This window comes from Cricetulus griseus, chromosome 5 (assembly GCF_003668045.3).
Source record: "Cricetulus griseus strain 17A/GY chromosome 5, alternate assembly CriGri-PICRH-1.0, whole genome shotgun sequence".
Lineage (NCBI taxonomy): Eukaryota > Metazoa > Chordata > Mammalia > Rodentia > Cricetidae > Cricetulus > Cricetulus griseus.
In genome coordinates, this window is record NC_048598.1 from 186041351 (window position 1) to 186260998 (window position 219648).

Consider the following 219648-nt stretch of genomic DNA (forward strand, 5'->3'; position numbering starts at 1 on the left):
TCTAGCCTATGTATGCCTCCTGGGTGCTGTGTATCACGACATTGCCTTAATTTACTTCTTACACTTTTATTTTTACATTGTATGTTTCTTTCTTTTTTTCATTTTTTTTGTGGGTTTTTTTGTTTGTATTTCGATACAGAGTTTCTCTGTGTTGCTTTGGAGCCTGTCCTGGAGTTCACTCTGTAGACCAGGCTGGCCTCAAACTCACAGAGATCCGCCTGCCTCACGAGTGCTGAAGGCGTGCGCCACCACCAACACCAGGTTCATTGTATCTTTATTTCTTTTCTTCTGTTTCACTGGCATGTTGAATTTTTTTGCCCTTGTCAAGTTACTTAGTTTATTAGTTTCATTCATCTTTATTAATAAGTATCAAGTATAAGTTTCCCTCTGACTACTGCCTTAGTGGTCCAACCTAGGTTCTGGTGTGTGATATTGCAATTGTTTCCTAGATATTCTGAATTTCCCATCTGGTTCAATAGTAATTTAAGAGGTTTAAATTTTGCAGGTAGTAAGGCCTTTCAGGTTTTAATTGTTATTAATTTCTGGTTTGATTTCCCTTGTAATTGGAGAATGTAGTTGCATCTATTATGTTATTTTTTTAAAGATTTTTATTTATTTATTATGTACACAACATTCTGCTTCCATGTATATCTGTACATTAGATGAGGGCACCAGATCTCATTACAGATGGTTGTGAGCCACCATGTGGTTGCTGGGAATTGAACTCAGGACCTCTGGAAGAGCAGCCACTGCTCTTTAACCTCTGAGCCATCTCTCCAGCCCCTATTATCTGTTATTTTTATTAAAACAAACTAACTGGTGGGTCTATGGCTGTCCTTCACCTGCCCAGTCTTAATGCCCCCTAATCCTTTAAAAATTTTTTTTCTTTTATAAAGTACTTGGGAGGCAGAGGCAGGTAGATGTCTGTGAGTCTGAGGTCAGCCTGGTTGGTCTACATAGCAATTTCTTGGACAGCCAGAGCTACATAGGAAAACTCTATCTCCAGACCTGGGTGCCTCCAAGGGCCAGTCTGGGTCCATGGCTCTGCCACAGCCAGATATATGTTAATGTCCTTGACCTGTGTTGCCACCAAGGCCCATTCAGATATCTGTGGTCTGTAGTGCTGCCTGAGGCCATTCAGATGTCCAGGAACACTGTTGCTGCCAGGGGTCAAACTGATCAGAGTAGCCTGTACTTCCACCTGAGGCTGTGGTAACAGCCTTGCTGCTGCAGAGGGCCATTTCCTGTCCCCACCCCTCGATGGCCTCAGCAAGGTCTCCACACCTCCCCTGGGTAGCACAGCAGAGCTGGACCCAGTGGCATGGGTGCAGGAGAGCAGGTGGGCTGACCAACTCGGCTACCACCCAGGCCCAGATCTAGGGCTTTGAATGGCCCACCCCAGTGTCTACCCCATCCATGAACTGCTGGAGCATGTGAAGAGGCCGGGCCTGCAGAACCAAAGCTGCAGGATCTCCAGGACACAGGGCAACAACAGAATATCCAGGAGGAGTACAGTGAGGGTTCAATATAGCAGAAGCCAGAGGCCCCAAACCAGTCCATGTCTCATTACAATGAACATTTGCAAGTAAAACTGTTTGGGCAAAGGGTCTGCTCTGCAACACACCCGTGACACACCACAGCTTCCATGGTAAAATTTTTTGTTTTGTAAAAAGCTGGGCGTTGGTGGTGCACGCCTTTAATCCCAGCACTCCGGAGGCAGAGGCAGGCGGATCTCTGTGAGTTTGAGACCAGCCTGGTCTACAAGAGGTAGTTCCAGGACAGCCTCCAAAGCCACAGAGAAACCCTGTCTTGAAAACCAAACAAAAAAGATTTTTTTTTGTTTTATTTGTTATTTATTTGTTTTCTTCACGGGGGACGTTGAAAGGGCAGAAGGCGGATATGCAGGGACAGGGAGATGAGTGGGATTGAGGTGCATGATGGAAAATTCACAAAGAATCAATAAAAAGGGTTGTTTGTTTGTTTGTTTGTTTTGTTTTTCGAGACAGGGTTTCTCTGTGTAGCTTTGGAGCCTGTCCTGGCACTTGCTCTGGAGACCAGGCTGGCCTCGAACTCACAGAGATCCGCCTGCCTCTGCCTCCCGAGTGCTGGGATTAAAGGCCTTCGAGACCAACACCTGGCTTGCAGTCTTGTTTTTTTTTTTTTTTAATATTATTTATTGTGTATAGGGAGTAGAGGGGCATATGCATGCCCCAGCACTCAGTGTGAAAATTAGGGGGAAACGTGTGGGGGTCAGACTTCTCTTTCCACCATTGAGTTCCCAGAGATAGAACTCAGGTCCCGGGCCTCCAGGAAGCTACTCTATCTGCTAAGTCACCTTGCTGGCCCTAGTGTAGTCTTTTTATTGGGCAGAGGGTTTAATACAAATGACCAGAACTGTTTTAAATAATTATATTAGTATATAATCTCTAATCTTATTCTTAAGGAATTTTATTATATTTACTTAGTGTGTGTGTGTGAGTGTGAGTGTGTGTGTGAGTGAGTGTGTGTGAATGTGTGAGTGTGTGTGTGAGTGTGTGTGTGTGTGTGTGTGTGTGTGTGTGTGTGTGTGTGTGTGTGTGCTTCTGCCACTGTGTATGTGTCAAAGCCAGAGGACAAATTTCAGGGTTGATTCCTCCTCCACCACATAGGTCCCGGGGGTTGAATCTGGGTTGTGAGACTCCCTGGTAATTGCCCTTACCCATTTGACATCTTCCTGGCCCTCTGATATTATTATTATTGTTGTTGTTGTTGTTGTTGTTGTTGTTGAACACTTAATCTTTGAGGGGTTAGTTAAAACTCTTACCAGGGGCGTTGCTGTACTCTTCCCCTCTGGCATTCCTTTTGCCATCCAATCCCAGCCGCTGTGACATTTGTGACGTGGGTCACATCTTCACAGCCATTGGCAGTCGTTTTGATCACAAAGTGCTCACCGTGGCCACATTCACGTTTCTCTTGGACATGACGTCCACGTTCTGTTTGTTCACATCTGCATGGCGCCTTTCGTCCCAGCAGACTTTTTCCTCCCTTCTCAGTCCTGTGTAGGGTCATCTGTGGCTGCCAATTTTAGGCCCATGTGAACCATCTGGCAGGCATTTTCTTTTAGAATCCAGTTTAAGAAATTCGCATGTGTTGACATGACACATCTGTCTCACTGTCAGTAACATTATCCTTTTGATATCTGAGTAGATTATGAAATATATGCTTAATCTGGATGCATCTATTTCCTTCGGATATCTAGGTAATCGTATTCATATTTAAATTCCTTTTTTTTTTCATTTCAAAGGTAGTTCCCCCCCATATGATACATCTTAATGAATACATGATTTTTTTGGCCAGGCGTCACTTATGAGTTGGTTTTGAAGCAATTCACTGATACCAGCTGACATGGCGACTGAACTCTCCCTTCCCTTGGGAGGGACAGGCTCCATTCTCTTCCAGTTTCCGGAAGTGTAATGTCTCTACAACAACACTGCAAATGCTGCCACTTGCCAATGCGTTATCTTTTAGTCATAGAGGCCGGGTGTCCCCCAGGTTATATTTATGGGGGTTTTGCCTGCATCTGTTCATCACATTTATACCTGATGCTGTACCAGGACAGGAGAAGGCATGAAATTCCCAGGAATCGGAGCTACAGATGCTTGTGAGCTGCCATGCGGGTGCTGGGAACGGAACCCGGGTCCCCTGGAAGAGCAGCCACTGCTCTTAACCACTGAGCCATCTCTCCAGCCTCAGTCTTTGTGTGTTTTGACCAAGGGGAACATCAAGGAGCTGAAGATGGAACTGGCAACTGAAGCTTCTACTTTGGTACAAATTTGCCCCAGCTACCCTTGGAAAGAGCCCTGAAAAACAAAATCTATATTCCAATTTTAGTATATGTGCTGCCGAAGTGAGCACCAAAATCTCTATTCTTACATGTTTTTTGTTGCTGCTGCTTGTAGCTCTGGCTGTCCTGGAACTCGCTCTGTAGACCAGGCTGGCCTTGAACTCACAGAGATCCTCCTACTTCAAATACTGGGATTAAAAACTGCACCATCACCGCCTGGCTATTTTTTTTTTTAATTTTTAAGAGTTCTTTTTATTATTTTTACATTTCTTAATGTTTCAGTTCCCTAATGAGCATGCGATTCTGTCTAGGGAGTGGTCATCACACTTGGATTTTGGTTTCTATGCCTGCCTTCTCTCCTTCCCTCCAACCTTACCACAAGAGAATTTTAGAGGAAGAAGTCAGGGCAAAATGCACTAATTTCAAACCACCTCTGTAATGTGCAGGTATAATTATCAATTGTGTGTCCTTTCAGCCAAGATACCATGCTGGGATTTTTTGTTTGTTTTGTTTTGTTTTTGATTGTTGTTGTTTGACATATTTTTAAATATTTATTTTATTTTTATTTACTTATATATGTGTGCATGCCCTTGGAAGCCAGAAAAGGGCATTGGGTCCCCCGAAACTGGAGTTACAGGTGGTTGTGAGCTGCCTGACAGGTGCTGCACTCGTAACCACTAAGCACACTCAAAGTCGTTATCCAGACCCTCCTTTGTTGTTTTGAAGTAGGGTCCACCATGTAGCGGCCTCACGCTAAAAACTCACTCTTCCTTCAGCCTCCAAACACTGGCATTTCAGGTGTGCCTGGGGTTTGAGGTTCCCATTGTAGGAACCAGTGGGAGGCAGTAGCCGGCAAGAGCATTTGCTATGCTGAGTCTGACCACCTGAGATGGATCCCTGCACACACACACACACACACACACACACACACACACACACACACACTCACACACACACACACACACACACTCACACACACACTCACACACACACTCACACACACACACACTCACACACACTCTCTCACACACACACTCTCACACACTCACACACACTCTCTCACACACACACTCACGCACACACACACACTCACACACACACTCTCTCACACACTCACACACACTCACACACACACACTCACACACACACACACACTCTCTCTCTCTCACACACACACACACACTCACACACTCACACACTCACACACACACACACACACACACACACACACACACACACACACACACACACTTTAAGGTGCTTCAATGACAAAGTGATGGCTTTCTGAATGACAACAAAGCTGCTTTGTCCCACAGCCCCTGAAAAGATCTCAGTGGCTCTACTGAGTTGGAATTCAAAGGAACTGTGGTTTGCTTCCTGCTGGCCCTCTCCCCTGCCTCAGCAGTACAAGTCACCTAACAGGATCCTTGCCTTCACATGCAGTCCCCAAAGGAAGTATTGTCTACAATTGCCACCATGTCAGGTGGGTGGAGAGGTGTAACCAAAGTCACTAAATCATGAGTCCAGTCAGCACAGGACCTCTGAGTAAGTGGATGGTATCAGATCTGCCCTGTCATTTCCTCCCCCTGCAAATCCAGACATGCCTGACACGTACTCAAAACCAAATTGTACTTGATATCCTCCCATTAAAATATTCCCTGGAGGCAGGGAAGCTACAACCTGTCACAATACAATATAGCTGCCTAAATAAGACCTCAACAATGACAACGCCAGTAAACAAACCAATGTGAAAGGGAGAAAATCTCACAGAGCCCCCCTTATAGACTACAGGCAACTATGGCTGCTGGGATTGGGAGAAATAGCCTTCCCGGGGGATGAGCCCCTAGGTTGGTTATGCAACACCAAGTAGACAGCCCTGAAATCATATACACACAGACAACACTGAATGAATGCATGCATGCAGGGGAGAGGTCCTGCAGGAAGCAAACCACAATGCCTTCGAATTCCAGCTTACTAGAGCCCCACCCCCACCCCCACCCCCGCCCCAAGGTCTCTGCAGGGGTTGTGGACAAAGCAGCTTCATTGTCATTCAGGAAGCCATCACTTTGTCACTGGGACACCTTAAAATGGGACTCTTAAATGTATTCTATACATTTGAATGTGTGTTTCTAAGTAACACCCACACACCCCGATAATAATAAAATAAAAAGAGGTCATGAATCTGAGAGGGAGTGAAGGAGAGGGCGTGAAGGGCTTGGAGGGAAGAAAAAAATGTGTAATTATATTTTCATTAAAACAAAAAAATGTTTATTAAATAATAATGTGTAGGGAGACACTCTAGCCCCGCCCCAGGTAACCCGGACACGCCCGCCCCGTGAGGGCAGGGTGAGGGGAAGTCTAAGGTGATGTAGGATAGGCTTAGGCTTCTTAAGGGGATCTTGGACATGTGGACTCTCTCCTCTTCCCCTTGTGCTGGCCCCGGTCCCGGCTCCCTCCTCCTCACTTTGGCCTGCTCTTGGCTGGTGTATCTGAATAAAGAAGTCTTTGCCCTATTGACTGCTGAATGATCACCTCACAATAATGTTTGATTGAAATTAATATATTAATTTAACAAAAATTAATTAAAAGCAATGAATTTATTTAATTAATTTAACAATAAATTGATTTAAATAAAATTAAAAATAATATTAAAATTAAAAAAAAAAAAAACATTCTGGAGGGCCAGTGAGATGGCTTCAGTGTGTAAAGGAAGGGCTTGTTGCTAACCATGATGATCTGAATTCGGTCTTTGGGACCCATGGTGGAAGGAACAACCCAATCCTCACAAGTAGTCCTCTGACCTCCACATATGCACTCGCATACACCTCATACAGAGGTGCATGCTAAATAAAAAAATTAAAATGTAACCTAAAAAAATCTGACTTGGGCATGGTGGTGCATGCCCTTAATCCCAGCACTCAGGAAGCAGAGACAGGAGGATCTCTATGAGTTCCAGGCCAGCCAATTCCAGGCCAGCCAGGGCTACACAGTGAGAGTCTGTTTCAAAAGCAAAATTCTGAAAGATTCTCAACTTCTTTAGTCTCCGAATCTCAGATTTCCCAGAAGAACTCAGCATTGCCTGGTACCACGCTGTGCCTAAGACTGTCACACCTGCTGTGTTAGTCTCCCAGGTGACTCCCGAATATGGCAGCATGTCCAGACTACACCTTCACACACATTCCTCCTTTTGGCCTTTGCTTCCCTAAGTGTCTTCCACCAGGGATGCTGCCCTCCACCCAGCTTTCTCTGCTGGAGGCCTTCGCTGTCCTCTGTAGTTCAGACCAGCCATTACCTGTCTCTTATCCACATCAGGCCTGCTCCTCTTACAAGGCTCCATCCCTGCCTGGCAGTGCCAATGGGCTGTGGTACTGCTGCTGGCATCTCAGGCTTCACGTTTCTGCCTCTTCTCCTAAGACCTGAGAGCTAGCACAGCTCCAGTTTTCTGGAAAGATCTCTGGAGTTTTCATGGTTATAAGCTAGAGATCCTCATGCTTTCACCCCACTGAGCGTATGGATGGCCGCCCTTGGCTCTGCAGGGAAGTCAGCCTGCGTGTGAGGGATTCAAACACAGGGACCTATTAGTCCCAATGGCATGTCATCACAATAGCTTATTGCTATATTTTACTTATAGAGATGCCACCTGCAGCTCTGCTCAGATCACGTTCCAACAATGGCCAGTCCTCAGGAGTGCCACAAGCCCCCATGCAAGAAAAATACTATTTGGATGTTTGCCACCATAGCTAAGTCTTTTGTCTAAATGAAATCACATGCCTTTGGAATCTGGCTTCTTTGATATTGTTGCCTCCTGTATGCCACTGTACTAACCATAGTATCACTTAGCTCATTCTCTCCAGCCTAGCACAGGGCAAATGATTGGTTAACAGTGAATCGCAGTAGAGAGAACTTGACACATCAGCTTTTTCACAGTAGAGAGAGGACTAAGTGTCATCCATTGTGGAAAAGGCATTGAGAGTTGGAATTTAGGGCACCAAGAGTGCCAAGACAGGTCTTGATAGCTCTGGTCACAATAGTTTGGCTTGCCTTGCTCCTGGCAATGGCCTGAGGTCACTTAGGGTCCATGGCTATGGTTCTCCTACCCAACCATATCCCTGTAACCCCTTGTCCACCCAAAGCAGATTCTGCCACCTGAACCCTAGGCACATTGTAGGTGAGACTAGGAGGCAGCCCCTGGGTCCAGTCTCCCTGGAGAAGACATTCCTTAGTCCCGCTCCAGACCCCAGAGAGAAATCTCCCAGCTCCCCAAGGGGAGCATGGCTCTCAAAGTGAAGACAGAAAGGCTACCCTTTTCCTAGAGAAAATGGTCCTTAAACTGAAAACTGTTTAAAAATAGTCCTGGGTGTTCAAGGTGGCTCAGGGAGTAAAGATGCCTGCCACCAAGTCCCCAGGACTCTCACGTGGTGGGAGAAGAGAGCTGGCTACACATTGTCCTCTCCCTTTTCCATACATGCAAATGGTGAAAAGTCCTATTTGCATGCCTGTAATCCCAGAGCTTACCAGGCTGAGGCAAGAGGATCTGGAGTTGGTGGCCCTAGAGATACAGGCTGGAAAGAGCCTGCTAATTGGAAAAAATCAGATCCTTTTTTATGTTCCCAGGGATTCATATTTGTAAAATTTAGAGAATAAGCAATAAAATAAAATTCCTGTCCAAAGCCCTCCCAGCCCCACCCTAAGCCATCCTTGACTATCAAGACCCTTCTAGGTCTTGTAAACTGTGGCTCACAAACAAGAGTGCAGGGAGACAGATGTGCCAGTCTCCTATACAGCCGAGGGACTCACTTCTATTACCCCACCTCCCAGTATCAATATACTTGGACACACACAGGTAGTCAAAGCAGTCCTGGATTCCTGTACACTTTATTTGTGCAGCTTTGCAGTGAAAGTCGCTATTACAAACACCAGCTCCCAATCCACCTTCTTCTGTCACCTCCTAGTGTCACACCCTCATCCCTGTGCGCCCCCCCATATCCCCTGCACTGAAAAGGTTGGTGTCCAAAACTAAACTCTCAGGGCTGGTGACATGCCCTGGGGTTGTGGGCATGGCACATGGCCCAGCTACAGACCTCGGGAAGATACCCCGAGTGTCAGGGCAAAGTTGGGAGTGGAGGTTGAGATGAGCAGCGGGGCGGGACCCAATGGTGACATTTCCCTGAGGGATATGGCTGAGGCCTTTGGGGAAATCTCAGAGCCGTATGGCTGTATATACAGATTGTCCCCTGAAAATACAGTCATGTTCAATGGCAGGCAGGGGGCGCTCCTTGTTTTAATCTCCTCTTGCTTCCTCTGTGGGTTGGCTCCAGCACAAGGTGCCTCCCCCGGGACACACCTGAAGGCATGGAAATTAGGATTCACCAGACCCAAGATAATTTTGAAGTGGAGTTTATTAGTAAACACCTTACACGGAAAACAATAAGTAACTGCGGCGGCTTTCCTGCTCCAAGGAGACAGACCCGGCTCCCCGATGCTCTCTCCTCGATCTTGGGACCTGGACCCTTCCCCCCCGCCCCCCCCACCCGTGACCCCTCCCAAAAGGCGTGGTCAGCGCTACAGGTGCGGAGGCGAGTATATCCCAACACATACCTTATTAGGGACCTGTGTGTCAGGAAGCATCTCAGGGCCAGGGTTTGCCCTACAAAGTTGAACCCTGACTGTACCAAAGGAGGACAGGAGAGGGCAGGTGGGGAGGGAGGCGCTTTACCCCTAGTGTTAACCACGGGCTTAGGTTAGTCATACTCTACCTAGTCCCAGAGTCTTGATTGGGTAAATTGCCTTCAACTGATAGAGCCCCGTGTAATGGAGTGGAGAGGAGAGACGTGAGAGGAAGTTGCTGTAAGTTACCACATTGGATATACACAAGAAAAGAGCTCTGAACTTTTCCAGTCTAGAGCAATCCCCTGCTGGAGTGGAAACGCGTGTTAAAAAGTGTTACCTATCTACCCACACCACAAAAACACTCACACCGTCTCAGTGGGTTCCTGCCAAGATTACAGCCATATATTTGGACGGCACAAAGCCACAGTTTAGTGAAGCTCTGGTACAGGGTAATGACATTCCCAAGCACCCAAGGGGAAGGAGGTTAGATTTGCATCCTAAATGTCCCCCCAAATATCATTCGCTCAAGGCCTGATTTCCAGTAAGGGGGGTGTCTTTGGGAAGAGAGTTGAGTCCCCAGGGCTCTGATGTCATTCACAGATTAAGACATTGTTGTTGGAGTCATAATCTTAAAATATTTTAAATTTATTCTTTGACTCTTCATACATGTATACAGATCCTACCCACTCTCAATCCAACTCTCCCCAGATACTCTCCCAACATACCCTCCCTCACCCCTCTGTACCCCAGAGTCCAGTTAGTGCTGCCAATGTTGACTGGTCTTGTTGACCCTATTTTATGCAGGTAACCATGGCGACAGTGAGTTCGTGAGTCCAACAGCCGTGTCATTTCCAGAAGACAATATTTCGCAGCACTCCTTCTTGTCCTCTGGCTCTTACATGCTTTGTGTCCTCTTTCACAATGTCCCCTGGGCCTGGGGGCAGGGTTGTGGTGGAGGTTTGATACAGATGTTCCATTTAGGGCTGAGAACTTGTCTTTGGGTTTCTACTGCTGTGATGAAACACCATGACTAAAGCAGCTTGGGAAGGAAAGGGTTAATTCAGCTGACACTTCCACATCACTGTTCATCATCGAAGGAAGTCAGGACAGGAACTCCAACAGGGCAGGAACCTGGAGGCAGGAGCTGATGCAGAGGCCATGGAGGGGAGCTGCTCACTGGCTTGCTCTCCATAGCTTTGTCAGCCTCCTTTCTTATAGAACCCAGGACCACCAGCCCAGTAGTAGCAACACCCACAAGGTCCGGGTCCTCTCCCATCAATCAGTAGTAAAGACAATGCCTTATAGCCAGATCTTCTGGAGCCATTTTCTCAATTAAGCTTCCCTCCTTCCAGCTAACCCTAGCTTGTATCTGGCTGACATAAAAATAGCCAGCACAGCCCCAACTCTTGTTCTCAGCACTTTGACCAGTTATGACCCACTGCAGAGTCCGAGTCTGAGAACGGCACTAATCCATGGCTGTGAACAGAAATACTTAGAAGGCAGTTTGACAACACATCCATTTAGGAAAAAAACAAAAAAAACAAAACCACTAGTAGGTTCACCCTGGGGTCTACATACAACCTCCTGAGCCATGAGCCTTTGACTCAGGCTCTGTCAACCAGGCTGGTCTCGAACTCACAGAAATCTGCCTGCCTCTGTCTCTAAGTTTGAGGCCAGCCTGGTCTACATAGTGAGTTCTAGGACAGCCAGAGTTACATAGTGAGACCCTGTCTCAAAAACAAAGTTTTTATGCAATGTTTTGATCATGTTTCTTCCCTTTTCCAACTCCTCCCAGGTTTTTCCTGCCTGTGTTCCCACCCAACATTATGTTCTTTCTTTAAAAGAAAGCAAAACAAAGAAACAAAAATCAAAACCACAAAAAACAAAAACCAAAGCAAATAGGCAAGTCAAAAAATGTCCAAGCAAACCATAAGGAAACAAAAGCCCACAAAATAAGTGTTTTTCCTCCATTTTTTAAATTTAAATTAGAAACTAGATTGTTTTACATGTCAATCCCAGTTCCCTCTCTCTCCCCTCCTCCCCTGACCCCCACTACCTAACCCATATCATTTCTTCTCCCAAGGGAGAGTGAGGCCTTCCATGGGGGGGGGTCTTAAGAGTCTGTCATGTCCTTTGGGATAGGGCTTAGGCCCTCCCCCCGCACCCCCATGTGTCTAGGCTCAGGGAGTATCCCTCTAAGTGGAATGGGCTCCCAAAGTCCACACCTATGCTAGAGATACGTACTGATTTACTACAAGAGGCCCTATAGATTTCCAAGGTCTCCTGACACCCACATTTATGGGGTCTGAATCAGTCCTATGCTGGTTTCCCAGTGATCAGCCTGGGGGCCAAGAGCTCCCCCTTGTTCAGGTCAGCTGTTTTTGTGGGTTTCACCAGCCTGGTCTTGACCCCTTTGCTCATCACTCGTCCTTCTCTGCAACTGGATTCCTGTTCAGTTGAGTGTTTAGCTGTGGGTATCTGCTTCTACTTCCATCAGAAAAATAAGTTTTGTGTTGGTCAATTACTCCAGGGCATGGGGCCGCCCTGAGTCAATATCCTCAGCAAAACTCCATTGGAGACAACTGAGTTCTCCTTGCCAGAGGGTATCAGTTGCAGTTAGTTTCTCGGTTAGGGATGGAAGCCGATGTCCACTCCCCCCCCTCTGCAATGGGACCTTGTCAGGCTGAAACCTGTGCTTGCTGCCAGGGTCTCTGTAAGTTCACAGGTGCACCAGTTCTCTTGTGTCTGGAAGACAGTTTCCTTGGGGTCACTGATGACCTCGGGCTCTTAGGGTCTTCCACCACCTCCTCTACATGGATCTCTGGGCTCTGCGGGGAGGGGTTTGGTAAAGACACACTATTCAGGGCTGGGTTGTATCCTGCAGAGTTCCATGGTTTCTCTTCCCCTCTGGCAGATTGCAGAAAACCTGCCAGTACCACAAACACCAGATGATCCTAGTTCTTTTATTAGGAAAGAACATGATTATTTCTGATAACGTAAAATGCAAAGTTTTAAAGTTGGTTTTGATTTTTAATACAGAAAAGAGTTTGAAAGGCTACTAAGTAGGAGATTGACGGAGGTAGTTAAGTGTATAAGGTTATCTCCTGGTCAGCTGTGGTACTGTTTATAGTTTTCTCCTAAGGAAAACTGTTTTTTAAGCTAGGATCTCACTATTAGACCATGCTGGCCTGGAACTTGCTCTGGAGACCAGGCTGGCCTCAAACTCAGAGATCCACCTGCCTCTGCCTCCCAAGTGCTGGGATTAAAGGTGTGCGCCACCAACGCCCAGCTCTAATTTTATTTTAAAACTCAAATTAACCCTGAACCCCAATTGCCTTATTAACTTTGTCACACATGGTTGCATTCAAGGCATTATGTGTATAATCCTTTGAATGCCCTGTTTGTCCAAAGCTCAGGGAAAAACATGCCTGGCTACACCCACATAGCCATAAATTTGTCTTATCTGCTGATGTGAATGAAGTTTCGGTCTAAGTCTAACAAGAGACTTACACAAGCCTATAAATCCAGGTCTTATCTTGATGTTCCAAAGTTGCTAGGAACTCTATACATCTCAGGTCCTGTAATTTCACTGTCGGGCAGTGTTACCAACGATTTTCGTTTACCCACTATATGGAGTCTAGAAATTGAACTCAGGTCATCAGACCTACATGGCAGGCTGTGAGATGGGCTTTTCATTTTCTTTTTAATTACTGTATGTCTGTGGGGAGGGTGTGCGCATGAGTGCAGATGTTTTGACGTCAGATGTGGGTGTGGGCGATAGAACTGGGGTCCCCTGCAGGATCAGTATGCACTTGCAACTTCTGAGCCTTCTCTCCACCCCCACTGTGAGCTACACTTTGCATTCAGAGGACTTAAATAGGAGAGGATCATGAACCGGCAAAGATGTATTTTGCAAACATAAAATCTGAGTCACAGAAATGTTGAGGTTTGAAGCAATATTAGAAGTTTGCAGTATTTTTAGTTATTACAAGTTTTAAAAACACAACACCACTGACCATGAGTAGATCCATTTTTACCTGATGTAGAGGCCATGTCATGCATGTCCTATTTAATTAGCCCTATAATGCACTCATTTAAACAGCTTCAAAGGGGGCTGGAGAGATGGCTCAGCGGCTAAGAGCATTGGCTGTTATTACAGAGGACTACGTTTTGATTCCCAGCATCCACTTGGTAACTCGAAACCATCTGTAACTCCAGATCCAGGGGATCTGATTCCCTAATCTGGACTCCATGGTAACCAGGGATGCACATGGAATACAGACATGCATGAAAGTAAAACACCATATATGCAAAATGAAACAAACAAACAAAAAACTATATTTTAGCAGGTCGGTGGTGGTGCAGGCCTTTAATCCCAGCACTCCAGAGGCAGAGGCAGTCAGATCTCTGAGTTCAAGACCAGCCTGGTCTTCAAGAGCTAGTTCCAGGACAGCCTCCAAAGCCACAGAGAAACCCTGTCTCAGGAAACAAAACAAAACAAAAACACAAAACTATATTTTAGGGGCTAGAGATATAGTCCAGTTGGTGGAGTGCCTGCCTAGGGATGGAAGCCCACAATTTCCATCCCTGATCCTATAGAAACTAGTGAGATGGATGCACCCCACAATCCCAGCACTCAGGAGACAGAGGCAGGAGAGCAAAAATTCAAAGCCATCCTCAGCTACATACTGGAGGCCAGCCTGGGCTACATGAAACAAACAAACAAAAACAAGAAGCATGTTACATTGAAATAAAAACAAAATAAGCCAGGAGTGGTTGTGTATGCCTTTAATTACAGAACTTGAGAGACTGAGGCAGGTGGACCACCATGAGTTCAAGGTTGACCTGGTCTACACAGTGAATTCTAGGGCAGCCAGGGCTATGTAGCGAGAGACCCTGCCTCAAAACAAATGAACTAACAAAGTGAGAAAAAATATCCAATGACCCTTGACTCTGTGAAAAAGCTTGAAAAGGGCTAGTGAGAGGGTACAGTGGGTAAGGGCACCCACATGACAGCTCACAGATGTCTGTAACTCCAGTGTCAAGGGACCCAACACCTGTGGCAAAACACCAATGCACATAAAATAAAAATAAATAAAAATTTTAAAAGCTACATATCGATAGCAACAGAAACAACAAAGTATACAAACTCATGTGATGGGAGAGCTTGTAGGTTCAAGACACGTTTATTCAGATAAATACCAGCCAAATGCAAGCCAGAGTGTGCCAGGGACAGCCTAGCAGCGAGGCCAGAGCAAAGGGGAAGGAGAAGGAGCTTCCATGTGCTCCCTGTACCTTAAGAACCTATGCCGCGTCATTATGACCTCATCTTGACCACGCCTTGACAGGCATGGTCAGGCACACCTGTAGCCAGCTTCTAAAAGGTGTGGCTTACTGTCCCCTATACTCATGGAAGACGAACAACTCACACCTGAATGAAAAATGGGTCAAGACAGGAATTTTAAAAAGAAAAAAATTTTAGAATTGAATGCAAATGAAAACACCTACCCTAGGGCTGGAGAGATGGCTCAGGGAAGAGCACTGACTGTTCTTCCGGAGTCCTGAGTTCAATTCCCAGAAACCACATGGTGGCTCACAACCATCTGTTATGAGACCTGGTGCCCTCTTCTGGTGTGCAGATAGACATGGAAGCAGAATGTTGTATACATAATAAATAAATAAAGTCTTAAAAAAGAAAGAAGAAAGGAAGGAAGAGAGAGAGAGAGAGAGAGAGAAGGCCTAGGCAAAACGGAAGAAGGGTGGAGTGAGAGGAGTCCACAGCCAGACATGGAGAGGAAATAGGGGGTGCAAGAAGAAAGAGAGGTAACGCCACATGGCAACTCTTCATGGATTAATATAAATGTGCTCCTTTAAGCTGTAAGAGTGAGCTAGTAACAAGCCTGAGCTACTGGCCAAGCATTTCTAATTAATATCAAGTCTCCTTGTTGGTTGTTTGGGAACTGGTAAGAGGGAAAGAAAATTCCACACACATAACTCTAATGAAGCAAATGAGAGACTTATATGATAAAAACTTTAAGACGTTAAAGAAAGAAATTGAAGAAGTTATCAGAAGATGGAAAGATATTCCATGCTCAGGGATTAGTAGAATTAACATAGGGAAAAAGGCTACCTTACCAAAAGCAACCTACAGATTAAATGCAATCCCCATCAAAATTCCAACACAACTTTTCATAGACATTGAAAAGACAATTATTAGCTTCATATGGAAACACGCGCGCACACACACACACACACACACACACACACACACACACACACACGCACGCACGCACGCACGCGCACGCGCACGCGCACGCGCACGCGCACGCGCACGCGCACGCGCACGCACACGCACCAGGATACTTAAAACAATTCTGAATAATAAAATAACTGCTAGTTACCACATGATCATCTCATTAGATGGTGAAAAAGCCTTCCACAAAACCCAACACTCTTTCATGATAAAGATCTTGGAGAGATTAGGGATACAAGGAACATACCTAAACATAATAAAGGCAACATACAGCAAGCCAACAGCCAACATCAAACTAAATGGAGAGAAACTCAAAACAATTCCATTAGAATCAGGAACAAAACAAGGCTGTCCACTCTCTCCACATCTCTTCAATATTGTACTCAAAGTTTTAGCTACAGCAATAAGACAACAAAAGGAGGTCAAGGGGATACAAATTGGAAAGGAAGAAGTCAAACTGTCACTATTTGCTGATGATATGGTAATTTATATAAGTGATCCCAAAAATTCTACCAGGGAACTACTACAACTGATAAGCACCTCAGTAATGTAGCAGGATACAAGATTAACTTTAAAAAAAAATCAGCAGCCCTCCTATATAACAGATGATAAATGGGCTGAGATAGAAATTAGAAAAACATCACCTGATTTAGGGGAAGGAGGGGGGAGTGGGATGAGGGGAGGCAGGGAGAACTCGGATGGATATGTAAAATTAAAAATACAATTAAGGGAGTCGGTAAGGTTGTTTCTCCTGGTGTGGAGTGCTGAACAGCTTCCTGACATGGGACTAGAGGATGAACGGAAGATGCTTACCGGATCCGGAGACCCCAAAGAGGAAGAAGAGGAGCAAGAATTAGTGGAACCCCCTAACAACAGTGAGAGAGCAATGTGAGCAGTTGGAGAAGTGTGTAACGGCCCGGGAGCCGCTAGAGCTCTGTGATAAGCGCGTGTCTTCCCGATCACAGACAGAAGAGGATGTACAGAGGAGCTCTTTGACTTCTTGCAAGCATGTGACCACTGTGTGGCCACAAACTCTTTACCAGGTTGAAGTAGCTGCACAGATCATCCACCTCAGCCTTGTCACAGGGCATCAGGAGAAGTTCCTTGTGGTTTTAAACCATTTGTTTCTAATGTGTATTCTGGAGAACTTCAATGATTATGGCAAGTAGCTTCTCTTCCATGTAATTAGCAATTCCATCTGAATAAACTGATCTGCAGACCTGCAAAAAAAAAAAAAATACAATTACAAAAAAAAGTTGCTGTGGTCAGTGTCTCTTCACAGCAATAGAAGCCCTAACTTAAACGCTGCATCCTGCTCAACTTTCCTTTTGTCACTTTTATGAGTTGTGACACTGTTACAGGAAACGTGTGGTGGGGGAGCTTTTCTTTTCCAGTTCTGGACACAGTTGTTATGAAACCAGTGTGAGTGTGTGTGTGTGTGTGTGTGTGTGTGTGTGTGTGTGTGTGTGGCGCCAGCCCCCCTGTTTATCCTTTTAGAATGTAGCAAGCAATGAAACTTTGAGTTTAGAGATGGAAGTGACGAAGGTAAGGCCATCCTGTCCTGACTCCACTCGGTGCTGCTCAGCCCTCTGTCTTCTTCTCCCAGCAATCATGTCTGCTTCAGCAACACATTTGAGAGTCCATGGCCTTGACCATGGTCCAGATGTGTTAACCAAAGTAACCAGCATGTTATGCCTAAAATAATTACTATGTTCTGCCAGGAACGAAAGTATCAAGGTTACTTTGACCCTCATCTAACTTGGATATAAAATATGGTCTTTGTGGTCTTTGCCTTTAAAAACTCAGTATCCCTGAGCTTGGGGCCAACAGACTTTCAGAGGTCAAGTGGATCTGTGTCTGGTCTTCAGTTAATAGGTCTCAAGACTTTTAATTAGCTTAATTAGCATGGTTGTGATAACTGTCTCATGTGGATCATTACATGGCAGTGGCTGGGTAATAACAGAGCTTCTGGGAAGGAAAAGTATACTAGCTCATTAATAGGATAATTATTTCATAATTATCTTCCCCCACATGCTTATGTTTTAATTTTTTTTTTTTTTTTTTTTTTGAGACAGGGTTTCTCTGAGCCCTGGCTGTCCTGGAACTTTCTTTGGAGACTAGGTTGGCTTTGAACTCACAGAGATCCACCCACCTCTGCATCCGTGTGCTGGGAATAAAGCTCTGCACCACCACCACCCAGCTTTTAATTATGTTTTAAGTTTTAATTACTGTGCTTGAGAGATCTATAAAACAAAAATACCTCTAACTTGTAAGCCCCACTTGTCCAAGGACAGATAACTTCCTGGAGTGCTGGAGGCTATTGTTCATGTAAAATAACAAGCCACCTGTTTTCACTTCTGTGGATAAGGTTGGTTGTTCCAATAGCACAGGATATGCTTGATCACATGTAGGCAGGAGATATGTAGTCAGGAAGTATGTCAGGATGAATGCTTGCTCCAGATTGAAGGTGGGATGTAGGTAGCCTTGTGGGTTTTGTCTTTATAAGCACCTGACTACGGTAACTCCAGGCCACTCTCTGGGAGTCCTGGGTATGGACCTGGACAGTGTCCATCATCCTGGCCTGTATTTAATAAAGCTTGCTTCAAACTTGGCTAAAAATTTTTGGTAGTGGTCTTCTTCTTGCCCAGTGGGATTAACACAAGCTTCCAGCAATAGCCTCACATGCCCCAAGGGGCAGAGAGGACACAGGAGCCATACTCCTCTCAGAGCTGCTGCTTCGGGTCTGTGCTCTCTTTAACCAGTTTCCATCCCTTGTTCTTGTCTCCACTGTGCAGGTTCTGGGGACTGAACTCAGGCTTGGCAGCAAGTGATCTTATCCACTGAGCTGTATTAGAAACCCCTTGCTTGCTTTTCTGAACCCTTTTACCCCTTTCTACTTCTGCCTCTTCTTCAGTTACTGACCCAAATCCCAAGCAGGCCTGATCCCTTTTCTCCATTCACTCCACACAGACCTCTTCCTGAGCCTTCCAGCTTCCTCCCTTTGTAACTTCAAAGGCATGCTTTTTCTCTTTCCATCTCCCTTTGCAGCTGCCAAGATTTACAGCCTGCCTCTCCTCTTGCTCTTCTTCGGGCTCCATCAGATGATCTTTGGGCCTCCCGAGTCTGTCTTCAAATTTCTAGCAATACTAAGTGTTGGGATGGAACCTCCAGCTCACCTTTGCATGATCTGGAAAGCCCCATCTCTGCCTCCAAACCCACCCTCTCAGAGAGTCTACAAGAAAGAAAAGGTGCCAAAAAGCCCAGTTCCTCATTCTCGTGGTTGTGGTAGCTCCTCCCCTGAAGTTGCCAGCAGCTTAAGTCCCCACCAAAAGCATTCTGTTTTTGACCCTTTACTTGGGCTCGTGGTGGACATGTCGTCACCCCTCACCTATAGGCTGTCTGACCTCCCTGCTTTAGTTTGGGCTGGTGACTTCTCCAGCTTTGATCTCTGGGGCTGGGAACTCACCCGGAGTTGCTTTTCTCATATAAACCTGTTCTTTTGCTTTTTCAATCCAGCTTGATCTGGCTTACTGTGTCAGTAGGGAAACTTACTATGGAGATACAGAAAACCTCTTAGTATGGACAAGTAGAAAAGAAGCCTGATCCCCCAGCAACATATACCATCCAGATGCCTAATTCTACAGCACTGTTTACAACAAAATATATTATTGCTTAGCAATTATCCTAATACCAAAGTCAGCTCATTTTACATTGATAACAATAGTCATATATTTTAAGTGGACCACAGTCTGGAAAGCATGTGAAGGTATCTCTGCATACATGATAATCCTAAAACTTACCTTTTCATCTTACGTGTGACATTTACCTAGCAAAAAACAGTCTTGAGGTTTTTCTGAGTCATTTCACTTTTAACATTTTAATCGCCTTATAAATTATCTCCCTGGTAAATCCCAAGAGATGATTTTTAAAAATCAGATTTTCCTCAGCCATTTCCACAATTGATATTTGAAGGCCCTGGGTCCAAACCATTTCAAGGAAGTCAGCTCAAGATTACATTTCAGTCAGTTAACATTTTAAGATAAGGCTGCCCAGTAAATCCAGTTCCTTTCATTGTTTCAAATTCAGATTTTCTGAATCCTTGCATTTTAAACCAGACACTAAAGCAATGACTCCTACACAGTCTCCAAGCCACTCGCAAACACTCACGTTTTAACACACACACACACACACACACACACACACACTGCAGCTGGAGAGATGGCTCAGCAGTTAAGAGCACTGGCTGCCTTTTCAGCAGACCCAGGTTCTGTTCCCAGCATCCATATGGTGGCTTACAACTGTCTGTCATTCCAGTTCTAGGGGATCTGACATCCTCTTCTGGTCTCTGAGGGCGCCAGGCACAAGGGTGGTACACAGGCATATATGCAGGCAAAACACTCATATGCATAAATCAAAAAATAAATAAATCTTCCAACATAATGCACTCTTGCAAATTTCAAAAGTCGTATGCTCATCATTGTAATTTACCGGGTACAATGAATTTTACAAATAGAAACTCAAGAGTGAAGTGGACAGAGGTTTCCTACTTGGTTATTTCCTGATGCTCCAGGGACAGAAGTGGCTTTTGTGACCTCTGGCTACCTTAGAAACCACAGCAGGCTAGAATTCTCCCCTGGTCTACAGCCAAGAGAACTGAGCATGGATACCCAAGAACAAACAAAGGTAACAGGAGACAGGACAGCCTGGGCTGGAAGCGCCAAAGCCCCAAGAGCTGTAACTGGCCTTGGCAGAAAAAAATGTTCTAAAGAAACACTTGGCCATCCAACTATTAAGAGAGTGCTCCCCAATAAACTAGTGGGCCGGCAAGAGATTGGAGTTGCCCTGGGAATCTCATGCTGGGAAGAAAAAAAGAAAAGAAAAGAAAAGAAAAGAAAAGAAAAGAAAAGAAAAGAAAAGAAAAATCCTGAAATCCTGGAGCCAAACAGAGATGGGACTGGCTTGTCTCTGGGGAAGACTGACAGCTCCACAGCCAACCTGTGGGACTGGGGCTCAGACAGACTGTGGTGGGGACCATACATCAGAGGCTCTGCTTAGAGCTGTACATCTCTTGTCTTCCCCTCACATGACTCCCAAGATACACTAGGGCAGTCACCCGGTCCCTTGCCTCTCTTTCCAGTGTGTCTCTATTGAAGGAATCTCTTTTCTCTGCTTTTCACTATCACTTTGACTCCTTTAACTGGTTTGTTGAGGATGAATGGTGAGCCCAGATATTTTTAGGGCTGCCAGGGTTAGGCTCTGACCCTAACTCCAGTAACAGTTTTGGTGGGTCAGCCAGGAGAAAAGATGTATCTTGGGGAGAGGGTGTCTGTCACTCACAGCAAGTTGAACCTGGAAGGAAGGAGGGTCGCAGCAGTTGCTGGGGGCATCTGATTCCAGAACACTGCCACTGGAACCAGCACTTCTGCCTGTGCTAGGTGAAACAGAACAGGAGTATTTGGACTCTGGATTCTGGAGAAAGTCTAACCTTGGTAAGTCTCTCCCCATCAGGGTACTTCCACCTTTACCTTCTGGTTTTGTTTTGTTTGGGTGTGTGTGTGTGTGTGTGTGTGTGTGTGTGTGTGTGTTGTGTGTGTGTGTGTGTGGCAGGGAGGTTCTTATTAGCTGCCAGGGTTCTTTTTGAACCATTGTTGGTCAGTAGTACCATTTGAACTATGTTTGAACTATTTGGCTATCACTCCCTCTGCAGTCAGGCCTTTTCAATTTGGAAGCTCCTTTGGTTAATCTGTAGCTCTGTTGAGATCTCTTGAGCCCTGTTCCCGTTAGGTTCTGAACTACCATTTGAGGGTTAGAAACAAGAGTACAGAAGAGAGCCAGGCGTTGGTGGCCCACACCTTTAATCCCAGCACTCGGGAGGCAGAGGCAGGCAGATCTCTGTGAGTTTGAGGCCAGCCTGGTCTCCAGAGCGAGTGCCAGGACAGCCTCCAAAGCTACACAGAGAAACCCTGTCTCGAAAAACCAAAACCAAAACCAAACAAAAAGAGATACCCGCACCTAAGGGAAAAAAATATGAAGTCTTTACAACCTCGGAGCCCATGGGCTCTCAAGGGATGTGTACAGATACATGTGGCTGAAGAAGTCTCAAAGCTGGCAATGTGAGTTTTCAAAGCTGCCAGCCCCACCCATCTCAGTCTAAAGACTTCCATCTCACTCCTCTGTTTAACTTGAGCCATCCACTGTTTTCTTAGTTATGAGTTATGAGAGAGCATCTCCCTAGCCAGGATTTACTTCATGTATGGGGGGAGATCAGGGATGTTTCCTAGAGAATAAGACACTAACCACACACCACATAATGCCATGCTAGTCAAAGAAACACTACATTTATGACAGGGATCCTACACAATTACAATGGTTGAGAAGCCTGTCACTGAGTGATTCAACTGTCCGGGGGCTGTACAACACCCGGGCTTGGTGTTTATGGTAATGTGAGAAAACCTATCATCGTGTGACCTGTCTTAGTCAGTGTTCTCTTGCTGTGAAGAGACACCATGACCACAGCAACTCTTATAAAGGAAAAGCATTTAATTGGGGCTGGCTCACAGTTTCAGAGGTTTAGTCCATTATCCTCAAGGCAGGACACGGCAACAGGAAGGCAGACATGGTGCTGGAGAAGGAGCTGAGAGTTTTACATCTCGATCCAAAGACAGCAGAGGCAACTGTGTTGCGGGATGTAGCTTGAGCATAGGAGACCTCACAAAGCCCAGCCCCACAGTGACACACTTCCTCCAATAAGGCCTCATAGTGCCACTCTCAATGGGAGCTGTTTTCTTTCAAATCACCTCATGGCCCTGTGAATCAACATGGTTGGTCCTACAGTTATACACAGGGTAAGGACACCATTTACTTTATGCATTTCATGGTTCATTGTGTAAGACTAAATAAGAGTCTAAAGTGACAATTACCATTGTTTTACTGTGTCCTCCAATGTAGTGAGGTTTTGTCAATCCCACCTATTGAGAATGAAGACCACCATCACAGTTTAAAGCCAAAACTGAAGCAAACTTTTTTAAATGCTGGCCAGGTGGATGGGCTCTGGCCAGGTTCATATCCAGGTTCCAGGAAAATGGCCCAGAATTACAATTTGCAGCAGCTTAAGAAGGAAAATCCATAATTCAATGCATTTCCCATCAGGTCCAATCAGGGGCAAGCATACATCCTGGTGTACCTCCAGCCTGTGAACCTGCCACCCACATATGATCAAGCTCATTGGTGCAGATGGATTAAACAAACTTGTTCAGGGGAGTGAAAACATATGGCTTGTTATCTCCCATAAACAGTAGACTCCAGCATTCTGAGAACTGTCTGTCCTTGGGCAAGGAGCTTGCAGATCAGAGGCATTTTTGTTTTAGGGATCTCTTAGGCATAATAATTAAAACTTAAAATGTAACTTTTCTCATAAACAGTGGGTGGTGGCACCGTCTCCCCTGTGTCATGTTCAAGGCTTCTCTTGCTTCTTCAACATGCCACAGGCATGTATTGTTACATAGTTTACCAGCTTGCACAAGAACATTGCACAGGTCACCTGGAGCAAACTGGCTATCAGTGAATCTCAGATACAGTCCTGTGGTAATGTGTAATACACACATTGCTGGACTAACCAATGTAGACAAGGACTGTCATGATCGTATAGAATTATATATAACTGAATGCCATTAAGATGGCTTCTTTGGAGAAAGCAATGAAGGTTCCTGTCTCTGCTCCAAGGGATCTGGTGAGGTCATGCTGGAGTTCACAGGTTGCCGGAGTTCTCTTCTTTGAGGCTTCTTTATAGCATATTGATTATATTTTTCGGGGAGGTTTTGAGACAGGGTGTCACTGTGTAGCCCTGGCTGCCCTAGAACTCACTGTGTAGACCAGGCCGGCCTTGAACTCAGAGATCCGCCTGCCTCTGCCTCCTGAGTGCTGGGATTAAAGGCGTGTACCACCAACTCCCAGCGTTTTCATTTAGTTTTTACTTGGTGTTGAGAGGGTGGCGGTCAGGCTTATATACACTATGAAGTAAGAATTATTCTGTTGATCTGTCATCTTGCCCTAAATGAGTCTTTTTTAAAAAAATATTCACACTTATACTTTAAAGACATTTCAGCAGTGTTCAGAGAGAGAGAGAGAGAAAGAGAGAGAGAGAGAGAGAAAGGCACCCTCACGTGACAGAGCTCCCACACAAATAATAGTAATAGTATTAATAATAGATTTTGAACTGCAGCTTAGCATGGTGGTCCCCCTGCAGTCCCAGCACTTGGGATGAGGACCGAGGAGCTCCCCAGATTAGGCTGGCAGCTTAGGCTGCTCAGTCAGCAAGCTGTGGGTTCAGCGGGAGACCCTGTCTCAAAGTATAAAGTGAAGAGCCGTAGAGCAATGACCTTTCACTGAGAGTATATGTCGTGCCCATCATTATCTAGGTATGAAATTTCTTTAACTCAAATTCCATCCATTACCCCACCCACCCAGCAAATAATGATTTTCCACTACTGTAGGGCTAAGTGCACTTGAGTTAATAAGTAGCCGGGGATTCCTTCCAGGAGACGCTGCCTAGTTACTTACTTTTCACACAGCTGTGACCAAATACCTAAGCGCCACCATAGGAGGAAGGATTTATTTTTATTTATTTTTATTTTGATTCTTTTTTGGGGGAGGTGCTGTCTATCAGGGTGGGGCAGGCATGCTGACATTCATGGTGCAGGGCCCTCCTGCTGGGACTCCTCCCATTTGGGTTGACTAAAAACCAGACAGCAGGGAATGCTGGTTTGCCAGAGTGCTGGGTTATTTGTTTTGTTTTGTTTTTTGTTTTGTTTTTGTTTTTCAAGACAGAGTTTCTCTGTGTAGCTTTGGAGCCTATCCTGGCACTCTCTCTGGAGACCAGGCTGGCCTCGAACTCAGAGATCCACCTGTCTCTGCCTCCCGAGTGCTAGGATTAAAGGCGTGCGCCACCAGCGCCCGGCTCAGAGTGCTGTTTTAAAATCATTTTTAGCTCATGTATATCATTTACTGATTGATTGAATTTTCATATTTATTTTGTGTGGAGATGGAGCCAAGCCTCATCACTGAAATGCATTCCTAACCTTGGTTTTCATTTTCAAGCATGAAACACTGTGGAGAGTGTTATTTGTTTGTTTGTTTGTTTATTGCGAATTACTAGGTAGCTGCTCTGTTGGGGAGTGTTATTTATTTATTTATTTATTTGTCGAGACTTACTATGCAGTTGCTTTGAACTTGTCTCCTGGCTCTGCTTCCCGAGTCCTGGGATTACAGCACTCCATGTCACCACACCAGCTCTGGGAGGCTGTGTTGTTCCTATCTTTCATACAATTCTACCCCCTCTCTTCCCAGGAAACCCATTCCCCCCCTTGCTGGAGGGCTGCCTTTCTTTGTTGGAATGACTTCCTTGGGAGGCCACCAACGCTGGGTCCTGGCCGTGAACCAGGGTGTTGGCTCTGACGGGCAGGGGCGTTAATAGTAATTCGTTCTGGCCTGGTTTCTGTCACCAAAGGACAGTACCTGAGGCCTCAGATAGCTTCTGACAGCAGAACCCTATGTTGAAAGATCAGTCAGGTCCGAGTGTTAGCACGCAGGCATCTGTACTTACTGGCCTGTCCTTGGGGTTCTGACAGGAATCACCCTCAGCTGCAACCACTAAGAGCACCACCTGTGCATACTGACTGTGTTTCCTTTTAAAAGGGACCTGCCCACCTCCCATCTTCCTCCTCCTCCTCTCTCTTTCCTGCTGCTCTTGTCCCTGGAGGCTGGTCTTATCCCTCCCATTTCCCCTTTTCATGATCCCTTTCCCTAATTAAAAAAAAAAAAATCCTCTGCTTGAACCCTGTCGCATGGCATCTTTCTCTTGCGTGCTGCTTTTCTTAAATTACAACAATTAATTTAAGCTTTTCTTAAATTAAAAGCCTGACGGGGAAGACTCTCCTGGATTCTCCTCCTGCCTGCAGGCAGTTTGAGGCTTGCAGGACCCTGGAACTTGTTCATAGACGCCGGCCTCACTTTTCCCGATCGCTGGGTCCTTCCATCCAAACTCAGAACCATTGCTGAGCCACTCCACCTTCCCCACTTAGGCTATTCCCTCGAGTGAGGACTACTCTCTTCTCTAGAGCGTGGTTTCTCTCCTCCTTTTGGCCTCGTTAAGCCCTGGTATCAGACAACACGGCTGTCTTGGGCTCTGAGCCCTTGGCCCTTTGTGTGACGACCTACTGGGTGGCCTGTGCCAGTCTTGTTTCTGGGACCCTCAGCTCCTTCGGCCCCCCACCCTTTGACTGACGAATCACCTAGGTGGCTTGTGTCTTTCTGGATCCTCGCTTGATGAAAGCCATTGGATCTCGTTCCTGTCTCACTCACGGGGAATAAGCCTACCAAAAATCTGCTTCCCAGCACTTTGCAATCACTTCATGCTGGGCCCCTACCCACCTGCTCCACCTTCAATAAATCTGCTCTCTTCCACCTGCAACAAATCTGCCTTCTCGTTCACTGATGGCTTCGCCTTCCATTCCATACCAACAACTGGTCTCTGGTGTGGGTATTCACATTCCCCTGATGTGATTTCCTTTCCTGGCCTTCTGGCTTTTCTCAAAGCCCCGGTACCAGGTGACTGTCTCTCTCAGACTCAAAGCCCTTGGTCCCCACCCTCTGCATGATGACCCACTGGGTGGCCTGTGCCTGTCTCAAAATTGTCTTTGAATTCCTGGGACGCTAGGAATTGCAGACCCTTGGGTCTGTCTTATCTGCCTCACTCATGGGAGCTGTGTCATCGTCCGTACCTCCTTGCTCCCGTTGGGATGTTTTTTGGAGACCCCCTGACTGTTCCTAATCAGCTGCTGTTGCAGGACTTCCAGCTGTTGCCCACAGAGCTGGAGGCACAAGACGTCCAAACATGCCCAGAGATGGTGTGGGGATGGGAAAGGATCAGGGGCTTTAAGCCCTGGGGAGTCGACTTGGATCCACCAAGAACAGCATTTTGCCAGCTCCGGTGGTGCCTGATGGTTTCACAGAGCCTGGACAGTGAAGTGAAACAGCCAGCTACTCCAGGACATGCCAGCACCCCAGTTTTCCCAGGTCCCCTAAAGATGAAGGATGCCTCCCCAGGTCAGTAGGAAGTAGTCTCGAGAACACAGCATCTTCATCTCCACCTCACCTGCTACCCCTTTCTAACTCCTCATTTTTTATAATAAATAAAAAGGGAGGATATTAGCACTCAGGCATCTGTACTGGCCTGTCCTTGGGGTCCTGACAGGATACGCCCTCAGCTGGAACCACCTGTGCACATTCACTGTGATCCCTTTTAAAGGGCCCCGCCCGTCCTCTCCCTCTCTCTCCCCCTCCCTCCCTCCTTCCTTCCCTCCCTCCCTCCCTTTCTCTCTGCTCCTCCTTCCTCTCTCCTGCTGCTCCCATCTCTGGAGGCTGGTCTCCTCCCCCACCTTTCCCCTTTTTATGATCCCTTTCCCCAGTTAAAAAAAAGAAAAACAAAACCTCTCTACTTGAACCCTGTTGCATGGGTCTTTCTCTCGAGCACTGATTTTCTTTTCTTTTTTTTTTTTTTTTAGATGTTAATTTTTTGTTTATTTTGGATTTATTTTTTGTAATTTTTTTATTAGTTCAAATTAGGAACAAGTTTGTTTGACATGTCAATCCCTTCTCCCTCTCCCTCCCCTCCCTCACCCCTCCCCATCCACCCTCCACTCCCCAGGCAGGGTAGGGCCCTCAACGGGGCCTCCCCAAAGTCCACCACAACATCCTGGGCCGGGCCTAGGCCCTCCCCCATGTGTCCAGGCCGAGAGTGCATCCCTTTACGTGGGATGGGCTTTCAGAGTCCCTTCTTAAACCTGGGAAAAATACTAATCCACTACCAGGGGCCCCCTAGAGTGCAGGGGTCTGGATCAGTCCTGTACTGGCCTCCCAGACAGCATCTGGGGTCCATGAGCTCCCCCTTGTTCAGGCCAGCTATTTCTGTGGGTTTTACCAGCCTGGTACTGACCCCTTTGATCTTCATTCCTCCCTCTTTGCAACTAGTTCAGTTCAGTTCAGTGTGCATCTGTGGGTGTCTGCCTCTGCTTCCATCAGCCACTGGATGAGGGCTCTAGGATAGCATAAAAAGTAGTCATCAGTCTCATTATAGGGGAAGGGCGTTTAGGTTATTCTCTCCACCATTGCCTGGATTGTCAGTTCGTGTCATCCTTGTAGGTCTCTGGAAATCTCCCTAGTGCCAGATCTCTCCTTGGACCTATAATGACTCCCTCTAATATGGTATCTCTCATCCTGCTCTCCTTTATTCTTCCCCCGACTCAATATTTCTGCTCCTCCATTTCCTCCTCTCCTCTCCTCTTCTCCTCCTCTTATTCTGACAGCTCCCTCTCCCCTACCCTCATGCTCCCAATTAGCTCAGGAGTTCCTGCCCCATCCCACTCCTGGGATCCATGCATTTTTCCCTTAGAGTCCTTGTTTCCAAGTGGGAACCAGCAGGCAGCATCCACAGGCAGACTCCAAGCCTAGGGACATGTGATGGATGCCAAGAACTCACTAAGGTAGCTGCCATTCAAGCTCTCTCTGGCTTCTAGGCCATAAGAGTCTCTGCTTACCAACTTGCCAGGGACTAAATAGCCTAATAATCTAACATAGAGATAAGCATAATTGCATAATCGTGTGTGTGTGTGTGTGTGTGTGTGTGTGTGTGTGTGTCTTTACCTGACAGTGAGGACATGTTTCATAATACATGGGGTTAGGGAATTAGCCATTGTGCTAACAGGATAGTGTAACAGTGTCTTTATACAACCCTTTAGCTCCTGGCCTCTAACCTCTGTATTGTGGCTTGTTGCTCTTGAGGCAGCCATGCACAGACATGATTAAATGGTGCCCAAGAGACAACACAGTGAGGTACGGGGCACAGCAGATACACACTGCCTTACGGTTACAGTCTTTACAATGAGGCAGATGGAATTGGGTCCTCGTGATGCCAGGCGACGGACGGTTCTACCCCGAAGGCACTCTGCCGGCCTCGGTGATGTAAGTACAAGGAACATTCTGGGAATGACAACATGAAGAGCAGTAAAAGCCCAGACTGCGGTTAGCTCCCGTGGACTGGGACTCACACATGGCGCATGAGTGTTTGCTGTGTATTTACACATCTGCTCACACTGGAAGCATGTACTACCACAGTGTTTGGCCATAGGATTGCTTCAGCTCCTTATAATCTCACAGGACCAGTGTTCCATGTGTGACAAGAGTTGCTGGTAGAGACACCAGAGATACACATGTGTATATCCCAACCCCCCTTTTCTCTCCTTCTTTCCCTTTTTCCTTTGACAGGGCTTTACCCTATAGCCCAGGCTGCCCTCAGCCTCCTGAGTGCAGCAGGGGTTACAGGTGTGTTCTTTGGCCTTGATTTTCTCCTCTATGAATTGAGTACCCCTGACGGCTTTTCTCTGGGCGAATGGTGTCCTAATCGAAGAGCATGTTTTCTAACCCCGGACCTGGGCCTGAGGAAGCTGGCAGGTGGTGACCAGAGGGCAGAGAAGAAATCCAGGTACAAGCATCAAGATGGAAGAACACAGAGGTCAACACGTAGCAAGCGCTTTGACACTGGAGGCTCTCCAGGCGAGAGGTTGGGAGCTGGATCCTGGAATAGGTCTTCCTGTATTCCTGCCTGCCTGAAGTAAAGCCTTCTCATCTGGTCCAGGTCCCTCACCTGGTAGCTGGTGGGACGGCAGCGATGGGCTCTGCCTCTGTGGCACAGGCCTTGCCCTACACAGCAGTGGGGACAGTGTCTGGCTGAGTGTCTTCTCCACTGGACCCCGAGCCATTCTTGGTGCCCTTCCCCTCTCAGGTGCCACTAGCTGTCTAAGCCCCACCTCCTCAGCTCCACCCAGGGCTGAGAGTGGTCCATGCTCCTGGGCCTTAGGAAGAAGAGGGCACTCTCTATCCCATGCCTGCCTGTGGTGGCCTTGGCTGTTGTGCCAGACAGGGCCACGAAGAGGCCAGGCTGTGAGCCTCTGGAACACCAGAAGCAGGAAGTCAGCCGATGAGACCTCTTCTGTCACTCCCATAGACCCAAGTCCTCACCTGAAGAACGTCCGAGGTGGCTCCTTAACTTCTCTCTCTCTTCCAACTTGGTGAAGCAGTTTTACTGGGGTTCCCTATAGGATTGTGGGTGGAGGCTTACTTACAGAAGCATGAATAACTTGAAGACAAGCTGTGCCACCCCAGCACAGATGGCAACAGGTGAAACCTGCAACACTGGGGCTTTTTGTGCAACTTGCAGAGTCCAGTCAACTCCTCCTGTTTGTATACCCCTGAGCAGGGAGGGGCTTTGTGAATCTAGTCAGTTTCAGGGACTTCATGAGATGTGAGCATTGTTTACTTCCAAAGGAGCCTCTTTCTAGGGTGGAATGTTTCGATTAAGAGGACATTCTTATACAACACCTCCAGGTCAGACTGACCTAGGATTGGAGAAGTTTCTGGAACACGATTTTGTCACCAGGAAGCAAGGCAGGAAAGCCCCCCACCTGCCCTTGCCTATGTAGTCAGTCCCCCCAGAGTGGTTCTTGGAGGATGTAGTAAACTCCTTCTGTTCCCTTCCCTCTTTCCCCCAACTCTCCTCTCCAAAGTCCAAAGGACAAGTTGAAGTCACCCCAGAGAGAAGACTAAGGAGCCTGGCTAGTGGCCTGAAGACCCGCAGAACTTTCTGTGACAGTGTCTCGGGTAGTCTTTCAAAAGCAGATCCCACCATGGCGTTCTTCCTAGCGTGGCGCATGCGTTTCCCAGTGGAAATCATCCCTATGTGCTCCGCCCCTGCCTGCCTCCCCTTAACCATCCTCTTCTCTTGCTATTGACAGCCTACCTATCCTACAAGGTCCAGTGCAAAAACTGCTCCAAAGTCATTCTGTGCCATGGCACGGATCACCCTGAATCATCTCTATACCTCTGTTCCCCGTGTTTGACTCACTTCCGGGCTTTTGTTGTCTTTATGTCCCTCTACCTCAAGTGCCTGAAAGGGACAAACAGGGAAGACATTGCTGGAGCCTGCCTGTCCCAAGCTCCTCGCTTACAGGCACCTCTTTCCAGTTCCTCGCCCCCCAAGATTCATTCGCACTTACTCCTCCACCAGGACCAGGGTGACAGGATCAGAAGACCCAAACGCCTAAGAGTCTAGAGCACAGACAGAGTGAACTGCGCTCTGCGGTGAGGCAAGCCAGGCGTGGAGACAGGTGAGCTGGAGGCACAGCCTGCAAGTGGCAGTGGGCGTCGCCACGCGGTCAGGGATTCAAGGACTCCGGTCGCCCCCTGTGGCCTCTGCAGGGCCGCCAGGGTGTGGGCACGGCTGCATTTCCCAGCCCATGCTTCTTGGGTTCCAGGGAACCATCGCCAACCGCCCCAGGTCCGCCCACAAGGCACTGAAGTCTCGACCCCGCCCCCCATCCCGTCCCCTCCCGGGTTCTTAGGTCCCCGCCCGCAGAGGACACCCTGCGACAGGTGAACACAACTCAGCAGAGCGCGCTCGGGCCCTAGTGTCCCCATCATGGGCAACAGCGCGGGGCGCAGCGACTTCGAGTGGGTCTACAGCGACCAGCCGCACACGCAGAGACGCAAGGAGATGCTCGGTGAGCGCGTGCGACCGACCACAGCCGGGACCTGTGGGCCGCAGCGGGATGGGCGGCCGAGGGGAGGGCGGGCGGGGGAGGAGGCTGGCCAGCGTGTGCCAAGGGTTCTTCACCCGCAACCATTAGGCACCTGCTGTGTGCAGACTCCCTTGCCTAGTAGGCAATATGGGTGAATTTGCGGGAATATGCGAGCTCCCTCTCAGGAAGCAGGAGACCCCAAGAATCCCACCGGAGGCTCGCGGTCACTTCCCGGGGAGGGCCCTGTCCTGTGGATTCCACGAGAAGGGCAGGAGTCTCGGGCTCCGCAGGTGGAGGGTGTGTGACAGCAGTGTCTTCTTCCGATGTCCCCAAGCCTCCCTGCACAGGGGCGCGCCTTGCAGGGCTCACTTCCCCTACCTCGCTCTGGCGCTCTAGCATCTGTTAAACCTTCTGTCTCATTGGATTGGCTGTGTGGACTACAACTGGGTTTAACTCACACTTATTCAACGGTGGGCTTCCGTTTCTCTTGCCGGTGGTATCCGGGCTGGTGTCCAGGTCTCTAGGTTGTCTTCGGCCAGGTCTCGACCTGATGGGTCTTTTTCTTAAAGTTCTCGGTTTTGTTTGTTTGGTTAGTTTTTTTTTTTTTTTTTTTTTTTTTTTGCATCTTCCTGACCTGCCCTTAGTCTCTGGAAGCTTCTCTCTGACTTTTATGTCTTTGAAACTCAGGGTGCACCTGGGCTGCTGTCCCGGCAGTTAGGGGCTCAGGGCCTGGAAACTGTCCTGTGGGTTTGTGTCTTGTGGTTGTCCTACTTGTCTGGGTAAACCACCCTCCTCCTTGTGTGAACTGAGCAGGCACTGCCGCCACAGCAGGAGGCAGGTGCCTTGACTGAGGTGCAGGATTATGCTAAGGCCTCCAAAGGCCCTCCCCCTGGCTCCCCGGCTTCTCTTCCTGAATTCTCTGGGCACCTGGCCTTAGAAAACCTGTGAGCAGAGACACACATGCCCCCCCCCCACACACACACACAGGTGCTCATGGAATCCAGGCAGGCTGCACCTGTAACCCTCCCCCTCCCCATGCCCACCCCCCACTGTAAAATGGTGTGGTTGCTCTACTTTGTAGAGCAGTGAGAGGACGAGGCAGGCTTCCTGAGGGACTGGAGAGCCGGTTAAGGTATCAGGATGCACGGCAAGGACCTCCCTCCCTCCCTCCCTCCTAGATGCACAAGAGGGCTTTCCATTTGTGCTCCTCTGTTCTCTGCCTCCCCAGTGCTGGGATTACAGATGTGCACCACTGGGGCCAGCACTCTTTTGAGCTCCATTTGCCTCAAGTTGCCACAGATGGCTGCCTTCCTAGTACTGGCCTTACAGGCACTCACCACACCTAGCATTTATGGGGTGCTGGGGAACCAACCCAGGGCGCTACACACACTAAGCAACAAACGCTCTAAACACCAAGCCACAGCCCAGCCCTAAATGTCTCTAACCAGAGAAACCATAGGCCCGAGAATGAATCCAGATTTCCTAGAGAGTCTGGTGGGGAAAGGGGGGACAGGGCAGGAGCTGTGGGGTGCTGAGGGGGACACTCTGGTCCAGGTATAGCAAGAGAGCGGTGTCATCTCCACGGAGCTGCATTTATACTCCTGCTGCAGTGACTGTGGCTTCCGGATCCCTGACCAATTTGTGCTGGTGACTTGGGTGGGATGTGTGTTCTTTTATCTGCTTGGGCTCTGGTCTTTCCTGCATTGGCCGGATCGTTCAGTGTTCCCTCCTCCAGGAAAGCCTCCACCCCACCCCACCGGCTGCTCTGATGGTCCTGGCCAAGTCGGTGAAGTCACTCATATAGGCGCTGCCTCCTCAGCTCCATCGCCCAAGCTCCAGGGCTCTGCAGCAGAAGTTTAGTGGCTGGCAGAGGGGCTGATCCCATGCCAGGACTCCACGAGTCACTTGTGAGTTAAGGGTGACTCAATGTCCAGCTGGGGAAGCTGCAACTTGGGCAAGAGGGAAGCGTGGAGGGGAGAGCCTTCCTTAGGGAGCTGCTGTTCTGACTTGGGAGGCCATGTGTGAAGCATTCAGGCCAGGAAACTCCCCCCCCCCCCACACACACACATTAGAAGCTGTTAGTGTCTGCCTCCTGCAGACAGGGCTGGTGACTCACTGAGGATGGGGAACACTCCACCATCTCTCCTTCCCCCACCCTGAGGTGGGAGACCCTGCACATAATTGCTCTGTCTCTCTTTCAGAAGCCAATTGCCAATCCGAGAGGGGAAGCAATTTGCCCTGTGCTGAGTAGTCTAGGTGCAGTTGTAGTCCACACGGCTGGCTGGCTGGTGGCTGCATGGGGCGCTCAGCCCTGACAGGTGTTGGGTTAAGATCAGAATCTCCCAGTCAGGTCCCAGGAAGTCATTGCTAAGAGTTGGTGTTCTGCAGTAAGACCAAAGTCCACCTCTTGTTGCTGCCTGGGATGAGAACATACTCTCCTGGCACCAAGTCTTAATAAAATAGGGTCCATGGCAGCATCCAAGAATGGCTCCCAGGGCAGGGCAGGCAGGAAGCTGATCCATTATACACTGAGCCAGGCCCGGGAACACAAGCTCGGGTTGCTTTTTTGAAGATAAATAGCTTTGTAGTTTTGTTTGCTTTTTTAAAAAAATATGAAAGCAAGGTACACACACACACACACACACACACACACACACACACACACACACACACACACACACGGGAAACCAGGAAATAAAAGTCAGTTGTTGGATTGTTTGCTTAGGAAGGGTTAGGCTGTGACTTCTCTCAGTGGCGATGGCCTTTGGGAAGACCAGAAGACTGAATGCCGCCAGAGAGTCTAGGGCACAGAGCAAGCTGCCAGGGGAAGGCAAGGAGGCTCTGGTCACCCAGCCAGGGACATGCAGACTCCAGGGTGGCTGGCGGGAAGCCTGCCTTTTGCTGGGATCTGCAAGGATCTGGTTGAGTCTGAGGCCTCCTCTGTCCGGCAGGAGCTGAGATTACAGGAGAGGTCTCTGCCTGCCTTCCTGCCCAGTTCTGTGGTTATCTTTAGTGCCAGGTCTCCTTGGGGGCCTGGTGGGGCTTTGCCCCAGTTATAGGACCATGGTTTTGTGGTCAGGGGTAGTGTTGTGCTGAGGGACAGGTGTGTACAGTGCTGCGCCAAGCAGGAATGAGAAATGGGATGTGGGGATAGGCCCCCAGCAGTGCAGGAGGTAACAGCCCTGTTGTTCCCTGTTACAGTATCCACTGCTGAACTCTGGCCTCTGCTCTGGCCTATTAGGGATACCCAGACATTGACCCTGTAGCTCTTTTCTGTATTTTGCCTTCTCTCCAATCTGGGAGGCCCAGGCAACTTCCTGGCCTTTGTGAGCATTGTTCTATGCTGGATTGGTTATTTATTTTTGTGGCACTAGAGATGGAGCCCAGGACCTCGGCGCAGGCTAGGCCAGCACCAGGACCCTCCTATCAGCAGCTAGAGGATGACCTCCTCCTCCTCCCTTGGATTTTTTTGAGTCAAGGGTCTCTCTGTGTAGCCCTGGCTGTCCTGGAACTCACTCTGTAGGCCAGGCTGGCCTTGAACTCAAGAGCTCCACCTGCTCTGCCTCCTGAGTGCCGGCTCGACTTCTTTTTCTTCCCATTTCATCAACTGACTTCTATGCACTCTTCAGGTCTTAACTTCAAATATTCCAAAGAACTATTCTGGCAACACATGCCCAAGTATGTTCACAAGTGCACACTCACACGCGTGCATGTGTCCTCACCGGCATATGGTAATTGGGAAAACACGCTCTGGAAGGAACCAAAAGCCCTGAATTTCTGTAACTGTTTTCATCGTGGTCGGATCCCATATTCCTGGATGCATCCCTGAGGCAGAGCTGGGGAAAAGAATCCCACTATGGTTCCTGTGCCCAGGAGCCCTGGGAGTCAACCCACATGCCACCACCCCTGCCCTGTAACCCTCCTCTCCCCTGCTGTCCTTTAGGGTGCCACACCCTCTACCTTTGTCCCCAGGTGTAATTCTGCACCGGCCCTTTTCATTCAATGCTCAGTGTCTGGTGCCCAGTAGCTCTGGGGATTTAGGGAAACCAGAAGCAATAGACCCTCTAAACACCTCTGCCACCCGTTGCCAAAGGCTACCAGGGTCAGCTTGCATGCCAGATGCATGATCTGGTGAGGGTCACTTTCTTATGTTCTCATGCAGCTGAGAGGTGGGGGAGCACTCTGTTTTTTTTTTTTTTTTTCGAGACAGGGTTTCTCTGCATAGCTATGAAGCCTATCCTGGCAGTCGCTCTGGAGACCAGGCTGGCCTCGAACTCACAGAGATCTGCCTGCCTCTGCCTCCCGAGTGCTGGGATTAAAGGCGTGCGACACCAACGCCCAGCTGAGGGAGCACTCTGGTCTACCGTCTACTGATCCCATCACAAGGGGGACCCATCTTGAGACTTAAGCACCCTGAGGCCCCACTTGCTAATCAGTCATGGGGGATATGAGTTTGGGCTGCCTGAGTTCTGCTCAGATGGAGCACTGATTCCGTGTCCCCAACATACCTTGTTCGCATGACTTGCATGTTGTGGGATCCTGCATTTAGTTTGTCTTAATGCCATGTTCCTTCTTTAGTTTTTAACAGCCTTATGGAGGTCATTCAAGTCCTTCATTTTAAGGCCACACTCCAGCGGTCTTTAGTTTGTAACATGACCCAATCTGAGAATAGTTCCATCACCACAAACACTCCTTAGGGTCTGAGGTCATTTCCACTCCCAACCACACGGACCTCTTGAGTGGGTAAGTATCAGTTCACGTGTCCAGCATACTGTTTGGCCCTCTCACAGCACCTGTATGAGCTCGCACGCCTGTCCCTAATTCTAAGTTAATGGACCCTCCTCTCTCATTGCTTGGGGATCCCTAGAGACCTTGTATCCAAATCCGCCAGCAGGATACAAAGCAGGCTTAACAAGTGGTGGATGAGGAGGCAGATATGAGACTCGGGAAGACACTCCAGGTCATTGTGGATGTTTTGTGCTGTGCTAGGCAGGGCCAGGCTTGCCTGTGGCTCAGAATTCCGCTGGGAAAGATCAAAGTAGTGGGGAGACATCCTCCCAGTCTGAGGTGTTGCTGGGAGAAGTCGTCTAGGAAGGCACCGGTCGGTCGCTGTGCAGGGGTAGTGCTGGTTCATCTGAGCACGTCTGCCGATGGTCACTAGGTGGCCTCACCATCACTAAGCAGTTTGGTGATGGGAGCTGGGAAGGCTGAACTGCTGGAGGAGCCCATGACCCAGGAGACAAGATCACTGCCCTGGAGCCAGACTGGTCTTGTGCATTAATTAGCATCCCTGGGAAAGGGGTGGGAAAATCCTGTCCTGGATGGTGTTGACGCCAGGCTGGGAGGGGAGGGGCATGATGGTTTCAGAATGGAAGTGGTTTGAGGTCTCACTGATGAGACCCTACTGCAGACCAAAGGTCACCATCTCCATGGGTCACTAGGGAGGGAATGCTGGAGGGGCCGGAAGCTGGCAGCACTCCCTGCTACCTCTTGTCCAGCTCTTGACTGTCCCTGATGACACAGTTGACAAATCAGGAGAATTTCTGGAGAGACCAAGGTTTCCTCAGAGGTACAGGTTAAGAGTGTCTTGTGGCTGGGTGGTGGTGGCTATGGTGGTGCACGCCTTTAATCCCAGGGCTCAGGACACAGAGGGAGGTGGATCTCTTGAGTTCAAGGCCATCCTGGTTTACAGAGTAAGTTCCAGGACAGCCAGGGCTACACAGAGAAACCCTGCTTCTAAAAACAAAACAAAAGTGTCTTGTGGATGGCTCTGGGTCTCATAGGCTCTGGGTCCTTAGCAACAGATGCACACACGCCCCCCCACCCCCCACATGCATGCACACGAAAGTGGCAAATCTGGGGTTAAGTCAGGCCTCCTTAGACGCAGTGGCCATTCTCCCGTAGGGAGACGCACTGGCTTGAGTCTGAGGATGCTTGGCTGTGGAGTTCTAGGTGGCTATCAAGGCTGGGCTCCCGGCCATGTAGCAGAGTTGAAAACTCTCAGTGCATGCATAGGGTATCCAGGCTAGAGGCTGGACACTGCCCATGCCCACCCAGATGTAAGTGGCTCGTTGGACAGAGGTGTTCAGCAGCTGTGTGGGCTGAATAGGGTCTGTCAAGAGGCTCCTTGCGGCGGCGGGGGGGGGGGCATCAGGATGGGCTGGGAAGGGGAAATACTGTCCTTTCATGTGGTATGTTTCTCCTCTTATGGGAGGTCCAGTGGGGAACCTGAGGCAGAAGGGCCCTCCAGGGTGGTCATGTCATTGGGAGCTGTTGGGAGTGGGGGGGGGGCACACAGAGCTTCTTGCAGAGGGAAGGGCAGGGCTATAATCAGCAAGCAGCCTTGTCTTAGTTAGGTTTTCTATTGCTGTGATGAAATATGACCAAAACAAGATGGGGAGGAAAGGTTTATTAGGCTTACACTTGAGCATTGATTGCTGTTCATCACTGAAGTTGGGACAGGAACTCTCACACAGGGCAGGATCCCGGAGGCAGGAGCTGATGCAGAGGCTATGGAGGGGAGCTGCTTACTGGCTTGCTTCCCATGGCTTGCTCAGTTTACCTTCTTATACAACGCAGGACCCACAGCCCAGGGATGGCTCCACCCACCATGGGCTGTGTGATCTCCCATTTTTCACTAAATGAGAAAATGCCCTACAACTGGATCTCAAAGAGGCATTTTCACAACTGAGGCTCCTTCCTCTGATGACTCTAGCATGTGTCAGGTTGACACACAAAACCACCCAGTACAAGTCCACAGTCTGAAGACCTCCATCTAAGTCACTGCTGCTAGACTGTGTCCTTAGGTATGTCCTGCATGGGCTAGCTTATACCTAAGCTAGGGCCTGGGCCCCGCTGCCCTGGAGTTCACTTGAGGATCACCTGACACAGGTGTGGCTGAACCTGCCCTCTTGTGCTGATGCTTGGTTCCCTTCCAAAGGGAAGCAAGGACAGCTGCCTCCTGGAAATCCTTAGCTGGAACTAGTGGGTTCCTGGGCAGGAGAGAGGGAGGCTGGCTGCTGCCTGAGGGAAGCTAAGCAGGTGAGGCAGGTACACAGAGGCCACCCACAGCGACTTGGAAGCTGGTGGCATGCACAAACACAGACACTTTGCATGTGATTTTCCTGGTGGGGACAAAGCCTTTCTGCAGATGTCCCTATTCTGTTATGACCACATGCTGCCTCCCCTATGATCCTGGGTTCCCTTCTGTTTTCCTGCAGCACTGAGGCACTTCCTGGTGGCTTCCTTCTGAACCTGACCCTGGCCCTGGCCCTGCACCTGTCTCCCTACCCCCAACTCCCCAGGTAGGAACAGCAGTCCTTCCAGTGGAAGGCCAGAGTGTGGCTCACATATCTGTCTGTCCTATGTGCCCAGAGTCACACCCCTGCTGAGTCTAGAGGAACGATGCTTCCTGGCTAACCCATCCTGCCAGTACTGGTGAGCAGCAGGGCCCTCAGAGGCCAGGCCCCACTTGGCTGGCCTCTGTCCCAAGGCTGGGAGGAGGAGATCCTGAATGGAGTCACCAGTTTTGGGTGCATGCCACTTCATAGTATCCTTTGCTCTGGACATTAGCATTCGGGCATTCATTCCTTCTGGAAGCTCCCTGGGGGAGCAGGTTCCCTGGTCTTTCCTGGCTTCTGGTGTCACCCACTTTCTTCACATAACTTTCTCTCTGTTCCAAGACAGGTGGCCTCTCTCCTCATGCCCCGTTGAGCCCTTGGCTCCCAGCTCTTGCATGATACATGTGCCTCTTCCTGACTTTCTACCTAAGGTGGTCACAGGTTATGGGGTTAGCATGTGGGCATTTGGGGGGCTGTATTGTTCTGCTCACCACTGGTGCTAAATGGCCCCCTCCATCTGAAGATAGTCAGTCTGCCTGGGGGCAGCTTGGTTTCCTAAAGCCAGGTGCTTCCAGGAACCTGGGGCCCTGCATTAAGTAACTGTGGGCCATGTTGAAAGGGAAACATTTAATGCCTGATGGTACATGCCTGTGATCATCACACCGCATGCCACCGTGAACCTTGACAAGCAGCCCCTGGCAGCCTGCCTTAGCCTGGCCCTGAAATCCTGAAATCCCTCAGGCAGCTAGCAAGGCTTTATCTCAGGATCATGCCAGACTGCTCAGGTGAGGTATTTTGGAGCTGGAATTCTTTTTTTTTTTTTTTTTTTTTCTTCACGAGACAGGGTTTCTCTGGTAGCCCTGACTGTTCTGGAACTTGCCTTACCCAGGGCTGGTCTGTAGAGGCTGATCTCGAACTCAGAGATCCACCTATCTTTACCTTTGGAACTCGGAGATTAAAGGTGTGCGCCACTATGGGCTTGTCTCTTTGTTTTTGTTTTGTTTTGTTGCAGTTTTGGTTTTTTTCGAGACAGTGTTTCTCTGTGTAGCTTTGGAGCCTGTCCTGGAACTCACTCTGTAGACCAGGCTGGTCTCCAATTCAGAGATCCACCTGCCTCTGCCTCCTGAGTGCTGGGATTAAAGGAGTATGCCACCACCTCATAGCAGGAGCTGAAATGTATAAACAGTGGGAATTTCAGTTTTGCTTGCTCTAATGATCTGGAACTCCTGAATTTAAGTCACCCTCCTGCCTCAGCTTCTAAGTGGCTGGGACCATAGGTATGATTCTGCAAGTTCTCTCTCTCCCTCCCTCCCTTTTTTGTTTTTGTTTTTAGAGACAGGGGTTTCTCTGTAACAGCCCTGGAACTCACTCTGTAAATCAGGCTGACTTCAAACTTGGAGCTCTTCCTCCCTCTGCCTCCTGAGCGCTGAGATCAAAAGTGTGGGCCAACACTGGCCACATATTCTTTTCTTGTGGTAAAACATATATACGATTTGCCTACTTATTTGTTCATGGTCTCATGCAGCACAGGCTACCTCAAACTCACTATGTAGCTGAACAATATCTTGAACTTCTGATTCTCCTGCCTCCACCCCCAAGTGCTGGGATTACAGGTGTGTGTTGGCACACTCCGCTCATGCGGTGTTGGGAACGAATCCAAGGGTTTGTGTTACACTTGGCAACTGAACTGCTCCACTAACCCTGCCACTTGGTGTGTACAGCTGGAAGCATTAATGGCAGTCACATGTTACATAGCTATCACTGCTGTTCATATGGTCTTGCCAGTTCCAGTGAAGGGCGCAGCCCTGCTATGTTCCTGGGAGACCCTCTCTACAGACCAGCCCTGGGCAAGGCAAGTCGAGGCTACTGCCTGTTCAGGTTGGTGCTGATACTGAGGACTGGTGCTATTTAATACTGAGGTGCCCTAGGATAAGATCCTGCAGGACAGTGCTGGCCCCATCTCTGGGATGTCTGTCCTTGTCCAGGAAGCCAGGGGACAGAGCAGACCTGGGGTATCTGTCACCCTAAGTTTTTGATGACCCTTTGTTCCTGGATGCAGCCACCGCCTTCTGCAGAGGTTTCTAGAAGGCACAGCTGTCTTGCCCCACCCCTTAGTCTTGAGGTGCCAGCACCTAAATGTGTCACTGCTTTGCCTGTCTTTTCCTCCGGGCTTGGCTAACTCCCACGTGTACCATTTGTCCCTTTTCTAGAAGTCAAGATACAAAAATGCACCAACTGTGTAAGGACAGACACTGGATGCCCTGAAGAGACAGTTGACAGTTTGTTAGCTACACTTCTTTTGCAGTGCTTATTTGTTTTAGGGACTGCCTCCCAAGCCAAGTCTCACCACCCCAAGTACCTGACGAGTTTGGGAGTGACCAGTCCACATCATCCCTCTCTGGCCATGCCCATGAACCCAGTCACACATGACACGCATGTGTGTTTACTGGAACAAGGGGGTGGGCGTGGGGTGGAGGCAGATTGCTTGTGGCTCTGGTGTTACTTTGGTCTCTAACATATTATCTTTGTGAGAGCTGTTGTGTACACCTGTGCTTTATTTAGGCTGGTGGCAAATTTCCCCCACCCTGGGAAGTCTCCCAGCCTCTTCCTGAAGGTGATCAGAGATAGGAAATCCTTAGCACCCCACAGTCCAGGCTGCAACTCTTGCAAGACACAAAGTGTCTATATGGCATGCCTCTCCAAGACCCTTGAGGGTATAGGGTGAAATCCTGTATGCTTTCAGGGAACCATTGGGGGCAAAAGATAGGAGATAGCAAGAGGATGAGGGTTCAATAAATGCCAAGTCAGCCGGGTGGTGGTGGTGCACCTCTTTAATTCCAGCACTCAGGAGGCAGAGGCAGGTGGATCTCTGTGAGTTCAAGGCCAGCCTGGTCTGCAGAGCAAGTTCCAGGACAGGCTACAAAGCAACACAGAGAAACCCTGTCTCAAAACACCACCAAAGTAACCCCAAATAATTAACTAAATGAATAAAGGCCAAGTCACTCATCACTCTTGTTTTCTCTGTAGCCAAGTACCCAGTCATCAAGTCCCTGATGCGGCCAGACCCCCACCTCAAATGGACGGTGCTGGGAATGGTGTTGGCACAGTTGCTGGCCTGCTGGCTGGTCCGGGGGCTCTCCTGGCGATGGCTGCTGTTCTGGTCTTATGCCTTTGGTGGCTGCATCAACCACTCGCTGACACTGGCCATCCATGACATCTCGCACAATACTGCCTTTGGCACAAACTTTGCTTCCCGGAACCGCTGGTTTGCTGTCTTTGCTAATCTGCCCATTGGTGTACCCTATGCCACATCCTTCAAAAAGTACCACGTGGACCACCATCGTTACCTGGGCGGCGACGGGCTGGATGTGGACATTCCCACGGACTTTGAAGGCTGGTTCTTCTGTACACCGGCCCGCAAGCTGCTCTGGTTGGCACTGCAACCCTTATTCTACTCTCTGCGGCCACTCTATGTACACCCCAAGACGGTGACCCGTATGGAGATGCTCAACACCCTGGTGCAGCTGGCAGTCGACCTGACCATATTTGCCCTCTGGGGGATCAAATCCATAGTTTACCTTCTAGCCAGCACCTTCCTGGGCTTGGGCCTCCACCCTATCTCTGGCCACTTTGTGGCTGAGCATTATATGTTCCTGAAGGGCCATGAGACTTACTCCTACTATGGACCCCTCAACTGGATCACCTTCAATGTGGGCTACCATATGGAGCATCACGACTTCCCCAGCATCCCTGGTTGCTACCTGCCACTGGTAAGTGCTCAGCCTGGACTTAGCAGGCATGGGAGGGGAGAGGAGGGCTCTGCCATTCCCAGGCTAAATTCTCCTTTGTGTGTTGCTAAGGGGGTGGCCACTCATTTTGGCTCCAGGGCAGCAGGAAAGGTTATACCACACAAGCCAGTGCTTGGCTGGAGATGGAGGAGGCAGGTCCAGATAGGATAGAGTTTCTCAAGGCAGGTGCAGTTTAGCAGCTTAGGTTAAGGTACAGCGTGATGGTGATGGCATGTCCCTGTTCACATACTTGCCTGTTTTAGCGTCCTTGTGACTATCTGAGCACACTGCTCCCAACCTGGAGCTGGCCAGGCAATGCAGGTGTAGTCTTGTCCCTACAACCTATGGGGACAGGCTATGGGAGAGGAGGCTGAGGTGGACAGGGTGGAGGGTGAGACAGAAGGCCAAGAGGCCTTGAATGCCATGGCTGTTAGGTGTGACCAGGTGCAGCAGTGTGAGATGGTTCTCATTTCCAAGTATGTTTGTGCATGTTTTCCTCAGGTGCCCAGGTGTGTGTGTGTGTGTGTGTGTCCAGTGTGCAAACATTGCTGGGCTGGGCGACTTTGGATTGTCCCAATGCTCATGCAACCCATGGAGCTGCCTGTCCCTTCCACAGCTGTCACACTCAAATGCACATTTGAGAAGGCAGGAGTTAAAAGGGATGGTATGTCTCAGACACCTTGAGCCTCTATGGAGGCCACCTCTGATGGGAGCCAGTCTTCACAGAGCACCTGCTGTGGCTGGAGCACTTCCTGGGGGAGGAGGGAGACATGGCATATCAGGTCAGGGTAAAGGCTGTGGGGTGAAGAGTAAGGGTGCTACTCAAGGCCTGCAGGGTGCAGGCCCCAGAGCTCCGCAGGACCACAATGCACCCACTTTGACTTTAGGGGTCAGAAGGCTGGTGGGCTCTGAGGTGGAGCACTCAGGCTGTGATGCTCCCTGCTGGGGCCTCTTTTACTTGCAGCTCTGTGTGTGTGTGTGTGTTAGTGTGAGTGTGAGAGAGACAGAGTGTGAGAAAACCAGCCCCGGTATAGCCAGCCTTTACCCTGCCCCTTTTCACAGGTGCGGAAGATTGCCCCTGAGTACTATGACCACCTGCCACAGCACCACTCCTGGGTGAAGGTGCTCTGGGACTTTGTGTTTGAGGACTCTCTGGGACCCTACTCCAGGATTAAGCGCAAGTGTAAGCTGGCAGAGAGACCGCCTGTGAGCCCTGCCAACCGGCAGTCCTGAGGGAGCAGCCCCATGCCTCTTGCCCACATTCCCCCACTTCCGTGGGCCAGGGCCACAGAACTGGTCTGGTTACATCAGCTCCTGCAGTCCAGGCTGCTTCTGGTCCTACTGGGGCCAGCTACAGGGGATGCAGGCTGTGGTTGGCATAACCAGGCTTACCTAATCTGACTGACCAGGATACTCTGTGCCCATGGTCCCATGGAGCTGGCTTCTCTGTTCTTGTGCCCTAAATTAAATCTAACATTTGTCTTTACAGTTAGTGTGCTGTCCTTCTCTGGGGCAGGATGGAGTCTTGGCCTGACCCTGGGCTCCTGAGAATGAGTTCTGAATGAATCCATGTTGGTGAAGCCAGCCTGTGTCTCATCCCCCTCAGGCTCAAGAAGGGTGTGTCACATGGGGAATGGTCACAAGGCTCCCATTGCTGGTCTCTTGGCCATATGGATCTTGGCCCTTGAGAGCAAGAAGATTAAGTGCTGGGACTTCCCCAGGTTGCCATGGATTACTCCTGGCAATGCCACAGGGGGCAAGGGGTCCATGGGGCCAAAGCTTCCTTCTTCCTCCCTGAGCCCCAGGCCTACTTCCAGCACTTGACAGGAAAACTGCAATGGAACCCTTGAGTCCAGGAGTGGGTTGCACTCACAGCCCACTCACCTTGTGACCCTGGGGCTGTGTGGCTCTCCACAGGCAGGACCCGAGCTTAGCTCCCCACGTGGGAGGTGCCTGGTGGCCTGGTCATGTTCTTGGGTCCTGGGGAAGTTCTGATGGACTCCGGCTGCTCTTAGCTCTTTAGTCCTGCGTCGTCTGTCCTGGGCACTCCCTGTAAAGTGGCATCCTACCAGGGCAGCCAACAGCCGGCGCATGAGAGAGCGAGTCAGAGCCCCGAGTGTGGACAGTGAACCGTTTATTATCGTGTGGACGAACACGCACTGCGTGGACAGACTGAAACACTGTGGCTGCTGGGGCTGAGCTGCATTCTGACAGCTCTGTGGCATGGAAAGGCCACGCTGCACCCAGCTGCTCACTGCCAGCTGAGGAGCTAACAGTGCCACCTACGAGAAAACTTGGAAGCCATCTAATAAAGCAGGTGATTTTGGGGTGTTCTCTCTATAAACCAAAGAAATGTACACTTAAATAAGCAAATATAAAATACAAAAAAGAATAGACCCGGTGTTTTGTGTCAGATACGCTAAAAATCCAGTAGTTGAAGTTTGTTTCCTCATTTTAATATGGAATCACAGGTTGAGACTTAAGTACATCCCAGCTTCTGCAGGCTCGCTGTGTGCTGGGGCCAGCGCGGCTCCTTGCGATCCTCCAGGGATGGCGCCATCTTACGTGGTGCTGATCCCACTTAGCTCCTGTCTGATGGCTAGGGGCAGGAGAGGGAGGCTCAGTGTAGGAGGAAAGCACCCTGCTCAGGCTGCCAGCTGAGACCACACATGGGCTAGAGGCCCACTAACACAGCAGTTTTGACAGACCTTTGCGGAGACAACCCAGCCCTCATGAGCTTCTGCCCCTAATGAGAGAGACTTGAAAAAGTCCAAGACTAGGCCTTGTTTCAGGGCTCCCTCGAGCTGCTGTGGGAGGAACCAGGTCTTCCTAGAGTCTAATAGGTGGGCACCCACATCTGCTCAGAGGCCTTGAGTCCCTCCCCCCACTCGCCTCGTGCATGTGGTACAGCAGGAGTCTCTAGCCCAGCTTTTCCCCTCCAAGGCTGATTCTGTTCTGCCTGCTTGAGACCCGTTAAGCCTTCCCAAACACCCTCTTCTTCCGTGCCCTCATCCTGTTTCTTCCCCAGACCTGGGCTCCCTTCTCTTAGTTCCCCACACTCCTCCCTGAGGTACCCTCACGGTGGACAGACCTGGCTGGAGCTGACAGCTAGAGAAGGGCCACCATTAGGTAACAGGCTCTTTGCAGGGCCAGGACCCTCACACATGCCTTCCTGGAGCCAGGGGCTCCCTAGTCAGGGCCATGCAGGCTGTGAAGGAGCTCAGGCACTCTCTAGAGGCAGCCGTGACAGGACTGGACAGGCAACAGAAGTGAACAGGAAAGGACAGAAACTTGGAGGGTATCTCCAGGCCCACCCTCTCCTCCACAGGGCGATCTTCTGGGAACGAAGCTGAGGCAACGGAGATCTCAGACACAGAAGCCACACCCCAATGCATTCTGAGGAACCCACTTCACTTTTGTGAGCCTCGGTTTCCAGCTACAGGCTGGGCTGAGTGTGGGGAGCTGGGAGGACAAGGAGTTCATCCCTGGCTGGAGTGGCCCCCACTCACCATCAATGATCTCCTCTTTTACCTTGTGGAGCTCTCGAACCACCTCCTCCAGGATCTCCTGCTGGGCAGAATCTCAGAGTGAAGGGGCAGACACTAGCTCCAAGGAACGAGCTGCAGGAGTCTCTCCCTCAGCCAGGCCCTGGGCAAACCCCGCTCTCAGCAACCCTCAGTCCACAACCGGGCCCATAGGGAGGGGGCCCACAGGGAGGGGCCCCAGAGGCAGGCTGCAGGGTACTCAAGCCCTCCCTTTTCCTCCACAGGCCAGCTTTCCCCAGCCTGCTGACTGCTACTGGCTCTCACCTGCTTCATGCGGTCCAAATCTAAGGCATCCAGGCCCACGTCATTTACACTCCCAGCAGGCTTCACCCTAGGAGAAGAATGGCCCGTGTGGGAGGGTGGGTGCTGGGGAAGCCTGGGGTGCCAGAGGTCCCTTGCTTAGGGTCCGAGTGCCACCTGCTCCCCAGCCTTTCTGCCGTGGGGTTGCTGGGAAAGGATGTGAATGTCCTGTCCCTTAAAGGTCTCTACAGTCCCTTAACCACATTTCCCAGGCTGAGTCAGAGCACGGGGCCGCCCAGGACCAGTCTTCTGGCTTGAACGGCCTTAGGTAGAGGAGGCAACCGAGGCCGACTGCATTAGTGCCTCCCGTCTCCCTGGAGAGAGACAGTTCTGAGAACATTTCCCTCCACATGGAGCTTGTGCTCCAGCTCAACTCAGGTTGGTGAAACCCAACAATGGTAGCAGTGGGACAGAAGTTAGCTCCATGCTGGGGTACCGCCTCCTCAAGCTAGCACTTCCTGGGTGGGAGACCGCTCTAATGCTTTGCTCCTTCCACAAACTTCCTAGGCTGCTCCCCTGTCCCCAGTCTTCTCCAGAGCCTCTCCAGGGCCATAGTCATCTCTGGCGCACAGTCTGGCTGACCATGGGCAGGCCTGTCAGGGCCACACTGGAGCTCTGCTCCTCTCATCACCTTGTCTCACTATGCAAGCCGGGCTTCTGGTGTCACCTGCTCTGTGACAAGGGCTGCTTGCTTCCATCTGGGGTGGCCAGTGGAGATAAATCCTGGTGTGGGGGTAGGGGCCTTCAATGCAGGCGTATTTAGCTTCAGTCACCGTCTCTGACTTTTGGGGCCAGCGAGGTTCTCTCCTGCTCTCTTTACTGGCTATGCTTGAAACAGGCTCTGGACTGATTCCTGACCCAGACTTCAGTGGCTCCCGCACAGGCACTCATTCTCCCCGATACTCACTAGCCACAATGTGAATCTAACCCCAGGTCTTTCAGAACATGGTGGAGGTGCTGAAGGCAGACACATTCTAGACCCAATTCCCTGCCCATGTGGACAGAATAGCTATTAAAGCCTGTGGTCCAGGGGTGAGTTACACAGATGTTAAAAATGGTGCTGAACAGGTCTACCAGGGATTCTGGGTCATGATAAGCAAATAACCCAAGCTTCAGCCCCTTCCTTCAGCAGCGACTGGGCCATTTGTCACGCCTCCACACTGACAGCGATCATGAACAGCAATGAGTGCTTTGAGTGAGTGGTTACTGTACATCTTCTTCACTGAAACTAAAGATCACATTTGGCCAGGTTGGGCGGTGGCACATGCCTTTAATCCCAACACTCGGGAGGCAGGTGGATCTCTGTGAGTTCGAGACCAGCCTGGTCTACAAAGCAAGTTCCAGGACACAGAGAAACCCTGTCTTGAAAAACCAAAAAACAAACAAAAAAATATCAGGTTTGGCTTGAAGCTGCAAAGAGATTTCATTCTGAGAGAGAGGGCTCACCTGTGTCTCTGTCCAGGGAAGGACACCTGGACACTGAGAAGGTGGGATCACACCCTGAGCATCTACCTGCTTTCAGGACCAGCTCCTCATGATCACATTGGAGGCTGCCTCTCATGTCTGTGCAGCAGCTTCTCTCTCACCCAGAGGCTTGGCCAACCCCTCGCTAAAGCTCCCACCCTGGACTACCCCTGTCCCCAGTCTTTTCCAGAGCCTCTCCAGGGCCATAGTCATCTCTGGCGTACAGTCTGGCTGACTATGGGCAGGCCTGTCAGGGCCACACTGGAGCTCTGCTCCTCTTATCACCTTGTCTCACCGTGCAAGCCGGGTGTCACCTGCTCTGTGACAAGGGCTGCTTGCTTCCATCTGGGGTGGCCAGTGGAGATAAATCCTGGTGTGGGGGTAGGGGCCTTCAATGCAGGCGGTATTTGGTTTTAGTCACCATCTCTGACTTTTTTGGGTCAGCATAGTTTAAGAGTTCTCCTGCTGTCACACTGGCATTTGGTTTGGGAAACATGGTCAGCTGACTTGTGAGGGAGACAGGCTAGGTGTGCTGAATGCAAAGGAAGGGAACCAGGAATGGTCTGAAGGAGCAGGGTGCTTGGATGAGGGTGCAGCAGTCCCCACAGCTACCCTGGGTGGTAGGGACTGATGGCTGCTTCTCTTCCCTTTCCCTCTAGAAGTCACACCCAGGAGAGAAGGAGCCAGCCCACACCATTGTGAAGGTCTCTAGCTTTCTCTCTCCCCAGGTCTGAAAGAACAGACCACCCACCCTTCCCCGAGCAAGTTGTTAATACCAAGACAAGAGACAGAGCTGGGAGGTGTTAGTCATGGGCAAGGCGACAGAGAAGGCCTCAGAGCCCAGGTAACACATGAGCAGGAGGGTTGTCGGTACCTAGAGTGAGGCTGTGACTGAAGGGGACTCTTAGCTTCGGGGCTCTTTGCCGCAGATGGCGTTCTATGGTAACGGAATGAAACAGATATGTAAACGAATGATAAAGCCCACCCATGAGTCTCGTCTCTTGGCCCTTCCCAGAACAGCTCACCTGGACAGCAACGAGGACACTGGTTTCTCCACAGAGTTGCTCCGTTCCCAGGGCTTTCGGCCAGCCTCTGCCAATTCATTTCACAAAGGGTCAGAGTGGAGAGGACTCAGTGACACCCCACTCCTAAACACCCCTTGCAGGAGCCTGCCCAGCCTGCGGGAAAGGCTGCTCACAGCAGAGTTGCAACCTGGCTGAGTCTCAGTCTCCTTTAGTCAGGGGACCCTTGGAACTGCAGGCAGCCCTACTGTCACCCCATTTCCCAACCCCAGGGTTCCTGTTCCCTTGAGTCCCCTCCCTGGAGCTTGGTCCAGCTGCTAGGGAAGCAGGGGTGTCAGCTACAAGGAGCAGATGGGACCACTCCCAACACTCCCATTAGTTTTGTCCTTTGGCCAGGCTGCCTGGGATCCCGCTGCACTTTGGTACACTAGTCCCCTCACAATGAGTCTGGAAACCACTTTTCCTTTTCTAAGTCTAGTGGTGCAGGCATCTCATCTGAGACACGGGGTGTTGCAGGTTCAGAGTTTGGAGCATTTGGGGTTTTTGGACTGGGGAAGCTCAACCTTTGTTGCACTAGATTACAGTTCATGCTCCAACAGGGAATATACCAAATTGAGCAGAACAGGCTGGCCAGGGGTTGAGAAAAGGGACGGTGAGGCTGCCCTGCTCTAAGCTGAGCCTTGTCTCCAGACCAACCTCAGGTCTGAGGCAGGTTACCTCAAAGCCACCTGGCAGGTGCACTGGGCTTACAGGACCTGAGACCACAGCTACACCCCAGATGTGTGGCCTCAAACAGAATACTTTACCACAGGCAGCCCAAAACTGCTAAGCATAGGAAATCCCTTAACCCACACTGTAGGACAACAGAGGACAGTAACACTGACCAAAGAATCTGCAACACAGGGAGCAACAGCCCAGGAAGTCCTAGAAGGCTGGCAGACATGCACCCTGGTACAGACAGGAGCTCACAAGGATCCACCTGTCAGGTGGGCAAGCTGACTTCTCTATGGTAAGCCTCTCCTCGCCGCACACATGAGCCCCAGGCTCAGTGCAAGTGACCCCGAGTGCACTCTGAGTTGAAGCCTCAACAAACAGGGTCTGGGTCTTCTTCCCACAGCTGAGCCTCACGATACTCTCCTAATCACATTCCCTCTGCCACAGCTGGCTCAGTGACCAGGGTAGGGCCAGGCTGGGCTTCTGATAGAGTAGGGTCAATTGGTGATCTAACTATAGTATCAGTCTAGTTAGCATTTCACAGCAGACACAAAATATGACATTAAATAGCTCCTTGGCCAGGGGTGTGGCTAAGTGGTAGCTTGGGAGACTAACATGTAGAAGCTCTGAACTGAAAAACAAAACAAAACAAAAAACCAAAAACCCAAAAACCTTACTACTCCACAACCTCCCGGCAGCCCAGCCCCTGTCTAGGCCATACCATGACATCTCCACTGTAGATGGTACTCTCAGTGCCTTCCCTCAGCTGGACCAGGGTCAATGTCCCCTTGTCACACCTGCCCAGCTGGCTGCTTGGTCTCCTTGGGAAGCTCTGAGGCTCAGTAGTCCTGACCCTCTCTGCTCATGCAGAGTGAAGTGGCTAGATTAGCTGACCACTTGCTCTAAGACCTCCAGACTTGTTGGGCCAGGTACCCTCTTACCTGAGGAATTAGGTGGCTGGCTGGTGGCTCGGGTCCCTGGAGATGGGGAGGTACTAGGATCTTCCTAAAACGGGAGAGAAGGGCCCTTTCATTAGTCTGTTAGGAAGGCTGCTTAGGGATGAGGCCGGACATCTTTGCACTAGCTGCTTTCCAAATGTCCTCAAGGGATATGATCAGTAGATAGATGTCTGGCATTAAAGGACAAAACCTTCACACCCCAGCAGGTTCCCTGTCCAGACTGTGAGCAGTGAGGAGGGAGGGGGCTCAGGAAGGGTTACTTCTTGGCCCCCAGCACCCTACCCAGGCCTGATTTACACAGAAAGATCTGCCTAAGAAAAGGCGGGAAAAAGTGAGGCCCATGAAAGGGTTTCAATGGAGCCTCAGCAGTGAAATCCACTCCTCAAGGTGCTGTGAAGCTGGGGAGTACAGGTTGGGGAGTACAGGCTGCCACCTAAGAAAAAACAGGGCTGACTCAAGGGAATGTGGTGCCAGGTCCTAACACATCGATGCAGACACCCTGTGGTTCTTGGCCACATAGGCCTTTGTATTCCCAGCATGTGTGGTTTAAGTCCCCAGGGGTGCAAGACACAGGTCACTTTGGTCCCTGGCAGGTCTGCAAGGCAACCCTGAATGTATGAAGGGCATGGCAGAAGCAGAGAGCTACAAGAATGGGGGTGACCTTCCTAACTTGGGGTCTAAGAGGCCATTTGTAGGGAATAAAGGTCATGCAGAAGTATAGGCTGAGGAGCTAGCTGGTGGCAGAGAGAACTGCACATGCCCAGACCCGGCGGCACCAGCCCACCTCACTGGCTGGCAGGTAGGGAGAGCGAGGCAGGAAGCATACACGGGTCCTAGGTATACAGTTCTCTCTAGTTCTCCTAGGAGGGGCAGCCAGCCTTCATGCTGTGTGTATCTGAGGTGTACACTCAGTAGTCCCAGTAGAATTCTATTTGTTTTAAGAAAGCTTATCATGCACTTAAAGAAAACTGGTGACCATAAACAGAAGTTGAGGCTGGGGGCTGTGCTGCCAGACTGGGCTCCATATGCCTGCCAAAGACAGAGCCCAGGTTTCCAGGATCCTCTGCCAGGGCGGGGATCTCAGCTCCCTGCCAGTAGGCTTGACAGACTCAAGTGGGGTGTTTAGAATTATAAGGAATTTGAAATAAAACCGCCATGACTTCCATAAGCCTCCAGCAGATGCACCCAAATCCTTTGATGTGGCCCTGGTACAGAAGTACAGTGGCCCCCTGGGTTCTTCCAAGCACTCCTGGCGAATGGGGCTTTCCTGCCTACTTCTGCTTTTCCTGCTAAGTGACAGTTCCAAGGGTCTGGTCAAGAGAATGCTCCAGGCTCAAGCCTGGCTGGATCTGCACTATGAAGGGATCCCTGTTTCTCCCTCCCAGCTTCCTCCAAACCAGGTCTTTGCTGGGAGATCTGCTTACAATGGAGGTAAGCCTGAGGGTGTGAGTGGGGTAGGGAGAGTGGTACCTACCATTTGGCTCTCATCTTCCTTTCTGTCAGCGGGCTTGTCTGTCTGGGAGGCTGCTTTTCTCCTAGATGTTGGGGAGGGAAAAAAAAAAATCAGCTTCCCAAGGTTTCACAGTGACCTAGAACTCTGGGCTGCCCCCATGCCACACTTGGTTCCCCAGGAGATTGTGTGTGGACTAGGGTGTCCATTCACGTGAACAGGTTACATGAGCCAAGGCCAGGAGGGTAAGACTTTCTGTGCTCACCCATGACCTAGACTCCAAACTAGTCCAGGCAGGAAGGAAGCCCCTTGGGGTGTTTCTATGTTCAGCTCAGCTGGTGTTGGCCATAGCTTCTGAGGGAGAAAGGAGCTGGCTGTACCTTGTTTAGGTCCCTGAGGACAGGGTTTAGCTGAGAGGCTCTACTCCCAAGACACTCAAGGCCTATGGATAGAATGGTACCCTGGACCACAGTGTGTCACCTTGGGTCAGAGCTGCAGGAGGTCCTGTTACAGCTGTCTGGCTGGGAAACCTTGTCCTCACCATCAAGTCACACACACACACACACACACACTTTCTCTTGCTGCTCTCCTGTCTGGGACCTCAGTTAACCTAGTCACACCCTTCCCCGTTCAGGGTAACACCAAGGGACTAAGGGTGCCCTCTGCTCAACATCCTCATTCTCCTCACAGGTCTCTAACTTTACAGCACTCCACCTGGCTCCTTCACAACAATGTGCTCTGGTGGATTTTCAACTCTGTGAGGTCCCAAAGCATTAGCCTATCATAAACCAGAGGTGAGTGGCCTGTCAGGAGGGAAGCTGGCCTAGTGTATGGTGAGGAGCTGCCTCTGGCTGCAGTGGCAGGGCTCACACAGCTGTCTCATCTCAAAAGGACTCTTCCCACAACCCAGGGGTATGGAGTCTCATTAATTCTCTCTCTAGATCTTCCCAGTGGGACCTGTTCTCACTGCCGAAAGCTCTATGCCAGTTACCATCACCTGGAGTACACTGGTCTTCACGGGTCTACTCAGTCACTTTACCCCATTCCGAGCACTGATGCTCAGAAGCCCATGTTTCATCTCTTAAAAACAGAGGGTAGCCTGGCCTGAGAGTGTGCCTCATTGGTAATACATTTGCCTAGCGTGTGTGAGGCCATGAGTTCCATCCCAACACTGTAAAAAGTGACAACTGGAGACCAAGCCACTCTGCGCTACACTGCTAAGATTTATAGGCAAACGCCTGTGGCAGGACTGGCTACAACATAGCAGCCCTAAGTGCTCACATCCCCTGTTCTCCTGCTAGAGGAAAAGCTGGAGACAAAAGCTGCAGGACCCTCAGAGTCTCACTGAGGTGGATCCCAGAGTTGCTTGGTTGATCTTCAAATGTGCACAGCACATTTGCTTTTTGTAGGGCCTGGACCCACCTCCACCCCCCACCCCAGCACCTGGCGTCCTCATGGCTCCTGGCAACTCTGACCTTTTCCTGTTTTTAGTTTCCTGGTGTAGTTTGGGCTACACCATCTAGGCCAAGTTGTTAAGCTCACTGGGAAGGTGTAAACATTTTTTCTGCTCTTATCTGAAGCCCTTTCGTCTCTGGGTGCTCTGAGGTGCAATCCATCTGGCAATGAGGTACTTTTTCAGCCTGAGCTCTAGCCGGCCTCTACCAGTCCAGTTCTGCACGCATGCTTCAAAACCTTGCCTGGCACCTCTGCTATCCCCCAGCCCAGAGAACCAAACTCCTCTAAGCTGAGTACAGGTGGAGCCCCCTCTGTGAGGCCCACTCTCTCCCTCATGCAGACCCTGACTTACTGCTATGTGAAGGCTGCTTACATGTCTGGCTCCTGTCTGGACAATTGATGACTGTGTAACCCTTCTAAGAGACCTGGGAAGGCCAGTGCCACAGACCACCTCACGGCCCTCTGTACTAGTCTTCAATGCAGATGCTGCTGTGTGCATGTAGGCGGCCAGGTTCTGTCCCACTATGAGGCAACAGCCTGGCTACCCGTCTGCATTTCTGGACCTGTCTCCTCTCTTCATGCTCACAGAGCCTCCCTCTTGGATTTAATGAGATTGCATTAGGACAACAATGAATTAGGCATACAGCATTCTCTCAGGTTGGTCAGCCTGGAAGGTGGAGGGGGATGAGAAAGCAAACCAAGGGCCAGGACTCTCACAACTGTCCCCTCACCCGGGACAGGTCCATCTACCTGGTCATGGAGGACGCCTTTTGTTCACTGTCTCCCTGATGACAGGTGAGGGCACAGTGAGAAGTGTTTTGCTGATGTGTGAAGGGTGCCTGGCCTGCCCACCCTGCCAGGAATCCTTACCTGCTGTACCACTGGAGCCCCAGGGAGCAGGCCTCTGCTGTGGCTTTGTCTGTGCTGAGCTTTTCTCAGGCGCAGAGTGCTCTGACACCAGGTCTACTCCTGTACCCTCTGGTTCTTCAGATCAGCCATAGCCTTAGTGACCAGAGTCAGCATTCCTGGTGCTGGCCACACTTAGAACCATACCCGAGGTGCTGACCAGAAAACAGGCCCAGAGCTAACCTTGACACAGGGGCCTACCTTCTCCCGTCTCTGGGCTCAAGTCATCTTGTCAATCCATTTCCTGTGATGAAGCTACTGGACACTTTCCCCCACATTCTCTAGAGAGCGCTCTAACCCTGGGAGTGTGCCTTATGCTGGTTGGGCTTGTGAATGCCCCCTGGATGTTTCTTAGCAATGACCTTCAGGTGAGGACGGCAGCTTCCCAAGAGGCACGCGGACTGTGGAAGGCATGGGACCCACCTCTTGGCCAGCAGTTTGTTCATCTCTTCCATGAGGCCTCCTCCACCTCCCCCGCTGCTTGCCCGGTTGGCATCGGACTTTGAAGTCCCACTAGGACTGGAGCCTGCAGAAGCATCTTCTGGCTGAGGGTGAGGAAGCGTGTGTCACACTCTGGTACAGTGGGTGCAGGGGGAAGAAAGACCTTAGGAGTGAGGCTGCTCGTCTAACACTCCCAGCTCCACAGGTCAGAAAACACGCATCTAGAGAGGACTAGGGCATTGACATGGTAGGCTCAGAGGCTTGAGTCCTTGCCAAAGTCAGCTGGTCACAGGAGAGGAGGGAAGCAAATTTCAAGCCAGAGATATGCATCAGAGGCACCCTCTTACGACCGACTGACTGCATGCTGCTCATTCCAGAGCAAATGCACCTGGGTGGGGAGCAGACTGGCTCAGTGGGAAGCAGGTCCATGGGAAAAGCAAAGGCGGCTTCAGGACTTATTGATTAAGGCAGCTTGTAGCTGACAAGGAGCTGTCCCCCTCTTACTTGTTTACTAACTGGCAAAGGGCAGGCTGGCCTGGCTTGAAATCTGGTTCTGTGGTACTCCTGAGAGCCACATCAGTGAGAGTGTCTCCCTGATGACAGGTGAGGGCAGGGTGACAGGTGCTTTGTGAAGGGTACCTGGCCTGCCCACCCTCTTACCCGCTGTACCCTCCTCAGCTTGGCTCCAGCCAGGGCAGCAGCCAGTCCTGAAGCAGAGCTCTCATCGTGGTTGGCCCCCTGGGCTCCTCCAGCTGGCAGAGGGGGCGGGGGCGGGGGCGTAGCCCCTGTGGGTGGAGGTGGAACTGGGGGTGGAGGTGGGGGTGGAGGTCCACTACATGAGAGGGTGGCGCTGGCTGCCACTGAAGGATGCCCAGGTGGGAGGAGGGGCCCTGAAATGCAATGGGGGAGGAGTCAGTGTCCGGCACCTAGCTGGTGTCCAGTCTACTGCTGTTATTTCGGGTCCCTGGAGAAGAATGAAGGGCAGCTTGCTCATCAGAGAGATGAGGAACAGAACAGTTTGCATCTCTCAGGAAGGCCCTGCAGAACTTGGCCCTGTTCACTCTCTATTCTAGTCTTTTCAGCCTGGCCCAACACTGCTTGAGCGCAGCATACTTCCTCTTGTTCCATTCATGCTTTTCCAGTGGGAAGGGAAATTCTTGGCAATGCCCTTTTTCCACTCTAAGTACTTGGCTCCATCTTTGGCATTGATTGAAGTAACTGCATATAACCCTTGGTCCCTGGGTCCCAGAGCCGACTGGGACTTTGGTTAAGAAACCATGAATGCTGAGCGCTGGCATTCACTGTGCACCTTAGCCAGGCACCCTCTACTGAAAGCTGCCTGAGCTTTCACTGTGTGTCAGGTACTGCGCCATGTGTGGAAGAAAACAGCTCAGGCTGTGAGAACAAATCAGAGGTGAACAGACAGGAGCTAAAAGGCAAGCTCTACCGAGAACAGGCACACAGGAAGTCTGACGTTCTTGGGACTAGACAGGAAAGGAGGTGTTCAGTTAAGTGAAGGGAAACAGGCGTAAGCAAAGAGAATGGGCTGCCTGGGAGAAAAGAAAGGAGAAGCTGGTGCTAGAGCAGATGTGGGAAGGGAGAGTGTAGGGTAGGCTGCACCTCAGAGCTGTGTCCCAGGGTGATGGGAGGGGCTGACTTGCTCACAGACTGTGTGCAGGGGCCCGGGCAGCACAGAGGAGTTGCTGTGGTACCAGGTGAGAGGGCAGTATCACCCCAGTGCAGGCTGCTTTCCCATGAGCAAGACAGAACTTGAAAAGGCACTGAGCAAGTTAGGTAAGATGAGGCTACAATTATAGCGCAAGGCAAATAAGAAAGTCCTGCCCCATTAATGCACCTGACACCCCTTCCCGAGGTGTGACAGGCCTGACTTGGCACCCAGGAACCCTCCTCTCCAGGCTCAGCCCCCGACCCTGACTGTCTCCAGCAACCGTGGCACAGTGTGTACTCCACGTTAGGACAACCATGACTTCCTGGGGGCAGGAACTGTTGTCTGCCTTGTTGATAGCATGTCCCTAGCTCTCAGTGCCCTGACACAGGGGTTCCCCTACATGTCTACTGGAGGAATTGAACAACGGGAGGGCCCGGAGGCTCCCTAATCCTATGCTCCATTCCACTCCATCTGAAGTGAGGAGCACACTTTGAACCTAGGTGGTCAGAAGTCGGAAGAGTTCTGTCCGAGTTGGGGCCACTTGGGACAGGGTGGGTGGAAGGTGACCCTCACTCACCTGTGGCAGAGACTCTTCTCTCCAGAGACTCTTGGCGGTGTTGTTGCTGCTCCATTACTTGTCTGAAAAGCAACCAGAGCAGACAGATACCCTGACCTGTCTGTGCCTGAAAGCCCAGGCTTGAAATCTGCTTCTGTGGCATCCTTGAGAGCCACAGCACTGGCTGTGTGTGTGTGTGTGTGTGTGTGTGTGTGTGTGTGTGTGTGTGTGTGTGTGTGTGTCTGTTTGCACATGCACACGTGTGGTATGTGTGTGTGTTTGCATGTGCACACGTGTGTGGAGACAAAAGGATCACCCTGAATGTTGTTCCCTGGTATCATCCACTCTCTTCTAGTCTCTCTCTCTCTCCTTCCTTTTTTTTTTTTGAGGTAGGGTCTCTGGACTGAAACTTGCCAAGTAGGCAAGGTTGGCTGGCTAGTGAACTCCAGGGTTTGCCTGTCTCTGCCTCCAAAACTCTGGGATTAGAGTGGGTAATGCCATATCTAACTTTTTGTTTAAAAAAAAAAAAAAAAGAGCACTGGGGCTTTAATTAGTGCTTGGCAAATACTTTACTGACTGAGCTATCTCCCCACCTCCCAAGGCTGCCTCCTAGAAAGAGAGGGATGTGTTGGGTTCAAGTACCGAGATGGAAGAGGACTGGCAAGCCAGGACACCCTGAGCAGGAAGTGTCTCGAAGAAGCTCGTGTGACTCTCTGGCTCATTTGATTGACTCACCTGGCTGTTTGGGGCCTATGGCTTCAATATGTGGCCTCAGAAGAAATGGCCAGAAGATCACAGGCCTCGAGGGCCACCTGGCACCACAGGGTTTCTAGACATGCTTCAGAAGGAGTTTAGGGAAGTATGGGTTTGCATGGCAAGGACATGTATCCTTAATTTGCATTGAGCTCACAGATCTCTGGCATGCAGTAGGTGTTTCTTTTGGCCCGACAGTGCTGGCCTGACTGTGTCTCGACTAGCTGAAGGGTGCTTTCAGGCAGGCAGCTGTGAGTCATGGGGTTACCTTCTCTGGATGTCCATCTCCTCAGGAGAGGGGCCATTCTGCACCTGACGCTGTGTGGAGGGGCCTGTAGGGAAGAGACGCAGAGTGGAGTGGTCAGTAGAGGGAAGAAAGGCCCAACAAATAGCTGTAACGGCGCGCTCTCCACCCTCCTGGCCTCCGTCTCTCCCTCACCCTTCCTCTCTTCATTTCCTGGGGCTCCTCCCTCTGGAGCATAGTTGGGACCCCGAGTGCTAACGGTTAACATCTACCCACTTTTCTTTCACAGCACTGCTGTGTCTGCTCCTTCAGTTGCCAGTGTCTCCTGAGCCCACCATCAGCACGTTAAGAATCATCAGCTCTGATGGGTCTTTGGTGAGTGGCAGGGCTGGACTGAACCTAGGGACTACACAGGTGACGTGGCCCTCCTTTGTACCTGCTGCTCACATGGGGAGTCTGCAGCCATGAGCAGCAGAGTCAGGTCCTGCTACTGCTCCCTTTGTTCTGGGCCACCATGAAACACTCTGGCCACACCCACTTTGTACCCAAAAGGGTAGGATCCCTCTGCCGAGCCTCATGGTCACAGGAGGGCTGGTGCATGCTTTGTGCCACATTTAAAGAGAAATCCAGGCTGCAGCTCCAAAAGAAAGAGCTGGCTGTTTCCCGCCGGCCAGGTGTCCCTTGGGAAGTACACAGTCAGCAGCTGGCAGAGGAGATGTGCAAGCAGCTTTGTTCCCCCTGCTGGGAGAAGCTCAGACAGCAGGGAGACTCTTCAGCCTCCTACTCCCTGAAGCCCAGGGTCTTCGTCCTAATCCTCTTAGGTGCAGAAAATGTACTGTACTGTAGGAACGTCATCAGAGCAATGCCCAGACACTTTCTTTGCTTAATCTATATTACAATTGCAATTCTCACACAGCTAGGAGGTGTCCAGGAGGACTTGGGACCACTAAGGAAACCAGGCCCAGGAAGGATAGATGACTTGCTCAAAGGTCATGCATGACTCAGAGCAGGACAAAACCCTTGCCAAGTGTCTCATTCTTCCTCAGGCTCAGTCTCACCATGAGGTCAGACTGAGACTGGATTGAAGGATGAGATGCTGGACTCACAGGCTCCCTGAAGAGACACAAGCTTCCCTGTCCCTAGACACTGCTCTCAGGTTTCACCTGTGTCTGCTCAGTAGGAGGGGCTCCTTGACCCCTGCCTCACTCATTCTGTCAAAGGCAGGTTTCACAACACCTTAGCCCTACATTTTGGGGCTCTGCTGTCAGCCTGGCTAAGGCTGTGGTAGTTTAAATGGAAACTGTCCTCCATAGCCCTGGCTATTTGAACACCTGGTCACCAGTTAGTGGTGCTGTTTGGGGGAGATTCAGGAAGTTTGCCACTGGGGGCAGGCTTTGGGAGGGCGCTCACAGCCTTGTGCTACTTTGTGATCTCTGCTCCCTGCTACCGCCACTCCTCCCCACCACAGCCACTCCTCCCCACCACAACCGACTCTACCCCTCTGGGACTGGAAGCCAAAATAAGTAAGCTGCTTCTGGTTATGGTGTTTTCTCCCAGCAGCAGACAAGTAATTAATGCACAGGCCTTAAGTTCTAGCTTGAACCACCGAGCTCACCCCTGAGTTCAGACTTTGTCCTTCCTCCTTCTGCATGCTGCGTTCATATCCAGGCAACCTTGTGTTGCTTGTTGTCTGAGGTGTGGTCACTACTTCAGGACTAAGACCCTGGATGTATGGTCCATAGTAGCCGCTGCAGCCATGCTCACACAGTGCTCTGCTGTCACACACTTGGATTCCTCAATCTGTATGCTGGCCTAGACTCCCCAAACCCTCAGCTCCCCTGCTGCTACAGAAAGCAGGGAAAGGCCATCAGGAGCCGCAGTCCCTTGCAGGCTCAGAGCTCTGTCCTGAAGATACATTCTAGAGTCAGCTGAAAGCAGAAGAAGCTCCTGGAGTCCCTCTTCTCTACCCACTGGTCCAGCTGTCCCATGGCATGGTCAGCTAGAAGGGCTGCTGGTCCCCTGGGAAGCCCTGGACAGCAGCCCACTTACGGGGGCCCCTTCAGCCAGCAGTGCTTCTCAAGTGGTAGTGGATACCAGTGAGGAAGCTCTGGTCCTGACTAATCTTATCTGTCCTCTTCTGACTAAGGCAGGTAACTTCCCCGATGCCTGTAACCACTGGCCACAACGACAGACTCACTGTGTTACCTCTTGCCTCCTGAGCTGAGCTGTGTCCCTGTAAGAGGTAGGGTGAGGAAAAGGAGGGCCCCTGATCCCCTGATTTACCTTCTACAGCTCAGTACTTAGGGGTATTAAAAAAAAAAAAAAGGATTACTTTATTTTTATTTCTGTGTGTCTCTGTGTCTTCAGAGTGTGGGTGCTGATGGTGGCCAGAGAGGGCACTGGGTCCCCTGGGGCTGGAATCAAAGGTGGTCACATGGGGTGTGAAGTGCTTGCTGCACAAGCTTGAGGCTCTGGTCCCAGTCCCCAGCATCCGTGTAAAATCTGCAAGTGGCGACACATCTGGAACCCCCACGGGGTATGACTGGCACCTGTGAGTCCAGCCCCCATAGAGGGTCTTACTCCTGTCAGCAAGAGATGGAAGAGAAGAGGTAGGGATGGGTGGTCCTGAGGTACTTCCTCTCAGAACACAAAGAGCTGCTAGGAGATAGAGGCTGAGCCTCAGCGGAAACCAGAACCCAGTCTTGTCTGTTTCATGATGGGGAAGGTCTACTTCCCAGCCTCAATTCCAGTGCCACCACCCACTCATTCTTCCCAAACACCTGGGGAATCAGAGGATGTCCTTTAACCTTGAAGGTCACAAGGTGGGAACCACGACAGGAAATAAACAAGTAGAGAGTGAAGAGGGCCCAGTCTCCATTGGGTCCCCTATGGGCTCATAGATGTAAGTAATGGCGGAAGGAGAGAGGAAGCTGGCTGGAGAGGATGCAGCAGAAAGACCCAAGGCAGAGTGTAGCTGGAAGACAGTGGGGACCAGGAAAGTGAACCCACTCTATGAGAGAAGTCAGCACCGGGCAGCCAAGAAACAGATGCAGAACCCACTGAAGGTGACAGCAGGTAAGAGCAACCTTCTCCACTCTTCACAGGCTTCCTTAAGACTAAGTAAGCTTGCTGCACACATGGTGGTGCTCTCTTTTAATCCTAGCACTTGAAGAAAAAAAAAAAATGCAACCTGAGATGCTTTCAATTGACTTAAAAAAAATAAATCACTATTTTGGGAGGAAATGCACCTAACATATTATCAGTCTCTACTAGTTTTGCTGATGTGTAGTCATATGGTCATCTGAATTTTCTTTTTTCTTCAAGTATTTGAAAACTTTTTTTTTTTTTTAAACCACTGACCCTTTGGTGATCTTGTACCAACAGATGGCCCCCAAACTCCACTCAGAAATCACGCTAATGTCCTCATGCCTCTGACTGCCTTTTTTTTTTTTTTTTTTTTTGGCAGGAACCTTGAACTCCTGATCTTCCTGCCTCTATCTCCTAAGCTGGGGTTAGAGGCATGCATCAATACCTTTTTTCTTTCCATTCTTTGTCTTTTTAGATAGCATAGGCTGGGTTTTACTTCAGTCCTCCTGCCTTGGCTTCCTGCACTTGGGGATCACAGGCCTACGGCCTCACCCCTAGCTGTGCTGTGATTTCTTGAGATGACTGCAGGTCGGTTTGTGAAATGATTACGCACACACAGATCAGGGATTAGTCTACTCCACCGCCCTGCCCACAACTCAAAACACCCCGTTCAGCCCCTGAGTATCTTCAGCCCTATCCCTGGGAGGCTGATCTTAGACCTGCTCTCCCATCGCCACACTGAGCACCTTGCAAATCAACTTCATTTGCTGAACTCCTTTCCGTTTCAGTGGCTGGCATACTATGAGGGCCAAACAGTTCTCCTTAGAAACATGCCCCTTCCTTATACTGCACTCCTCTATGTGCATGTACACACATGCATACCATGTGTTCACATGCACATGTGTCTGAGGGTATGTGTGTACACGTGTGTGTCATTTCTCAGGTGCCAGTCAACTTTTTTTGGGGGGGGTGGGGGGCAAAGTTCTCTCATCGGTCTAGAACTCACTCATTCAGCTAGCTGGCCAGTCCACCCCAGGGATTTGCCTGCCTCTGCCTTCCCAGCAACAAACACATCACCACTCCTTTCTCAGGTGGGTTTTTGGGTTCACACTCAGGTCCTTGAGCACTTACTGACTGAGCTATCTCCCTAGGCAGTGTACGGCTCCTTTGAAGAGGACTCTGTAACACTCGTCTTTGATATAAGGCTATCCTAAGGATTCTGATCAGGGTACTGTCATCTTTGGGAAAGCTGCCCTTGTGTAAAGGAGGGGGCGGGAGAGAGCAGAGGAAGGAAGAACGAACCAGATATAGACGGCTTCCCCTCTTCCCCCATTCCCCCTCTTCACACTGACCAAGAGGCTGGGACATGGACAGGCCAGACCTGGGTGCCCAGGTGCACAGAGTGCTCTGTGCCTGGCCTTTCACGCTGAGCTTTTGTGCTCACTAGGGCATATTATGCATGTTTGTTGGGCTTGGAAGACAGGAAGAGCACAGGCACACAACAGCCTAACCATTGCTCTACTGTAGACACCTCCAGATTCCCAGCACTCAAACCTTGTTGGCACCCAGTCAACATGAAATGAATATTTGATGAATAAAGATGGCTGACAAACTCGAAAGATCTCCAAGCAATGGCTGAGAGCACTGGTGATCAAAAAATCTTAGAAAACAGCAGAGGTCTATAGTTCAGACTCTCAAAGAGTAGCTAAGCCAATAAACTCTACGACAATGGAGCAGGTGAGGTACTCCGGGTCACCTGTCATGGCTGGGGCAGAAGAGGAGAGGACTAGAATACACTGGGCCCTGTGGGGAAAAGCTTCACGTTTGAGAACTGTCTGGCCAGAGCTGTTCCCAGAGGGGGTGGTCTAGTAGGGATCCTTTACGGTCCTCTGGGGGGATCCATGCACTACTCTCCTCCAGGCCTCCTGCCAGCCCTCAGTCTCGCCTTTCAGCTCCTTCCCATTCTCACACTTACAGACTTCTCCTTCAGGGTAATTTTATGTCACTGTATTTATCTTTGGCATTTTGAGACAGGGTCTCCCCTATGTAGCTCAGGCCAGTCTTGAACTCACATCCTCGTGGGTGCAGGATTAGACTCCTGGGTTTGCCACTAAGTATTAAGTGCTGTGGGGAGTTCTTTCTTTCTTTGGGCCTCAGTTTCCTACATGCAAAGGATGGAAATGAGGATCATTTCTCTCTTCCTCCAAACGTCGGCTTTTGGTCCTAGGGATTAAATCTGGGGCCTCGGGCATGCTAGGCCAGTGCTCTTTTTGGAGTAGCAATGCCTCCAAATCTCTATAATTCAAAAGGACAACAAGGAGACATACCAAAAATTATCACTAGGTATCTTGGGATAGTGGGGCTTCCCCTCAGGTTGAATTTTCAGACCATGCATGAGTAGCAGGCACCACCTTTGGGACAGGTTAAAAGTGACTACACATCCCTCCAGCCCCTCCCTGGATGTCTTGTGTAACTTTACATTCTGAGGTGGGCAGATGAGGCAAGGCTGCCAGCTGCTCCTAATGAAGGTCTGCTGCTCCCTCCCTCCCTCCCCACCCACGAGACTCAGGACAGCAGCCCCAGCTCCTCTGGGACAGAGCACAGGCTAAGTTTCCAGTCACCCTCTATAGGAAAGGCATCTCCTGGCCTTCTGAAAAGATGGAACCTGAGATCCTGGGACTGCCAGAGACAAAGGACCTACACCCGCTCAGTAACGCCTGATGTAATTTCTGGCCAGCAAACGACAGCCACCTGGTCTGTGCTGGGCAGTGTCCCAAACCCTCTTTGAGTTGCTCGACGCTGCCCCTGCTGCCATCTCCCCAGCTGCCTGCTTTTCCTCTTTTCCTTTTGGCTGGAAACTAGGCCCTTCCTTCTATATGAGTGTTGCTCCTGCTGCTATGCAGACAGGGGTCCACGTAAGGGTGGAGGCTGTGGCCGAGGACCTGGTCCAAGCTACACAGGAATGTGTAGGAAGACTGGAGCAAGCTCCCAGGACAAATGTCCTCCAGCCCAGGACTCTAGCCCTTTAAACAGATTATGTTCAGTCTTGGCTACACAAACACCTCTACCTCCACACGTACAAGGCAAAGGCAGCTCCTGTGTTAAGCTCACCAGTGGACAAATGCTTGACTACTGCCTCCTCCTCTTCTTCCTCCTCCTTTTTTTTTTTTTTTTTTTTTTTTTTCTGGCTTGGAACTTGCTGTGTAGACCAGACTGGTCTGGAACTCACAGAGATCCTCCTGCCTCTGCCTCCTGAGAGCTGGGATTAAAGGCGTGTGCCACCATGCCTGGGCACCTCCACATTTTAATGATGGCTTAGCTGCTTGCTGAAAGGAATGCTGGATGAATTTTTCAGTCTTTTCTGCCTAGTCTCTGGCACAGCAGTTTAGGTTCATGATGGCTGGCCACCACAGGCTGTTGTACTCAGATAGTATCTTTGTTAGCTGGTCTGCCACTCCTGATACTAGAGCAACAGTCCCTCATCCCTGAGCCCTGGCCCTGGGCTGGATGTTAGAACTCAACTCCTTATAACCAGCAGATACTGCCTGACCCAAGAGCTCAGGCTGTTAAAGCCCTGTTGCATAGGAAGGCCTCTCTTACAGACAGGGAGACTGCTTCCAAGAAGGGAGCAGCCAGGCCACACTGGGAAAAGAATTGACCAGTCCTTGCCACCGGACTTTTAAATTTTGACAGATGACAGCTAGAGGCTTGGTACCAGTCAGTACCCCTTCTATCGTCCCCCCACCCTCTCCTTGCATGGAGGGGTCTTGAAGCCTAGGGATAAGGTAGTGGCTTGCCCAAGGTTATGTCCACATCAGAGTCAACACACAACCAGACACAGCCTCCGGTTCCCAGGCCAAACACCCCATCCATAGGCTTGGCGTGCTTAGGTAGTCTGCTTAGGCAAGAAGTTTTCCTAGTAATAATTTTTTTTCCTCTTTCCCAAAAACTCATTAATCTTTAAATGAAACCCAAACAATAAATTTCAGTAACCATCTCTTATCTTTGTGTCTTAGAAAGCATTTTCTTATCACTTTGGGGGATTAAATTGCCCAATTCCCTAGTAGGGTATATTAGTTTTCCTTTATAAGTAGGGAAACTGAGTCTCAACTTGTGATGGGTGATCAGGCCTCTACTGGGCACTGTCGCTGGGGCAGGAGCCCAGGCCTCCTGATGCCAGTTTATCCTGCCACTTCTGCAAGGACCCTGGATGCGGTAAGAGGAGCTGTCCCCAAGATGCAGCACTCAGCCCCCCAACCCCAGCCCCAGCAGTTGGGAACAGAGAAAAATCCCAGGAGGAGCAGGAAGGAGAGGGGGAGCTCCATCACCTACAGGTCACTCTGCAAAGCACGGTGCAGTCACAGTGGCAGAAGCAGAAGCAGCGAAAGGTCCACTCCCTGCTGACCATTACGGGCAGGGCTCCTCGGCACCGTCTGCAAGGTGCCTTTTGCATCCTGGCCACTTACCTCCTCTTCCTCAGCCGCCTGGCTGGTGCAGTGGTAACTGATACGCTGTCCTGCGGGCAAGTGGGCTTCACTTCGTCAATCTTTGATGAAGCTTCCCAACTAACCTATCAGAACCCTCCTGGCTACCTGATTCCAGCATGCTCCATGGTCCCTGAGGGACTGTGCAGACCCCTTGTAAGCAGCTCTGCTCATAGGCCTCGAGGACACCAGGTGTCGTCTGAAGGGACCTCCCACTCCAGCTCTCCTCTTATGCTTATTGGAGCAGGCAGGGTATGTGTGCGGGGAAAGAGGACAGGTGAGCAGACAGATGAGTTCCTGGGTGCTGGGCAGCTTTGCCCCTGGATCTTGCCTGGTCCTCCTTAGGCCTCTTGCTCTTTTGTCACCTTTTTTTGTTACCAATATATCTGTCTTTTCTCTTAATATGCTCCTGTCGTTCCTGAGTTTTTTTCTAGCCTTCCCACCTCTAAGATGTGTGCAGCAGTGACTGAACCTGGCAGCAAATAGTCACCTCTCACCCTGCCTTGTCACCCTTGCTGTCTCTGGGCAGTGTCCCTGTACACTCAGCCATGCCTCAGTGCTGCCATGCCTGTGAGCACAGCGACGGTGGCTTCCGTGTGTCAGGCTAGTGTTCCTATTTGTGCTGTGCTCTGGTTCACAGAGCTGGGCTCTGCAGCTGTTGAAGTTATCTCCTCAGGGTGTGACCCAGGCACTACCTTCAGAGTAGAGCTGCTATGATGGCTATGTAACACCTTGATGGCAGCTATGGCATGAGACAGGCAAAGCAGTGGCAGCCAGGTCCATGGGGACAGTAACAGGAGGTGTCACCAGGCCCTGAGATGCTAGGCATCATTACTCCTTCCCACCCTCCTTGGGGGTTGTGCTGGGGAAGTTTTAACTGTCATCACAGCCTAGAAGCACCTGGGAAAAACAGCCTTTGGGGGGGGGGTCCAGAAGAGGAGAAAGCCAGTTGAGAGCAAGCATGGATGCATTTATTTGCTCTTCACTCTTGGATGTGGCTGTGATTAGCTGTGAGTTCCTGCTTTGATGTCCTGAAGGGATGGTATGCAAACTCTGTAATCCAAACAAACCCCTTCCTCCCCCTAGGGCAAGGGTGCCAAAGCATAGAGCAAGGCAGAAGGTTGGCTAGGTGGATGGCACTTTTTGGAGATGGCAGCTGGTCTGTGTTGGACATGGATGAGCTGTTGGCACCCTCTGTCTGGGCTGCACACACGTAGCTCCAGAACTCACACCCCGGCACTTCTCTGTACTTCACTGCCGTCCTCGGCTGCTCAGGCGGCTGAGGCAGTCGCTTCCCTTCCTCTCCACCTTCACTGTGGGCTTCTCTGTGGCCTAAGTCAGTGCTTGCTATCAGAAGTGTGGAATGTAGGTCACTCAGCCTTCCCAGTATCCTGGCACCCCAGCTTAGGGCCTGGCATAACACTTAGGGTACCCACACTCTATATGGGATACTGAAATTAGCACTGTTTGAGAGAGGTGTCTGTTTCCTCACAACGACTGTGGTTTCTCCTGCTTTTGGTCTCTGGCATTTCTCCTGAAAACTGTAAACACATGCTGTCTGGCTTGTCTATATCTAGGCCTCTTGTGTTATCACTTGGAGGACTCCCGTCAGCCTCTCACTGGCCTCTTCTCAGGCTTACCTCCTTAAGCCTGTGTTCATAGGTTGAAGATCAGAGAGTATGGTCCTTGCTCAGCAATCCTTGGACAGGGAACTGTAAAGATTCCACAGTGTTTCTCATTGGAAACACCCAGTCTGGGATCTGAGGCCTTAAATTCCTGACCTAGTTTCTTACAACCTCGTCTCACCTATTTGGATCAGGCAGCTAAGTCTGTGGAACTCCTCCCTTCTCTATCTAATGTATGAACTCCCTAGAGTTGCTCCTCATAGTGACAGCTGTTCCTCTGTGCTTCCATGGAGCAGCATGCAGATATGCCAAATACATATGATGATTTTTAAAGACTAGGTCTTGCCATGTAGCTGGAGTTGGTCTTTAACTCATCATCATCTTGCTCTGGCCTCATGGGTCCTGAACTCCTGAGCCAAGTGGCAGGATTACAGGTGTGCACTGCACCATCAGCAAAGATATCTATGCATTTTTCAAAGTTTTATTTTTATTTCATGCATATGAATGTTTTCCTGCATTTATGTCTGTGCACCAAGTATTAGGAAGGCCAGGAAAGGGCTCTGGATCCCCTTGGGACTAAAGATACAGATGGCTGTGAGTCCCCATGTGGGGGCTGGGAATCAAACCTGGGTCCTCTGGAAGAGCAGCCAGTGCTCTTAACCACTGAGCCATCTCTCCAGCCCCCTTAAGCAACTTTTTTTTTTTTGTTTTTTTTCAAGACAGGGTTTCTCTGTGGCTTTGGAGCCTATCCTGGAACTAGCTCTTTGTAGACCAGGCTGGTCTCGAACTCACAGAGATCTGCCTGCCTCTGTCTCCCGAGTGCTGGGATTAAAGGTGTGAGCCACCAATTCTCGGCTTCCCTTGGGCAACTTTTTATCTGGCAAACTTCTATCAATTCACAGCAGGAATGGTGTTAAGGTGTAGGCATGGAGTGTCCGCACGTGTTCAAGGTATGGCAGTGCTATTGAGAGGTAGTAAGGAAATTACAAAACTCATTAACAGGTAAATCAATGGACAAGGTCAGAGTAATGGGATGTGTGTCAGTGGTGTGGCTCTGCAGGGTGCACCTTGTCTTTGGAACCCTGCCCCGCCTCTTCCTGCTTCCTGGCCTCCATGAGGTGAGTATCCTCTCCTCCATGCGATTCCACCACATATGCCTTATTACAGAACTGAGAGGTCTGAAACCAAGCCAAGTCCAACATTCACTCCTCTTTAAGCTCCATAATGACCATCACTGTAACAGAAAAACTTACACATGCCCGCCTGACCAAGGCACCTACTCCACCTCCTTTGCCTGCATCCCAGGCCTTTGCTCTAGAATCCCTTAAGCCCCTGGTTTCCCCCATCACAGCACATGGCATATATCCATGAGTCTCCCTTCTCTGCCTGTGGTGATCTTGGCGAGTGTGGGACCATGTCTAATTCCTTTTGCTACGGAAAGCTACATATCCCAGAATAGAAACTCGGTAATTCACAGGCTACTCATTCATTCAAATGACACTTGCTAGATGCTAGTGAACCAGGCAGAGACACAAACTGCTGCACAGACTTCTGTCCAGCTTATATTCAAGAGACAAGGCAGGCGGTAAGACATAACACATATGAAGAAAAATATAGCAGAATGAGAGAACTGTGGTGACGTGTTATAATGGGCTAAATCTTTAACTGCACAGAGTCTCCAGTGAAGTAAGGAAAGTAACTGTGACCTTAACGATATACTCAGTGTGTAGGTCCTGAATCAAGTCCTTGCATTTCTGGGGAATGGTAGGAGAGCAATGCATTTAGATAAACACAAGGTGGAATAAGGAGAGGGAATAAGGAATAAGGAGAGCCTGGACCAGAGCATGCAAACCCTGTAAAGGCTTGGACTTCATTCTGAGTTATAGATGATGGCCCTGAGAGCTCTGAATGAAGACAGTGATCAGGTTATACCTAGAACTGGAAAGATCTGCTTGCTGTGTGGAAAAGAGACTCAAATTGACCTGGTGGGTGTCATAAAAACCTACTCGTTTTGAATGAGTGGACAGATCGAAGTTGTTGGGCAGCAGACAAGCAGGTGGGCAAGAAGGCAGGCAACTTCAGGGTTTGCCTTCCTGAGCCCTGAGGATGGCTATTCACGACTGTGTTTGAGCTGGCTCTTCTCAGATAAGAGGTGAAGTTGTGAAATTATTGTTGTGTTTTCTTTTGTTTGAGACAAGGATTCATTCTATAGTCCAAGCTGGTATTAACCTGAAGCAAGCCTTTTGCTCAGCCTCCCAAGTGCTAGGATTACAGGTGTGAATTACCACACCAGGTATGGAGTTATTCTGTAGGAAAGAGATTATATGTGCTATGAGAGCAAAAGAAAGAGAACAAAAATGAATTCTCTACTTACTCTAGAATCTCTGCCCATAAGATGGGCAGAGTGAAGCGTTCATAATTAGCCCCCGATGAGAGTGTGTTTCATTAGACACTGTGCTAGCTACCAGACAAGCAGAGTCTCTTTGGGAGACAGTCTGATGGGCAGAGACCTGGACTGAAAACTGAAGTCCCTCTCACTAGTGTAGCATTCAGCAAATTAAGGAAGAGATCATTAGATTTCATTACAGATGGTTGATGGGAATTGAACTCAGGACCTTTGGAAGAAAGAGCAGGCAGTACTCTTAACCACTGAGCCACCTCTCCAGCCCTGCCTCCTTGTTCTTATAGGCTCCAGTAGTTCTGGAGTTTCTTTTCTGTAAGGAGCTTATGACAGTCCCAGGGGTGTTACACCAGCAATGTAAGATGCAAAGGAGCCAAGGCTCAAGAGCAACACAAATTGAATATGTACAGTGCTTCATGCATTACAAGCCACACTTCTGTCTCCTTTACCGTAACTCAAAAAGGCAATAGTGTCTTCCATCCATCCGTCCGTCCGTCCGTCCTTTATTTACATGTGTGCATGTATGGAAGTCAGAGCACAACTTTCAGGTTGGTTCCTTCATTCCACCATTGTGGGTCCTGGGGACGGAACTCTGGTTGTAGGGCTTGGCAGCAAGCATCTTCATCAACTAAGCCATTTCATTAGCCCTTGCGTCCACTTTAAAGATAAGGTAACTAAGACTTGGCATGGGGTGGGGTGGGGTGGGGAATGGATTGCTTTGGGTCCATGGTTGCTAAGGATAACAGTGTGTGGAGCAGATGCAGGCAGCTAGGGCACAGCAGCATCTCTTGCCTCCAGTCTATGCCACTCCTGTCAACTGCCGGTGTTGACTATAGGTACCTCACCTTACCAGGCTGCTCTCTGACTCCCAGGACAGGAGTGCATCAGTGTGCATGCTCTGGCTCACTGTCTCACAAATTCTCATTGGGTATGTGGTGTTTCAGGAGCCTGAAGTCCCAAAGGCACATTGCCATTAGTGTTAAGGAAGTGACCCTGGTGCTGGAGGAGGAAACAGCCTTTCTCTCTGGGATGTAAACTGCAGCACTTTAAAGGACAGGGTCACAGCAGGAGGACTGTGAGATTCTCAGAGATCAAAGGGCCCATGAAGGATACCCTAAAGTCAGGCCCAGCCTTTCCTCAGACCTTGATGGGAACTCCCAAGTCACCCGCAGAGACTATGTCCCATCATCCTGTGTGCCCCAGTGCACTCTGGGCACTGTCACCTGAGCGGCTGCTCACAGGAACTCCTGCTTTGTAAGGAGAGGAATTTCAAGCACCTATTGTGATTTTGAGGTGACAAAGAACTTGTACAATGTCTCGTGCTGCCCTCACAACACCCCTATGGGGTAGGTGTGACAACCCCTTTCACAGATGGAGAAACAGTCTTGGAAAGGCTAAGTGGCTTGCACAAGGGCTGGAGAACAGATCGCGCCTACGGGAGATATGGTAGTTTTTGTGCTCACAGTTCAGCACTAGGGGAAACAGGAATGCTAAACTTCCAGGGTTGTCCCTTCAAAGGGAGGCATGCATAACTTGTTTATCCAGCCAAAGGCTGGGAGCAGATATGGTTAAGAGCCTGATGACCTTTGCAATGCTGTGTGGCAGGGACCACACCGACCCTCCCCCAGATGGTTTTCATGGGCTTCTCAATCTACAGAATCTAGCATTATTGAAGGTGTCAATGCAGCCAATCTACAGAAACCATGTTTATGGAAGGTTTTGATGTAGTCACAATTTAAGCTTTATTTCGTATTTGGGACTGAGTTAATTATTGCCAGGAAAATTTATATCAAATTGTTCTGTGCTTAAATATGCCCAAACTAAACTACTCGGGGTCAGAGTCCTGCAGTTTGAACCAACACCAGCTACTTAGTCATGCTGGACCAAACTACTTTCCCACAGATTGTTATACTCTGCTGGCCATAGTGGTCACAGAGACCTGCATACTGTCCAGGTCCACATCAAAAGCTCCTTTTCCAACACACACACACACACACACCCTCATGGTCACGGTCATAGGTCCTTCACCAGGGACACTGGTGGGATGATGTGCTTCTTGGTTTGGGGTGGTGCTCAGCAGGCCAAGGTGACGGGTGCGATTTCTGTGTGAGACAATTCCATTGACCATGCCCCTCAATCACAGATAGCACCCCTCACCTTGAGCCCAGTTTCACAGGTAGCGAATGGTGCTGGTGATTCAGAGGCTTCATCGTGGTCTTCAGAGGAGGAGACAGAGGCAGGGAGTGTGGAGTATGTATGCAAGGTTCGCAGAATGGCCCAGGAAAACTTGGCAAACTTGCTCACTCAGCTCACTCATGAATACACCACAAACACTTGCAAGCCAATCTCTTTAGGATGCAAACAAACAGATATGGAAGGCAAGGCGCTTGCTCCAAACGAGCTCATGGCCTAACCCAGACAACCAAGAGTTTGGGGCCAATGGGATGGCAGCAGTGTGTTCACTGCTAAAGAAAGGGTCAAGGTTCTCGGAGCAGTGCGTCTGGGATGGCTTCACAGACAGAGCAATGCAAAACACAGGCCACCAGCAGGAGAACACAGCACGAAGTCAAAGACAGAGACAACTGTGGAGGGCTGGGCAGATCAGGGACTTAAGAAGCACTGGCCATCAGCTCAAGTGGATGCTTGGACCTCATCTGGAAGGTGAAGTGAGGGCTAACTTGTTAGGTCTGTCCTTACACGTCAGGAAGGGGACAGTAAATGTATGTGGCCGAGGGACTTGGTAGGAGACCACGAGATAGCAGAGTTCTCCTGGGCCACAGGCCAGCACACATTACCCCCCCCCCCAACATGGACTAAGGCACCTGAAGCTAAATTAAGGACTAGGGGTTTAGTAAATGAACTCCAGATTTGCCACACCCCCTGGTCCTGGCTTGCTCCCCAACCCTGGCCAAAGTTTACTGAGGGCACCTACCCCAGATATCAGGCTGTATTTTTTTTTTTTTTTTGGTTTTTTTGAAACAGAGTTTCCCTGTGTAGCCCTGGCTGGCCTCAAACTCAGGAGAGCAACCTGTCTCAGCCTCCCAAGAGCTATAAAGGTGTTTGCCACCACTGCTGGTAAGCCACTGCACCATGGATTTTCAGATCCTAGGGATAAAAAGGACCATTTTAAAATTTCCAAACCTGACTGAATTCATGTGCTGTGCCACTGTCAGGATAGAAGCAAAAAAAAAAAAAAAAAAAAAAAAAAAAGGCACTATGGGGCACACTGGGGAGAGTGAGGAACTACGGGATTCTGAATGTGTCAGGCAAGTAAGGAGGGAAAAAGGGTCAGAGGTGGGAAAAGCGCAGCAGGAGCAACGTGTGGCAAGTGACGTGTATACTGTTGGCATAGACAATGTTACAAAGACTCTGCTTCATGGAGTGACATGGCTGGACAAGCACAAAGCTCCAACTTCTACAGTGTGACCACTAGGGGGCAGGGCAGACGGGATAAGTCAGAAGCCAGGAACAAAGCCTGGGAGGGAGTGTGATCTTGGCTCCACCAAGCCCCAAAGGCACACCTGGAGGAAGACATATCAATAGCCACCAACAGCCCCACAGCCAGGGAGATGCAAAACCAGTTCAGGAATTCTACTTATTTGTGGGCAAACATTTGATAATTTCTAGCAAAGAAGAAAAAGGTCTGAGGGAAGCAAAACCGGAGCTGCCTGCAAGAAGCCAAGATTCAAGACTTCTCCAGCTTCCCAGTGAGGAAATCAACTATTCCCACTCTCAGATGTCTGGCTAGACATTCCTTTGGTGAGCTCGTTCCCTGGCTCCAAGCATGCCGCAGCCAGTGGGCCACTGGGCACTGAGTGAGGACACTGCAGGGGTGTGTGGCTGGGGGGTGATGTGATGGGAGAATCTGGGAAAAACATTTGTTATTAGCCCCAGGATGGTCAGATCTTAGTACATCAAGCCATATATGAAAAGAACAAACCATTATGTTCTCAGAGATTCACTTTACATCACTTCAAGTGGCCCAATGTGGATTTCCACTAATCTGAGAGATCTCTCTCTTTTTTCAGAGTCCCATTACATGATATCAATAAAGCAGAACTATTTTGGCTATTTCAGGGTGAGACCCTGGGGTAGTTTGCTGGCCCTGGCACTCCTCAGACAAACGGTCTGAAGTCAGCTGAGTTCAACCCCAATCCTGCAACCTTGCCTTTGCGTGGACATCATCCTGCTCCACCTCCTGCCCTTCCCAAACCAGATCTAATATCTGGGGTTTCCTAGGCTGCAGCTTCTGGTATTGGGTTCATGCTTTTAAAGGAGCCATCCATCTACTTCCACAGTGAGCTTGGACATACCCCTAACTTCAGGCTAAGGCTATTCTGACCAACTTGTCTTCAAAATTACTGTTGCTAGTATTTTTCACCTCTATGATCTCATTTCTGATAGGTATCACACTTAAGATGGGAAACTTGAGGCTTAAGTCTTGCCCAAGGTCAGATGGCCTGTCAGCAACAGCAGGGCTGCTCCCCTGGAAACTCAGTTTCACACTGTTGTTGCAGGCACTGTGAATCAGACTCACGGGGACAAGAGTCTTCCCAGTATGCCCAAAGGAAGAGGTCTAAGTTCTGGATATAGTAGTCTGCCTGCCTCTCAGAAGTGTCTGCAGGCTCTGCACTATACCTACGGAGAAGGTCTAGGTGGTCTTCATTATCCAACAGCCAAAAGGGAAAAGATGCCCCGTACCTGCCAGATTTCCAAAGCCCCCCCTCTGATTCCAGATTCCAGGAAGAAAGGGCATTTCAGACCCAGACTACCTGGGATATGGGAGACCCCTTTGGTATAGACCTAGCTTTAATCTACTGTGTGAGCCTCGTCACCTACAAAATGCAAACTTGAGGCAGGTAAACACGGCATAGTTTAGTGGCCTGTGCCCCTATCTGGTTTTGGTTTATGCACTCCTGTCTTGTAGTAATGCAGTGGCAACCCAGCTCTTTCACCTGTATGTGCTATGCACACATCCCCTCTTTGAACAATGTCCTAAAATCTCAGAGCCTCCTCAGATCCCCACTGCATGACATCAGACTCCATGTACTCCCCCTCTGCCATGCGCAGTTAGCAAATTTAGAGATCATATACAAGCGTGTTCCTAATGTATCTAGGTAGGTAGGAAGAATAGAAGAGCTGATCTGGCCTGAACTGGTTTTGGCTGCAAAAAGCATATTTGTCTAAGTGAACTTTTAGGATGAACCCCCTATTGACTAAATTATGGCAATGTGTAATTGGGTATGCATACCATATCATTAAAATCAGATGCATTACGAGATGAGACATGCACAGTAAAAAAAAAAAAATGATTATATGACTTAATCAATCAAAACAGAACCACCCAAACTACACCCCTTAGTACAGTTCCTCCTTTGCTTGAACCCCGTAAGAGGAAGCCTGAAACAATAACTGGGGTCCCCAAGTGCCCCTCAGACTCAAGTGGCCTGCTGTCAGTCTTGACAGTGTTCTGCACAATGGCTTTGTTCCAGGTAAGTTATCTTGCTATATTTGTAAATCTGTGAGAGTCCCGATTTTCAGCTAGATAAGAGGCCAAGAACCTGGAAACACCTGGCCTAGACCCTGGCCACTGGTAACAAACTTGGCTTCACGAAACAGAAGGTTTCCCAAGCTTCAACTCAGCAGAGCCCACCTGGGGCTGGACATCTGCCTTTGGAAATGTCAGCTGAAGCTTCGAGGGGGAAGGGGGCAAAGTCCCATCACCTAGGTGTCCTGCTTTAGGCTCCATCCCGGCCCTGCTCTCCTGGAATAACATTATTATAAGATGTCTGTGGTGAGCTTTGAGAGACCTGAAGTAGTCTGAGACAATGCTGGATGTGAGGACAGAGTGGCTTAGAGTGGGGGAATAGCCCTTAAAGACATCTCCTAGCACAAGGCACCTCACACAACAGTCAGGTCACATAATTACCACTGGTGCATGGCGTTATGACCATCTGCAGATGTAGCCACATGATCAGGGCCCAAGCAGCAAAACAGAAATTTGAGTTTAGGTAGACTGGTTCTTCCACCATGCTCTTTTCCTCTGATAGCCACTGTCTTAGGTAAGGTTTCTATCGCTGTGAAGAGACACCATGATCACAGCAACTCTTGTAAAGGAAAACATTTAACTGAGGTGGCACTTACAGTTTCAGTGGGTTAGTCCATTATGGGAGGGAATGTGGTGGCTGGGAGTATGGCAGCATGCAGGCAGAACACGGTGCTGGCTATATCTTCATCAGAAGGCAACAGGAAGTGAACTGAGACACTGGGTATGGCTTGAGCATATGAGACCTCAAAGCCCACCTCCACAGTGACACACTTCCTCATACTCCACATACTCCAACAAAGCCACAACTCCTAATAGTACCATTCCCTTTGGAGGTCATTTTCTTTCAAACTATCATACCCACTATCTCAAGATTAATGGAAAGCAATTTTCTTTCTCACTCTGTTTCCTTTATAGAGTTAAGTCAGTAAGTGGTTGGGACCAAGTGCTTGCCACATTTCCTCCCTTTGAGACTCAGTTTTCCCCGTTGTGGGATGGGGTACTGCTAGGTGATAATAAAATGAAAGCACAGATATGGAACAAGGAGGGAGTCTGATTTTATATAGCTTCCATGCCAAGCAGTTCTCTAGCCTCTCAGAATCAAAGCTTTTCTTTATAACCAACATTTTGAAATGTCTTCTGTATTACCCTGAAATGCAATTTGGGGATTATACAACTGCTCTATATAGATGAGAAAAATCTGGGTAGTGACTTAAGTGTTCTGTAAAGGGAGGCAGAGAAGTGATCTATAATAAAGCGTCCACTGCATAAGTAAAAGGTCAGACACACCTACAGCAAGAGAGAACCAGGGAGCTGCTTGCACCTGCCCACAGACTCTGAGGAAACGTGGCTGCCACAGATGGATTTGTTACAGGAAGTCATCTGGGTAACAAAAATATCACAGCTACAATGTTAGAGATAGGGGTTTCCAAAACAGAAAACAAGTGACAGTCAAGTTACAAACAGAATATTTTGATATATGCCACAATTATATTCCTAGAAAATTTAGTACATTCTAGAACAGTTTAAAAAACAGTACTGCTTCTCAAAAAAAAAAAAAAAAAAAAAAAAGCTCTGGCTCAGAAAATTAGAAATCTGTTTTCTACCTTAATGCATTTGATATGACAGGTGAAGCCCCTGGCTGTCCTAGAACTTGCTCTGTAGACCACATTGGCCTCAAACTCAGAGATCCACCTACCCCTGTCTCCTAAATGCTGAGATTAAAGGCGTGTGCCACCACCGCCCTGGCTTGAAGTAGTTCTTCATGTGTAGGCTTCGCCTGCATGCTGCAATATGCTTGGCAGGCATGACCTACCCACTACTTCACTAAATACCTTTCTGTTCCCATGCCTTCCCTGTGGAATAGTATATCTACACCAGCCCTGCCATTTCAGAGTCTAGAACAGCAGTGAAGAAAGAAACAAACCCTGAGCTCTGCAGTGCAGCAGGGGAGCTGGGTTAGAACCCTGCCTCCTGCCTCACAGGACTCTATGCTAAATGCTTCCTACTGAATCAAGAGAATTAAGGTCATCATTGGCTATAGAGGACTCTGTCTTTAAAAACACAACAAAACTAAACAAGAGAAAACAAAAACACTCCTCTGTGGAAAGAAGTGAATAAAAGAAATTGAGGCACGCATGTTTGCTTTTTAGCACCCAGAAAACACAATTATGCAAACAACTTGGTTCCAGTGTTGAGTTTCAGCAATGGCTATGGGATTTCTGGGCAATTACTTTCTTTCTGAGCTTTGGCTCCCTGGTCCAGAGAGCAGGGAAGGTGTCTGGGATACCATCTCCCAGGGATGTAGTGAGAATGAACTAAGAGCTTGAAGACACAAAGACATACTCTGGTATTTGGGGAGGCAGCAAATATGGCTTACTTTAAGATGGGACAACAAAGTGGCCTGTGTCTGCAGGCCTGGAAGGACCCTAAGTCCATACCAGGTTCTGTCCACATATTGAGGGGTAGGAAAAGCTGAGAAAGACCCACTTGTGGAGACAGAAGTCCCAGAAGGTCACAGGAGGCAGACACTTGCCTTAGAAGAGATTCCTAAGGAGCATGTGTGTGTGTGTGTGTGTGTGTGTGTGTGTGTGTGTGTGTGTGTGTGTGTGTGTGTGTGTGTGTGTGTGTGTGTGTGTATCTATTTATGAGGTGCTAGATGCCACCCTAAGCCCTGAATCCTGTACAACTTTGGGACTCAACATGTCATGCTACAAGCAACTATACAATGCATGCAACTTGAGCAGTCAGTTGTATACAGAGCAAATAACTGTATAATCAAAAGTTCAAAATCCGGGCAGGAGAGATGGCTCAGAGATTAAGAGAGCCGACTGCTCTTCCAGAGGTCCTGAGTTCAATTCCCAGCAACCACATGGTGGCTCACAACCATCCGTTATGAGATCTGGTGCCCTCTTCTGGTGTGCAGATATACATGGAAGCAGAATGTTATATACATAATAAATAAAATCGTAAAAAAAAAAAAATTCAAAATCCACCAAAACAACTTCAGTATGGTGGGGGTGGGGTGGGGTGGGGGAGGCTGTGTGAATGCTGACGCCCTCGGGTCAAGGATGCCTTTCTTTCAGGTCTAGTAAGCACTGTAGCTGCCTGCTTCAGATCTGTGCATGCTTACACATCAACAGCTGTCAACTGCTAACCAGTCATACTAACTCTGTATCCACACACCCAAACTGGCAGGCTCCATTCCAACCTCAACAACAACATTCATTCAGTCCATTGGGGATGTTGAATTGACGCCATGTGACCCCAAGAAGCTATCTCCTCATGACAGTTCATGACTACCTTACCTGAAAACGAGGGCTGCACTGACTGTGAGGCCACAGTGACTATAGTAAAAGCTGTTTTAATTTAAGCACTTGCTTTGAAAGGATTTAGTATCTAACAAAAATGTTTGTCTTCCCCTTAATAGTTCCTGTCAGAAAATACACACATGGAGGGCCTTGGCTGGACAGGAACACTCTAATGAAAATTGCCCCCACAGGCTCATGTTTGATGACTGCTTTCTAGCTGGTGGGACTGTTCTGGGAATCATCAGGAGGTGTGGTGTTGCCGAAGCAAGTGTGTCTCTGGGGTGGGCTTTGAGATTTCAAAAGCCAATGCCATTCCTAGTAAACTCTCTAGTGCCATGCCTGCCTCCTATTGCCATGCTCCCCCTGCCCCCATGACGGCCATGGACTCTAACCCCCTGAAACAGTAAGCCTATAAACTCTTTCTTCCGTAAGCTGCCTTGGTAATGGTGTCTTAGCCCAGCAAGACAGAACTCACACAGAACTCACAGAACCTCACTCCATATAGTTTTGTTATCTCACAAAAGCTCCTGAAGTGTTTCAGCTGGGCCCAAAGTATCGATATGTCAGGCTCAATTATGTTTAAATGTCATCTCCCTCTAGCAGCATGGGCACATGTCTTCTGAGTTTTGGTAGTGGTGGTAGCAGGAGTGGTGGTGGCTGCAGGCAGTAGCAACAGCAGTGACTTAATACACATGCTAATATCAAGAAATGACAATCATCTAGCTCATTTAAATGTAAAAACAACTCCACATGTCTGCATTTGTAGGCAGGGATGCTGAGGCCCAGGAACCTTCAGGAAGTTGCTCAACAGTTTCTTGATTGGAATGCAGGAAACCAGAGCTCAAACCAAGAAGAGTGGCTCCATGCCTGTAACCACTGTGCTCCACCAAGGTTAAGATGCCTGCCAACTACAGGGCCATGTCTAAGGCCAGCAATCCACCCTCACTGGGAAGGCGCAGGTCCTGCCTCAGAGCTGCTGAAAGCCACCAGCAGCTTGGTGCTCTGCTGTAACTGCCGTGTTCAGGCGCTTAACCTGCTTGGCCTTCCAGTTTCATCCAGCTGCTGTTCACTTGTACCCGGGCCCAGCTACACTGCATGGTGGTCTTTTTTGACACACGCAAGCTCTCCCACCTCTACCTCTGCAGCAGCAGCTCCCTCCTCAACACACCTGCCTGGTGTGACCCTTGCTCCTCTGAGCTCACATGCCACCACTGCTGTCAGGGTCTCCCTCACAGCCCAGATGGGCAGTTCCTTGTTTTCTTTTGTGGTCCCCAAGTACTTGGCACATCCTTTACTCCAGTGCTCGCTGCAGAACATTAAAGGTAGCTCTTCATGAACCCGTGAACTCTAGTTTCTAACATGCCTTGAGGGAGGGCTCCATTCACTCCTTACCTATTCTGTCTAGCCAGTTTCTTGTCAGCTATGTGTTCTGGAGCATAGCAATAGGATGGCCAACATAAAACATGTCTCACAGAGGGCTCCAGGACACATTAGTACAAACCTGTACCTCACACAGGACAGTTTATCCCCTCTTCCTTATCCTTAGTGATTCCTGCAAACCTCAGGCCAAGCAGCAGGCTTTTGAGGCTCTCCATCATGTCAATAAATGAAGTAGCAATGCCAGGACACAGATAACTAGATAACTAGAGCTTGGACACAGACAGAACGAGAGAGAGAGTGAGTCTCGGCATCCAGTAAAGATAAGGCCCTGCTTACCTCCTTCTTGGGAATTCATGATGTTCAGGGCAAAGAGCATCGCGTTGGAGAAAGTGGTTGCCTCTTCCTTACTTGCAAAGTTTAAGCCATAGACCTGACGGGCATCTCGCCACTGGTGGAAGGTGGGTGTTGCCTGATTGTACTTCAGCCCTTTCACGATTGAATAATTGATCACAACCTGGAGGAGAAAAGAGAGAAACACATGTAAATAAGTAAAATGTAAGTGAGCTGGAGGCAGCTGCCATGGGGCAAGGATAGTGTATCCTTTCAACCACAGGGGTGGGGGTGGGGTGGGGGTGACGTTCATAGAAGGGAAAGGGTCATCAGGCATTTCAGACCATAACTCAACAGCTGGAAAACTTATTTCACTTAATTAGGTCTGAGCTGGGGGTCTGAATTCCTGGTTGGGTTCTGGTCCAGACTCTTGTCTCTTGGCTCTGCCACTTAGGACATTGATGCTCAGTTTCTCCAACAGTAAGATGGAGGCACCAATGTTGCCCTCCTGACCTTGTGGGGATTCTGAAAGATTTCCTGGGGCCAGCTGTCTTATCTATGCTTTATCTGTGTCTTCTACATACGAAGCTCCTTAGGGGTAACAGTCTTCTGCAGTTTGGTCTCAATTTCCCACAGCCCTCGTCTGAGTGTTCAGATTTCATAAAACACAAGTTCTGTTCTCAAGGATGACTTATAGAAATTAGTATATCACACACACACACACACACACACACACACACACACACACACACACACACACACACAAAACCTCATTGCTATTTTTGTTATTAATCAACCAAAAGACATCTCAGGTGCAAAGCCCAGCCAGGCAGGGAAAGAGACAGAGAAAGCAGACATTCAGGGGGGCCGTAGCCGGCAGAGACTCAACAGCAGGTCTGATGTTTGCTCTTCTAGACACTGAAAGAGAATGATTTCAGGCTGTTTAGTTAGTGGTGCTCCTTGAAGTCAGTGGTGGCCTGATGGCACTCCAGGCTGCAGCCATCGCTATGCTGTGTGACCCTCCAGCTAAGTCCTCTTGCCTGTTAAGTTTAGTTTTACACTACTGAAAAAAGGCTCAAGCTTTTGTGGAGTGTACAGATGAGATGGACTGCCAAGTGAGCACAACGCTTAAGGTTACACAGGGGTTCTCAACCTGTGGGTCATGACCCTTAAGGGGGTTGTCAAAACAACCCTTACGTGGGGGTCACATAAGACCACCAGAAAACAGCTATTTACATCATGATTCATAACAGTGGCAAAATTACAGTTACGCAATAACAATGATAAATTTTATGGTTAGGGTCACCACAACACGAGGAATATATTAAAGCATCACAGCGTTTGGAAGGTTAAGAACTACTACGGGGTTAGAGGCTGGAGTCGTGTACAGAATCAATGAGCTAAGAACCTATTCCATTCTGTCCCAGTCAACCCATAGCAGATGCTCTGTGTTCAATTTCCTTCTATGGTTTCGATGGACATTAGGAAACTAGAGCAAGCAAAGAGAGAAAGTTGTTTAGGAGAGGCTGGTAGAGAGACAACAAATCAAGACTGCCTGGGGAGATGCTCTGGGAAGTGAGACATCCTATGAGGTGAGAAGGCTGGCTACATTCTCAGAGAGGATTCATCAGGAGGAGAATAATCCCCATCCCAGCTACAGAACAAACACTGAAAAGAACTCACGGGGCCCTTAGGAAGTCTCTTTCTAGCTGGGAAGTCAGAGCCAGGGAAAACAAGTGACTTGTACAAAGTTACACAGTGAGCTTAATGGGAGAGCTGGAAGCCTGCAGAGGAACTAACACTGTTCTCTGATTTCCTGTGGCCTGGCTTCCACCTCTGGAGCCTCCTGGATTGGTTCTGGCTGTAAGAAGTCTCTGGGTTGAGTGTCTCCAGCAGCTCTTGGGCCTGGTATTTCTGTTGTTGCTACTCCTGGAGCCTAAAGGCCCCAGCTGCTATCTACAAACACCCCAACAGTCTACAACTGCTTTGAAGACATGGTGATTCTTGGTATAAGGAATGAGCAGAAAATTACAAGTCAAAGCATTGTACAGTGAATCCTGCTTATTCCTTTTTAGCTGAGTGACTGTGGGTAGAGTCCATCAAATTCAAAGTGAAGACAACAGTATGAATAATATATCATCTGACAGTCACGTGAAGATAAACGCTCCTATAAGTTGAACCAACATTTTAAAATATATTTTCACAACTTCTAAACTACCCTCTCATAAGGGAGAGTCCCACAAAGTGTGCCTTGAATGTATGAGCACATGATGCATTGCTAATATATCACTTGGTCCAAGACAGAAGGAAGCCTGATAGTCACCAACTGCCGATGGGCTTTACTGGTGGCAGTTAAGATTCCAGTGTTCCCCTGGAGCTCCACTCCTTTGCTCGTTCTACTTAGAGTAAGTCAGAGGACACAGCTGGGCATTCGTAACACTGTGTAGCCACTTTGGGACGGGACAGCTATGATTTTAAAAAGCAGCACAAGAGAGAAAGACAGAGCTCACGTGGAGGGATTCTTTATTGGGGGGACAGAATGGAAAAGGGGGGAGGGAGGAGACTGGCCTCTGGGGACAGAAGCGGCAGAAGAGAAGAGAGGCGGAGAGAGACAGAGAGAGAAAGAGAGAGACAGAGAGACACAGAGAGAGAGAGACACAGAGAGACACAGAGAGAGAGGAACAAAGAGGGAGAAAAAGAAATATGGAGGCAGGCAGGGCCCCTTTAAAAGGGAACACAGTGAATGTGCACAGGTGGTGCTCTTAGTGGCTGCAGCTGAGGGAGTATCCTGTCAGGACCCCAAGGGCAGGCCAGCACAGATGCCTGAACACTAACATCCCTCCTTTTTGTTTGTTATACAAAGGTGAGGAGTTAGAAAGGGGTAGCAGGTCAGGATGCCATGTTTTCGAGACTACTTCCTGTTGACCTTGGGGGCATCCTTCATCTTTAGGGGACCTGGGAAAACTGGGGTGCTGGCATGTCCTGGAGTAGCTGGCTGTTTCACTTCACTGTCCAGGCTCTGTGAAACCATCGGGCACCACCGGAGCTGGCAAAATGATGTTCTTGGATCCAAGTCTACTCCCCAGGGCTTAAAGCCCCTGATCCTTTCCCATCCCCACACCATCGCTGGGTATGTTTGGACGTCTTGTGCCCCCAGCTCTGTGGCCAACAGCTGGAAGTCCTGCAACAACAGCTAGTTAGGAACGGTCAGGGGGTCTCCAAAAAACATCCCAACAGGAGCAAGGAGGTACGGGCAATGACACAGCTCCCATGAGTGAGGCAGATAAGACAGACCCAAGGGTCTGCAATTCCTAGCGTCCCAGGAATTCAGAGAGGGCCGATATCAAGAGGCACAGGCTGCTCAGTGATTTGTCAAACGCAGAACAGGAGCCAATCTGAGCCTGAGAGAGACACAGTCACCTGGTACCAGGACTCGGAGAAAAGCCAGAAGGTGAGGAGAGGACCGTGCTTGAGAAATAAAGCCTCACATCCAAGGGAATGGTCAGAGGTGGGTAGGGTAGCCCACCAGAGACCCAACTGACATATTGAGTAGAAGGTGAAACCTCCAGTGAACGAGAAAGCAGATTTGTTGCAGGTGGAAGAGAACGGACCTATAGAAGGTGGAGCAGGTGGGTGGGGGCCCAGCGTGAAGTGATTACCTTTCAGTGGGCTCTGTTACTAAGCAAACATGGCACACACAACAAAGTTAGTGTGAGAGGTCTATTGGGGGAAGGGAAAAGCGCAAGAGTGAAGGGCAACACCTTCTTCCATCCTCGGAGATCGCTGGCAGAATGTAAAGGACCCATAAACTATCAGGATATAAAAGGCCAGGAGGTGGATTTTTGGTAAGCTCATTCGCTCCCCATGAGTGAACAAGATCCAAAGGCTTTTATCAAGCGAGGGTTGAGTGACAACGGCACAAGCTGCTCAGTGATCCGCCAATCAGGGTGTGGGGCCAAAGGGCAAAGCCTGAAGGAACTTGAGGGTCTGAGAAACTAGGAAGGCACAGGCTACCCAGTGAGTCATCACGAAAAGGCGGGGGAGGGGCAAGGCTCTGGGCCCCAGAGAGCTGTGCTTGCCTGGTACCAGGGCTTAAGGAGGACAAAAGGCGAGAGACCATGCTTGAGAGAGGAGCCCTCACTCGTGGGAAAGGGGAAGTGGCTCACCAGTCATGCCAGTGCTGGATGGAAGGACCCAGCCTTCTGGGAGAAGTGGGGCTGGTGTATGTGGGCCAGGTTCCTGGGTCCTGACAGGCCTCAAACTGCCTGCAGGCAGGAGGAAGCTTCAGGAGAGCCTTTCCCAATTAGGGAACCAATGTTGCAATTTTAAAAAGTGGTGCTAGAAAGAAGGATGCCATGTGACATAGATCACATGGAGTGTTTTGTTTTGTTTTTTAAATTGGGGGAAGGGAATGGAAAAGGGGGGGGTAGGGGGAGAGGTGAGGGGAGACTGGCCTCTGGGGACAGGAGAGTAGACAGAGAGGCAGAGAGAGGAGGAGAGGAGGAGAGGAGGAGAGAGAGGAGGAGAGGAGAGGAGGAGAGGAGGAGGAGAGGCAGAGAGGAGGAGAGGCAGAGAGGAGGAGGAGAGGCAGAGAGGAGGAGGAGAGGCAGAGAGGAGGAGGAGAGGCAGAGAGAGGAGGAGAGGCAGAGAGAGGAGGAGAGGCAGAGAGGAGGAGGAGAGGCAGAGAGGAGGAGGAGAGGCAGAGAGGAGGAGAGGCAGAGAGGAGGAGAGGAGGAGAGGCAGAGAGGAGGAGGAGAGGCAGAGAGGAGGAGAGGCAGAGAGGAGGAGAGGCAGAGAGGAGGAGAGGAAGAGAGGAAGAGAGGAGGAGAGGAGGAGAGGAGGAGAGGAAGAGAGGAAGAGAGGCAGAGAGAGGAGGAGAGGGAGAGAGAGGAGGAGAGGCAGAGAGGAGGAGGAGAGGCAGAGAGGAGGAGAGGCAGAGAGAGGAGGAGAGGGAGAGAGGAGGAGGAGAGGCAGAGAGGAGGAGAGGCAGAGAGAGGAGGAGAGGCAGAGAGGAGGAGAGGCAGAGAGGAGGAGGAGAGAGAGGAGGAGAGGCAGAGAGAGGAGGAGAGGCAGAGAGAGGAGGAGAGGCAGAGAGGAGGAGAGGAGGAGAGGAAGAGAGGAGGAGAGGAGGAGAGGCAGAGAGAGGAGGAGAGGGAGAGAGGAGGAGAGGCAGAGAGGAGGAGAGGAAGAGAGGAAGAGAGGGAGAGAGAGGAGGAGAGGCAGAGAGGAGGAGAGGCAGAGAGGAGGAGAGGAAGAGAGGAAGAGAGGAAGAGAGGAGGAGAGGCAGAGAGAGGAGGAGAGGGAGAGAGGAGGAGGAGAGGCAGAGAGGAGGAGGAGAGGCAGAGAGGAGGAGAGGCAGAGAGGAGGAGAGGCAGAGAGGAGGAGGAGAGGCAGAGAGGAGGAGAGGCAGAGAGGAGGAGAGGCAGAGAGGAGGAGAGGCAGAGAGGAGGAGAGGCAGAGAGGAGGAGAGGAGGAGAGGAAGAGAGGAGAGAGGAGGAGAGGCAGAGAGGAGGAGAGGGAGAGAGGAGGAGAGGCAGAGAGAGAGGAGGAGAGGCAGAGAGGAGGAGGAGAGGCAGAGAGGAGGAGGAGAGGCAGAGAGGAGGAGGAGAGGCAGAGAGGAGGAGGAGAGGCAGAGAGGAGGAGGAGAGGCAGAGAGGAGGAGAGGCAGAGAGGAGGAGAGGCAGAGAGGAGGAGGAGAGGCAGAGAGAGGAGGAGAGGCAGAGAGGAGGAGGAGAGGCAGAGAGGAGGAGGAGAGGCAGAGAGGAGGAGGAGAGGCAGAGAGGAGGAGGAGAGGCAGAGAGGAGGAGGAGAGGCAGAGAGGAGGAGGAGAGGCAGAGAGGAGGAGGAGAGGCAGAGAGGAGGAGGAGAGGCAGAGAGGAGGAGAGGCAGAGAGGCAGGAGAAAAGAGGAGAGGAACAGATAGAGAGAAAAAAAGAAAGATGGGAAGCGGGCAAGGCCCAGCTTTTAAAAGGGAACACAGTGAATGTGCACAGGCGGTGCTCTTAGTGGCTGCAGCTGAGGACATAACCTGTCAGGACCCCAAAGGGCAGGCCAGCACAGATGCCTGAACACTGACAACAGCTTTCTTCTGAATCTCTTTTCTGAACAGTGCCCCTCAGAGATAACTACATTCTAGCTTTTATCACCACCGATAACTCTTGCCAATTCTTAAACTAGAAATGGATTAATAAGGCATACAGTCTTATTTCTGGCTCCTTCCATCTAACATAATGTCTGTGAAATTCATCCACTTATCTCCCTGGCCCCATGAGTAGCCAGGGTCTTGCTACATAGCCCAGGCTGGTCTGGAACTTGCTATGTATGTAGCATGAAGTTCAAACTTACAAACCCTTTGTCCTGTCCTCCCTGGTAGTGGAATTACAGGCATGCACCAGCACTGTGGGCTATACAACCCATTTTAACTGCAGATAACTTTTCCACACTCTTGATGATGAGCATCTGAGTTGGTTTCTAGCCCTTGGCTATTTTGCTCTCTGAATATTTTGGGGAAAAGGGTTGAGACAAGGTTTCTCTGTGTATCAGCCCTTGCTGTCCTGGAGCTCACTCTGTAGACTAGGCTGGCCTCGAACTCACAGATCCGCCTGCCTCTGCCTCCTGAGTGCTGGGATCAATGGCATGAGCCACCATGCCTGGCTCAAATGTTTTTATTTTTAGTAGATACAAGTTCTTGATCCTTTGGGCCTTTATCCAGGAGAGAGGGATATAGTCTGTGTGCATTTAGTTTTAGTAGCCTTGGTCAGAAAGTTTCTGAGGGAGAGGGTACTAATTTCCACTCTCCTGAGTTACAGATGAGAGTTCCACTTGGCCAGAAACACTCGAGGTTGTTTGGCTTCTGAATGGCACTCTGGGTTGTGTGGAGTGCTATCCCAGGGTAGTTTCCATGACAATGGCTGAGCGCCTTCCTCAAGCATCTGTCACCACTGTCAGCTTGTCACTTCTGTCCACTGCTCTTTTGGGAAGTCCCTGCTCAAGTTATTTTGCTTTTTAAAAGTTAATTTTCAGCTTTGCATGTATCCTTCCTGCTTGAATTGCTCTGCTATGTATTTTTTTAGGGGAGGGGAAGTATTCTTTCCCAGGCTGTGGCTTGCCTTCCCATTCTCTTAGTGCATTTTAAGGAAACTCCTCAGTGTTCATGGAGTTCAGTCATAAGCTGTCCTCTATAGCTAATGCTTCTCTTTTCCAACTTTTTTTTTTCAGATTTATCTAATGTGTTTCCTTGCATGCATATCTGTGTACCATGTGAATCTGTAGTGCCAGTGGAGGTCAGAAGAGGCTATCATGTGCCCTAAAACTTGATTTACAGATGGTTGTGAGCCACCATGAGGATGCTGGGAACTGAACCTCAGTCTTCTGCAACAACAGCAAGTGCTCTTAACCACTAAGCCATCTCTCAACCCCTAGTTACTGCTTCTTAATGTCTGGTCAAGAATCTCTGTTTTCCCTAAAGTCATGAGAAGAATTTCCTATATGTTCTTCTCAAAGTTTTACTGGTTTCTGAGCCCCTCTCCCATGTTTCTTTCAAGATGGGCCTTGCTACATTGCCTAGGCTAGCCCTGGATCCCTGGTCTGACGCAGTCCATCCACCTCAGGCTCCTGAGTGCCCAGCTACTGTTTGCCTTTAGTGTTTAGGCTGAAATAGTTGTTGAGGTATGGCATAAGCATTTATTGAAAAAAACATCTTTTCCTTGCTGACCATAAAGATGCCTTGTCATAAACCAAGGGACCACAATGTGTGGTTTTACCCAGCCTTTCCTTAATTTATGAGTCTGCTACTTGAACCTAGTGCCAGTATCTTCCTGCCTTAATCCGCAGTTTCATAGTAAGACCTGGAATAAGACAGTGCAAACTGCCATCTTGGTTCTTCAAGACGATCTCAGCTCTTTCATATGAATCTTAGAAGCAAACTACTAGTTTCTACAAAACACCCACTATAATTTTAAATAGGTGAGATTTTGAAGAAGTGACATCTAGTGACACCAGGGCCTCTGTTCATGAACACGGGCAGTTTCCTAGTAACTTGGCTGCTTGTGTCCTCTTGGCCACCTTAGCAGCTTCCAGTGTACAGAAGGTGTGTGGCTGCAGTGAGATTGGTTCCAAAGCCTTTGAAATTTTCTGACAAGCTTCCAAATATCATTTGAAACGGTTTCATTTTATAGTTATTTACTGCTAATACATTAAAAAATACTGGTGTTTGCCAAACTCATTTAGCATAACAATATTCATACATATTTATAGTAATTATAGTACCATACTAGTTTGTAGGCAATTTGGACTCTCTTCACTATATGAAACTGTTTATTGTATTTATTTGTGCGCATATGTGTGTGCATTCATGTGCCATGGCACGAGCATGGAGTGAGAGGACCAGTAGGAGTCTGTGTTTTCCTCCCTCCATGTGGGTTCTGGGGATTGAACTCAGGTCACCAGGCTTGCCGGAAAGTACCTTGACCTGCTGAGCCATCCTGCTGGTGCTTCTCTACACTATTAGATCATCTGGGATGAAGGACAAGTTTATTGCCCCTCTTCCTTGTCTTGTTCTTCTGGAGTGTAGGGCAAGCATAGTGAGTAGAGGTTTTGTTGTCTATAGATACTATTTGCTAAATTATCCTTCCCAGTTTCCTCTTACTTTTTGTCATGAAGGGATACTCAATTTTACTAAACGCCTTTTCTAATTTATACAGTTTCCCCTTGTTCTGTGAAGTTAATTTTACATTCCTGTAATAAATCATATCACTTGTAAGGAGTTTGAAATATTTATTTGGTTCAAGTCATTAATTCTTTGGCTTGTGGTTTTCTGTTTTGTAATGCTCTCATCGTAGTGATTTTTAATGTTTATGGGGTGATAGGAATAATACCCTTTTGATTTCTGATATTCACAATATGTGTTTGTCTTTAAAGAAATCCCTTGACTACTCTCATTATGAGTTTATCAATTTTATTTTTAAGGAGTCAACATTTTCACTTCAAAGAATCAAGATATTTTACTTTCTTCTATCATTCATCCACTTTATATTGTTATATTTTATATAATTAGATTTTCATTAAAAATATTTTTATGTGTTTACTGTGTGTGTGAATGCCACACGTGTAGAGGAGGGTGTTGGACTCCTTGAGGCTGGTTGTGAGCCACCTGATGTGGGTGCTGGGAACAGAACTCGGGTTCTCTGCACTAGCAGTAAACACTAATGTCTGAGCCCTCTCTCCCAGTTAGTTAAAAAAAATTATGGCTTTCCTCCTCCTACTTTGGTTGGATTTAACTATCTGCCTAATTTACTGAGATAAAAAGCATAGGCCACCAATTTTAATAATACTTCTTTTGTTATATGTACATTTATAACACAAAATTTCTCCTGTGTACTGTTTTAGCAACTCAGTACTTCACTACTGAGCAGGACAAATTATTCTCTAGCTGACATTTTCATTTCTTGTCTGTCCCATGACTCGGTGAGTCATGTACTACTTTTCATAACTACTGACTGCACAACAACAACAAAAACAAATGTGGAGATTGTATTAGTTATCTTCCTGTCGCTGCCTCTGGTGTGATTCCTCTGTGGTCAAAGACTGTGTTCTCAGGGCTGCAGAGACGGCTCAGCAGGTAAAGGTGCTCGTTATGCAAGTCTTGCAATGCTCGGCGCCTATGTAAAAGCGGAAGTAGTGAACCAAACTATTAAGTTATGCTCTGACCTTTGCAAGAGTGGTGACATGCACCTACCCACAGTCTCACACACCAAATACAGTCAAAATAATTATAGAAATTTTAAGAGAATACACTCTATATGATTTTGATCCTTTTTCATTTTGGTGTGCTCCAGAGTCTAGCATAAGGGCTAAGATGGTACTTATTTTGTGGTCTGAATGGAAATGACCCCCATAGGCTCATAGGGAGTGGCGTTATTGGAGGCGTGGCCTTGTTGGAGCAGGCGTGGCCTTGCTGGAGAAGTGTGTCATTGGAGGTGGGCTTTGAGGTTTCAGAAATTCAAGCCAGGCCCAGTGTCTCTCTCTCTTCCTGCTGCCTGATGATCCAGATACAGAACTCTCAGCTCCTTCTCCAGCACCATGTTTTCCTGTGTGCCCCATGCTTCCCACCATAACAATAAGGGACTAAACCTCTGGACTGTAAGCCAGCCCCAATTAAATGTTTTCCTTATTAAGATTTTGCTGTGGTTATGGTGTCTCTTCACAGCAATAGGAACCCCAACTAAGACACCTTGTAATACTGTAGAGTTGTTGGCTGCAGTTTCCAAAACATAAATCAGGTCAAGCTGATTAATAATGCTAAAAAAAAATTCTTTATTTTCACTCATTTCTATCTGCTTCTTCAGTATGCTACTTGGAGGCATGACTAGAATTTCCAAGTAGGCTTCGCAATTAGTCTGTTTCCTGAAACCTTTAGATTGGTCCATTTCTGCTTATATATTTAGAACGTACATTATTAGACGCATTCAAATTTAGGGCTGCTGTGACTTCTCTTCTGATGGAGCCTCTTATTCAAAAGGTCAGTCTTTCTTTGGAATACTTGTTGCCTGTCATATCTGACATACATACTGGCTACCAGCTAATTACGGTAGTGTTTATAAGGTTTACAGTTTCCTAACCCTTCACTTTCAACCTTTTCTCGTCAGGTTTATTTTAAAAATAATTCCCCAGCATTTGGCAGGACTGATTAAGGTACTTTCGAAGGATAAGCTTATTTTAAGATGTCGCACTTTCCACATAGGAGCTCATAATCACACTGTGTGCACGGTTTATTTTGGGGAGTGTAGGAGTACATGGGAGTGCCTTTCCTGTTTTGTTTTTTCTCTTTCTCTTTCTCTTTCTCTCTTTCTCTCTTTCTCTCTTTCTCTCTTTCTCTTTCTTTCTTTCTTTCTTTCTTTCTTTCTTTCTTTCTTTCTTTCTTTTTTCTTTCCTTTTTCTTTTTCGAGGAAGCTCTTGAAACACCAAATACTGTTTAACATGGTTTTGAGGCTTCTGAGTAAAAATGATCTAAAAGTCTTTTGCAAAGAAAGAAACTTAATGGTAGCGAACAATCTCTCTGGCCACTGTGCTAATGGCTAAGATCTAAAAAGCAATATAGAACCCACAGGCAGGTGAGGACTCTGAGACCCAGATCTCCACCCGATGGCAGAATAACGCTCTCAAAGCTTCTGCCATGTACAGCTCACCTCTTCTGCTCACAGCGCAGCGCACAGCATCTTCTAACAGTATACATGCTGCTCGTCTGTTTTCATTACTTATTATAACGAAGCACCAGAAGCAGGCAAAATTTATAAGGCAAAAAAATCTATTCTAAACAGTACAAGAGGTTTAGGAGCCACCAAATGGTGTGATGGGCATGGAAAATTTGCTACAAGTCATCAGCAAAGGGCTACAGCTATGGTTCACCGGCAGGGTGCTCGCCTAGCATGCGCGAAGCCTCTGCTTAGCTTACCATGCACGGGACACTGAGGTTCCCAGCCTCAGCCCCAGAAGAAAAAAAAAAAAAAAAAAAAAGAGCAATCACTTAGGGATACCCTCTGTAATGCAGGAATAGTAGCAGGAAATGGACTTCCTGTCAAAGGAGATGCTAAAGTCCACACGGGAAAGGACACACGGCAAAAGTTCAGGGTTAGGCAGCCTACCCTAGACCAGGGGTCGAGAAGTGTGTGTCTGTTTTGTCTAAAAGGGACACAGACTCTGAAACTTACTAGGGCTGTTTTGGCCAATGCAGAAACCTGTCCAGTGGGCAACACTTAAACCAGAACTCCAAGTTACTCTTTACATTGTTAACTTGGTTGCCGGCTTCAGAGACAGCAAGGAACCTTCTGACCACAAAACTGCCAGAAAACACTGTTTAAGGAGAGGTTTTTAAAATAATAACAGCAAAAATTACTATTATTGCTTGTATGTGTATGCCTGCACGTATGTCTAAGCACCATGTATGTCTGTTAGCACTTGGTGTCTGAGGAAACCATAAGATGACATTGGATGCCCTGGAACTGGAGTCTGTAGACAGCTGTAAGTTGCCATATGGACGTTGGAAATTGAACCCAGGTTCTCTGGAAGGACAGCCCCTTAACTGCTGAGGCATCTCAGCTGCTGGTTTTTTTTTTTTTTTTTTTTTTTTTTGGTTCTTCGAGACAGGGTTTCCCTGTGGTTTTGGAGACTGTCCTGGAACTAGCTCTTGTAGACTAGGCTGGTCTCGAACTCACAGAGATCCACCTGCCTCTGCCTCCCAAGTGCTGGGATTAAAGCGTGCACCACCTCTGCTTGGCAGCTGCTGTTTTAATAAACAACAAAACCACAGATCTAGCTTCACTGCTAGAAATGTCTTGTCAGTCCTCCCAGAGGCAACAGGGTGGGGAGCACTGAGGTACTTAGCAAGGTCACTGCAGGTAAGCACATTCATCAGACCGCTATGGCTTGGTGGTGTGGGACATGAATGACAGGGATATTACTTGTACCTGGCACAGTCATTTACCAGGAAAACTATTCCCTGCCTCAGCTGATTTGTCTAGGCTGTATGCTAGGGAAGAGATGACACCATCCTCCTATCAGCTTGGTATTCTCTTCAAAGTCAAGTCTGGGGGCTACAACCCAAAATCTCAATAGCACAGAATGAGACAAAAACATTTATATATTATATTTTTTCATTTGTCTTTCTTTTTTTGAATGTTTGGTGTGCATATATGTATGATTATTTGCATGTAAGTGTAAGGGGGGGGTCAGAGGTTGATGCCAAGGGTCTTCCTTAATTGTGTTCTACTTAAAAAAATTTCTTTTAGACAGGGTCTTACTATGAACTTTGGCTGGGCCAGCACTCACTGTGTAGACCAGGGTGATCTCATACTCGTATAGGTTAGCCCTCCTTTGCCTCCTGAGTGCTGGAATTAATGGTATATACCACCATACCTGGTGATCATTCCCTGCCTTGTTATTGGATCTGGAGCTTGCAGGTTCTAGTTGTCTGGCTAGCCAGCTTGTCCTGGGGACCCTCATCTCTGTCTCCTGAGTATTGGGCTGTCGATGGCCACCACACTTGCCCAACTTTTTAATGAATTTTGGGGACTTAAGTTCTAGTTCTCACATTTGTGTGTTTTTACCTACAGAGCTATCTCTCTAGCCCATGTGTACTGTATTTTTCAAAAAGACTTCTCATGATTGTTATTTTAGTCTTATCTGACAGAATGATTTATTTACTATTTTATTTGTCATTGTATTCTGATCTAACACAATGGGGCAGAAAAATGTAGCTTACTGTTTGCATATGACATGGGAAGTGACTCTCAGAAAAGATAATTTGCTTTTGGTCTCAGATTTGGCTACAAGGCTGCAGAGTCAGAGCTGAACCCAGACCTCTCACCAGATGAAGTGGCCTCTTTTCCCCCAGGCATGCACTGGCAGGCTGCAGCTCAGGGGTGTGAAGCTGACTCCAGCACTTACCTGCTGATCCTGTAGCTTGACCCCGACTACTCTGAAGGTGTTGCTGGCAGTGTTGTGGTAAATGTTGATCCGGCTGAATCCCTGCTGGCCAGGCTTGATTGGTACCCATTTCTTACTGGTGTCATCGTACACCATCACGGAAGCCCGCGCTTGGCAGATACTCTGTTCACTGCAGAAAGAAGGAAATCTGCAGTGTCATACCTGGCTGTGGTGGATGAATGCAGGCCCTGTCCTTTTCTGGAACAGAGGTCAAAGGCAATATCACATAAACTTGCTGCCAGAACTTCTGTCCGCAGCAGTGTTGTTCTGTGATGAGTTCGTCACCCAAAAAAGGCTACGCAAGTAGACGAGTATCTGCCAAAATACCACAGCTTGGGAGGCTCACAGCTTTTGCTTTGCAGGGAGGAGTGCTTGAAGGAAGGAGGACTTATTATTAGTTCGTTATTATAAGCCCTGTGTTAAGTCATATAATGAATCTAAGCACTGCTCACTCAAAGCTTACAAAGTGGCTGCCAATTACCTGCATCTGGTAAAGAGGAAAGAGTGGCTGAGATGCTGGAGAGGACTCCCATGAGTTTATCAGGTACCCAGGCATGGAATTTCAGACACCCAGCCAGTTCTGTTGAACTTACAGACACTTGGCAAAGTACTTTCACCTGTTCAGAATATGCAGAAGCATTCTATGGGGAGGTAAAATGTCACCACTAAAATGAGCACATGAAGACACTGGCCAGCGATTTAGTTCTCAGAGCCCAAGAATCTTGAACACAGGCTTCGTGGCACGTAAGGATTACCAAATTGAAAAGGTAAGAAATGGCTGACAATTGCTTGGAAAGGAGACCATGCAGGACAACAGCAGACTAGAAATAAGGTCTACTCCATGCAGGGTAACAACGGAGAAGTGAATGGGTAAATTCATCATAGGGACCAGACCAAGCAGGCAAGAACAATGTCACACTGGGTTCATTTTATCACAGTAAAGGCAGGGAACCAAAATATTTGGAAAAACAGCCTTGTGCCCAGCACCAGCACAGAAATGGTGCTTTGAAGGATTAGTTAGTCGGTCCTCTGTGGCTCAGATCCGGTGCTTTAGAATATGGTTATTACCTTCGGGTAGAGTGTATACAGCAAGTGTCTAATAAGTGCTCACTGGAGACTCTCAGAGCTGAAAAGAGCTCCAGATATAAGACCAATCTCCATCACATTCAATAAAGCAGTCCTGACCACACACAGCCAGCCTTTGACTAACTGGGCATTGACTGACTCTTCTCTAAAGAGGCCTGTTGGTGGCTGAATGACTGATTTAGATAGCCCTCCTTGGATTCAGTACATTCTGCTCCTTGCTTTCCAGTCACAGCCCATGGCAGCCCAGTAGACCACTGAAGAACATCTTGGTCTTCCTACCCATCACCTCATTTGCCCTTCCAGTAACTCTCTTCAACTGACTCCCTTATTTACCACCTTTTCTTCTAGAATGTGGCAGATCAAACCGGGTGGGTGTTAACTTTAGCACAGATGCCCGTGAGTCAAAAAACAGGTGACTAGGGCAGTGGCTGCTGCCTTGCAGGAAGCTTACAGATAGGAATCAGACAAAGAACTGCAAACCTTACTCAGGCAAGAGAACTTGGGGCAGCCAGGGGAGACTCACGAAGAAAGTGGTTTGGGGTTAAAGATGTGTGTTTAGCTCCTAGATGAAGCAGACAGGAGTCTAGGCAGAGGCAGAGGCAGGAACCACACAGTATGCAAAGAGCTGCAGCCCCCCAGAGTGGGTACAATGTGTCTGGGTTATCATACACTATTCAGGGGTCTTAGGACGAGAGAGAAAAGAAATAAGGCACTTGCATTGGGCTGTCATGTGCTGGATACTTTAGCGCCAATGGCAATTTTAGTTACTCTAATGATAGCCACAGGTGCCTATTTCCTTTTTTGTTCTTTGGCTGTTGTTTTTAACACTTGGGTTCAAATTAAACTTGTGGTTAACCAAAAACCCAGTTTTTTTTTCCTTCTCTCATTTGAATGACACCTTTCTGTCTCTCATTTTATTGCTACTTAAGTCTAAATGAAAATAAAAACACATTCGTCTTGCCATTTACATTGCTAATGTGGACTTTTATTATGCCTTGGAGTTGGGAGGGGGTAAAATCCTGACTGCTATGCAGCTGTCATTGATGCTGAATTCTAGCTGTTCAACTGCCTTCTCAGCTCATTCACTTGAATGACTACACACACACACTCCAAGGGTGTGGTGAACTTATATCTAACTCAGCTATCATTTGAAGAAACCTGATAGTTTCAGATTCTATTAAAAGACATTTACTAAATACATGGCTGAAATTTTAAAATAGACAAATAAAATGACTTTCTGTAAATAAAAAAGGCTTCCTATTTCCGTCTCAACAGGTCCCTGGTTAACTCAGGCCAGCATGCCCATGGCCTCAGGGCTCCATGGCCCTGACGAAATTCAATCCCCACAAAGCTGGAGAGGAATGATGAGGGTGATCTCATGAGGTCCCAGTATCTTATAGGCTTTTTATATGAACATACTCTATGTGTGTGAGTGTTTGAGGGGTTGACAGCTTTCCCCCGGGACACATCACAGGTCACGCTAAGCCGTGTGTGCAATGTCCAGTGAATGTCCCTGGCAGAAGGCAGGATGGCAGCTCAATCTCATTGCCATCTCGGCTCTTGTAAAGAGTGTAAAAATACGTGAGTCTGTAGTTTCAAAGTGCCCTCAAGACACACTCCAAAGCAAGCTTCAAACTGCACTTTTGTGGGAGAGGAGGAATACAGCATTTCATCACGAGCTGAGCAGCTGCCTCTTTCAGACTATATACCATAGACTACTTTTGAATGTTTGTTGCTATCTCGTATCTCTCTTAAAAACACAAGCAAAACACACCACACATTTCTAATATGATTTTGAAACCTAATCATGTACTTGGGAAAGGCACAGGACTTGGTTGCACCTGTCTGATTAGAGACACGTGCTCTCCTTTTCTCAACCACAGCACTTGTGTGTCCTGATTCTCAGTGTCTGTCCCCTAGACTGTGAGCTCTTGAAGGTACAGACTCTTCTTTTTCTCTTGTTGAAACTGGTCCCCAGCAGCCAGTGCGCAATAGCAATCAATTACTGAACTTACTGACTCTAAGAGTTTGGGAGAAAAGGGACCCTTGTGATTGTGTGCTAAGGGACATTCCAGCAACGCGTCTAACCCCACTTACTCTCAGAGACAGTGTGGCCACTAACAGCATCTGCCACAGACCACCGAGCAGACTCCTGTGCTTCACAAGGGGCTAGGATAGGAAGTACAACTTTGAGGATGGTCAACCACACAGAGGGAAGCTGCTGAGGCTGTCAGCTGCCTCTGCCCAGCCCAGGAGGGCACAGCAGGATAGGGATGCTGTGTGGACTACTCCCTGGGGTAAGAATCGGCAGCCTTCACCCAGAACTGATGTACTTGCCCTGCTCAGGCCCAGTGTGCTGGCTTGATGGTCTCTGTCGGACAAAACAGCTCACCACTTGGTTTGGAGGTTTGTTTTATCTTACCAGCAAGCCCATGTGGCTCAGGGGCTTCCCAGGAGGTAGGGCATTCCCTATGGAAACTGGAACAGTCCAGGCACACTGGCACAAGGTGGTCACCCTAATGGTAGCTCACGGTTTAGAAATGTAATCTTTCACTCAGAGGACACACCTAACAAACACCAGTGGGCTGGCCTTTACTCCCAGTGGCTCCCCTCCAGCTCCTTTCTTCCAGCAAGTGGATGGTTGACGTTCAGCATTAGTCCTCCGTTCTCCGAATGGCTGTTGGAGCTGGCTTCCAGTCCTGAGGATACATGGAAGAGAGTCTCCCAAGTCACCTGACTGCTCCCGGAGACTCAAACGCTGTCTTTAGTTTTGAAACCTCTCCTGACTAACTCCTGCTTCTCTAAGATGGTTATGGTGATTCATTGTTTTCAGCCTTCATCGTTTTGAGTCTACTACAGTCCTCTTCTATCAGGTTCTCTAGCTGGGGCCAAGGAAAGGCGTGATGTGTCTAGGAACCTCTGACATAATTTGTAAAGGTGAGGGTGTGTGAAGTTTGCCTTGGCCATGCCCTCAAATGGGTCCCTGTTTCAAGTCGCTTTTAAAGCTTACCTTAAAACCTGATGCTTCCCAAATGTCAGCTATTTGATTCAGCTCTCAAAACTGTGCACACTGTTAGACTAACAAGGTGCTTGTTACAAGTCCCCAGATCCCCTGTGTGCTTCTGGCTCAGTATGGGTTTCAGGTGGAGCCTGGGTCTCTACATGATTGCAGATCTTGTGCCTACGATCCTGAAGGAGTCTCCTCACAGTTCCTGCCCACAACCAGGGTTCATGGTGATCACCAGTGTGTCGAGAGGTCCTGGGTTAATGAAGCTCTGACCCTAACTACGGGCTAAACCTTAAGTACTTCAAAACTCAGCATGCTCAGCCTTCACAGTGTCTCCTGCTATTACAAAGTGCCAGCAACCCTGCCTCAAGGCCATGCTTGACACCTGAGAGTCACTTGAGATACTTACCTCTTGGATCCCCGCCCTTTGTGGCCAACAGGCCAACTGTTGGACTTCCTAAACATATCTCAAATATACTCTCTCTTGTTATTTCTCCCCCGTACCACCATGATATAATAGCTTTCTGGCTACTTTCCTATCTCTGGATTCCAGTCTCCTGAGTCCCAACATATCTCTCACGAGGTCACAGAAAGACTTCAGAGGCAGATCGGCCTGCCTCTTTTCAAGCCTCACTGGGAACTTGACCACTTACAGCTATTATGACCTCAGACAAATTGCTTGTCTGTAGCTCATCTTCCTTCAATTATCTGCTCTCCTTCCTCTTTCCTCATTTCTCTGGTGGGTTACCTGACGGAACTGAGATAGACACTGCGTCAGCATGTAAGGCACAGCCTCGGAGTGAGTGTGTTACCACCCAGTTTCTGGTAGTTCCTCAGAACCCTTCACATTCTAGCCTCCCAATTGAGCCCCTCCCCCACCTAATCTGGCGAAAACATTCAGGGTTCCTAACAGGTGCTCTTTCTGTGGCCTTTCTAGACCAGTTCATTCTGATCTGTCTAGGATACTCGCTCCAGTGGAACTGACACAAGTAATTCCCATTAATCTGTAAAGAATTCAGACACCTTATCTTTCTTTTGAGATAGGGTCTCGATGTGTAGCTCTGGCTGGTTTAGAACTCACTACGTAAACCAAGCTGTCCTCTGCCTGCTGAGTGTGGGGATTAAAAGTGTGTGCCACCATGTGTGGGGTGTTTTACTTTGCAAAAAAGCCCTAAGTTGAAGTGAGAGAGGATCCTTCTTTGAGCTCCACCCTCATGTCCCAAGCCTACCACCTAAATGTTTTCCTACAAGCTACTCCAACAGCTGTCTAGTTTAGGTCTCTCTGTTAGACAATGCCTCCTGCCAGGTTCCCCTAAGCAGTGATTTAAAAGATGTAGGCCATAGTTCCATTCCCACCTTGGGAGGACCGGGACAACAGGGCAGACCCATGGAATTTCTCTTCTCCATGTCCTGGAATTGATGTTGCCCTGCCTAGCACACTTCAGCGAGGAAGGTTAGGCTGTGTCTGGTTTTACCAGCAATGCTTGGCAGAAAAAGCATCCCCAGAACATTTGGGTCTTTAAAATGACTTCACTATTACTCAAGTAATTAAGAAAACTATTTCTTAAGATGTGTTCTTCCTACATCCAGAGGTCTGACTCAAAACTTAGATGAAGGGCTACTGCCTTGAGAAAACTCCTGTCCATTCATTCCTGCTCACTTGACAGCGGCTAAGAGTAAGGCATGCTGCCTTGCACGAGTCCGTCGTGAGGATTACGATCCAGGATCTAAACCAGTGCTACAGTGACTAACAGACACATACTGGTGTCACTCATGGCCCCAGGAGGTGTTTCTGTGTCTGGTCCCCCCACTGGAGGTCCCATGAGTATCTGATCACTTTGGAGCTTTAGAAAAGCTATTTAGAGCTGGGTGGTGGTGGCACACTCCTTTAATTCCCTCAGGAGGCAGAGGCAGAGGCAGAGGCAGAGGCAGAGGCAGATGGATCTCTGTGAGTTTGAGGCTAGCCTGGTCTACAAAGTGAGTTCCAGAACAGCCAGAGCTGTTACAGAGAAACCCTGTCTTGAAAACAAAACAACAAAACAAAAACAAAAAGCTAGGTCATATGTGCCCCAGGACTGGAAGTTTCTGGAAGTCAGGGCACATCTGAAATGCCAGACTCCTACTCCATATTCACTTGACAGAAACCAGAGCCTTTGACTTGGCATCCCAGAATTAGTGAGTGGTGGAGTGTGTGGTGACAATAAATAGGACCAGACTCTGAGGCAATGCAAAAAGCCCCGACTTGTTTGCTTTCTACATATAACACCAAAAGTGACCCTAAAAGTGGCTGAGACCATCAATAAAGAAGCCCCCTGCAGCTGGGAGTCCCCCAGCTAGGAAGTCTCTCATAAGAGCAGATTTGGTGGCTCTAGGATGGAGCAGGGGTCCTGCTCAAAAAGGCTGTGGGTAAAGCGAACAGGGGTCTTAATTCCAACCTCTCCGGAAAGCTATCACATGCTCTTAGATGGCAGAGCATCGCATGGCAAAGTCTGCAATAATTTGGTGTGCACTCAAAACCACCGCTGTGAAGTTGTCATTCCGTTTATGGGGAAATGTCACTGGATAGGAGCCCATCTGGAGGCTTCTTCCAGCCCCCCTCACTGTCCTCATTACCCTCACATGCTCCGCCTGCTCTGCTCGGCTCCCACCACTCTACTCTAGCTGCTTCCTCCAGGGTCTCACCCTTTCTCATCCTCAAAGCCGGGGTTAAGACACAGTACCAGCATGGTACCTCTCCACACGGCTCTTTTTCTTATGATGAAACACACACACGTGTGCCAGGCTGGAGTCAGAAAGCAAGGTCTAGCCCCAGCTAGCTCACCATTCTTCCACACACAGTGGAGGTGCATGGGTGCACGTAACAGAAGGCACTCGGGTAATGACCGTGCAGTGAGGTTGAGAAGGCAGGAGAGAAGTGAACCACATGTGATTAGTGCCCCGCTAAGGGCATCCTGAATAAGGAAAACATCTGTTCAGAGAAGCAGTAAACTGCCACGCGCTATGCTTTCAGGTGGACTGGGTGGGTATGCAGCTTCCTTCCAAGTGTCTGTGTATAGCCACTATTGCCTCTTACTCTTTCAACCCCCAAGGAGACATGTGGTGGGACAGGTTCTTCACCGGGGCTTGGGTCCTGTCTTTGTGGAGCATCCCAGGTGCACCAGAGAGTATCTTGGAGGTCCACTGCAAAGATTCTCACCCTCAGGCCTCACTAGGAATTCTGTGCTGGGTCTCTAAACACTGGGGCTGCTGCATGGATTGTTGTTTCTGACTAGAACCCAAGGTCCTTAAGACAGGGTGTCGGCTTGATTTTCATCCCTGTGGCTCCAGCCATTGGGACCAAATGATTGCTCAGCAAATGCATGCTGGCTTCTAGGTGTGCAGAGTTCTACTGGGTGTCCTACTTCTTGGTGTTCACAGAGCTTTCTGTTGGGGATGACAATGCACTTGGTGTCTGGCTATCTCTACTTTCTTTCACTACACTCATTTAAGACATAAACCAAGCAAACACTCTATTTACTGAGTACAAATCAAATCCGTTTCCATGCTTAGTTCTTACAAAGAAAAAAAATCAGCTACCGGTCAGAGAAAAGGTGTGGCGGTTCCTCTGCCCAGATAGAGCAAGTGCATGTGTGAACATCCTGGGTCCTAGTGCAAGATGCCGCCCGTGGAACTGTCTTGGCGGGAGAGAAGCTCTTCTAAAGAAATACTTTCCCCCGCCATTAGCTTTCAAAAGGTTAAACACCCAACCTTAAAGAATTAAAATTTCCCTAGGAACCCTCTAGCAGGGAAAAGGAAAGACTGTGTTGGTCAAAGAAGGAACTGGCCTCCTATTGGAGGTTTTTTTTTTTTTTTTTTTTTTTTTGGTTTTTTTTCGAGACAGGGTTCTCTGTGGCTTTGGAGACTGTCCTGGAACTAGCTCTTGTAGACCAGGCTGGTCTCGAACTCACAGAGACCCGTCTGCCTCTGCCTCCCGAGTGCTGGGATTAAAGGCGTGCGCCAACAACGCCCGGCTCCTATTGGAGATTTTATAGTTCTAACAAATCATCAGATTGCAGGAAAGGCCTGAGTAAAACAGTGATAGGTAACTGATGGGCCTTGACCAGGTTGGCTTAATCACCCATTCCTCTTGCCCTTATTTAAACCTAATCTGAAGATAGTGCCCTCAGAATTAATTGGAGGGTCATTGAACATCTTTATTTGTTCCTTTCCCTGATGTGGCCACAATGAACAAATCTCCTTTCTTTGCTTCTCACTACTGTCTGTTTAACCGGCATACTCAGGTGGACCTAGCTATTAGAGGAACCAAACTCATAAGGTCTCTGGTAACACCAGGGTCAGAAGCTGGTCCATTTAATGCTGCCCAAGGGATCACAGGAGCTTCTGTGAGGGAGAAACAAAGCCAACTGAGAAGGGAAGGGAGCCGGTGATGGGGGCAGTACTGGGCACAGAGCCCCTTCACTCTCTAGGAAGCACTGCTTCCCAACACCTCCTCCAGGGGGATGACAAAATCTGCATCACATTACCATGTCCTGTTCAGCAACTGAGAAACACCTGGATCAGAGTAACTGACAAACATCTGTTTTAAGAGTTTGTTTTCCAAGGGGGAGACAGGCTTCCTGAAGGACAGTGCCTGCTCATGGCTGTGCTGATGTACAAAAGGGCCTTACCTACACTACAGTCCTCGTCTTTGCCATATGATGCAAAGGAGAAAACCCCCAATTCCAACTTTTCCTTATCAGTTTGAAGCTGCTTTGAAAATGGCAAACCTACAGAGATGCAGAGCACACGCCCTTGTCCCTCTCATCTAAACTATCCGGAACTGCTAACAGTCTGGCACCTGTGATTTGTCTTGTGTGTGTGCGTGTTTTCTTTCTTTCAAATTATTATATGTATGATTACTTTGCCTGCATGCATGTGTGTGTACCAAGTATGTGCCTCGTGCCCACAAGGCCAAAAGAAAGGATCAGACCCCCTGGAACTTGAGTTACCATGTGGGTTCTGGGCCTCAAACCCTGGCCCTTTGCCAAGAAGAGCACAATCAACTTACCCACAAAACCAACTTACCCACAATCTGTGAGGCTCTAGGTTCTATGCCCAGCACAATAAAATAGGCATTCTAACATACAATTTAAACATTACTATTATACTTAAGAGAAAATATAGTTTTTTCTTTAAATCTAATACAGAATCTATACTTTTTCCAAAAGTTTTTGGAAACTTTGGCCCCAGGATCCACTCAGGCCTTCACATCTGGCTATGCTGTCTGCTTACTCTAAGCTATTAGGCTACTTTTTTTTTTTTTTTCCCCACTGATACTAATGATTTTTGTGAAGAACTTGGGCCCCTTGTTTAGACTGCCCCCCCCTCCAATTTCTGTATGGCCACAGGTTATGAGGATGATGGCATCCATCCTAGTACTCAAGTGGCACAAACATCAGGCTGCCTTCTGTTTGAGAAAGGGATTAGTCAGGGGTGGTCAAGAGATAACCCATGGAAATTTATAACCATCTACAGGGTGACTCTGCCATCCCTTAATAGGAACAGATCTGAAACAGGTTTAGCATTGGACTTCAATGTTTATTTTGTGGTGCTACTTCAGGTGTAGGTTCCTGCAGTTCAACAGTTGAGGGTAGGAAGTCACATCACAAAGCTGCTGGTTTGAATCTGCCTTCCCAGACCCTCGTGCCCCTCCTCTCGGCACTGGAGACCACCACCCCAAGTTTAGTCAATCACCAGCTCTACATGACTACTCATAGGATAACTAAATGACTAGCTTACAGGTGAGGTCCTCAGAAGAACGCAAGCTCCTGTTGATGCCGGCTAGGTCTGCCGTTATCTACCACTGCTTTTCTTTGGATAAATGTTCTCAAAGACACTCGTGTTAAAGGATGGGTCCCCACGGTAGCACTGTCAGGAGACAGTGGAGTCTGAGAAGTGGAGCTAGTGAGAAGTACTTAGAGCATTTGGCAGCATGCTCTCACAAGAGGCTGCAGGATCCTGGTCTTCTTTTCAGCTGTTTTCATTCTTCTTGGTGTGCCATGTGGATGTTCCACTGTGATGGGCTACTCTAGCCAGAAGCAAAAGTAACAGAGCACCCCAATGCTGGACTGTGACGAAATACATTTTCTTCCTCTGTATAAATTGCCTTGAGTATATTTATAGTAATGTGATGTGAGCAATCAACAATACTGGAAGGCAAAGTAAGTTTTAAGAACATAACAATATGTTGAGTATCTGGAAAGTTCCACTGTGAACTTATGAGGCAGGAGTAATAAAGCCTTGGTATAATTATAGATACAGTTTTGTGGTTTTGGCTTTTTGAGACAGTGTTTTTCTATGTACCAGCCCTAGCTGTCCTGGAACTCACTCTGTAGATCAGACTGATCTGAACTCACAGAGATCTGCCTGCCTCTGCCTCCTGAGTGCTGGGATTAAAGGTGTGCGCCGGCTGAGGCTACCACCACCTGGTTACAGATACAGTTTTGATGAAATCCTAAAAAGGTCAATCTCCTGGCCACATTTAGTGGTTTGCTAAACTACAGAAAGAAAAACAAGGAACTAGACCTGCACACAGTCCTGTGCAAACACAAAATGCCATGGTCTGATCATCCTCTATCACACTATTTATTAGGCACAGGGACAGACAGAAACGAGCAACAAACACCCTGCCCCAAGCAGCTCTAGGCTAATGGGCAGATCTGGGATAACAGACCTTTGCCGGAAAGGTGCAAAACTATCTACAGGAGGGCAGAGTTAGAGACAGTGCGTAGGGACAGAGGTTATAAACACTCAAGAATAAGAGGCCTTGATCCTAACCTGCAGTACAGTTTGGGGCAACTGTACTCCCTTGAGGAGCTACAACCGAGAGGGCAGATGTGGCACAAAAGACCTAGCTCTAATCCCAGCCTTAGAAAGGTCACCAGTGTGACCCGGAACAAGCACCTTACAGTGCTGTCTCACCTGGGGGAAAGCAAGACAAAACCTCAGAAGATGGGGATGAGATGCAACACAGGCCGCTCAACTGGAGGAATGCTTGTTACCCGGCACTTACACAGGGCAACTGCTGGACTTCTCTCCCCAGTGACCCAGTTACCAGAGGAGCCACAGAGCTTGACCAGTTGTTCTCTTGTGTTTTCTGCTTGGTGCCTGTGGAACCTGATGCCCTGCCATGAGTCACCAGGAGCTCGGTCACTTTGGCCACTGGGGATGAAGGAGGGCCAACATGTCGTAAGTTCTAGGTAATGCAGTTTCAGGTCTCAGGGAAACAAGTGAGGCTTGCTTGGTCACAAGATTCTGGGACAGATGACCTTGAAGGAAATCTCAGGGGCTCTTTGAGGCTGTGGGTAACTCAGACTGTGCAAGACTCTACACACAGGAGACCCACAGGCCCCTAAGAGCAGTGGGGACAACTGTAAGGGCAGTATCAGCTGCACAGGGGCCACTGTTCCTTCCCTACTTAGAGCAACCACAACGCCTGACACTGGACGCAGCTCCAGGGAGCAGCAGCTATGGTAGCCAAGCATCTCCAAGCACAGAGTATCAAAAAGAGAATTCAACCTACAGAGTCAAGTGTGAGTTCCCAGACGTTATTGTAGGCTTTGGAGAAATACCAGGGAACTAAAAGGACCAAAGGTCCCTGTTGTCTCAGAACTGGTGTTCTATCTAGCTGGGGTACAGGGAAAACAGTTACGCAGTATGTCAGGAGGTGATGGGTGCTTGAGAAAATAATCCTAAACATGGTAAGACCCCTGGAGACTAGAGACAGGATTGCACTGAACTGGCTCACACTGGAAGGGGCAGACAATAATTACTCATTCACATTGTATTCCCGAGGCTACACTGAGATATTGGCTACTTCCTGCTCCTCAGCCTTGTGCGAGAAACATTTTGGGGGATGTATGCTGCACTGAGTCCAAAGCCTACAGCTTCTTACAGGCTGCCTGAATTAGGCCCTGTTCCCCCAGGAACCGCCACCCACTGAGTCACAGCAGGTGCCAGGGCTTCCGTGGCACCCACACGGGTATACTAGGAAGTGCCCCAGGCCATCCCTCCCACATCCCTACTTTATCTAGCAGCTTCTCTCCGCCTTGCCCTCCACCAGTCTGCTGCCTCTCACCTGGGAGACTGAGGCAGCGTCCCAAGAAGCCTTTCTACCTCCATTCTTGTCATAGTGCCAACTATTACCCACAGTGGCAGCGGGGATGTGCTCAGGCTTCAGTCAGCTGACCTTCCCTCCAAAGCTTCTCGTAACTTTTGTGTGCACTGACAGGCTTTGTGTGCTGTGTTCTTGGTCCTCATTTTCCCAGTCATGACTTGGCCCTCCCTACTCTTTTTCTGACTCTCCCCGGTCCACCAAATTGCTCTCACCTCAGGGCACTTGCTGTCCCTCTCTGCTACATCAGTTTTCATTCCTAGATTTCATGTCTGTCTCATGTAACCACTGCAGGGTTAAAGGAAATGCCCCACTAAGGACAGCTAGGGTTGTGGCCTGCCACTCTCTCCACGTTGCTCCAGCTGCTCTTTTTCTAGCTCTCTTTGGTGATGGCTTAATTGTTGCCTGTCCTTCCTCTGGTCCTAGTAAAACTCTCTCTAGCAGCTACTGATACCTGCTATGGCCCAATTGAAAGAAATCCTTCCTGTGCTTCAGCATTCTCTAAGAGGCCACTTTCTCCCAACAGCCCCAACTTCTCAACCACGGATGCTCATGTTACCTACATTTTTGTTGTTGTTGTTTTTGAGACAGGATTTCACTAAATTGCTCACTCTGTGGACCAGGTTGGCCTCGAACTCACAACAACCTTCTTGCCTCAGTCTTTCAAGTGCTGGGATTATGAGAATGTGGCATCATATTTGCCTACACACTGTCTATGCTGCACTGTCCTTCGTGGCTCTTATCCCCTCTAGTCTGAGGCTGGAGGTCAGATCTTCCTCCAAGACAGTACAGCATTCAGGACACTCTTATTCCAGGCTTGGATCTACCACTCCAGCTACTCTTCCGGTCCAGTCCTTTCTCCTTCTCTTGGTTTATTTCTCTATGAGGCAGACATGTATTTGTAAATAATGTTTGTGAAGGAGTCCAAGAATGCTGTCCCCTAGTTTGTGATGCTGGTGTGTGGAGAACTTGTAGCTTCAGGAACAGCAAATGTGTAAGAGGAACTTATTCCTGACCTCTTTGTCCACTGGCAGTAAATCCCTTAGAAAGAACACAAGTGTCATGGCAACCCTCTCTGGGATTCCTATAGGGAGGAAGCCACACACACCCAGACAGCGTGTCACTTATAGCCAGGGCTCCATTCCTCGTCGCAGATGGGCTGTCTACGTGGAAAGGACACACAACCTCTGGAGTCCTCTGGGCATTCACTGGGCGCCTCCTTTGCCTGCATGTGATGCTCCTGTGCACAACCCATCTTTCTGCCATTTTCCTATTACTCTATCATGGATCTCCTGCAGATGCTCAGTTGCTGAGGCTTGCGGGACGGCTCCTTTCCCCCCACTTGTCATCAGGATTGCTGTGAGACAGTTTTCTGACAAGTGTGCAAGAGAGTTAAGCTCCTGTCTCGGACTAGGTGCTCTGAAAAGGGTTCCTGGTCCAGAAGTGGCCTTGGTGACAGGAAGCCCTCTATGGCCCTACCATGAATGCCAGGGTAAGTGGGGAATCTAGATGCTATCATATTTCACATGGACAGCCCTAGTGTCAAGTCATGAGCCTATCTGCATAGACAAGCACATACAACATTGATGAAGAAGAGAGACACCAGAAAACCCGGCCTCTAACTCACTGCAGACAAGTCTTGCCCAACTCTAGGTCTCCAAAGCTAGAACTGAGACTTGAGAGTCATCACTCTTACAACAACAGGACACAAAGGGCTTTTCTTAGCCCAAGGCAGGGAGTGCATACGGAGCACAGAGCAATTATTCTGACTGGAGTGGAAAGTTCAAGGCCCGAAGCTCTGCTGCCCTGGACCTGCAGTCACTGTCTCCAGGGTGCTTTCCAGCTGCAACTTCTCCAATGTCTAAGGGTTAAAGGCCTTTAAAAACTCTCGCTGCCTCCTCCCTATTTCCTCCTAGTACTATTTTCTACCACCAATAACCAACAGTAAGCTTCCTCAATGTAATTCATGACTGAAAATATCATACCTCTGAATGGAAAGCATTCTGGTTTTCACAGCTCCATGCAAAACAACAACAACAACAACAACAACAACAACAACAAAACTCCTTGAAGCTACACAAAAACTACTAAAATGACAGGAAACTGGCTGCAAAGGAGGAGGAATAAAGTCACCAAAACTCAAGCAACAAACCAGTGTTTCCCTGGCCTAGTTGGGCAGCAGCTCCTCAGCAGAGACTAACAGGAGGGGCAGATGTGCTCGCTGGCCGACAGACTGCACTCACTGTCTCAGTCAGTCTAGTAGCTCACTGCCAAATGTGTTTCAAGAGCCCGGATGAGGCACTCTGAGTAAGCTCCAGACCTGGCCGCTCTTCAACCAGGTGGGCCCTGGGGAAGTCGCCTTTCAGAGCCTCAGCATCCTTAGCTGCAAGGGAGAAGCAGTAACACTTTCCTCATCCATCCAAAGAAGGGCAAAAGAAGACAGGTGGTAAAGTAGCATTTTGCAAATAATTTTTGTTTGTTGTTTTTTTCAAGACAGGGTTTCTCTGTGTAGTCCTGGCTGTCCTGGAACTTACTCTGTAGAACATGTTAGCCTTGAACTCAGGAGATTCTCCTGCTTTTAATCCCAAGTGCTGGGATTAAAGGTGTATACCAGCAAACAAATAATTTTTAAAGTGGGGGATTTCTATTTTATGTGAAGACACAAGGCTATAATGATTTAAATAAAAGCCCCAAGTCTTGGCGGCTAGAACTTGATCCTATCATAACCTTTCATGTAGTTACAGAGAAAGGGGTGCTCAAGTCCACTCACACTACAACATGGTTTGCAGATGACTGGTACTCAACAATGTTCAGCATCGTCCATGAGAGCAGAAACCAAAGGGGGACAAATCTCTTCACAGGTAATAAATAGCACATGCAGTTTCTAATGTAAAAGGAACTCAGGCCTTTCATCTTGGTCCAGAGGCACAGCATACAAGCTGCCCCAGGACACTCCGCAAAGAGCCAAAAGCCACCACTCATACCTGTAATCAAGAACACTCCCCTCAAAGCTCACAGTCCCCTCGACCCTCCCAGGTGGGTCAATTCTGAGTAAGTCTTTTTGATTCAAGCGATTACAGGTCATCGCCACCTACAAGCACAGACCAGGGCCTGGGAAGAGCAGAGGTGCTGAGGCCATTAACTTGCTCTAGGATTTTGCTAAGTCCCTTGCCCTCTGGTCCTAGACATTCCCATCACTGACTGGTATCCAAGAGGACCAGAGATGACCTCTACAGAACCTTCAACATTCAAAGTCTAGGTTTCCCCTCCACACATCTCTGTCCCACTCTGGATCCCCGTACTCACCCTGGGGCCATGGCTGAATGAAGGCTGCACAGGGACCTGAGGAGGTTGAATACCGTGCTCCACGGGTTATGTGGCTCAGAGGACCACAGACCCTATGAAGACAGCTACGACTTCAGACTATACTTAAAACCAAACAGGAAAAGGAAGCTGAACCAGAGACAAAGGGGAAACAAACCCAAGTGAAAAACTGAAACCTATGTAGAAAACAGTGAAACAAGAAGCACAGGCCCAGCAGTGTAGGCGGTCGAGATCTGCACCGAGGCCCCAGACTGGCAGTCTCAAGCTCCTGAGTTTCCTGTTGAGTGAGAAAAAGAAATAAAGAGGGCATGGCTGCTCCTAAGGGGTTGAGGTTTTTTATTATAGATACAAGGGTGAGCACAGGCAGAGTCCAGAGTGGACATGGCCAGCAAACTGAACTGGGCCATGTGAGGAGAGAGGGGAGAGAGGCCCAGGAGGCAAGGAGACCCAGAGACAGAGAGACCCAGAGGACCAGTAACTAAAAAGGTGCAGTTACAGGAAAGAGCAGCTGGGGGAGGACTGCCCAGCCCCTGGGATGGAGAGTCTAGGGTCAGGGTGATAGGAACTGGTGATGCTGAGAGAGGCTAGGGGACAGTGTCTACTTTCATATGATAATAGGCAACTTACTTAGCCTTTCGTCCAGGGTTTGAGAACTAACAAAGCTGGCCAGGAGCTGGCGACCAGGCTGTGGTGTTGGCCCACCAGTGACTTTTGGCCTCATTGTCTGATCTAGGTAAAAACTACCACAGAATCTGGGCTCTGGTTTCCACTTGACACAGTGCAGGGTCATGGCAGATGACTTCCTACAGGACCCAATGAGAAGGCTGCCAGACTCAGAAAGTCCTGGCAGGTTTTGAGAGCAGGGGCCTGTACAGTGTGTACAGCTATAACAGACTGCCCATTTGACTCTAGGGTAGAATTTGTATTTTGATTGTGAAAGGATACTGCAGTCAGAGATTCACAGCTGAAAGAACACTGCAGGAACAGGGGGAACCTGGGTTTATTGCCAATCAGAGACTCTGGCCTCCATTTCCTTAACTCACCCTTAACAGGGTGAGTCTTTGCCTCTTCCATGGGTTTCCTTAACTTAGGAGAAAGCTCATGAAAAGTCATGCACTGGGCTAGAAACTAAAAACCAAGAATTGAAAGGAGGGGTAGGCCTTGTCTTTAGAGGGGTTTTACCGTCCTACAGCTTGGTGCGATTGATTGGCCTACCTGCAATGCCAGCACTCAGGAGGTTCATAGGTCTGAGGTACACCCTGAGACCCTATGAAAAAGGAACGAAGGGCTGGGGGCACGGTGGACAGATGGATCCTCGGGCAAACAGACGCACTGAAATACGATTGCAACCATGGGAGATAGCTGGGTGGAGGACAGCATAAACTTAGAGCTTGTTCCAACTGGAGACATGAACACCCTTTGAACACTGGAAGTGCATTTTCAGAGGCATTAAAGACCTACGTTTCCTGTCGAGCACATGTCAGCTGCAAACCATGTTTTTGACTTGTGGTTTTGGTTTTTGCTGGTTGAAGTATTTGCTATTTTCCCTTGTGAATTTTTCTTTTTATCTACGGATTATTTGGAAGTGTGTTATTTACTTTGTTTCACTTCAAAATTTTTGGTGTTTTCTTGCTCTGCTGCTATTTACTTAGCTCTACTGTGGTCAGAGCATGTGCTAAATATGACTTCTTTTGTATTTCCAGGTATGAATTCAATTGTTTCAACCTGTCCAGCATATAGTCCAGTTCGGTGAACATACCATGGTCACAAGAGAGAGAGAGTGTGTTCTCTCTAATGTCAGTTAGGTCAAGGTGGTTAATAGGTGCTGAACTTCTATGTCCTTACTATTTTCGCTAAACATTTTCTCAACTGCTGAGAGAAAGGCCTTAAAATCTCTAAGCGGCTTAAGGGTGGCTAGTTTCTCTCCATCTTCAGTTCTGATAATACTTATTTTATACATCTTGGAGCTTTTATTAAGAACATTTTCTATTCTGTATTCTTTATTGTTACTGCTGTAACAAATAACCACAAACACAGTGGTATACAACAATAAAAATGCATTATCTTATAATTCTGTAGGGTAACAGCAGGTTGGAAGTCCAACATGGATCAGATTTTCAACACGGATCTCACTAGGCTAAATAAGATGGTGGGAACGCCACACTTCCTTCTTGAGGTTTGGTAGAAGTGGCCCCTCCCCGTCCCGTCCCCATCTCCTACATGACACCCACATTCCTTGGCCCATGGCTCACTTTAAAGCATGCAATACAACACTCTGACCCTTCTTCCAAAGAAGCCTTTCCTTCTGTTCTTTTGATTTTTGCTGGCCTCAAGTTCTACGTAGACTAGAATGACCTCAATCTCCTGATCCTGGGTTTCTATTTCCCAGGTGCTTGTATCACAAACATAAACCACCAAGCCCTGAAAGTTCCTTAGGTTTTTTTTTTTTTTTTTCTTTTGTGTGTATGTATTCATGTGTGTGTACCTATGGGTGCATGCATGTATGTATGTGTACATGTATATAGGTCAGAGGCTGAGATGGGTGTCTTCTTCAATCACTCTCCACTTTAGCTTTTGAGACAGGCCTCCGGGGCCTAGCTGTAAGGAATCTGATCCTGCCACACACTGCTTCAGTGGTACCTTCCTATCTTGTACCTCCAGCTGTAGCCTGGATCTGTGCCTTAAAGGCTGACCTCAGGAAACACTTCTCTAGGTGTTTATCCAGCAGGGATCCCCTGTAGACACTCTTACTTTAGACTCTCTCCTGTCAAATAAATTCACATTTTCACAAGTTGAAGATTTTGATGGCTCAGGTCTCCTCAGGGAACCTTTCCTAACAGCCCTCTGAAACATGAGGTCCTTACCCAATAACTACAGCTACATCTGCACCACCTTGTCAGCAGCTCTGACTTGCTCATGGCTGCATCCTCCACAAGTATCTCTTGTATGTTTCCATACCACTAGCTGCTCTCATTGTAGACCTGGGCAAGGGCTGGAGCAAAGTCATTGCCACAAGACCAATGGCTCTGCTGCTTTGAAATGTCCTTTGCCAAACAAATGAGTTCATTGCTTTTTTTTTTTTTTTTTTTTCTCTTAAAGACAGGGTCTCACTAGGCAGCCCTGGATGGCTTGGAACTTACTATGTAGACCAGGCTAGCCTCAAACTCACAGAGATCTAAGGTGCAAGGCAGCAGGCCTGGTGGTCCACTGCGTTGGAATTTAGCCTTACTCAAGTTCTCAGGGCACAGGCAGAGTACAGGCATACATTTTCTCCAGAATGTCACGTGAATGGACTTTAACCCAGGCCCTGACAAAGCCCTTGTTCTATTCAGAACTTATGAGCCAGGCTTCTACTGTCTGCATTTCTTTGTTGTTGTTGTTGTGTGTGTTATACATGTGTGTTCCTGTGTTCCTGTGTGTGTGTGTGTGTGTGTGTGTGTGTGTGTGTGTGTGTGTGTGACATGCACTTGTGTGTGCCCATGGAGGCCAGAGATCAATACTGGTTATCATCCACTTCTTACCATTTTCTAGCTTTGTCCTTCATTGAGAAAAGGTCCTTCACTGAACCTGGACCTCATCATTTGGCCAATAATCTACAGGGATCTATCTTGCCTCCTTTTCAGCCACTACGATGGGGTTACAGATGCATGCTGTCATGCCTGCCTTTTACACGGGTGCCAGAGATCTGAACTCAACTCGGGTCCTTATGCTTGCATGGCAGGCTCTTTCTGAGTGCCAGTTTTCTGTGTTGGTTATTTGACTTGTTGTGACAAACCTCAAGGAAAGGTTTGTTTGGCTAATGATTTAAGAAGGGATCCGACCAGGTGTGGTGGCACACACTCTTAATCCCAGTATTTGTGAGCAGTGGTAGGTGGATCTCTGTGATTTCAAGGTCAGCCTGGTCTATACAGTGAGCCCCTGTTAAACATATGAACAAACAAAGTCTTTTATGGCAGGAAAGACAGGAGTGTTAGGTATTTGGTCACATTGTATCAGCAGTCAAGAAGGAGAAAACAGACAGGAAGTGGGGTTGGGGGATAAAACCTCAAGGCCCACCTCCAGTGACCTATTTCCCCCAGTGAGGCTCCACCTTCTAAAGGTTCCTCAGCCTTTTCAAACACTGCAATCAGCTGGGGACTACAGGTCATACATACTAGCCTAAGGGAGACATTTTACATTCAGATCACAGTGGGCCTCTTGGCTCGGGCTGGGGTGATTTGCTGCTCATCTTACTTACACGACCTCCAGCATCACCCTTGGGTGCTTAGCTCTGCAGAGGGCATTCTGAGCAGGGCTCCCGGGAGAGCACCACACACACACAGGCAGCCCCGAGGTAACAGCTCAGCTGAAGCCTTACATACAGCTCAGATGTCTCCTGTCAGACCACAGAGGTTCCACTCCTCTAGTCCTTACCAATTCCAGGGTTGGCTTCCTGTGGTCGCTTTAGCTTAGGCACCACCATTTTTCCCTAAGACAGAAAAGCAAACAGAGACAGATGGCTCTGGCCACTGTGGGGCTTATCAGGGTATTTCTTCACAAGAATCAGAGTCCTGGGTTGTCTGCTTCACAACTAAAAACAGCAAGGACTTGGTATTCTGTGAGCTTCAGTACCCTGTGTTTGTTCATTTTACAGCTGTTTTTTAAAGTAAGTCACTTCATCAAGGACAGAAGCAGAATTAGTGATGGGTATTACACTAGCAAAGGCTTTTTTTTTTTTTTTTTTTTTTTTCCGTTTCCTGGAGATGCTGGCCTATGTGTAACTATCTCCGTGAGAAAGTGCCTTTCAGTTTCCTTCCCCACTTCCTGCCCTTCACATGGTGCTGCTGTCCTTTCTGGTTCCAGTAAGCAGGTAGCTAGAGTGAACCTTCTGGGAGGTCTTTTAACCCAACCCTAGAGTTTTAATAACACACTTAGCAGAATTATGGGTAGGAGCAAGGCAGGAGACAGGCCCTGGCCTGACCTTGCTTTATGCAGAACTCCTGGTTACCATCCCCACCCTCAATTCTGGCTTCCTCGTCTGTTCACTGAAAGGAATGGCTTTATTAAACATGTGTGGATGAGGCCTCGAGAGCGTAACACCAAGCCTGAGGACCTGAGTCTGACCCCAGTGGAAGGAGGGAACTGATTCTTGCAGGTTGTCCTCTGACCTCCACATACATTCTGTGTCATGGGTGCCCCTTCCCATACAAAAACCAAACCAAACCAACCAAACAAAAACTATACAATAACAGGCCCAAAGTCAATCATGCTAAGACAACAAACAGCTTGGAAAAATAGGATAGGGGATGGTGGCAGTAAAGAAGCAGTTTAGTGAGGAAGAAACCCATCCTGTTTGAAGAAGCAGCTTACGATACCACGAGCCAAGCTCAGTACCAGCATAGAGCTTAGGGTACCTAAGGCACCTTAGGTACTTAAGGTACCTAAGGCTTAGGGCAAATGGTGACTGCACCAAGGGACATATGAATGAATCAAGAGGAAAGACACTAACACCTGTAGCAGACAGGCCAAAGCCTCTGGCTCTGGCATGTCAGCACACAAACATCCACCGGACCTGCAAGAGGTATTTCCCACATTGCTGGATTCCAAGGAACTTGGAGTCTGTTAAATAAACCAGGGGCTAACCCCAAAGCTAAGAACATCCTTACTAAGGAAGCCTCCATGAGGAACTGGCAAACAGGCTAAGTACTGTCCATCTCACCTCAGTGCAATGCATATAAACATTGTATCAGGCCCCTAGAACCAAGCACAACTGATGCCATATTAGAGATAACATGGCACCACTCTGATTTAAGAGCCCAGCATACAGACCCCAAATGCCTGTCAAAATGAGAACAAAGATCTAATTCAGCATGTCCATAGTTCTGGGAAAGTCCCTAAATATACTAACTTTACTTTTTGGCTTCTGTAGCTCTGCTTATTGGCAACTGTGAACCAGGATATGGCTTGTGTGCATAAGAAGCCAAGATTGGTAAGGCTCATGGTTACACAACTCAGGCAAGTTCTCTGTGTGGTCCACTGGCCAGCAAATAAAGACTTTCAAATGGCTTCAAGAATCTGTGTGTTCTCTGAACGAGTAACCCCACAAGCATCATGTTTGTCACCTTCATGTCACTATAACGAAATGCTTAGACTCCTACTGCTGAAGAGATTGAGCTCATGCTTTTGAAGGTCCAGTCTAAGATCAGACAACTTCATGCTCCGGGCCTCTGGTAATGGTGACACACAATGGCAAAACCAGATGGCAGAGCAAAGGACTTAAGTCCTTTTAAAATGCTGGCCAGGAAGCCCATAGAGCGAGAGCTATGATCCCTCCCCATTTTCCAGGATGCGCCTCTAGTGACCTCTAATGACCTCTTCCTAAAGGCCCACAGCCTTCACCATCACCAGTCTGGCATGTCAACTTTGAATATTCAGCCCTTTGGGACAGCAAAGTGACTTTGATTGATAACACAGGAGATAACTGTTCTTGTAGAACTGCCAATTTGTCTGTAGTGAAATAAAGCAGGAGGGCTTTGGAGTAAGGAGGGCAGAGAAATCATCACCCCAAATCTGCGAGCATCTCCAACTTGATGAAGCTGCATTAGCAGTGTGCACTAGGTCTTTTAATGTGAGTGAGTCTTCAGAGACTCAACTATGACTTCAAAAACCAAAATGGAAATTGGATTTCTGGAGATTCTTGTATTTTCTTTTTTGTTTGTTTGGGTTTTTTTTGTTGTTGTTTGTTTTTCAAGACAAGGTTTCTCTGTGTAGCCCTGGCCTGGCTGTCCTGGAACTTCTCTGTAGACCAGGTTGGCCTCAAACTCACAAAGCTCCCTGCCTGTCTCTGCTTCCCAAGTACTGGGATTAAAGGCATGTGCCACCAGCACCCAGGCCAATCCTTGTATTTTCAGTGACTGCCTTCCAGTCATTTCCAACAAGGTTTACATTCAAATAACATAGCTAGCCAACTGTGCTCACTCACACGGCACAGCCACTGCTCTTGCTGTAGGCCCTGCCTAAGCAGACCTGCTCAGTGAAGACCAGTTTATTACACACACTCTGAAAAATGCAAAAATCCCAAATCCCAAATATCCACCCGCAGCCTGGGGCCTGCCCTTACATGCTTTCTCTCTTACACTATGGGGCTTGGAAAACAAAGTATAAACAGCCAGATAAGGGCACTTGAGCAATTCTGTAGGGGAAATGCAACCTGTCTCTTCAGCTACCTATGATCCAAGACTTCCATGGACTTTGTACTCATGAGGATGCTGCTTTGATCTGTTTTCACATGCAACCTGCATACACAGGCAAGGTAAAGCCCAGCTTCGGTGTCTTCACATCTAGTTATCTTCCAGAAATTACCCTCCATCTATCTGCAATCAAAACTGCACTTGCCTTTCAAGATTCAGCTTACACACTTTACCTCATTAACAGTGTTTACTGAGCAAAATGCAGAGAAATATCACAGACCTGGTATCATCCACTTACTTCTCCAAGAATGATGCCCTTTGGTTTAGTCACCTTTTATCAACTGTTTGCTCTGGCACAGCTCTTGATATATGATACATGTTAAGAATCTTAGTTGTGCTCTTCTGCTCAAGAAGTAGATAAGTCAACCGCCATACAGACAAGGAAAAGGAGGGTAGAGCCTATGGCGTCTCAGGGTAGCCCCCTTGGGTACTTCCTTCCTAACCAAGCTCCTGCTAGACTCACTGTAGCTTCAGCAGGTATGACTGGTTATGTCAACTGAATGTCCAAGGACATAATGATAAACTCTCAGGAGAAGTCACATCTCAAGAGGAATGACAAGCATCATCAAAGAAAGACTTAGAAGGAAACAGAGCAGTGACCTCAGCCATGAAAAGCAGAACTTTCAAACGCAATGGGCATGACAAACACCTTTGGAGAGAAGGAAAATTACTTAAAGCATTAGGTGGGGATAAACAACAAGGAACAAACAAGAACCAACCAACTTTTATCCTTCACAGAGTTCAAGAGGCTCAGCAGTCTAGGCAGTGATTAGAAAAATAACAAAACACCCAGATAGGTTCAAAGAACTGACGAACACAAGAAAGGGAAAGAGCTTAGAGAGAGCAGGAGCAGAAACATCGATCTCTCTATAAAAGTCATTTTGGAAGGAAAGAAAAATAGATAAAATATTTTGACAAATAATGACAGAATTACGCAGAATTCCAGAGCAATGTAAAAGCTGACATCAGAGCACAAATACAGTTAGGAGAAGAGATAAGTGGACACATGTATCCACATAAACACAGAGTATGTTTAAGGACATTAAAGAAAAAGAAAATTATAAAAGCTTTCCATGGGAAATCAAACCACTGGCAGAAGACCAAAACCCAGAGTAACTTTTATTCCCAGCGGCAGTGAGGCAGTGAGGCAGTGAGACAGTAAGACAGAACCTTCAGTGTTGGAGGAAAAAGCTCACACTTCATAGGTAGATGGGATATTGTTTACTTTGTTGTTGTTTATGTATTATTTGTTAATATATTTTTCTTTTTTTGTTTCTTTTTTATTTTTCAAGACAGGGTTTCTCTGTGTAACTTTGTAGACCAGGTTGGTCTAGAGATCCGCCTGCCTCTGCCTCCCAAGTGCTGGGATTAAAGGCGTGCGCTACCACTGCACAGCTTATTAATATATTTATCATTTTAAGATAAGCGTATTGGTGTTTTGCCTTCATATATGTCTGTGTACCACATAACATACTTTGTGCCTGGGGAGGCAAGAAGAGGGCTTTGGAGCTGGAGTTAGAGATGACTGTGAGTGACCATGTAGACGCTAGGAATTAAACTTGGGTCCTCTGGAAAAGCAGCTGCTGAGCCATCTCTCCAGTCTCAATGCATCTATTTATATTTTTTTAAGTCAAGGTTGTTGGGAAGTTCCACCCAGTCCTGCTCTTCCCATTTTAGACAACCCCACCCCCCCACCGGCCATCAGCAGCTCCTCCCCTGAGATGCTCAAGACCATGTCTACTAATTATTTAAGGCGTGGTTCTCCCTTGTGGCTTTCTCCTCCCCACCCCCCAAGACCTCCCAGGAGTTGCTTTGCTCGTTAAACCTGGACTTTTAATTCTTAATTCGACTTGGTCTGACTGGCCGAGTTGGTGAGAGACTTAATATTGGGTACAGAAACCTTTCAAAGGTCTCTGTAGACGCTTAGGCTGCCCTCCGTCTCATCTGCGGCCTCCTAAATGCTGAGTTTAGGAGTGGACCACTCTAAAATATATATATATATATATATATATTATATATATATATATATGCTAATTGAAACTCAAATATGTGATGAATCCAAGGTGTTTCAGTGAGTGCTCACCTCTGCATGCAAATTTGATATCATCTTTAGTAAGTAGTAAAGTTATATGCTTGCCAGAAAAATAAATAAATAAAAATAAGTGACACACTGGAAGACAAATGTCACACAATTTCAATTTTATGTGTAACCTAGAAATGATGAACTTATGGGAACAGAGAGCAGAACTGTGGCTATTAGGCTTCAATGTGGGTCTTTTAACAATGGAGAAACGATTGGTTTAAGGATATAAAACTGCAGTTGGACAAGAGGCATGGCCTCTCTGAAGTCTTGAGGTCTACTGAGAGCATGATAAATATGGTTGATAACAATATGCTATATTTTAAAAGTTGTGAGATAGTATACTTTAAGTGTTCTCAAAACAAAAATGATGAATATGCGTGATATAACATGTTAATTGGTTTAATTTAGCCATGCCATTGTGAACATACTGTATTCTGTATCATAATTGTGCATGACTTTATTTATGCACAAAAAGTACTCGTGTCTCTTCACAGTACTTCACTGAAGGAATGCAGTGCATAGTATTTATCCATGTAGTTGAAGGGCATTTGAATAGCTAAATAAATGAATGAAAAAAAAAAGAGTGGACCACTCTACTTGCTTAGTGAAGTTTCTCATCACCTAAGGGCTGAGTTTGAATATGCAACAATAATTAGTGACCCTTTTAAAGGAAGCATAGTTACAACTTTAGAACAAAAACTTAAGTCAAGTGTATTTTGTGTATGTATGGGGTGTTTTGTCTGCAAGGAACAGAAGGCAGCAAGAGTACATCTAAGGGTGAGGGTCTATCACAGAAACTGGGGATCTTTGAAGCAATGGGAAAGAAAAATTGAAACAAAAACTGCCACACTAATGAGCAGTTACCATCTTGAGTAATAAGAATGTTCCATGACCAGCTGCAGTCTGCTGAAACTCTCCCTATTATACATTTCAAATGGGTGGATTTATAATATGCAAATTATATCTTAGTAAAGCTATGGTTAAAACCTGCCCCAAAAGCAGAATGAAAATATAAACATTTTCAAGTGTGTTATAAAGAAGAGCTTTAAGATGGCTGAAGAAAGCCATCCTATCATCCTGGCTCTATCAGTAATAATCTTCACTAGAAGATTTGGGTCTTGCCCAAACTGATAATTCCCAAGTTACTTCAGCTGTCTGGAGAGTAAACAGAAAACACAATGAGGCCAGCACACTTATGATGAAAAAGGGCCCTAGAATATAGCAGCTGCTGTGTGCCCTCTGGTATCAAGGCGAACTCATGAACTAACTCCACCTGAAAACCACTGATTCCAAAAGCTGTTTCCCAAGCCCCGGGTCTCCTCACAACCCTCCAGTGGGTTTAAAGAGGATGCAAAGAAAGGGCCAGGCATGGTAGTGCACACCGATAATCCTAGCATCAAGAAGCAGAGGTTTGAAAACCGCTGCCAAGTTAAGGCCAGCCTAGCTACACAGTGAGCTCCACATCAGCTGGATATGGTTAATTTCAAATCAAGTAAGTCCAAAGGAGAATAATGACAAGGGACCAGTTCTCATCATTTATAGGTGCTGGAATTGTTTCTCTGAGCTTTAGGGTTGGATTTGCTTTCTATAAATGTAATGTTTGTATAGCTCTATGTAACCTCCGCTGTAGAACCCACAGTTCAACCCCTACAACACCTCTGGCTCCCCCGGGGGAGTCACACATACACACCCCTTTCTGGTATTTATCCTCCGGTTTTGAAATGCTGTCTACTGAAGAATGCTACACTGATGGGGTCCTTTCCTATGAAACCTTTCACACATGCTGTCTTCACTTAGCGTGCAATACCCGAGTGCACCAAAACTGCCGTGTTTACTAGTGAGCACAGCGGCTTCTCGTGTCTTTTCACAGTACTTCACTGAAGGAATGCAGTGCATAGTATTTATCCATGTAGTTGAAGGGCATTTGAATAGCTGACCACTCTTGACAGTGGTCAATAGGGCTGCCGAAAATAGTCACACACACAGATTTTTTTTTCCAGTCTGGAGAGTAAACACGCAGGATGGCCAGTTAGTTAACTAGAGATTTCACTGACAGTCCCTGGACTGCTCTGGCTCTTTCTAGCAAGGTAGGAAAGCTACCACTGCTGGGCATTCCTGTCTGTAATTTTAATTTGCATGGCCTAATGGTTAATGATTCTGTGTATCTTGTCACATGTTCATTTGCTAAGGGTCCAAGTATTTCACTTAATTTAAAAGTGGGTTGTTTCATCACTGCCGTGTGTGTGTGTGTGTGTGTGTGTGTGTATCTGTGTGTGCATGTGTGTGTGTGTGCATGTGTGTGTGTGTGCATGTGTGTGTGTGTGCATGTGTCTGCATGTGCCTGTGTGCACGTCTGCATGTGTGTGTCTGCGTGTGCGTGTGCGTGTATATCCGTGAGCAGACCAGCAGCTTCCCGCATCCCTCCCCATCTTACTGCTTGAGACACGATCTCTTACTGAACCTGCAGCTCCCTGACTGTTATACTGCTGTCTGGTGCGCTCCCCTCTTCCCCAGCAGATCTGTCTGTGTGTGATGTATAAGTACTCAGGTGCCCTTTGTCAAGCTAAGCTTTTGTCACTGAGCCATTCACACGCCTCCAGTGAGCATCAGTTGACATGCTTTTCTGGATGTGTTTCTGGACTCTATCCAAGTACTCAACCTCCCATAAGAGACCTTGTAAACACACATGACAAACTTGCTGGTACCATATATATGTCATAGCATGAAGCTAAACCAAGCCCTGACGCAGGAATGCTGATGGGTGTTTGAGTCATTTACTCTGATGCAGGCTGTGGGACAAGTGACCCATTCTCTTACCTAGGCTGGACAGCACACGGAGCACCAAGATTAGTTTTGATGTCAGAATTTAAGAGGGATGCTGGCAACCAGAAACAGCCTTAGAGGGTGTTGAGATAGTAGAAATGGACACCAATGAAGGCCAATGAAAGCAGGGCTGCGCCGTCCTGGTCTCGAAAGGTGTGCGATGTGAGCACTAGCTCTGGACCTATGGCATGGAGCTCACCGGAAACAAAGTCACATGTGACCTGAAGGAGTAAAGTTGGATCAGTGACTAGCATCAAGCATGGTGCTGGCACTGGGGGCCAGACAATGGATAGTATACATCCCACTTCCATAAGGGGGAAATTCCATGGGGAAATTATTTGGATCCCGTGGCAGCAATCAAGACTTAATTAACTGCAGGGCACCACTGCTTTAGGGAAGACACTGGATCCATTGACTTACTTTCATTCTGATTGTACAGTTGCCAAAGGTGACTCAACACCTGCACTGAACAGCTGACTGTTTCTGCCCTTATACTCTCAAAAATAGACTGAAGTCACATGAAAGAAGAGATATGTCCAAGGTGTCCAACTGCGGTTGCAGACTGAGTTTGGAAGCCAGGCTTTGGATGGTTACTTAGTCAAAATTCTCAAACCAGCACTATATCTACTAAGAGTGCTGACAAATTCCTTTGGAGATAAACTGTTCTCTGAGTTCTTTCTCTCCATTGGATTTCTGGTCTTTTGGATCTCAGTCTCAAAGACCTCTTTAGGAAAAGGAATCTTACACTCCCGAATTTCAACCCTTTTCAATGACAAAATAGGGAGGAAAATTGACTCAAACAGATAAGCAAAGATCAGTCTTCTGAATTTCTGAAGCCTACCAAAATGAAATGTGATGGCTATGGTCTCAGCCTTGTGCCAAGAAGGGCAGGACTCCAAGATAAACTCCACAATTCAGAGCCTCATAGCAGCTCCACACATGTCTGTTCCTTGGGTCCTCTTAGTTCCCGGAAGCAGGACTGAAGGGAGTCATGAGCACTAGGTAAACCAGAGTCAGGACCAAGCACTCAAAGGATCCAGGAACCACAGTGTGATAAGGGGTTGAAGGCATGGGGGTGAGGGCGGGGAGAGGGCAGGGTGAGGACTTGACACCTGTGCTTGTACCAGCACTTGAGTAACCTCAGGCCAGTTACCTGGCCTCAGGGTATCCCTGTCCCTTCTGAGAGGGACACTGTTCTAAAAACAGGAGTATGTTCTATTTTAAAATGCTCTTTTCCTAACGCCAATGGTACCGCTTCAAATGTGGCCAACAAAAACTGTTACTAGGGAGGCAGCTGGTAGGGTGTAGTTTCCTAGCCTGGTTGAGGGGAAATATACTATGTTAGGGAATTAATTTTCTAAAGTACGGAAACCTTTCTTTAAAATTATTCAATTTTTTTTCAAACAAAATCGTTAACTCAATTCAGCTTCACGGCTTATGCTCTGAGGTGTGCTGGTGTGCTAAAGCCGGCTCTGGAGAGCCACAGCCTTTGGCAATGATATGGCATCTGGAGACGGGCCAACTTAAACTTGCTCGCTCTGTTTGGAAACCTTGCTTTCCTCATCTTGAGAATGAGGGATCAGGCCTTGAGCACTCTTAGTATGGCTTCTCTGAAGGTGGCCTCCCTGCTTCAGTCTCCTGTTTTATTCCTACCTGGCTGTGAAGGCAACAGAAAGCAGTGATCGGGAAAGACTCTGGAACAGTAGAGCGCATCACCCACCAGAGATGCTTGCTAGAGAGGACAGCCTCAGTTAGCACTCTGTTAAACGTCATCTATCCTGATGACAATTTGTCAGGTACAGGATTTCTTTAAGCAGTTCTCAGAGGACTCAGCAGTGTTGGAAGCAACTGCAGAGAACCCTGCACAGCACACAAATGGCATCAGTACCCTCTAGCCTGCTCACTGGCTTACACACAATGTGACCCTTCAGCAAGAGGTGAATCACATTCCATGTGTGGTTAGAAAGCACTTTAGAAACATCCAGCCACCTGACAGCTATTTCCTTATTCAGAGGACTTAATTTCACTGAATTCCATTTCATTGTGTCATTTTTTGACACTTGTCAGTCAAATCTTTCTGTATTAGTAGACATGTAAAGTTGCTGCCCATCGCCCTGCCCCGCCACACACCGGACAGCCACTCACTTGCTCTTCTGTAAGCTCTTCGCAAAGCCACTAGCCTTGAGGTAGCCGCCTTTACACAGCACCTACACCCAGATCCTCCATTTCCCAGGTCCTCAGTGTCCTCCAGGGCTGGGTCTTCACCTGGTCATTAGTGCTCATCACACAATCTCACTTTCCCTTTTTATTAAATTTAAAAATTATTTTATTGTTAATTATGTGTATGTCTGTACCACCTGACGGTGATGCTGGAAATGAACTCCAGTAAGCCTTCTTAACTGCTCAACTATCTCCTCGGCCCCCCCTTTTAATAAAGAGACTTAAAAAGAGTTTTAAGACACACAGCAAAACGCAGATGGAGGCAGAGATTTTCTATGTATTCTTGCCCCCACAATAGACATGACAGACACGTGTCACTGTATCTTTGTCCAAACCCACAAACACTTGGGTATACAATGTCAAGAATAAATGATGGAATCGGGTGGGTAGGAAGCACCCATGAGTGTTCACTGATCCTAACAACTGTGTACCACCGGGGCTGTTTACACTGGAGGAGGTTACACACTTCCGGGTGGGGAGAAAGGGAAGCATCTACCTCCCTCTCAATACTAAAGACTGCAATCTGAGAACTCGTTCCTTCTACCCATTTCTTGACAGCCACTGATTTGGGTTCTACAGTTTTCCAGAATGGTGAACAGCTGTGACCACAATGTGCAGCCTTTCAGACTGGCTTCTTTCACCAAGCGCTTGTCTGAGGTTTTCTGTGCCCATTTGTCTTTCTTCTTAACCCTAACTGCCAGGAAGCCTTGTCAGTCATGCTCCTGCCAACTGACTCAGAGAAACGTCTCTGAGAACCCTGCAAGCAGGACACACAGGGGACTCCCACTGCTCCACAGCACTCAAGCTGTCCGTGAAACCCTTCCTGCCATGCCCAGGTGACGCCCTGCTTCCCTACTCTGGATCCACAGCACCCATGGAGAAGTTTCTGTGGGGCACAGCCTGATGTGATAGGCTTTCGTAACCCACTAGCAAGCGGAGCAACAGCCTTGAGGTGCCGGGCGAGGAAGCTATCTGGAAGCACGGTGTGAAGAGCCTGGGTTTGAAACCACAGGACTTGGCTGCAGGCCCATGTCCTGTGGGGCTCTTGGCAAGCCTCTTCACCTTGCTGTCCCTGGGCCTGTTTCATGACCTGTCCTTATTCTTCCATATGATAGACCCAGACGCCAATGTTACACCCACAAAGCCAATGTAACTGGGGGAGGGGACAGGCTATTTTAACTCATTAGAAGTTGTCAATTGGGATGGTGACTGCCAATTAAAACATTATTGCTGGGTGCTCTTACTTGACAACCAGAAACATGCCAGGCCAATCACTCACACTAATAGATCCTGTAAATGTCTCAAACTTAGATGACGCCTCGGGCACATATTCTAGACACTGTTACAGAACACGGGTTTCAGGGCCATAAAATCCAGAGTTAATGCAATGTTTCAGCTTAAGGGTGTGATGTTTCTTCAGGGGCCTGGGCTTGAAACCACCATTAATTTTTCGAAGTGACTCCTCACTTCCCAAAGAAGTCCTTCCTATCATCAGGAGCAAACTTTTGAGCATGCTCACGTGTGCATGTGTAACAATAATAAAGAAAAGAAGCCATTAATGTGAAGGGATGAAGGGAACTGAAGGGGGGAAATGATGCAATCGTATTTTAATTAAAATTAAAAACATTTGGAAGAAGGAAACGAGAGTGAGCATGTGAACTTGCTGAAGCTCTGCCGAAGCTCTCACCCTGGCCAGTGGAGGGAGTTCAAGCATGTTCCCATCGCTGCGGTGCATGCTGGGATGGCAAGCATTTGTTGAATCTGACACACAGCAAGGTTTGCCATAACTGGACATGTTTGCCCAGTACTTCTAAACCCCTTTGCCGTGTGCAACAATGTTCTAGGGAATCTCTATCTTAGTTACTCTCTAGGTCTCAGCTTATTGCACATTGCACAAAAGTAATACAATGTAGCTGACTAATAATTTTCCTGCTGGTCACACGTTCAGATTACAATATTTGGGCACAAGTTTAAACACTAGCCTGCTTGCCACCAGTGATTCACCAATGAATCCCCGTCTTAGACTTTTTTATTCTGTGAATCAAAGGCAAAGCTTTCAAACAGGAGTTCTAAGTTTGGCACATACATAAAATAGTTGGCCAAAAATGCATGAGAAAATATACTGACTTCATTTACAGATATCTTCCCCCACTGCAAAGCTCATTTGGGGACTACTCAGAACCTAAACCTAATAGTGTGATATCCATGACAAACACCTGATGAGAACCTCTTCAAAAAGCGCCTACTATGTGTCACCATCTTCACATTTATCATCATTATGTTATTTCTAGTAGGAGAAAAGCTGAAGTTCAGTGTTACTCCTACCATTTGGCTAGTTAGTAGAGAACACCAAAACACTGTTAATACCACTGACCTGCCCTCTGCCCTCTGCTATGTTTGCACCACTCTCTAGTTTACAAAATTGTTCCAAACACATTGTGCCACTCATTTTCCAAACTTATTCTGTGAACTAGACAGGAACACACCCAATCTGCGTGGAAGCTCAGGCTCCAGGCTGCCAATGGGGAAGCAGGGCCTTGTGCTTAGCAGTGGGGAGCAAAGTAAACGAATCCTCTCCAGTCTCCAACAGAACTTACAACATTTTTACACGGTTGGTGGGGAGAGAGATGGCTCACAGATGCCACAGCACATGTGTACAGAGGTCAGTTTTCTCCATCCACCATTTGATTCCAAGGACTGAACTCAGGTGGCCAGGCTTGGTGGCAAGTGCCTTAATCTGGTTAGCCATCCCACTGGTTCCAGAACTTTCTTCTTTTAATGCTGATTTTCCTGTAGGCATGAAGTTAAAGGGAACACCAGAAGCGAGGCCTTTTCTGTTAACAACTGTCACATGTACCAGCTACAATGTAACAATTTCTACATATATGTTGTGGTACACTGGATATAAGTAAAATGCTACAAAAGCACAATGGATTTACGTGCTACACTTGATGTACACACATGCAGTCAAGTAATGAAGTGTTCAACACAAATGTAAGAGGACCAGGAGGCCTGCGGGCGATCTTACGTTCTGCCCAGGACACTGTTTTCTTGTTTCTTGTCCCAAAGTTTAAGAAAAACATGGAGAAAAGCATGAGCAACAGAACCAGATCTAACACAGAGCAAGGCAGGATGAAGGCAGACCACTGGAGGCTGCTGTGAGTCCACAGGAAGAGGAACCAAACAGCAGATTTTAAGAAGGAAGAGCTCAACAGGGAAAGGATGACAACTGGAGTTCACGATAGAGAGAGAGAGAAAGGGCTGTGAAGAACTTGCTGTAAGGCAGCAAAGCACTAGTAACACATTGTGCACCGAGCTGTTTGCCAAGGTTGTCCCAGGGCCAAGATGCAAAGCAGAAATGGACCAAAACCACCAAGCCCAGCAGCAGCTCGAGGATATGGTCACACACAAGGAGAGAGGACAAGCAGCTCAGAGCAGCAAGCTCCTTGGCACCTATCAGCAAAGAGGCGGGGCCTCACTAGGGGGTTTACTCAGACATTCAGCAGAGTTTTCTTGCCTGTGGTTTATCCAGCATTTCAGTAAACCTAGCTCCTGCATCCATATTGTATATCTGATTTAAAGTTCTATTTTTAAGAAAACAATGAAACTCTACCATACCAGAAAAAGTGGAGGATCTGAGACTGGGGTTAGTACATGAGGAGCCATGTTTAATTCCTACCCTCAGGGTTGTCAGTCCCATGGCTAAACTCTGAAAAGCCCCAATGTTCTTCTGAATGTCCTCCTTTCCTTTTGAGTCTCATGCTTATTTGGTGGCCTGGCTAACGGCTCTACTTTCTTCCCACCATTTCTTCTCTGCAGAAATTGGTTCCATGCCCTGAGGACTCCTGAAGAGTCCACCGGTGTTGGGAGAGGTTGAGTACATTCAAGAGTGCTCAGAAAGAATCTTTATGGAACCACTAACCTGCCACCAACTTCTAACTCTTAGAAGGTCAGCACATCTTCTCTTTAGAGCACGACATACCACACACACACACAGACACACACACACACATACACACAGACACACACACACACACACAGACACACACACACACATACACACACACAGACACACACACACACACAGACACACACACACACACAGACACACAGACAGACACACACACACACACAGACACACACACACAACACACACAGACACACACACACACAGACACACACACACAGACACACACACACACACACACACACACACACACAGACACACACACACACAGACACACACACACACACACAGACACACACACACACACACACACACACACACACAGACACACACACAGACACACACACAGACACACACACACACACACACACAGACACACACACACAGACACACACACACACACACACACACACAGACACACACACACACAGACACACACACACATACAGACACACACACACACACACTCACACACACAGACACACACACACACACACACGCACAGACACACACACACACATGCACAGACACACACACACACAGACACACACACACACAGACACACACACACAGAGACACACACACAGACACACACACACAGACACAGACACACACACAGACACACAGACACACACACAGACACACACACACACACAGACACACACACACAGACACACACACACAGACACACACACAGACACACACACACACAGACACACACACACAGACACACACACACACACACACAGACACAGACACACACACACAGACACACAGACACACAGACACAGACACACAGACACACAGACACACACACACACACACACACACACACACACACACACACACGAGTGGGGGATACCGAGGACATACAGGACCCTGAGATGCACCTTAGACCATTACAGACAGCTTCCCATCCAACCTATGGCCTCTGCTGAGAGTGTCAGGTTGTCTGAAGACTTAATGTTATTCTGTTTGAGTTTCAATATTGTAAGTGGTTTATCATTTTGTATTTAAAAACCCAGCGTAGGCACGGTGAGACTGCTCCTACGGTAAAGGCACTTGCTACCATGCTTGGTGAGGCAAGTTTGATTTGGGGAATCATATGGTAAAAGGAGAGAAGTGACTTCACTCCAGTGTCATGTGACCTGCACATGTGCATGGCTTGCTCCCCCACCAAATCAATCAATCAATCAATCAATCAATCAATAAGAGAAATGCAATGCATTAGTTATTTAAAAAGAAAATTGGTCGGGTCTTGTGATGGTTAATATTACCAACTTGACAGATAGCAGACAAGCCTCCAGCCATGCCAGGGGGATCACCTAGATTACCTGTGGTGGGAAGACATTCTGAATGTGGGCAGCACCATTTCCTGGGCTGGGTTCCTAGACTTTGAATAAAAAGGAGAAACTACAGAGGAGGCCTTAGCCCCTCTGAGGAGCAGGTGGGAAGTGGGAAGTGGGGAGTGGGGTGGGAGGGAAGCTAGGAGGGAAGCCAGGAAGCTAGGAGGGAAGCTCCACCAGGATGGAAGTGGCCAAAGGAAAACTGACCACCACAGCAGAACCAGAAGAAAGTTCTAGATCTGGTCTGCTCTAGTCTGCCAAACATAGCCAAGTTCTGGCCCTTTGTAGGTTTGTTTTCACAACTGCCATCACTATCTAACTTACTGGACACAGTGTTAATGAAATATTATTTTTTAACATACAGATCTTGGTATATTCTTCTATATCGCTAGCATTTAACTCTGATGAAGGAAATACACTCACATACCATGCCTGGGAAACTACACAGTACTTCCCCCACCCACTGAAGTCCCTCAGGAGACCCTGACACTTCTACTTCAAGGAAGTGAGAATTCAATGCCACTCTTACAACATAACCTGCAAAGCACGATTCCTGCTGCTCTGAGGCTCTTCACCCTGCCAGGGCTTCCTGGGAAAACACCCTGGGGACGTGACACACATCATTCCAGTCCAGGATTCACAACAAGCTCCTAGCAGCAGCTCATCATTTTTAATGTGGGGGGGGCGGTGGTGACAGAGGATGTGGTAAGCACAGAAACAGGTGGGGGCAGAGTGGTCCTAGAGGAAGAGAGCAGGAGACTTCCCTCCCTCTTTGTTGGCCTGGGTGACAATCCCTGTTCCATAGCTATTTATACTGTGGCTGCACCTCAGCCACGATGTGGGGGCAGCCTAACTCACATCACCACAAGGCAAGTTTCTCTGGGCCCCACTCTCCCTGGCAGGCAGGCAGGCAGTCACCTTCCGTCTGATGGTCTCTTCTCTGTTCATGAGTGTTCTGGTGCCCTCCTCTGCTCACAGGGACTTAAGTCATGTTGGACTAGGGCCCCATCCCCACTACAGCAATTAACCTTATCTTTTTTTTTTTTTTTTTTTAATGTGCATTGGTGTTTTGCCTACATGGCATCTGTGTGAGGGTGTCAGAAACCCTGGAATTGGAGTTACAGTTAGTTGTGAGCTGCCATGTGGATGCTGGGAATTGAACCCTGGGTCCTCTGAGAGAGCAGTCAGTGCTCTTACCTACTGAGCCATCTCTCCAGCCTTATCTTCTAAAGGCCCAAATATAGTCAGTCAACTGGGACTAGGGCACCAACTTGCTAATTTAGGGAAACACAATTTAGTCTATACTAATGCCACAGGGTGTGTGAGTCCTCTGCTAACCCTTAGACAGAATGGTAACTCTGAAGGTGATTGCCATGGTTACCCCTCTAGATGTCAGCACAACCTAACTCCTACTGCTTTTCACTTCTCCCAGTTTAACATTACTCCAGACTCTCTACATTTTAAGTAACAGAATCTAACAAGAAAAATAGATGGAATTTTTCTGAGTAGGAAGAAAATTCATGGGTAAGTCTGGCTTAATTAGGGGTAACTGCCTGGAAAGGCTAGTGAAAGCTGTCCTGAGAACACACTTCCTCTGGCCATTATGGACTCTCTCTTCCTTCTCTGTGGGGTTCCCAAGACTGGAAAAAGGCCCCAGGGCTTTCAGTCTCGTGAATGGGCCTGGCACCATTTCTAATGATGATAGTTTGAGTTTTACAGGGACAGGTGTATGACAGCTCTGTCTTTAAGCCAATTACCACAGTTAGAGGAATGCATCTCAGCTTGGCTGGGCCTGTGTCATGAATCATCCCTAAAGCAGGGGTAAAGGCTCAGCTTACCAGGAGGCACTGAGGACAGAGGGCACCTTACCACCCAGTTCCTCCTCTCCAGACCAGCTGCTGTACAAACACAGCATCTGCATAGAAATAACAACACCATCCAGCAGACAAATACATGAGGCAACAACTTATTTCAGTACCTTTTTAAAAAGTGTCTTTTGTGCCAGACTTCACATACCGGAATGACCTTAAAATCCTATCACTGGTCACGTGCAGAAGGACAAAGGGTTTAGTGACTAAGGGTGAAAACACTCCCACATCCCTCCCTGGCAGCAGGTTTTCCCATCCTTGGTCGTCCTTCAGACGAGTCAGACTTTATCATGGAAATATTTACAGTGATTACATCAACAGGACAATACACTAGAAACTCCTTTAAAAATAGAAGAAAAAACCCCAAAAACAGATGGCCACATCAGAAGGAGCGAGCAGAATAAAAAATGAAGATTAAAAAAAAAAAAGCCCAATACCCTAGTGAATGAAATTTAGCATTTTGGAATTATCCAAAGAAACACTTTTTGCCAGGGACGTGTCAGAAAAACAAAAAGCAAACTGACTCAGAAATTCAAAGAGGACCTTTCCAACTTGGGCCCAGCAGAATGCCTCCGCAAAGAAGGGTGTCGAGAAGAAGGGCCGTTCTGCCATCAACGAGACGTGACCCGAGAATACACCATCAGCATTCACAAGCACACCCACGGCCTGGGCTTCAAGAAGCGTGCTCCTTGGGCACTCAAAGAAATCCGGAAATTTGCTATGAAGGAGATGGGGACTCCAGATGTGTGCATTGATACCAGGCTCAATAAAGCCCTCTGGGCCAAAGGAATAAAGAATGTTCCATACCGTATCTGTGTACTTTGTCCAGAAATCGTAATGAGGATGAGGACTCACCAAACAAGCTGTACACATTGGTAACCTACGTGCCTGTTACCACATTCAAAAATCTACAATCAATGTGGATGAGAATTAACCTGCTGAGTGTCAAAGTTGGAGAACTGCCAAAAAAAAAAAAAAAAAAAAAAAAAAAAAAAGAAATCCAAAGAGGAGTGTAATAAAGGAAAAGATCATGATCTCTGATTGAACTGCATTAAACTCCCCAAAACTAAGCAAAACACAATCAAAAAAGAGATTCAAGCTAGGTATGGTGGCACACACCTTTAATCCCAGCGCTTGGGAGACAGAGGCAGGTAAACAGATTTCTGTGAGTTCAAGTCAAGCCTTGTCTACATACATAGCGAATTCCATGACAGCCAGAGCTGCTTAATAGAGAGACACTGTCAGGAAGGAAGGAAGGAGGAGGAGGAAGGAAGGGAGGGAGGGAGGGAGGGAGGGAGGGAGGGAGGGAGGGAACAAAGGAAGGAGAAAGTCTTACTTAAAAAAAAATTCAGCTCTAATATGCTAGTTAGAGAACCTAAAGAGGTAGAAAGCAGAATTCCCTGTCTTTCCATTCAATGCCCCAACCCACCCTCTGTTAGGGCTTATTGTTAGGCAAGAGCTCTCCCAAGTCTCAACTCTAACTGTCCTTTTAAGAGCTGGAAATCCTGTCCTAGCTACTATGACGTGAGCCTGAAAAATAAAAATTTTGAAAAGGATCTTGAGCTTTCCTGTTTACAATGAATTTTTGGATATATAATCTAAATGAGGCATACACCCCAGTAAAAGAATAAGTGATTTGGCCAAAAATATATAAACTACAACTGCGCCTACATTGCGGTGGGATATCTGATCTTACACACTCAGGACTCCTTCCATTTAGGTATTTTGACTTAAGCAATCTCTTTCTCCTAAATATTCTTTTACATTCCTTGGCAAGATTCTCCTTTTACTACAGCAGTATTTGAGTATAAGTTCAAACTGTTAAGCAAAATGATTCCTTCCGAGGACATCGCTGGGAAGCCCAGGAAGCAAAACGTCTACCCTCAGTAGATCTTCTTAGAGCTTTCCTGGTACTGTGTACTGTCTCTTTCCAGTAGGCTGGGACTTACAATTTCTTTCAATGTGACCACCAAAACTCTTTCTCCCAAAGCCTCCAGAAAGGCCTGGGTTACACCAGCCGGAGCACAGCTCCCAGAATCAAGATGGTCCTGTGTTCAAACAACAGCTGAATGACGCAGGACAAGTCGCCTGACCAATGGAGGCCTCAGCTCTCTCATCAAATGGACATGCAGCAGCAGCAGCAGCTCCTTCACTAGGTTCTTCTGAGGACAAAAGTGCACGCATTTATGAATACAAAGGGGAGAGCAAATCACACTGACCACTGACAAGGTTCAGTAAGTGTGTGGTCCATTAATTCAGCTAAATGATATGTAAAATGAAGATAATTGTCATATTTGACAGGTTGTCATTGTTTTATTAATTAGAATGGGAGATAGCTACAGAATAATAAAAAATTAGTAGCATTTTTTAAGTTAAAAGACAGATTCAAACTCTAGCATTGGCAGTAACCCAGTGAGAGTATGAGATGTAATATAAGCTCTCTGAACTTAGGTACCTGGGCAAGGTGGTGGGGGGATGGTCACAATGTGCCCAGCACTGAAATCCCTGCTTTCTACTCCTGGGCTACTGGGAAAATCAGATGCAACAACTAACTCATGGAACATGAAGGGCACACCTGCACTATGTTATCCTGTTTGAATACAGAAGAATCAGGAAGGAACTTTGCTTAAATACGTAAGGACTTTGAGCTGAGAGTGGTGTGCACACCTGTGATCCCAGCACTCAGGAGGATCAGGATTTCAAGGCTAGCCTTGTCTACATAGTGAGTTCAAGATCAGTCTGGGTTACTTGGAACCCTGTCTCAAAAAGACGAAATAAACAAATAAGGGCTTCTAAAGGCCACGTGAATTTTTACAACTCAGACATTTTGTCGATTCCTGGGATTGTGAAAACATACCACACACTTCCTGCTCTTGTTACTTGGATAAATTTTGCTCACCTACAAGCAGATCTTGTTTATTAAGTTCAATACTTTTATCAAACACCTCAAAGGCTCTCGTGTTTAAAAATGAGACATCCAAATGGCAGCACCTGTCCCCTTTTCTGTCAGTTTTCATTCTGGTCTGTGACAATGATTTGAATGTGGTAGGAAATCAAAGGAGAAAAACCAAAAATCAAAGGGAGCACAGCAAGTACTGTGAAGCCAAGACCACTCATCTCTGTTCAAGTGTGCTGGAATGCAAGCACAAGCATTGTTCCCGTCTTCTGGTCACCCTCTGCCAAGGTAAGAAACATTAAATACTAGATCATGGGCTAGATCTCTTAAGTGTTATATGGGAATTCAGAAAAGAAGAGAAACACACGGGGTAAGAAATTGGAAAGGCATTGGAGGAAGAGGCATGCACAGCCTGGGCTTTAGAGGATGTCATCAATGGGAAAACAAGGGTTTAGACAGGGAGCACGGAGGGATACACAGACCCACAGCTAAAGCAGGTCTCCAACCCCCAGCCTCCAAGGTGGGCCTGCCTATGTAGCCAAGTAGCCCAGGCTGGCATCAATCTTGTTATCCTGCCTCAGCCTCCCTTGTGCTGGGACACTAGCAAGCAGTTTTCTGGAGCACAAAAGCTGAGTTTCAAAAAAAGAGCAGAAAGACCACAAGGAGGCTTTATGCGCCGCAAATGAGGAGTCGTACCAGCAATGGACAGAGCTCTGCATCATATCTTAGGAAGGACTGTCCCCAAAGCAGGAGGACCCACTCACCCCATTCTCATCTGTCTTTGAAGGAAGCTGCCTTTAACTTTCAGTCATGGGAAAGGATGAGCTGACCTACACGCTGTTCACACCAGGAATCTGATCCTCACAGGTGTCCCAGCCCAGAAGCTGGCTACAGATGACAAGAACGTAATTCATGGCGCCCATTGTGCCCACATTTGAAGACAAAGGTACTGAGTCCTTATATCATGGTGCCGGGACTGCTCTGCTCTGGGGTGAATGTGTCTGTGAATTCGTCCTCTCTCCAGGGAAAGGCATTGCACTGAATGCAACACTGTTCTGTTTCTGAGATGGAGTCAGTATTACTAAGTATCTACTGCTGGCTCAGAACTTGTAGCTGGCCTCAAACTTGCAACAATCCTGTCTCTTGAGGGGTTTGGGAAGTGGCCCATATTTAGATTGAAATCTTTCCCACCCAACTACCCCAATTAAGAACCTGTACAAGGATTCTTGAGTTAAAAGTCACTCTTTGAAGTTCTATATTAAAGCCCTAACGACTCATTTTGCTGGAACGTTCTCACCACTGAACTCTCACTTTGGCTACCTCTCCCTTCAATGGAACAGAAAGCACACATCACTGTCTGCTGCAGTCCCAACAGGTCAATGGCCATTTGTTTACTATCAAACTCTGGAGACAATGAGAGATGATACAGGGCCTCGGGAAAGGTTGACACTTGGTATTGGTCTCTGATTGTTATTAGCTTAACCAGAAAATATGACAGTCCATTTGTCAACAGCAATGGACTTGATTAATCTCCATCAAGGGAGTCTAGACACAGCCAAGCAAAGACCCCACCTCTGCTGACACCATTCTTACTTCACTTGGTCATGATCACTTCATTTGCAAACAGGATCATCTTCCAAGGACGCTTTTAGCATTTTAAATCTCAAAATGGGTAGGAAGAGATGAGAAATGCTGCTTGGTCAATATGTTGGCCTTTTCTGTCTCTCCAGTAAAATTCAAATCCAAGACAAGCATCTAACGAAATGCCCTGCTGCTTTCAGTAAATTCTGACTTATTAATATATTGAGTGTCTTCCAAATTGCAGGCACCTTGGTAGATGCTTTCCATGAGAGGTCTCATTTAAGCACAGTAACTCTTGCAGTAGGTAACAGCACCATTTAAAGACGGGGAAATTAAAGCACAAAGAACTTACATCATCTCCTTGGTGGAAAGAGTACCCTCTGTAAGACACAGAGAAATCACCACAGAAATGGATATGAGAAGTCCGTCCTTGGGTTTTCTTGACCAAAGCCTGGAGGAGAACACACACTGCAGCCAGCTCATTTCTCTGCTCCCCACAGTAAGCTCCCTACACTCTACACCAGTCCTCAGAATTCCCACCCACCAATCCCACAACTCATGCTACAGGTCCAGGGGTTCACTTCAGGAGAGCCCTCCTTCTCGAGGGCTGCCACTCTCCTCCAGCTCAGGTTTCCAAGGTGGAATTCTTACCCTTGGCTTCCTCATCCCAAGCTTTTGGCATGTGTTCAGCAGCTCTTGAGGACAGTAAATTCTGGAAGACATGTTCATATTTGCCATGTTCAACTATGGCGTCTATTTTGGTCACTTTTCAGGAAATGTCAGGTGAACGGTCACTCAGAAAGACCCCCTACCTTCCCACCTCCAAAAAGCTACTCCCAGAGTTCGTAGAGCCTGTGCAATGGGAACGACACCTACACTCTTCTAAGTTACTGCCAAGGGCCACATGGCTCCACAGTGGTGTTCTAGAATGTGCAGAGACTCAGGTCATATCACCACATTTCTTCAGATAATGGCTTTTGTTCTGTCCCTAGTTTATTTTAACTACACCTTAAGCAAAGGTTAAGCAATACCAGGGTTGTTTTAAGTAGCATCTGAGCCAGATAAGCACCGATTAAGCTCATGGATCCCTAAACACAGAATGCAAGCATAGCAAAGCTTCATCAGATGCACGAGTCCTTCTATACACGACCCCAAAGCCTGTTTTAATAAGACAGGTAGCAGGGTGAGAAGGACTTCACAGTCACAACCTGTTTCTCTTGCGAGCACTGGAGTCGGTCTCTGGGTTGCAGACCCACAGCACTGCCTCTGGTTGAGCAGATTCATGTGGAGGCAGGCTGCTATGCTATGCTTTGCCATCCTGGCAACTAATCTGTTTGTTTTGCTTGTGGCTTGACAGACACTAACAAAACTGTGGCATCAGGGAAGATCATGTGTGTTTCTTGTTCCCAGTCCCTTTCCTCACTCTTAACTTCCCATTCTGTGCTGATTTCTTCCAACCAGGTGCTCTGGCTGTCTCCTCTAAAGACCCACATGGTTGGGAACCTGAAGAGGCTCTAGACAATCACAGGAACTGTGGCTTGATTCAAATTCAACACATATGTACGATCTCCAGAGGAATGGTGGCGACAAGTGTTGAGATAACCCCCTTGACTTGAGGCACTCATGTTTCTGTATAGCCAAGTCTACAAAAGTCAACCATGGCATGACCACTCTGACCCAATCACTGTGCAGAGATGGGAGAAAAAAGAAAACGGTGGGAAGGAGGAAGAGTCAGTCACTCTCTCCTGGAGGAGCCTCTGTTCTTCCTCACTCCTGTCCCTTCCTACAAATATAGAGTATGTGACAGGCCCCATGACAGATCCTGGGATCCCAGAAGAGTCTCTGAGGGTGGTGTTGACTGCTAAGACAAAGGTGGATTCACAAGATGTTATTGCAGACACACAAAATATGAAACTGACCAGACATCCCGCTAACTGCTGGGTGACTTCATGTAAATTACCTAACCCTTCTCAAATTCTATTCTCATTTCCTTCATTCATTTAACACATTTACTAGAACCCATTACATGCAAAACAGCAGTGGGTAACACCTAGAATACATAGATGGTGTTATAGGACAACAAAGCAAAGGAGAAAGAAGAGGCGGGACCACAATGGAGGCTCTTAAAAGAGACTCCAGGCAACACTTGAGTGCGGGCCGAGGGAGAAGATGGAGTGCAGGCAGCACCCTCAGAGATGAGAGGGGCAATCGAAACTCAAGGCTGGGACGGTTGGGGTGGCTGCAGTGGCAAAGTGCTGTTGGAGGTGAAATCTGGGCACTATCAAGACAGGCTGACCAAAACATGCAAGGCATCATGGGAGTCTGGGCTCTCCCACTCAGCGAGGTTAGAGTACAAGAAAGACAAGATTTGAATTTAAATTTCAAAAGGAAAAATGGATGAGACCACAGGAACAAGGCAGGAAACCTGAAAGGCCAGGCTGCAATGGAAATTCAGGAAAGACATGGGGCAGTCTAGACTAGCAATGGGAGTGGCTGGGTACATTCTGAGGGAGAGTGACAGGATGAGATGGAAAAAATAAGGAAAAGGAGTGGGCACTGGCTAGACTGTGGATGACTCTAGAAAGAGCAGGTCTGAGAAAGAGAAGACTTGTGAGCAGTGCTAAATGTGAAGTACTTATCCTGCACTAATGTCAAGCAAGCAGACAGAATGATGGGTCTGGACTCTGGAGGCAAAGTCTGGGTCATACTCTTGTCTTCAGTGGTAAGATCCTACATGGATTGAAATAACCATGTAAAATGTGTCTGGCAGCATCTGTTGAGTTTCTTTCCCTTTCCTTTTCCCTACCCAGCCTACTTCTCCCCTAACCTCACCTGAGATGTAATTCCTCAGCATTGTGAAGCCAACCACTCAAGTACTGGCCACTCACCACAAGACAGCAATTCTGGAAGTGGAAGAGACCAGGCTCTGGCCCTTGACATTTGCATGGATGCTTCAGGATTACAAACTTCATGCCTTCTCTGATACCACTTATTTTAACCCATGTCAACATTCCAGTAAGAGGGCAGGAAAAAAAACTGTAACATTCTCCAGATCTCAATAAGAATTAGTAAAGAAAAAGAAGTCAGTTGGAGTTGGAACCTCACCCATTCTATGAAACAGAACCAAAACAGACTCAAAATAGTAACTTCCCAGGTGACTGATACATTCCAACAGGATTTTAGACCTTGGAACTGGTGTACAACGTCTCTTCTGGGAATAAATGAGAATTGAGTTCTAAGGGCTCTGAGAAACAGAGGTCTGTGAAGCTTGGGGAAATTCTCCTGTGTCCAGGTCCCATCATCTGTAGGAATACTGGGATTACAGGTGTATGCTACTGCAACTGGCTTTCCATGGGTTCTGGGGATTCAGACCCAGGTCCTTGAGTGTTCAGAAAGCACTTGACTGGCTAAACTACTTCCTTAGGTCTCTAACACTGTTTTGGTTTTGTTTTTAGGTGAAAATACTCCAGTATCATAGAAAGCAAAATTAAAAGGGCCAAACATAAACGACCCATGTTTACAACAGCAAGCTAGAGCAGTCTGGTGTTATAGTTCTATGGTGGGCAAAATTCTATAACGACTGGGAAATGCCAGCCACCCCTCCAGCTCTTAGGCTCTTGTAACTCTAGGTGTAGGGTGTAGGGTGTAGGGTGTAGGGTGTAGGTGTAGGGTTGAGGCAGCAGTAAATTCCCTATGTGCTCCCGCACATGGGGTGTTGGACTGATACACTTTTTAGGGTTCTCAGGTCAGCAACCAGCTGTTTTGCATGCTCTTCTGGTGTAGCACACACCACAGCACAGATCTCAGGAGGGTACCAAGTTAACCACATGGCGCGCTTGTTCTTTATTCCTCACAGAATCCTGGTTAATGAATTGTGGTGACTGCTTAATACAGCTCTACTGTATGTCAAGCAGTGTGAAGCACCAAGGAAAGAACTTTGAGACAGGATTCACCAAAGCTCTCAAGGAACGCACAATGCAATAAGCAGTGACAGCATGCAAACATTTTGTATGAAAATTAGATCCCTTTCCAGATGAATGCGGCCACTATGACCTCAGGGTCTGGGTGTGTAGGGAGAAAGGGGTCTATACAAGAGGCCTAAAAAGCACATGTAGACAATCTGTAGAGGAACTGTCCCAGGGTCCTCTTCTCTCTTTATCTTTGTGTAGAGAGGACCAGTGTAATTTGTAGTTTATATTATCCCATCTCATGCTGACAGCAAAAGAAAATTTTCTGGCAAGAATGGCCACCCCCATTTTCCAGATGAGAAAACTGACACTAAGAAAGATCTAGACACTCGCTAGGCCCATGGAGGCAATGCACAGCAGCAGCAGGATTACAGACCACTGTTCATCAAGACCTCTCCAGAAGGGGCTGTGTGCCAGACTGGCCATAGTTGAGCCTCATAAGCACAGCTGGCTGATCTACCTACTCAGAGTAGGTTATCTAAGGATTCCATCAAACTCGCATCAAAGATACAGGAAGCTGGGCGTGGTAGAACAAGGCTACCAAAAAATGGTAGCACAAGGTTACAATCCAATAACTTGGGAGATGAGGTTATCTTGGCTACACAGCAAGTTTGAGGTCAACCTGGGCTCAACATGAGACTCTACCTCAAAAACGAACAAGGAGGAAAGAAAGCAGAGAGAAGAAGGAAGGGAAGAAATGGGAGTGTCTGCATCTGTACAGACCATGCACAAGCTGGTTTCTTGGCATTATTCTTTGGACAATACAGCATAGCAACTTATAACACACTTACACGTATTTGGCACCAAAAGTAACCTAGAGATGACTTATAGCATTCAGTGGAATATGCATAAGTGACATGCACACATTCCTCCATTTGGCACAGTGTCCTGAGGGACGTTCTCAGGGAACCATTAAGCCACAGATGTGATGGAGGGGCTGAACTTGAACTGCTTCTCTGCCTCTGATGTCTTCTGCGCAGATTCCCCGTCCCTGCCTTTGCCGTGAACTCCTCACCTCTGTGACAGTCAAATCTGTCTGCTTTTCCTAAATCAAAGTCTGGCTCCTAAACCTGTAGTACCCAAATCACCTGGGAACTCATTAGAAAAGTTGATTCTCACCAGGTGGTAGTGGCACACGCCTTTAATCCCAGCGCTCAGGAGGCAGAGGCAGGCAGATCTCTGTGAGTTTGAGGCCAGCCTGGTCTCCAGAGTGAGTTCCAGGACAGTTGGGGCTGGTACACCGAGAAGCCCTGTCTCAAAAAAAAAAAAAAAAAAAAAAAAAAGTTGATTCTCAAGTTCTATAAGAATTTTTTAGAATTATTTAGAATGCCACAGAATTCCCTCCCAATAAGCCCCTGGGATTCTAAAATCTTGAGAACCACCCTGACTTAAACTAAGCTGCCACACTCTCTAATCCCAAGGATGTCTACCACCACCACCAGGCTCTCAGGTACACAAGCTCCTGGACTAGAACACCATCTGTTTTTACATTACTGAAGGGTCATGTAGCTGTATCTAGCAAGATTCTTTGTGGTCAAGTTGGGCAGAACTCTGAAGCAGGGAATAGCAAACTCCCATTTCTAGTCCACTTTCCAAAATACCGTCTCCATTTTCTCAGTTAATCAGAGTAGGTGTCTTTAGCTTAACTACCTTCCACCAGGTCTTTCTTAGCTTTTGGGGCAGAGACTATCGCAGTGAAAACAGTTTGGCTGCTATCTATCTTCCTCCTTAACCATGAATCGTAATGGGACGCTAACCTCTGCTCAGAGGCATTAAAAGGCCGATTCCATCCAGAGAAAATGCTAACAACAAAATCTGAGCTTCACAACAGTACAACCATCTCAGTTACTTTTCTGTTGCTGTAATAAGATGCTATGACCAAGGCAATTAAAGAAGAAAAAGTTTATTGGGGGCTTACAGTTTCAGAGGGTGACCCCATGATTGTCATGGTGGGAAGCATGGCAGCAGGCAAGCGTGACACTGGAGCAGGAGCTGAGAACTTACATCTTGAGACACAACAATGAGGGAGGAAGGGAGAGGAGGAGGGAGAGGGAGAAGGAGAGAGAGAGAGAGAGAGAGAGAGAGAGAGAGAGAGAGAGAGAGAGAGAGCGCTAATAGAATGGCATAAGCTAAGAGAATGGTGTGGACTTTTGAACCCTCAAAGCCCAACCCCCATCCACACCTCTTCCAACAAGGCCACACCTCCTAACGCGGGACCAACTGGGGACCACACATCCAAATGTATCAACCTATAGGAGCCATTCTTATTGAAACCATCACAATGGCTTTCTACAATTTATAGAACTTGTATAACTCTTAAATTTTTTATTACACTTATTTGTATGTGTGTGCGTGTATGTGGAGGTCAAAAGGCAACCTGTAGGAGTCAGTGTCAGTTTTCTCCTTCCATCATGTGGGTCCCAGGTTCAAACTCAGGTTCAGTCTTAGCTGCAAGCGCCTTTGCATGCTGACTCATCTTACTAGACCAGGACCTAAGTGACTCTCACAAATATGCAAGGCTAACCTTGAAACTAAGGCTGGAACCCAGGATTCCCAATTCCTTTTTTAAGCGTACAGCTATTATATCACACCAGACACTAAAGAAATAGTTCCCTAGTGGATCTATTTTAAGCAGTGAATGTGGCCACCCTGAAAGGGCACAGGCCTCATGCCATCAGGGCATGTTGCCACATGGAAAGGTTTTCCTTTACACAAGTCCACTCCATTCAGAATAATGCAGACACATGCTCTGAAACAAAGGATAACTTCCAGAACCTAAGCATCAAGTTTAGAGCAGAGGGTGGAGCCACTCTTTGCAGCTTACTTTTCTATGTGGAAATCTAACGGTCCTCCATCTACTCTCTTGGTTAGATGGTTCTTCTCTTAACAGGTTCAGTGTCTATTGCTGTAACATTTACAAGCAACAACAACAACAAAAAGGCCTGTCAAGGTAAAGCTGAAGTGACACACAATCACCCTCACTGCCAGTTAACGTGGTATTTATACCCAGTTCTAACACATACAGGAATTCCACTGGAAAAAGGAGGAGCTGACAGACACAGGCACACACACACCTGTGCATAGAAATGGACCCAGGGTGATGTGACTGCCTCCGTTCTGCCTCCTTCATTCTTAGACACTAGCTCTGCTGGCACAGCCATTCCTGCAGGCAGACTCTGGTATAGTTTCCCTGGGAAGAGATGGAGGAGCAGAAGGAAGAAGCCACAAAGGATCTAATCTGGAGCATTAATGATGACAACAGCGGAAGAGCCCCGGAAAGAAGCACCCTGTTAACAAACGTTGTCAAGGCACATCCCAGAAAGCAGCCTAGCTGCGGCTTTACTAACAGGAAACCAGAGCCAAATCCAACCCTGCCATGCAGATCCATTTGCAGAATTTTTCACCCTTGCTGCCACAGCCCCCCCCCCCGCCTTTTTTTTTTTGAAAAGCAGCAGTAGCCTGCATGAGTTTGACAAAGGAAGAAAACAAAAGATAGCAAAAGACTCGTTCCGGACACACAGTTGCTCTTCTGTATTCATAACTCTACACCAGCAAGAACAGCTTGCAGGATGCACAAGGTGGGGTCCTCCCTGAATTCACACGAGATGAAACCAATTATCCATGCTGCACTTCCATGCAGTAAACATCCCTGACCCCCCGCCACCTTGATAAACCCCACCAAATGCAGACAAGAACCCCCCTTTTTGGTGTGTAGAACCAGCCAGAGCTCAAGCAGTCATTACACAGCAAAAACCTAGAGAGAACAAAAACCCAGCATCAGATCGAGAAAAAACCCAGAACATACCTGAATTCTTCAAATGCAAACATGACCTAGTCAGAGCCAATTTCCTTGGATTGTATGGCAGCCTTTTTGGTATCGAGGACAACCATTTAGTCAGTCAGATGGTGCAAAGAGCAGAAAAAAAGAGGCAAGGTTTCCACACCCCCCAATATTTTGAAGTAAAAGGCTCTCTGCAAACAGGGGCCTGCAGCCTCCAGCTCCGCCAGCTGCTGACAAACGGCAGCTAACAGGGGAGGCAGCTAGAAAACCATGTGATCATTCCAGCAAGTCTGATTAATGCAGTGAATGCTTACACTTCAGGCTGGGAGCTGGATTAGTCTAGAGAAATAAGTCGAACCCAGGGTGCGCCTAGGATCCTGGGTAAATCACGTAATACACCCCACCTCCAAGACTTGTATAGAGTGGGGTGGGGCTTCTGCCACGAGCATGAGACCTGCTCTACTGTGATCTGCCTAATGACCTCATCTTCCCAAGGCTGTTGCTGCTACAAAGATCAGACATGACCCACGTTACAAATGAGCATCATGCAAGCGGTATCCAGGCTACTTAAGGACAGCCATAGAGTTGAACAATTCCTCCAAATCCACTGTCTGACCTACTGCCAAACTAGCACAGGGACACACACTTCTCTGGTGCCACAGTCAAAGTTCACACTCATCACCATGCCATGGCTAAAATGACCCTGGAGGGCCATCTTTATTAGTGGTCTCCTTTATTGGATTATTCAGTTACGGGTGCATCATGTTGGTTCCTTGAAGTACAAAAATTGCTGTAATACTTTCAGAATAGGAGAAAAAGGAAATGAGATGTCAGCCAAAAGGAAAGAGAAATGTTTACCCGTTTTGTAAAGCTCAGGCTGGTGAGATTTGGCAAGTGTACTGAGGCTGCCTTCTGAAACCTGCTATGAAGGAAAATCTTCGGCATTTGGATTGCAAATTTTTATAAAATAAAGAAACTCAAATAAAAACTTGAGTCACTCAACTTTTTACAAATAAAATCAGTTACTAACTGTGATTCCACTTCAGGAAGGTTCTGGAGGCTGACCCTTTTCACACCTACTGCCTGAGCTCTGGTCTTAAGCATTTCTGTATCTCTCCCATCAGTAACTGGATTTCCTTATTGCATTCTATCCTAAAACTCTGTCAAAGCACTTCTCCAAATATGATTTTAATGCCACCTTATTTTATCCCTATGCCCACAAGACTAAGCAAAAACCCTGGGTTATGAGGTATTGTTTCTTCAGTTAAAACTTCAAAAATACCAGCTGGGCAATGGTGGTGCATGGCTTTAATTCCAGCACTTGGGAGGCAGATCTCTGTGAGTTCCAGGCCAGCCTGGACTATAGAGCTAGTCTAGGACAGGCAAGGCTCCACAAAGAAACCCTGTCTCAATCAAAACAAAACAAACAAACACCAAACTCAGCCAGACATTGGTGGTTCCTCCTTTCTTGGTTGGTCCCAGCCAGGGCAGGTATGCATTCTGCTACCCTGCGGCCACAGCGGTACCTGCTTGTTCTGAACTAGCTAGGACCATGAGTGGCTCTCTTCTCTGCTGTGCACTGTGTGGCATTACAGCATTGACATGTCTCTCCCACATATCTGGGGGTGAGGGTCCCACCACAGCAGGGGTGTTCACATGGAGTAAGCTCTGTATTCCTGGGATAGCACTGACAAAAAGGGAATATTCAAAAGGGGGTTGCTGAAAGAACCTGCTTTGGCCTGTACCCTATGTCTGGTCTGGGAGAAAAGTGATTGAGTATTCAGTCACAAAGATGCTCTGGGTTGAGGTGAAACTCTTTATGTGGCTATCTCCGTCTCACAGAGAAAGAGGACCCCAGAACTCAATTCAGGGAAACACAATGAGCAGGCCCATGAAACAGACAGGCGAGTAAGGGAGATCTGGGGTCCTGGGTCCCAATCCACAACCAAGCTGATCTGAACACCTTCCCCAGTATCCCTCACAAGCCTCTGAGTGTGACCTTCTGGTAACAATAGCTTTTTGACAGAATCACATTGTAGCAGACACAGGACACTCCACATTATCAAACAGCCTGGTTTAAAATCCCAGAACCCCTACCTGTTAATACTAACTGCTGGCAAGCTAGATCCTCCCAGGTAAGGCTGAAGTGACATGAATGCAGCTTGTGTGTCTTTCACACACGCCAACAGGCATGTGTCTAAGTGCTTATAGAGCATACAGCATTAAGTAAATGCTCTGCACCATTTTTACTGCCTCATACGATGCTCTCTCATTGTAGAGATCTCATTATTGGGGACTCTTCAAGTTGGGGATGGTGGTGCACACCTTTAACCCTAGCACTCAAGGCAAAGGCAGGTGGATCACCAAGTTCAATGCCAGCCTGGTTACAGAGTGAGTTACAGAAAAACACTGTCTTGGTCAAGGGAGATACATTTATTTGTCTCTTGGCATCTGTGGGATATTGGGTCTCTGAATAGATAAATCCACACATGTTCAAGTCACTAATGTAAAATGCTATAGTATTTGCATATATCTATATATATTCCATATGCTTTAACTCATAATTAAATGCCATATAGTGTGTAATACTATGTAGCAATAACATGGGAAGACTTAGGAAGTAAGTCTATCTATGTGGAGGACAGGGTTGGAGGACTTCCAGGCCCCACAGTTGTTTTCCATCAATAACTCACTGGTGGTGGGGTGGGGGCTGGTTAGACCTTTCTGGACTATACCCTAAGATCCTGGTAAGAGTTAGCACACATAAATGCTTAGAAACCAAATCCTATTAGCAAGAGCATTTTAAACACCACTATCTAGGATCCAGCAATTAACAATAAAAAAACCAAAGCCTGATGTAGTTAATGTAATGTTTTCAATATCACACAGCCATAAGTGGAAGAGCCATAGCGTGGATAGTGGTTTGTCTAACTCTAACATGCTCTAATGGTGTCTTAATACTAATGAGCCATCTAGTTCAAGCTGCCACCAGATCTATTCAATAGACGAAGGGCAGCTAGCAGCTCTAAGAAAGGTGTGTTTGGGCACTTGATCCCCAGATGGAGACACACAGACTTTGGAGGTAGGTCCTCACTGAGAGAGAGGGCTGTTGAGGGTGGACCCTGAGGTTTACAGCCTGGCCCCAGACACATGTTCCTATTATCATGGAGCTGCCTGCTATCAATTGCTTCTCTGCCATGATGGACTGACTGACTGTATGCCCTCAAACAATAAGGCAAAATTATTTCCTCCTCTTTTAGGTTGCCTCTTATTGAGTCTGAATTTGGTCACAGCAATGCAGAAAGTAAATTACATCGTAGGGTTGGGATACTACAATCTGTGTATGCTACCTTATATAATTGGACTGGATGTTATGATTACCAGATTTATGGCAAGGTAAGAGACCTCTAAAAGGCTTAACTGCTCAGATACACTCAGGAAGAAAGCAGGTAGAAACCTGAGCTTACAGATGTTGGGACCAATGGGAAGTGGAGTCTGCCTCTCAGACCAGGCAGATCCTTGACCACATGGTTCTGTTAACACCGCAATGTAAGAGAGTATAAGGAATAGTAAGTGAAGTGATCGGCCAAGACTTCTAACAGCTCCAATTTTCTCTGAAATAGGGCCAGAGAGTACTTCTGTGACCATAAAATGTTAAATTACACAAACGGTCACTCCAAGGCATCTATCAAAGACCTGAGATGCAGAAAACACATACTCCGGCTTTAGGACTTAACTTCCCTGTGTACTAGGAGGGAATAACTGCATGTTAGTTCTTTGGCTACTTATTTTTTAAATTAGTACTTCCATACAGCCCTAAACAAAGCAAATACCTTAGATAAATAGAAAGGCTCTTGCAGAAGGTGCAGGAGCCTACGGCCCTGCTGTGAGATACCATTCAGAACCCAAACACACCTTGGATGGCATCAGGTCTCTGGCAGATCCTGTCAGTGCTATTCTCATAGGCCACCACAGCTGCCCTGATTAACCCCAGTCTCCTCTGTTCCAATGTCACAGTCCTACAATGGTCTGCAGACAGTCCCTGCAGCGTGGCAGAGCCCTCTTTCCCAGTCACTGGACAATGGCTGCCTGGGACTTTTCTAAAGAAAAAATTGGGGGTGCTATGTACAACACAAACATTAGCACAAATGTTTTCATGTCCCTGACAATTGTCAAATTGTCAATTTTCAAACTAAATGAGAATTTTTTAAACAAGTGACCTTAGGGTAACATGAACACCTGCGTTTTAGAAGCAACATGCTTCTAACAATTTTCCAAGAAAGCAAACTTCTGATCTGTGGTGCTCGATTGCACAACGAGAGCCTAAGAGGAGCCTTTCAAATCCTGTTGTCCTACCAGTTTTACTTGGCAACTGTTTTCCCTTTCACATTTTTAGGTTGTGGGCACACAGCCATGATGCACGTGAAACAAAATAAGAACCGAGCATATGAGCAGAGTCTGATGTGCCAATCAAGTAAAACAAGAAAGCAGTCCTGACATTTACAGATACGAACATTCACTACTCTGTGGAGAGAGAAACAGGAGACACAAATGGAAATCAGAGTCATGTCTAAAAATACTACTCCCATCCAACCCATGGTCCAAGCAGGGGTGTTTCCAGTGAGTAGGGAGCACTTGGGAGTGTCCTCAGATGCCTGCATCTTTCTAGTCTCATTTAGTTCCGATTACAACCCTGCTGCTAACCCTCTCCTGAGTCCATTTGCACCACTCGGCAGCACCTTTCCTTGTAGTCTCAGCTCTGCAGCTGAGCACTCAGCCTCCAGAGCCTCACTGTCCTGGACTTGGGTCTGCCTCTCACACCTGCCACCTGGATGTTTCACAGGATGGTGGGGCTCCTCAGTGACTTAGGTCCATATTTCATGCACCTGCGCCTCCAGTTCTCCTTGGCCCCCGATGGGAACGCATTACCTTCCTCCACAGTGGTTGCAGTAAGGAGGAGCTCTGAATCCTGGTGTGGTGCTCTCTACTGGGAAACCCCAAGGCTTGTTCGTAAAGGCTAAGTGAGCCTCAAGCTCCACGGGCTACACTGAGGGGATGCTGTAAAGATGACGAAATAAAGGCAGGGCACACAGTAACCACAACTGATGGAGGCTCATGTTATGTGTCAAAAGCTCACCCAATCCCCTTCCTGACCAAACCAGCTAGGAAAATAAATAATGAAACAAAACAAAACCCCACATACTGTCTTATGTTGAGCAACTTGGACTAGCACAGGTCTGACAGGACTGGCTGGGGAGACCTGAGGAGGCAGCTTCAGAACCGGCCAGATATTACCACTTATCCCAAAATATACATACAACCTATGGTAGTTTGAATGAGAATGACACCTGAAGGCTCCTATATTTGAATGCTTGGTCTGGAGTTGCTGGAATTATTTGGGAAGGATTAAGGTGTGCGGGCTTGTTGTCACTGGGGTTGAACTTCTGAAAGTCTATGCTAGGCGTAGTCTTGCTCTCCCTCTGCCTACAACTTACAGATCAGATATGAGTTCTCAGAGCCATGTTTCCTGTCATGATGATAATGAACTAATCCTCTGCAATTGTAAGCAAGTCCTCAATTAAATGCTTTCTTTTATAAGTTGCTTTGATCATGAGTTTCATCACAACAATAGTAACCCTAACTAACAGAACCTTTTTAAAAAGACACATTGCTATATAAATACAACTTAGAGAAATCCTTTGCAGTTTTGGGCCACCATCCCCAACTTTCCCATTTTCAAAGTGAGGGGTCACTAGCTGTGACTCTTACGTTTAAGTCCCATCTGAGCTATCAGAGAGTAGAACTGATGGGGAGATGTCCTTCTGTATATGTTTCTTTAATTGGTTGATGAATAAAACACTGTTTGGCCAATAAAGGCAGGAAGATAGGCAGGACTAGGAGACAAGGAGAATTCTGGGAAAGGTGGGCAGAGGGAGACTGCAAAGAGACGCCATATAGAGACCAGGAGGATGGATGTGCCAGGTGTTCTCTGGTAAGATAAGGCCATGTAGAAATACATAGATTAGTAGTTATGGGCTAATAATTAAGACAGAGCTAGCCAATAAGAAGCCCTAGCCATCGGCCAACAGTTTTATAATTAATATAGTGTCTCTGTATGTCTGCTTGGGGCTGAAGCAGCAGGACCAGGCTGGAAAGGAAATTCCAGCACCATAAAACAGTTAGGCATATACAGGAAATCTTTGGTTAATATTGTCTTGAGATCACTCAATGTCCTAGACTTCTAGATGAATTAATTTTTTCTAAAAAATTTTAAAACTCAAACCTTTCTAAACTGATGGGGCATATATGACTGTTACATTGTAAACTACATCCTACTCCAATTACACAGTTCAACTGGACTTCCAGTGATATTTAAAATAAAAATGTAAAACCACTCCGTATCTTTATTTTGAGAAAATCTAAATTAAGTCACCAAAAGGAAATGTTTTACTCAAAGCAAACATAGTTACATCTTAAAATTCACTACTGCTCAGCAGTGTGGAGTTTTTGCATTCCCATCCGTAACAGACTCTTCCATCGGATCGACACTCTCTCAGAGATCTTGTTTGCTTTCCCTTAACAAGTATTTGAAGGAGGGACTGGAGCCAAGGCTCAGTCTATAAAGTACTTATGCACAAGTCATAAGGACCTGAATTAGGATGCCCAAGTATGCTGGGATAGGCATAGGGGTACATGCCTGCAATTCCAGCACTGAGGAGGTAGACTTGCTGGCCACCAGTGAAGTCCAGGTTCTGCGGTAGATTGTCTCAGAAAATAAGGCTGGATGGAACCCTAATGAGGACGACACCTAGCATTGACCTCTAGACTCCATGCACGTGCATACACATGGACACACACACCCAATACTCCCGTTTAGCTCCTGGTGCTAAACAACATTTCAGATGGTCAACACACAGAGCAGTAAACTGCAGTAGTAGCTCCTTTTAGGGACCCAGGGTCTCCCTAGGTAGGCCAGGCCTCAAACTCAAAATGAGTCTGCCTCAGTCCCTAGAGTGACCTATGCACCACCATCTAGTGATGATTTAATTCTAATGTTAAAGGCCAGGTGATAAATGGATGGGAAGCCAGGGAATGCTTCAAGTGAGAACAGGTGATTGGAAAAAAAAAAAAAAAAAAAAGACAATGGCATTTGCATCAAGATTTGAATGACAGGGGTCCCATCGACCAAGTGTCAGGGAATGATCCTAAACCACAGAGGAATCATTTGTGAAAAGGCCCCAAATAAAGGGAAAGTAACTTAGCATTCATCTATCTCACATGGGACAGACAAGGTAAACAGGTGCCGAACAGAGGAAGGTAAGAGGACTTTATGAAATGGGGCATCAAAGAAGGTATTTTTTTTTTTTACAGGGGTTAATGCAATCTGGTTCTCATTTTTAATAGAAAATGGACACAGAGAGATCACTTTTAAAGCAGCCCAGTGAAAGAGATAATAAAATTTGAAGCTTAACCTTCATATGGAAACAAACAAGATATCATTTAGCCAGCGCAATCCTGACTCTAAGATATACTATAGAGCCATAGCAATGAAGACAATACACACACACACACACACACACACACACACACACACACACACACACACACAATCTGTGGACTAGAACAGAGGACCCAGATATAAGTACACACAACTTTTGACAAAGATGCCAAAAACACAAATTGAACAAGACTGTCTCTTTTTCTAATCTCATCCTGGACAAAAAGAAAGAAAAAGTCAACTCCAAAAGGACAAAAACCTGAGCACTATTGCCATTGTCAGCTTTGGCCAGGACTTATTTTTGCAGTGGGCAGAGGTAACTACAGAGGCTCATAACCAGTCAATGTGACGAGAAAAGTGACAGTCTGCCATAAACTGGACCACACCCTCACCTCCAGACTCCACCCCTCCCTGAGTACCTATATGTTGCTAGAGTAGGGAAAGACATTTTCTTTAATGGAGTAGCCACCCATAAGGTGTCTGTGCTCCCATGAACAACCCTAATGGAACTTACTTGGTCATGCAGCTGGAATGGGAGGGATAAGAAAGGGTAACAAGAAATTAGTAAGATCAAAATACAGTATACACAAATGTAATGAAAACCACTATGTACAACTGGTCATTCTTAAAAAAAAACTGATGGTTTAATCAGTAAAGTACTTGCTGCCAAGCCTAAAACCCGAGTTCAATTCCTGGGACCTACGTGGTAGGGGAAAAGAACTGACTCCATGTAAATGCTGTGGCACACAGGTATCTTCTTCCCCGCTCACAAAATAAGTAAATATTAAAAAGGAAGGAAGGAATGGAGGGAGGGAAGGGAAGGAGGGAGGAAGGAAGGGAGGGAGGGAAGAAAGGTAGAGTGTGGTCTCAACAGCAGCAGTAGACAAAACAGCTTGATTTCAGTTATGTATCAGGGTAATCTTTCTCACCACTCAATTGTTTCATGTGGTCTTAAATATTAATGGAACAGAACAGAGACTAAAACTACTTCTAAATATTCTTAAAAAAGGAAGACTACAGCTATCACTGCAGACTAAGGAAGTGTAAGTTCTTCGAGGAGAAGCTCGGCACATTTCGCTGTTCTGTTCCAGGGTCAGACATGGAGCATCACTTAGCTGGTGAGTGAATCAGATGTTAGTGGACTTGAGAGGTTTCCCAGGAAGATAAAATTGGATCAAGTCAGCAATCTTCTAATGGGGGATTATCCTTCTGAACAAGGGAGCTGTTCCAGTATTGTCCTGATGGACTGAATTTTGTCAAGACAACATTTTCAGAATAGAGGGAGAACTGGGAAAATGAAAAGCAAGTATGTGATCAATCAATAAAGATTTCACCAGTAACACCTACAAGGCTAGCACTGCTCTCTATCCTCAACAGATGAGACAAGTCAAAAGACGAAGCCACAATTCACACCTTACCAAGTGAAGACCAGACCCCAAAGGCTTATACGGAAGGCTTGGCCGCCAGCCCACTGAGCTATTAGGTAGCAATGGGGGTGTTAGGAGTCCTGTGATTTGAATGTTTAATGCACCCCCTCTCATACACACCATGAGCTCATGTGTTTGAACATTCAGGGACAAGCTGGCGGTGTCATTTAGGAAGGCTGTGGAATCTTTAGGAAGTTCCTTCAGGAGAATGCTGGAGGAAGCTGGCCACTGTGGTATAAGCCTTGAGGTTTTAGAGCTGGCACCACTAACTGTTCACTCTCCACTTACTGACTACAGATGCAATGTAACCAGCCTGCCTCCTCCCGGTGGGACACTGTCCTCAAACTGGAAGCCAGAATAAACCCTTCCTTCCGTAAGTTTCTTCTACTCAGGTACTTGGTTACAGTAATAAGAAAAGTGACTGATACAAGGAGGTAGAACATAGGTGAAGCCAGCCAGCCATTAGGACATTAGGATGCTAACCCCTATCATGTTTTTAGGCTTCTAATGAGCAGCTTCCTCTACCATATGCTTCTGCCATGTGTACTGTGTTGCATCAGAACCAAAGCAAACAACCAAGTGACCACGGACAGAAACCTCTGACACTGAGCCACAGTAAATCTTTCTTCTTTATAAGTCAAATGTTCTCAATCTTTTTGTCCCCAGGTTGGAAAGCTAATGAAGAAAATTTGTGCCAGAAGAGTGGCTGCTGCTGTGACTACAGGAGATGACATGCTTTTTGAACTGGTCTGGAGAGGGCTGGGGAGATAGCTCAGTCAGTAAAGCACTTGCCACACAAGCATGAGGATGTGAGCTTGATCCCAGAACCCTGACAGTGACATAGCCTTGTCATCCCAGCAATGGGCAAGAGGAGACAGGCGGGTCTCTGAGGCTTCTTAGCCAGGCAGCCTAGCTGAACTTTAGACAAAATGAAAGATGGTGCCTCAAAAAGCAAAGCAAAACAAAACAAAACAAAAAATAAAGTGAATGGCACCTGAGGAATGATACTCAGAAGATGACTTCTGGTACACACGGTACACACTCACACACACACACACTCACACACACACACACACACACACACACACACACACACACACACACACACGCACGCACGCACTCACACTCACTCACACACACACACACGCACACTCACACACTCACATACACACACACACACACACATACACACTCACGGCAGCAGTGGGGAGGTTTGGAGAGGCAGAATAAAGAAAGCCTAAAAGGCTGTAATTGGTATTTAATTATGCTGGTACCTCCTAATGGGGTTTTAAGTGACAGAATAGTGAATGTGGACAGTTACTTGCTGATGCATTTTACATGGAAACTATGACTTTATTTAGACTAGAGACCATTTGCTACATTCCAGCAAACAACTTCTCTCCATATTGTCCATCCCCGAGACTTCCTGTGAAGGCACAGTAAAGACAATGGGCTAATTACTCTGGAAGAGCGGGTGACGGTGCTGGGCACATGGTGAAAGTTGTCCTCTGACCTCCATCCACACTGGAGTACACGTGTGCATATGCACACACACATCAAATGTAAATCATTTCAATTAAAGAAAATGAATGCAAGGAGCTGGAGAGATGGCTTGACAGTGAAGAGCGCTGCTGCTTTTGCAGAGGGCCCAGGTTTGACACCCAGCATCCACAAGGCTGCTCACAACCATCTGTAGCTCCCGTTACAGGGGATCTGATGCCCTCTTCAGGCCTCTGAGGGTACTGCATGCACCTGGTGCACAGACACACATATATATAGGCAAAATACTCGTGTTTAAAAAAGTAAGAATGGGGGCTGGAGAGATGGCTCAGAGGTTAAGGGCACCGACTGCTGCTCTTCCAGAGGTCCCAAGTTCAATTCCCAGCAACCACATGGTTGCTCACAACCATCCGTTATGAGATCTGGTGCCCTCTTCTGGTGTGCAGATATACGTGGAAGCAGAATGTTGTATACATAATAAATAAATAAAATCTTAAAAAAAAGTAAGAATGGATGTGAATGCAAATGTGCAGAATATCCAGAAGTTCTGTACAACTCTGAACATCTAATTAGTAAGCTTGGGACCCACCGAGGATACACTACTCCCTTGTTTTCACTTTTCTTGCCCTGGGCTCTTCCCCCACAAGAAGGAAGCACTAACAGCATCAAGCTCCTGTGATGGTTGCAAAGATTAAATGAGATGATCTATGTTAACTGATTACAACACCCGGGTCTATCCTCAAAAAACATGAGCTATTATTATCATTCATAATAACCGAGAAATAGAGCTCCAGTCCAATTATGATGCTGTTCTTTTGAGCTCAGAGTTTATCACGTTTTCATAAATTACAGGGAAAGGTTAAATTAGGCCCCAGAGAAAGCTTACTTCACCAGAGAGCGCTAGAAAGTTTATGGTCAGTGTAACAGTGAACTACAAATCTATTTCACTGAATATGTGATAAAAAGCAGTAATTTGTATCATAAGTAATATAAAATGAGGGAAATAAATTAGGCTATAAAAGAGTTAATTGATCAGAAACTTATCACTTTAAAGTAAATTGTTATAACTTTAAGATGTTTTATGTAATTGCAATAGTTGCCATATCAAAAAGTACAGAATGTATACAAAAGGAAATGAGAAAGAAAGTAAAACACATCACTAAGAAAGATCAAGAAGGCAGCAAGAGAAGAAAGAGGAGACAAACAGAAAATAACCAAGTAATAGTACCTACTTTAAATATAAGAGACTTAAATTCTCCAATTAAAAGACTTGCTTAGTGGATAAAATAGGATCCAGCTAGAACCATTCTAGACCTCAGTTCATACCAGGCTGAAAATGATAGAAAAGATGGTCTATACAAATAAGCTTCTGAACCTCAAACCTGTCATGGGGACAAAGGAATGGAATTACATGGTGACTGGAGGTTCAGTTCACCAGGAGAGACAACAATAATAAAAATAAACACACCTCACACCAGACCTGTCAAAGGCATGATGCCAACACTGGCAAAAACAAGTGAGGAAACAGTGACACAAACATTCCTCAAGCTGCTGTCAGTTCTGTTGCTCCACTTAGATGACACGGTGTCAGCAAGGAGCTCTTCAAGGGGTGGTCTTTGGCACTTTCTTTCCCTGTTGAGGGAAAGTAGCAAGCAGGTGGAAGCAACAACAAGTGGTGCGGCCTAGGCAATCGGGACCCTTCAGTATGTGGGCTTTCCAGGAAAGCCTGAGGGCTCCTCAGCCCTTGACATTGTTAAGCTCTCATGTTAAGCCTGGGAAGTCTGGAATCCTTAGCTCTTAATACTTACTGATCAGTGTGCAGCTTTTGGCCCAGATCCTACACCCTTGTCCCTAAAGACCAGGCAGCCCTTGGCACTCTCCTGGTGATTTCCTGTTGTGATTCACTACAGCCATTTATGTTTCTTTACAGCTTTCCGCTCTCCCCTGTTGCCCTCCTACATTTCAAATATATGTATTCCCTATTAAAATCCCAATGTTGACGGTTGGCATTCACCTATAGTCTCAGCAAAATGGGAATCTATGGCAAGAGGATCATATGGGCATGTGAATTTGTCACCAGCCTGGGCATCAGTGGAAGACACTATTTCAAGACAAAACAAAATCCAGATGTCATTTTGAAAACTTAGACATAGAAAATTTTCTGTATTGGACATGGTGGCACACACCTATAATTCAAGACTTTGGGAAAATGAGGCAGGAAATATTGTGTTCAAGGCCAGCCTGAACTCTATACTAAAGTCTGAGCTTTATAATCAGAAAATGATACCTGTAACACAAAATAAACAAATATTCCTAACATTCACACAAAATCTCAAGGGACTCTGGTTACCCAAAATAATCTTGAAAAATAGTGAAGCTGGAGGTCTCACACTTCTTATTTTCAAACACACAACAGAACCACCAAGATGGCATGGTACTAGCATAAAGACACACATATGGCAGGCAGTAAAACAGTATAGAAAACCCTGAAGCAAACCTTTGAATATACAGTCAAATGGTCTTCATCAAGCTTCTAAGGGTCAGCCTTCAACACACAGTGTTGGGAAAACTGGATCACCACACACAAAAGGTATAAAGTTGAACCTCAAACCCTACATGAAGGGTAAACTCACAATAAACCAAGACTTAAAACCACAAGACACCCCAAAGAAAGCATAAAGTTTCAGGACACCGAATTTTCTTAATTTCTCAGTTACAAAAATCAAATGTGAAAATAGACAAATGAGAATATATGAAACTTGAAAACTTCTGCACACAGGGCCTGGCAAGCTGTGGTTAAAGTGCTTGCTGTGTAGCCATGAAGCTGAGTTCAGACGCCTAGCAACTACATAAAAAGCTAAGTATGGCACCCACGTCCTGGAATCCCAGCGCTGGGAAGTGGAGACAGGAGGATCCCTGGCTCCAGGTTCAGTGAGAGAACACATCTCAAAAAAATAAGATAGAGAGTGATGGAGAAGTCAATGACTTCATAGACATGAAGTCAATGTCTGGTCTCTGTAAGTACATACTGTGCCCACCCACACAAATAAAAATAAACAAATGAAGAAATACTTCTGCATACAGGAAATTAACTGAAAAAATAATTTACAGGAGAAAGTATCTGCAGATTACTCATCTGGTCAGTATTTACTATCCAGAATACATCAGAAAAACCCTGCATCTTAATAAGAACAAAAATCATAAATGGGCAAAGGGCTTGGACAAGCATCCATGTCTGGGCCAGGTTAGGCTAGGCGGCAGTCTCTAAAACTAATACTAATGTGCCAGGCAAGGGTGGTGCATGCCTTTAATCCCAGCACTCAGGAGGCAGAGGCAGGTGGATCTCTGTGGGTTCAAGACCAGCCTGGTCTACAGAGGGAGTTCCAGGACAGTCAGGGCTACACAAAGAAGCCCTGTCTCGAAAAACCAAAAAAGAAAAAAGAAAAAGATCCAAGACCGTCTAATCCAACAGTGGGGATTAGCTGAGCCACTCGTGTATACTCAGTAAATGAAGTACTTCAGAGTCCTTAAATAAAATTTGGAACTGGGCATGATAGATAAACAACTTTAATATATCACTCACAAGGCAGAGGCAGGAGGACCTCTGTGAGTTCAAGGCCAGCCTACATAGCCAGTTCCAGGTCAGCCAGAGTAAGATCTTGTGAGAGGTGAGACATTGTATAAAAATATTTTTTAAAAATTTGGACTGATTAAATAGATCCATACTTATCACCTTGCACAAAACTCAACTCCAAGTAGATCGAAGACCTCAACACAAAACCAGATACACTGACAGAAGAGACAGAAGAACCTCACAGAAGAGAAAGTGGGGAACAGCCTTGAACTCACTGGCATAGGAAACTTTCTGAACACAACACCATTGTCACAGGCACTAAGATCAACAATTAATAAAATGGGACTTCATGAGACTGAAAAGCTTCTGTAAGGCACATCCTTAGGACAAAGTGGCAGCCTACAAAATGGGAAAGTATTTTCACCAATTCCACATCAGACTGAGGACTAATATCCAAAATATATGAAGAACTCAAGCAACTAGATATCAGAAAACCAAACAATCCAATTAATAAATGGAGTACAGATCTAAACAGAGAATTCTCAATACAGGAAACTCTTTAAATGGCTAAGAAACACTTTAAAATGTTCAACACCTTAGTTATCAGGGAAATGTAAATAAAAACTACTTTGAGATTCTATTCTACACCTGTCAGAATGGCTGAGATCAATAATACAAGTGACAACTCATGCTGAAAATGTGGAATAAGGTGAACACAGTTTCATTGCTGGTAAGAGTGCAAACTTGTACAGCCACTGTGGAAATGGGTGCAGCAGTTCCTCAGGAGGAGGGAATCAATCTACCACAAGATCCAGTTATACCACTCTTGGGCAGATATCCAAAGGACACATCATCCTCTCACAAGGACACTTGCTCAACCATGCTCATTGCTGCACTGTTCATAATAGCCAGTAATTGGAAACAACCTAAATGCCCCTCAACACAATAATGGATAAAGAAAATTTGGTACATTTATACAATGGAGTAGCACTCAGCTGTTAAAAAAAAAGTTGTATCATGAAATTTGAAGGCAAATGGATGGAACTAGAAAAAAAATCTTAAGTGAGCTAATCAGACCCAGAACAATACATATGGTACATATTCACTTATATGTGGATACCAGCCATTAAATAAATTACAGTGGGTACAGGAGTGGAAAGATCAGGAGGGGAAGGAGAAGGGAAATGGAGTTGATAAAGGGAAAGTAGGGAGAGACAGCTAGAATTAAGAGGCATTTGAGGGGTGGTATGGAAACTTTCTAAAATATAGAAGGCAATCCTATGAAGTCTCTAAATAATGAAGGAGACAAAAGTCCTACCCGGATAGCTCTTGTCAGCAAAATAAGCTTCCAGTACCAGGACTGGGTCACATCCAATTGAGTTGTTGGCCAAAGGGGTTCCACTGAAATCTTCAAACAACCCAGGCTGTTGCCAGGACAACAGGTTGCTCTATACAAACTGACAGCAGGGCCCAGTTGCCGAAGACAACACCCACAGAACTCACTGGATGCGGGGAGGTGGAGCTGGTGCTGACACAGAGCCCTCACTCCCATAATCTAGTCTCTTTGGTACAGGTGCTCTTCAGGCTACCAAAAGACACATGTAAGCATCAACTCAGTTACAAAGCCTGTGAGCAACAACGCTGTCCCACCTGTAAAATATGCTAGGACAATGCTGACACAAGGCTTGCGGGAGTAAGCAACCAATGTCTGGCCCACTCTACAAGATGACACCCAACATACCTGACACTGCTTGGGTGACCACAAACCAGAGACTAGATAGCCCAGAGACCTCGTTTAAAACCAAATACTACATATAAAAATGACACCTAAATGACATTCTGCTGCACTCACAGATCAGTGACTTGCTCAGCCATCATCAGAGAAGCTTCCTCCTGCAGCAGATGGGAACAAATAAAGAGCCCCACACCAGACACTCTGCAGAGTGAGAGACCTTGAAACACACAGCTCTAAATGGGATGTCTTCATCAAACCCTCCCTCAGGGCTCAGGGACACTTCAGAAGAGGAGAGAGATGAGGACACCAGGAGAACAAGGTCCTCTAATCAACTGAGCAAGGTTCACATGAACTCAGAAACGGATGCAGCAAGCACAGGGCCTACCCTGGCTGGCACCGGGTCCTCTGCATGTGCAGCATAGCTTTCTGTGTGGTGTTCCGAGGGAACTTAGAGTGTGGACAAGTGCGTCTCTGGTTCCTGGTTGGTTTACCTTGTCCTACTTCAATGTGATGTTTTTTCTTTTCTCTTGTTATATTTCGCTGTGTTTTGCTACTATCCCTTAGAAGCCTGTTCTTTTCTATCAGAGATAGAAAGGGAGTGGATCTGGATGGGAGGGGAGATGGGGGAACTCGGTGGAGAGGGAGAGGAAACTGTAATCAGAGAAAAGAATCTATTTTCAATAAAAGGGGAGAAATTGGACTGATCAGATGGCTCAGTAGATACAGATACTTGACACCAAGCCTGGCAACCTGACTTCAATCCTTGGGTCTCAGAACAGGCTCCCACAAGCCATCTTCTGACCTCCATATGCACATTATAGCCCAGGAGCATGTATGCATGCACACACAATACTAAATGTTATTTTTTTAACCAATGTTAAAAGTATGACGAAATGATAGATAACGTGGACAGAGAATAGCAGAGCTAAATTCAAAGTAGATGTTCACTGAATGTAACTCAGTCTCAATTTTTAACTTAAATAATAAAAGCATACAATTAAACATGATGTATTGTTGACAAAAAGTCCGTGACACTTTTTAATACATGTGTTCAGAGGAAGCAGGGCACACAGTGGTAAGTGAGCAGCAGCTGCCTGTGACAACAGGAGGCTGGCCCCTTTCCCTCCCAGTCTTCCTTTTCATGCTCTTTACGTTATGTGAAACAGGCAAGCATTTTTATTCAAGGAGAGAAAAGAGGCAGTGTAACAGTAGAGAGACAGGAGGTAATCTCCGGCAAGAATGAGCAGGATTGACTTGCACATATATTTAACAACAGAAAGTGTTCCCCTCCAAAAAGTCTAGAAAGTGCTAAGCTTTAAAAAAATAATTTATAATAAAAAATAAGGTTAAGCTTATCAGCATACATTCAGTGGATAACTTGTTGGCTATCTAGTGTGCTAACTGATAAACTTTGAGCTGGATATGAACTTTATATTTGGGCAGATGGAGGTGCCAGAAAGAGGTGATATGGGTCTGATTCAACCCTGTGCATACTGCATCTAGACTCAACTATCTGGAAAAATCAGTGATATGTTAGAGCCCACTGACCAAGCTGCATGAGGCTCATGTGAGCAGTGCTTAACTTAGGGCAGAGTTGACCTTCTAATTATTGGGCACTATTTTTGGATTATGTAAAACAGATTAATTGGTAAAAATTTTAAAGAAGTAGGTAACACCCAAGTACATGAAGAAGGAAGAGATACCTAGGTCTGGCTTAGTAGTTCAATAATCTGCCTCATAACCCAGGCCGGGGACACTGAAGTACAAAAGCAGAGGTTGGGTGACTTCCTGTCATAGATCATAGCCACGATTACATTCAGTGGTTCAGTAAATATCTGCTGAGTGCTTATTATGCCGAATATCTAGGCAGACCAGCACTGTCCAAGAGGGCTTTCTACAAAGCTGGATGACAGGCATCGGCCACATGTGACTATTAATCACTTAGAACTGGCACTCAAATCAAGACTATCATGCATTAAGTAACGGGAAGATTATAAGCAACATGAGAGAGTGGCTTCACAATAATGAGGAAATTAATCTGAAGAGGCTGGGAGCTCAGTTCATGTGAGAGGCACAATCTCTGCTAACGGGTCACAGCTATCCGGAGAGATACAGAAACGGCCTGAAGACACTCGGAAGAATATTTATTACCTTGGACTTGAGTGCTAATAATTTAACAACGTGCAGGGCAGCATTTGAATAATATAGACCAGACTTAAATTAATATCACAGCAGCAAAAACACAAGGGCAGGGAAGAAAGCAGAATGATATGTCCACCTGGATGTGGAGACAGAACCAAGTGCTTCATCAGGTCTGTTTTCTATTTTGCTTGCAAAATATGCCTCTCCATGCATTCAGATTCTGGGAGGATGGTAGTAAGTCCAGTTATTTGTTGTTTTTTAAGATTTTATTTGTTTTTTTTTATGTGTATAGGTGTTTTGCCTGCATGTATGTGTGTGTGTGTGTGTGTGTGTGTGTGTGTGTGTGTGTGTGTGTGTGTGTGTACATGTGTGCAGTGTCCACGGAGCCCAGAAAGTGGTGTTGGATCTCCTGGAACTAGAGTTACAAATGGTTGCTGAGATACCATGTGCTGAGTGCTGGGAACCAAACCTAGGTCCTCTGTAAGAGCAGCCATGCTTTTTTTTTTTTTTCTTTAAAGATTTTATTTATTTGTTATGTATACAACATTCTGCTTCCGTGTATATCTGCACACCAGAAGAGGGCACCAGATCTCATAACGGATGGTTGTGAGCCACCATGTGGTTGCTGGGAATTGAACTCAGGACCTCTGGAAGAGCAGTCGGTGCTCTTAACCTCTGAGCCATCTCTCCAGCCCGAGCAGCCATGCTTTTAATGAGACCATTTTATACTGCAAAATCCAAACATGAGTCGGCAAAGTGTGGTATGTAGTCCATGGGTGGGAGAAAAAGCAGTGAAGTGCTGACACTGAGATAGCCTGAATGAACCTCAGAATGCTGTTCCAAATGTAAGGTGCCAATCAGAAAACTCCGTCTGCTGTGGATTCCACTTTCAGATTAGACGAATTCATAGACAGAGGCAGGTGAGAAGTTTTGGGTGTGGAGGTATGTAAGAATGGGGAGTGGCAGCTAGTGAGCTCAAGGTTCTCTTGGCATGACGACAGCACTCTAGGATTCAACTGTGGTCATGTTTGCACAACTACATACAGTGAAACCCAGCATACACTTTGAATGGTGGAAGAAAGCTCTGTTTCATCGCAGACAACAAAAAGAAAACAAAATGACAGACACTTGCTTGGTGTGTATAAGGCCTTGGGATTGATCCTGATACTGCACAACAAACACAACACACCTTGAATGTCGTCAATGTTAAAAGCTGCAAATGGCATTACCCAAATAATGAGAACAAAATCCCTAAAAGGGGAAAGAAATGTGTGAAGCATGTGATAAGGGCTTTATACCAAGAGTGACAGAGCGCTCATTAGCACTTTGGAATCAGCAATTAAACCAGAGCCTTCTTACACCTTCTTACCCAGGTATACCCCTGGCTTAAATGTTTAGATGTTGTACATGGGTTTCGATCCAATCTGAGTTACACTTTACGTATGGTTTGAGGGAAGAGTGGAGGTTACATGGGTACCCTGCTGTCCTCCCCGGCTGACGGTTTTCTGGCACCCTGTTGACGGATGTTAACTGATGTAGGGGTAGTGCAGCCTAGTTTGAGACAGGCTTGAGGCACAAGGTGCTCTTTGGACTAAGCTGCATGTATAGGACACCATGTCTTCTACACACATAGCCCAGAAAGAAGCCTAGTGAAAATACACGTCTGATGAGTCATGACCCACCCGTGAGATTGACAGTATCACTGTCTCATCACCCACAAATGACACTCAGAGACACATCACTGCCTGCTTTTGCAAAGGGGCCAACTGGTCCTTCTTAGTGCTGCACCTGTTTGAGGCTCTATCAGTCTGTTGCTTACAATTTTGTTCCCCTTAATGACACAAATCAAGGCCAGCAATTCCCTTCTGCCCGGGAAGGAGTTGTTTATCAACAGGCTTGAGCTGTTGGCAGTATCAGCCACCAGGAGGAAGCGGTGCCACTGCACGCATTTGATTTTTATCTATGGGCAGACGAGCTCCAGCACTGGACGCGTTTCTATTTTGTACACAGGGTTTTTCACATGCCAGGCCCTAATTCTTCCATGTTCAACACAAAGTTAGACTCTAAATTGCTTGTCTTCTTTTGTCTGATTCAAATTTTTTGAGATTGGTCTCTTGTAGCCCAAGCTAGCCTTGAACTGTATATAACCCAGCTGGTCTTAAACTCACTATCTTGCTGCCTCAGGGATTACAGGTGTGTAACACCCTGCTTGTTGAGAATCTTAACTGGTAAGACTTGAACAAATCTGAACTCAGTGGAAGGCAGGCTTTCAGAACACTCTAATTTGAGGTAAGTCACCGAGTAGCTAAACCCAGTGAAATTTGCTCGAGTATATTGAAAAGACAACTGGGAGAGAGAATAGGCCAATCAAAAAACTACAATGGGCAGATTCAGAACACAGGCTATCCTACTCAAATCTCTTTTATAAAATAGCACTGTAGGGGCTGGAGAGATGGCCCAGTGGTTAAGAACACTTGCTGCTCTTTAAGGAGGTGCTAATTCACATACCAGCATCCAAGTCAGGCAGCTCACAACTGCCTGGGACTCCAGCTTCAGGGAATCCAATGCCCTCTTTTGGACCCCGCTGATAACAGCAGACACACACACACACACACACACACACACACACACACACACACACACACACACACACACACACACACACACTAAATAAATAAATAAATAAATAATAGATAAATAAGGCAAGGTCATAATACTGAGCTCCAGGGGCTTTTCTGGCTCTAAATGCCTGTGACTCTTGGTCTCATTTCTCATCCCATCCTGAAAAATACATGGTTTAGGATTAAGTAAAAAACACTCCCACTCATGAACCTGAGGGGAAGTGGCAGACTCCCGTTCACAGGTACCCAGCAGGGACAAACAACATATACTCTTACCTCCGTGCTGAGACTGCCATAGTGACAGGCAAAGGTGCAGTGCATTTACTCTCCAGGAATAATCCAGTGATCTGATGTCTGTTCCTGGTGTCTTTCTCCTCTTGGTTTCTGGGACAATCTATTTCTGGTTAACTTCAACCCTAAGTACAGTCCTTGGAGGAAGTGGGGCATTTATTATCATTCTTCCACCTTGGCACAGAGGATGCCAGTTTTCCTCATCCCAGCCCCACAGATCTGTGTAGAGCCCTAATCTGAGGGTAACAAATTCTCTGATAGCAACTGCTTCAAAGGGACAAATGGTGCCAAATGTCTCCGTTATCTTTCAGGCTTTCCATCCCTCCTGGTCCTGTAAATCTTTTCTGTCTTGTACCTCCCTCATATGCCTTCAATTTTTTTTCTTAAATATTTTCTTGTTATTACTGGACTGGTCCAAACAGAATATATCACTGCCAGAATCTAGTCCTTTAAAAGTGAGTCAGAGCACACACACACACACACACACACACACACACACACACACACACACACTGAATCATAGGACAATTTCTTTGCACAATCCTTTATAATTCATTACAGCTTCTCCTATTGGATCCCCACCATTTTTGGAGTTTTTGGGGGGAGCTTACACAAGTCAAGATTGGATATAGCAAGTCCGGGTGTTGGTGGCGCACACCTTTAATCCCAGCACTGGGGAAGCAGAGGCAGGTGGATCTCTTGTGAGTTTAAGGTCAGCCTGGTCTACAGAGTGAGTTCCAGGACAGCTGGAGTTGTTACACAGAGAAACCCCATTTTGAAAAACAACAAACAAACAAAAATGACTGGATATAGCAGCTGGGATATGGGAAGATGGACCTGGAATCACTTTAAAAGAAAGCCATGAGAATCCTATTAAAATAAACAATCCACAACTTTAGTCCCAGAATTCGGGAGGCAGAGGCAAGTCGATCTCCAAGTTCGAGGCCAGCCTGGTCTACATAGTGAGTTCCAGGACAGCCAGGGCTACAGAGAGAAACCATATCTCAAAAAAAAAAATAAAAAATAAAAAATAAAAAAATATTTAAAAAAAAAACAATCTGAATGTCAAGTATTCTAAAAATCGGAGTGTTACTTCTGAAATGGGGTAGAGAACGCCATTAAAGATGGGGGAAGGTGGGAAGAAGAGGGATTAATGAAATAGTCAACACTAATTTATTGAGCACTTACCAAATTTGAGCTATGCTGGTAAGTGCTGAGACTACAGTGTCAGGTAAATCAGGCATGGTCTTGACTTCAGGGCTAGCCCAGCAGCCCTCAATTCTAGTTGCACATTTAAGTATCTGGAGACTTCAAACAAATGAATGCACAACCCCAGACTAATTAAATCCCAAAGGTAAGGGCCACTGAATTAGGAGTGGAGTAGGAAGAGCCTTTTCAAGTATATCTGCTGTAGCATGAACAGAAAGCTGCTGAACTCTTGAGTTTATGAATCTACCCCTGTAGACTCTGCCCTTTTAAAGCTACTTTTAAAATTAGGTTCGTTCATTTTATTTTGACTGTTTACCCCATGTGCATGTATGTGCACTACACAAATGCTTGATGCCCAGGACGGTCAGCAGGGGCTTTGAATCCTCTGAAGGTGGAATGACAGATGGCTGTGAGCTACACGTGAGGACCGGGAATCAAGCCCAGGTCATCTGTAAGAGAGCTAGTGTTCTTAGTCACAGCCATCTCTCCAGCTACCCTTGTATGGTTTGGTAGATATGCTTCTTTGCTTATTTTGTTTGGTTTTTGTGATGGCTATTCCAGGTTGTCAACTTAACTATATATAGAATGAATTAAAACCCAAAGTGGCTGGGTACATGTATGAGGAATTTTTTTTCTTAATTAAATCATTTGACATGGGAAGACCCACTTTTAATCTAGCTCTTTTGAGGTGAGAAGATCCACTTTTAACCTGGGCCACACCTTCTGCCAGCAGCCTATATAAATGACATGGAAGCAGGAAGTTTGCTCTCTGTGCCTACTCATTCTCACTCTGCCTGGCAAGTCTGTTCCTTCACTAACATTGGAGCCTACTTCTTTGCAATTCCAGCATACACTGTAGGCCAGCTCAGATATCCAGCCCCATGGACTGAATAACTACTGGACTCTTGAACCTTCTGTTGGTAGATAGCCATTGTTGGACTAGCTAGACCACATCTTGTAAGCCATTCTAATTAATAAATACATACATACATACATACATACATACATACATACATACATAGATTTTGTTTACAAACTTAAGGAGACAAATGCTTTGATTATCCTGATTCACTAACTGAGAGAGACAATGGATTTGGTGAATCTCTACATAAAAATTTTGACTATTTGTGGAAAAATAAATAATGATGCTAGTTGGTTGCTCCTGGCATCTCTGGATAAATTGACAAAGGAAAAGAATGAGCTCCATGATAAAATTAACCAACTTCTAGAATCTCTGAATATGATGACAGACAACAATGAACTCACATAAACAGTATAAAGGTTTCTAAGTGTGCCCTAGAAAAGAATGTCTTCAGTAGCCACAGAACTCAAGCTGTGGAAGGCCAAACCAAAGTCCTCATTATAAGGTTGCCTGAACTGCAGCAAAAAATTCAAGTCCCAGCCTCAGAGGGTGTCAGTGGTTAAAGTAAGGACATTAATTGGTAAAGAATGAGATCTTGGCCGGGTGTTGGTGGCACACGCCTTTAATCCCAGCACTCCTTTAATCCCAGCACTCGGGAGGCAGAGGCAGGTGGATCTCTGTGAGTTCGAGGTCAGCCTGGTCTCCAGAGCGAGTTCCAGGCTCCAAAGCTACACAGAGAAACCCTGTCTCGAAAAACCAAAAAGAATGAGATCTTGTAAGTGGAAATGGGTGTGTGTCAAAGGACTCTATTGAGCTTGGGAGCTTTGAGCCCTTGGATTTTTGAGGGATAATCTCATTAGAGGAAGTAGTCTCTTCATCCTCAGCAGATGTACTCCCACCCCACATCCTGAAACATTCCCTATTTCACCTTTGACAGAAGTTATTCCTTCATTGTCTGCTAAACCAGCAGTGACTTTTCCCTGAAGGAAATGCCAGGCAAGACAATAGTGATGTCCCTCAGGACCTACCAATAGTTGCCTCTAAACCTGTAACCAGACAGAAGGCTAAGCAGGCTCCTAGAAGGGAAGTAGGGAGTGTTGTCCATGAGGAGGTACGCTATTCACTAAGGAGCTGAATGAGTTGCAAATTCGCTCTAGCAGAAGTCTGTGAAATACATGAGGGAATGGATTTTAAGGGTATGAGATAATGGTGGAAGGAACATAAAACTGGATCAGGCTGAGTTTATTGATAATGCGTAGAGGCTTACTATGGAAGCTCTCACAATAAAACAACAACAACAAAGGTATCAAAAGTTTGTTTGAATGGTTGACTGAAGCATTTGTCAAAAGATGGCCTAATGAAAAGGAGTTGGAGATATATTATATCCCTTGGCTTGGTGTTGATGGAAGGATTTTTAAGGCTCAGGGAAAATGCAATGCTAGAGTAGGTAAGCTGCATAAAACCTAAACTTTCACAATGGGAAGGCCCAGAAGACATGCCCTTCATTAATCCTACAAGATGCAAAATGGTGAGAAAGGCACCAGCACAGTTGGAGAGTTGTTGTCACCCTTTTCCTTGTGACAGACTTTAGTGTTGGAGACTTGTTCTCATCTCAATTGGATGTATTAAATGCAATAGATTTAATCAGGCCTTGAAGTAGCAGGAGCCAGGTGACAGCAAGGAATAGGCAAAGGCAAAGTGTTTGTGGTTATCACAATGGGCAGCATAGATAAAGCCATGTCCATAATGTCCTGATCCACAATGGGCAGCACAAGCAAAGTGATTTTTATGTTGGCATGATTCATATGGACCTTTGGTGCTGGCTTATCAATCATGGTGTTTCTAGGCATGATAGAAATTCGAATGCTACTATGACTGGTAGTAATGGTACATGCCTTTTATCCTTGCATTAAGGAGGTTGAGGCAGGCAGATCTTTGAGTTCAAGACCACCCTGGTCTTCAGAGAGAGTTCCAGGATAGCCTGAGCTACATGGACTACACAGAGAAGCTCTGTCTCAAAAAACCAAACACCAAAAACAAAACAAAACAAAATAAAACAAAACAAAAGGAGAATGCTACTGTATTTCTGTTTGTTCTGACAGTTGGGAAAACTCTCAAACAAATGAAAGAAAGGCTCCATTGGAGAGATACCTTGCCCAGCCTAGACACAGGGTGTGGGGGTGCCTCTACTAGATGATGGCACAGACTTAGACTTCCTTGGGGAGGCCTTACTTTCTCCGTGGAGCAGATAGGAGGAGGGGGGAGTGAAGGAAAATGCTTGTAGATTCAAGATACCTTTATTCAGATAGATAACAGTCAAATGCAAGCCAGAGCGTGCCCAGGGCAGCAAGGCAGGGAGGCCAGAGAGAAGGGGCAGCAGAAGAAGAAGAGGGGTTCCATGTGCTCGAGGTTGCTTAAGAGCCCATCCCGTGTCACCTGACCTCACCTTGACCACACCTTGACAGGCGTAGTCAGGCACACATGTAGCCAGCCCTTAGGAAGCGTGGTTACAGGGGAGGGGGAACTGGAATTGGAATGTAAAATATAAATTAAAAACTGAAAAAAAAGAAAGAAAAGAAAGTCTCCATTGGATAATGGTAAAAGGCAATCTTGACCCGTGGATCAATTTCCAGACTTGAGCCAGTTTGCAGAGCCAGAACTCCATGAGTGAAGAAGGTATGGCCAGGTTCCCCTGAGGAAGGACCACAATAAAACACCTAAGTGTTTTACTGTTAGCCTCTCCCAGTCCTTGCCCAGAAGGACCTATGCCCTTTAACAAAGGTAACTGTACACTGGGGGAAGGAAATGATCAGACTTTCCTATCAGACTATCCAGGGTCTGTTGGATACTGGTACTGAATTGACGCTGATTCCAGGAGACCCCAAGAAACATTGTGACCCTCCAGTTAAAGTAGGGCTTATGAAGGTCAGGTGATTAAGGGAGTTCTGGCTGAAGTCTGACTCACAGTAGGTCCAGTGGGTTCTTGAACTCAGCCTGTGGTTATTTCCCCAGCCCTAGAATGTACAATTGGGATAGACAGACTTAGAAGTTGATAAGACCCCTGACCTGTGAAGTGAGGGCTATTAAGGTTGGAGAGGCTAAATGAAAGCCTTTAGAGTTGGCTCTGCCAGGGAAAATTGTGAATTTAAAAAAAAAAAAAAATCTATGGCATCCCTGGAGGAACTGTGGAAATCATTGCCACCATCAAGGATTTAAAAGATGCAGGGTGGTGATTCCCACCACACGTCCCTTTACCTCTCCTATCTGGTCACAACAGAAGTTAGCTGGATCACGGAGAATGGCAGGTAACTATCAAAAACTCAATCAAGTAGTGACTCCAATTGCAGCTGCTGTACCAGATGTGGCATTTGAGTATACTAACACATCTCCTGGAGCATGGTGTGCAGCTATGGGTCTAGCAAACGCCTTTTTCTCAGTACCTGTCCACAAGGACCACCGCAAGTAATTTGCTGTCAGTTGGCAAGGCCAGCGGTATACCTTCACAGTTTTACCTCAAGGATATATTAACTCTCTAGCCTTGTGTCATAACTTAGTTAGAAGGGGTCTTGATTATCTATCTCTTTCAAAAAACATCACATTAGTTCACTAATTGATGACATTATGCTGACTGGATGAAGTGAGTGCACTTTGGATTTGTTGTTAACATAAAAGCACATCAGAGAATGGGAAATAAATCCAACCAAAAATTCAAGGGGTTTTTAATGAAATTCTTAGGAGTCCAGTGGCGTAGGACATGCAGATATTCCAAGGTGAAGGACAAGTGACTGCACCTGGCCCCTCCCACAACCAAGAAAGAAGCACAATGTTTAGAGGGCCTATTTGGATTCTGGAGATAGCACCTTCCTCACTGGGTGTGTTACTTCAGCCGGTATACCAAGTGACTCAGAGAACTGCTAGCAGGAGAAGGCTCTTCCACAGATGCGGGCTACTGTGCAGGCTGCTCTACCACATGGACCATATGACCCAGCAGACTGGATGGTACTTGAGGTGTCAGTGGCAGATAGTGATGCTGTTTGGAGCCTTTGGTAGGCCTATATGTGAATCACAGAAGTCACCTTTGGGATTCTGGAGCAAGACTCTACCATCATCTGCAGACAACTATTCTCCCTTTGAAAGACCGCTCTTGACCTACTATTGGGCCTTAGTGGAAATTAAATGTTTGACAACAGGGCCACCAAGTTACCATGTGACCTGAGCTGCCAATCATAACCTGGATGTTATGTGTCCCACCAAGTCATAAAGTAGGACGTGCATAGGACATGCACCCATTAATAAACGGAAGTGATATATCTGTGATTCGGCCTGAGCAGGTCCTGAAAGCAAAAACAAATTACATGAAGGCTGGGATGGCTGTGATTCTACTCCCATTCCAAAGCCATCTGCTGCCAAGCATGCAGCTAGAGCCTCAAAGGGTGTGCCCTAGGATTGGTTGACCATGGAAGAGAAGACGAGGGCCTGGTTTACTGACAGTTCTGCATGTTATGCAGGCACCACCCAAAAGTAAACAGCTGCAGCATCACACCCCCCTTCTGGGACAACCCTGAAAGACAGCGGCAAAGGGGATTCTTCACAGGGGGCAGAACTTCGGGCGGTACACATGGTCATGCGGTTTGTTTGGAAGGAGAAACGACCAGACATGTGCCGTACCTTCTTCACTCATGGAGTACTGGCTCTGCAAACTGGCTCAAGTCTGGAAATTGATCCATGGGTCAAGATTGCCTTTTACCATTATCCAATGGAGACTTTCTTTTCTTTCTTTCTTTTTTTTTTTTCAGTTTTTAATTTATATTTTACATTCCAATTCCAGTTCCCCCTCCCCTGTAGGGAGACACCATAACCACCTGTGCTGAGAACTCTATCTACATGCCTAGAGACTTTTTAAGGCGTGCCTTAGGGTAAAATGAGGGCTAGAGAATAGATAGAGAAGAGGCGCTTGGCCACTCTTACTATTGGAAAGTGGTTTAGGAGGATGACAGAATAAACCGGAGACTCCAGTTTTCAGATGGTCTGAGAGGCCCTCCAAAAAATGACAAGATGTCTATGTGCCTGGTCTTTATTGCCATTGGTAGCTAGGAGTTTTCAGGTCCATGCTCACCCACTCATGCCGGACCCAATGGCTTCTGTAGCATGGGACTGATACAAGCTGGGCCCCGGCACTAATGGGTTTTACACCTGTGAGGGTTTTTTGTTTTTTTTTTTAATTAAATAATCTGAGGTGGCCTTTTGAAGTAGAAAGATACACAATGAATCCAGATTTTTTTGAGGTAGAAAGACACCTTTAATCTGGGTCACCCCTTCTCATGGCTGCCTATATAAAGGACCTGCAAGAAGGATGCTTGCCCTCTTTGCTGGCTTGCTTTCTATCTGCTAAGTCTACTTCTTTGGAATTCCAGAGTATACTGAAGACCAGCTGAGACATCCAGCCTCATGGACTGAACAATTACTGGATTCTTACCAGAGCAATGGTAGTAGTAACCCTACAAAAAGCTCAAGCCACCTTAAAGCTTCTTTTATTAAAAGTCAGGTATTAGTCTGAGCACAGGGATAAATATAGACCAGGTGAACAGAATGGAAAATCTAGAAACAGGTATAATTGATTATCTATGACAAAAAACAAACAAACAAAAAACAGGATTCCAAACACTGGGAGGAAATGGGCTTTCTCTTCCAAGGAGTAGTATTCGGGTAGCTAAATAACCAGGTGGAATGGGGTAAAGTTGATTCCATCTCTTAAGCCAGTTGTCAAATTCCAAATGGATCAGAGATTTGAATGTCTGAATAAAACCACACACACAAGCACGTGCATTAAAAAAAAAAAAAAAATCAAGCAAGCCTGTAGTGGTGGCACAAGCCTTTTATTCCAGCACTCAGGAGGCAGAAGCAGAGCATCTTTGTGAGTTCAAGGCCAGCTTGATCTACAGAGTTCTAGGACAGCCAGAGCTATTACACAGAGGAACTCTATCTCATATAAATGAAATAAAAAAAACAAAACTCAAAATCAAATAAAATGGCTGACTTCAATGAGGAGTGTAAAGAATTTATGGGCTAAAATTAAAAATTGAGAGGCAATGACTGGAAAATGAAATATACTTACCTTTTATTTAAAAAAATAACACACAAGTGCTCACAAGAGCCCGCTCCTGGGTTCTCTGCTGCTGCCCCAGTAAGATGTGGTGGCAGCCCCTCTTGGTACCTACCAACACCACCCCTGCCTCCGGTGGGTTACTTCTGACAAGTGTGTTAGGGGCGAGTGCACACTTGCTTCTCCCTTTCTGGTCGGTATCAGGGCCTGTAAGACTGGACAACCACAGTAATATTTCCTTCCACATTCCTCTCACGAAACACACCCGAAACACTGTGGGCAAGATAAACTGGTGTTTAACATACATTAACGTAAACACATGCTATTAACATTTCAAAACCCTGGCCAGTGTAGCATATGCCTGCCATTCACATGCGGACTGTGCACAATGGCTTCCATGGAGAGAGCACAGCATGAGGGGGTTATGATTTCATTATGAGATGTGCCACACAGCCTTATGTGTTGAACCCTGGGGCCTCAGCTGCTGGTGCTATATTCTGAGTTCTGGAAACTAAGGAGTAGGACAAGCTGGAAATAGGTCACTGCAGGCATGTCCTTGGGGGTAAGTGTCTTGTCCCCAGGACCCTCTTCCTTTCTGTGTGCTTCCTGCCTGAACTGGGGTGAAGAAGGTTCTCTCACATGCTCTCATCCCCGTGAGCTTCTGCACAGGTGCACGGGGCAAGCAACCCTTGGAAACTGAAGAACCTTCCTGTCTCTCCCTGGCAGGGCCCCCTGCCTGCCCATTGCTTAGCAATGCACTTGATAATCTTGGGGTCTTTTATTACTCTGAACAACAAAGTTTCCTTTCCTTGCATTGTTTCTGTGAGGTATTTGGTCACTGTGAGAAAGCAACAGAGGAGAAAGAGGAAGCTAGCAGTCTAGTGCCTGCCCTCAGTGCAATGGACGAAGCCAGCACTTCACCTCTGCAGCTCTCTCCTCCACATTTAAATCCCAGGTTAAAATCAGTGGGAAAAACATCAGAAAGAACCCACTGAACAGGAAACATTCAATATAGCCCACCAGTAGTCCTCCAAAGCAGTCAAGGTGACTGAAAGAAAGGACAGGTCAGGGGCTGAAAAGATGGCTCAGCAGTTAAGAGTGGCGTGTGCTCTTCCAGAGAATCTGAGCATCCATACCAGTGGCTCATAACCCTCGGTAACTCCAGTTAATCCAATGTCTCTGGCCTCCACACACACCCACACATGTGCACAAACATGACACACATATGTGTGTAATCAAAAACTAGTAAATAAATCATTTAAAAAAGGAAAAGTAAAAAGTCAGAGAAACTTTCACCATCAAGAGGAGCCTGAGGAATAGAAAAAGGACACAAAGCAAAAAAGCAAAGGAACCCTGAATAAACACAGACTTCAACTCATAATGTTTCTATAGTAATCTGACACTAATGCACTAGATGGCAACAGAGGGGACCGAGCAAGGGAGAGTGTATGGGAACTGGACTATCTGAAACCCCAAGACATAAGGATTCCTCCCTCTCCATAGCGAAGGGGACCTGGGATCTCCATCTGGACACACACACACACACACACACACACACACACACACACAGAGGAGAGACACACACAGACAGACACACGCACAGACACAGACACATACACACAGTCACACACACACACACACACACACACACACACACACACAGAGGCAGACACACACACACACACAGAGACACACACAGACAGACACACGCACAGACACAGACACATACACACAGTCACACAGTCACACAGTCACACACACACACACACACACACCACGCACGCACGCACGCGCGCGCGCACACACACACACACACACACACACACCTGGGATCTCCACCTGGACGGACACACACACACACACACACACACACACACACACACACACACAGAGGCAGGCACACACACACACACAGAGACACACACAGACAGACACACGCACAGACACAGACACATACACACAGTCACACAGTCACACAGTCACACACACACACACACACACACACACACACACACCTGGGATCTCCATCTGGACGGACGGACACACACACACACACACACACACACACACACACACCACCTCCTTTGCTTCTAATGATTTCCACACACAATAAAGTTTGAGGAACAGCTGGGATAGTGAGAGTTACAGTGTTACAAAGAAAATAATGGGGAAAATCCACCATGTCATCAAACAAATACTCCATGGCAGTTGTATGACAACAGACAAAGGCACTGCCACCCAGCAATACGTTAATTCTCTTAGCACAATGAAAACAGCTTTTGCCTCTGTGCCAATGTCTACCAACTGACGTGGCTGCATAGAAAATCATAATTAGGAAAATCTCAGCCAACTGGAATGATGCCATGCTAAACTATCCGCTTCAGTCATACATGTCAATGCCAGTGCTTACAGAGAGAGCATCTAACCAGTACCAGGCACACTGGAAGGCTCTATGGGTCCAACAGGTATCACAAGAGGTGGATTTCTCCTTTTGCAAAGCCTGTGGTGTTGCAGGGAAAACTTAAGCATTAAAAATATGTATGTAAGACAAAACATGGGATAGTCCAAAAGCAAACTAACAGGGAAGGAAGGTTCTTCATGCAGGTTATGGGGCAAAGACCATGTCCATGAGGAAGTGACATGCAAGCTTTGAATTTTTTTTTTTCAGGAAGTGGGTGGTGGTGGTGGTCCTGGGGAACAAAGCAAGGGATGCTACTGAGCTAAATCCCTAAATCCAGATTTGAAAGCTAGGGAATTAGCAAGGTGACAACAGCAAGACTTTGATCAACTCTGCGACGAGCACAGCTCCATGGATGCTGCAGTATGGTAGGCGATACACAGATTGTAAGCAGACCAGACAGGGCAAAAGACAGACAGAGGTGGTGTGAAGAAGCAGCCTAAATCAAGCTCGTATAAGCTCAACTGTCCTTAGACTCTGGAAAATGTAAAGAAGACCTGTAGAACTACACAAAGCATGTCTCACAGTCCAGAGTAAGAGGGTCAGGTCTCTTGTCTGTCTTGGGTTTTGAGAATTTCTCTTGTGTGGTGTGGGTATTGTGAGTTTCTCTTGTCTGGTGTGGGTATTGTGAGTTTCTCTTGTCTGGTGTGGGTTTTGTGAGTTTCTCTTGTGTGGTCTGGGTTTGTGAGTTTCTCTTGTCTGGTGTGGGTTTGTGAGTTTCTCTTGCCTGGTATGGGTTTGTGAGTTTCTTTTGTCTGGTGTGGGTTTTGTGAGTTTCTCTTGTCTGGTGTGTGGGTTTTGTAGGTTTTTCTTCTGTGGAGTGGTTTTGTGAGTTTCTCTTGTGTGGTGTGGGTTTTGTGAGTTTATCTTGTCTGGTGTAGGTTTTGTGAGTTTCTCTTGTGTGGGGTGGGTTTTTTGAGTTTCTTTTGTCTGATGTGGGTTTTGTGAGTTTCTCTTGTGTGGTGTGGTTTTTGTGAGTTTCTCTTGTGTGGTGTGGGTTTTGTGAGTTTCTCTTGTGTGGTGTGGGTTTTGTGAGTTTCTCTTGTGTGGTGTGGGTTTTGTGAGTTTCTCTTGTCTGGTGTGATTTTTGTGAGTTTCTCTTGCCTGGTGTGGGTTTTTTGAGTTTCTCTTGTGTGGTGTGGGTTTTTTGAGTTTCTTTTGTCTGGTGTGGGTTTTGTGAGTTTCTCTTGTCTGGTGTGGGTTTTGTGAGTTTCTCTTGTCTGGTGTAGGTTTTGTGAGTTTCTCTTGTATGGAGTAGTCTTATGAGTTTCTCTTGAGTGGAGTGGCTTTGTGAGTTTCTCTTTTCTGGTGTGTTTCTCTTGTGTGGTGTGGGTTTTGTGAGTTTCTCTTGTGTGGTGTGGGTTTTTTGAGTTTCTCTTGTGTGGTGTGGGTTTTTTGAGTTTCTCTTGTGTGGTGTGGGTTTTTTGAGTTTCTCTTGTGTGGTGTGGGTTTTTTGAGTTTCTCTTGTGTGGTCTGGATTTGTGAGTTTCTCTTGTGTGGTCTGGATTTGTGAGTTTCTCTTGTGTGGTCTGGGTTTGTGAGTTTCTCTTGTCTGGTGTGGGTTTGTGAGTTTCTCTTGCCTGGTGTGGGTTTGTGAGTTTCTCTTGCCTGGTGTGGGTTTGTGAGTTTCTTTTGTCAGTTGTGGATTTTGTGAGTTTCTCTTGTGTCCGGGATTACTTTTGTGAGTTTTTCTTATCTGGTGTATGATTTTTGAGTTTCTCTTGTGTGGAGTGGTTTTTGTGAGTTTCTCTTGTCTGGTGTTGTTTTTGTGAGTTTCTCTTGTCTGGTGTGGTTTTTGTGAGTTTCTCTTGTGTGGTGTGGTTTTGTGAGTTTCTCTTGTGGGTATGGTTTTGTGAGTTTCTCTTGTGTGGTGTGGTTTTGTGAGTTTCTCTTGTGTGGTGTGCTTTTGTGAGTTTCTCTTTTGTGCTGTGGGTTTTGTGAGTTTCTCTTGTGGGTATGGTTTTGTGAGTTTCTCTTGTGTGGTGTGGTTTTGTGAGTTTCTCTTGTGTGGTGTGCTTTTGTGAGTTTCTCTTTTGTGCTGTGGGTTTTGTGAGTTTCTCTTGTGGGGTATGGTTTTGTGAGTTTCTCTTGTGTGGTGTGGGTTTGTGAGTTTCTCTTGTGTGGTGTGCTTTTGTGAGTTTCTCGTATGGTGTGGGTTTTGTGAGTTTCTCTTGTGTGGTGTGGGGTTTGTGAGTTTCTCTTGTCTGGTGTGGGTTTTGTGAATTTCTCTTGTCTGGTGTGTGGGTTTTGTAGGTTTTTCTTCTGTGGAGTGGTTTTGTGAGTTTCTCTTGTCTTGGTGTGGGTTTTGTGAGTTTCTCTTGTATGGAGTAGTCTTATGAGTTTCTCTTGAGTGGAGTGGCTTTGTGAGTTTCTCTTTTCTGGTGTGTTTTTTGTGAGTTTCTCTTGTCTGGTGTGGGTTTTTTGAGTTTCTTTTGTCTGGTGTGGTTTTTGTGAGTTTCTCTTGTGTGGTGTGGTTTTTGTGAGTTTCTCTTGTGTGGTGTGGTTTTGTGAGTTTCTCTTGTGGGTATGGTTTTGTGAGTTTCTCTTGTGTCCGGGATACTTTTGTGAGTTTTTCTTATCTGGTGTATGATTTTTGAGTTTCTCTTGTGTGGAGTGGTTTTTGTGAGTTTCTCTTGTCTGGTGTGGTTTTTGTGAGTTTCTCTTGTCTGGTGTGTGGGTTTTGTAGGTTTTTCTTCTGTGGAGTGGTTTTGTGAGTTTCTCTTGTCTCGTGTGGGTTTTGTGAGTTTCTCTTGTGTGGTGTGCTTTTGTGAGTTTCTCTTGTGTGGTGTGTTTTTGTGAGTTTCTCGTGTGGTGTGGGTTTTGTGAGTTTCTCTTTTGTGCTGTGGGTTTTGTGAGTTTCTCTTGTGGGGTATGGTTTTGTGAGTTTCTCTTGTGGGGTGTGCTTTTGTGAGTTTCTCTTTTCTGGTGTGTTTTTGTGAGTTTCTCTTGTGTGGTGTGCTTTTGTGAGTTTCTCTTGTGTGGTGTGGTTTTGTGAGTTTCTCTTGTGGGTATGGTTTTGTGAGTTTCTCTTGTGTGGTGTGGTTTTGTGAGTTTCTCTTGTGGGTATGGTTTTGTGAATTTCTCTTGTGTGGTGTGCTTTTGAGTTTCTCTTTTCTGGTGTGTTTTTGTGAGTTTCTATTGTGGTGTGGGTTTTGTGAATTTCTCTTTTGTGCTGTGGGTTTTGTGAGTTTCTCTTGTGGGGTATGGTTTTGTGAGTTTCTCTTGTGTGGTGTGATTTTGTGACTTTCTCTTGTCTGGTGTGGTTTATGAGTTTCTCTTGTCTGGTGTGGTTTTTGTGAGTTTCTCTTGTGTGGTGTGCTTTCGTGAATTTCTCTTGTCTGGTTATGATTTGTGAATTTCTCTTGTGTGGTGTGGTTTTTGTGAGTTTCTCTTGTCTGGTTTGGTTTTTGTGAGTTTCTCTTGTCTGGTTTGGTTTTTGTGAATTTCTCTTGTGTGGTGTGGTTTTTGTGAGTTTCTCTTGTGTGGTGTGGTTTTGTGAGTTTCTCTTGTCTGGTTTGGTTTTTGTGAGTTTCTCTTGTGTGGTGTGGTTTTTGTGAGTTTCTCTTGTCTGGTTTGGTTTTTGTGAATTTCTCTTGTGTGGTGTGGTTTCGTGAGTTTCTCTTGTGTGGTGTGGTTTTGTGAGTTTCTCTTGTCTGGTTTGGTTTTTGTGAGTTTCTCTTGTCTGGTGTATGATTTGTGAGTTTCTCTTGTCTGGTGTATGATTTGTGAGTTTCTCTTGTCTGGTGTATGATTTGTGAGTTTCTCTTGTGTGGTGTGGTTTTGTGAGTTTCTCTTGTCTGGTGTGGGTTTGTGAGTTTCTCTTGTCTGGTGTGGTTTATGAGTTTCTCTTGTCTGGTGTGGTTTTTGTGAGTTTCTCTTGTGTGGTGTGCTTTCGTGAATTTCTCTTGTCTGGTTATGATTTGTGAATTTCTCTTGTGTGGTGTGGTTTTTGTGAGTTTCTCTTGTCTGGTTTGGTTTTTGTGAGTTTCTCTTGTCTGGTTTGGTTTTTGTGAATTTCTCTTGTGTGGTGTGGTTTTTGTGAGTTTCTCTTGTGTGGTGTGGTTTTGTGAGTTTCTCTTGTCTGGTTTGGTTTTTGTGAGTTTCTCTTGTCTGGTTTGGTTTTTGTGAATTTCTCTTGTGTGGTGTGGTTTTTGTGAGTTCCTCTTGTCTGTTGAGAGTTTTGTGAGTTTCTCTTGTCTGGTTTGGTTTTTGTGAGTTTCTCTTGTGTGGAGTGGTTTTTGTGAGTTTCTCTTGTCTGGTGTGGTTTTTGTGAGTTTCTCTTGTGTGGTGTGGTTTTTGTGAGTTTCTCTTGTCTGGTGTGGGTTTGTGAGTTTCTCTTGTGTGGTGTGGTTTTTGTGAGTTTCTCTTGTCTGGTGTGGTTTTTGTGAGTTTCTCTTGTCTGTTGAGAGTTTTGTGAGTTTCTCTTGTGTGGTGTGGTTTTTGTGAGTTTCTCTTGTCTGTTGAGAGTTTTGTGAGTTTCTCTTGTGTGACATGGTTTGTGAGTGTCTCTTGTGTGACATGGTTTGTGAGTGTCTCTTGTGTGGAGCTTTAGAGTCAGATATGTTCAGCTGCAGTGTGTATTTTCTTCATCTGCATTCCTGGTACCATTCTCATCTCCACCTATAAACAAGCTCTCCTGTTTTACCTTAAACTGTTGCCTTCTGTGACTTTAATAGAACATGGCCCTACTCATTTTAGAACTGAAGTATCTATCAGGCATGTGACACACACCTGTGTTCCCAGTACTCATGAAGCTGAGACAGGAGGATCTTGAATTTCAGGCCAGTCTATGCAACAACAACCTCCCAACAGGAAATGTAGCTTAGTGACTGAATGCTTATCTATTTAACTTGTGTAAAACCTGGGTTTGATCCCCAGCACAGAAATTAAATAAGCAAACTAACAAATATTGAGGGACCAGTAACAGCCCCTATCTCTAACCCACCCCCTGGGTTATCACACATGGAGGACATTCTGTTGAGATCTGACAAAAGGAGAGAATATGTGAAATCAGAATCATCCCATGTTTTCCAGGGACTATCTTCTTCAGAGAAGAAATTGTGATAGAACAGAGTAAACATCACAGCTAAGAACTTTTAATATGTTCTCATTTGATGTCGCAAAACCCTGGGAAGCGGGGCTGCCATATTTATATTTTATTTGCAAATGGAAGCTCACAGAAGTTAAACTATGTGTTCAGTATGAGTTAGCTAAGAGGCAGCAGCCTGGGGAGAATCCAAGGCCTCCTTACTCTTAAACTAGGGATGCTTAGAAGTACATTGTGTAAATTAAGCTCAAATTTATAAATGTAAATAAAAAGCTGTGTTCACTCACACAGCCTTAAGGACAAGGGCACTCTACCTTCGTAGCCAACACCTACAGAGGAACTGGGAACAGGGCTCCCTCCACTGGTGGACAGGTGGAACTACACCATTCTAAGTCTAGGCTCCTTCCCTTACCCACCCACCCTCTTTTTATTTAATATATTTAGTTATTTCATACATGAATATAATAAATTTTAGTCCTCTTCTATTCCTATTATCTAGCTTCATTCTCCCCTCATTACCCCAGTGAAACAGTGAAATCCTGAAACTACTCTTCACAGCAAGCTCTCCTCACACTTTCCTGTGTTTTATGTGTATGTGACCCTGAGTCTAAAGAGGGCTGCCTATAGGAGCATGGGTAACATATCTGTGGCTACGCCAATGAGGAAAAAGACACCCCTCTCCCAAGCCACCATAGCTGTCCCTGTGGGACAGCTATGAGCCCTGCCCCATTCCATGATGAAATGCTGTTGGGGCCAGATTTTTACAGGTTTTGTGCAGGACACCAGAGGTGTTGAGTTCGAGAGTGCATCAGCCATGCCATGCCCAGGAGACATAATTTCAAAGCACACCTCCTCAGCCTCTGGCTCTGACATTCTTTCTGTGATGCCCCCTCAGTCTTGGGGGAAGAGAGGGAGAGAGATAAAGAGAGAGGGAGACACACACAGACAGAGACAGACAGAAAGAGACAGAGACAGAGAGAGGCAGAGAGGGGCAGAGAGACAGAGACAGACAGAGACAGACAGAGAAAGAGAGAAAGACAGAGAGGGAGAGACACACACACACAAAGAGAAAGAGACAGAGAGAGAGACAGAGAGAGAGAGAGAGGCAGAGGCAGAGAGGCAGAGACAGAGAGAAAGAGAGAGAGAGGCAGAAGAGTTAGAAATTAGATGTCCCCTTAAGGTCAAGCACAGCATTCACATATTTGGGGACTTCAGCCAGCTGAGGTCTCTGCATTAACCACCCAGGTCATCACCTACAAACAAATGCTTCTCTGATCTCCCTTTCTACCTCACCAAGGCCCTTCCTTTGCCTTGAGGGAGAACCTCTGACTTTAACCTCCAGGGTTAAATTTGCTTTCCCTAGCTTTATCTTTTCCCCTCCTTTAGATTTAACATTCTGGTGGCAAACAGATAGGCCTTAAAATGTTTATCCTCTTTGGTCCCAGCAATTTGGTAGCTAACTTACTCTGAGGACATAACCAGAGGCGCACACAGGTATTCCTTTCAGGGTTACTTACAATGATGATGCTGGCCTGGGCTCCAGGAACCGTGGTGTGGTGTGCTGTGTGTGTGATGAACTGCAGCCACTCCAAACAGTCCCACAGAATGTTTAAGGAAGGGAAGGAAATGCACTTGACAGAGGTAAGAGGCCTGTCAAGCAATACGCCACAATGCCAGGCCCGTTCCAGCGCCACGCAGGGGGTAACAGCTCAGCTGCCAACACTGTAATTGACATTTTAAAGGTAGTTTTTTTAAGGTAAAAAAAAAAAAATCCACTAGGGAATGACATCTGTGTAAGTGGTTCTGTTAGGCTATGAAGGAGAGATCTCCATTTAGGACTGTTTCAGGGGGTTCAAGATCATCCCCTGAAGGTGCTCTGTTCTAAGTGACTACAGAGCTTAGGGCAGCATTTAGGACTTGTTCACCACCCAAAAGTCTCTTCATCAAGTGTAGGGACTATTTTAGGGGTTCTCAAACTTTCCTGTATGGAGTCCCCTTAGAGGAGAAAACCCAAAGGAAACAATGTTGGCTAATTTATTTTCATCAGACTGTTGGTAATTGTAAAACCAAATCTCAGTCTTGTATCTATAAAAGCAGATGAGCAAAATAAAAATGCAGATTAAACCAAACAAAACCAGCACAATTCAGTGACAACACTTTGTGAGCCTCTAACTGATCTACTAACTGACGTGATTTTTGATTGATTTTGTAGTGCTAATGGTAGAATCCTGGCACCCCATGAGCTGGGCAAGCACTCTACCACTGAACTGCATGATCAGAGTGACAGTTTAACAAAAGAAGGCTACTGTTCAACTTAAAATCACACTCCATAAGGTAAAATGACATCGGCCCTAAACCAGGAATCTAGACACACACACACACACACACACACACACACACACACACACACACACACACGGGAGGGGGGGCAGGCGGACAGATGGACAGACTGACCAACCAACCAACCGAGCCTAGAATAACCTATGTCCTCTAAAACTGATCTTAACATGATGGTAAAAACACTGGAGTCGGGTGTTGGTGGTGCACACCTTTAATCCCAGTACTCGGGAGGCAGAGGCTGGTGGATCTCTGTGAGTTCGAGACCAGCCTGGTCTACAAGAGCTAGTTCCAGGACAGCTCCAAAGCCACAGAAAAACCCTGTCTCAAAAAAAAAAAAAAAAAAAAAAAAAAACACTAGAAAAATCTTTCCTACCCTCAGCCTATAGCAGTAAGTTCAGAAAGGTATGCGGTCCAGCAGCCACATTAGTTAGCAAGAGGAGGTCAGTGATGATGAATGAACAAGGCCTGTTTGAGTCTGAGCATCTTACACTATGTTCTACATGACTAACAGCTAGCACAGAGCTCTGGGATGGATTCTCCCCCAACACACAGAGACCTGCTCATAGTAGCCATGCCTTACACAAATACAGCTGGCTCCGGCAGAGGCAGGTATGCTTTCTGGAGATTATAGGATCCTCACTTCATCAGACACTACAGCTAACAGTCACAGACCTTTGGATTTTGGCAACGTTTGCATTGTTATTGGATCTAGAGAACACTATTGCTGTGTAGCCATTTCCTCTGAATTGAAACATTCCCTCCAGAGGGATGTTCCTAAGACTCAGCAATCTCACTAAGGAGGCTGGGAAAGACTGAACAAGGCATTTTTCAGGTTGTAACAGCAGTAAAGGGTAGGAGGGCTACCTGAAAGTTATACAGAGAATTCCAGGAATGAAGATTTCATGGTCAATCACCCATGCTGGGGTGGGCTTTCAGTGATGCAGCTGTCCAAGCTACTCACACTCCTGTTCATAAGCCCTGATAAACTCGCTGGCTCACCCATCTGGACTTGGGTGGGATCATTTCTTTGGTATGTCATTGGTACCCTGCAAGGTATAAACAGATTTACTCACATCTCCCCAGCAAAATGCAGGGGCTGCTGATATCTCTGCCACATAAATTACTGATTCAGCCAAGTATCTGACCAGGAACTCTGAAGAAAACAAAAACCCTACCCAATTTAATAAGTAAATTTCTAGACAAAACTATCCTAAGTGTAAAAATGATGGGAAAACCACAAGGAAAATGACTCAATGACATAAAAAAGTTAAATTCCTATACATTAAATATTTTAAAGATAAAAGGCAGATTGGGAAAATGCTCACAGAAGACAGTTTTCCCAACAGACAAAAGACTAAAGGACATAAGCAGGAAGTGTTCTCCAGATTGGATGACAATGCAAACCGTTGCCAATTTACATAGGCACAAAAGGAAGCCTGTAAATTCCTGTGACTCTTCCAGGTATGGTAACTATTTGTTGGGCAGTCTTGAGGACTTCCATTCTTGACTTGTGGGAGTTGACTAAGACAGTATCAGGAGGCAGAAGCAAGAGGATTGTAAACTTGAGGACAGCTTGAGATACAGAGTCAGCCTTGGTCACATAATAGGAAGACTCTGTCTCAGAAAATCAAGTCCAACCAAAGAAAAAGGACTGAATGAGACTGAAGAACACTCATCTGGCATCTATTCTTGCAGAGTGCATGAAATCTCCACACTTTTGAGGTCACAAAAGCCTTCTGTTTCATTTCTTGTAAACTGATTTATTTTTGAGATAGGAGTCTCGCTATGTTGTCCAGTCTAGCATCAAACTCTGCTCACATGGTCCTCCTACCTCAGCCTCCTAGGGGGCCGCAGGAGCATGCCACCTGGCTCCTTTATGCTGATCACTGTGACGGGAAAGTGGAGGAGAGATAGTTTGTTTTCCTATACTTACAAAGAGCCAAATCAAATCAACAGTTAACTACAAAAGGATCTCATTTACTATTTGCAAAAGCCAAATGCCTCCAAGTAAATATAAATGTTATAGATGCCCAGCTGTCAATATTCTCAACAATGAACCAAGTTAAACTATTTTAAGACCATATTAAAATGAAATGTCAGGAGAAAAAAAGAATGAACAACTCATCCTGGAAGTCATTTTAAGAACTCACATGCCTTCTTACTTGACCCAGTGATCGGGACTGGGAATTGTGCTATTTCTGGTCAAACACTTCGGAGTCTCTTCTAGAGGATCCCATAATAGGGTAACTTTTTATCAAATCATCAACAATGAAAGAAACCACACAGAAAATAAAAAAGCATGAAGAAAAAGCAACCCCCACAAACCCTTTACTTGCATTCCTGAGCTAAAGGGTCATTATTAAATTAATTATATATGAAGAGGAGTTCTTCTTTTGGGGAGAAGAAAATACTCCAAAAGTATTTAACAAACTAATAGAGACAAATGAACACAGTTGGGAAAAAACACAAGCAAATGCCTGTTACCATTCTCAACAGCTTCCTTACCCAGCAGCACACATCTCCAGAACTTAGTTTGGACTCAAACTGTTCCTGGAAAATGCAAAACAAGGACTTTTCTGATAACTGTAGACTAAGTAAAATCAAAAGAATCCCTTAGCTAAATAGAACTCTAAACACCAGAGAGAAAAGATAACAATGCTTGCTTAGAACCATGTGGGAGGGCTTATCAGAGAATAAGATGGTGCTTAGGCAGTTGGTCAATTCTACACAAACGAAAGTCACCTAGAAAGAGGGAACCTCAGTAGAGGTACTGCCTCTATCAGATTGGCCTGTTGACAAGTTTGTGGGGCATTTTCTTGATTAATGATGGATGTGGACAGATCCAGCCCACCACGGGCAGTACCACCTCTGGACAGGTGATACCTAGCTGTATTAGAAAACACCTGAGCAGCAGGCAATGGTAGCCCAGCACTAAGGAGGCAGAGACAGAGGCAGGTGGATCTCTGAGTTTGAAGTCATCCTGGTCTACATAGTGAGTTCCAGGACAGCCAGGGCTACAGAGACCCTGTCTCTCAAAAAAAAAAAAAAAAAAAAAAAAAAAGAAAAGAAAAAGAAAAAAAGCCATAAGACCCCCAACTATAAAAACACAGGAGATTGAGATTAAGCACTGCTGCACACTTATCATCCCAGACTTTGGGAGGCTGAAGCAGGAAGAATGCAATCAGCGTGGGCTAGACTAACTTCATGGGGGAGGGGAGGTTATTGATAATGAAAGGTAAAAAGAACACGTTAAAAGCAGAGCCAGGTGTAACAGCTCAGGCTTGTAATCCCAGGACTCAAGAGGCCAAGGACTGCCATGAGGTTGAAACCAGCCTGGACTACAGCGTGAGCCCTATCTCAAAACCAAAAGTAAACCAAAACACCAGAAGCAGGCAAATCAAGACCTACTATCAAAGGAACAACGATGTAACAAGTGACTTCTCAACAGGAACAATCAAGCCAGACTATGAGAAAGCTTTCAAATGCTTAGGCAAGGGAAGTCCCGAGTTCTGCAACTAATTAGTGAAAAGATTCTTTGAAATGGAGGAAAGGTCCCAATGCACAACTCTGGATAGTCTAAAAACCAACAAACTGCATGCTTTCATGGGTGTTTTGTGGCATGAGCTACATCTCAATAAAGTTGTTTATGAACCAGAAAAAAAGTGAAGGGTAAAACATTTTCAAACAACATCTAACAATCTGTTGCCAGCAAAGCCACGCACGCACGCACGCACGCACGCACGCACGCACGTGATACTAAAGGGACCCGGCCTGGCTGTATACACTCGAAATCGCAGCAGACAGGAAGATGGTGAGTTCTAGGCCACTCTGAGCTACTGTATTCCTAAGCAGCCTGAGCTACAGGACAAGACCCTGCCACAAAAACACAAAGACAAGCTGAGGAGGTGGTCCCAAGGATAAATTGCTAGCCATGCAAACATGAGGAAGGTCTATCCATATAACCCATATAAAAGTTGTGTGGGGCCAGGCAGTGGCGCACACCTTTAATCCCAGAACTCTATGAGTTCCAGACTAGCCTGGTCTACAATAGCTAGTTCTAGGACAGCCTCCAAGGCTATAGGGAAACCCAGCCTGGAAAACCAGGCCCACCCCCCCCCCCAAAAAAAAAGTTGTGTGGGTGTGGCAGCCTCCTTGCAATTCAAGCTGTTAGAAGGAGACAGGACCAAGAGGATGGTTAGTGCATCTTACCCATACTGGCTGCTGTGTGTTCAACTGAGACCCCCTGCCTCAGTGAATAAATTGGAGAGCTATGGAAGAAGACTCCCAATGCCAACCTCAAACCTGTGTGTGGCCACACATGCAAACATGTATGCACACATACATACATATACGTAAAAGCCAAAGCAGCTATCGCTCAGTGGATGCATGCAAGACTCAGGGTCTGATACCCAACCCTGCAGCACTCAGACACTAAAAGAAGTTCTTCAGGAGAAAATGACAAAGGTGGCAACACAGTTGAAGAAGAAGACGGCCTTGATAAACACTGAGGAATAAATGATGTCAGGTAAAAATGAGACATAATCACTACTTCATATGTTATACAAAAAAATCAATTCCAGGTGAACAGTATCAATTCATGTGAAAAGCAAAACACTGAGATTTCTGCAAGATGTCAGCAAGCTATCATCTTCACTTAGAAATAGAAACACTAAAAAATTAGGAAGACAAGTAAACCCCTCAAGAAAAATTGGACAGGATTTAAATGGACACTTTACAAAAGATGCCAAACAAACACAAAAAGACAATCAGTCTCATTAGTCAACAGGAAACTGCAAGTTAAAACTCTGATGGACTGCCACTCACGCTAAAATTTCAGGCAGACACTACCAAGGATTGTGAAGGATTTTAAACAAGAGCTACTAAATGCTTGCTGATGTAAACTGGTACCGCCACTTTGGGAATTTTGCTTTATCCACTACAGCACAAGATACAAATGTTTTTATATTAAAAAAAAAAATCTCACCAGGCGGTGGTGGCACATGCCTTTAATCCCAGGGAGAGGCAGGTGGATCTTTAAGTCTGAGGCCAGACTAGTCTACAAAGTGAGTTCCAGGCCAGCAAGGACTACACGGGAAACCCTGTCTCAAAACAAACAAGCAAGCAAAAAAAAACCCCTACTTGTGGGTTAGTATAATTTATACTCAAGAGAAATGAAGGCTTTGGGAAGTACACAGGTATATTCACTACAGCGTTTACAGCCAAAAGCTACAAACAATTCAAAAGTCCACTAACAGTAGTAGAATGGATAAATCTATATACTATGCAGGGCAGTAGATGGCAGAAACATGACGAACTTCAGAAATACCTCTAATGAAAGAAGCCAGACACAAAATTACATAGTGCATTATTTGATTTAGATACAGCTCACAAAACGGAAGAAACGAATAAACGAATCTACAGTCGGACACTTCAGTGCTTAGAAGATAAAAATTACACAGCAAACAAACAAACAAACAAAAACCCAAAAAACCAAGCACACACCACCCCAGAAATCAGGGCACGTTTCACCTGGAGAGGGTGGGTGGCTGCTGCTAATGAGGAGGGCGCGCGGCGAGTTTCTGGGTGTTGACCGGGCTCCCTGGCTGAATGGCACATCAGTAGCCATACCTTTATTTATTTATTTACACACGACGGCAGGTTTGCAAGCGAAAGGGGACAGGTCATAAAGAAGGTGAGGAGGCGGCGCCCTGGAGGGGGAGGAGAGCTCCGCATCGGCGGCGGCGGCGCGCTCGGTGGGAAGACACGGGGACCGGCGCGCGGCCTCCCGCGGACCCCGCGGCTTCGGGGGCTCCGGGGCCGCCTGGGTCTCCCGCACCGCACCCCGCACCCCGCACCCCGCGCCGGGCGCTCGCGGCCCCGACTCACCTCATCGTGGCTGCCGTGCGGGCGCGGGGGCCGGGGGTGAAGCGCGGCGCGGCGCGGCGCGGCGGGGCGCTAGCGGGGCAGCCGGCCCCGGGCGCGGCGGCTCCGCGTCTGGCTGGGCTGCAGGCGGCGGCGGCGGGGCTCATCTTCTCCGGCGGGCGTCCGGGCCGCTAGCTGCGGGGCAGCAGCGGCGGCGGCGGGCGGCGGCGGTAGCGACTGACAGCTGGGCCCCGGCCTGCCATCTTGGCGGCGCGCGTGCCCGGGCCGGCGCGTGCGCGTGCCGCCCGCCGACGGCCGGGGGAGGGGGCGAGCGGCGGGGTCTCGCGGGCGGGAGCGTGCGAGCGTGCGAGCGAGCGAGCGAGCCGGGGAGCGGGGGAGCGCGCGCGCGCGTCCGTCCGTCCCTCCGTCCGAGACTCCCGGGCGGCGGATGGGGTGCGCGGTGCACGCGGGGCCGAGGGGCCCCTCCGCCCGCCGAGGGGACTGCGCGCGCCGACGCCCCCCTCGGTCGCCAGCCGCGGAGGGAAAGGGCGCGCGCGGCGGCGGAGCTGCACACAAAAGGCGCGGGGAGCCACGGTCCGCGCCTCCAGGAGGGCGGAGCGCGAGGGGGCGGGGCGGGGCGGAGCCAAGTCTGGAGGGGCGGGGCGAAGCCTTGTGGTTGGGCAGTCCTGCCTGGGGGCGGGGCAGGGGCGGGGCCTAGGGCCCAAAGGCGAAACGGTAGTTTAGAGGAACAGGTAGGTTAGCCTACTGAGTTCCAGGTCGGTCGGAGCAGCCGGTGTGACCTTGTGTGCAAGAGAAAGACAGGTGCCAACCTCAGCGGGAAAGCCTTGGGGTCTTGGAGCTAGGAGGCGGGGTAGTGGGCGTGACCTAGGGCCCAGAGGCTGCAAGGCTAAACTTCAAGATAAGGGTATCTAGAGACTGGACTTGACCTGGACTTGACCTCTGGACCAGGCCTGGGGGCAGAGCCGTGGGGACCCAGGGGAAACAAGGAGAGGCTTTGAGGAAAAAGTGAATAGGGAGAAAGTGGGAGGAGCTCTGCCGGAAGGCCTTGGGGGGTCCTGGGTCTGGGCGTAGATCTGGAGCAAAGCGGGGAAGCCGGGAGGGGCGGAGTCCCCAGGGAAGCCCTGCTGATGACAGAGCTAAGAGAGGACAGGGCAGGTGCAGGGCGTGATTTGGGAGGCAAGGCTGAGCCGCGAGGGTGCCGGGTGGCAAGTGGAACCCTACTGTACAGGCTTTCCAGGGCATTCACAGAGCACTATGAGCTGGAAGACAGCAATCCTACTGGCTTCCTCAACCTGCTGTACTGTTAGCAGTGCCTGGGTTGTAGCCCTCCTGACCTCATTTGTGCCTGTCTTCTTGGGATCCAGATTTGGTTTGTTACAGAAGAGACGTCCTAAAACTTACAGATGTTCAAGACTCGGTTCACCCGAAAGGCATCCAGGTGTGCTCAGGAGAGACAGGGTTAGACCTGGTTGGTACCTGGCTTATTGCTGCTCTTCCTACACTTGGCCACTGATCTCCAGATTGGGTGTCTTCCCTGCTGCCCCTGGGATCTCACAAGTTGTCACCCTCCTGTGACTTGGAGGGAAGTATCAACTTTTTGCTGTGAAGACACATCTGTCTTTCCTCTTTACCCCACACATCGTGTGTCATAGAATCACTGACAATGTGGAGAAACCATTTCCAAAGCCAAGGACTGGTGGCCTCCAGAAAAATCTTCTTGAGGTCACTTGTTTCAAAAATGTTAACTTTTTGTAACGTTTTGTATCAAAGGGGTGGAAAACACAAATTCTTCTGCTTCCAAGGAATAAAGCCTTTGTTCTGTAAATGCAAGCTTTGCTAAATAGACATTGGTTTCAAAAGGGAAAGGGGAAGGACAGGTAGGGCTGTTGAGAAATGTGGGAACGACCCTTCCAGAGCCTCTTTCCTACTGATCCTCAACAGCCTGTAAGATAGGTGGCTTTAAGATTCCCTCCTCCTGGATGAGGGAGGTTTGAACTCCAATGGCACTAAATGTGGAGCACCTGCTGCTGCAGCATCCTAGAGCTGCTTCAAACAAAGACCAGCATCCTGAAAGAGAAGCAGGACACAGCGGAGGATGGGAGTGGCCCCTGTCCGTCCTCCCTCAGCCCTCCCCTCCCGCAGCTCACAGATCCCCCTGATTAATACACAGATTGGAGAGACCTCCTTAGGACCCGAACTGCTAATTTCGTGGATTCATTGAGTGGCATGGGGATGATCACCTTCCCTTTCCCAGAATGCCTATCTCCTTTCCTATGGAAATACTTGCTGTAGTTGGCATGGAAGACTGACAAAAGGTGCTTGTGTTCTGATTCTGGCAAGAAATAAAAATTACCTTTAGTCCATTTTGCCCTCACAACTTGAGGTTAGCCTGGAGTTTCTACTTTGAACCTTCCCCTCTTGAGTTCCTCTGCTCCTCTACTAACTGTCCCTAAGATTATATTGTACAGCTTGAAGAGACAGGGAGCACTTGAGGAGAAGCTAGACTGGTGCCGTGGGAAGGAACCTGGGGTAGCTGTCCTGCAGGAGTTGTAGGTCTTGAGGAGAGACTGAAAAGCATGGCTGTTGCAGTCCTGCCTGAAGTTAAGCTGAGAGTTACCACCATTTAAGAAGATAAGGCCAACTACATTCCCAGGGCCAGCTGGCCAGAAGTTCTGAAGGAGCCTTGTCATATTGTTTCAATGTGCCTCCCAAAGAGTAGGTTTTAGGAACTTAGTGTCCAATGCAACAATGTGGCACCTCAGAGGGAGTCACTGGGCCACAGGGCTCTGACCTTGTAAGCAGATTAATGATGAGTTTCAAAAGGCCACAGGCTGCAAATGGAATGTTTTACTCACCTGCAGCAAATTGAATGCCTTTACCCATGGAGCCATCTTGCCATCCCAAGGCAGGAAAACACTGAAGGAGAGCAATCTGGGCATAAAAAAATAATTCTTGTGACAAAAAATACATAATTTCAAAATTCAAAAAAGTAATTGGAGGCAATAAAAAAACAGAAGAGACACTTATTTAGGACCTTTTTTTTAAAAAAAAAAACACTTTTCTGTGGTCAGCTCAAAAGCAAAGCTGTTGTCTCAAAGGGAATAAGAGAATTTATTCTGGAGCCAAATATGAGTGACCCAGGAACACAGATTCAGCTTACCCCAAATACCATGCTCCAACATGGTAACAGTTTCAAGAAGCTTTTAAAGTTGCAAAACATGGCTGGAGCAATGGCTCTGTGGTTAAAAGCACTGGCTGCTCTTCCAGGAGACCTGGATTCAATTCCCAGCATGCACGCCGCAGCTCACAGCTGTCTGTAACTCCAGTTCCAGAGGACACAACATTCTCACACAAACATGCAGGCAAAATGCCATTGCACATAAAATTAAAATAAATAAATAGGTAGGGTTGCAGAACAAAAGAAAGTCATAAATCAAGGCATTTTTCAAATACCGCAGTGGAAACAGCAGGTAGCTGGGTTATATACTGTTGTGTGGAGCCCAGAGACTAACCCAAGGAGTCGACACTCTGATGCAAAAGCAAAAGGTTTCTTTTTATTTCAAGCTCGCCAGCTAGGATCTCACTGCCTGGCAGGCAAATGAGATCCCACCCAGCCAAAAAGAGAAGCTTTTAAAGGGGCAGACCATAAGGTTGAAGGCCACAAATTACAGAGTTTCCATGGTTACTTAAGGTCATACAAAGTACAGAGTTAGTAACTATACATTTTAAGGGAGATACATTTGATTGAAATAAGACAGGGCATGGGCTTGCAGGGTTACAGAGTCACAGGGTCTGTCAGTTATCCTCCTGGTTGGGGGATCTTTATGACCAGCAATTAGCAAAGGAATGTTAACAGGAGTGGTGGACAGTTACCTCTCCTCTGAGAGCAGGGGATCAGGCGCCAGCCATGACACTCCTGATTTAAGGAGTTAAATTTTCCTTTATCATTAGACGTTCCCTTTCAGGGCCTAAGTTTTTAAACTTTTATTAATTTGAATTTTTGGTCCCTCAATACAGCTATTCTATGTTCAGATGCTGACTACCAACACTCTCAGCATTTGGATTATTGGAAGCTGGCAGACAGGAAGTGAGAAGGGCTACAGAACCTCAAGGCCCACCCCCAGTGACTCACTTCCTCCTGCAGGCAGGACTTCCTGCAGATTCCACAGTCTTCCAATTTGGGAGCCAGTGTTCAAACACATGAGCCTATGACACATACAACCCTGCTGGTACCTTTATTTGTACTTCCAGCCCACGAAACTGTGGGGAAATAGGCAGCTGTTGTTTAATCACACGCCCGTGGTATTTTGTCATGGCAGCACTAGCAAATGAGGTTTCTTTGGAGAGATGAGAAAAACCATCTAAAATTAGTGATGGTGACACACTCTAGAATATGCTAAAAAAAAAAAAAAAAAACACTTGAGTGTACACTTACACCAGGTGAGCTGGAGAGGGTGCAAATTCTAGCTCAGTACGGTTGCAAACAAATAAACCAAACCCAGAATTCACCAGGTTTTGGAAGACGCAGGACTGTAGTCTGTTTTTCCTCAGAGATCCTTGGGCTTCTAGCTCTCAGCCACAGTTAAGAACCTGAGGGCCAGTCTGATTCTCTCTTCTGCATTATGCATTAGTGTCTGTGGCAGACACGGCAAACAAATAAACAGATCTGGGCAGTTCGAAACAGAACATTTTATAACTGTATGGTTCTGCAGATGTCTGACACGGGGTGGGGATAGGGGGCTGAGTCCTCTGGAGGCTTGGTAAACTGTGTCTCTCACCTGTCCACGTGTTACAAGCTGCCCACACACATTGATTCATGCCCACAGGTAGAGACCATGTTCAAAGGCCACTACAGGTTTGTCTTTCTCAAGCAGCATACAGACCTGTGAGCACTCCCTCTGACCTCTTTGTTGTCTCTTCCCACTGTTAGAGACCTTCTCAGTACATTGGACTCAGTGGTTATGTGTGTCACCCCAAAATTTAAGGCTGCTGTAGTTTGGATGTATTCTGCCCACCAAGAGTTCATATATGTATTGGGGTAATCCTTGGTGTGGCCATGTTGTGGGGCGGGGAAGTTGTAAGAGATGGGAGGTCATTAGGTCACCAGAGATGACTTGGAAAGGATGAAAGAGTTCTTCCAACACCCTGGTTAGTTTTTGAAAGGCAGTTAAGGTAAAGAACAAGACCAGCTGCTTCTCGATCTCTGGTACCCTGTGCTCTCATTCTGGAGCCCTCAACAGAGTTGGTGACCAGCTGTTTGGACTACCAACTTCAACACTGCTAAGTAAACCTCTTTACACATTACTCATCCTCGGACATTTTGTAATGACACAGAAAACAGGTTAATACAGAGGCCCTCCAACTAGCAATTGCAATTCCCCTTTGCCATGTAACCTGCAGTAAGGTTAGACATCTGGGGATGAGAAAAAGGCACTTCTATAAATGAGAAAGGTGATGTCCTCCCCCGTTGTGGAAAGTTTAATTATGTAAAGATGGGTTACATTTGTTTGTGCTGCAGAATATTACTTTAACTGTGTAAAGGAGAGTTACTTTTGTTCATGTTACATTGAAAAAAAAAAAAAAGGCCCGAGGCAAAACAAAGAGAAACAGATTAAAATGAGAGCTAAGATAAAGCTGAGCATTCATAACTAATAAGAAGTCTGTGCCATGATTTGGGAGCTGGTTGGTTGGTGGTCCAAAAGAAAAAGCTAGCCAAATTTGGCAAAAAAAAAAAAAAATCCTGACACGGAGACTATTTCTTGGTTATGAATGCTCGACCTTATCTTGTGCTTGTTTCTTGCTAGCTCTTGTAAATTAACCTATTTCTCTTCATCTATGTTTTTGCCTCTGGGCTTTTTACCTCTCTCTCTCTCTCTCTCTCTCTCTCTCTCTCTCTCTCTTTCTCTCTCTTTCTCTCTCTTTCTCTCTGTCTCTCTCTGTTCCATTCTATGCCTGTCTGGCTGGTAGCTGCCTGGCTTCTGGCCCTGGGCATGTCCCTCTCTATCCCTCTTCTGCCTAGCTATTGGCCATTCAGCTTTTTATTATACCAATCAGGTGCCTTAGGCAGCCAAGGTGAAACAAATGTAACACATCTTTACCTAATTAAACAAATGCAACATAAATAAATGTAACACACCTTTACATAGTTAAATATTCTGCAATACTCCTCAAAACACTGGGGTTTCTTATGATCCTTGAAATTCAGAAATCTCAGGAGTGGGCTGGAAAGATGGCTCGTCACTTAAGAACACTTGTTCTTGCAAAGGACTGAAGTTCAGTTCCCAGCACACACATGGTAACTCACAACCACCCCTGACTCCAGTTTCAGGGGATCCCATGCCTTCTCTGACTTCCACAGACACATATCACACACACACACACACACACACACACACACACACACACACACACAAAGATGAAACACTCATACAAATAAAATAAATCTTTTTTAAATCTCATGAATGTAATAAAGCCATAAATAACCACAAAACATGATTTAAATTAGCTAATAACTATAAAATACTCTTGAATAATTTTTTACCTTGAGGAAGAAATTGCAAATGAGTAAGAAATTAATGAAAATGGGGAAACGTCATGGCAACAACCGTAAGAGGCTGTGATGGTAAACTAAACCAAATGCACATAAATAAGGCATTCAACTTAAGATGTGGTGTAATAGATAGAAAATGACCAAGCGTATGACAACAGCTGGATTAATGTTAAAAACTGGAAGTAGCGAAGCCTCACAAAGTCCAAGAAAAGAAAGAAAAACTAAATGCAGAAGAGGTTACTGAATCCCCTGGAGCTGGTAGGTTATGGAACAGAACTAGGATCCTCTCCAAAATCAGCAAGTGCTTTTAACTGCTGAGCTATCTCTCAAGCTCAAAATGGGATACTTTATTTTTAAAAAATCAAATAGCAAGGACAGACCCATGGCTGGGAAAGCATGGGAGAACCGGCCTCTCGGTTCCTCCTTAGAGACAGCATGTGATGCACACGGAGGAATTCCTGGATTTTAGGTCATAGGCACACACAAAGGTGATTGTCACAGGCTCTGGGACTCCGGGCTTCCTGTCACAGGACCCCAGAGTCTCACAATGGTGAAGAGGTCAGAGAAGAGACTTAATCAATATGGCTGAATGGAGAGAGCAGATAAAGGGTCCGACTTCCTGACATGAGCTTTAGGTTAGGACAGACAGAGAGAGCACCGGCATGGGGCGGGAGAGATGAATGTGTAATTAAACAGTCTTGGTTCTGGTGTCTATTTTTGGATCTCTGCCTCAGTTCTGACCTAACTGGGTGGTCAGCGGAGATCCTTATAGCTTGAGGAAAAGACAAACTGGTTCTTAGAAGACAGTGGTCTCTGCACCTGGGCAGCCCCCGCATCTGTGAGGCTGTTGTTGAGAGTCAAGGGTACTGGCAGGTTTCTCCTTGTGGGGCCTGTGTGGAGTCTGGGACAGGACACCCTAAGAAGCAGACAGTAAGCTATGTTGTGTACTCTAATCTCTGTGGTTTCAGACCTGAGTGATTAGCATGCCTACATGAAGGGGTTAGCAGGTAACCCAGAGTAAAGGAGGCAGAAGGCAGAAGGCCGGGCTTTCACTCTGCAGTTACTCATCTCTGGGCCCAAGGAGGAGTCAGCACTGTTTTAGCAAAGGAAGCTTCTAAGTGTCTTTGGAGGAAGGATTCCAGGGAGTCATCCTGAGCTGGGCAGGACAGCTCGTGAGGCCCTGTCCTCTCTGGATATCTGTTTCCTGCAGAGGTAGATTTAAGGCAGTAGACCCTAGAAGGGCAGCTGGAGGCAGCCAGAGACAGGGAGAGACCAGGGACAGCCAGAGACAGGGAGAGACCAGGGACAGCCAGAGACAGGGAGAGACCAGGGACAGCCAGAGACAGGGAGAGACCAGGGACAGCCAGAGACCAGGTGTTGCAGAGTGTTATTTTAAGATGTGTTACATTTGCTTATGCTGTGGAACATTGTTTTAATGATACAAAGCTGTATTAAAACACCTGATTGGTCTAATAAAGAGCTGAATGGCCAATAACAAGGCAGGAGAGAGAAATAGGCAGGGTTGGCGGGCAGAGAGAATAAATAGGAGAAGCCCATTAGAGAGAGGAAAGAACAAGAAAAGAGAGGAGGACTCCGGGAGCCACCCAGCTCCACAGCAAACCATAGCAGAAGAAGTGAAGAAAGGGTTACAGAAATAGAGAAGGATAAAAGCCCAGGGGCAAAAGGTAGAGGGGATAATTTAAGTTAAGCCAAGCTGGCTAGAAATAAGCCAAGTTAAGGCCAGGCATCCATAAGTAAGAACAAGCTTCCATGTGATTTATTTGGGAGCTGGGTGGCAGGACTCTCAAAGAGCTAAGAGTAAACCAACCACAATGGGTGCTGGCAGGGCAAGCATCAGGGAGTGTTTCTGGGTTACCTTGCCCTTCTGCCCGTTTCAGCGAGAGCAGCAATGACCACACATGTGCAGGGTATATTCTCCTGTAGTATTTTGTCTGAAGAAAGACTCTGTGCTTGTGATCAGAGAACAGGATATGGAGAGATACAGATTTTTTTTTTGTAGAGATGGGTTGGAACCTATGATCATGGAGGCTCAGAAGACCCAGGATCTAACACAAAGAGAACAGGCAAAATCCTGATGCAAATGGCAAGTTCTAAGAACTAGGAGATGGACCAGACAGCCTAGGACCCAGTCCAAGCTCAAAAGCCTGAGAAATAGGCACCTTAACCCACCACGGAAGATAGGGGGCGCTGCTGAGGCAGAGCACGCGCACCCTTCACTTCTCCATTGGGTTCAGGAGCTCAGCTACTGGAGGAGACCTTATTGGAGAGGTGGCTCACTTCACTTACTGGAAATATTCTCCCTGACACATTCCGAAATGGTGCTTCTCCAGCCCTCTGGGGGGCCCTAAGAAGTAAAGCAGACTGACTCAGGAAGCTGTGTCTGTGTGGAATGTTCGAAAACTTGATGACTCCAATTCCCAAGTCCACTGCACTCTGACATTCTCCCGAAGTTCCTTGGTTTTGCTTCCTGATTTCTTAGAACGTTAAAGATGTTCACCAAAGCTGAGCATGGCGGTGCACAGCTTTAATCCCAGACTTGGGGAGGCAGAGGCAGAGGCTCTGAATTCAAGGCCAGTCTGGTCTACATAACGAGTTCCAGGACAGTGAGAGCTATGTATAGCAAGAGCCTGTCTCAAACTAACAAGCAAACAACAGAAAAAAGGTGTCCACTGCTGTTAGAAATGGGTCTGGGGTCTCCAGAAAATGACCACACAGGTCAAGTATTTTGGCAAGGGTAAAGTTTTACTTCTGCAGAAGGATGCTTTGATCTCAGGAAGAAAAAACCTTGACTCAGAGGGAGAGGGGAGGACTTCTGCCAGATGGCATCTTTACTGATTTCTTTGTTTTCTTTAACCCTTTGATAGAAAGGCAGCCTGGTTCATTCACACTTACATAATTCTCAGCTCCTCTCCCCAAACCATGTCTTAGTTTGGGACATAATTTAAACATACTTTTTCCGAATGACCTAGAAATAGGCAAGGGCTCAGGGCCCTGTGGGGCCAGGGCTGGTGAGGCTGGCAAACAGCGACCTCACACTCGCTGGTACTCTCCTTTGAGCATGAGGCGTTTTACAGCCTTTAGGTAAAAAATAGCTTTGGGCACCTTCTGACAGGAAGACACTTTAAAGGAAATAAAGGAGTCATTTGCTAAAAAAGAAAAAAACTTACCACATTGCCACTGTACTCTTGGAATTTTTTTTTTTTTTCAAATTGTGTCAGGGAACATCAAGGTGTTTTTGTCCTTTAACTGGGTGACTCCACCCCTGGGCATTTGCCCCAAGAAACAAACATTCATGATTTGAGCTCAGGAAGAGGTCTCAGGGAAGGGGTGCAAAACATGCTCAAATGTTCCTATTTGTGTTCACCAAGGCTCACTAAACATGACAGTACTGAGTACCAGCAGTTCTAGGTGATGGCTCAGGCAGGGTGAGTGTGGTGTTGACCTTACAGACCGGAGCTGGAAACCACTCGGTGGGATAAGGGGCATGCATTGGCAGAGGAGAGACACGGGAGGGACCAGAGGCTAGACCTTCTGAACGCACACTTCCCTCAGAGAGTGTTTTTTTTTTTTTTTTTTTTTTTTTTTTTTTTTTTTTTTTTTTGGTTTTTCGAGACAGGGTTTCTCTGTGTAGCTTTGGAGCCTATCCTGGCATTCTCTCTGGAGACCAGGCTGGCCTCGAACTCACAGCGATCCGCCTGCCTCTGCCTCTTGAGTGCTGGGATTAAAGGTGTGCGCCACCAACGCCTGGCCAGAGAGTGAATCTGAAGCTGAGTTATGAAAATGATGGCTGGCTAGGGTTGATGAGAGAAGAATGATGGACGTGTGAAGACTGGGTGGTCACAGAGCGCCTGCTGTGGTGGAGATAGCAGGAAGCTCGGACATAGACACAGGAACCTGGCGCTGGAGAGAGGAAGAGACCCAGAGCTACCGAGCAAGCCTGGGCATGGCAGGAAGGACCTGCTTCCCTAAGAGCGCTAAGGCATCCAAGGAGTGTGACCTGGTTCAGCTGAGAGATACGAGAGCTTCCTTAGCCTGCCTGGAGAAAGAACAGTGGGGCCAGCAGTGATAACAAGCCGGGACAGGGACAGCACCTGGTGGAGACATGTGCTGTGGCTTCCCGTGAGGTGGAATCTCCATGTCTCAGGAAGGCAGAGTTGTGAGTATGGGGGTTAAGATTTTGCTTCTTTGCTGTGCGACTTTCAGGAAAGCAACTTGCCTCTCTGGGCGGCAAACAAACAGCTGTGAGCACCAGTCAGTTCTTCAGGTTGTCCAGAGGGTTGGAGTCTATGAGCACTCACCCGCTGTGGCACCTGGAGTGAGTGGGTGCTTGCGAGTCACTGTGACTGGCAGCTTGCTGATATGTGCAGTGAGAGGAATGCCTTCATTCCTGGATCGAGCAGTAGGGAGGAAGGGCTGCAGGGTTAGAATGGGAAAAGATTAGTTCAGTTTGGGACATAGCAGATTGTGCCATCAGAGGAGTGAGCACATAGGTGCATCCTTAGGGTGCTAAATATTTAGGTTTTAAGAGAAGAAGGTGGCTTCAGCTGAAAATAATGATGTTGGCCTTGCCAAGGTTGAAGAGGTGACTGGGTCCTGGGAGCTAATGTGATAGCCAGGATGGCGGTGGTGGGAGGGACAGCAAGAAGTGGGCAGCAGAGCCCTGTGAGTGAGGGAAGAATCTGAAGGCATTGCTCACAGCAGGAAAACTTGGAGCCTGGTGAAAGGATGGTGTAAGGTGCTCAGAGAGAGCACAGTGTGGGGCACAGTACTCAGTAAATGAGGCCTCAAGTGAGTTACGTGTTTATCACGGTGCACGCTTTCTGCTTTCCCACTGCACATCTGCCTGTTCAGGAAAATATCACAGTCAACCTTGCTGTACTTTGGACTGCCAATGTAACCAACTCCTGCACACAGCCTCAAATGTACCATGATCCATGATCTCCATTAATCTTTGTTACCAGTTCATGCCCTGAGTCAGAAAAATGTGTGTGTGTGTGTGTGTGGAGACAGAGAGAGAGAGAGAGAGAGAGAGAGAGAGAGAGAGAGAGAGAGAGAGAGAGAGAGAGCGAGCACCGGTCTATGACCATGAAAGCAGCAAGGCATTGAAAGCAATGCCAGCACCCCAACATGTTTGGAACAACACATAAATATAGTGTGATAACATCTAGTTGTGGCTTTGTGTTGTGTTCTGAGTCAGCAAGGCCACAAAAGCAATTTCTGTTCTTTGAGACCACAGTAGAAGCCTGGGACAAAAGTTCCTCACTCCTTTTCACTACCATATTCGCTGTGCTGTTCAATAGAGAGAGAGAGGATGCCATTGCTCAGGACCACTCCTACTTCTATTCTTTATTAGACTCTTCTTGGGCTGCCCTCTTAGACTCGACTTCTTTTAGATTAGAACACAAGAGACCAAAATTCTGAATAAATCTGGGCCACTGGGGTAAATCAGCATCACCATCAACACCATCACCAGTATCATCACCATCAACACCATCACCAGTATCATCACCATCAACACCATCACCAGTATCATCACCATCATCACCATCACCAGTATCACCACCATCATCACCATCACCAGTATCATCACCATTATCAACACCATCACCAGTATCATCACCATCAACACCATCACCAGCATCATCACCATCATCACCATCACCAGTATCATCACCATCAACACCATCACCAGTATCATCACCATAACACCATCACCAGTCTCATCACCATCATCAACACGATCATTATATCATCATCATAGTTCTCATCACTGTCAGTAGCACGACCCCCTCTATCATCCCAACATCATCAACCGCCACTCTCATGACATCATCATTACACCATCGTCACCATCATCATTGCCCCCACTGTCACCATCACCATCAACTCCATCCTTATCACCACCATTTCCAATGTCATCATCACCAGGGCTACTAGCATTATTGCTATCATTGTCAGCAATCATCAGTGTGAGAGTATTGGCCAAGGACACACAGTATCGATCATCGTACTCTGTACACAGTTATTTATAACAAACTGTAGTAGGAAAACACATATAAAGTTATAGAGCTTGATACATGCAAAAATGCCAACCAGGGAAACAGGTCTAAAAATTGGCTGATGAGAGAAAGTATAGGAAGGACATGCGCCAAGAAGCAATTGTGCTATTTTGGGGTAGTAGGAGCAGCTGAGTCTCTTTTTGAGTTTGCTATAATAAGAGTGTACACTTATATCATTTAAAGGAACAGTGCTTTTATTTTATAAAGAGACGTGAACAGGGCAGTTGGTACTGTCCCTGAGAAGGTCGGTCACATTGACCTCGGGTAAATCTATTTCTAATCTGTCAGAAACTTGACACAGTGGGAGAGTGCTTGCTTAGCATTGCAAGGCCCTGAGCTGGAGTCCCAGATTCTCAATATTGAAAAACAAACAAAGGAAGAAAAACAACAAAATAAAACAAAAACCCTTGTTGCTAACAGAAGGAATCTGGAGGAAGCTGTCTCCCCAGGGTGTGCTCTCAGTCACGGGCTGGAAGGTGACTCAAGGACAAACCAGATGGCTGGAATGCCTCAGGGCTTGAGGGGTCCCCCAGATGGCTGCAAGACTTAGGCTCTCTCCTGCTGCTGCTGCCCTGGCTGCTCAAGGTCACTCAAGTGCTAGACCCTTTCTGCCTCTTTGTAACCATCTCCAATCACAGTTCCATGACAGGCGGAGTTCCCTAGCCTGAGGGTGTGCCCAGCTCAGAGGAAGGGAGGGAAGGAGGGAGGACCGGAGGAAAAGAGGGAACATGGATGGACAGACAGACACAGTGTCTGTTCTGGACTCATGGTATAAATTAATAGTCTATTGAGTGCCTTTCAAACCAGGAGTCTCTGGCATCAGTGGTCCATGAAACACTCTGTGGGATACTCCCCAAGACTACCCACCCCCGAGTTTCACTGCACCTGTGCCAGGACTGTGCCAGGACATCTCTAGGTTGATAAAACACATGGTGGCTGCTTGGCTATCCTGAGCCCCGTATCTTTCTGTCTGGCTGCCCTGAGCATGCTGGGAATTCCTCCCTGCTTTCCACTGATGCCTAAGCCCTGGATCTTCCTCTGCCTGGGAAGGAAGATGAACAGGAGTAAACTTGCCAGGATGAGAGAAAAGTCGGTTTCCGAGGATGCTTTCAAATCGGCCAAAGCCATGCACAAACCAGCAATGACTGAAGGTGAGGACAGGGTGACCCCCAGAGCCCAAATGTCGCAGGCTATGTCTGGCTTTTCCCGTGGCTTGCTGAAGATGCAGACAAGGAGCAGACATGTTATATGTAAGCCTGCCACTTCTGTGTACACGAGAGGAAGATGGACCACCGGAAAACAGAGGACCACTGTGGGAGTGATGGGGGCACATGGAAGCTGGGCAGGATGCTGGGCTATGCCCACTCTCCTTTCCAGTAGCCAGGATCTGAGTTAAGATAGATCTTCATTTGAGACTCTGATCTATCAAGTTAGTGTTTCCCACCAACTCGGGGAGCAGAGACCTTCACAGGCTTCAGTCTTTTGTTTAGGGGCTGCTTTTGTAGGGGCCTTGGCAGCAGCCATTGCTGTCTTCCTGGATGCCTGCTTCACCCTCCCGCCCCCCCCCCCATCCCCCGCTTCCTTGGCAGCCAGGACAGCCTGCTCTCGATGAGCTTTCCTGACTTCTGGTTTCTGATTCTTCTTGGCCATGATATCAGCAAGGGATACACCAGTGATGGCACACTTTCCTTTGGGAAAGGAATGCGGACTCGCATTTTTGCATTAAGAAACTGGAAAACCTTCCCGTCGATACTGGCGTAGCACCGACTGTGTCCGGGTAGATCTTGTACCCATTCAAACTGCACAGCTCCACCTTCATGGTGAGAGCTGCCGCCCGGCCCTAGGGAAGATGGCGAAGAGTAGTAATCTTAAAGACCTAGAAACTCATTTGTCCAAAAATATCACAGAGCATGTGACATCAGCCTTCCCATGACAGGGAGACATTCGACTTCCTAGTCAGGTTTGGGAAAGGGGAGTGATCGGCCGGCTATGTTATAAGCAGAAATGATGTTATCAAATTCTTTATAAGGTCTTCCATTCTGCCCACCCCTCTCACCCATTGCCATGGTAACTCACCAACAAGAATTGAGGATTGAGTCCTCCCTTGTCTAGGGAGTCCTCCCTTGTCTAGGAGCCTGCTCCATTGCTGACCCTAAGGAAGCTGATGGGAACTATAGAGTACAGGAAATCCCTCACATGTCTGTGCATTCCTGCCCAGGGCTGCGGAGGCGAGGATGGAGAGGCATGGGCCCCTGACTTCCTTTCCTTTTTGTTAAGCCTCTTTGGATATATTTGTTACTTGTCTTGTTGCTACCAGAGAAGTTAAGGAAGGGAGGATTTATTTTGGCTCACTGTTCAAGGACTCAGTCCACCATGGCGGGGAAGTTGTGGCAGACAAGAGCATGAGGCAGCTCGTCACACTCCACCTGTTGGCAGGAAGCGGAGAAGGTCGCCTGCCCAGCTCACTTGCTGAGTTCAGGACCCCAGTCCATGGAGCGGTGCCACCACAGTTACTAGATAATTCCTGGTAGATATGGCCAGAGATTTGTTCCCATGGTGAGTCCGAATCCCATCAAGTTGATAATCAACATTAACCATCAAAATAATTAAGTGTGTCCCATACTAGCACTTACCCGGATAGTGTGTATAGAGTACTGATCCAACAATCGGTGTTGGGAGAGAAAATGTCCAGACCTCTAGTTGGGGAAATGGCCAGTTTTCTAGTCACACCAGTGTCCAGACCTAGGCTAGGCAACTGCCACTCATTCTGCAAGCTGCAGACTGTACACAGCATGAAACACCTTCTTCTACACTTCTCTTGGCGCCGTCTCCAGTGGGCTCTTCTGATAAGGTTCACATAACTGTAGGACATGGCTTGGGAGAGTTGAGGCTTCTTCCCTTATCTCTGCCGTCAGCCATCGAGAAACCCTGAGCAAGCATTTCTGACCTCTCACCGTCTTCCTGCTTCATCCTCACAAAAGGCAACCAGCTTACCATTCTGGGGGCTGCTGTGCTCTTGAAAGTGAAATGACAGGTCCAGATGTGGAGGGCAAATAGAACAGAGGTTGTCTCTCTCTGCTGCTGCTGGTCCATTCTGGGAGACAATTTGGCCATGCCAGGGTCCATGCCAGAACACACCCAAACCCATTCCTCAGTAAGGAAGGGTAGAGAGGATGGAAGCCCACCACACAGACGCACAAAGAAACCATCTAAGGCTTGTCACAGCGGCATTGGTGATGTGAGCAGGTGCTCAACCTTGAGCCAAGATCTAATAACTAAGGCATTTCGAAGGCTCCACAGGTCAAGGTGCAGGTTATAAAAGGCTCCCAGGAAGCCTCTTAGTCTCCCTCATGTACATGACAGACAGACAAGGTCGGGAATTAGAAAATTTAAAAAGACAGGTTAGAGAGATGGCTCAGTTAACAAAGGTGCTTGCTGCCAAGCCCAAGAAGCCAAGTTCAAGCCCCAGAACCCACAGGATAAAAGAGAACTGACAGACCGACCAGCTGTCCTTTGACCTCCGCATAAGCACCAGGGTACACACGCCTACACCTACCCCCACTAGATCAATAAATATAATATAATTTTACAATATTTAAAAGGAATTTGGGAGGCAGATTTCTCTGGGGTATGCGGTGGGGGCAGGTAGTTGATCTGTTGATGACACCATCTTCCTTTCAGAAGGGAAGAGTAGGGGACATTTCTCCCAAGAAATGTCTTTTCCCAAGCCACATGGGGGTGTGTGGCATGTGCTCCCTCAATTTCTGGACGATGGCTGAAAATCCCAAAGGCAAGAGAGGGCAGCTCTCAGCCACGTACCCCAAAGAAGCTGGTGTTGTGTGCCCGAGGCACAAACGTGTTCTGGGAACAGAGGCGAGCCTCCTCCATACAAGAGAGCCGGAGTGTGTTACCTTAGTTCCTGCCTAGCAGCACCCACCACTCCATCCCCAGATGGAGGACCCTCCAGGGAGGAAGCTACTGTTTAAACACAACATCTTCTCATGCTTCCAAAGACTGTTGAGTTGTCAGAGTCTTTCAGGAACCCTTGAATGCTCTCCTGAGCAGTCAGGTTGTGCACATGCCCCTACGCAGAGCAGAGACCACTCAATGGACTAAGCGATCGCCGTCTTCTACACAGCGTTGAGGGGAAAGATGAACTGTGTTCTGCTGTTTGGCCACTAGGTGGCAGGATGCACTGACCCCAGAGCTGTCCAAGGACTCAGGAAGTACTAACTAAATTTAATCCGAGTTCAAAGTGAAGCTAAATGCCGCTACAGTTTTCAACATATGGATGCTAAGACACCTGCTTGTTCTTTAAGCCTGGAAAGTAAATTTGTTCTCATGTCTTCGTTACAGAGAATCTTAACTGCATCCCTCTCTCTGGCTTCCTGAATATAAGCAGAGACAAGTCAGCTCCCTGTCTCCAGGAAGGGGTGAGCAGTGGTAAACCATCACTGTGTGCTATATGAAATACTACCTGTAAAACTAACTTTTAAATATGGTACCGCAGCAATAGTACCATTTAATACCATTTAGAAACAGCATATAACATATACTACTATATAATATATACTTAATGTTGGGATGGTTGGCTCAAATATATAAAACTTATCATTGTCTTCTAACTAAATAAAATGCAGAATAAAAGCTATGTAAGTTCATATCTTAAACATGAGCGTGTGCATATAGGTCTCTCCTCTTGATTTATAAGTTGTTTGTGTTCACATGTGAAATGTTCCCAGCTGTGTGGCTATTGTGGGAGGTTCTGCAAACGTAAGGAGGTGGAGCTTCACTAGAGGCAGTAGTCACTGAGGGCGGGTCCTAGGATGGCTGGTGCCTCTGGTCCCTTCCTTCTTGCTCTGTTTCCTGATTATCAGACAGTGAAAGCGCTCTCCAGTCTGCCCCCTCACCCTGCTGTTCTCCCTAAAGTGACCATGGCCTCTGACACCATACGCTTAGCCAAGTTCTCCTTCCCTGAAATGGTTTTGTTAGGCATTTGGTCATGGTAACACCGAAGGAGGCAATATGCAAATTTTCGTGGGCCTCTTTCCCTTCCTAGATGGTTACTCCTTTAACTATCAATTAAATGTGACGATTTTGCCAGCAGTTCTTAGAGTTGTCCCCTCTGACGAAGGCTTCCGCACTGTAGGCAAAGCAGAAATCCATCTGCAAGGGACCCAGGGGGATGAGCCCTCTGTGTGGGAACAAAATGGAGTGTGGATCATACCTAATTTTAAATATTTTAATTTATATACTTCCAGAAACATAGGTCAATAAGAAATCCACTTTCAGATTTTATTTCCTATAGAATATATTTGATGGGGGTACATACAAACGGCTTCATCTTGAGTCGCGTTCTTTTCTGGTGCCCTGCCTTTCACAGCAGGCTTGAGATGGCAAGGGAAATGTCTCCACAGTTGTCCTCATTGACCACTCTAAACAGCCAGTGGGGTAGAGTTCAGATAACCCGTTCACTTACTTGTTTAAGTGAGTTAAAAAAAAAAAACTCAATATTTGTCCTTAACTCTTTGTAATCCTTCTATTTAAAAATCCAAGATACAGTCCCCAATGTAAACAATAAATCAATCTGTCACACAATGGGTAAGGCCTTCTTGACACATTTAGACCACCTACGTTCTACTCACCAGAGCGTAATTTTAGTCCATATGCTCGCACTGTCCATGCACGAGAATCAGGAAAGGAAGCTGCCCTTAGCACGGGAGCCTCTGAGGTGCTGCACTCCGCAGGCCGCCACCACACTGAAGAAAAGAGTCCCCCCCCCCTCCAACTTGACCTACTTGGTCATCCGGTATAACGTACAATGTCCAAAGTACACGCATCAAGGCTCAGCCTTGGGCATTTTATCATGAGCTGCTAAACTCTATACAAGGACAATACCATATCATGCCATTAATACACAGAGGGTGGTGGCTAAATGTCTTGCCATTAATCAGGGCACAATAACAGAGACTGGGCACGCGCTCTCGAGGGGTGGGGGGTGTAATTTGGGGAGGTGCTGAGAAACTGGCTATGTCCCGGGAAGGACAGTCTAGCCAGACTGTGGAAGCACCTATACATCCCACTGAACCCCATGGGTTCTGTAGTAGAAACTGCTGTATCCAGAGGGAACACAACGCCTTTGTTGCCAGCCTCCCAAAGGGAGGGGTTAGTGAGGTCTTAGTTATACGACCAAGGAAAGTCTGGTATTTGCATTCCGATTCAGCTGGGCAAATCAGTTATGTGATTTATCCTTTTAGGACGAATTAGTCAACAACGACCCCAGTTCCGTGCTCCATTCTCATAAATATCTGACTTAGCAAGGTGAAGCAGTGAAGACTATATACAATATTTTAAAAGGCATTCTGTGACCATTTTGAAGAGTTCATAGAAAAGTGACTATAAGGACACACCAGTCCCTTACGTTGATGCCACTGCCATGTAAACCTTGGGAACTTCCTTTACCCAACATGCATTCTGTCCCGCACTACATTAACAAAAGCAGACATGAAACCGCTCATCTGGTGTGACACTTGCTGGCTCCCCAACTAAGGTAACCGGTAGAGGGACAATTTTCCTGAGGTTTGTAAGAGTTTGTAGACAAAACAGAAATCACAGTGACCAAGCGGAACGTGAGTCTGTCTCCTCGGGCACCATCTGCTCCTGGAGTTCCCGTGGGGACTAAATGACCCGCCACTGCATGATGCTCGTGTCTTTTCCACCCGTGGAGATAAGGTGGCTGTCTTCACAGAGGAAGTCGACGTTGGTGACATGGCTGCTGTGTCCTCCATAGATGTGACTTGGAGCCTGGGAAAGTATGGCAAGGAAGAAAGCTTAGATGGGGGCAGACAGGGGCCTCAGGAAATGCTTGGACTTGAGACCAGTCCATAACGGATTTACTCTCCCCCTTGTAAGCTGCTCTTGTCTGTGCACCTGCTTTGTGTGCAGGACTCAAGAGGGGTGCAGGAATACCCCCCCCCCGACAGAGGCAAGCATAGTCAATGACGGACGATGTGCCAGGTATGAGCCAACTCTAGGGTGGGGCTGAGCAATTGCTGGGGTGAGGGACAGGGTCTTCTGGCTGAAGTATGTTCAGAGTCACCAAGGCCCAGGAAAGCAATCTAGACACAGGGGTGGTCAACTCAGCAGGGCTGGAGTGGGTGGGGGGGGTAGGGAGTAGGTATGTGTGTGTGTGGGGGGTGTCAGGGAGAAGCCCACGTAGCTGCAGAGGTAGACATACCAGATACAGAGAGCTTTGTAGGCCACATCTGGGTTGAAGGTGTCCTGAGAGAAGTAGGGAACCCCAGAGGTGCTTGGGCAGCCGATTCTCAGGGTCATAGGCTGGCAGCCCTCACCCACAGTTCATTCCGACAGGTCAGAGCATCAGTGCACGCCCTGTAGCACGAGTGTGAATGGCTAAGGCCTTACCCTGAACTGCGAGCAAGGGTAGGTGAAGAGGTGTACTTTGCCGAAGTCATCGCCTGTGCATAGGAGCTTTTTCTCGTGGGCCCGGCAGACAGCATTGATGTCTGTTCCATCTGAGCCTTCTGGCCACACTCCTGAAATAGCACAGACAACATTGGAAACCCCAGAGCCACAACACATAGGAACTGGTCACCAACAGGCCACAAAAAGGAAGCCACCTGCAGTCTGGGCTTTAGGATCAAGGGCCAGGAGGACGCTCATTTGCAGCTCCTGCCTCTCTCTCTCTCTGGCTCCTGGTTCCAGTCTACCCTGGGCCAGCCCTGAGAAGCTCTGCATCACTTCTAAGGGCTTTGCTGAGACTCATGGCCCCAGCAGCCTTGTGAACTGCCTGCTTCCATTGGGGCCCCTCTGGGTACAATGGCAGAGTACCAGCTGCCCCGATGTGAAATTATGCCTTCCCATTGTAGGTCCTTGAGATTGCAGGGTTACCTGGAGGGTGGGGGCACTGTGTCCCGAGAGAGACTTCTGGTTGAGAACTTAACATATGAGAGGGCTGAGCGCACACCAGTTCCTCAGCAGGCAGCCCTTGACACGCAACACCAGGAAATGGAGTTGCTACACTGAGGGGACTTAGGAATTCCTGTCAGCCCGCTGACTTCCGGCTGTTCAGATTGTAGCAATTTATTCTAGGCTAGTGTGAATGTATTCCTAAGATGAGCTTTGAAGGAAGTGAAAATTTTAGGCTAAGGGAGAAAAAATAGAATAATCCAAACTTGTGGTAAACAAATCGAGTGCTGCGTGTTTATGTAGGTACAGCATCCTTGTAATCACTGGGGGAGGGCCGTCCTGTGCTTGGGGAAGGGTTAATCACCTCCTCATCCTTCTCGCTTGGCCTGAGCCTGGGAGGTGAGGAAAGTGTGTGATTCATGGCCCAAAGCAGGGACAGCAGAAGGGCAAGATTAAAGGTGGCGAGGCTGGAACGATAGCTCAGTGATTTAGAGCAAGGGTTGGATTCCCAGCACCTACACCACAACTAATCATTATCAGTAACTCTAGTAGCAAGGGGATCTGACGCCCTCTTCTGGCTTCACAGGCTCTGAACACACATGGTGCACACACATTCATGCAGACAGAACACTCACACCCATAAACAATTACAAATAATTAAATTCCTAAAGAGAGACTTGAGGTGGTATGATCTCATACATTAGAACATATTCAATGTTCAGGGTCAATGACATCTGCAAACCCCTACCGAAGACATGAAATCCCAAGGTGCAGGTGTAGGTGGCCCACTCGATGTCCCTGGTGGTTTCCACACTCACGACTTGCTTACAGGCAGACGGGACCCCTGGAAGAAGCAAACAGTCTTGTGACTTTTCAGCCAAGACCCCAGCTCTCCCTGGGGCCAGGCAGGGTCCTCAGAGCTATGTGCCATCTGGAAAGACCCCTCACCTTCCTACTCATGGGAGCAGTGTGCTCAGTTGTCAGTTTGTCAGGGAATGAATGCAAATCTGGGCTTTAGGAAGGGCTGCTTTTCAGTATCCCATGTACTTTCCTGAGACTCCTCTCTGCTCCTTCCACCAGCCTGGCTCCTCCCCTCTGTGACCAGTCTCTGGTCCCCAGCCACCTATTGCTCAGTGTCCTCATGGCAGGCCTGAGCCCTGCTCTGCTTCTGGGCTGTTCAGCCCTCTTCTGACACACACACACACACACGCACGCACGCACGCACGCACGCACGCACGCACGCACGCACGCACGCCGGCACGCACACCCTCATGCAGATCTCTCAACCTCTTCAGCTCCAATGCAGGGATGCAAGTGCATGGAAACCAGTCTCAGTAGGTACCAAGACCTCCAGGCTCATCTGTCTGCTCACGAAATGAATCTCACCAATGACTTGGGTGCCTGTGTCTGGGTAAATTCTAGAACCAGGCCTATCCCCACAGCATCTGCCTGCTGTGTACCTGTGTGGAGGAGGGACTCCCTCCTGGAACTGGCTGCCTCTTTTCTCTGCCTTTCCCAGACTCTTTACCAAGTGGGCAACAGGCCCAGGGGAGTGTAACTTTCTCCCTACCCACTGGCTTTTGGCCCCTCACCAGCATCTGCACCTTGATTTCTGTATTCATAAGAGTATGAGTCTGAAAGTGCCGGAAGACACTGTGGATCACGAGGAAGTGTAGCAGTATGCATTTTGAGGGACTTCCTGCAGGTGGTGACCAGAACACTGTCATATCCCACGGCCCCCTCCATTCTGCTCAGGGCAGGGCACATGCAGGTACTCAGTAAACGCTGCTGTTAGCATCCTCCCTCCTCCCAGGTCCTGCCTATGCACAGAGACTAGCCAAAGATAGGCTTGAAGGAAAGGAATGGGGTCCAGGGGCTTTTATCCACCCAAGTGGGAGGGACTTAATGGAGTCTGCCTGCTTGAGAGGGATTGGCCTTTACCAGGGCCAATCATACTGAGATATTCACCCATCTCCTGGACTCTACACACCTCTTCCCTGGGATGGGCCCTGCTCTTCACCTAGACCCCTCCCAATCAACCCAATGCAGTGTGAGGCCAACTCCTCCATATCACAGGGACACTGAGGGATGGAGAGGGCCGCATCCCACACAGGCCCACGGGAGTCTCGGAGGGAGTGTCCTACGCACTCTAAACCCAGACAAACCTGTTGCCTGTTACTCACAGTAGAGGATTTCATAGTCGCCCGAATTTGACACCAGGAACTGTGAGTTCACGGACCAGTCCAGGTGGGTGATGAAGCTAGAGTGGCCCTGGGGGAGGAGAACACTGGGTAAGTTTCTCTGGCCTTTCTGAACGTGGCAGACACCATGCCACTGTCATGAAATATCCACAAAAGTGTCCCCAGGAAGTGGGACAACGTACAGAGCACTTGCCGACTCTTGAGTATTTCCTCCCGTTGTCACCAACTCCGTATATGTAGATGCAGTTGTCGTGGGAGCCTATTGCTAAGAAATTCCCGTCTGCAGAAACAGGACAGAGGCAAATGTAAAGTCATCGCTCTACTTATCCCATGAGAAAATGCTACCTGCCACTGTAGACTTGGACCAAGCAGCCCAATTGAGGAACTATTCAAAGGGAAACATTTTTGTTTGTTTGTTTGTTTGTTTCGGTTTTTCGAGACAGGGTTTCTCTGCGTAGCTTTGGAGCCTATCCTGGCACTCGCTCTGGAGACCAGGCTGGCCTCGAACTCACAGAGATCTGCCTGCCTCTGCCTCTAGAGTGCTGGGATTAAAGGCGTGCGCCACCAAAGCCCGGTGGGAAACATTGTTTTTCAATGCATCCCGTACAGCTTTCAAAGCTCTCGTTTGAAAAACACCCACAGAATAATAAGTATAGAGTCTGGTAAAAGTTTATAAAATCCTTTTTCTTTAAACACTTAAAATATAATTTTGAAATCTTTATTTTTATTTTATGTGCATGTGTATTTTGTCCACATTTATGTAGGTATGTACCCTATGTACACGCAGTGCCTGAGGAGGCCAGAAGGGGGCATCAAAACCCTTGGAAGTGGAGTCACAGGCGGTTATAAGTTGCCATGTGGATGCTGGGAACTAACTCAGATCCTTTGCAAGAGCAGCCAGTGCTCTTAAACACTGAGCTCACTGTCCAGCCCCTGAAATACAATTCTATAAACTATATAAAACCCTTCCCTGGCTGTCTCTTTTCCTACCCCTGCAAGATAGAGACCCAGTTCCTTAGTCCAAGACTGCAGGACTGCAGCCACAGCCTTCCTCACAGGGCACAGGTCCCTGTATCTTCCTGAGGCTCCACTTTAGTGGATTCTCTCCCCTGTGTCAAGGAAGTCTAGGCTGCTGGACTGCAGGGCTGGTGCTGAAGGGCCAGGCAAGGAGCTTCTGGTAAGGGTGGCAGGGTCCTTCCTGTAGCTGACTGACAAGCAGCCAAAGTTGATGGTGGAGGAGACCCCAGGATTCGCCAGGAAGAAACAGGGTCTAGAGGCTACTCCAGAAATGCCAGCGTGTCTGAGCAGGGCCAGCGGAAAGACAAGGAAATGAAGGACATCAGAGTGGTGACCTTGGGTTGTTGGGAGGGGAGCTGGGGAAGGGAGGAGGCATATGGATCTTGCTCTTGCTGATCATCCGTCCCTATCCATGAAGCATGTTGTCTCAGTGTTGGTCTCTACTGCCGTGAAGAGACACTGTGACCACAGCAACTCTTATAAACATTTAATTGGTTGGCTTAAGTTTAGAGGTTCAATCCATTATCATCCTGGTGGGACATGGCAGGCAGCCATGGTGCTGGAGAAGGAGCCGAGAGCCCTACATCTTGATTGGCAGGCAACCGGAAGTGAACTGTCTCACTGGTGTAGCTTGAGCATAGGAGACCTCAAAGCCCACGCCCACAGTGACACACTTCCTCCAACAAGGCCACACCTCCATTAGTGCCACTCACTTTGGGGGCCACTTTCTTTCAAACCACCACCACACACGCACGCATGCGTGCTAGCAGGCTACCGTTCACAGTCCTCAGTCAGGCTCACTAGACAACCTCTGGGAAGTCCCTGGCAGCCACTGGCATACACCATCACTTCCCCTAGAAGGCCAGTCCTCTCCCCATAGGAGGAATGCTCAGGGTGGCACGGCTTGAGACCACCAGGAAATGGTATTTTAGGATGCCCCTAGCAAAACAGAGAGGAAGGCAACACTGAAACAGCCTAAGCAGTCAGGAAGCCCAAAGGAAGAGGGGCCAAGCATATTTGTTGGAGAGGGAAGAGAAAGAATACTTCAGAAGCTGGGATACCGGGCAGCAGACAGGGTGAGGGTGCTCCAGAACATCCAGTGTCCCTGCACTGACGCCATCTGATCATGACCACGGCCCTCCGCACTGTCAACCATGAGTAACTGTCACTTTCCCAGTGGTGGCTGTGGACCAGCGCTGTCCAAGCTGATCCCACACTAACCTGCTCAGATGTTATGAGGCAGGGGTTGCCAACCCTGTATTTTAGGATTAGAATCATGGTGGCCCAGGGTGTGCTTGCGCGCCCGCGTGTGTGTGTGTGTGTGTGTGTGTGTGTGTGTGTGTGTGTGTGTGTGTGTGTAACGCGAGTGTAGAGATTGGAAGACAATTCATAGGGACTTAGTTTGCTCTTTCTACTATTTGGGCCCTAGGGATGCAACTCAGGTGGCCAGGCTTGGCAATAAGCACCTTTACCTGCTTTTTCTTTCATGGCTGCCTGGGTTCCAGCATCAACTCTGGGAGCTGAGACCTTTGAGGTGGTTTGAATTAAGAATGGTCCCCATAGACTCATAGACTGCAATGCTTAGTCACCATGGAGTGGTACTATTTGAAAGGATTAAGATTAGGAGGCGTGGCCTTGTTGGAGTAGGTGTGGCCCTGTTGAAGAAAGTGTGTCACTGGGTGCAGGCTTTGAGGTGTCCAAAAGCTCATGCCAGACCTGGTCCGTGGTCTCTCCCTCTCTCCTACAAATCAAGAGGAAGCTCAGCTGCTGCTTCAGTGCCTGCCTGCTTTTCAGCCCGCCGTGATGACAATGGACTAAACCTCTGACACTGTAAGCCAGCCCCAATGAAATGCTTTTGTGTATAAGAATTGCATTGGTCACGGTATCTCTTCACAGCAATAGAACAGTGACCAGGACAGCCACTCCCCAAAGCCTTTGTCCCCTGCCCAGGTGCTGCTCCTGGGCCTCCCTGCTGCTTTCTAGACATTAGTGACACTATTATCACCCACAGTCCTCTGTCAGAGAACACATGGGCACCTCCTCTTTTAGTTGAGCCTCTCAATGTGTTGTCTGATTGGTCAAAACCATTGGTTTGACAAAGAGCACTGACTCCAGATGGTTGGCTGGCCCAGGACGCGCACATGCAATGGGCAGTCCGTGACTCAAAAGGGGAGGCAACATTACCCAGAGGAAAGTTCCAGGGATAACATTGGGAATAACAGAACAGAAGTGGAAACACATGCCCTGCACACATTAACAACTTCTGAGGAAGACAGGTTACAGGACGAGGCCCTCTTGTGCCTACTGAAGAGCTTCAAAGTAACTGAGAAGGACAAGACACCTAATGGTAGCCCAAAGAAGAATGTGTGTGAGGAACTAGGAAATATCTGTGAGCTGAAAACACTCCTTAAAATGCCTGAGGTGTGGCTTAGGCAGTGACTGGGAGGATTTATAGCCTAGAGCATCTGCAGGGTAAAGAAAGTTACTCCATAAATAATCTGTGTGTTTGCCTTCAGAGGCAGAAGGGTGGGAACTCAAGATAAATCAAACAGGAAAACAAAGAAGGGAAATAAAGAGTAGGACAGGAAAATAATAGGAAAAAACCCACCAGTGATATACAGAATTGTCCCTTCCCAAAGATCAGCAAGATTGGCAAGGTGGCAGAAGCCATGCTGTCACCCTTGGAAATCGCGCATAGGTGTGTTGCAAATGGAGCTCCTTAGACCTCAAGGCCCTTTGGAGAATCCCACCATTTGACAAGGACTTATGGATACAATACTGCAAACTCCCCTGCATAAGCTCATGGGCTTCAGGCTTCATTAACTTTTGCTATGCTTAATTCCATGGTAACTCCTAGTTTTGCCTTGTTAGTCATGATTATGCCTGAGTTTACTGGGAATTATAGAAAAATTACATTTCTCTGATCTGTTACAAAAAACAGTTATTCCAGTTGTCCCTGGCTGCCTTTGCAGTCATCCCGAATAAGTAGGAGGAACTCACTAAGGTTGGTTAATTCCAAAAAGAGATAAATATATCCTAAAGAATTTAGGAACCAAGAAAATGGTTTCTTAGAAGATGACATTAAAAACCTTATAAGAACAGAGTAGGAAGAAGAGATAGGACATGAAAGGTCAAACATTTCTCTGGCATGAGGACATGAACATTGGAATACTCTTCCAATATCAGAGTACCAATAAAGGAATCTAAAACTCCTAGTTCCTCTTTAAAAAGTACATCTAGAAATTGCCGGGAAGAATAAAGAAACTTAGTAGTTAAAGAGTTAGATATTAATCATTACTATTTTGAGAACTTATAAAGAATAGGATTATAACTGCAATCCACATAGTAGAGGAAATACATAGATTAATTAGACATGGTATACACCTGAAAATGATATCATAGACATCCCAATACACTCAGCTGATTTCCTATTCTTAAGAATTAATCACAGGGCTCAAATCTCTTACTTTGTAACTGCGTGCTTGCTGCCGGCTAGAGCACAGTATGAATAAGATGTACCTAGCTAGGTATAAACATTTGGCTTGCTATATAATGATAGGGGGTAAAGGTCAATGACGTTGAGAGAGTGGGAAAGAAGAGAAACTAAAATGTTAACGATTCTTGGAAAATGATTACAGAGCAATGATTTGAAACTGCTCAGGCTTGAACGCATTGGAACTTGCATAAATAAGGACGGCCTCAGCAAGTTGGGGCCATCAGCTTGAAAGACAACAGTTTTTGCCCACTTCGCACATCCTCCCTGCAGCACAAGAACCCAGCTGGAGCTGAACTCCAGCCAGGCTTTGTCTAGTTGACTGAGCCATCAAGAGAAAGGACATCAGTTTCCAGCATCAGGAATGAGACCTGGGCTACTCATGAGCAGCCTGGGATAAGGACTGTAACCAGATACTGCACATGTACACCAACATGTACACCTAACACAGACCAAATGAGTTCCAAACAGACCCATAACGTCAAACTGCCTTGAAGAAAAGAATTAGCATAAAGCTACAGCTTTTAAAAAGGTACCAATCTGGCTGTTAAAACCTCCCCAATGTGGGTGTGTGGTGGTGCATGCCATCCCAGCAGGCAGGGTGGACTGCTAGAAGTCTGAGGCTAGCAGAGGCCACAACAGCCAAGTTCACACCAGCCATAATTTTGTATGGAGAGCCTGTCTCCAAACCAAGCAAAGCACATACATAAATACCAACTACCAAGAGCATCTCCATAGTTTCACTGAATTTATGCGAATGATATCAAATAGTTAATATGTATCCAATAGGTGTGGTGGCGCAGGCCTGGAATCTCAGGACTTGGGAGGTTTGAGGTAAAGGAGGCTAGCAAATTCCAGACTGAGCTATATAGCAAATCAGTCTCTCTGTCTCTGTGTCTGTCTGTCTGTCTGTCTGTCTGTCTGTCTGTCTGTCTGTCTGTCTCGGGGGTGTGTGTGTGTGTGTGTGTGTGTGTGTGTGTGTGTGTGTGTGTATCTATGTATCTCTCTGGCTTTCTCTGGATCTGGACTATAACTCCTCCACAAGCTCAGAAAACAGGAGGGCACACCTCATCATACTCTGTGAGGCCAATAATGCTTTCCTAATGAAGACATCACAGTAACACCAGAGACCAACACAACCATGAATGCAAACCCTCCACAAAATAGTAGTAACTAAAATTTAACAATATAGAAAAGACACAAACTGCAACAAAACAGTATTTACCACAGAAACAGTTATTGAATGTTAGGAAAATTAATATGCCACATTTAAAAATAACAAACACATTCCCTATCTTTTTTTTCAAGACAAGGTCTCACTATGTAGCCCTGACTGTCCTGGAACTCTCTTTGTAGACCAGGCTGGCCTTGAACTCACAGATTCTCCTACCTTTTCCTCCTGAGTGCCAGGATTAAAGGCGTGTGCCACCACCACCACCACCACCCAACTCACACATTCTCATCTTACCAGATGTAGACGCCATCTCAACACTCCTTGTGCTGAGAACATCGGGACAGAAGAGACTGTCCTCAGCATGAATGGCATCTCTGTGCCTAAAGATGAAGCCCAAGAGCAAAGCAAGAGAGCCACAAGGCCAGCCCCACCCACATTTTACTGAAGGAACCAGCTACACAGTGAAGGACAAGAAAAGAAAACCAAAAAGGAAAATCCCAAGGACTACATACACACACATACATAAATCACATATCTACACACACATGCAAACACCACATTCACACCCACCATCCATACACACACATACATATACACATACATACACATAACACACACACACATACATATATACATACATACACATACCACACACACATACATACACATAACACACACACACATACATATATACATACATACACATACCACACACACATACATATATATAACACACACACACATACATATATACATACATACACCATACATACACATACCACACACACATACATATATATAACACACACACATACATATATACATACATACACATACCACACACACATATATATATAACACACACACACATACATATATACATACATACACATACCACACACACATACATATATATAACACACACACACATACATATATACATACAAACACATACCACACACACATACATATATATAACACACACACACACATATATATATACATACACATACCACACACACATACATATATATAACACACACATACATATATACATACATACACATATCACACACACATACATACACATACCACATGCACATACATATACATACCACACACATACATATACATATACATACAAACACATACCACACACACATACATATATATAACACACACACACATACATATATACATACATACACATACCACACACACATACATACACATACCACACACACATACATATACATACCACACACATACATACACATATACATACATACACATACCACACACACATACATACATATATATACCACACTCATACGTATACATAAACCACACACAAACACACATGAATACATACAAACCACACATGTATACACACATACATACATAGACATATGTACACAAACCACACACACATATAGACACACATACATACATGACACACAAATTACACATACCACACATACATACACAAACCATATACACTAACCCCCACATATAAATACATACAAACCACACACATGTACACACAGACCACACATACATACATATACACATATGTGCATGCATTACCCCCACCCCTTTAAAACTGATTAGACAGTTTAGAAAGGAGAACCAAATAAGAGCCATAGGCAAAAGCCAATTTTATTCCCATATACTAGTAACCAATCATCTGAAAATAAAATCCAGAAAATTTCTGTTCACAAGAACATAAAAATAACAGGAATATCTAGAAGAAATACAAATTTACCAAAAACAGGGCTGGGAAATAGGTCCTTCGAACTCATGCTTACATGGCTTACACTTTACGGACTGAGCCATTTCCCCAACCCCCATGACCCTCTGAACTACACATTTATGATGGGCAAATGACCTGGAGGGGCATGAAGGCAACAGAGAGAGCACTTCAAAATCTGGTGATGGGGTGGGGCCCTCACCCTGATGCTCTGTCTCTAATTCTGTTGGAGATTTTCTATAACACAAGCTGGGGGTTGGTGGCGCACGTCTTTAATCCCAGCAGTCGGGAGGCAGAGGCAGGCCGATCTCCAGATCTCTGTGGGTTCAAGGCCAGCCTGTTCTGCATAGTGAATTCCAAGACAAATAGAGCTACACAGAGAAATCCTGTCTCAAAAGATGAGAGAAAAAGAGAGACACACACACACACACACACACACACACACACACACACAGACAGACACACAGAGAGAAACACAGTTGTACAGTGACCCAAGAGAGAGCAGCGAAACCACAGCTATTCTCACACTTAAGTCTCCCCAGGAGGAGAGTTACTTGTTTCTTGTACAGAATGGCATCATTTGTGAGAAATGCAAAGTTGTATCTGACCTGGTGAATAACGCATCACGGACAGCTGCTCGTTTCCGTCTGTGTGGACAGTGACCAAGTCCTTTGTTTCCGTGTCAAACACAAACCACCTGTTGTAAAAGTGAGACACACACAGTGAGTTGTCTGTGAAACGCAAGCCTGTCCCAGCAGCTTGAGCCTGTAAACACACTCAGCTCTTACTCAAGGAAATCCCCCCAAACAGCAGCTTTCCCCTCAGAAAGGAACTGCACATTGACAACCACCAGAAGCTATTCAGAACTTAGCACTGAAGGCTTTCTTGGGGTGTTGTTTGCACACGAGAGCTTTGCCCCGAGCAGGAAGATGAGCAAAACCTGGCATCAGGGCCTGTGGTCAGAGGTGCAGCAGAGAGCCATGGGCTTGAGGTGGCTGCCCCAGAGCTCTGGTCCAGGCGAGGAGGGGTACTCTACCCAGAGTGTGGGTAGAGAGGTGAGGTGTTGTAATTTAAGAAAAGCGGTGCTCAGGAGAAAGATGCCACGAGACAGGGTTCAAGCAGAAGATTTTGTTTTTGTTTTTGTTTTTTTAATTGGGGAAAGGGACCATAAAAAGGGGGAAGGGGAGGGAGGAGACCGGCCTCTGGAGATAGGAGCAGCAGGAGAAAGGGAAGAGGAAAGAGAGGGAGAGAGAGAAAAGAGAGAACAGGACAGAGAGAGGGAGAGAAAGAGAGAGAAGGACGGGAGGTGGGCAGGGCCCTTTTAAAAGGGAACACAGTGAATGTGCACAGGTGGTGCTCTTAGTGGCTGCAGCTGATGGTGTACCCTGCAGAACCCCAAGGACAGGACAGCACAGATGCCTGAGTGCTAACACGAGGGGCTAGGACAGTTCGCCCCCGATGCTCCCCACTGTGATGGAACTAATTAGTGCTTCTCCTAAGGCCAGGGAGCAGCAAACAGGGTGTGTAAGCATCTGAACGATGGCCCTCCTGGGCTCTGGGTGTGGTTTCAGACCTGGATGACAGACGGAGATCCTGCCATCCTGTCTACTGTTTGAGATCTAACTACCTGGGTACCCAGGGGGCATTCATGAAACCTACACGTTCTTTCAGCTGAGTGTTTGGTCCTGGGATCAAAGATGGAAGAGGAGTAGACAAAGTGGTAGGATTAGGTCACATGTGTTGCCTATTCCATCCTAGAATACTTCAGTTCTGAACACGGTGGCACGTCCCCTGTCAGCAGAGATGATGGCGATGTCTGCCAGGCTGCCATCCAGTCTTCAGAGGGAAGGGCCTACTGAATTAAAGCT

At 47.1% G+C, this 219648-nt stretch overlaps 3 protein-coding genes, 1 non-coding gene and 3 pseudogenes across 6 annotated transcripts in view; 3 read left to right on the plus strand and 4 right to left on the minus strand.

Annotated features, from left to right (window-relative positions):
- The first annotated feature begins 16421 nt into the window (after positions 1-16421).
- Positions 16422-16739, plus strand: LOC100771588 (annotated as a pseudogene).
- A 24951-nt stretch (positions 16740-41690) lies between these two features.
- On the plus strand, positions 41691-44567 carry Degs2 (delta 4-desaturase, sphingolipid 2). Its single transcript, XM_035445583.1, has 2 exons — positions 41691-42425; positions 43506-44567. Exons 1-2 carry the CDS (start codon positions 41709-41711, stop codon positions 43674-43676), a joined length of 888 nt encoding a protein of 295 aa, XP_035301474.1. The 5' UTR covers positions 41691-41708; the 3' UTR covers positions 43677-44567.
- On the minus strand, positions 44561-187697 carry Evl (Enah/Vasp-like). Of its 3 annotated transcripts, none has more exons than XM_027416377.2 (14): positions 187590-187697; positions 93527-93695; positions 80091-80268; positions 57946-58009; positions 56946-57007; positions 55360-55589; positions 54682-54803; positions 51922-51982; positions 50430-50493; positions 48778-48844; positions 48627-48689; positions 46253-46319; positions 45953-46010; positions 44561-45042 (listed from the first exon to the last, which is right to left on the minus strand). In XM_027416377.2, exons 1-14 carry the CDS (start codon positions 187592-187594, stop codon positions 45005-45007), a joined length of 1248 nt encoding a protein of 415 aa, XP_027272178.1. In that variant the 5' UTR covers positions 187595-187697; the 3' UTR covers positions 44561-45004. The 3 variants fall into 3 exon arrangements, with proteins under 3 accessions (XP_027272178.1, XP_027272175.1, XP_035301473.1); XM_027416374.2 differs by lacking the exon at positions 187590-187697 and adding an exon at positions 97219-97350 and having other exon boundaries at positions 55369-55589; XM_035445582.1 differs by lacking the exon at positions 187590-187697 and adding an exon at positions 97219-97350.
- On the minus strand, positions 71597-71681 carry Mir342 (microRNA mir-342). Its single transcript, NR_105216.1, has one exon. It is a non-coding gene; the product is annotated as a microRNA mir-342 (primary transcript).
- LOC100770722 lies at positions 107291-132762 on the plus strand (annotated as a pseudogene).
- A 12699-nt stretch (positions 187698-200396) lies between the features above and the next one.
- Positions 200397-202777, minus strand: LOC113835725 (annotated as a pseudogene).
- Positions 202778-205486: 2709 nt separating this feature from the next.
- The window catches only part of Eml1 (EMAP like 1), a 107524-nt gene continuing 93362 nt past the window's right edge, over positions 205487-219648 (minus strand). The window contains exons 17-22 of the mRNA XM_035445661.1: positions 218389-218477; positions 210529-210626; positions 210329-210416; positions 208894-208989; positions 207642-207772; positions 205487-207020 (exon numbers count right to left, since the gene is read on the minus strand). Coding sequence (XP_035301552.1) covers positions 206895-207020; positions 207642-207772; positions 208894-208989; positions 210329-210416; positions 210529-210626; positions 218389-218477 — 628 coding nt within the window. The 3' untranslated portion in view covers positions 205487-206894. The remainder of the gene's footprint in view (positions 207021-207641; positions 207773-208893; positions 208990-210328; positions 210417-210528; positions 210627-218388; positions 218478-219648) is intronic.

Coding starts and splice junctions, on each gene's coding strand:
- Degs2 (XM_035445583.1), top strand. CDS start 41,709: ATGCGGCCAGACCCCCACCTCAAATGGACGGTGCTGGGAATGGTGTTG. Junction 42,426..43,505: donor CTGGTTGCTACCTGCCACTG/GTAAGTGCTCAG, acceptor CCCTTTTCACAG/GTGCGGAAGATTGCCCCTGA.
- Evl (XM_027416377.2), bottom strand. Junction 48,845..50,429: donor CCAGCCACCTAATTCCTCAG/GTAAGAGGGTAC, acceptor ATGAATTGGCAG/AGGCTGGCCGAAAGCCCTGG. Junction 48,690..48,777: donor GTGTCCTCGTTGCTGTCCAG/GTGAGCTGTTCT, acceptor CCGTTACCATAG/AACGCCATCTGCGGCAAAGA.